Source organism: Nipponia nippon, unplaced genomic scaffold (genome assembly GCF_047370975.1).
Source record: "Nipponia nippon isolate SJK-2023a ecotype South Korea unplaced genomic scaffold, ASM4737097v1 scaffold_4, whole genome shotgun sequence".
In the NCBI taxonomy this organism is placed as follows: domain Eukaryota; kingdom Metazoa; phylum Chordata; class Aves; order Pelecaniformes; family Threskiornithidae; genus Nipponia; species Nipponia nippon.
The window spans coordinates 48,025,296-48,313,653 of NW_028262358.1; the positions used below are offsets into that span (position 1 = coordinate 48,025,296).

The 288,358-nt window shown below is 41.6% G+C and overlaps 3 protein-coding genes across 39 annotated transcripts; 1 reads left to right on the forward strand and 2 right to left on the reverse strand.

Moving 5' to 3' along the window:
• Window positions 1–4,395: 4,395 nt before the first annotated feature.
• Window positions 4,396–49,093, forward strand: FRMD1 (FERM domain containing 1). 5 transcript variants are annotated; one of them, XM_087776812.1, is made up of 15 exons: window positions 4,490–4,506; window positions 12,947–13,082; window positions 15,155–15,319; window positions 20,923–21,013; window positions 30,473–30,552; window positions 32,663–32,739; window positions 34,403–34,589; window positions 37,141–37,296; window positions 39,611–39,676; window positions 39,885–39,953; window positions 40,149–40,323; window positions 42,080–42,415; window positions 42,553–42,681; window positions 43,418–43,497; window positions 45,733–49,093. In XM_087776812.1, the coding sequence occupies exons 3-15, from the start codon at window positions 15,224–15,226 to the stop codon at window positions 46,018–46,020; spliced, it is 1,830 nt and encodes a 609-aa protein (XP_087632938.1). In that variant the 5' UTR covers window positions 4,490–4,506; window positions 12,947–13,082; window positions 15,155–15,223; the 3' UTR covers window positions 46,021–49,093. The 5 variants fall into 5 exon arrangements, with proteins under 5 accessions (XP_087632933.1, XP_087632934.1, XP_087632938.1 ...); XM_087776810.1 differs by lacking the exon at window positions 4,490–4,506 and adding an exon at window positions 9,996–10,083; XM_087776807.1 differs by lacking the exon at window positions 12,947–13,082 and having other exon boundaries at window positions 4,396–4,506.
• Window positions 49,094–63,499: 14,406 nt separating this feature from the next.
• On the reverse strand, window positions 63,500–105,903 carry KIF25 (kinesin family member 25). Of its 5 annotated transcripts, none has more exons than XM_087775405.1 (15): window positions 105,759–105,903; window positions 105,058–105,123; window positions 100,933–101,049; window positions 98,886–99,024; window positions 93,808–93,911; window positions 92,511–92,599; window positions 90,963–91,005; window positions 85,397–85,464; window positions 80,918–80,992; window positions 76,372–76,521; window positions 75,110–75,286; window positions 70,155–70,306; window positions 67,410–67,607; window positions 64,634–64,717; window positions 63,500–63,909 (listed from the first exon to the last, which is right to left on the reverse strand). In XM_087775405.1, exons 1-15 carry the CDS (start codon window positions 105,831–105,833, stop codon window positions 63,752–63,754), a joined length of 1,695 nt encoding a protein of 564 aa, XP_087631531.1. In that variant the 5' UTR covers window positions 105,834–105,903; the 3' UTR covers window positions 63,500–63,751. The 5 variants fall into 5 exon arrangements, 3 of the variants coding, with proteins under 3 accessions (XP_087631531.1, XP_087631530.1, XP_087631532.1); XM_087775404.1 differs by having other exon boundaries at window positions 64,634–64,789; XR_015708348.1 differs by lacking the exon at window positions 64,634–64,717 and adding an exon at window positions 66,441–66,621 and having other exon boundaries at window positions 63,772–63,909.
• Window positions 105,904–110,569: 4,666 nt separating this feature from the next.
• AFDN (afadin, adherens junction formation factor) lies at window positions 110,570–243,273 on the reverse strand. Of its 29 annotated transcripts, none has more exons than XM_087774569.1 (35): window positions 242,740–243,273; window positions 206,674–206,869; window positions 204,930–205,042; window positions 203,273–203,436; window positions 201,765–201,925; window positions 200,590–200,747; window positions 195,374–195,485; window positions 194,798–194,965; window positions 193,181–193,225; window positions 186,562–186,656; window positions 185,559–185,821; window positions 183,918–183,987; window positions 181,659–181,777; window positions 174,898–174,959; window positions 173,803–174,008; window positions 170,039–170,059; window positions 169,151–169,296; window positions 166,732–166,826; window positions 163,713–163,978; window positions 163,059–163,202; window positions 159,978–160,176; window positions 158,273–158,376; window positions 155,661–155,747; window positions 134,365–134,430; window positions 134,133–134,206; window positions 133,489–133,607; window positions 132,243–132,437; window positions 131,893–131,984; window positions 131,265–131,453; window positions 127,593–128,615; window positions 125,703–125,738; window positions 120,885–121,019; window positions 118,137–118,653; window positions 113,929–114,013; window positions 110,570–112,745 (listed from the first exon to the last, which is right to left on the reverse strand). In XM_087774569.1, exons 1-35 carry the CDS (start codon window positions 242,845–242,847, stop codon window positions 112,601–112,603), a joined length of 5,778 nt encoding a protein of 1,925 aa, XP_087630695.1. In that variant the 5' UTR covers window positions 242,848–243,273; the 3' UTR covers window positions 110,570–112,600. The 29 variants fall into 29 exon arrangements, 28 of the variants coding, with proteins under 28 accessions (XP_087630695.1, XP_087630697.1, XP_087630696.1 ...); XM_087774571.1 differs by having other exon boundaries at window positions 132,243–132,416; window positions 204,930–205,045; XM_087774570.1 differs by having other exon boundaries at window positions 120,885–121,013; window positions 204,930–205,045.
• Between the last annotated feature and the right edge of the window lie 45,085 nt (window positions 243,274–288,358).

Consider the following 288,358-nt stretch of genomic DNA (forward strand, 5'->3'; position numbering starts at 1 on the left):
GGTGTTAGCGAAAGACTGCATTTCTCTGTTTTGCTTTAGAAGTAAAATGAAGCTTAATGACTACTTTAGTCAATACAGTCCCACAGAGACTGGGCCAAGGGTAAGAGTTACAGCCTTTGTGCTCCAGGGCCAAATTGGATTTATGAACCCGCTCTCCCTACCCAGAATCCCCCCACGGTTTCCAAAGGCTGTTGCTGGAGCCATGTTAGGCAGCTGCTCCCTTACTACCTGAAGGTGTCTCTGTTTCAATGGCAAATGAAAAAACTTACCGAGGAAGCACATCAGGATCCTCTGGGATAAAAGATACAATACACAGTGCGTCTAAGGCAGCAGACACAATCGGGTATGATGCAGTGTCTCCTATGGCCTCGCAGTCACATGGCACGTCCCTCGCACAGCAGCCATACCTCCATTGCCCACAAGCACTTTTTGGCTCCAGAGCTGTACCTTGGCCTCACCTGCAGCATAATGTGGTCGATGATCATCACAATGAGCAATTGAATGTTATTTAATGTAAACCGGTGCCTCAAACCTCACCAATTATATCTATACCTTGTAGACAGCTTTTGGCATAATAATGACTAATTATTACTAATAATGTAACCAATACTGTTATTAGCATATAAGCCACCCTGCAACTTTATAAGTATTTTTTATTGTTCGCAAGCTATTGTAGATAAATCTGATATTTTACAGGTGAAAAAAAAAAATCCCTGTCCCAGAGCTCAAAATTAAACCTGATTTTGCAACTTGCTAATCATGAAAGCCCTAGTATGATGAATGGTCCCACTGAAGCTATCGATGATTTTCTAGGAATAAGGCAAGAGCCAGCAAAATCAAGCTCTAACATGCAGTGAAAACATCACAAAATAAGATTTTGCTTCAGCATGTATGCTAACAGAAAGCAGATTATTATCATTTCATGTGTAATACCTATAATGAGTGTATACACAATGACAAATATACACAAATAATTATTACTCTTGCAAGAGCTGCATTATGGTTGGAAGATCTCTGTAACATGCGCAGCTGGTTAAATCTGACCAATTTAAATGGAGAACGCAGAGTTCTGCAAATAACCTTCCATGCAAGACAGCCAAGTAATTTTTTTAAGGCTCCCTGACTGTCAGCGCACAGCAGCCACAGCTAGTTCAAACTTTCTTTAGGATTAATTTCATGCCCTCCTTTCTGTTAATATCCCCGAGATCAATCCTTTCTCTAATGAATAGCTGACCTATTCTTCTTTGATTTGCCATTGATTTCCTCTGCTTACCTCCCAATGCTTTGCCTGTTGATTAAATGCTAGACACAGGAATGCCTCAAATTTCTGACTCCTGAGTCATCCTCTCATGACTTGAACAGCTTGAAGCCAGCTTCAACTCCCTGAGATCATTAGTGAAAACTCCTTTTGTTTCTAGACTCTACAAACAACCCATTTCTCTCCAAGCTTAGGTGCTGCTTGTGAAGTAGGTAATCAATAGTAGCAACAAAATTATCTCCTATATGCATTGCTAAAGTTATTGAAAGAAAAGGAAAAGGATACTTTTCCAAGATTGTGAAGGCAAACCCCAGCTTTCCCTTTTGCAGTGGGAAATCTTTTTGTCTACATGCAATGCAGACAAGACCATGAGCAAAGACATCTGCTTATGCAAACTTTTACTTTTGCATGAGCTCCCTCTGACTTCGGCACGACTCTGCATGAGACATAGGCTTACAAAAGGGGCTCTATTTTCTGAATTTTCTGAATCAAGACACTGGTTTATAAGAACCCTTCCACAAATCCCCCTCTCCAGCTTCCACTTTACAGAGAAAGCTGGATGAAATTGCTTATCTGCACTGCAAGGAGAGCTGGAGTCGACGCTTTGAAAATGTGCAGCGGTATTTCCTTGGAACACAGATATCTTCATTCTCCAACACTTTGATGTCTCCTTCAAAAACAAACAGCCTAACGCTATCTCAATTTTCCTCCAGTTCTGATGTTTCACAGAATGCAGCTTGTTTTCTCTAGGGTGACATGCAAGGTCTGCCAATCCTAAAAGACCAGCTATGCAGGATAATTACTATACTTCTAATTAAGGTAACCATACCTGACATACCATACTATTCCATTCTGACCGTGGCTAGACTGGGAGCCTTGGCCGCACACAACCCATGCCTCCCTCACCCTCCTACTCAGGTTCTGTGGGAAGGAACACAGCCCTAAGGTGAAAACCCTAAGGTCTCTGGTGGGAAAGACAAGGACAGCAGGTTAACATGGCGTGCCATGAAGCACACCCCTGTCTCAACAGCCTAGACATGGTCCTTTGCTCCTGTGACAGCTAAAGGACCCTATCACAGAAAGCCAAGCTATGAGTTTGTAAGCAACTATAATATTTTTTTTCAGATGAGCAAAACCCAGAAGCATGCAGCAACTGTTCAGAGCTGTTTGCTAACATTTCAAGTTCTCCACTAGCTGTCAGGGTATGACAGAAAGTCCTACTGTGATCAGAGCACTGCGCTGGCTCTGCTGCAGGCTTCATGCGTGGTATGGAGGAGGTTAAATAAGAAGTTCGACAATAGAGCCTACACTTGGGCACCAGATTCCCTGCCCTTGCATTCAATCCTGCAATCCATGCTGGAAAGTAAGCGAGGAGACATAGGTCACGATATTACAAGATGCTGACTCCAACACTGGCTGGACCACTCCATGAGACAATCTCATTCACCAACATGACAGACCACTCTTCCAGCCAAAAAAGCTGGAGCTTTCTGTCCCTTTAGTGAGTTTGATCATCTTAGCAGTCTGAAGTGCTCCAGAGCTGGCACAAGGAGGGTGCTACAGCCATGAGCAAAGGGAGCGAAGGAGACAGAAGACTGAAGATGGGAAGGAGTAAAAAGGAGAGGACAGTGAGACATCTTTCTATGGGCAGAGAGGATCTGTCATGCCAGCTCAGCTGCCCATGAAATGACACGTTAGGCACCTCAGAACAGCACTAGAAACAGCTGGCATGCTGAGAGGGTAACTGTATAAATCAGTCTAGGCTTAACAAAAGGACAAGCCATGAAGGACTTAACCTTGGTCATTGGGGGTCACCTCTGTAACCTACACATTTGCTCAGATAATGAGTAAGACACCAATATCTTCTCTCAGAAGACCATTGTGGGAAGAGAAAGGGTTGGCGATGAGATGTTCCCACACTCACGGAGCAGCTTCACTATTACAACTCAGCTATGAAGAGACACACGTAAGTTGTCAACCACGCTGGCAAGGCTGAGATTTTATCCAGTCTCATGTCCAACCCAAAACACAGGAGAAAAACCTGGGAGCAAGGAGAGGTGACCTGATGCCCTGCTCCCCTCACCCCATCAGCTGGTCATGCCACACCAGCAAGTCAGGTCTCTCTCTCCTGGGCAAATTTCAACTCTTTTCCTGCAGAGTAGTGCAACACTGCATGAAAGCCTTCCCACCAGCTCCGCTTACAGCTTGTTGCCGTCCCAGTTCCCATGCAGGCTGCACCCTCAGAAACAACTGGATATGTGGGGAAATGAAGCAGTGAACTACTTGTGAGGGAGCCAGAGCACCGCTACAGAACTTGAGGTGATGTCAGCTTTCTTTCAGAAATTTACTACATTAAAAAGCAAATTATTATATAGAAGAGGGAGGCATGCAACACAGCACCTCCTTCCCACGTACGCTGCCTCCTGCACACGCAGGCTCCCAGACCCCGCAGGGCGCTCAGTGTTTCCAAACCTGACCCCGACTCTTCGACTGCGTCTTTTTATACTTTTTACCATCTCCCGCCCCGCCAGCGCCGCCCAGCCAACCTGGCCGCGGCAGAGCGACCCAGACCGAATTCTTGCGCCTTGCTGTGATCACTCGTAATTAAAATTTCACCTACGTAGACTTTATTGCTGTCAGTGCAGAGCACAGAGTACCCCGCCAGGAACAAAACCGTCCCCAACCGGGGACAAAACCCCCGCCACCCCCGCAGGCAGCCCCTCGCCACCCGCCCACACGCGGGCTCCCCCCGCGGCGGTCCGTTGGGGCCCCCCACACACACACCGCCCGTCCCGCCGCCCCCTCTTTCCCCTCAGCGGCCGTTACCGGCCGGGACGACCCGCAACAACCGACCGACCCGCTGCCCTCAGGCCCGCCCGCCGGCCGCGGCACGGATTGACGGCCACGCTCGCCAACCCGAAGCCGCGCCGCGGGAGCGCCCCGCCCACTCCCCGCCCGGCTCCGCCAATCCGCTGAGGCGGCGGCGCGGTGGGTGTGGAGGGGCGGGGGAACCCCGCGCGGGGCCGCCGCCGGTGCCGGCGTGCGGTCCCGGGGAAGGGCGGGGCGGGCCCGGGGGCGGGGGGCGTGTCCCGCCCCGCCCGGCCCCGCCCCCACCGCCGCTCCTCCTCCGGGGCAGCGGCGAGTGCCCGCCACCCGCCCCGCTGGGGACGCTGCCTCGCTCGGCTCGGCGGGCGCTGGATGCCGCCCCGGAGAGGACGGCGGAGCCCCGCGACCGGGGCTGCCCCGCGGTAAGTGCCCGGGCGCCGCCGCGCTGCCAGCGGGGCTCGGGCCCCGCCGCCGGGGCAGCGGGGCGGGGAGCTCCCGGGGCTCCCGCGTCCCTCCGGGGCTCCTCTGGCAGCGGGCGCGGCCCCGGGGAGCTGCCGGGGGACAAAGGACGGGTGCGGGGTCCCGAGCGGGGAGCGGCACCTGCCCCCGCCGGCCCCGGCCGGCTGCGGGGAGCGGTCCCCTCGGGAGCCCGCGGGGACGGTGCGGCTGCAGGCGGCGCTTTGGGCGGAGAGAGCCGCGAAGCCCCCGGCTGCGCCCGGCCAGGGTGGGCGGACGGAGCCCCGCGCAGCGCGGGCGCGAAGGCGCTGGGAAAGGTGCGCGCTGGGCGCGGGGCTGCGGGCGGGCGCCTGCTCGCGGGGCGGGCGTGCGGTGGTGCGGCCGCGGCTGCAGAGGCGGATCCGCGACTCCGGCGGGGAAGGGAGGTCTGGGTTTCGGCTGGAGCGAGTGCCGTGGCGATTTCTAGTTTTCTTACGTTGTCGGGGAATTCCGCCGTCAAAGCAGCGCAGGGCTGAGGCCGTGGGTGTCTCTGCGAGCTCGGAGCTGTGGCTCCCGCGGGCAGCGAGGGTGGGCAGGCGCCGGCTGGGAACGGGAGGGAACGGGGCTCTTGAAGAGTTTTGGAGCCGCGGCAGCTCCTTCGTGCCTCGCTGTCGCCCTGTGCCACCGGTGGCTCCCGCCGGTGCTAAAGATGAGGTGATGCTGGGGCGCGTTCCCGGCTCGGCAGTACCACCGCCGGCCTGAGGAGAGAGACCTCCGTCGGGCCCCGGGGCAGCCGGCCGCGTCCCAGCGGGCTCCTTGGGGGCAGCGGATGGCACAAGTCTGGGACGCTTCCCGACAGGCGCTTGTTTGGCCGCCACCTGTCCCGCAGGTGCTGAGGGAGGGTGACATGGCCGCGGCCGGGCGGTGCAGGAGGGCGTCGGGCCAGCGCTGGCCAGGGGCTGCAGGCCCCGCAGGCCGTGGCACCTCAGCAGGGTGGGCCGGGCGGGGCAGGTAGCCGAGCGCCCGGACCTCCTCCGGGGCCGCCGCCACCGCCTCGGGGGGGGCCGGGGCTGGAGGCGACCGGTGGGGCTGGCCTGGGTGGCCTGAGCGCCCGGGGAAGGAGGTGCCTGTCCCGGCAGGTGTGTGTGCGCGGGAGAAGCCGTGGGTGTCTAAAAGGCAAAAGTCTCCATTGTTTCTCCACCTCTTGGATCCTTTCTTGGTAACGATTTACAGGGAAGGCTCTGGGTTTCCTCTGCTGAGAAATCGTCCTCCTCTGCATCGAGAGGCGCTTCTCCTGCTGCGCGGCAGTGACAGGCTCTCGGCTCAACTCCCCGGTGGCGTTTAAAATGCCGCCGCACCAGGGAACTCTAGCGTGCTGTCTGAGCCATGTCCCTTCTTCAGGGAGCTGCCGTGATGCCCAGGCCCTGACAATAAATACTTGGAAAGCACAGGGCGCTTTCCCAGAGAAAATAATGAGAATGTATTTGTAGCACTGATGATCTCTGGGGTAAAGTTTAAAAAAAGAAAAAGAAAACAACTTTTTGGACATCGGTTGCCCATTCATTTGTTTAGCTTTTATCTTTTTTTTTTTTTCTAGTTTTCTTTCTTTTTTTTTAATTTTATTCCTGGAAAACTTGGAATGACAACAGGATGTCTTGGCCTCACTCTGTTGTTTATTCCTCCCGTTTAATTGTTGTGCACTCTTAATCAGTGTTCCGTTTTCAGCATTGGCGATGTTGAGAGTCTGTGTAGTAGCCAGTGTTTTGGCTTCAGATGAGGAATGCCGAATCCAAAGGAAAATGGAATCCAAAAAGGAAAAAAAATGTTTTCTTGCAGAGATCACCTTGGGGGGGGGGGGGGGAAGAGGGGCAAAACAAAAAAAGGGTAAGACAAGTATAAGCAAAAATAAGTCTACAGAATGCTATTGAAGAACATGAGTTGTAGTGATTCTTTTCAGTGGTTTACCAAAAAATACTGCCTGTGTTCTTTGGACAGGTTTTTTTCCATAGGGATTTTTGTTGTTAACTAGATTTTTATATGAACACGATAAACTGGGCTAAACACCAGTGACAAATAAACTTGTGTCACCTTTTTGTTCCTGAAACAAAAAAAACCTAAAACAAACAAAAAAATTTGTATTTACATGTGTTTTTCCGATTTAAGTCATTTTTGACAGAGGAAGTTTTTTGATAGCAGGTAAGGGCCATGTCAATTTGGGTTTGTTTTTTGGTTTTTTGTTTATTTGTTTTTTTAAAAAAACCAAAGCTGATAGTGCTTTAAAGCTACAACACTTTTCTGTTCCCAACACTGCAGGTAAAAAGTGTATGAATCCAGTGGTTAACTCTGTATCAGTTAACTTCTGTAGTAAAGTCGTTACCCTACTGTTCGTCCAATGCAAGCCAATGTAAATTACTTGCATGCTTACTGTGCTCCACGGTTACTTCTTTTCTTGCAGAAAGTCCTGTGCTATTGCACTGCTCCTTGCTTGTCGTCGTGGTGGTTTAGCAGTGGCACCTTAATTCATAGTGTGTGGTTAGTAACTGAGCATGGACAAACGGTGGTCTCAGCCCAAAAGAAGTCCTCTGGCAAGGAGGAGCTGCTCCTTGGAGAATCGCAGGAAGAAGTTATTTGCTTCTTGTTAAACCATTTCTTATGCTGCTTTTTCTTTTTTTGCTCTGTTTCCTCTTCTTGCAAAATTCGGCATCACCTCAAAAATACAGCATTCTCTGTAAAGCTGTTTTTTTGTTCTCTTTCTTTTTTGGGCCTTGTCTTCCCGTTTCCCCATTGCTTTGCTGAAGTTGATGTCTGGCAGTACTGTGCAGTCTCTGAAGCTGCATCTAATCATAAAGACCTTGCTGTTTGTGTTAATTTTGTCAAGGTATTGGCAGATTGGCATTTTCACACTTGTAATAGAGGCAAGCTGTGTTCCAGGCAGAGTTTTATCTATTCTTTCTGGAAGTCCGTCCACTTTACATAAATCAATATTCCTCTCTGCTCTGAATATGTTCAAGACTAGCTGTACGTTTTAGGGGGAAAAAGTTAGAAGCAAACTGATGCAGAAGCTGCCTAGTTGGTCTGAATGTTTAGACAATGATTCAAATGCCATGAGATCAGCAGTGGACTTTCTCCTTCCTCTGGTGAAGTAAGCCAATTTTTTTTTTACCTGGGTATTACCGGTATCAAAGCTATTCCTGATCAGAAGAGTTCTTTACACGATATGTTGGTAAAAGCGTGTCTGCTCTTATTTGTCCTGCGACTCCAGGTATTGCCTGTGAAGTTATAATGATGCTTTGCTTTTTTTTTTTTTTTCTAAATCAAGATTTCATAGTCTGCTTACTTCTCGAACTGTTACAAGATCTTGGTGAGAACAGAAAATGAAGGGTTTATTCACACTTTTTTTTTGACAGCTCTGCAAAATATTTCAGAAGGCTTGGTGATCTGTTCCAGTTCAGTCCAGCCCAGCTCAAATATAAAAATACCATCACCGTGGAATAACTTCTGCAAAGACAGTCTTGTAGAAGAGTGTCTCTCAGCTGTTGCGCTTAAGGCAAGAGTATAATAGATCCACTTGGGAGAAACCCTGTTTATAGCCTTGGTGGACTTAAAAAAAGGAATATGTTTCACGTTGGAGAATTAACTGATAGGCTTTTAGGTTGTGAGACCTCGCACATTTGCAATTTGCACGATACAAAAAGATGCTTCTCTCCTGAGTTGCTAGTAGAGAGACCAGATCTTGCTGCTGCTCTCCCTGCCCTTCCTAACGCTCCTGACAGTTACAGTGGCCGGGAAGCAAGCCTCACTCTCCTTTATTTTAAAGCCCTTGCTGCAGCTCCCCGTCTGTACTTTACCTCTCCTGTTTCCCATAGATACAAAAGATGAACAGTCTTTAGTAAAGATTGCGCTGCTTGGCAGAAGGGCGCGGGGCGAGCACTGGAGCACCAAACCAAAGCATCTTCCGTTGCCGTCCTTCGCATTGAGGTACCAGACTGTGGCTTTTCTTTACTGCCCTCCTGCCTATGCATATGTACACCCATGAATAAGCTTTCTGTAAGGGTCCATCTCGAAAGAGATGTGTCCATGTGTTTGAGTGGAGGCAAGCTTGCTGTTACTGAATGGCTATTCAAGCAAGTCACTTCCCTTAACCTTTGCAAGATCTCATGCAATGCTGTCTTGTCATCCAGCTGAGAAAACAGAGCTTTGCACTTCTGAGCAGGCTTCCTTTGCAGCTGCTTTATGCAAGGTGTAATGGACACTGAGGCTGGCTCACGCCTTGTCCCATATTTTGCTGGTTCTTTCTTATGCTTCTGCATTTACCTACCCCAATCGATACCTTCAGTTGCTACTTATTCATAAACTTTAATTAATGTGCTTGATTTATGAAGTATGAGGAAGCCCTATAAGTGATTGGTAATCAATAAACAAGTCCATTAACAGATTATGCAGAAGTAAACAAATTAATTGTAATGAGAAACTTCATGTTGGTAGTCAGACGTGATAGGGTACATGCTACTACTTTTACCAATCAATGAAAAGGCAAGATCAGTTGATCCATTGCTTTTCCCATGTTGGCAACAGAATGTTTATGCCCCCCCCCCCCGAAAAAAACCATGCTGGAAAGGAGGTGCATGCTCTAGCTGCAGACTTTACTGTGTGGGTATTGTTTCAAGCATGTACATTGCTAGGTTTTGCATATGCTTCTGATAAAATAATGTATTTTAAAAGGCTGCATGTTTTTGTGTACAAGAATTCAAAGGCATTTTCCATCACTTGGAAGTGATGGAAAAGCGTAGTCCCTGTGAGATCGTAATTTGTCCCTTTTTGCCTGGAGCCTTTAGTACTCGTCATCTGTTTCTCTCAAAAGGCTCCTGAATTCAGTTTTGGTTTCAGGGAAAGATTAAGCCCAGATGATTCATGCTGGGCTGTCCTCACAGGGAGCAAACCACTGGGGAGCTTTTTTCATCCCATGGGAGAGCCGGATGGAAGCATGGCAGCCACCCTGCGTGGTCCTGCCACTGTGCTTCCATGCACTGTAGGAGCACCTCCTTTGGTGCTCTGTCCTCAGCTAAGCCTTTTCCCTCTCCTTGAGGACTAGGTAGCAGCAGTAAGGTCTGATGTGTGCCCAAAAATGCGAATCACTTTTACTTGGCTACCAGAGAACACTGCCATCCCTGGGAGGAGAGTTGTCCCCTGTCTCTGAGCTTAAGGACTAGAGCAGCCTACAGACAGAGTAGCATAGCAGCATGGTTCCAGGTTAGGAATGGGTGTCCCTGGGAATTTTGGGAGATCCCTTTTTCCTGAGCACACTGGCCACATTGTGGGGGGTGCAGAGCAGAAGAGTTACAAACTCAAGAGTGCATTTTGTGTTCTAGCACTCACTCATGCTGCTTGATGTGAGGCAGGAAAACTTCACAGCACAAAGGTGGAGTGTGAGCATTCATGCCTAACTAAGAGCTGTGTCTAATCCTGCAATGAAGACGAACGAGAAAGCATTTTCCTCTCTGTTGTTAAAGCTTGGTGTCACCAGGGAGTGCTGCTTGTACAAGAAGAAAGGAAAAAGGATGTTGGTTGGTATCCAAGACCAATGCTTAGTGATTTCCCCATCTGTCCCAAAAGGTACAGGATGACGGCTAAGTTTGCTAGGGCTTCACAGCCCTGTAGTTTTTGGAGGCATCTTGCATTGTACCCTTTGAAAATCCTAAAGGAAAGGTGGGAGCCAGGCCCACATCCCATCACTGCGGGAGGACTGTACTCAGATCTAACAGATGTTGCTAGCAGATGCCAAAGGCCTGCTGCAGTTGCACCTCCCACATCTGTGGACTGAAAGCCAGTTGTCTTTGCTGCAAGTGTTGCATCTGTCCCATAGCCAAGCTGCATCAGTTCTGGGATCCAAGTCCTTCAGAGTACCCAAGTGACTGAGAAGGTGTCTTGGTATTCCTCATTCAATGGCTTTGAATAGGGGCTTCCTACTAAATAGTGCTCAGTGTTTGAAGGCAGGTGTGTATTATACCCCAAAAGCAGTGTGTGGACACCAAATTCAGTACCTTACCTCCTTGTGGCATCCTTGCCCTTGGATATGTTGTGCTAGTCTTGGAGTGATGCAGGGGCAGATACATTTGAAAAGTCAATGGGCTTCTGGGAATTCGCTGCAGGACACGACCTGCTGTTGTGGCTTGTCCTGGCTGTTGGTTGCAGGTGGCGCTTTTCACATCATCTGCAGCCATGACATAAAGCTATTTAGCTTCAGTCTTGTTTTCTGCCCTGACAAGCAACATTTTTTTTCCCTCCCTCCTGATTGATGTATCTTTCCAGAGAAATTTGCATCATCTCAGAGGACAGTCAAAGGAGGTGGGTGGGGTCTTAAAGTTGCTGGGAAAGGCTAATATATGCCATCATTCCATCTTTTACTTGCTCAGGCTCTTTATAACTCTGTTTTGCAGATAGTACTGGTGCCCTACAGTATGCCTCTGAGGGGACAAAATACCTGGAAGGTGAGGGGGGTTCTCAGTTTTAGGGCCACGTTTCATCATGAGTATGAGGCAGCCCAAATGTGGGTTGCTGCCAAAGGCAGATCTGTTTCCAGGCAGTTGTCTGTCTGTCTGTCTTGCTGCAGGACTGCCTTGATTAAAGCTGCTTAAGCTGATTGTGAAACTGCAGCCTAAGAGTCTAGTTGTCTTAGAAGCCTAAGACATCTCTGGATAATGTCTGGAAAATGTTAAGAAGAGTCTTAACGTTTTTGGACAGTTTTTGATGGGACTCTGTAGGGCCACTCTGGTAAGGTTTCATCAGGAAGATGCTCAATGCTCATTTTCTGTCAGCTCTAGCAAAACCAGCTTTCCTAAGATGTTTCACTGTAATAAACCTTACAAAGGATGTTTCCAGGTGTTTTTCAGAGAAGCACAGAATTACCTGTGCTTTTTTCTCAATAGAGGAGCACTTTGTTTTGCTGCTTTGAGTTGGTAGGTGATTGCTTGTTCATCTATTTGCTTTATCCTCTTGATATGTGGTTGTGGCAGTACCTAGATGCTGAAATCAGGATTAGGACCCAATTCACTGTGGTCCCACAAACTGATGTGTAAGATACAGCGGCATTTATAAGGCTATGCAAACGTACATGCTGTTTGGATGAGACCTGCTTCCAGATGGGCTGGTCGTGGCATGGCCCCAAATTCAGAGGTGGCGGGTCATCCTCATGCCGCTGTGTACACGGGCCGTGTGAGGTGGTTTAGCTAGCCATCCTGACGTTAACCAAAGCGAACAGTCCTCCTCTTCCTCCGCCCTCGGAGGGCTCTGCTGCTCTTACCCTCTTGCTGGGGCAAACCTCAGCAATTCCTGCTTTGACCCAGCAAGCACTGAGGTTCCGCTCTGGTGCTGGGAGGCAGCTTATGGGGCCATGGAGAGAGGAGGCAAAGATTAGGGTTTTTCTTAATGAGTTTTTATGGCCGTGTTTGAGCTGTTTAATTGGAGAAGCCTTGAAATTAATGACAGGCATGTTTTCCAAAGCTTCGCTGCACGTGTGTTTAGGTAAAATAAACAGTGCTAAATAAGCTGTGCCATCACTTTGGGCACTAATAAGCTTCCTGACTGATACCAGAAGAGTACAAATAAATAGCGCCTTTGACTGTTTCATTGATAGACTGTGGGGCCTTTGACCAAGCAATTACCTCTCAAAATGCACTTCTCCGGGACCTGAAACATGAAGTGATGTTATTTAAAAAAACAAAACAAAACAAACCCACAACCAACCAACCAAAAAAAACCAAAAAAAAACAACGAACAACCTGTAGGGTGTCCCAGAGGCCGATGATTGACTTCAGCTTTTATTAATTCATCTGCAGTGCATTTGCTGGAGCTTTTAGGGTTTAATTGAGGTTAAGAGGTTGGAATCTGTGGTAAACAAAAGAATGGCATATGGGCAGTCTGAAATTGTGTATGTTTAAGTAAGAGCATTCCTTCTGGCCACTTGTTTTCATTGGGCAGTTACTCTTGGCTCACAACTTTTCTTTTAAAAAAAAATAATTGTAAACATGCAATGCTAGCAAGTTAATGATTCATTAAGTTTTATCACATCCTAACATACCTCTGAAGAAGAGAAGGCTGAGCTGGGCTTCTGTTTGACCTCCCCCTTCAGATTAAGGACGTTGCTTCTTTAACCTCTTACCTGCTGTGGTGGGGTCCACAAGGTCGTTTGTTTTAAAACGTAAGAAGAAAAACACCTTCTCCCTGTCCTTTCTCACTTCCTTGCTCCCGGGGTGCGCAGTTGTTCTCTTAAAAATCAAAATGGACAAAACAGGTGTGAGACCAGAGGAAAAGCTTACCAGAAGCTTTGCTTTATGGAGGCTATGGGGAAGCGGGATTCAGTTTCTTCAGGTATCCACGAAAAACTGTGTGCACGTGTTTTTCACGGTTGCTTCTTTGTCTTATTTTCAGTTCTGTTAGGAGCTGCGTGAATGTCTTCACTGAACGTGATCTCCCCTTGCGCGTGGGAATGTGTACCAGCCAGGGCAGCGGTTTGACAATTAAGACAAACCTCCTTATGTTGGAAAGCCTGAGCTCATACTCCAAGGTCTTTATGCTGTTGATGATAAAGTTTATGGTGCATATGACATCAGCTGGCAATAATGATGGTGACCTGTTGCCCTCGAGTCATTCTGTAGACATCTGTAATTTATATAAAGCTGTTAGTAGTGTGTAGCCTGGAGCCTAAGAGGGCTCACCAGTATAATTATATTGATAGAAGAGGATAAATCAGAGTTTTTCTCTTAATATTTCATTCAATAGAAGCTCTCACCTGTCCCAGGAAGTCAAATGTCTTTCCTGTGTGCTTATAATTTAGAGCAATCTTCTTTTTAAAACTTATAGTTCTTGTTTAATTAAATTCTGATTTTGAAAAAAGTAATAATAATAGCCTTTAATAACCCTCTCTTTTCATTAATACAATAAATGCAATATTTTGTACTTCTGTCTCATAAGAGATGCTCTGCATAAAGAACTTTTATCAAAAATGTGTTATTAAGAAGCATTGTATATGCTGGCTCAGGGAAGGAGGTGCATGGAACAGCTTTTGTACTTGCAAAAGGTCACTTGTAGATCTTTTTTTCTTGTATTTGATTTAAAAAAAAAATAACAATAATGCTTGAGCACGGAATTGAAGGGAGAGGGGTAAATCCAAGTTCTTTTTTCTGTACTGTACTTTGTTTTCCCGTGGCAGTTTGCTTTTTCCATCTCCCACACAAGAGTTTTTTTTGCCATGTTTTTCCCCTGAAACAGGACAAACATGGTATTAAATACCAAATGCTTTTAAAATTTACATGTAATGCACACGTGCATGTGTACATATATGTATGTATGTCGTGTGTTAACATAACGTGACCTTCCTCCTTGCTGCTTATGATCCCTTATCCTTGAATCCATTTTGGAGGGTGAAGGAAAAGCCCTTGCATCCCTTCACAGCCTCTCCCCCACAGGCAACCTGTGCCACGGGTGGTGGGAGAGGGCAGCGCCGCCAGAGCTGGTGCGTTTGGCCGCCCTTGCTGGGGTACGTGCCCGTCCCCAAGGGCACAGAGAGCTTTGCAGGCGGGCATCAGCCAGCAGCACCGCTGTTGCTGTGCCAGCGATGGGTGTCTGGGTGTTGCTGGCCAAAGGGAATCGTGCCAGGGTGACTTTGGGGCAGCCAGGTTCTGCTGGCCCGCATCAGATCTTGTGCGGGGATGGAGCAGACCCCATAACCGGTTGGTATCCTGCCGGTTCAGGTCTCTGCCGGCATTCATCCCTAACCTACCCTCGAGGGGACTCTTCCCTTCCTTCCGGATTCGTCAGGTGCCATGAGATGCTTCCTTGCCCTGGAGAGTGTCAGAGCAGAGGGCTGTAAATAAAACATCACAAATTGCTGAGCAAACTTGTCTAACCTAGCTATAATGTCCAGATGATGTTGGCTACTGTGCTTTTGGGCATAAATTGAATTTGTGTCTCTTATTTCTGTTATTATTGTAACTTCAGCTCTAAGATGCTTGTGTAGCTTGGGCTCAGCCTTCGGGAGGAGGCTGGCAGTTCTCGTCTCACAAAAAATACAAAACAGCAGCTCAGCCTTGCGAGTTTATGTGGTTCCACCTCCTCCTTTGAGTTAAGGCATAGAGGATTTGGGTTCAGCAGTTTCCCAGGGACTAGGAGCGGGGAGAGGGGGAAGACAGCTCAGAAGTCCACTGCACTGACACGTGCCTGCTGATGGCTCATTGAAACCTCCGCTTTGGGCGGGAGCGAGGTACCCAGTTGAAGGACAGGGCACTCTCCCCTCCCTCGTGGGCATTTTCATGAAGCGGTCCATGGTGTCACCTGCCTTACCACTTATGTGTGTCTCGAAATCTGAAGTCTGGTTTGTTATTCTAAGGAGATCCGATTGCTTTATGGCACTCTCCTGGGACTCACGGGCTATTTAAAGGTTGACTTTGCCCGATTTGTGCTGCGATGCAGGTGGAAACATTGACTATGGTGCCCTAAAATGGATGAGTGTTGGTTTTTTTTTTTTTTTTTTTTTTTTTTTTTTTAAGAGCAAGGAGGAAAACATCCCGTCAAACACGTGCTGTGGGCTGCTCCCAGCGCTGCAGGAGCGTGGCACTGATGCTCTCACCTTCTCGGCAGGTGTGTGGGGTGAAGGGAGCCTGACACGCACCCGGAGAGGAGACCCTGGCCCCCACGGAGCTGCCCACCATGAGCCGGGCGCTGCTGGCCGGCAGGATGCAGCCGGAGAGCCGCAGCGTCTGCGTCTTCCTGCCCACCCGGGAGCAGCTCAGCCTGGCCATTGGGGTGAGTGGCCGGGAGGTCGGGGTTCAGTTTTGTTAGCTCCCATTGTTCTCCTGAAAGCCTGGTGCCGGTCTCCTGACCGAAAGGCTATTAGCCAGCTTAGGGTAATCAGTGCTACATTTCCTAATTGGGCAGCTTCAAGTCATTTGCAGAGTTCCTTAAAAGTCTCGGTTGTGTTTCTGGACTGGGGGTCCCCTCTGCTCTTTTTCTGGTTTTATTCCTTTTTTTTATTCTTTCTCAGTGTTTTTGCCACTAATAATAATCTAGGCATTTTTTATAAAATTGAATCTGAAATGCCTTGACGAGTTAGCAAGCATGTCCAACCCATGACCATTTTTCTGGCGTTCTAGCTATTTCTGGTTGGTAGTCTGCAGATCTCTTCAAAGACTCTAAGGCAGAGTAAACAACCATTCAGGGTTTTTCTCCCTCCTTTGAGTACTTGTACACAAAAAAAACTAGAGGTAAGTTGCTTTGTTTCTTTGATCACCGCTTCAAATGCCTAAGTGTGTGTGCACAAGTGACAGCAGAGCCAGGTCAGCTGGCAGCCCAGTATGGCACGGTGACCACCACGGCGCGGTGCCTCTTTGTGCAACGCCGGCTGCTCCTTGAACTGGTGAGAAACTGAGCTGACACAGGCACTTCATGTTCAGACGACAAGCTAGCCTCAAAGATAAGTGCTCTCTTGTGAGCGTGTGCGTACACTGATGTGTGGGCTGGGGAGGTTTTGCTTTGTTTTGGGTGGGTTTTTTTTCCCCCTTCTGGGATGGGGGGGAGAGAAGATAGTTGAGGTGAACTGTTATTTTAAGCACTTGATTGAAACTATGGCTTTTGAAGCTATGCATGCTAATCTTCAAAATCCATGTAGGAATTTTCCTAGCTGCTGTGCTTAAGTGTGGCATCATTAACTGAAACAGCCACAAGGGCTGGATGGAACAAGGCTTTAACAGCGAAATCTGGGGCGCTCTGGGGCTTCTAGGTTACCGGTTCGAACCCAGCCCATCTACCACCCTAGAAAGCTTTTGCAATCTGCTGGCTTTTGTGCAAGCCACAAAATGATTATTTAATTAAGTTCTTGGTGGCAGGTGTGCAGGCTTGGGTAATGGTCTGTTGCAGCTGACCCTAAATCTCACCTTCTCATAGCTTTTATCAGGGAGGCTGAAGATCCGAGATAGCAGAGCCCGCCCTGCCGCGGGGAAGGTGTGGACTGGTGTGCAGGAGGGCAGTGTACTGGCAGGGCTGATGCTGTCAGCGCTCCTTGCTGCGCCCATGTCTGAGCGGGGCACATGGCTATTCCTCCACCGCTGGGTCATGCTTCACCGTATTAAGTTTAGGCAGCGCTTAGACCATACGGTAAATCCTGGATACCTGCAGTTTATCATAAAATCATAGAATCATTTACATTGGAAAAGACCCTTAAGATCATTGAGTCCAACCATAAACCTAACACTGCCAAGTCCACCACTAAACCGTGTCCCTAAGTGCCCACATCTATGCGTCTTAAATACCTCCAGGGTATTTAATAAGCATAAGAAACGATCTTTTGCATTGAGTGCTGGCAGGGACAGAGGGAAGATGCCGTGTCCCCGTCCTGTTCCTGCCTGCTGCCCCTCCAAAATGTCAGGGCACCTTGAGCATCGCCCCCTTGTCCTGTGGAGGGGTCCCTGCCACAGCACCCCTTGGTAGCCCTTTTAAAGACATTTTCCCTCCTCTTGTCTGCTGCTCCTTGCTTTGGCAGCTGGGAGGTTGGGAAAATATGTACATGGAGATGCCTGTGTGTGAAAGGGAATAGCTGCCTGGGCCAAAACATGAGACCTCAATGCACAGTTGTGTCCTCATTGCATGAAGAGTGAAACATGACCTGTTACAGCTGGGCAAGTCACCAAAACCAGCTTTTCATTTGGCTTCTGTCTTTACCACAACACCCCTTCAAAACAACAACAAAAATTAAGATTTCGCAGCTGGAGAGATCTTGTTTTTTAAAGGAACATCAAGGCAATTTTCTAGTGATGTTGGTAGAACCCAAATTTAATTAGCACAACCACAGATGATACTTGTGCATTTATTAGAATAATAATGCCACTACTTAAGATTTCCAAAGCCTTTTAACCTCTTCAGTGTGGAATGCAAATACTAAACAAGCTTGCAGCTCAGTGAGGTAGGTAGGAATGGTTATTCTTCCAGCAGAATAAATTATAGATCCTTCCTGTGATAAGCACAGTGTTTATGCAGGTAATTCCTTTCTCCCTCCCTCCCATATAAATTCCACCCTTCCAGATAAGAGTTTACCTATATGTGTTTTATGTGGTAACATGTAGATTGAAAGCCGCTCTTTAAAATTGGTTTGTCTTACGCCCTTCACAGATAGTGCTGTTGAAAAGAGAAGAGCAGGAGCCATGTTAAAGTCTCTTCCCCCATAATCTGCTCTCTCTTAATTTTGGTGTTCACCTTTCTGGGTGTATAGATGAATTTGAGGGGGTGGTGATGAGGAAAACTGTCTTCCCAGAACCAACTGTGAACATGAGGAGAAGCGGAGCAGTGAGGAGAACTAGTGGGTGCTGCAGCTCACCAGCTGCCCTGAGGACGGCAAGGCAAAGCGGGAGGTTTCTGCTGGGGAGAACGGACATCAGAGCACAGAACGAAGCAGTCTGCCTTGCTCCAGGCAGCCCCGGTGGGGAGATGGAGTATGAGCACCAGGAAGCTTAAGCAGGCTGTGAGTGAGAATGGTGCAACTAAAAATTGTATCGATTGCACCAAAGATGTTGGAGTGGTATCCAGTTTGTTCAGTTTTGTTTATCTGCCGGCACTGTGGCTTATCTCCCGGATAGTTTTGAGCCTGTTGATCAACATCAGTTAGTTTTTATGACTAGGTTTCTGAAAATTTTCAGGGGGGGTAGCAGCTGAATAAAGGAGAGAGACCTATGCTAGCGAAGGTCCAGCTGCCAACGAGGGGAGCAGGGCAGGCAGCCACCCCACCTGTGTTTGGTTAGTTCAGAAGCAGCCATAGCAGATGTTGCTCCTTGCCTAACTGCTGGAGAAAGGGTGGGAGCATGAGCAGAAATTTTCGGAGGGGAGGAAGTCTGGTGAGGTCCTGTGTGTTGGTGAACGGCAAGCGTAGGTCTGAAGTCTTTCCCTTGTTCTGTGAGTAGGAGAGCTGATGTTTTAAAGCATATGGACCAAGAAAAATAGAGATAGGTAACCAATACGCATGAATATTTGCACGCAGAATGACGCTGGAGTAGCAGTGACCTTCTGTAAACTTGAGGGCCACTTCAGTATGGACTACATTTCATGTGTAAAGAAGCCCTGAATCTGACATGGGGCAAAGCTGAGTATCAGGAAGGAATGATTCATGGCGTGTCTGGGATGGAGCTTGACACAGGAACCATATGCAAAGCGAGGAAAGGCCAAAGAGGAGCGCACAGGTGAAAAATGCAAAGGGAAATGTTGGTTGCTTTTTGCAGAGGGGAAGGCAGAAGGAGGGAACAGTGATTGCAAGTGTAATCGGTATTGCATAGCCTTGCAGGCTGGGAGTAAAACTTGGTACAGAAGGGAAGTGCCAAAAGGAGAATGGACAAGGTGGTAGCTCACATACTACCTGCTGTGCAAGAAATCTGATTAAATCACTGCTTTAGAGCTGAGTGTCACAAAACATTGAAGTGCTCAGTTCTCTAGAAGTAAGTATCTTAAAGCAGGTTTTTCTTCCCTTAGGTGTGAAAGCATGCCACTTACAAAATTCATCTAATCGTATCGCTTTTACGTAGAGTCCTGTGCTGCCAGTGGCTCTTGTATGCACGTAACCATTCTGGCTAGGGGTAGGTCACCTCTTCCTTAGCGAGTCCTTCCCACGTAGAAGAACATGCTCAGAGCTTGCTCCCTTGAGAAAGATGGCAGATCCGTGCCCAACTTTCCCTTCCAACTGCATGTTGTTGGCGGCTGAGCAAATACTGCATTTAGGTGTGAGACTGTAAGGGTGCAGTCTCACATGGAAACCCATAATAAGACCCAGGTGTGGTTTTGGGTCTTATCAGAACTGTGCACTACCTGCTCCCCTCCCAAAGCACATATATGCACACGCGTGTGTGTATTGCTGTAGCGCAGGTTTCAAAGCTCCCGATAAATTGGTAGTGAGTGGCTGGCTAGCGATGCCTTGTCAAGTAGAAGAAAATGAGTACTTAAATGACCTCCAGTTTCCTACTGTCCATGTCTGGTGACACGGTACATCCTGGGGCAGGGAGGGGAGCGCAGCCAGTTTCTGGGGAGTGTGGCACGTCTGCACTAAAAGGGTTTGAAGAATTATGGTGACGACTAGTTTGATGGTGGTATTAGTTTGTAGGAGAGTTCAGTAGTTGACTTCTGCCCCGTCATCTTTGCTGCTGTGAAGGTGGCACTGCACTGTTCCCCCTCGGGAAGGCTGCTCCTGCTAATCTGCATCGTCCAGCAGCGGCATACCAAATTTGGAGGTTCTGGCCCATTTCACAGTTGCAGCTGGTAGCACCCAGGGCTGAGCTGAGCTTGTCTGTGTTGGTGGTGTTCTGCTCTCCCCACCCGCTCTTGCTCAAAACTCCTTCCCCTGTGCCTCTGAGGGCTGAGGGGTTTTGTTTGTGCCTCTGGTTGTCTCTGTGTCAGTGCTCCTGGGGTGGGGGAAAAGAGGCTATAGGTGGGAGGACATTTAGTGGGGGAATTTTCCGATCATAGTACATAACAGGTCTGCACATGCAGGTAGCCAGAATCATGCTCTTGCTGGAGGAGCCTATGCTCCGAGCAGCCCTGCTAGAACAGTACATTCAGTAGCTGTGCCACAGCATCACGGCGCTCTCTTACGCTGTGCCATGCTGGCAAATACTGCCCAGCCGCTGGTCCCCATACGCGTGGGAGCATATGCTGGCAGCTCTGCTCTCGCAGTGCTTCCTCAGTGCATGCACAGTGTTACGGGGGGCAAGGGTACTGGAAGATCTCCGTGTGGCATGGAAATGGGCAAGCGCTTATAGGCCATTGGTGACAGCTTCAGAAGATGAAGATGTTAATTGCTGTGTGACCAGGAGTCAGCAGGGGACAGAACAAGCTCTTCTGTGTGGGGTACAGAGCAACCTCATCTCTAACCCACGATCTATTTCTGCTCAAACCATGCAGTCTTGTGTTTGTTTGTGTACTTTTGTTTTTAGTTCTCCTGAATGAAAGTTTTATTTATTGTTTTTTCTCTTAACTGCTCAAAAAAAAAATCGGGGAGAGAGCAGTATGTTCATTTCTATGATTACAAACAAGCTTTCTGTAAGAGCACCTCTAAATAGCCGGGTAGGTACTGCACAAAACTAGGGCTCCGGCAGTGCTCCAAGTTCTTGTACAAAGATGTCAATAGACAGGAAACTTTTTAAATTCATGTCTTACTGAGCTGAGCCACTTTGCACTGTGAAGGAGGGAGAATAACATGTTGATTATTATTCTGTGATAATAGCAATAATAATACTGAAAATAAAGCTTGTTCTGGGGGGGTGGGAGGGTGGGGTTTGCTGTGATACCCAAAAATATATTGGCTAATGTAAAGAAGGAGAATTGCTCCATCCAGGTCTGTGAGCCGTCCTTAACGTTGGATTGGTTGTTTCTTTCAGGTCAAAGCCACTGGACAGGAGCTCTTTCAGCAAGTTTGTGATTTAGTGAAGGTTAAAGAGCCTCACTTCTTTGGCCTCAGCATTGTTAAAAGTAAGCAAACTCAATGCACAGAGCAAATGACTTGGCAAACATCCACAGACCCGCTTGTGTATTTACAGTGTGTGAATATATACACAGCAGCCGTGCCTGCGGGCAATTTGATTGTAATAGGGTCACAAAGTATGTAGATTATGCACAGGCTTCTTGGAGCTCTTTTGATCTTTGGTATGTGGGCAGACAAATTGGGAGAAGGGGGGGCTTTTGTTCTCCTCCTTTGTTCTTACGTTCCACCTCTTTGTGGGGTTTTCTTTTTCTCCTGTAGCTGAGTAGCTAGCCAACATATTTGTCACTGAATTCAAGACTGTCAGTAGTTGAACAGGAGGTGAATTTTAAAAGGACTTTGGGGCTGAAAGTGTTACTTATCTTCTGAAGTCACATGCAAAGAATGTGGCACCAGGGGGAGGAAACTCAAATGGTTTGACGGGACTGAATGCATGTGGGGGGGATATTGGGTTTTGAAATATCGCAGGGGAAGTGTAAAACTTATTAGTCCGTGGGTTGAAGTCTAGCCTGCTTGGTCCTACGGCTTAGTATTGACCAGGCAACAGTGTAAGATGATGCCTTAAAGGAGTAAACTGATAGGAGATATTACATTTCTAGGAAGGTGTGTGCATTGGCATGCCCTTACCCCTCCCAAACTCTTAGTAATTAGAAGCGGATTTGTTGTCCTCTTTATCTTGCCTCCCTACATCTCCAAAAGTGTGGGAAGGACTTTTCTTCCCCCCCAAATTTTTCTCTAGTGTGTTGTTATTTACTACTGCAACTCTAGATATTGTTTCATTGAAATGAGAATAGTCTTTTATGAGTCCTTCTAAATAAGGTTTCTTTTGTCTTATGAGTATGTGGGATAAAATAGTTTCTTGTAAGTTTACTTGTCTCGTTTCCTTTCTGCTCTCACTCTTTAAGAACTTTTGCTCTTTCTGAGCACAGCACTCAAACTAAGACCAGCGTAAGCTGTTTATCTCTGTAAGGTTTGTAGAGTCTCCAAGAGATTCCATCAATGTAACTAAACTGGTAGCTAACAAATATATCTGTGTATTTAAACCAGCACAGATTTTTTTTCATATGAGGAAGACCTGAATACTCTTAACTTTTTTCACAAATCGACTGTGTTCCTGTGAGTACCCACCACCACCACCTTTTTATAACACCAGTTTTTGCCTATTCCACTTGCAGGACCTCTTGGGTGAAATTGGAGCTCCTGTCCTCACCTCCAAGACAGGGCAATTTCATTCCCGTTTTCTTTGAGTTATGTGCTCTTCTCCTGTTCTCCTTGTGTTTCTTTCACTTTTTTTCCCCTTCATATCTATCTTATTACATGTTTTCTGTACCCTGCTTTTTTCTTCCCTTCTACCTTTTGTGTGGAGCAGTTTCCTTCACCCTGTCAAGCACAGGAGTTCTGGCCACAAAACACCCTGTTGTAGCAGATGCCTTTCAGCCTGTTGGAAACGCAGTATAACTACCCCAACCCAAAGAGCGCAATACAGCTGTGCTGACTAGTCCTTAATGTATACTGCCCATAGCTTTAAACATAAACAATCTTCTTCTCGCTTCACAGAAGTGTTCTTCCCTTTTGGAGAAGCTAATTCTTTGCCAAGCTCCTAGGAAAATGTCAAAGAAAAAGAGTTGCAGGAGCCCAGTAGCCTGAATTAACCTCTCTTTTTGCTTTGTTTTGTTTTCCTGACTATTCCTCACTCCTGCTTGCTGTGGCTCAGTTTGTAAAGCTGCTTAATTGAAGGCTCCTCGTGCTCACCCTGGCTCCTCCTGACAGCCATCTCCCTCCGCCACCCAGGCAGGTGTCAGGATTTTGGATGAGGAGGAGATTTATTTTTGTTTGTGCCTCTGTTTAAGAAACTGTTGGGGCCAGAAAACAGAAAAGTGTCAGCAGTGAGTTTCTCAGCTTGAATAGCCACAGCCACTGGGAAGGCTGCAGCACGCTCTCGAGAGAGGGAGCAAACCTGGTCTGTTTGTTATTGTTTCCTCTGGTCCCTACCTTTAGTCTGTGAAAGTCCAGTAAGCTGCTGACTGGAGTCTTGTGCAGTGGGTTTTAGAGTTTTCTTTATTTTATTTTGTTTTTAAAATAGCTCCAGGTTGATTATGGTAGAGCTGTAGCAAAGGAAGTCTTTTGGTTTTCTGTTCCTCAACTTGATTTCCCACCCCCCTGTTTTGGCCAACGGACTGGTGATCGTCTCCCTTGCTGCCAGTGGTAAGTGAGGTCTCGCTTCTGTTGCAAATGTAGCACTCTCCATCTCTGGCATTTGGAAGTAGCCTTTAAGGCATTGCCCGCTTTTCAGGGATTTTTGGTTTCATGGCAAGCTATCATCTCAAGAAAGGGAAGCAGACCAGTCAGGTTGTGGGGAGGCCTGGGTAAGTTTTGCATTGCCCAGGGTTGTCTTGTGGGTACTTAAGTCAACTGCCTTGGCTGGGCAGCAAGTTGGTGTACGTCCTGCAGAGGCTGCAAAGGGAAGGCGTGGGGCTGGTCTGTGAGGCAAGGGCAGGTTAGATGTCCAAAAACTGGAGAGGAAGCGTCTGCGTTTCAGACCCAAGTATTCTTCTTCTGCATCATGCTTTCACCTCTCTGTGCTGCAGCTCTGAGATGTCATTTTTTAAGAAACAGCTGCCCTGTATTAATAAGGGTATATTTCCTGTTTTTTTAATGTGTATTTATTTTTGGCAGTCTGATGCTGCAACATGCAAAACAAGGTATTCTAATCCACCTGCATCCATTACCTTGCTGCTAATTTGTCAACAAAATCCTGACTGTCAGCAGTGGCAAGAGAATGAAAATTAAAGGATTTCTGCAGAATTGTAACCAATCACACTGGGTGGATTATCTGGATTTGGAGCCCATTTGACCTGCAGACATTGTACAGATAGACTAATGCTCAGTTGGTCTCATAGTAAGTATGTGTGTGAGGGGGAGAGGTTGGGGTCCTTAATCATAAACAGAAGTTTAATCCCTAAGTGTGGCAGAAATGAAAACAGCACCACAAAGCCCTGTGCAAACTGCAAACCATGAATGCTGCGAGATCTAAGCTGTAGGTCTTGGAATGTGTCTTCCAGCATTCGTTGCCTAAATTCATTGCCTTCACTTCTGACTGTTACAGATGCTGACGGCAAGCTTCAGGATTTAAGGTAACAGTAATGGTGGCAGAACAGCATTTTTCACCCCTTCTGCTCTTGAGCTTTTTTTTTGTTCTCAAGATGAAAACCACTACAACCAACCGTGTTTGGGGGAAAAATGCTTGCGTCTATAAGAAGGTGATCGCTTTGAAAATTTAGTTCAGGAGTGTATATTAATGGGAGGCCACACCGGCACAAAGCTTGGAACATGTTGCTCTTCTAGTTTTGTCACAAATCATCAAGCAGGCTATACCTTGCATGCTGCTACTGCTGAAGTGTGGTTTTTTTTCCTTGTAGCTTGCTCCGTGAAAGACCCTGAACCCTGCCAGGTTCAACCTAGCTCCATAGGCTTCAGCAGCTGGGTCTTATATTGCAGCTCCTCCTGCAGGGTCAGCCTTATCTACTGCCCTGCGGGAGGTTTCCCTCGTTATCAGAAAGTGTATGCAGTGACACAAGTCAGTCTTCTTTGTCTGCTGACAATCAGTTTTGTTTTAGAACAGCCAGGCCTCCTTTGTTGTTATAAGCCAGATCCCTTCAATCCTGAATCTTGGGCTTCTCCTTTCCAGGAGCAAACCTTGCTTGACCCAAGCAGATGGAAGCCTTCGATTGGGAAGGAGCAAGCCTGCAGCTCCTACACCCAGTCACTGTCTCTCTGTGTCCTCTTACTAGTTTGTCAAGCTGGCTTTCTAACAAAACCAAATCCCTTTGCTTCAGCTCCCCTGTCTCAAGGATCATCGTTCAGCTGTTACAGCTATGGCTGTTCACCTTGCCAGACCCATGCCTGCCAGCACATGCTTAGCAAGGAGCTTGGTGGTTAACTCTGCCAAGACCACTCTGTCTGCAGTTAACTCTTCTGCATCTGTGTATCCTTCAGTACTGAAGTTCATGGACAGAATACGCTACCATGTTATCTTTGTATTATGTGGGTATCTGTTATAACAACGGGTCTCTTAAGAAGACAGATGACAACAGAAACTCTCCAAAATACCCTCTGATGATTACTCCCCAGTCCTTCCCCACTATCCCTGCTTCTGCCTCTCCTCCCTTAAATCTGCTTGGATAGTTGCATCTCCCTTATGAATTTCTTCTGTATTCTAACCTAAGATACAGCTCCATTGTAATAACTTCGATACCTCAAATGAGTTAAATGCAATGTAAGAAAAACGTGCAGAAATGTGCCACCTAGAGGGAACTGCAGGGGTTCAGGTGTTCAAGAAGTGTATAATACTCCTTGGAAGTACTTGCATGGTCTCTTCCTAAGAAGGCATTTTTTTGCCTGTACCTGCTGTCTGTTGTTTCTCCTTCGGCATCAGTACAACATCCAGCCAAGTGCTCTCCTCCCTGAGAATTGCAAGGGGTTTGTTTGCTCCTGGATGAGCAATGCTGGAAATGGTTCTGCAGCTCTTCTTGTGCAGAAGAATCCCCTGTGACACTGCCAAAAGTCTGCAGATCTTTGCCTGGGCATGCCTTGTTGCTAACTGTTAGGTGCCGACATAAAATTCCTGCAGTACCGATCCATCGTCAGGAATGACTGAGCCTTTATCTCAGTCTTCAGACCTCAACAGTTCCTAACAGCCACACGACCTTGGGCTCCCTTTTATTCTTCCCTCCATATACTTTCTCTCCATCCCAGGTAAAGCAACCTCAGCCAGGACCTCCCTTAGTAAAATACCAGTACCCCTTAGTAAAATAATCAACCAGCTACTGAAAAGTGGATGAGGTTTCTTTCTATTGGCTTGAAAGGTAACACCAGGAGCACAGAGAAGTTATGTAGAGGTGGTGGGAGCAGATGCCATGTGGATAGTGATGTTCCCAGGCCACCAGCACTTGGAAGCTCGGGGAGCTCCACATGCAAAAGGAGTGTGTAGCTGGCTCTTCTTCAATAAACAAACAAAAAAATTCATACTGGTATCCAGGGAAGCTAAACAGGTTATGTGAGGTCTACAGCATGGGTTATGAGGTATTTTTGAGCGCTGTGTGTTTTAGGCCGTAGCTCTCCCCTAACCCCAGTATCCCTCTGTTCTGCTCCCGATCTCTTTCCTGTTGCCTCTCAAGGGAAATAGTGGTATTGCCACAAGACTTCTTGCAGCATCTGGGAGAAGTTGAGCGCTATAGCCAAGGATATTTTTTTTCCTTTTTCTTTAAGGCAGAAAATGCTTGCTATGTGGAAGTTTGGCTTTGCACTAATTCATATTTTATTTGAATCCTAATCTTGTGGACTATCTAAATAGTTACAGTATTAAAATATACTTGACTCAGCCAAAGGAGTTAATAGGATGTTCCTGGCTGCCGTGGTGTCTGAGCTCTGCCTCTTGGTAGGATAAGACTTACCTCTGTGGAATTTCTTGGTGCTTCTAGCCCAAAATGGGCACAGAAGGAGAACAGGTTATTGGCATTCACCATTACTTACCTTTTCTGCAGTGAACATAAGCTTTCATAAAAAATGAAATGGGGAGGCACTGGTTAATGGAAAACAATGGCTTTTAGAGTCACAATGACTCAGAACTGATTTGACCGTGTATTACAGACATAAATTTCTGTTCTCGTTTTCCCTGCAGTGTAAATAATGCCTATTGTAAATCTGCATCACTCACTGGAACTGTGTCACTTTTTTCTGACTGGATACCTGGTCTATTATTTTTTTTGCAACAATGCGCATCCTATATTTGCTTAAATATGTAAATGTGCTAAGCTAATTTTGCAGAGTAGGAGCTCTTGAATGTTTGCATTTCTGGTGACTGCTTAATCTGAAGTGAGATTTTTACAGCATAAACTTCATTTCGTTTGAGGGCTCTTAAAAGCTGAAATTGGGAGAAATGTGTAAATTGCGTTACTGCAAACTAGCCGGCTGTCCAGATGGGTTTCCTGGGACTGCAGTGCAGTGTACTGGTGCGTTGTGCCAGGTATGGTACCTGTACACGCATACATGAGGGAACCTTTTAAGAGAAGCTGGTATGATGTATTTTTTTAAGCTCACTGACAGCACTGAGCCAAGATTCATGAATGCAGTGTCAATAGCTGCGGGTGAACGGGTGCGTGTTTGCATGTGTGTGTGCTTCTAAGCCAGCTTCTTGGTACCTTTCAGTTGTACTTCAGCTGAGGCCAGTGAAGCAATGACAGTTTGTACCTGCTGAGTATCCAGCCCTGTTTGGATCCACAGATAGGACACGTACTTCCCTGGAAAGGCAGCCATCTGTGTATTTCTATACTGTCCTTTACAGCACTGCTCTGAGGTTCTGCAGTTTGGTGCCCTCATGTCTGCTAGAGATGCTTGTTTTCAAACCAGAGACAGTTTTAGCATCTGGCAAAAGATCTCTAAATTTCACCACTAATCCAGTTTAAGGAAAAAAACCTATAACCCACATAGGGCTGGGGAGGGAGATACCTCTTTGTTTTTGTAGATGGAGGCTTACACTGCAGGTTGACATTCCAGCAATATTAACTTCATTAAGGCAGGAATGCAGCACTGCATTCTTGCACGGGAGGGAGGATGGGAGGATGCTGGGCTGAGGCTGGGGAGGAGTGGGACTCCCAGGGAGAGCTGATACATCCAGGTGTCCTCCTCCTTCAGCCTAGCTTATTCTTGGGGTTTAGGTGCACCTCTCAGTAGGCATGATAATGACCTGGAGTCCTCAGGCTTCACACCTGGGCCCTCCTACAGTCATCTCTCTAACCTAATTAATATGACAGAGATACATAGGGGCTGTGGGGTGTGGGTAACAAATGGCTTTACTACAGTGGATCTGCTCTGTCATCCTTTTCCCCTTTCTGTCCCAGTATCCATGTATGATGGGATGGCTGGGAGTATATAAGCATTGGAACAGGCTGCCCAGGGAAGTGGTTGAGTCTCCATCCCTGGAGGTATTTAAAGAACAGATAGATACGGTGCTTGAAGACATGGTATAGATGAACTTGGCAGTGATAGGTTGACGGTTGGACTCGATCTTAAGGGTCTTTTCCAACCTTGATGATTCTATGATTCTATATCACTGCACTTACTGTTGCCATCTTTCCTTCATGGCTGAGGAATAATTCACATATTTCCCTAAACGCCTCTGGGCACGGGATCATTCCTGAGCGAGAAGGGAAAACTGACCCCACAGCTTTTTACAGCCGTGCAGGTTCCCTACCCTCTTTACAAGATGGCAGCTAAACACGGTGGTGCTGGCAGAACCGACACAGGCTTTACCCAGCACTGCTGTGCCATCAGGAGCAGCCCCAGTCCCGCTGTGGGAGCCTGCAGTGGAGCGAGCGCCGTGCCCTGGGACTGCTGAAGCCCAGGGAGGGACTGGGTGCCGTGCTTGTGTTACCCCGCTCCTGTCGCTTGCTGTGCTATTGCTTCCTAAATGAGTTTTTACTTACTTTTTAAGAAAAGCTTTACAGAGAAGCCTATCAGCTTGGCAGCTGACAAAGGACAGAGACAAGTGCAAGAGATGGACCAAACCCATCTCTCTCACTGACAAGGACTCCTATCAACCTTTTCAAGGCAGCATTATCTGATCTTAATGGACTTAGAGAAGCAAAGGTTGGAGCCAGCACAGCCCCCCAGCTGCCCTATCTTACAGGCATAAAGTGAAGAGGCAGGTAGAAGATGCAGTCTCTGTGATGCTAAAACCTCTTCCTCTCCTTGTCAAAATAGCAAAACAACTTCTATATCACCTTGTGTGCTACAGCACTTAAACTCCCACCACTAAAATTTTCAGGAATTTTGTACAGCAAGTTCAACAGTGCTGTTAAATGCTGTGTTGTGTATGTATGTGTCATGTCAAGCAACGTGGTAAGCAGAAGTGTAATTATATTAAAATTACAGCTGCAATCAGTACAATGCAGGAAAGACCACAGAGGTGGAACAGGACTTTTTGGGAATTATCCTCTTTGTGTCCAGTGTTACTGGTATTTTACATAAGGCTTCCTGTTAGTGTGGTGTGTGGACCAACTCTGGCTAACACCAGATGTGGTTTCTCTCACTTGAGGTGGGAGCTGAAGGAGGTGGCAATAGGGGGTTGTTTTGCTTGCTTGTTTTTTAAAAGCTTGCAAAGGACGTATTTGCTGTATCTGCCCCTGTAAGGAACTGGAATGCTCTGGGAGGATGGCTGCGAGGTAGCTCAGAGCCCCCTCGAATGCCTGCTGTAACACTGGCCTCTGCCAGTCCTTCATCTGCTGTTCAGACACGAGTGCAGGTTCTCATTTGGTTGTAAATCTGTTTTTCACCTCTGTTCCCCTTCCTTTTTTTGTTTGACATCAGAAAGCAACAGCCAAAGCTTGGAAGTCCAGACTGGTCTTCAGGGGCGGAAGGTTTTTTTGAAGCGTTCGTTTTTGTTTTTTTTTTTTTTTTTTCCCCCTGCTCCTTTCGTGTCTAAGGAACAAGCTGTTTAACTTGGCACCTATGTCACCTGTCAAAACACTTTCCTGGGCAAGACCAAAGAGTAGAGGGACTGGTCAGGTGAATGTGCTCAGCTGGCATTGCTGCTGAAGCCTGAAACACACATCAAGCCTTCTTTTTTTTTTTTTTTTTTTTTTTTAAGAGACTTGACAAGACTCAGGGAAAAATCTTTCACTGGCTGAGTTGTTTGGATTTGATAATTGGTAAGCAGTGTTACAAAACATTGGCTTTGAAAGCAGCACAAAGCTCTTTCAAGATGATGTGCTGTTCAGGCTGTCTCTTGTTCATCCTCACCTGGGTGGAGAGCAAGTCCTGGTCCTTCGAGGCAGGCCAGGTTTCCCTTGCTTTCGTTCATCTTTTTGCTGTATGAAAGAGGTTGGGTGTGAGCAGGAGACGCCAGACCTTCTGAGGAGGGCGTTTGGGTTTGGTCCTCCTCCTGCTCACCACTTCAGAGGATCCCATTCATATGTAGAGGATGAAACCTGTCAAATACCTGACTCTGTCCACTTGCTTATGCCACGCTGGACCATGGTGCTACATGATGGCAGAGTAGAAGTTTGGGTAGGGCTTGCTTGTTTAATGATAATGAAAACCTGAATCCGCTAAACTGACAGTACAATTAGCTTAGTAAGATGATGCTTCCCTTCTGTAAGTGGCTTCTTGCTTATAAAGCAAGAATTCTGCATTTCTGGCTGAGGTGGTTGGGAAACTTTAGCTCAGCATCTCTTGAATCAAGACATAGCTGACCTTCCTTCCATACTGTCTGGAGTAGCACAGGTATTTAAGAGACTCAGTGACCTCTCTTTTCCCTGCCCTGTCTATTCCCTGGTCAGCTTTGTTTTAAAGCGTATCGCTTGGAAACAACATGTATATTCATCTAAGTATTGAATGAATAAGAATTTCTAATTCTTTAACATTAAATGCTTTTTCCTCTTGTCTTTCAGATAATGAATATGTTTTTATAGACCTGGAGCAGAAGCTTAGCAAATACTTCTCAAAGGAATGGAAGAAAGAGACCACCAAAGTAAGACAGATGTTTAATTTCGGAGGCTACTGCTTTGGTATTGGACTACACAGTGAAATGAAAGCTCTTAAACTAAGGTCCATAAAGCGTTTCTTGAAGATGGTCTGTAGAATGCTGTTCAGTAGCAAGATGCAGTGACTTGTGCACAGCTGTACAATTAATTAAAAGAGATAAACCAGCACCTTACACAACTTTACCTGAGCAATAGTAGCCACATGGTTGCTGCTTAGCTGCTACAGGAGTGGAGGTCAGCTGGTCAGCCTTCATTTTGAACTTAGCTGAGCCCGTGAAGAGTCTGAAGACCTCATTGTTGTCCTTAAGCTGAACAGCCTAAAATGACCTTTTGTGACTTGAACCTGATATGAGGGAGAGGGCTGGATCTGTGACTCTTCCAGAGTACATGCAAAAGGAGAGTGGAGCGAAAGGAAGGATATTTCGTTTGAGAAGAGTCTTAGTTCTTTAAGGCTAGCCAGCCCTGTCAAGGGAGGGAAAAGCTACATGAAATAAAGACAAGCCTATAATTGCTTAGTGCCGGTCATTCAGACATGATAAGGCCTGTTTGTGTGTGTCATTATTAGAAGAGCCGCAGTCTAGAACAAAGTGTAGTATGCAATTACATTCAGATGTCTTAATTAGCTCATTATGACTTTTTCCACCTTCCTCGAGGATTTTCTTTTGCAGAGTAGGCACGATTGCCATTTCTGCTGCTTAGAGAAGTTTGCAGATGACTAGTGAGGTTCGGGGATCTCTTATCCCATACTACTTCTCCCAAACAAGTGAGGGTTGCTTCTAAGACAGCTGCCAGTTGTGTGGAGGGCTGTCTGTCCAGCCAGCGAGGGTTTCCTGAGGCAGGTGTTTCTGGTCACCTCGGGATGCGGTACGCTTTGTGGTTGCTTTGTGGCTGGATTCTTGCAACACTTTTTAAGTCAGGATAAGTGTTGAACCTCTGGTGTGAGGTGAATCATAAAAGGCTGAATGAGTTGCCATTGGCAGTACTGAAGTCTGAGAGGAGTTAAGCTATTGGACTGGGTTAGCAGACAGGGATTTAATTCCTATGAAGAGATTTGAGGTGGAAAGCCCAGTCCAGCTGATTAAATAGGGTGACTATGGACAAGTTCCAGAAATACAATGTAAATATTTGCGTGACGATCAAGAAGTTACTGTCTGCATCAGATGTGCACGGCATGCCACGTACCTTGTCCCAGTGAGATGGGTCTGACCAGTGAAGCCTTGGAACTGCCTGTATGAGCAAAGTTACCTGTATGAATGTTGAAGAAGCAAGTGGCAAAGTAGGAAAGATGAGAGAATGAGCTAGTAAGATAAGGTGTTCCTTCCCCCCCACCTCTTGTTCTTTTTTTTTTTCGTCTTTTTTCTCCTTTTTAAACAAGCCTGTAAGTCTGAAAGGTAGACTGTAGTTAAAACAACAACAGAACTCTTGCTGGCTTTCTTCTAAGAGACATCTTCAGTGTGAAGCAAACATCAGTGTCCTCTTTTGGTCTGTGGCTGCAGAAGGGTGTGAATAACTAAACATTAGCCCTGCCAAAAAAAAGGTGAGGAGTTAATGTCAGGCTGGTGTGGCTCAGCCTCGGGCAGTCAGTGCTGAACGCAGCAGCGCGTGTGTCCCTGCTGAGTGATGTGGTGCAGCGCAGAGACGGCTGGTTACTCCTAGGTGCACCCTGGAAACGCCGCAGCCGTGCCAGCCTGGCACGCTGCCCTGACGCCCAGCCTGGTGCTTTGAGGGAGGCTGTGTTAAACTTGCTGCGTTCAGCGTTAAGGCGTCTGCCAGGTGCTGAGCTAGGTAACCCTGGGCCAGGCTGGGCATCCCCAGGCTACACTGGGACTCTTTTATACCTGATCATCACCCCCACCTCCAAAATTTTCTGCCTTCCCTAGGGTGTTTTGCCATTCAGCCTCTCTAAATGTTTTATGATGCCTCATTGTTGTGAGCCTCTAAGATAGTCAGATCCTCCCCAAAACTTGCCGAGAGCTAAGAGTAGAAAATGAAGAGCAGTATGGGGATTGAGCTTGGGAGACGAGAACATTACCAGACAGGGTTACAGGAATTTTGAATGCTGAACATTATTTAACTTGTCTTCTCTCTCTGCTCTAGGGAACAGAGAAATTCAGCCCTCCTTTTGTTGCATTCTTTAGAGTACAATACTACGTAGAAAATGGAAGAGTAATAAGGTAAGTTCCCTTCTGTGGTAGTTACTGTGTCTTGAATTATTCACTGTGTTCTTAAAAGGCAAGAAAAATAATGTTTCTTTGTTAAGCTCATCTCTGTGAGCTCACAGAAACAAGCTTAAAAAATCCACTTGTTTTTTGCTTTGTTTTTTTTTAAAAGACCTTCAGAGACTTCCTCACCCAGCTATGAATGTTTTCCCCCTGAATCATACTCCTTATCCCTAGGAAAATTGTGACTGCTTTTCCGTCTGTGTTTAGAGAGGAGGTTGAATGACGACATTATCAAAATATGTTTAACCCTCTTTTGCTTGCATCTTTCGGTTGTATGAAAAGCATCAGGTGAATATACCAAAAATAGCTATATACTCCAGAGCACATGCTAATAATTTTGGATATGGTTTTTGTTTCTGAGCAGTGCTCTCTGCAGTCTATTCCTGGAAATGGACTTTTGTAAATGGACAAAAGAAACTACTTCATAAGTTGGAGAGTCTTGCATTTGTAGTCCATTCAGATGGAACACAGGCTGCACTCAAAACACCACCACCCTCACCCACAGTACAGAACAAAGGATGAGGTAGTTGAAAATGAACAACTGACAGAGTTAATTTCCATCAGCACTTCTGGCGTGGCTGTGACCCCAGGGCAAGCCAAGAGCTGGGATCATTTGGGTGGATTAAAATCTTTGACGAAGTTTTGGCATTTGTTCTCGTCTTGAACAAAGCTTGGTGGTTTTTTGTTTTTCTCTCTCCATAGCCTTTCATTTTGGATACAGGGGAGTCTCTCTTCTGGAGTCTGGCTGTTAAGTGTTTTGTGTTTAGTTTTGCTTTTAGGTACGAAGGGAGATTGCATATCATTCCACCACGCCAATGTACATATCCTTTAGTGTCACAAGCAACTTTCTCTTGCACTAGTAATTGGAGAGGTTTGTGGAGTCATGCAGAGGTGGTTACATGGCCCCTTCAAACTACACACACACTCACACACACTCACACTTCTATGAGCAGACTGTAGTGTCCAGCACCTCATCTGTACATACATGTCAGCAGCCTGCTTCCCATGAGCTCTTACAGCGAGGAGTGTGTGGGTTATCAATGCTACACGATGGTTACGCGTTATCAGGCTATCTCTGTTTAGCAGCTTGAGGAAGAAGACAAAAACACGCCCAAGGCTCCTGTGTCTTTTGATCTACCTTGCAGGGAATTAGCTGTTGAAAAGTACCTTGAGCCTAAGGCAAGGTGAAATGAAAAAGCAGTGCCAGATTTAGAGGGGAAAGGAGGACAGGTGTGCAAGAAACAGAACTGGGATTCAAGGGAGTTGACTCTCCTGAGTGCTACAGGCTTTCCAGAGAAACAGAAGTGCCTGAATGTAGTCAGTCTCCAAAACAGGTGTGACATGATTTTCTTTCATCTGCCTTCTGCCCTAACTTCTTAGATCTCATGCTCTTCAAGACAGAAGCTACCATTTCCTATGTTTATACAACACTTACTGGGAGAAGACCTTGATCTTGGCTTGGTGCTCCCTCCGCACACACAACTGTTATCAGGGTGGCATTGGCACACATCAGGGATGTCAAAGTTTAATCCCTCAGAATGAAGATGTGTTTGAGGGGCCTTATCTGAGCCTGAACTTTCTTTTCTTCAACTAAATTTGCCTTTGTGTCTTGCAGTGATAAGGTGGCACGGCAGCTCTACTACTGCCATCTCAAAGAGCAAGTACTTATGTCTCGGTGCAACCACAAAGAAGAAATCTACTTCTTGCTGGCTGCATACAGCTTACAGGCAGACTTGGGCAACTACAGGGAGAAGGTCCATGCTGGCAAATATTTCGAACCTCAGGCTTATTTCCCGCAATGGGTAAGTTTCGGGCAATCTTTCTGTCAACAGATTGCCCACCCAGCAGGAGCTATGTCAAGGTGGTGCCTAACTGCAGCCATGCAACTTCCCCTACTCCCACTGCAATGATCAGGCAGAGTGGTAGAGCATCACCCTGAATTTCCCTCAGGAGGTATCTCCTCTCTTTCCACTGGATGTAGGTGCCCGTTCCTCCTGGGCTCACTCATCAGTGAGGTGGGTGGTATGTACCCTTCCTTGGTGAGGGAATGTGTTGGTGTCAAATTAATAACTAACTCCAACAGTGCAGCTGTCTTTGTTTAATTCTTCTATGGCTTAAAGGGTTGTGTGTTTGCAGTAGTACATCAGCAAGATCTGCACAACCTAAGCTCTACAGAAAACCTAGGGCTGCGAAGCCAAGTCCATTGCCCTTTGTTCCTATCTCTGCCATGCTTACCTCTGGGATGGATAGACACAAACCCAAAGGGGTAGTACTGCTGTGCAGTGCCTCTGGTGCTTGCTTTGTCATTAATCTCTGGCTCAACTGCAGTAAGAGAAAAGGGAAGGGCCTGGAAATGGGTTTGCATGTTTGTTTATAAGCATGTGCACATGGGCTTCTGCCCTTCAAAACTAACAAACAGCTTATAAAGCCAAGAGTTGGCTTAGTTGTAAAATGAAGGCAAATTAACTAAAACTCTGTCAGAGCTGGTTACCTGCAGAGAGTTCTCTTCTTGTGGTAAAATGTCAAGAAAACTGTTGATAAAGACTTTAGTGTCCACAAAAATAGAAAGGGAAGCTAGATTTGCCAGAGACACATCACTGTAATGTCTGATGATGTCTGCTGGGGCAGGATGTTCCCTGGGACCTGCACAAACTCTCCTCTGCAACCTGAGTTAGGTCTGGGGCCCCCTTCTCTGCTGTGACAGCGGATTTTAGCCCAGCTCGTGCCTTGGAATAGCTGTCAAAAAGCCCAGATGCCTCTGGTAGCTGGCTGCTTGTCCTTAGGTGAGTCATGTCTCCCCTGAAAGGTGGCACTGTCCCCTGCTTTGGGGAGAAGGTTCAGAGCAGTGACAGGGGTTGTGTCGGGGAGGCAAGGCTGGTAGAGTCTCTTTTATGCACAAGTCACAGCCTGCCTGCCTGGCTGTGCAGAAATGCACCTTTCTCCCAGACAACAGGCCTTCATCCCATGCTGTTCCTTGCTACAGGGTGCCTGGCAGGAGGTAGCTAACAAAGGGCTGGAAAAGGTGGGTCTCATGCATGCCGTTTCTGGGGCAGTTAAAAGTCTTATCACAGACTATTGCTCATCTGGCAAACATTGCAAAGGCCAAGGCAAAGCCTGGCTCACCTGCGCTGAGCCACAACCCCAAGCAAGTATGTGGGTGATTTATTACATCATTATAAAGAGCAAAATCTGGCAGGCATGGGGACGCTTCTCTCCCTGCCCCCGGGCTCCCGTGGGGAGATACTGAGCAATCTCCTCCTCCAACACGATCTCTTCCTCCAACACGTGCTTGAGATCATTTGGCTGAGGGCTGCCCCAAGCCTCGTGCTAGTGAGGAGAGGCGGTGCTGCCCCGGGGTGATCAACCCAGCTTTGAACTGTGGAGCTGGTGCATCTCTTTCTGCTGATGTTGCACAGCTGATGGCATCGATGTTGTCTTCCACCGAGCCCAGCCTTCCTCGTGGGAGGGCAACTAATCCGGCAAGGAGGGCAGAGGTGTTACCGAACAGAGTAAACAAGGGGCTTAATATAAAATGGAAGTGGGAACTGGGTGGTGATGGGGTCTGGTTGTTTTGAGCCAGGGCAGGTTGTTCCTGGCAGGATAATTCTCAGGTACCTAGTGGCATCTAGTTTTAAATGCCCCTGATAGTGGGGGATTTTGTGAATTCAGTCGACACTCCTCTTATCTGTCACTGCTGCTCGCAGCCTGGATGGGGCCAGTGTGGCACAGGAGGGGGCCGGGCTGCCCTGTAGCCTTGTATGGAGAGGGCACATGGGCAAGCATGGGAACTGGGTACTCGCAGGGCAAGATCAAAAGGCCCACTGTAGGTTTTTCTACTGCTTAGCAAAGCCACGTGCCTGCCAACCACTCCTGACAGATAAAAAATACCTTGAGATAGTGTTATCCACCCCTTTGAGGATGGAAATGCTAAATAAGCCTAACGTGTAGTTCCTGGTCTTTAAAGGACCACCTAGCATTTCTGCAGTGTTTGGAGATGTCGCTGTTGATTGTGTTAGCATGCAGGGCAGTATTTGTTATCTGCCCGTAAGCATTTATGGATGCCAAGAGTTAGGAAAACTAATTCCAGTACTTAAAAATGAAAAGAGCTGACACGACCTCTGTAGTCTTGGTCTGTTATGATTTTGCCATATAGGATCTGTTTGGAGACATCGGTATCATCTGGGCTGCTTTAAATGCTTGTCCTCCAGGGAGGTAGAGGTGAACGTGGACTAACATCTTGAGGGACCGTATGAACCTCCTCCACCTCCAGTTTCTGCTTTGCTGTTGATCACAGCTGCCTCCTGTGAGGATTGCTGAAGAGCTGCTGACCTGTTTGTTTTCCTTGTGGTTTAGATAATTGCGAAGAGGGGGAGCGACTACATCTTGAAACATGCCCCAGAGATGCACCGAGAACAGCAAGGGCTGAGTGCTAAGGAAGCGGTGCTGAAATTCATTAAGGAGTCCTGCTTGCTGGAAGATGTGCCCGTCCACTTCTACAGGCTGCAGAAGGTTAAACAAAGAACTTCTTATTTTTAACTTCCCTCCTGTCATTAATTGGGTGCACCATTGCATTTTTCATTTTCTGTTTATTTGAGGGATGGTTGCCTCTGATTCAGAGAGGCCAAACAGGTCTAAAATGTTCAGCCAATGAGGCCTGTCCCCACAAACAGATCTGTTGCCAATATACAGGTATAGCTGGAATCTAGTTTTGTTCCTTGGCCAAGAAACTGGCCACAGGAATGGCAAAACTTAATTTTTGTCCCTGCCTGTCAGTAGACTCGCACCAGGGAAATCACTGAGAAGCCTTTTTTTTTTTTTTTGTTGCAGTCTGCTGAAATGGTGACAAGAGGTCAGCCAGCTTTCACACAAATCCCATGTAATAACTGAAGGTGACACTGAGTCATCCCAACTTTCTTATCCCACTCCCCCTCCGACCATGTCAAAGTGATGGTTGTTTTTTCAGCTGTATGTCAGTTTTTTGGATTCCTGGATTGTTGCTTGTCCCTGAGTCTTAGACTCCTTACCCAAGCCTGCTTAAACAGAATGTGCTTCATTTTCATATGCTAAGAGAGATTAGGTCTAGAAATAGGACTAAAGAGACGTTTTCTGTTTGACTTAGGTGAGTCAATTCGACTTGCTCGTGCAATTAGGAATGGCTTGGACCTTTTTTCACAAATGGAGATAATCCACTTTGTCAGACTCATAATTAAACTTCTTGGTTGTTTGTGCTCAGTGGGAATTATGTCTGTGAGGCATCAGTGTCCTTTGAGCAAATCTAGCAGCTCTCGTTACTGGAGGAACACGCATTTTCTGGAGGAAATAAGTTCCAGTTTGGTCTGTAGTCCAGGCTTTGTTTCAGTTCCTCGCAAACCATAGATGTTCCCCCTACACTCTCGTGTCCTCTCTGTTTTGATTCTAATGCTATTAATGATGCAGTCATAAGAAGGCTGGTTACACTTGAATGTCATAAGAAATCCAGCTGGCAGGACACGATACAGTTTTTATCCAAAAGTACTGGGGCTGTGAAATTGGTTGCTCTTAATATCTAAATTCCTGTCTGACTTGAACTTATATTTTACGCATTGCTAACTCCTTCATGTGTTGTTTGATCCACAATATGCTCTTCTTCCTGCCATGTGACAGAGGTATCTCATCTCGTGATGAGAAATCCTCCTCCTAGGTGACACCTGGAACACAGAGCTCCCAATCGAGCGCACAGGGGTGCCAGGTGAAGGTGTCGGTGCGCTGGCTGCCCTGAGATTTCAGAAGCAGTTACTTTTGTCTTACACCCTCCTCATGGCTGCTACTGAGGTTGGGAACTCCAAAAGAAAACACAGCACTGAGCCCCGTATCTCTCCTCCAGACCAATACCGATTTACAAAGCTCTTTGCCCTTAGGAAGCAGAAAGCATTTCTTAGTGATTTTAAACTGGAGACATGGATGGTACCAGGGGCAAAGGGTGAGGTAATGTGATGGCATAAGGCTTGTGTCTTGACAAGCCAAATAGGAAGAGAAAGTTTTGATGTAAAGTTTAAGCTCTGTGAGCCCATAAATTTGTACCCCCAAATTTTCTTCCTCCTGCTCCTCCTGGCAAGAAGAGTATGTATTCCCCTCCCTAACTCTGCCATGCCAGGAAAGACTGAAAGAACTAATTCATGATATTTTTTGGTCTTCAAGCAAAGGAATCTCATTAGAGACCGAGTATGTCATACCAAGATACAGCATGAGGAAAAACAAGGCAGTATTTCAACCCAGCCGCAAACATTTAAAACCACCTGCTCCCAACACTGAGATCAAAAGGTTAGAAGGAAAGTCCCTATGACTCTGGGCACTGATTGGCTCCCTCCTGGCCAAGGGACACCTAAGGTCCAGCAAGTCCCTGGATGGGAACAGCAGTGCTGTGGCAGGGAGAAGGGGACAGGCGTCCCTTCTGTTTCAGGTGCTCTGTTACCCACAGAGCGAGAGTGGTACATGTTGATGGGGACAGCAGAGACAGCGTGTGGCAGTATGAGAGGTTACAAGGTACCTCTGAGAGCAGTAATTGTCCGTGCCCTCAAATCACTAAAGCTATAGGATTCCCTGTCCAGGGCAGCTAGGGTGTTTGTTGGTGAAATGCTTCAGACACCCAGCATGAGGGAATTTTAGGTGTAGATATTTCACGGGTCAACAAGGCAAGGTACACTTTATGAACACAATAAAAACCAAATGAGCCGATGGCATCTGCCTGATGAGCAGTCCTGCTACCTCTCCTGCAGTAGGTACCAGAACAAGAGCGTGGTCTTTGTAGATTAACCTTTGACTCCAGGCTCTTCTGTTCTTTTAGGATAAGAAGGAGGATCGCCCAACAGTTATCCTGGGCCTGACCCTGAGAGGAATGCACATCTATCAGGTAACAGACTGCTGTGAAAGCCTTCTGGAGTAGCATTAACTCTGCCCAGCTCCCCTGTCCTCCCCCCACCGCAGCTCCTCTGCCTCCCCCTGCGAGCACCAGGCTCCACATATCTCAAATTCTTGGTTGTTTGCAAATTCTTTGCACATCGCTGACTCCACCCTGTACCTGCCAGTCCCTGTGTCACTCTGAGTTTGATGTGTTGCAGGAGGTGAATCACGTTCGCCAGCTCCTCTATGACTTTCCCTGGTCACACATCGGGAAGCTGGCGTTTCTGGTGAGTATGACGGAACAGAGGCCATCTGGCAGCGGGCTGTCAACCTGGGACCTGGCAAAGCTGTAGGCCTGCCCGCACTGCCATGTCAAGTCAAGTCCTGTCACCTGTACGCACAAGACCGCAGCTATCTCTGGTAGCTGTGTGGCTGAGAACATGCTCTTCTTCATTTCACTGGCATCTCTCCTCTTTATGCAGGGGAAAAAATTTGAGATCCAGCCAGATGGTTTACCCTCTGCACGGAAACTGGTTTACTACACGGGTTGCCCCTTCAGGTCGCGGCACTTGCTGCAGCTCCTCAGCAACAGCCACCGGCTCTTTCTGAATATCCAGCCAGTGTTGAAGCAAATCCGAAAACTGGAGGAGGCTGAAGGTACGTGACGAGAGAGCAGGTGACTTTGGTAAGGGGAAGAGTACAGCATGTTAGGCTCTGCTGTTGCTTCATGGTGGCTGCTCTCTATCTAATTAATGGTGTTTCTGCCTTATCAGGAAGCTGGTGAGAGAAATAGAGGTGTTAGATATGTTTCAAGTCCATTACTGAGAAGTGTTTGTGGCTCCCGCATTGCTAGACGGTGATCAGAAAGTGTGTGTATGAGAGCAGTAGAGGGGGAATCTCTCCCTTTAAGTAACAGGAGATCCTCACTCTCTGTGCTCCCAATTTGTGCACATTTGACACATGCTTCTGAGTGGAAGTAATTCTGAATAAAAACCTTTCCATTTCGATAAGATCTTCTTGTGTTAAAGCAGCAGTACAAATTGTGAGCCTGTGTCTTAATTTTTTTAGTGCTCTTTACTAAACACTGCAGACAATTTAGTCTGTAGTGTCTGACAATTAAGAGCTGGGAGTTGCAGGTGCCAGAAACAGCCTGAGAGCAGATCGGGACTCCCAGAATTAGTCTTTTCTGATGGGGTCCCCTCTCCGCAGGGACGGTGATTTGAACTCTGACAGTCCCTGGTATTCTTCCAGGCAAACTTCAGTCATTTCATCACCTCTCAGCTTGCCCCTTTCAATTTCCAGCTCTGCAAGCAGTCTCCTACAACTTCTCAGCCTACCTCTCCCCAGTGTTTTTAATGTGTTGCATCGGTCTTGTTTCAGAGGATTGTGTCCCCTTCCCTCTAGCCTTCTCCCGAATGCTTTTTTTTTTTTTTTTTTTTTTCCCCCCTACTTCTTTCCTGACTGCTGTTCCCTGCATTCTCCATTCACGCTTTCTCTGTCTTCTCTGGGGTTTGTAAGCCTTGTGTCGTTACCTTCAGGGTCAGTAGAAGTCAGCTAGCAGTAGCTGGTCCTCTTGTCTGAGGATATAGGCTGACTCCTTCCAGTGAGAAGTCAGGAAGAAACTTGTTTCTGGTTATCGCCCGTCTCAGCTAACTCTAAGGAGCTTACATCCATCTCTGAAGTGATCGCTGGTTGTGTGGAATCGGTGTACAGGGCAAGGCAGCCTTTGGTTTCATCTAGCTTGGTTATTTCTGTCTTTCCCTTCGGTGCGGTTATAGAAGTGGCCTTGAGATGTCTGGGCGCAACCACTGGCACGTGCCGGTCACCTGTAGAAAGGCTCACTGACCAACTGCGTGTGGGCAAAAGGCCCTAGGTCGTTTTGTGTCTACTGGTATCTTGTGGATTTCTTGACCACCCTCAGCACACCTCTCTGTAGGTAACAGATACAAGCCATGGGAGAAATAATGAATAAATTATTAATAAATGCCAGTTATGGGGATCCTGTTCTTAGCTGTCTCCATATGTTGGTGACTGTTTCAAGAAAGAATCAATGCACTCTGTTTTTAAAGACTAAGCACTTAGGTTAGCGAAGTAATTCCCCCTTTTTTTGACCTTTCCTTCATTCTGGCAGCTACTAGTTTCTGTATCATAACTGCTTCTGCCTGCCTGTTCTAATTCAGGAGATGCTGGGTTTACTGAAAGTATGACTGACATTCTTTTACAGCCAGCTGGGCATCCCAGTATCTGTTGAGCAAACAAAATACAAAACTGTCCCTGTATTTGTTCAGTAGCTGCAGCAGTTGTTTCTTAATTGTCGGGTTGTGCCAGTCCCAGAACTTACTGATTATTTTTGCTGCCCTTCCTTCAGTCTTGCTTAAAGTTCCCACTGGTTTCTCTCGTCTTTCTTCCTCAGAGAAGAAGCGCTACCGGGAGTCCTATATCAGTGACACGCTAGACATGGACCTGGACCCGTGCGACAAGAACTCGCGCGGCAGCGGGAGCAGTGGGGGCAGCCGGAGGGATAACCGTCTCTCACGCCAGTCCACGGGGAGTCACGGCAGCTCTCACACATCGGGCATCGAGGCTGACTCCAGGCACCGCGTGTCGGTGGAAATGTCAGTGGATGAGCCCTTCAGCATTGACCGGGTGCATAGGAAAGAGAAATCCTGCAGCTCAACCATCAGCTACGGTAGCTCTGGCATTGACAGTGGCAGCAAAGGGCGGGCTGAAGATGACTCTCAGGATGATGGTAAAGAATTTGGAGATGCGGAGCAACCTCTAAGCCTGCTCTTGCCTTCTCCTGCAGGAGAATGGGGAGTAAGAGAACGTGAAGCAGTTTGGAACAGAAGTGTAATGCTAAACTTCCTGCTGCTCTCTTTCTCCTAGAGCTTGAGCTGGCAGTAGATGAGCCAGAGGAGGTGCCTGTAGATGCGCCTTTAGAGGGAGACCAGTTAGAGGAGGCCACTGTGGGAGAATCTGTTGAATCTCTTCCTCTAGATGCTGCTAGCTGCCAAGGTGAGATGGCTTTCTGCTACTGCTCAGTGTTTTTCTTTAGGCTCTAGCAACAGGAAGATATGTTTGGCAAGCCAGGCATAATCTGAGGGATCTGAGCAAGCTGTGTCTTCTTCCAAACAACTGCCAGTGCTACTTACTGCCTTACCGCAACAGGATTTGAAGTCAGCTCATCTAGAGGTTAAAGGCCAGCACCCTATATTGTACAGTTGTGCTTTCCTCTGTGCTCCTCAAGGTCTTCTTTCTCCAAATTTGCCAAGTTTATACTCAGTTAATGACAAAAAGATAACTGAGGTAAACCTTCTGTAGTGAAGGAATTTGGTTTAAAATCTTGTATACCACAGAACAGCCAAGGGGTTCAACCACAGATTAATGGGCTAGTCACAGGAATTAACAGGTAAAATTTTGTGGCTTCTGATACAGGGAATGCTAGACAACGGCACCACGCAGGAGCTGCCTGGCCTTAAGATGTACAGCCTTTATAGAAAAGCAAGATGGGTGAATATGGGACAAGTTGATGAGAAGCTGTTATCTTGAGAGTTTTTAAACATTGATCCTTAGGGGCAAAACGGAGTACTTGTGAACAAACCTCCCAGAGCATTGAGGGTGCTTACTGATGTATACTTACATTTATAAGATAGCACTGCTTGAATGTGGCCTGTGAGAACAACTTCCCTTTTCCCCAGCCCACAAAACCTCAAACCTGCAACGCTTTTCACTTCCTCCTTCTCCTTTGCAGCTATAAATCAGGAATCGCTGTCTGTGGTGCAAGTCACGCTAATAAAAATGAGAGGTCAAAGTGTGGAATCCCTTCACCAGGTAAGGTGGGGCACTAAGCAGGAGGGTCTGCGTGTGGGCACTGAACCAAGGTCTAGTGTAATGGAGACAGCTGTAAATCAGGTGAAAGTGATGGGTCTGCGTTTGACTGATTTTAAATGGTGTAACCAAAACCAGCTGTTGGCCAGCTACTGCTATCAGGAATAGGATGAGAGCAGTGTTTGGGCCCAGAATAGTATAGAGAGGTTTGGAGAAATCTGCATGGAAATCTTGCAAGCTAGCTATCATCTGCCTTAGTTTCCCAGACGGGAAATGGAAAATAAACCACTTGCAAATTTTGAGTGCAATATAGAGCCAAGACCATCCATGCAGTTTGGATGTGGGTTGCAAACTTGATCATCTTCCTGCTCCTGAAGCCCGAAGGAGCTCACATCAGAGCAAAACCAGATGCTCAAGCTCTAAGTACTATCACTTGTGTGATTATACTATGTATGTGCTGAAGTCTTTGTTGTCAATGTTTTTTTTTTTTTTATCAAATCCTTGAGAAAAGGCAACTATATATGGTAAAATATGTCATGTCATAAGTTGTGCTTGGAAAAAGCTTATTAAAATGTCTTGTTAAGGCCAAACAATATTTCTTTTCAAAGTACAGCTGTACCCACTGGGATAGAAATGTTGTGTGTGTTCTTCAAAAAAAAAAAAAAAGCCAAAAACAACAACAACAAAAAAAACCCTAAAAAACCAAGCCCCCACCATTTCTTCTCTCTTTGAATCCAAATAAACCTTAATTCTGCTAAAAGAATTTAAAAAAATCTATTCATCATTTTCCCCTTTACTCCCTGAACTTTTCTGAACAAGAACTGTAATCACTTCTTAGGACTTTTTTTTCCTCTTTTCATGCTTCTTCGTGGACCCAGTCAAAAGTGGTAAGAAATTTTCATTTATCAGCAAAATAGTCCATAAAGTGCTGCAGGAGATTTAAATAAAATCTTGGTTATTTTTTCCAAAGCTGCAGGCTGTGCAGTACAAATAATAACGAACTTATTCCTATATTTCAGTGGAGTGACTTAAGAGTGCAAGGCGAGGAGGGGGCATCTTGCTTAAAGTAATGCTTTTACGTTAATGCTTTTACCAACAAACGCTTATGCTATTAATTGATCAGGAGGCATCTGTTTTATAAGAATGTTTCTGTTCAACACAGGACTGTTTAAGCAATTGCAAAGACCTGGCTGCCACTTCTATGCATCAAATATTTGGTGCATCTTGAAAAAACAAAACCAAACCAAAACAAAAAAACCCAAAACACCTAAAAAACCACAACACAAACAAAAAAGACCCAAAACCAACCAACCAACCAAACAAAAAAAATCAACAAATCTTCCTTCCAAGGCCATGTAACTAAATGCTGCAGAACTGGGTTTCCTTAGTGTTGACCAGACCATACAGCGTGTGCCTGTTTCTGGGAGCGCAGCTGAGCCAGCACAGGGTGTCCTCAGGGTGGTTGTTTTAATTCCCATCCTGTGGAGGTGAGAAAAGTGATACTGGGAGGGAGTTTTCTGTGTTGCCAACAGAATTGTCTTGGTTTAAAAGTGATATTCCTGAAGTCAGCTTTAATATTAGAATTTAAAATCTGATCATGAAGAGACAGAGTAAGAAAAAAGACAGGTGGGAAAGCCTGGGATGGTCAGTAATTCCTCCACAGAGGCCAAGTCTCTACAGCTTGTGTAGCAAGAAGCTGCCTCTGGGAATTACTGCTGGTTTATTGCTTCTGTCTTCTTCATTGCTGAACAATGTTATGTAGATGAAACTGTATGTTGCACTTCGTGAATTTTGGACACGGTAACCTATTAGTTTGTGTGGTTGCCTTCTGAACCTTCCTTTCAGCTCATTTTCACTAACTCAGTGTGTTCAAGCAGTTGGGGTAATCTTTCGTTACGTGCACTTTGTCTGTTAGAGGATGACCGCACAGATCTGCCAAGAAGTGTCAGGTCATTCAGGTGTCAATACCTGTCAAGTGTTTCGTCCATTGTATTGGACACTGAGGACACAGTGCAGAGGGATCAGGATCTGGCTCAACACGCCAGGGCATCTTAATGCACTTGCAATTGCTTAATGGTTCACAGCTTCTTCATTAAGCCAATGTCCTTCAGAAGGCTGGTGGGGCTGTTTTGAAGGAGTGGAAGAACAATTTTGGAAAACTTGTAGCATGCGTAGCCAGCATCCTTAGGCTGTGTCTGAGCTCATCATTTTTATTCATGTGTCTTACTGAACTGGCAGGTCAGATCGCCCAAAAGCAGGAGCTGCACGGACCAGCACAGCCAGAGTTTGGATGACATCCGCCTTTACAAGCACCGGCACCCACCACTAAGTGCCACACTGTCTTCGGACACATCCCACAGCTACACGTTTGGCTGCAGCCTGGAGGATAAGCTGTCTATCTATGGCTGCGTTTATTCCACAGTGGACTGCAAAACCAAGTCTGCCCTTTATGGGAAGCGATCCATGAACTGCCTCTCCTTGGATCTTCTGGGAGAGGACCAGCTCCCGGAGGAGTTCGTGGTGTAATGAGATTGGAGCTCTTCCATGCCAGGAAACAGCTCATCATGGAAATATATACCTCATTAACACATGTGATGTCACTCTGGTTCTTGCAGGAGATTGTGAGCGGCTTTGTTATTCAGCTCCATAATCAGTAAGTGGCATCACTTCTGCAGACCTGACTACAGGGCAAATCAACTGGAGTGTAGCACTTAACGCTGGCATTTGAAGTGTCTGTCTGAGCAGAAAATGGAGGTGGCCTGCACCATTAGCAGTGACGCAACCAACATAAAAACCAAAAACAGTGGACCAAAACTGGTGCAGAGCTAGTAAAGCAAACACTCTGTCTAAATGGATTTATCAGAAAGAAATGTAAAGTCTATGTCAGTTTATTTTCCTGCCTTTCTCTTGTGGTCCACTGATGTGAATGCTAGCGTACAAATAGTTTGGTTGTCTTTGAGTTTGTGCTGCTGCAACACTGCCAACAGCTGTCAGGCCAGGATATGGTCTGAGCACGTTTGGGGGTGTGTGTATGGAAGTGTCTAGCCTGTTCCTGTTGTAATGAACACAGGTTGCCTATTTGCTTTACTGGGAGAAAGACCTGCTCTGCCAGGAGTTTATTTCTCTTTTTTTTGTTGTTGTTGTTTTGTTTTGTTGCAAGCATCCAGCCAAATACAATGTGTGTTGCTCTTTTTTTTTTTTTTTTTTTTTTTTAATGCAACAAATAGAACTGTCTCTCAGCTGTCTTACTTCTGCCATGATGCAGATTGGTAAATAAATGCTTATATCCTTGGGGAGATGGGGGAGGGGATAAAATAAATTACTCTCCTGCTTCTGAGAGTGCAGAAGACAAGTTAAAAGCGTTAATTGACTGGCTCTTGAAGACAGGAGTGTGACTGGAGAATTTGTCCAGGCATGATCACCCCTTACTTTGAATCATACTTTTATGTTGTTCTTTTCTTTGTTTTTAATAAATCTGTTCCTTAGACATTTTTCCTCTGCTTAGGAGGCAAGTATGGACTGGAAAAAGTCGCTTTGGAAGGACAGAGTGACTGTGTCCAACTTAGTCATGGATGGGTCATGCAAATGTGAATGTGTGATGGTGGAAGCGCAGGGTGTTTGTGTGCCAAACCAAGGGTACTTCCTTGGTGATTTTGAGTGGTGGAGCTGGCTGTGCTGGCTCTCACGAGGAAAATAACAATAGTTGTGCTGTTTGATTCAAGCATTTTGTGTGGAAAACATCCTGCTACCTTGTTACATCCAAATAAATGTATGTTTGTCTGATTTCCTTCCCTGTCTTCCCCTGGTACCTCCTCCCCTCGTCGATTCCTAGCATTTGGGAAGCTTGTACTTACAGGCATGTGTAACCTGTGCCCAGCTTTTGACAACCTTGCAGGTGGAAGCTAATCATTTTTTGGCAAACTCTAGAAGCAGACTGATGCTACTCTGCCGGTTGAGGAAGTGTGTGTTGTGCAGTGTTGATCACTCAAAAGCTGAAGATAGCCCAATTCAGGAAAGGAAGGAAGCCAGGCCATGAGGAGGAGGGTTCGAGCTGCTGCTTTGACGGTAGGCTTGCAGGCTTAGCAGTTGTCTGGTAAATTGCATTCTTGTAAACTGTTAAAATAGCAACTCCATGAAGCCTGTCATCTCACTATTTCTATGCAAGTGAGTGTGGTGTAGACACAGCATCCAGCTGCATCTGCATGTACTGAAGTGGCACCAGTGGCTGTACATCCTCTGAGATGAATCCAGCACCAAACCCTAGCTCTGCATTTGAGGAAGGAATGATGGGCACAAGCTCACTGTAGCCACGACTTAATTGATTGTGCCCTCTTTGATCACACTGTTCTTTCTTTTTGTAATGAACAATTAGGAGCTGTGTGTTCACTGTAGCCTCTTTTCCCTTCTTCCAAGCAAAGTCAAAATGCCTTTACAGAGTACTTGAGGTATGTTTACTGCATCCAAAATAAACTCTCCTAAATGGGTAAAGGACATCTGGCTGCTCCTGAACAGTTCAGTCAAGCCTCCCGCTGTCGGTCGCTCCCTGTTACCTGGGGCCTGTTTGGCCGTAAGCTGCGGGAGAGGGGCATGGCCAGGATCCAGGAGGCCAGTGGCCTTGCTGCCGGGAGCAGCCTTGTTCTTGCAGCCGCTGTGGAGCTGGAGGGACGGCTCTTACTGCGGTGGTGCCCGTCTGTCTGTGGAAAAGGTGGTGGGGTGTGGAGTGACAGCCCTGCTAAACTGTTGCTCTCCCACGCGTGCAGGTGGACAGTTACTCGTGGTTCTGGCAATGGTTGTTAACAGGAAAAAAGCTCAAAATTCAGAGGGTATAGTTGTTGGGAAAAGTGACACAAAACACACGTGTGCGCCATGTGCTCACATCCGTGCACGCGCGTCTCAAAGACGATCACATTCATACCTGCTCCAGCCTAACCACCTTAGTGTTTATTGCCACTAAGCGGCTTGCTATTTTCTTTTTGCATTCAGTGGAATTGGTGAAATGCTGTAATCCTGCTGTTGCTGGCTTAAAAAATACACCAGTGCCTGAAAAACAGTGTAACTGGCTCTTGTGTGAGCATCCTTTGCCTTGTACATACATGGGGGTTTCTGGTATTTTTTCCTGGCGGGTGGGGAGGGCAAACTCCCCAGGTCTGGCAGTCTTCTCTCGGTGGTCTGCGCAGCTCCCTCCCGTACTCGAAGTTACGTAGGCATATGAAGGGGAGACTGGACACTTTTGTGTGTAGACTGAGAATGAATTAATATCTTACAAGCACTGTGAATATCTATTATGCAAGTTTTTGTATTCATATGAAAAAACTGTTTCTGTTAGTAGTAGACTTATTTTTTGTTTGTCTTCAGATTTAGAAGGTCTTTTGTTACTTTTGGTTTTGATTAGTTTGGTAGAGGGTACCGTGTAAGCATTTATCAGCTGATGTTAGAAACTAGCTGCCGATATTTGTACATATTTGTAAAATACTCATGGTATAATCGCTCTATTTTAATGGTAAAAGTTTCTCCTTTCCATGAAAGGAATTTCTTGTTTAAAATAAAATATAAATAACTATATGTACACCTGCAATAAAGTACGGCTAGAAAAAGGTAATTGTGTATTTTTTTTTTTTTCCTCCAAGAGGTGCATGTCAGTGACATCTTCCATTTGAGATAGGTTGTAGAAATGAATTTGCTGCCAGACTGTAACCCGTGTGAGCTTGGCTTGTGATGGCACTGCAGCCTTTTCTTCCCTGCCACTCTCAGGAGCACGTTGCCAAAGGGGCCTCTGTCAGGCCCTGAGGACCCAGTCGAGCAGGTTGGAGTCAGCGGGAACGCTAATGGGACCTGAATCTCACTGAAGAGACAAGTTAAGCTGCTCGCGGTGGTTAGTCAAGAAAACCGAGCGTGCGAACTCCCAAGGGCGTAGAGAAATCCTGTCAGCATCCTGCCGGGGGCTGCATCCGAGGACGGGCACGCCGGCCCACCTGATGCAAAGTGCTCTGCCGTACATCACCTAACCTGCTGGCCTGGTGTCTGGCACGGATAAAGGAAAGTTCTGCTTTTCTTGGGACATAAGTCTATGAAGGAGTGCCATAGTGTAACTATTCACATCTCTTCTCGGTGCACCTTGCTGACTAGGGTTCCCCTGTAATTTTTCTTTCCCCCCGTTTTCTCTGGATATGTTGTGGACCACTAAAGCTAGCGTTCAAAAAAAAGAAAAAAATTTTTTATGGTGTACTTTGATACTGTAGTGTTGCCCCTATTCTTATGACTTCCCATCTTGTACTTCACATTTCTCTCCACTACCTGCTGTGATTCCCATATATAAATTTTCAAGGATTTTAGAGACTCATCCAGCTTTGGTTTGGGGATGCTGGAAGGAGGTGGTTTGGTTACAGATGGAGCTTTCTATGGAGGTAAATTAAATAATAGGCAAATATTAAGTCATCTGTCTGAAAGACTTTGTCACTTCTCTTTGCTTGGCAAGTAATAGCACCTTGCCTGCTAGGGTGCCCTGCTGCTGACCAGAATATAGAGGGTGAGCCTGTCTCTGAAGACTGGGCTTCTCGCGGTACCCGCGCATCCTGTGTGGGTTCGTGAAGGTGGTGCAGCGTGGGATGGGGGAGATGCTGTCGCTGCACCCGACCTGCGCTGAGGCGTGCCGACTGCGGGAGCCGCACGGAGGTAAGGCCTGAAGGTGTGCGCTAAAGCTGACGGGGAAGGGGCGCTTTAAAACACCTCGGGCATTTGGGGTGAAGCGAGAGCAGTTCCGCGGTGGAGTTCTTGGCAGCGAGGTCTGAGACGCTGGAGGCAGACACGGTGTTTTAAGAGCCTGAACACTTTTGAGCAAGAACGGGTTGTAAAGTCTCACACCGGTGGGCGAGCTCCCTGCTGTGGCTCCTTGCCCACCAGCAACGGTGCTTCCCCTGTGTGGGCACGGTGTCTCCTGGCCAGGCTCTCCCGGCTTCTCCTGGCAGCTCTGCTTGTCCCCGCCCCTGCCCGCACCCTTACCTGGGAGACCCCGCCATGGAGCCTGCCCCTGCTCTGGGTGCCTGCCCAGGCTGCGGTGCCCCCGGCCAGGCCCGTCCCTTCCCGCCTCTCCGGGAGGCCCCCAGCGGGGCGGGGAGGAGGAAGGGAACGAACGCGTCCCCTCGGGGCTGCTCCCGGGCCCCTGGCGGCGGCGGGGTGACCCGGGGCACAGAAAGGTGCCCGCGGCGCTGCTGCCGGAGAAGCCTGGGCGCGGCTGGGAATGGCCGAGGGGGAGCCTGGCCGCGGGCTGCCCACCCCGCCCGCGGGTGCTCCCGGCCGCCACCGTCTCTCTCCCCTATATTAACAACGGGGCCCCGAGCCTTTGGGCCACGCGTGGGGCCGCTCGCCCCGTTCCCGCAGGGGGCCGAGGGGCCCGTGTGCGGCGGGAGGCGGAGGGAAGCGCCGGGGGAGATGCCTCGCTCCCCGCGCGGGGCCGCGGCCTGGCCCGGGCCGTGTGGCGGCAGGGCCGGGCCGGGCCGCGAGGCGGCGCCCGAGGAGCGCGGCAGCCGCTGCCCCACGGCCGGGGCTCCTCCCGCCGGCGCTACGGCGGGGGCCGGGGCCGGGGCCGGGGTGCTGGCAGCCGCCCCCTCCCGCCGCCGGTGCCGGCTGGGCCGAGCGGCCTCAGGCAGAGCTGCCGCGGGGCGGGGGGGGAGCCATGTGGCGCAGAGCGGACGGCTCGGGCAGCTTCTGTCAGCGCATGGTTGGAGGCCGACCTGGCCGCTGCCCCGGGGCACGGCCGCACGGCCGGCTGTAAAGCGGCAGGAGGCGGGAAGGCCCAGGCAGGCCAAACCGCCGGGACCTCGGTAGCTGAGCGAGCAGGGCCCGAGGCCGGCAGTGGCCATCAGGCGCTCACTGAACCCCGTGCAAAAAGGATTGAGTGGTGCCAGGTCGCCGGGGCAGCATCTCTCGGGCCCGAGGGCGGCGCGTCCAGATCCCGCACCGAGGGCCGTGTGCCCGTGCTACGCTGGGTACAAAGCTGCTCCTTCTTAGCTTCTGGGAGTCCTTGGCATGGGATGCTCTAGGTGTGAAATGTTGATATGAGGTCAAAAGAACCCGACAACAAGTCACGTTATGGAAGACAAACCCATTCAGTGCAGTCTGCCCCTGGGGCAGAAAGTCCCAGAGGCAGGGACGGCGGGAATCTGAGCGGCCGTAGTTGAGGCAGGGTGGCTGTGTGTCTGCTCCGTGCCTGTAGTTTCCTTCAGTACCATGCACGGGGCATCACCGCTGGAGACCGGACGGGTGTTGACAGGCCTTGGGTACCACTCAGTGAAGCAGTTTTTCTCTCATCACCAAGCTGCCTCCTCTCGGGACGAGAACCCTGCCCACAGAGCCTCTGCAGGCATCGGAGCAGCGCCCCTGAGCGCCTCCCCAGCCGCACCCAGGAAATCACGCAGACTGAATTTTTAATTCCATACTGAATTTTTAATGACATTTGCACACTGTTGCAATCACTTGCCTGTTGCCGCGTCTCACAGACCAGCTCCACCTCCCTGACGCCCTTGGGTAGCATCTCAACAACACTTTATAAAGTAAACCCACCGCAAAGTAGTTCCCACCCCTCCTTTGCTGGCATGTATTGTGTCCCTGCAGCTCTTTTTTTGGGGACATGCTCCAGCCCGTGGCCATGCTGCATTTTCACTCTGCTGGTCAGCCAGGTACCAGCTGCGTCTGTCATCCTGGGCCCTGAACTTGGCTCTGGAAGGAAGAGATTGTGTTTAAGAGAGTAGGATGCAGATAGCACCCCTTGCGTTGGAAGTCTGTTGTTCTACTGCAGAGATGTAATGAGCAAAAATCATAGTTATCCTTTCTGGTAGGCTGCAGGGGTGGCTGAATATGGGCTATTGAAGAGCATAGCTGTGGTATTTTAAAATTCTGCTTTATTTTTCTTGCTGGCAATATCAGCCTCACATTTTTATTTTAAATCTCATAAATACATTTATACCAATCTTTATTTTTCTTTCTCCAGTCACTGCTGTTCCCAATATGCAATGAGATAATTGGATATGGCATGTGCTAGAAGCCTTAAGTCTCAACCCACCACATGGAAAATACTGCTGAATACTTTAGCGACAGCAAAGTACTCAGCCTCTTTACTATGGCCAGCTGACAAATAGCCCAAGTTGTTTGACGATCATGGCAACACTGACCAATTCCCACACCCTCTCAGAAAATGAAGCTTTGAAATGCGGCTCGCTCTCTAACCAAGGGGGTTCAGACTGGGAGGGCTGCACTGAGGCAGCTCCTCCCCGCTCTTCTGCTGGCTGCAGGCATTGGGGTTACCCTCCCCTCCACGCCGTCTCAGACCCAAGTGCATTCAGAAGAGCTCTGGCTATTGGGATGGAGATCCCTGAGCAAAAACAAGCGCTGTAGGAAGCCAGGTACTTTTCTCTCCTTGATGCCTAACTTCAGAGGATGAGAGTGAGGAGGCTTTTTGCCCTCTTCTGAGGCATCCGCACTTAGCCACCGCTGGAAATAAAGTCTGTGGTGCAGCTTGTTGTTGTTCCTGGCAGTGGTATTGAAATCTTTCTTGTCTGGCTTGTGGGCTGCATTCCTATATTTAGGGTTAAATGGCTCTCTGTGTGTCTGGAGGAAGCCTGGGAAGCTGGCCTGGCTTTTGTCTGTAGCGTCTGCTGAAGTGGATGCTGAGGTCTCTGCGTTTGCAGGACCAGCAACACCAGCAATGCCCCTGTCCTCTTCCCAGCACACATAGCTGCTGCTGGGATCAGGGAGGGGTTTCTGCCCATATGATCTTTCTGTGGCTAATGCAGACTTTCTGCCCATGGTCCTTCTAGTCAGGCATGAACAGAGGGCTCCCATAATCCCTCCGTTAAAGTGCTAATGGGTTACGAGATGCATTTTTGGGAGCTTCCGTCCTTGGTATGGCCAAGAAAGACATGCCAGTTACCGGAGTGGGCACATAAAGGCAGGTGAGGCACCTGGGGCCAGGTGGACAATATTAGCATTGCCAGCTTTGACCACATTTCTCGCAGGTGTTGCAGTACACTGCTATTTCTGTTTAAAGCCCCCGCTCCCTGAGTCACGCTTTTGCATAAGGCTCACAGCTTGTAATAAGAAAAATGAGGAATCCTTCCCAGCATACCTGGCTGAGGGGAAGATTTGGCAATAGGACCACTCGAAGGGCCCATACCAGTAAGGAGAGCCCCAAGTACAGGTGTGTTTTTGAACCTCTAGATCCAAACTCACACTTAGGAAATACCTTGAGGCCGGGGGTGCGGACAGAGGGCCTTCCTCTGGAGTGGCTGTGCCCCCAGCCAGTCCCAGCCCAGCCTGGCTGCCAGTGCTGGCATTCAGCTAGCCACGTCCTGCAGCAGGGGATGAGCAGCAGGGTTTGCTGTGGGAGCAGCTGGGTACAATTTTCCTTGACATTTGCACTGCAAATAATAGAGAGGTTACAAACCATTGCTTTCCAATCTGCTTCAGCACAAACCACTTTGAGATGCAAAGCAGAATTACTGCTGAAAAATATAGGGCTAGCATGCTAAGGGAGAGCCCTACAGCTGTGATGCTGATTTTATCCTGTTTTCAGGATAAATGGAGCAGGGTAGGAGCTCTTGAAGGCTGTCTTTCCCAAGGACTTTGGCTGAGCTTTCAGACAACCCAGCACCTTTAAGGTTAACAAGCTTTGGAGACTCACCAAAGCTGCTGCCCCAGACTGCTGCTACCACTGCTCTGGCCCCGCTTCATGGATGCCATCCTGCAGGCTCAGAGCTGCCTCTCTCTAACTCCAGGCAGGTGCCCGCGAAGCTCCAACTATGATTTCTCCCCATGTAGAGGATGCATGGATAAAACACAGAGCCCCACAAGGCACGGTGACAGCAGGGACAGCTGTTTCAGTGGTGACATCCTAGGCGTGGAGGAGCATGAGGTGGCTTCTAATGTCCCCAAGCTGCTCTCCTCTGGCCACGAGCAGGGGCCAGAAAGTTTTCCCAGCGGCTCAGGTGTTGACCTTGCTGCAGCTGGTAGCAGGTCCAGGTGGAGGGTGCTACAGAGGAGGGCAATCAAAGCACAGGAAATCAGCTCCCTTCTCAGGAGAAGAGCCAGGGAAAGGAGTGGGTCTCTGCAAACTTTCTGGGAGAAGAGTCACCAGCAGGCTCTAGTGTTGTTGCCCTGTGGATGAGCTGCCCAGGAGAGAAGTAAGGAGAGCCCTGCTGGGGTGGTGGGGTAGGGCTTGCTTGCCCCTCGTTCTTGCCCAAATGTTGTTTGCTGTAGGAGTTGTAAGCGCTGGTGGTGCAGGACCCTCTCGGCTGTTGTGGAGCAGCTCTCACGTGTGGGTGCTGGGCTGTGGTCACTGGCTGTGTGTAATTTAATTGTGTGCTGGAACCAGCTGTGTACCCCCAGATAACAGGTCTCTGCAGACCTGCATGAGCACCTCGTCCTGCCTGGGAAGCCGGCATTTCAGGGATCACCATGAGCTATGTTGGTATCCCGAGTGCTTGGTTGGGGTCTCCAAAAAGGCATCCTGGCTGAAGGCAGTTTGGTGCTGCCTTGTGCAGCGCCAGGCCTGCTGGTGCATGGGCAGAGGTGTCCCCAGCGGCACCTCGCTTTCCTCGGGCTTGGCGTGGTCTGCTCTGCAGAGGGACCACCGCACCGCCCCATGGCAGGGCATGGCTCGCTTCAGGAGAGATGCAGCAAGAGCAAACCTGTGACAGAGTGTGGGTGCTCATCTCCACCAAGAGGAGGTGGATGCCTCCTGGAAGTATGAGCAGGGAGAAGATGGCTGCTCTTTTGGCCTGAGTTTGGCCAGAGGTAAAGCCTGTAGCTGCTTCTAAGCTCACGCAAGCTCCACAACCGGACGGGATGCAGTCCTGGTGACATGAGAGGCAGGAGGCAGTAGTTGTGTGCCCACCTTCCCCAGGCGTTGCATTTCCCTGCTATATAACTTGACCAGAGAAGGTTTTCTACCAGGATTTCAGGACCTGCTCTATCCTTACCAGCAGGAGCCCTCCCAGGACCTGCACAGTGACTGTGCAGGTAGCTCATCTCTCTTCCTCTGCCCCGTGTCCCCATGCAACTGCCCATTTTTACATTTTCATTATTCATCAGTTCTTGTGCATTTTCTCTGTATACCATAGAGCAGAGCTCGTGACTTGCAGCTGGGATTGCAAAGGTTGTGATGTTTTGATGTGCCACGATTTATGGAACCGAGGTGGAAGGGGTTAACACAAACCTGCTCATGCTGAAAAACTGTAGGCCTCTTGCTTGCATCCCATGTCCTGAAAGTGGCTGTTGCGAATTGTCTGCAGTCATGCAGTGTCTACATCAGTGTGTCCGTCATAAGTCTTCTCTCCTTGTTCACATGGAGATGATGCTGGTGAACGTGCAGGTACAGCTTCTTGTGTTCAGGCGTCACGGCCTCGTCCTGCCTCTTGCTGTTGCAAATGCTATGCTAAATTTAGCAGGTAAACGAGATTCTGGTAAGGAAGCAGAAGTCAGGCTCAGATCTGACTACGGACCTCTTTTTCCTCCCTTTGCATTGTCTGTTGCATGTTCCCCACATCACAGCTGCTGGCCTGGTAGCTGGCATGGGCAGTTTCAGAGTCTTTATGAGCCAAGGTAAGAGGAGAGGTAAAGAGCACAACAGGTACGTCACTGTAGGGTCTTGGCTGATCTAAGGGGCTTGCTACTAAGAGGTGTTTCTCTGCTCACATGGCATTAGGTAGTGAACAGTAGCAAAAGATACTGCTGTAACTTCCAGCTGGTATATGTCCACAGTGCATCTACAACAGCTTTCCACAAAAAGGCATTATAAAGCCTTTCTTCTGGATGGAGACTGGGAGGGCAGCAGATGGGACACGTGTCTCTCCGTAAGACAGCATCAGCGGGGGATGTCCAGAGACACGATGCCCTTTATGGCCCCTGGAGGCAGCCTGGGCAGTGGCTTTTGCACTGCCTGGTACCTTCCCAGCACCCAGTTTGTAGTCCCTCTGGATTGCGCCCTGTGCCATCTCCGTGAGGTGTCCCTGTTTGGATGCTGCAATGTTGCATAGCCTCTTGTGAACTTTGTCCCGTCTCTGTTGGGACGTGCGTCCCACAAGCCGGACACCAGGAGATAACTTGTCAGATCTGGCTGCCTAAGCTCAGTTGCATTGCGAAGCACTAAGAGCATCGGCATGTTAAGCACTGGCTGGCCGTTCTCTGTGGGTTCAGCCTGGGCAGCAGACCCAGCCGGAGCAGCAGGGGCTGCTCCTCCAGCTCCTTACTAATTGGTGTGTGGATGAGTGCATGCATCCATCCACGTGGAGCTACCTGCCCCAGGGAGGACTTGGGAAATGGGTCGGAAGAAAAGGAGTGCGGACGCCTGGATCTCAAGCAGAGATGAAACTCATCAGAGCAGGTGTAATGCACATTGTGTCGGGAACGTCGGCGCTGCCTGGCCAAAGTGCGCGGGGCTGGAAGCATTGGAGGCCTGTGGCTAAAGCGTAGAGAAGGACGGCTTGCTAATACATCAGCGGCCCTGCAAAATGCTTGCATTTCTGAAGCTGGTTGTGAGTTTAACCTGGAGCTTGTGTTATTTCAAATGCCACCTCAGAGCATGTAGTGGGCAGAGTCTGTGTGCCTGCGTGCGTGCTCAGAAAGAGATGGAGGAGGCTCAGGCTGCTAAAAACCCACACATCTGAAGTGAGGGAGGGAGTATCATCTTCCGACTCTTGGATCTTCAAAGCTCCTGGTGTGGCTTCCAAAGCTTTTTATAGTAGTGGGGTGGGGGTTTTTTGTTGTTTTGGTTTTATTTTTGTTTAGAAGAGGGAAGGAACTGATTAGTAAAGTCCAGAGGAAAATGAGAGGGAAAACCACTCCTGTTGCTTGCCTTTAAGTGAACTGCTGGGCAGTGACTCATCCCAGCGAGGGTAGTAATTTCATGTAACAGAAAAAAGGGCAAGAAAGGACACGTGTTGGAGGAGATACTTGCAAGCATGAAGCTGGAGGAGCTGGAAGAAGAGTGGGGCAGTAACTCAGCTTAACTGTGGATCCCCAGGGACATGAGCAGAGGTGCAACTGTAAGACTGCAAGTCTGTGGATAAGACGTGCAAATCTCATGTTCCTGGAGTTTGATAACTGTGGATTTTTTTTCCCCATATTGTTTCTATCAAAGCTGATGCTGAATACTTGGAGCACTGCAATTGTCATCTTTTGTTGCTGAATTTAGGCCCTGGTGTTTGAACTGCTAGTATTGACATCTGAATGTGTCTGGTCACTTGACCATTTAAGCATTTCAGCGGGTTTTCTGAGGCTGGTCTCCAAGTCATGAGAGACATGTCATGTACTGAACAGACAAGAGGTGAATTTGGAGTATTGCATCATGTCACTGAAATATTGAGGTTGGGTCTCCTCTTCCAAATGCTTTGTCTGATCAGTCTCAAACTCTTGGGTATGGGGAAGAGGGATCATCTCTTTTTTTTTTTTTTTTTATCTGAGATCTTAGGTGAAAACACAGACGGAGGGGAGCGTTTTCATGAAGTAAGGGGGTGGACAAAATCATCTGTTGAAAATGTTCTCGCAGCCCAAGAGCTCAGAGAGGGATGTGCAGCAGAGCACAAAGATGCGTTGCCTGGTGGCTTCAGTCCTCTCTGTGCAGCGGTTCCTGCCGTGTGCCAGCGCCGTCGGGGAGGCCGTGGGTTACACCTGAACCGAACAGCACTCGCATTGCCTTCACAGCCATGGGCCTCGGTCCCTGGCACCCGCCTATTGCCAGGCACAAGCTGAAACCTTTCAAGCGCTGCAGTGGCCCATCGGTTCGCTGCGTCAGCTCTCCCTGCCCCTGGGGCACGCTGTGAAATGCGTACTTCTAAATGTCACCAAAAAATACTTCGGCGCAGCTTTGGGATGGTTATTGTTTGGATGCGTTGCCAACCTTAGTCAAGACCATGGGCACCTTTCCGCTTATTAAAGGTGAATTCAAATAAACGAAACCAAATGCAGCTGTCCGCTCCCTCAGCCTCCCAGGAGACACTTGCATGACTTCAAGAAGGCTCAAATTTTATTTTTTTAGAAATTTTTAGATTTTTTTTTTTTGTTTCCCTTTATATAAATGAAATTAAAAGGGAAAATGCATTGCTAGATGCATGGTTTGATAAAACCTGGTTTGATAAAAATGGATGCAAGAAAAGACAAGAATTGTGGGCAATGTTTCCCCTCACTCATGCCCTTCAATTAGGTCACCCTGTGCCCTCCTTTGTATGGTATGTGGCTCGCATTTTTGTTGGGCTGGGGCTATGGTTAATGTCATTGCTCAAATGCCAAGTTGGTTTTGTGAAAGGCCGCGGTACCTTTGGTGTCCCTGCGCTCTGGGCCGGCCTGCTCCTCCGCGAGCAGACGCTGCTGCCCCTTCCTCTGCTTGGAAGGGGCTTGCAACCCCATCAGCTTGCAACTGCTTCTCCACAGCAGGAGCTGAAAGCCTTTTCCAATAACCGCTTCGTTCTGCCTGTGCCTCGCATTCTGCAGAGGTTTGGAAAAGTGCTTCATAAAATGGAATCGGCAATTTAATAACAAATTAAACATTTTTGTGAACCTTCCAATGCTAATTATGGTTTTCCTAGCCAAAACCAAGAGCAGCCTCTTTTTGTGGTGTGGCTGCTTCCAAGGTATGAAGCCACATGTGGAAATTAAATATGTAATTTTCAAACGTCAGCATAGGTCAAGGTTTTGTTTAAGAATGGGCCAAAGGCACTGGCTGGTTTAATTACTGCTTTTTTTAACCCCATGATGAGATGCAGCACTGTGAAGTAATTGTGGATCACATCGCTTCCTTGGGCTCTGCTGATAAGAGTACTCCTGGGTGGTGAGGAAGATGAACAGCTGGTCTGCGGAGGGTGCAGACTGCTACGAACCGCAGCATGAATTTCCAGTGCGCCGGCCATGTGCTCGGCGTGGGGCAGCTCTCGGGGCATGGTAAGCTGCCTTGCACAGAGGTGTTCCCTGTGGGTGCTGAAAAAAACATCCTCATGGGGAACTGATGGGGAGCAGCTCCTGTGCCATATGCTATGCTCTGCTCTGCTCCGTCGCACGCTGCCTTCCCCTGTACGGAAAGCCGGGTGCTGCAAGCGCCCTGGGGACAGATTTGCAAAGGCTGAAAGAAGGTGTGTTGGACCAGCACTTCAGAGCTTAACGTTAGAGCTGGGTAGGTATGGTAGGGATCAAGGTTGAAAAAGTGAAAAACCTCCACAGCAATTGTATGTATGTCCTTCAAAACCTGCGCAATCAGTTTCCCTGGCCGTGGCAAACTGAGAGTTGGGGCTTTAAACCCTTTGCCTGGATTCCCTCTCCAGACTAGGGAGACAGAGGCGCTTGCTGAAAGTGGATCTAGCCTGTTAATCCCTTTCCCTTGGCTGCAAGAGGAACCAACAACCGGAGTTGATAACTTCCATCTGTAATGATAGATCCGCAGGGAAATGTGGGCACCAATCTGTACTTTTGGCCCAAATTTGGGACTTATACCTTGAAGGCTATTGTCTGATTCTAGGTATGCCTAGGCTTCTCCTGCTAACTTTGTGTAGGTCTGTGTGTATGCATATCTGTGTATTTTACCGTAGACGAGTACTTGCTGCTATTAGGACTTGGGGATCGGTCTGGCAGGGTCCCATTTTCCCCACCCCATCTCCAGATCTGCTGGATGTCCTACAAGCCAGATCATTCACTTGTGCGGGGAGAGACGTGAGCTCAAGTCCTTTGTCTGTGAACTGGATCCAAATTTTCTGCTTTCTGGGAGGGTGCTTGGCCCGTGGGTTGGGGGATGTGTGAGCAGGGTGCCAGGGGTGAGGGGTGCTCGCAGTGTGGCAGCAGCTTCCACTTTTATGTGAGGTGCTCGGGGTACGTTGGCATGCATGCTGGACCCTGGGCCTCCCAGGCAGCCGCTGCGCTGGTCAGGCTTCACCCCATTGACTCCCTGGCCAACTTGACACAAAGCCAGGAGGCTGAGTACCCAAGCATTCACAAGACCAGATTATCTTGTATTTGCTGTGTTTTCGATAATGGGTAGGCTTTTTGAGGAGGTGGTGGAGGCTCTTAGCTACTGTTGCTAAAATGGTTTGCTCAGCTCATCTGCAGGGCAAGGAAGAAGGCAGAATAAATTCGAGAGGGGCGTCTGAAGTCCAGCCCAACAGGTAGCTGGGGTCTGTGGTGCCTTGCCTCACCGTGTGGAGGCCTGCCTCTTTCCTACGGCGAGCTGGGGGATGGCGGAAGGTGCGACGTAGCTGAGGACGGGCTGAACTCTCACAGGAGAAAGTGGTGGCCCGGGGGAGGAGAATGAGAGCCCAGCAGTGAAAGGTTAACATGTGGCTGCCACCAGGGCGTGCTGATAGAGGATAGCAGAGAGGACCCCCTGTACTGAGTAGCGCTCCCTCCGAAAGTGACCCGGTCACCCGGCTGAGCCGGCAGGGGTAGAGCAGGGCTGGCAGTGCTCTCGCTTCAGTGCACCAAGAGAGCGGCTGAGCTCTGGATTAGGTACTCGTGGGCTTCACTGAAAGGATTTTCTCCTGATTTATATAGTTTTTACTCTCGTTTCCTTGTGCCCCTGCCCTCCCACAGAGCAAAGCTGTATTAGCAAATAGACTACATGGGCTCTCTTGAAAACAACCACCTTTTTCCTGGTGCTTTTATGACCTCCTGTCTCCATTTATTAAAACACTTTCAAATCTAATTTTATTTCTTGCAGTGTTGGTATGTATGTTTCGGCTTTCCAGTGTCAAGACGATGAGGACGGGTTTATCAGGATAGGTTTCAGTCAACAAAGGAAAGCTTGAAGTAAGCTCGGTGAATGTCCACCCCACCTGCTTTTCTAATATAGCGGTTATTTCAAAGCATAAAAGATCTGAAAACTAAAGAAAAAAAAATTACAGCAGAGAAGTACAGGGCCTTGCACATGCTGTCTTCCTTGCTCCTCGGGACTACTTACATGTCTGAAGATCCCAGCCTCTCCTTTAGCAGGTCCAAGTGAATCTTCGGGCAGAAGACAATTCAGCTTAGATGCTGGAGTAAAGCCATTTCACCCTTACAACTTTTACCCTTCTTTCCTTCAGTGCATCACATCTGATGCTGGGATTGAGCAATCGCGTCTCTATAACCCAGGAAATTCCAGAACTGAAAGTTCTTAGAGCAAAATGTTAAGGTTGCTGCCCTGCGTATCCTGTACGCTTCATTGTGTGGGTCAAACAGCGAGTGATACGCTACGCTGACAAGGAAAACAGGAATAGGGAATGCTGCATATGCACAATTTGGCAGAGTTAATGTTAATGTAGAAACCTAAACTTTTAGTATTTGCTGATATTTAAGGCGTTTATTTCTCAGCTTTAACAATAGGTATTGCTGCTCTTCCACTGCCACACAGATTGTAAATAAATGCCAAATTTTGAAGAGCAGCTCCAGAAAAGAAAGCGCAGTTCGTGACAAGTTACATTTCTGTGTAACACTTAGGAAATGCCAAATCCTTAAAAATATTTGAGGAACTTGCTTACCTAAAGATGCTGGTGGGATCAGCTAGCCCTCCCTTGTCACTTAACCTCTTTTAGAGCTGTGATCCGCGCTGCTTTAGTAGCCTAGCTGTCGTGAGACTAAGGGGAGCTTGAAGTCATCTGCTCCGGCGTTTCATTTAGCAGGCTAACGTTCCTTGCTCTGACACTTTCTCACCTGAGATTGCTTTAGTGACCATTCAGCTTCGTAAAGTCCTGTGTCCACATTCGTCTCCTACCCATCTGTTACTGCTGAAATCAGGTGAAGTTAAGGTATTTTTACCCTCGTGACAGTATTTCGGAAAACAAGTATTATTACAGCTTTCCCGTTGGATGCTAACGTTCTGAGCACCAGAGCGCTGCATGCAACACAGCAGCTGTTATATATTCAAGGGTGAAATTCCAGTAATAGTATGCTATATAATCTCTGGATAAATATTTATGCTTGTGAAGGTTAAGTGACTTGGAGTACTATAAACTCCAGCCTTTTGGGCAGGCCACTGCAATTTAAGCCTTCTTGCAGTGACCTACCGATGACCTCTCTCCCAGTCTAAAGGCAGAGGGATTGCTGGAGGTAAAAATTCAGAGTGGATCCTGAGGCCTCTGCTGAGCAATAACGCAGCACATAAAACACATCGGACATTATTTGAACCCAGCTACTCATCTCAGAACCAATTCTCATCTCTAACATTGCTTAAATTTCCTTGAAACTTTTCCCAGTGTAACTTCGTTCACAAACCCTGCACGATGTTGTCTCAATGTTGGTGTAAGAGGGTGAAAGCCTCTTGAAGATGACAAGCATCATATCACAAGTTGGCTTTTTGGTGTTTTATTCATGCGATGGATGGATGTTACCCCTTTCGAATATGCAGGCACATCTTCAAGGTTGTGATGTGGTTAACTTGCTTCAGAAATGCAAGTGAAAATACAGGCCAGACTACTACTAAAACAGTTGTACAAGTTAGGTCCCATTAGCCATTAGGATCTGTAGTTCAGGGCCTTTCAGCACTCATGGAGCAAAAAAAAAAAAAAAACCAAACAGGCAAAGCTGTAGTCCTAGTGAACTCAGCAGAGTTGGGATTGCTCCAACCTTTTAACCCGAGTGTGTTTTCAAAAAGTTGTATAATCCTCACTTGCTTCCTAAGCTGCGTTCCAGAGGGATAACAGTTATAGCCTTATTTCTTTTTCTCCATCTCACTAGTGCCATTATTTCCTACAGAAAAGCAGAGAACAGAACTCCATTCAGCACAGCTGATGGGTTCCTTTGCAGTCCTACCTGTTGATAGTGCGTTAGGAATGACCCCATCAGTGCTAGACAGAAGAGCAAGCCACGATGACTTGTCTCATTTTAATCCAAGCTGAGGGGAAGTATTTCGCTTGCTGCTTTGAAGCACCAGAATGATATGTAGACTCCTGTCTTCTACTGAGAAAAGAGAAGCACCCTTGGCCTTTCAGAAGCAAGCCATCCTAAATCAGGGCTCTGCTGACTTAGTCCGAAGGAAACACAACACCAAAACCATGTCTTGAAGTAGCTTTCCTAAAAAAAGCCTGATTTATTTCTACGCCATTCCACCACAGTTGGTAGCTGTTGTCAATACTTGCTGTTATCTTTGGAGCAAGAACATTATCAGCAGGTTTATGGCTTACTAATGCCACGTTGAGCATTGTTTATTTTATCTGGCAGTTGATATCTAAAAGAATGGGTTTAAGACAACAATATACATTTCAGTCTGAGGAACTCATTAATAATATTTAATCCACAGGAGTCTTAGGTTTTATTTTGCTTTACTCTGCACTGGAAAATTTTTTTTCTTGACTTGTCCTCTCTGAACTTGCCGAGCACGAGTTCCAAATCCCAGAGACTGCATTGATTCTGTTAAGTACTTCTGGTCAGGAGAGATGCACAGCATCACCAACAGTTTAGCATCACCTCCTAAAAGCAGGAAAAAGACAAAACATGCTTATTTACCTCATTATTTTCAGTGAGTTATATACACTGGTAATGTATTGATCTACACGACAACGAGCGTAGGCTACCATTGCTTTTATGAAGCAGAAGACTGTATGTGAAGAGGGCTGTTGAAAACAGACAGCTCCTTCAAGGGAAGTCTATATCTAACAATATGATACAAATCTGACATTACTGCAGGAATTACACTTTCTTTAAAACTATTTCTGCATAGATGAAGAGCTAGAGAAGAGAAGGAGACCCAAATACAAAAAGGAGTTGTAGCACAGTACCATGCATATATTCTGTCTCCCTCCTTTGTCTTTGCTACAGGGCACCACGTTAAGGAGTGGACAAAGTTGTGACTACACCCTGTAGTAATAAAGATTGAAGCTTAACTTTTAAACTGTACGTGACATGAAACACCAGTGAAATGCAATTATTGCCCTTTACACGATCCTATTAGAAATGTTGTGATTATTCCAAGCGTATTCCTCAACTGAACCTTGGAAACAGCAAGGTTTAGCTAAATTCAGGAGTTCAGAACTCTCACTGTGTACTCGCACTGCTCCAAAGCCAGAGTCTTTGAATAGAGGCTCACATACAAGGGAGGAATACAAGATCATCCTCTAGTTTTACACAACAAAGGAGGGGAAAGATTGGAAAAAGAAATCTATACCGTTAAACAAAAGTCTGAATAATCCCTCACCTACGGAGTCCTGAAGCAGATGCGTAAGTTTGCTATTTCGATATGGTACATGAGATCGCTGTTCTGCTATTGCTCCAAGAACATCTGCTAGGGCAGACAAGCTGCGGTTAATAAATGATGTCTCTCTCAGTGCTGCACCTGTCACTCCAGACATACCTAGTACAGTGTAGAAAAGGGCAATGGTAAGACTAAGCAAAGCTGCGTCAATTGTAATTGTGAAAAATTCTGTTGCTGTATCATCTGCTTTTGACGCAGCATTTTCGAACACAAATTCTGAACCGTGACTTCCATGCGAAAAGCAAGATGTAGTGATTTTTTACTCCAGACTGCCAATACATTGTCCCGTACTTCTGCTCTTTGAAGGAAGGTTAAAGAAGGTTCAGTGCCTGCAGGTGGTCTGAAGTATCTCATGTTAAAGTTGATCTCTTCAGCTGTACAATGCATCTTGGCTCCGTATGTATTATGGAGCTGAGAAAGCAGGAACACCATAAGACCAGACAAGACAATGCTGCTTTTGAAAACATCAGTCCACGGTGTCCCCAGAGAGAAGCCTGTTGTGTTCCACCATTTTTTATAATAGTTAACTGCCCTGTCTGTATCCCTTAGGAAGAAGAGAAGAGACACTGATGGCATAAGCCGCAGAAACAAAACTCTACAGCAGCCACAAGTGTGAGGGATTTATGTTCACCAAAGTCTGTAAGGGGCTGTTCTTTGTGGTATGATTTGCTGTAAGGAAATCGATGCCCTTCTACCATCCACCCAGCATGGCGGTATGTAGCTATGCTGCCCTTGAGCAACACTGGAAAGGTTTGGTCTACAAATCAAGTTGCACCAAGTTCAAGAGGTGCTGCAAGCTCAACTTTGTGATCGGTCTGGATGGGTGTGCAGTTAAGAGCAATTAATTCCTCCAGTCCTCACCTCTGCCATTTGGGAAAGAGAAACTTGCTGTTACCATTTAACATCACATTCTTCAAATTCAACCTTTCTTCAGGATAGTGGATGAGCTACAGTTGCATCTGCAATCAGTTCTCATTACCCAGAGCACACGATCCATGCTAGGCAGAGCTAGTGGCAGTGGGACGGTCAGACGGGGCTAACAGTTTCCTCCGCTGCCTTCTGTCCCACCTCTAGAGAGACAAAGAGGCTGTACAGAGAGGCTAGGGATCTTGTTTTCCCTTTAGGCCAGCATTTTCCCAACTGGGAGAACAAGAGAGGTGTCCAAGAGGCAAGTGTGAAAAGGCACAGTAACAGAAAAAACAAAACAAAACAAAACAAAAAAAAACCCCAGAAGTCTGGACAATGAGGGCTGGAGAAATGTGACTGTGGGAGAGGATGGGGCTGGAATGGTAGAGTCTCTTTGCAGAGAGGCACAAAACAAAACAGTCTGGAAGACCCTGCCACAGGGTGTCAATAATCTGAGATAGGATGCATCTCAGACTACTGGGGTCTGTGTCTACAGCCATCCCCAGGCTTCTTTTACAGTCAGTGAAGGTAGACTCCTGAGGCAACGGGTATCACCCTAAAGCAGAAAACTGCAAACAGGTGAGGGGGTACACGTTTAAACTCATGAGTATCTACATTTGGTCAGATGAACTTCCACAAAGCATTTAGCCGAGTTTTCAAACTGAAACCTAGTTTGCTAGAAAGGGACCACTTACTTAGTAAACGCTGTAAATGATGCAGGATGGCTGTGGAGCTAACGAGGCAAGGTGCTGATTACATTTAAAGTGTGTGAGATGCCTGCTACTGCTGCTCGTTTAGATTTGTTCACATTTTAAAACAATTACGAGTTAACAGCTGCCCTCACTTTTATCAGAGTAAATCCAACATCTTCAAATCTCCACCAGTGCAGCTGATGGCAGAGGTCAGTCTGCTGTATGTGCTGGGCCACCTCTAACACCGATGTGAGCGAGCACAGTTCTGCTGGGCTTCACTGGAGCCTCTGGCCCTCTGAGCCCCAAACCAAGTACATCTTTGTCCTGGTAGAACTGAGGGAACAAACACACACGCTGTTGCTCAATTACGTGTTTACCAAACAGTTTCCAGCAATTAGAGCAAATGAAAAAAAAAAAAAAAGTATTATATTAGGTTTCTCTGTAGAACAAAAGTTTAACAGTGAGCAACAGCAAGAATTTTTGGCAGTAAAGTAAAAGACTCTTTCATAATACTGGTTCAGTTTTCAAAACATTATTTCTGGAATGGTACATTTGGCTGCATGGCTTTTCTTGGTAAGAAAGCTTGTCCTTTAGGAAATAATCAGGTTTTTGAAATTATTGTGTGCATACAGGAGGGGGGGAGGAGGAAAATGCTTTGAAGAAACAATGAAAACAGTATTATCTTTTCAACACTAACTTCCTCCAAGATTTTTTCCACAATAAGGCAGAAAAACCCACACATGGTGATATCAATTATTACAGATATTTGTAATATTTAAATAATTTATGCACTTCAAACATTTCTGTACAAAGACATGCTAATTTTCAAAGTAGAAAAACAGGCCTAATAAAACCAGTCTGAACAAATAATATACCTATGATATGGGTAACCGCCCTGGGCTTACTTTAGGCTTATGCAGTCAGAATTTCAGTTAAACTGTACCCGTGTAAAACTGGAACAGTCAGGCCCACAAATTTTGTTTATGTCAGGATCTGTGGGTTTAAACCACCCCCTGTGTGAAAGCAGGGTAGCAGATATCCCTACATAAAAAGGTAGAGGCAACTATTGTAACCTAGATCTGGGAGGGGATCCATGCCCATCAGCAGACACGTTCACTTACCAACACACTCGCTACCAGCCAGATCCACCAGCTGCAATCTAGTTTTGACTTGCTTCAGTTTCTCAGCGGCTTCAAGTTGTGCTGGTGAAGAGGCTCTGGAAGAAGAGGTGGATTTATTGTCTCTCATTTTTTGTGGAAAGGTGCAGGAAACCTCTTTATTTAGTCTCTGACTGGTTTGTTCATCTTCCCATGAAGTACCTGGTTAATGGAAAAAACAAACAAGGGGAGCTTCTCACTGACACTGGAAATTGAGATGGGGAAAAATGGGGCATCAAAAGGGGAAGTACAATATCTGCTGGTTTAGGCTATTCTAACAGAAGCAATATGCAGGCCAGAATCAATGGCACGGGCAGGCCAAATGACTTTTTCTATCTTATTTATGGTTTTGTTCATCAAACTGATCATACCAGTTGGTAACAAGACTTGGGTGTAGGTTCTGTTGTATCTAATAACCCCATTGTTCGCATTTCTACGTGGAAAACAAAAGTTACAGGAGTCCAGTAAGGACTTTAAAGGGCATTTTTTCATGTTTTAGATTGACTGCAACCAAAGTGAGATTTTGAATGTGTGGGAGCAGTAAGCTCTGAAGTCTGTTTCTATGTATTTGAAACATCACCTGCTGGTGCTCTGGCAAAAAAAAAAAAGTTCATCCTGCCTCTTCTGTTTTGTCCTTTGCTGCTGTTCGCTCTAGACTTCCTTCAGCCCTCATATGCCACTGCTGCATCTCCTCATGATGAGCTATTAGCTTCAATAGCATTACTCCCACTTGTTCAGGTTGGTTACCTACTATGCTGGGCAGTTCTGTGGCTGCACTAGACTGCTTCGTGTCCTTCCTCTTCCTCAGCAGCATCATCTGGCTTTCGCTCTCTGCTGGGAAGGAAGAGGAAGACAGATTCTCTGGGAAAGCTGCTTTGATGTTAGCTTAGCAGGAGTATATGCAAAAGGGCTTTCCCAAAGCAGTTTTGCTTTTTCTCGTCAGTGTTTTGGTTTTCATCCATCTCTCTCTCTCTCCCTCTCTCTCACTCTCTGAAAGACATAAAAGAATAAAAGGCACACACTCTGCTACAGGTAATAGAGACAACAGACTCTCTTGGCAACTTAAAAGAGTCTTGTTGCAATAGTACAAAGTTCCCAGCTGCAAAATGTGAGTAAGGAACAGATGGTATTGGGTTGCAGAGCTCTGTACCTCTCCAGCTAGGCTGTTGCTAAAACCCAAGCTAGCTGTTCACAGTGTAGACAGAGCAGCTGTGTTGGTTTACACAGAATAAGTGGCTTCAGGCCATACAGTATAAAAATAAGTGTTCTTGCTCCTCTTCAGTTTGAGACAAGGAAATTAAGAAACTGCTCTCCTCAAACAACAGATATTACTGAAACAAAATGCTAAAAGACCTTAATCAAATCTGAAAAAGTGCTGGCTTGTCAACCCTGGCTTTAGGTGCAGAACTCATCACAGACTTTACAACTTTTTATTGAGTGACTTAGATCTCCAGTGTTGAGCTATTTGGCAATTGCACCTAGCTTTTAAATCAGGAATTTCTCCTTTTAAACAAGACAGAATGCGCTGTCACACTGCTAGAGCGAGGTCCCGTTTGCAGTGCTGCTCTGCCCCCCGTATTGCACATCTGCATCCATGCGCTATGAGCTGAAAGCCTGAGTCTGCATCCAACATAAATTAGACATTTCTACAGAGCTTTGCTGCCAGACAACATGGCGTAGTAGGGTGACTGCAATTCGAAATGGCAAGGGGAAGCCTGGACTAGGCAAGATGGCTGGTGCAAACACTGTTTTTTGAAAAGTAACATCTCTGATTGACAAGAATCTGGAACTGGCTAGAGCTCACGTCTGGAATGCTGGAGCTGCAACCTGTGAAGTAACTGTGTCTTTTGGCAAGGCCCACAGGTAAGCGAGGGCACTGTTTGTTCTGTTTTGCTAATATCGTCGGTTTAATTTCTGATCGCAATCTAAGGGAAAAATGTTAAATATTTTCCACTTTCTAAAACCATTTTGTTGTTGCAGAGCATGAAGGAGATGGACCACAGCACTGGAAGCAGAGACTCTAATTACAACATGAGCAAAAGAAAATGAAGTTAACCCCCAAAAGCTGAAGTTATTCCTAAAGCAATAAACTGGTAGGTCTTGGTGTGGTAATGAAATATAGGTTTTGCCATAGTAAATAAGACAACTATGTTGTCCATTCCTACAGTGGCCTATTATTAACAGTTCAAGAGACTCTGAATTTAATGGACATTTTTGCAAGGCAGCGGGTAAAAAAAATAATTCTTTCTCACCCAAAAGTGTATGATGATCCCTAAAACGCATGGTTAGCTTTACCACAAACTTAGCATGAATAATTATATATGTCATACGAAGTGATTTAATGACTGTATTTGAGTATCTATCTTATCACTATCTTTATCTGTCTTATCTTATACCTTATCTTATGAATTATTGATAAAATTTATTTCATTAGTTGTTTCATGCTATAAAACTTCAAGGACTCTGTACGTCAACACATGTGAAGAAGAGCAAAAAGCTTTTTTGAAAGTGAAAGTTTCAGTAGCATTCAGACATCAAACTGGCCTGTTATTTAAGAAGGTACGCAGAAGTTAAACAATGGAAAAGAACAGAGGGAATGTATTCAACATTGGAAAAAGGAGGAAAAAACAATATGAAAATCTCTCAGTCCACAGACTGTTTTTCAAAAAACAACTGGCTCTAGATGTATTTTAGTAACATCCTACTTACCAAAGTTATCTCCAGAGACAATTGTGGTTATGGTCAATGTAACCACCAGATGAGAACGAGAGGAATGAGCATGCACCAGTGTTGGGTGCGTGACTCTCAGCTGTAGGCCTTTGTTGACTAGGTGCAAAAATTCAGATGCATTTTCAACAGTCCTAGGAAGTAAAGAAACAAGCAGAATATTTAACTGACTCACAGTAAAAATCACACGAGAAAGCTGACAACTTAGACGTGAATCTGAGCATTTCTACTTCCCTGCTCTTCTAACTTCTTATAGTAATCTCAGTTTTGAGCTGCACAAACAACTGTATATAGCCTTTTTCAGGTGGGATATAGTCATATAGGTGGGATAAGATGAAAATTCAAGACAAAAGCTGTGATGTAGTACTGAAAGTGCTGAAGAAGTGGCCTGCCAGCCTTGCAGGTCTATAGGTACTGTAGCTCAGATCTAGAAGTGACTGAAATTTCTACGCCTCCACACTGTGGAAGAAAAGACACAGATTTAGACATTCCTGGAATCTCTGGTCTTACAAAAGTGGAGTTGTCCAGTTTATGTTAAGGTTGCTCCTGTTCTTTGGGAGGTAAAGAATTAGGGCAAAAAAAAGAAATTTCTCTGGGCCTTTGGAAATCATATTTCACATTTGGAATTAAATCCAGAATCCTTGGAAAAAAGTTCAATTCCACTGTTCAATGAGCAGAGACTCCGGCACAGCATCAGAATAGACAGGCAAAAGTTTCGATAGACCATTTTATCATGTACTACCTGTTTTCTTTTCCAGTTAAAGGAAATATTGCAAATATGACCAACTGAAGGGAAAAAACCTAACACAAAGTGAAATAAACTGATTAGGTAAAGAAAAAAAACACTATGATTTCCCTCAGGTTTGCAATGTTTAAAACGAATGAGGTAAGATTGCCTATCCTTTCCTTTCACTGCATTGCCTTCTTCAATAATCACTCAAGTTACATCAGCTAAACATTAGTTTCTAGATGGGGGTATAAACTATTATGACTGCGTATCGCAGCCTGGTTACCAAATGCCCTGTAACACCAGAACCATGAATAACTCTGCCAACAGGCTACAGGCTTGGTTCCACAGCGCTGCAGTCAGCAAAAGCAAGCACGTGATAAAAGCCAAGGCCTGACTTAGATTTGGCCGATTTCAGTGAAAGTCACACTGGGCACAAACTTATTTTATGCTAAGAAGAACCATACTTGAAGAGTCTAGAGACCAAAGAGCTATACCCTCCTAAAACAATTGCCCCTGAAAATAAAGCAAGGGCATCTGAAGAACAGAAAAACACTTAGCCACACCATGCTTACAGACACTTAAGAGAAGCAGCCACCTAAAAGCAGTTCCCTGTGTAACCAGAGCTGCAGGAGCTAAATGATCGCTATAGACTTCACCCGTCAATCCTGAGCCGCACAGGCTGGCCTCCCCTGTAGTATCGCTGCCTCTGTGCATCCACTGGTAACATCTCCCTGCTTGTTTGTTTGACCTGGCACCAGCAGGGAAGCAGTGGCTCTAGTTCCTACTGTCAGAGAAGGCAGAGCCTCACGCTGGGGTGATCTGACTATTGCCTCAAGTCCAGGGAGGCAGATCTTGCCTTCCCGAGGAGTTTTGAACTGCATCTGCCAATAGCTAGTCAGCCGGGACTGGGCGGCCCGAGGGGCGAGCAGCCTTCGCTAGGACGCAGCAGCAAGCCATCAGCTTCTGCAGGCTGCTGCTGTGCAGCGGCAAGGGGTCAGTGCTACAAGCTGCTGTCCTCTGAAGAGCATTTGCAGAAGATAAGCCTCAGGGTATGCTGTCGGTGCTGGCCACCTACTGGGAAACTGCAGTTGACTTTGGAGGTAAAAAGCATCCCCAGCCCAGCGCTGCAAGCTTGGCACAGTAGCTTCTCAGCAGGACTGACAGTAATAATTTTTGAGTATAATCTCTGCGACTTTATCATGCTGTATGTACCACACGTTCCAGGACCAGATTCTACAAAGAGAAGCCCTGTTGTGGTTAGGTTAAAAATTTGATGCTGAGTGTTCTCCAAAGTCAACCAAGCCATAGAAGAAGAAAGAGACTGAGGTTTTTGTGGTTCAATAAGATGTACATGTTAGCAGGAAAGAGACTACTGTACTTTAATGGATATATGGAGAAGCCAATGAGACCCAGCAGGCCAATATATTCTAGATGAAATATTATCACAAATGAGGATGTGTTTTTATTCAAAGCAGCAACTGTTTACTTTAGATTTTGGGCAGCTGGGTGGCCTCATTCAACGGTTCCCTTACTTTGTTTGGGTTTGCTTTTTCTTATTAACCTTTCTGTTTAATTATTAATATAACCTGTTTATGAATTGGACTTTTTTCACTGCTTGCACTATGATTGAGATACAAGTCCATATTCTTATTTATATTTGCATTAGGATTGAGTATTTATCAATTGATTGAGATAAGTGGTTTTTAAGAGGTGATTAGTTCAAGGTGCCAGGTTCCTTTACCATAAATTAAAATTTACAGAAATAAACAGAGCAGCCATTTTATTAACTAGAAGGACAAATGAAACCTTATTGCTGCTTCTAGTTCTTGTCTCTATGGCACAAGTCCAGCTACATCTCATCTCTCCCTTCCCCAAAGCCTAGGAAAAGAGATGGGTCACCCACTAACCATGCAAAGCTCCCTTGGGAAGGGGAGTAGGCATTTTTTAGGAATGAATCCAGGCCAGCATCTTGGCTACTGAAATACCATAATTAAAAATTACTTGGAGGGTCTGATGAAGAAGGAAAAATCCAGCTCCCATCATACCCACATTATATGCACCCATCTTAATTTTCTAAGTCATACAGTTCCTTTCTTCTCTAGTCAAAGGAAAAAGATTACCTCCTTCAAGAAAGATTCAGCACACACGGGATAGGCTCTGCTCCCAACCTCTTCTGAAGGACTTTTTCATTCCCTTGACAGCAGAGCCTTAACCAGATGCTAAAAGTTGGAGTAGAGTCACAGTTGGGGAAATCCAAGAACAGAGACAGAGATAAACCCTCCAGTCAGCATAATGCAGACAGAGAGGGCAAAAGGGTTCAAGCTCCAGTCATTTTTAATTCATTCCATGCTCTTATGGAGCATGCAGAGAGCAATCAAGGATGCAGAATTTCTCTGGAAATCATGTTTAACCTCAAGACTGAAGAGCAGGCATGCCCCAGCTACAAATGTTAATCCTTCCTAGAATATTGCAGTGATGATTATTTCATAGAATGAAAGGAGAGGAGTTATGTAGCCCCCATGGTGAAGAAAGCCACTTTACAATTTCTCTGGGGTCCCACTTTTCTATGAGCAGTTCAATGGCTAGAAAATACCAGTCAATAAATGTGTATAACTAGGTAGAATAAAAGTATGTTTGCGCAACCCTCCAGTACATTCTTGTATTCTTATCGAGGCTTTCTGGCAATAGCATAAACCCACATAAACAAACAACTACTAGTCTGCTAATGTGTCTAAGTCCCACAAGACAAAAATACTGCCTTCAATTATTTCCACGGAGGGTGCATTTTATTTTAATTGGCGGGGGGGGGGGGGGGGGGGGAGGAGGGATGCTTTTCATATCTGACTTCTCATTCCTCCTGGAAAAGTAGAGATTAGACCATGACAGGCATTATTATAGAGAAGTGAAGAAAAACATCATGTTTCCCCCAGAAACATAAAACACTATAATACTGTGCTAAACATTTCAATAGGGCAAGATGTTTCTTTTCACAAACATCATTTGCCCAAGGAGCAGAACATTTTTTTCTATGTTTCTAGACCTCTCTGTAGTGCACAAACAGAAATGTTCCCTTCCATTCCCAGAAATGCTGGGTGCTCACAGGGAGATGTCCAGTAGCTTAATTCCACTGGGTAGCATCACCTCTCTGGTGCCAGTAGTACTGCTTATCAGAATTTTTTTGCTAATGTTGATTTAATACTAGCATAAACAACACAGCCATTACTAAAATGAAGCATCTGAAACAGACTCATTCTTATTAATGGATGAATTGTTATGGCCATGTGATTTTTACCATCTAGTTAGCTGTTTTATATATAACGAGAAAGTATTATACATTTGCTTTGTATACTACACATACATAACACCAAGAATCATTCACATGTGTACTAGAGCAAGCCTTTGTAATGCTTAGTAAGTACAAGAAGGCATTAAAATAAGTATAGCTGTAGCCTTAAATACCTTAGCTCTCCCTACACCGTCAAGATGTGTAAATAAGAATCAAACTTACCATACACTGATGCTGGGAAGGCATTCATCTTAAAACTGAATGTGTAGAAGCTTAGCTACTTCTTAGCTTTTAGTTTGAAGAACCTGGATTTTCAAGAACTATGCGTTCAAATGCCAGTATATCAATTCCCACTTTAATGCCTCCAGTTATGAAAACAGAATACTAAGCAGCATAAGATGGGTATTGATATTAAAAGATCACTTAAAATCTTATTCTTTCTGGAGTACTTTTTTTTAACTCCAGTGTGCGTAGGGAAAGCTACCACTACAGCTGCTTAAAAATCTACAAGAAGTACATACATTTCTATTCTAATCTGTAAATTTTATAATTTGGTAAGACTGAAGGGGAAGTGCTTTGTGACTGGGTTACCCCTTCTTTTACTACAGCTGACAAGATGCTCTAGATCCAGCAACAACGAAATACACAGCTATCTTCAGGTATTCTGAGTAGAAGGTGCTTAACACAGGATCATAACCCAAACTAATTTTACTGTTATTTCTGAAAGTATTTTGACATTTGCAGCCAAATGCAGTCTAATAGACTGGGCTAATGGAAACAGTAAGAACTGTTCTTTTGCATATGGTAAGGACTCGCTGTTTAAAAGCGATAACTGTTGCCTATAACGCAATTTTGTGACAGCTATACATTGCATTGACACCAGATCGTGGTCGGATGATAAGGATCAAATCGTGTACTTACTCATGTGTAAGCAATGGAACATCGCTCTTTCCTTCTCTGGTTGTGACAACATCGCGTTTGACGCCAGATACTTTGCCACAACTGTCTTTGGCCAGAAGATCAAAAATTTCATTATTATACACTTCTACAACAGAAACCTCAACCCAGTAACTTCCTGGTGGCTTTTCTGAAATAAGCCTGGAGAATAAAAATAGAATAAAAAAAAAAAAGAAAAAAAAAGCCAAAAAATGTTGAAATCAAACCCCAAGTGAAAAATCTGTAAATACAGATCTATTCTTTAATTGTAATCTAATTACAATCTGATAAAAGTGCTTATTAAGTATCCACAGCCTTGGCTTTGCCTCATCCACATGCTAATGTTAAGCTGAAGAATCAGAATATACAGTTAAATTATATGTGGAGCAGTAAATAAAACTTCATCTTCCAAACAGCTGTGTCAGCTTAAATTGTTTTTCTCCACTAGCCTCCCTGCCTCCTCAAGATTTTTTTATACCATTTCCTCTGGTGGATGTTATTGCATTCAGAGCTCAAGGTACGATAAACTCTGGCAGAGTGCAAGCAATGAATAGGCAGAGATGGTAAACTGCCCAGCTAGATCTGTAAGAGGTTATCTGTCCACAGCCTCAGAAAATTCATAAATTAAGGGCTTGTCTATTCAGAAGAGTATTTACAGTTAGACACAGTTGTTCTGGTACAAAATTGGATCTTTGATTTATCTTATACCATTCTCTAAAAGAAATAGGCTTAGCTGGAAAAACCTCTAATTGCTCTTCTGTTATAACAGAAGTTTATCAGTTCAAATCGTGCATTAGGTTCAACTAAAAAAATCTAAGAATTCTCAAAGCAAGAACAGATCGTGGTTAAAAATTCTACTATCATTCTTGTTGGGGACTGGGTTCTAATCTGGATCCTCTTCAACTATTCCAATTGTCAATTTTCACAAAACTTGTAAGGACTTAGTTATCTTTTGGACTCCCACAACTATGGTTGAAACATATTAAAAAGTTAATTAGGACTCTGAAAGACAGATAGACAGATAACACACAGCAAGACTGCATGATCTTATTTTCTTAGAAAATCAGACTAAGTAGGAGAGAGACTAGAAATCTGTATCTAAACTCAAATAGTGAATGGCAGTTAGAGAGGCTATAAATATTAACCATTGTGAAGCTGAAATCTGGTAAACTTTACAAACATTATTTCATCCTTTCTATAAAGTTTAAGGTGACTGCCACTGACACGAGCCTTTACTTAGTTGTTACCTGAACACTTCGTGGGCAGCTCGAGGAACAATTCCAAGTTCTGATTCCTCTTCTATGGAGAATGCAAAGTTCTCCACTAATTGTGGGCCCAACATTGTGTATGTCTTCCCACTTCCAGTTTGCCCATAAGCCATGATACACACATTGTACCTGAAAATTAAAAGGGCCTTCATTTATTTTACCATTACCAAATGTGTTTGTTAGGTGGCAAGTCCAACCCCAAACAATTTGGGAACATAAATGAAACAAAAAATAAATACACTGCCCCTACAGATTTCTTTCTGGAGATCTCAAAATCTGACAGAAATCAAAGTATTGCTCATAACATTGCCTAAACAGATTTCATGTTTTAAGCAGAGCTGAAGGGATGCTTTTAAGCAGAGTTTAAGGGATGCTTAGCTTGGAATGACTGATGAGGTTAGACCTCGTATCTGCCCAGCTTCCAGTTCATGCACTACTGAGCTGCTTGTTAATCACCTCCTGAACCACTGCAGTTTACAGCACAGCATTTTAAAGTAAACTATCATTGGGTTTGATTTGTCTTACAGTGCTATGCTGCAAACCACAGCACTATTATCTTAACAGCTGGGAAGAGTAAACTCTTCAGCTATCGTAGTCTTTTTCAGGCAGGCTCATCAGTCATAGCCCTCTGACTTTTCCACAGTCACTGGAAAAGATAAGACAGACTTATTATTAAGAGGCACGGATTTTAAACCAAATGCATTAGTTCAGTATAAGCATACACACAAAGACCACTCTGGAATAAAGGCGGTAGGAACTGCTCTGGTATGGACTTGTAGAAGGTGAAAATGTACAATGTCGCTGCAGAGGTACGGGCACCTATGAAACACAATTCATCATCTTCTGAAGTAGACATGTAAAGTACGTCTAATGAACAGAACTCTGAAAACGCCTGTTTCTCTGCACTGAAAATAATTCTAAAAAAGTCCACAGCTGTGAGCTCTGTTGGCGATGTCTGTGCCGCAGGGATCTGAATTCAGATGTATGAATCCTATCCAGAAAGTGTGTTTCTAACACAGTCAGATCAAAGTCAACGTCTTAAGCAAAACAAGTGGGCGGATACAAATGCATCCAGCCACAGCACTACTTTGTGCTGAGGGCCAACACCGTACTGTGCAGCTGCAGGTTGGTCCCTGCTGGGCTGCGGCTGCCCTGCAGCACCTGCCAGCACCTTGGTGTTGACCACAGAACTGTGCCAGCAAAAACCCTTGGAAGACATGCAGTTATGCCGACAGGAGTGCTCCTTCCCTGGATTATTGCGTTTGTTCAGAGACACAACGTTAGCAGAATCTCCATACACGGCGAAGTGCTTTGCGCTACGCTGAAATTTCTGCTCTGCTAGAGAGTTGCAAGAATGGCTTGTTCCTGTTCTGCCAGGGAGTAAAATTTCACTGCCTAAGCTATACCTCCTCCATAGGCAGACCTGAACAGCTGCTTTTGGTTATCCGATGCTTTTCCTCATATCAAAAATGTTGTTTCAAGCACAGGCCAGCAAATTTCAATGAACACCCCTCATCTAATTGTTTTAAATTTACAGTTTCAAGTCATGAAATACTTATATGGCCATTGCAGAGAAATATATTTGCAGCAATTTTTTGCATATTAAACACGCCTAGAGGCAATTAGTTTTGGAGGATTATTTAGAAAGCTTTCTCTTGTTAAAAAGAAATGTGGGCTGATAAGCAACAAAGCAAATACCTGGGCACCCCTTCTGGGGATGCAAAGTTGAAGTTGCAGTCAGTGAACCTGTAGTAAGTTCCCTCCACGTTTCAGGATGCAGAGTGTGAAATAGCAGTCTAGTCATAGATTTGACAAAGTAAAGGAGATGAGATAACTGTAACTGAAAATAAAGAGCACTACAGCAAAATGAAATGTGCGAGAAATTAGGGCTGTAAATCTGAAACAAGGGATTTCTCTAAGTATTCACTGCTGACATAACTCTACTTGCATTTATGTCAGTGGAAAAGCTCCCACTAATTTTGGTAGTTTTCAGCTAGCAATTTCCACCCCTCATGCACACTGCCTCGCCAGCCTGTAGCTTATTGAGACTTCTAGTCCCACTCCAAAATCAGAGAGATCTTTGGAACCAAAAAGGGAGCCAGAAGTTTGCAGGTAGTAGCTTTCCTTAGGAAAAACAGAATGGAAGTTTTTTTAGAAGTCTCTCAAACTTTCGTATAGTCCAGCTATTCAAATTTTCCCTAATTGCTACTTGTTAGAAAGTAAGCATCATGGACAAAATAGTTCTGACAAGATACAGAGAATATGATTAGAAGCTAAGCAGACAAGTGCTTGTAGCATTGAAGGTAACGATGCAAATCAGGTATCAACCAGTGATAACTTCTCTGCCAAAGGTAACACAGTATTTCAGTAAGCCCAAGTGAGCTCAAACTATCCAAAGCAGTATTATATCTAAGTAGGACAGGCACAGGAGAGAATGAACTGTTGGGTGATTCAACAAGAAGACAAGCAGCAGACTATATTTACCTACTTTACTTCGCTGCTGTTCTGGTTCCAACATAAGGGTTTCCAATAGAGCAATCTGAAAATTTCGAACTATGATTCACCTGTGTGCCCTGACATTTCTCCTTCTCCACTCTGCTTCATTAGTTATATTCTTGTTTCAAAAAGTTCTTATTGTCAAGCTAGAATACCAGTAGTTTTGTAGTATTTCTCTCCTGAAAAGAGGGTGGGTGTTCAGTATAGCAAAGTTACCACTAGTAGAGAACACTGTTAAAGGAAATCAAAGGAGGAGGAATGTATTCTTCTTCAAAATAAATAAACAAGTTTGATTCTTCAACGATGTAAAGAAAAGAAATGTTATCCTACTCCCTTGCTGGCCCTGTATGGCTAACTCTAAACTTTGAAGCCTGCTGTACTTTGTCTGTTTTGCATATGGGACAATCTTTTCTTCCTGTATGTTTATACTGAACAACGAAACAATTCATTAAGAAAGAAAAATAAAGAAAAAATAAAGGAGTGGAACGCTCCTTTCTACTTAAGCTAAAAGTTGTTACAGACCACTTTGGAGCCCAGACTAAAACAATCAGGAGCAGCAAAAAGGTTCAAGGTTCAGACTAAGTATGTCTGTTTCCCATTTACAATGGGAAGGCTGCTGAGAAACATGGCTCGTACGCGCAGCCTCGCCTTCCCTGAAAATCTGTTTCTGTTTAAATGGCACTTCTGGAAGAACAAGACAACTCTTTTGTTTTCAATAACAGAACATTTCCTAACTGAATATAAAAATCCTAGCTTTTAGGACAGGATTCTCTTGACGTGGAAATTGGAAAGTAAAGCAGATTCAAGGTACAGATCAGAGATGTCTGAAGATACATAGACAACGTGTTGAGCCAAAGCAAACTTATGGTCATTGCAAAAGGAAAAGCAGAGAGAGAAAACAGTGGTTATAAGGACTTCTTCAAACTCCTCCAACCTAGTGGTCCCTAGGTTGCTCAGCTATGGAAACTGTGGTTACTCATCCTTGGTACACTAGAATAATGCCGTATGGGCCACATAGGACTTCCCTTAGCCCAGGCAGCCCCCGTGGGCCCCTCTGTGGCATGATGTGTAAAGGGATGGCTGGGATTTCCCAGTATCCATAATATCCTGATATGCTGCTTCTAGGTTGCTTTTAAGAAAAGGAGACTTGGAAACTTCAGTGTGCAGACTGCCAGCAACAAGGATTGCCAGTGTTCAACTATGCCACTGCGGATGGAAAGAGACCGGCTTTCCCTCTACAGGGAGGGAAATGTCCAGGACAGCTCTACAGTCACCATCTCTAATTGAGTGGAGTTGGAGCGGGGGTGAGAAAGGAGCAGAAAGGAAGTTTTGTATGAATCTCAGTTCAAGCCTCAAGGATTACAACAATATGCACTCCAAGGCTTCTTCGCAAGAGTAGCTTAGGTTGGCTGTAGTATAAATGAAGAATCACACTTCATGAACTTCAGTGGCTAGAAGTAATTACACATATTTGTTAGTGGTTGTTACTGATCAGTTTTGCATTCAAACCAGAACTCTGCTTTAACCCCAGTGCCTGAAGGAGGGTTAGAACTACGACCGAGGATGCTCAGTTCTGGTTCAACAAGGAATGGATCGTATCACCTCCTACGGCCTGTGCTGCACACAAAAACAGAACAGATGATCAGAGAGTGGCCCTGGCAGGCCTTTCATGTACGAATACACTGTTGGAAAAGATGTATCATACTGTGTCTACAACTGAAAACCAGTTACAAAACATACCCTACCAAAACACAAAAAAAGATAGTATCTTGCATTAGAACCAATGCTTAAGTTTGCCAGAAAGAGAGCAGAGGAAAAAAAACTAATTATTTTTTCCCAAATTTGTCTGCTCTGCTAAATTTTGTAAATAGTGTTTTCACTGTTTATATGGGGAAAAAAACGTTCATTTGGTGTTGAGTAGGAAGAAAATAGGAAAATGCAACTGAAAAGCCACAAAACTTGACAGGAAATTGATGGATTTCAGTAGCTTATTGCCCTTTAGCTTTCTTACTCCCACCTTTTAACTTACCCATCCAGGAGAGATGTTAGCAAAGGGGCCACATCTGCAAATACCGTGTCTTGAGACTCCGAAGCACTGTAAACTCTGAGGAGCAAAATGCAATGATTAACTGAAGAAAAAAGTATAGATATGCTGTCACAATACAAGAATACAAACTAGGGAAAATGTAGGCTAGTGACATAAAATTTGTGACCTACCAACATTTCTGTGTCAGGGGACTGAAAATCAGAATTCCAAGGTTCTCGCCCACTTTTTGGGAGTGGCTGTGTCTGTCCTGGAGGGAACGACCCGCAGGTGTACACTCTGAGCTCATCCTAATCCTTCTGCCTGCCTCTCTGGCAGAGCCTTTTTTCAGGCCGTACTGGATCCCTGTTACTTTCTCCCACCTGCCAGACTGTGAAATGTCCCTGCTGCCTGTGTCTCCTTTGTGTCACACTAAGGAAGGGAGCGGTCAGGTTGTGCTTCCCTTTAGATGTGGATAAGGTTTGGGAAAAAAAAGAGGTACAGAGGCTGCAAACTTGTCTCAGAAGAGTCAGCGGCAGAGCAGAAATCAGAAGGCCCCTGAGGGTCGTGTTTAAGGATGCACTGTCTTTGTGGGCAGCATCAGCCTAAGGTATTTCCATCCCCACCCCTGCTGAACTATCTACTCTGAAATAAACACTTCTCACTCAAGGGAAGACTTTCTTTTACATTATGATGCGCATTTCAGACTTATTTTTAAACAGAATGAAAGACAATTAAATTGAATGAGGTTATTCCACCTCTTAGAAAAGAGCAATGACAGTACAATCCTCAGGCCAAAACAATGATGTTTAAAACAACTGCATACATTTTTTCAAAGTCAAGGGGAAAAAAAAAAGCTAACACAGGGCCCTTCAAAGACATTTTTCCTCCAACCCTTTCAACTATCAAGTTTGTACAACATAAAAAATCAAGGCCTGAAAATAGGAAACCATCAAAGGGAGGAAATTCTGATCGTAAAACGTGGACATCCTAACTCAGTCATTTCTTCTCTAGCACACCAAAAACATATCCTCCCCAAGATTACGGCCTGAAGCAAGTACTGTTTATACAAGATGAACAGAATCTAAAACATGAATGTCATTAGCCACACTTAAGTATTTGAGTTATGAATGTTTATCTTTGGAAAAAGCTTCCTTTTCTGATATCTTTCTGTCATGATTCCTTTTTTTTTGTTTATCTCTGTTTTCCAATGAGTGATGTGTGTTCTTTCTAGCTTATAGCAAAAGGACTAATTAGAAACAGGAATTTTGGTAGCAGCAAACATTGCCAAGCATAGTTACGTCCCTGTGTATATACTGTACTAGAACACTTCACTTAGCAGTATTCCACAGTTTGTATATGGTACTACAAGTTTAACTGAATTAAGACATAGTGTGCTCTTTAGCATTTACTCAAGCCTCTTTGTATATTTGACCAGGATCTGGCCACTACAGTCTATAGCCTGCACAAATGTAGATTTTGTATTCATGTTCTCCATTAATAAGACTGTACAGAGGGATCATTGATAAACAGATACAGAATTCGAGCCAACACACTTAGTTCAGCATTTTGTTCCTGACAATAGCCAGAGGAAGAAGCAAGGAACACTATAGTGGCGGGAGACACAATAATTCATCTCGGTGTCTCATCCTAATCCTTAAAAGCTGTAAACTGGCCTCAAAACTGAAATGAGTTGAATCTCTGTTTCTAAAAAAATATTATTAGAATTAGTATTCAGTTTCTTTCTGCATCTTGCTGAATTCTTGGCCTGGAGTAATATCCTGTGGCAATGTGTTCCACAGTCTAATTGTAAGCTGCATGAAAATGTACTCTCTTTAATCAGGAAAGGAGCACTTGTCTGGCTTGATGGACAAATACTGCTTGTTTTGCCATTCCACTGATGTGCTGTCATACTACACTGAGAAACCAACAAATATGCAGAGATGTGGCACAGTTTGTACTGGGAGGACATGGACACTGAAGAGCAATACTCCACCCTTGCTTTGCATGCATACAAGCATATGCTTCAGTAAACTTTGCACATCAAGTCTGCAAGGTCAATATAAGAGAGCAAAAGCACTTCCAAATGCTTTTCTCTGCTTCATTTATCATCTGCAATAGACAAAATATTCATTAGCACCACATCCTCCATCTTAACCAACTAGGACTCTAACTCAGTATGTGTTGAAATGATATTTTTTTCTTAACACATCAAGTCTTCTCAGAGCTACTACATTAAAAAAAAACAAAACCAAAAAAACCCAAAAAACCTTAAAAAGGTATTTTAGAGATGAGAACATTCATACTGTCTTCACTTGCTGTTGATGGGTTTTGCTGTCTAATAAAGCAAACAGATTGCTACCAACCACAACCAGGGCTAGAATCAACCAGTCTCAGTAGTCTGTTTGCACTGCAAAGTAATATAGCCAGAGCTAACTCGGTCAGGTTCAGGTTCTGGTAGCTCTTCAGAGGAAAGGCATGGGGCTGCACGTTACAGTAACTACTCCAAATATTTACTCAACTTCCTAAAGGGGTTTTACTGCCACTACTTAGCTGCTGTGGTTCAAATGCTACCAGTACCCAAATGAAGTAATTTACAGTTGGCTTGAACTAGTTTATGCTACACTGTAATCCCAGCACTGGCTGAAGCATGGACACCCACTTAATTAGCTATCTGAGACCATGAAAGATGCAGCAAATCCAGAGAATCTCTTTCTATAAGCCTCTGTATTTTTACCAGAATGATGACAGATTTGCCCCTCTGTAGTGATTAATGTTAATTTCACCTTGAAAATTCTGAGCTTCTTTTTTATTTTGCTAACTGATTCGCCAATAAAATTATAAAAGCATAACATGCTGAAAGCTGGAATTTTCTTCCTGAGCTGAAATCAAATATTTTGACATTTATTAGTTCCATAAAACTTTGCTAAAAAAATAAACATTTTTCAGTTCATAAGAACCATATGCTCTTCTGTTTATAAAAAAGAGCTGTGCTGGGACACTGAAAAAACATTCCCCAAGAACTGCATTCTTTGGGGGATTTACATTTTTTTAACCCTTTTCCTGATTATCAGGATCTACACCACATGTCCAGAGTCACAGCACCTCTGGAGTCCTGTGTCAATACCAGTAACGTGTGTTGCTCTACAGAGCTGAATTCATTTAAATGCATAAATGCATTTACTTCAACTGGTACGGCTGTGTCAGGTATAGCTGGAGGGTGAGAGGAATTACTTTGAGTAGCTTAGCAGACATGCAAGGGGCCCATGTACCTTGAGAGATCGCATATGCCTTGTATCAAGGGAGTCCTATAACCTATGGGGTGAGTAAAGCTTCCCCAAGATTTGCATCATCTCAGGAATTTTCAGTTGTTTGGTGGCCTACACAACAGCAGTGCCCAGTCTCCATGAGTAGAAAGAGGCAGCATCTGAGCAGGATGCCTCAAGGAAAGGGTGAATGACTGGCAATGTGCAGCAAACCTACAGCAGCTCGGGCTGAACAGGCTCAGACCTTAAGTTTAAACCAGGGCAGATAATTCACGTTGGATACATTTGACTTTAAATCAAGTTTTGCCTTCAAGCAAGGAAGCATGAAATTGTCCTCGTGTTCTGTTTCCAGAGGGTTTTGAAGCATGGTTCAGGGTAAAGAGCCTACTGTATGAGTCTTTGCAATGCAAAGTTTGCATTAGAAAAAAAGGCATGGGGCAAAATTTTGTATTCCTTCATTTACAGAGATCTCATTTGTATTAATTTAACTCTTCGTTCCTGTTTTCAGAGGTTCAGGTCAGCTCCATTCTGAAAGAACATAAGGTACCTTTCAGCCTGACTCTCTGCAGTTTTCTGTCTTGCAGACTGACTCGCTGGTGTCTCATAAGGCACAGACACCAATTAAAACCCTTATCACAGCTGGTGCATTCAAAATCTCTCTCATCTATGTGGATTCTTGAGCATCTAATAAGAAAAGTGGTCACACTACAGCCTTTCCCTCGGGGAGCGCTGATTTACACACCACTACTCTACCCTGCTGTCTATGTTCAGGCCATTTTAATTCTTAAGTTAGAAGTAGGATGGCAGAACATCGAGTCTTACAAGTCCTCAGTCCAGTTTCTGGCTCAGTCATGCTGTATGTCTAATGCTGAAGTCACGCAATCCACCTCAAGTCCCGTCCTTACCTTTAAAATGTGGATAACACTTTGCTATCTCGCAACATGTTGCAAGGATCATGAGAGCTACTCAGACTGTGAAGAGGGTGAAAAAAGTCTCTACACAGGTTTCGAACTGAGGCATATCAGTAGTGTTCACTGAGAGGGAAGACTAAGTGTGTCATCTATATCCTGAAGTGCATTATTCTGTCCTGGGAAGAACGCGAATATGACATAAATAAAAAAAAACCATGAACATTACCTTCTAACCAATGTCTACTACAAAATTAGCGATCACTATACAAATCTTCCAGCAATGCAGATTGCTACACAGGACTACCCACCTCTCAAACTGAAAAGTCTTGTTTACTGATGCATGACCAGGACGGCTACATTTTACAAGGACAGTTTCCTAAGAGAAAAACAAAATACTTACAATTAATATCATAGGCACACACAGATAAAAAAAGAAATATTTATCATTTCTAACATTCCAGGTGACAGCGGTAGTTAAGGATCATGAAGTCCAAGGCCCTTCTACAGCAGTCACCAGCACATGAGGCTTTAGAGCCTGTATACTGCAGTGAACTAGCAAGACCACAAAAAAGGATCTCAAAACACATTCAGATTATTAAAGAACAACCAACACAAAATATGTGCACTTAAGTTCACAAGAAAGATCCAAACCCTCACCTGAACTTCTTATGTGCCTAGAAAGCCACAGGCAAGTAAATCCAACCTCCCTAACTGCCACCACAGGTAGAAAAAATGGCAGAAAGAGGCATTTTTTATTAAAGGGCCAGTTTTCACAGTGCCTTTTCAGATTGATTTCATATATATTTGTGCCTAGAACTGAGCAGAAGATGCACATTTCATAGAATAACATGCTAGTCTACAACTGTGAGAAAGAACTGCACTAGCACAATTGGTAGAATTACACAAGTTTTTAGTGGAATCCACTTTGCAGATGGATTATATAGTAGTTTTGTAAGCCTGACAGATATGTAAGCAGCTCTTTAAACTATTACCACTGTAATCACAGCAGTCTGGTGTGCCTTACATAGCAACTTCTGTGTCCTTCTGCTCCTCATGGTATATGTTGCTTAATTGCAGAGAAAAGTAAAGAAAAAAAAAGTGGGGGTTTACAACAATTCAGATGGAAGCTCACTAGCACACAAAATACTTCATCTAATTCAAGGAGGTCTTCTAGCTTACTAACCTGCCGTTACATTACTACATTTGATGGGAGTGCTGAAATTCCTATTGTGCTTCAGACAAGTAGCTTGGAGTGCTGAACTAATGGCCTTCAAATGAGTATTGCCACAGAATGAAGTCGTAAAGAGCTGAGCAAAAACGATTGCATAACCGTATATCCAGCATGCAAATGGCTAATAAAAATCACATTTTTTTGTTTTGAGTTTACAAGTATTTCTTCCTTGTTGGAGAAGGCCAATGTATCGTTATCAACCTAATGATGACAACACTCGCTCTGCAGAATGAGCTATGTTACCTATCCCAGTAGTGGCAAATCTAGCAGCAGTACAGATGTGAGTACAACACTGTGCTACAAAATGGCCTGACAAAGAAAATCTAATAGGATCAGTACCCAAAAGGCTCTGGAGGAAGGGAAAAGAAAAAAGAAAAAGAAAAGAAAAAAAAAAAAAGGAAAAGGATACAGAGTTATGGAACAAATTTCTGATTAAGATATCAAATTTACTTCCAGACCGGCTTTCCCTAAGGTAAGAAATGGGACAGAAAAGATTCTATTTGCATAACATAGAAACAGAAGAATTGTTAACAGGCAGAAGTTTCATATGAGCATTGGTAATGACCTTCCTTTCTCAGGAGATCAGTATGGCCTAACATATCTACCACAGCTGCTGGCCTACAGAATTTCACCAGGTTTCCCTGTCAATAGTGCTTGTGAAATCCATACAGCTGTCTCACATGAGCACTGAAGAACCCTTTTTTCACCCCAGAGTCACAAAATATTCCCAGTCTGAGTTCTTTCAGGGCAATATGAATCATGGAAACGACAAAAGGATACTTCATAAATATTCACAATCTGTCCTGGCACCCAAGCCTGACTCCCCAAGCCTGGGGAGCGGTTCAGTAAGTGAAATTCAGTAAGGCAGAGAAATAATTTTAAATGAGTTATACGGAATCGTGGATATAGACATGATCACAGAATCCAGCTGTGATAATTATCATTTCTTATCACTTGTTACTGCATATCTCCTGAAGGCTATGCCCCCTTTCCCAAGACTACTGCTCCATAGCAGAGCCAATGTAAAGGAGGCTGCAACTGCTCCTCATGTTTCACTCTCAACTGCAGTGCAACCAGCTGATATAGCACTGAGGCCAACACAGACAGCTTAAAGAATTCCCCGCACTGGGCAAGCAACAGGGGAAGAAACCTCTAGCTGGGGATGGTGATAAGCAACTGGGGAGCAATAATGTCTCTAACTGCTATAGCTACATCCATCTGATCTATTACAAAATTATTTCCCAAGAAAAGGAGGGTCTTGGCTCTGTTAGTTCATGTTTTCCCAGTCCTATCTTGAAGAAAGAGCAGAATCTTGCACCTTCCCTGATATTGAGAGCAGCCTCTTTGCTATTCCCTTTTTCTCAACTACTCACAAGTGAAAACCTTCTCAAAATGATTTGAAAGGAATTAACCACATAGAGGCAGCAAGTCTCTTTTCTCTGTGACAAAGGAAGTTGGATTCAAACATCACTTCAGGTATTAGGCTAGGACAGGTGCCTCAGGTGCCTATGTAGTCATGGAGAGAGACAAATATTTAAAGTTTAATTCAGATCTTAGGTGAACGACTTTCCTTCTGGAGGTGGCTACTTCAGCACCCACAAGGGAGTCTGGAGTGATTAGGCACCTCATTTAAGCATCTACATTTGCTGTTGCGATTCCAGAGGAAAACATAGCTACTCATTCTAACATGACTCCTATATTCACTAGCACACACAGCACACTGCCAGAGATGGATGAAATTACAGAAAAGCAGCAAGTGGGATCCTAGACCAGAATCACAGAATGGTTGAGGCGGGAAGGGACTTACAAAGATTGTCGAGGCCACCCCCTGCTCAGAGGAGGGTCAGCTACAGCAGGTTGCCTAGGACCGTGTTCAGTCAGGTTTTGAGTATCTCCAAAGATGGAGACTCCACACCCTCTCTGGGCAATCTGTTCCCATGTTTGGCTACCCTCACAGCTTCTCATGTTTAAGCTGAATTTCCTGTATTTCAGTTTGCACCCATTCCTTCTTGTCCTGTCACCACCGAGAAGATTCTGAGCATTCAGTACCTCATCTACTTGTTTTCCCAGGTAGTGACAATACCAGCATGGCTCAATGTCCTAATCCATGTGGAGTAGTTCAGCTTGATGTGTAGTGTGTAATCACTGTCCACCATTATTGCACAACCAGCTTCAGGAGAAAGGCTCAGACAGTTGTTACTATTATGCTGAGGAGCTGAACATACACGGGAAAGCAAAAAGAAAACTTCAAAAATCTTAAAGTACCTCAAAAACTGAAATGAAATACTCTTCTGTACATCCAGTAAAATCTTAAGCCTTTTTTAGACTTAGAAGAAGAATAATGATTGTCTAGACAAGATGAGCAAGATTATAGAAAAGATGACATGTGTCTTTTGAAGAATGATATGAATCTCTAAATAAACAAAAACACTCAAAAGACTAAATGGAATTCATGCAGTCTCAGTCTCACAAAAAGATACACAACCATTCTGTCCAAGTGTCAGTTCTGCCTCTCTACAGACAAGTTTGAAGAAAGTCTTAACACAGCTCCTGGCAGAAGAGAAGCGAAGTTTCTATAAATACTGCAATTTCTGTTGTGGTCTTTCACTACAAGGCAGATGTTTTCCCTATTCTAGTGATAACAGGACAAAGTTGTAGCATAGATGAGACAGATCAGCATATTACTAGAGCCCCAGTCCAATTCAGGGAAAAAGTCAAGCTGAAGCTTGTCCAGAAGATCCAACCGTAGTTTCCAACGTGTATGCTGGATTGTGTTGTGACTGTGGTTCTCAAACACAGCTCTGCTTTCTAACGCACATTAGCTCTAAAATGATCATGGCAGAAAACTGCCTGGTTATGTTACACACACAAAGTATTTTCAGAGAAAAATCTGGAAAGACAGCCATGATCTAAAAAGCAAAACTAATAAACTCAGCACCTCTATCACAGACAGTCTTCCTTCACCTTGAACTAAAATTTCCTTTACGTCATAAATACTTGTCTGGAAAATGGTTAACTTGGTTCCAGAAATAGGAGCTTTGACTGTGTTGCAACTAAAATCTCAATAACAAATCAAGCCTCATAATTTTATCTGAAAATTGCACATTTACCCTAGCCACAGCATAACACCTTCAAGTGTTAAAAGCAAAATAAGCAGGCAATAAACATTGTTTTCCTTTACTTTTTTTAGATTAGTCTAAATTGACTGCTTTTTGCAAAAAGTCAGTTGTACTTTTATCCTCCCTCATGAACTTGGATACTTCAAACAATTTTTTTTTTCTTAAAAAAAATCATATTAAGAAACTAACACAAAGACTTGGGGTGTTTGATCAAAGCTAGAAAGCATTTTAACCAAATAAATGTCAAGGCAAACCAATAAAACATTTGAAGTCAATGTTGTGTTTTCCAAAAACAGGAAGTTAGTATCCTGCAAATTTCATGTTACAATCAAGTCCATGCATACATTTATTTTCCTGGAATATTTCATAAGGACTTTTAAACATGAGAACAGGTTAGCATATTGAAGCTTGCCAGGTCACTGTTTCATACAAAATAAAACTCATAAATTGGCATAAGCAAGCAGACACTGCTTTGCCTCTAAACATACAGATACTGTACTATATCAGATATCTCTATGAAATAATCCAAACCATAAATATTACCTAATTTCACATTCATGCAATAAAATTTAACAGGTCAGAAATGGTCGTGACATTTTATAGTACAATAAATGGGTCATGGCATCCAGAACACTACGCCTACCATTACAGATCCCTGGTTTTTATCTCCTGACATATTTATTCTTTCTTAGCTGACTCTTTATAAGCTCCATTAGTTTCCTAATTGCATAAATATATATCTCTCTATCTAAGTATCCACTTTATGCAACTGAGATCTGCCTAATGAAGCTATAATTTGGGAGATTTAAATGCATAACATACTGTAGGTCACTTCAGCAATATTTTAAGCACTGTACTACAGAAGAGAATTTGGCTAATCACCATGTAAGTAACCGTGAGCAGCCAACTAAGAACTATGGTGGCTAAGAAAATTAAAACCCAATTTAATACTTTGACCTTAGCTCACACTGCTGTGCCTTTTTAAATTTTATATCTTGGTAATGGCCTCAATTAATGCTGGAATGTCATCTGGATTTGCAACCTCAATGCTCATTCTCCTTCCTCTGATGGATCTAAGCCAGGACACTTTAACATGCTTGACTGCAGTACCACGTAGGCTGTTGTGGTTCATGAGATATCATATTTCTCTCCTAATGCATTAGTTGTGTTGCAATAATAAAATGAAAAAAGCCTGACATAATTTTGGAAATAGTTACAGTAAATACAAGTGGCTCAAAGGGACTGACTGCAGGAAGTCTGCAGCGGTTTGACTACTGCAAACACACAACCTCCGGTGCACGGATGACTGCACCAGCAGAAGCTCCGAGCTATTACTACTACAAAGAGTCAGGATGAAAACAGCACAAATCACCTGCTATTGCACCCATGGGTGATCAAAGCTGGGCACTGATTGACAAGAAAGTACCTCATTTTTTTTTTAAAATCCATGGTTCACATGTCCCTCTTGTTTCTCCTTCCTACTATCTGTGAAGGTGCTTTTGAATTTCACCATCAAATACTCACCTCATCAGCTGCGTATGCCACTTTTTCTGAAAAGTTTCTTTGCCTGTAAGAAAAAACAAAGCCAACAGAGAAAAAAAGGTATCTTTCAAACTATAAATGTTCCATTTAGCTCAGGAAAGTCAACGCTCAAAACGTCTGTGAACTACACATTATCTGAAGAGTACCTTTCAGAATTGCCGTTATTATTGTACCCCATGTACATACTAACACCACAGTTAATTGTGAATAAAAAACAAATTAAAGTGCAATCAAGCAAAATAATCTGCTTAAAAGAAGAAATTTACAACAAACCCAATTAAGACTAATTCACATGCAAACCATTCTATTATTTTGAGATTGTAACGTGAGCTCATAACAAGAGGCTTTCACTTCAGAACATTAATGTGAAAAACACCCTCTTTTTAGGTATTTTTCCCTGATCTTGCATCCATTACTAATCCAAAAATTGACTAGGATTGCTGAGGTGTATAAATTCATTCATGTGTGTAAGTGTTTTGAGAATTAGTTTTACAACTAAGTGTTATTTAAATTACTTTTTGATATATTAAGAAAAGATAGTCTTAATGATTGTTTGTTTGGCCCAGTCCATCCTGTTTTACACTGAAATTCAGCACCTGACTGCACTATTCCATACAGCAACAAAAACAGTGAGTGGGTTCCTTCCCAGGTATATCAAGCACAAGTTAATGCAAGTTTCCCCATCAGGCTCCTTGAAAGTTTTTGTCTGCTATTTTTGATGTTGTTTTAATTAAAACAATTCTATATTTTTTTAAAGATTTGCCAAAAGTTAATAAACTTCAAAACACTGAAAGTAGTCTTTTAGAATTACCAACCAGCAAAAGTAAAATAAAGCCCCAAATCAGTTATTTACTGATAGGGCAAATGATAATGTTACTGGTTTCTAGCCACCCACCTAGTTTTCCCCTTTCTTCTTTGTTTGTGTATGTTTCAATCCCTACCTTCTTTCATCTTAGTCATCTATGGAGAATTCAGCTTGTTATAGCACATACTTGCATCTAATCCCTCTTTTCCTTTTGGATCTTGGAATGTTTTGACACTTCAGTTACAGTAAGTGTATTCTAAATTAGAGATGCAGAGCCAAATTATACTGAAATAGAATTACCAGTGTTTGTGCTGACAGCAAATCTGTTCTATAGCATTACAGAACAACTGTAATGCTGAGTGTGTTTCTCTACCCACGACTTCCAACGGTTATTATATTACTGTATCCCAAAATTTGTGTAGGATAGCAAATATACTCTTCACTGATTGCAGCTGTGTTACTTCTGCCAAGCCAGGGATAATCCTGGCTTGGCAGAACACCTATGGCTTTCTATTCAGGTGGACATACTTTTAGACAAGGGGATGAGATTGGCTAAGGCCAGTTTAGCAGGAGCAGCAATTAGTTTTGATGATACCATCATCGTCTCCCCACACACATAAAAACAGAAAAATCAAGAACACAGTTGTTCTCACATGCATATAACTTGTTTTCTCTGCATATTAATTATGAGTCAGCTAAGATCTAACACAGCCAAAATAAATTACCTATCTTGTGATAACGAATGTCGAGCAGCAGTATCAAAAGGTAGTAATGGTCGGATCCTGCAGTGGACTCTGATATTTCCTCTCAGTTCCTAGGGTTAGAATATTAAGATGTATTTAACACAAACTACTGGAGAGAACAAATACACTGGAATTTGTGAAGCAGACATGAACGTTTAAGAAAGCAGGCGTTTACAACGTCACAGCCTTAGACTCTGGGGAGGGAAAAATAGTATCAATATGAGTTGCCTTGAGAAGTTAGGAGAAAGTACTTGAGGAAGTATGAGCTCCAGTCTATATGGGAAAAAAAAAGGCTTTCAAGCCGAACCATTTTCCCCTCTTCAGTCTCCTTCCTCTTTACTTGAGCTTCTTCAGACACCTGTATTAACTCAACAGACAAGGTTACACACTCCATTTCTTTTCCACCAGCCTTGAGGAAGATGTGTAATCTAAAACATTTTGTACCTTTTCCTCTCCACCATGTGTTCATACATGACTAAAAAGCCAGTAAGTGATTTTCCTCTGTGGGCTGTTTCAGACTTCAGTTTATCTAACCTGGTGTTTTTCCTTCCTTTTTATTGGTGATCAGTTCTTCTCATTTTGTATTAGTGAAAACAGCTTGCCTGTGATGGCTAGTGACCACTGGCATTAACTCCCCGCTGCCTTGGGGAGTATCTTTTCGGTAAACTATAACATGAAGCAGAGTTTGGAAGGTAAGTACTTTTTAACAAAGAGCTTTACTTTCCTGGGTAGAAAAACTTGAAACAATTTTGTTTGAAGGTGGCTTGTGTTTCTAAAAATCAAGTCCTGAATCAGGCAACCCAAAACTAGTCAACTGGGGGGAGTGGGCAGGAAGAGTAAAGTTAAAGTACAAAACCGAAAAAATTAATCCTGAACCATGACTAATGGATGAGCAGGATACAGCTAGATATATTTGGAAAAATAAAAGAAGACCACTTTGCAATTTCAAGTTAATCATTTGAAGAATTCTAAAACAATTTCAGAAGCTGCAAATTTAGAGAAGAGGATGAAGAAACTCAAGTTTTGTTCACCATTCAAAACGGACGATACTCCTTAGTGCAATATGCTCCAGGAGTGCATTTGAAAGATGCTTGTTTAAAAAGAATGGGCTGGGGTTTACTGTAAGACAAATCCGCCTCAGCAAAGAAATGCATCGTATATAGACAGCTGGGGGAAGTGACATATCCATGAAAAGTACATTCATTAGTTTTATTGGTGAGGAACTTATGGGCATAAGTACAACAAAATAAGAAAATGTTCTGTCATTAAAGATACTTACTACTAAGCTGTTATGTAGAGCTCTCCTCTTTTGCTTTTCTTTCTCATATCTCTCTGTCACCTCTTGTAGAGACTGTTCAAGATCAAAAGCTTTTATCTGAAACACTGGAAGAAGAAAGCTGTTTCAAAGAACTAAATTCTGTGACTTTACAAAATGAATTTTCTAGTAGCACCTCATGAAATATAAGCATAAACCTTTTTAACTTCTACCAACCTTAAATTAGGAGGGTTAGCTCCTGATCTACTAGACACCTCTGAAAAATCTCATCATACTTCTTGCTATGAAATGACTAGGCAAAGTTACAGATAATTACCACAGGTATACATGTGAAATCTGGAAAAACAATCAAAAAGGCAAGATATTTAAAGGCAGTTCAAACGTGTCAGTTTAGTTAGTGTTATCTGTCAGTGAAGCCTGAAACCTAAACTTGAACCAACCTCCTTCTGGATGGGGCTGTCACTTGCAAGGCTCATGCCAGATTTGCAGATTATTAGATTAATGCCAGCTAACTTTACAAGAAGTTAAACTATCGTTTATCCTCAGCCTCATTTACAGTGCTCCTAATCCTGTAAAACAGCTATAAGGTTCCCCTTTAAGATAAGTGCACTGGCTTCATGGGCAGGATTTCATAAAAAAGATTGATCTTTTGAACCCCAGGGAGTCTTTCACAAAACTGAGGAGAGCAATATGGGTCATTATAAAAGCCTTTTAACTTCACAACGCCTTCTAACTTCACAAATGGTTTCATTTCCACCCAATTACATTAACACTGAGCAGGCCTAAAACAAACATACAGCCCAGAGGGCACATAACGTGACTGTAAACTTGTGTACAAAGCAACCTTTCAGGAACCCCAGTGGGATATCAATCTCCCCAGAAATTAGTGAGCGGTCTGAAGATGTAGAGTAGCAAGCAGTCAAAGCCATGGTCTGAGAGCTGAGTAGCAGGATGGCCACCAGCCTCAGTATGAGCTACCTTACAAAGAAAGGAACAGACTTAAAATCTCAGCATGTCACACACATGATTTGTGCTCACTGGTATAGACTAAAAATCAGATGACTTCAAGGGACATTAGTCTACACTAGAGATTCCTCAGATCTTATTTTTGTAATATCCACACTGTTCACCTCCAGCTCATAATGTTCCTCCACAAGTGCATGCATGCATGGAAAACATGACATTAACAGTTGGGGAATCAAAGTCTAGGAGTTTCACTAAGGAAAATCCTTTTCTTGCATCCTATATGTGGAGTAACACGAGTATGTCTTGGTTTGGAGAATCATGTGCAAATATGTTACAATAAATTGTCAAAAGTGACATTCATTGACTGCTAATCATACAGTATTTTTCAAAATACGAGGCTGGAATCCATTGATTGTTTAAGTAATCTCCATAATAAGTATCTTAATTTATAAATTTGTATACACACAAACTTGAATTCTCTTGAATAAGCAGTAAAGTTAAGCAATAGGTGCTAAGCGTACTCTTCCATTCTTCCAGTCTTGAAAGAAAAAAAAAAAAATCACTACTTTGTTTCAATATTTAAGCGGTCTCTTCATGAGGACTTTGAGAAGCCTACTGGACAGTTTAAGTTAACTTAGACCCTAATTACCCAATTTTTTTTTTCTAACTAGACTAGAAGCTGACTGTGAAAACAGAAATCAGCCTTGGGGCTTCCTAATTTGACACCAGGGCTTTTGAGCAGACAGGCGAAGGACCGCGATCTGTAGAAAATGAGTCAAGTTGTTGCATTTAGCAGAAGATATTTTGATATTTGTAAAAGTGAACCATCAGTTTTAATGTCCATCTTCTGTAAAGCTTTATGTGCAGCACAGAAAAACTTCTTGAATAGAAGCTCCACAAAGCAAGTTTCCTAAGGCATAAATTATTTCTGAACTTTTAATTTTTCTGAAAGTGGAGCTGTATAGTTATACACACTTATTGATCATTTTACTAGTTTTCTGCTTGGCATCAGCTGCAAGCTATTCAGAAGTTACATTTTCATCCATAACCCAGGGGCAGCCACTGGGCGCATCTGTTTTAAAATACTAATAAGCCACTCTTCATTATTCAAGAGAAATAGTCACCACATGCCCGCAGCCCTTACAGACATCCCTTTCCCTCATGCTTTGCCCATCTCATTGACCTATACAGAAACTTTCTGGGAGCTGGGAATGCTGGTTATTCTGTTTAAACATCACCAAGCACATTTAGGATCTTCATCGATAATCAGACTAACAGTCGTAGAAGAGTGATGGCTTGTGAACATGTTCAGGATTGTAACGTTTCTTTAATTGACAGTCCTGGTTAAGGACCTTTTCATTCCCTCCCATTCAGTGCTGCACCAGACCTTCTGCTGTGCTCACACAACTGCTTCCACGGTCACGTGGAGGCCTAAAAGCAATCCTTCTTGCTGAGTAATTTCTGTCCTGGATCAGCTCCTTGATCTGTTTTTTGCGTGTGGTCACACAAACAGCATAACGGAAAGGTCCATGACGGTGACATGAACAACAGGAGCAGCACAACATAGCACAGCCACAGCCTAGCACGGATATGGATGTGTAGCTGTCCCCATAGTTCCCTGAGGTTTTTAATGCTTCTTTCCATACCAGATTCCAGTTTAAAAACAAGGTCAATCTTAGATTCCAGTTTAAAAACGAGGTCAATCTGACCATGCCTTCTAGGATAAGCAGCTATGATGTAACAGACTTAATTCCAAAACTTTTTAAATTCAGCTGTGTTTGATATCCTGGGCTATAACATGATTCTTTGGGCTGCCGCAATACTTCTGTTGCTGGATCCAAGGTCCCTTCTCCTCCTCCCGTACTCTACACTCAGAAGGAAAGGCTTTCCAAAGGCAGCTGAGCTGGTGAGACTGCTGTCGAGTTGAGGGTAAAAGATGATGGTAGTTCACATTCCACAGGTACAAGTCATCAGCACAGTGCAGAGCTCAGCTTTCTCCAAGCAGATAGGTGCCAGCATATGGGCAAAGTGGGAAATAAGCTCCTTACCTAATTTTTCCTCTTCTCCACCCTAGAGAGAAAGCGTCCTGGAACCACAAAGGATACCTAAGTCACTGGGCTGCAGCAGCTTTCACAAAATATGTTAGCAACATGCAGCAACTGCTCTGTCACATATTCACTTGGACAGATTTTGCTCCTTAGTACCTGCCACTTTGCCAAGCAGTGAGAATCTAAAAAGTCATCTTAAATTTTTAGAAATTCCTGCCCTTCCAGAAATCTGCTGAATTACTGCATCTGCCTCAGTAGTATCATTTGCAGTCAGGTGGCCAGTATTTTTTCCTAAATGAGACCAGCTTTGTTTATCAGGGAAGCAGGCCTATAACAAAAGAATAATGATCACTTCTCTCTTTTATGAATTACTGCTATTTAAATTTCAGTGGGAAAGATGGCAATAGCCTGGCTTTCAGACTGTGAATAAATATTTCTAAGCAAGGGACTACTCGGTTTTTACAGGAAAGTTTTATAGTTTGCTGCATGTCAACTACAGCCTTGAAATTAACCTACTTGAACGTTTCTTCTATAGTTCTCTCAGTCATTTTCAATCTCTATTTTAGGATTAAACTGATAACATATATTGTCTCCAGAATACATACTTCGGGCTTTCTGTTTACAAAAGATTATATGTAATTTAAGGATGGCAATTCTGACTGTCATATTTAACCTTAACAATAGAATCTCCATCTAAAACATTTGACAGAGAAATGAAAAATGGCCAAATTAAAGTCATCCACCTAAGTACCAACACACTATTTTGTTATAGGCAAGGAAGCTTCTCCTGGTTATGATTTCATAGAACAATGCACCACAAAGTCCAAATTGAGAACAGTCAACAGGAATTTGCAAGGCCTCATAAGGTGTATTTACTATTTATTTACACCACAACTGCTTAAGTGCCAAATTCAACCTCCTATCTGTTCATTTAGCCCCCTGCTTCAATAACAGAAACATTCACCTTTATCTAGGGTTAATTTTCCACTTTGTTTTTTCTGCTTTAAAAACAAGTTGATTAAGCATTTTCTCTACATGGATAATACAGTAATCAAATCAATTTTAATCATAACTTAGTACATAACATACAGGGACAAGTTCCGCAAACACCCATCACTGAGAATGCTGTTTGTTGCTATTGGCATGAACAGTCCCATCAGAATCAAATCAGTCCCAAAATTAAATATTTCAACCAAAAAATAAAGCAGGAGAAAAAGGTACCTTTTAAATGGCAACATATGGATATCACAGCATCACCCACGGCCTCTGATTAGAAATTTGTGTATTTGTTTTTCATCAGGCTGCTAAGCTTCAAACAATTTAAGCTCCGCATGTGCCATGTGCTTCTCAGGCCTGGTAGAAGCTCCACCAGAATCAAGGATATTGAAAGCACGTGCAGAGACCCATGCCAAGAGCTCCAGGTGTAGGACCAATGCACTTAGTCCTCAGTGATGGGGGCAGAGAGTGCCGCTGCACTGCAGGGTCTGCTTTATATGTACAGGTGAACAAGGAAGGACCTGAATTCTGAAACAGTAGTCCGTATGGTGTTATTATCTACAGTCTAGCGAGTGGAACTTGTTTTGATTTTGAAGTAAAATTTTATCTGTAAATACACAGAAATATTAAAAATCCAGTCTGTCCTAATTTCAGACAGTATTTTCAGAAATCTCTGAAATCATCTGAGTCCTTTTCTGGTACAGTCAAAAGCAGACAGATTTCAGCTAAAGCAACACATTCTTTATTCAGCTATTCTAAAATAGTCAAGATAACAAGCCTGAGAACTTCAGATTAAAAATGTTACAGCTGAGCCAACTCAGCAGCAGTCTAGCAGCAGCCGCAACCAACACAAAAGCTAAATCCAAATTATCAGTCATAACCTCTGCAGAGTTATTTGTACTCTTTCTAATGCTTCAGAACTCCTTGATGATCTAATGTCAAACAAAAAACAAGTGCTACAATTTCAGTGACACGTTTCCCAAAAATCAAACTCAACCTTTTAATGTTAGAAACATTTAACAATGACATTTTTGATGTTACACGTTTGAATGTAAGTGCAATGAGCCTTACTTTGCATTGCTTCATTTTGCAGCTGTATCCCTTGGACTGCTGTCAAAACTTGGTAAAGATAAGTCTTGCTTTGACGCTGAAAGTCTTTCGAAAGCTCAAGAGCAAATGAATGGAGGCTCTTCAGGTCTTGCTTAAGTCTCTTCTCAGCAGGAAGAAAAAATATGTTATAAACGCACAAAAACAGCAGCTAAGGAAGCATCAATATAACAACACCACAAATAATTACGGTGAGATATCACAGTCAGGAAGAACCCTCTACTTGATGAAAGGAAGTCGTCAGGAGTGTATCTTTCAGCATGTTTGGAGAAGGACCCTGCAAGGTATTTAGCAATGTCATTTCCTAAAGACTTCAGCAAGACTTTATGGATCCTTACCATCTTATGGTACTTACTTCGACCGTAACACAGCTTCAGGTATAACAAAGTCTCTTTCTTATTTCATCAAACAAAAATAAATGTATGTGAGTGTGATGTGTTCTGTCCACTTATAAGACATATCCAGAACTAGCAATGAAAAACTGTGATCCATATATCCCTTACTGCATTCATTTTCCACACTTTGATCAGGAGGTATTTGCTAAGCTTCACTCTAAGCCATTTCTTAAATAAGCCAGTTCTATACCTTCCTATGAGAATAGATGTATTTTGAAAAGATCAGAAACCTTTATTGTTCAGAAAAGTATTTGTATTATGGATGTAACTCAGCATAACATAAATGATGAGACTTTTAAATGTTTATAAGAGCAGCTTATATACACTTAAAAGTCAAATAAAGTAAAACCAAATTGACCTGATTTTAGGATTAGTAGACTTCTTGACACCTAAGCCTTGGAATGAACATGTAAAGCCATCTGTACAATGAACGTAACCATACCTTATCTCACAGAAGCAGTGTGGTGCTTCATTAGTCAGCCTGGTACAAAGTGTCACATATTCTGTGACATTTTATTTTTCCAACTCTGACCTTGAATTAATCGACTAATGATAAAACAATAATCTGAATTAAAGGGAGAAAATCACTGTATTTCTCACTCTCAAAAGCCACAGAATATAACTGGGAAGAAGTATTTTTTTTTTATTATGGGTATAGGATTACCATTAATCTAGACTTTTATTTGGAGAGCTTTGCTCTCTCCTAACGTTCACTGATCTCTGATTGTAAACCGTCTCAATCCACTGGTATTGCATCACAAGCATTTCTGCCATTCTAGCTAACCTAAAATGTAAAACATCACTGCAAAATTTACTGAGCAGAATCACCGTAATTAGAATAGAACAGAATAGTTCAGTTGGAAGGGACCTACAATGATCATCTAGTCCAACTATGCTGCCATTGAGCTACACCTTTCTGCCTGTTAAGAATCAGATTTCTTTCCTGAGATACTTTTCAGTCATTTTATGCAGGCATTCAGTGCTGCCCTGAGAAAAGCTGACATTTGTTAGAGTCCCTAAAAGGAACTCACTATTCTATGGAGTAACTTAAGGAGTAAGTACTTCAACAAAGGAAAATGTTATGGTACTGGGAGAACAGTTCCAGTCTCTCTGATGCAAAATTAAGACAAGCTGAGTGAGCATAGAGCAAACTACTCCCTCTTGTGAGGTCTGCCAGAGCAGAGCTCTTTGTGAAATCAATGGAGCTCTCCAATGCTTTTTTAAAGGCTCTGCCTATCTGGATAAAGTATATCACAACTACTGCTTTTTAGGGGTTCTCTATACGATAGTCAAATCAGGGATTGCAAGGTTTTGATTACAAAAATATCTAGCTCAGGTATTGCTAGCAGCCTATACATAAGATCCTGCTGCTCAGGAGCAGCCACTTTTACCTGCTTCTCGGGTGACTCTGCCGCCTATTGCAGCAAAACCACAATATATTTTAAGCTAACTCAGGCACTGCTACACTTCACTGCAAGCACTGCCATGAATACAATAAAGCCATAGATCAGGTTCATACCTGACCATTCCATGATTTTCCGGGTTTTACTATATTTGATAAGCATGTAAATGTTGAGGGCATATATTATGCCTGCATTATTACTAAATGTCTTTACCTTTATTGCTCCATGCAGCTGGGTTACAACAGAACTCCTCTGCAATTTCTGCTGCTGGCCATGAGCAGAGTAGAGCTGCAATACTTCGGCAGTGCTTCTTCCAGCCAACCCTTGATACTGTTTTAAAAAAAAAAAAAAAAATCACCTAAAAATCACTTTAAAGCACTCATGTTTTCTGTTGCATTCTGTCCCCTTTGACCCTGTAACCATTTGTAACTCAACTATCTGATTACATGTGATGTTGTATACACATGATTTCTTTGCTTTTACCTTCTTTTGTATCACATGAAAGATCACGTCGAGGTAACTGGCTAACAATGTTCTACTTCCTTACCGTGGTAAACCTCAGCGTCAGAATACCAAAATGCTTTTGCAGTACCTGAAACCCCTTACTTATGCTTGAGGTGGATCTAAACAGTTAAAACTGTGCCTTCGCTTGGGGAAAGGGGCTGGTTACATAGCTGGTTTAAGTGTCTTCGGGTAACTACATTTAATGCAGAAAGCTCTCTGAAAGGACATGAAGCAGAATGAGGACACACACATACCTGTGTTAACTGCTAAAGTCTTGAAGGAACTGGTAATACACAGCCCCCAGCTTGGTGTTCATTGCTCCAGCTTGCTGCCAACACTGACTCAGTTACATTCAGGAGAGTTGCAATGGTGCACAACTGTACCCATAAAGCACTAAGCTGGGTCTTCAGAGCTCAAAGCAACCAAAGCAATTTTTAAAGGATGTGGAGAAGAATGCTTTCTAATAATCTAAAATTACCTATCAAGCAAAAGCAATTTTTATGGCCAAATTTTTTTTTTTGAGATGCTGAAATCAAAAGGAAAATAGAAATAGTGCAACTTTAAATATTTACAAGCAAGAACACAAAAAAAGAAATCTCTGTAGGGTACTTTTGAAATTCTGCAATATGATAGAAACTGTATTATATTAAACATTGCATTTTCGTCATTTAGTGGCAGTCCTGGTGCTTAAAGTGAGCTGCAACTTCTGTACCTACTTTCCCCTGCAACCTGTTGACATCTATCATTCCTTAACCAGTACTAATAGCCTCTTTCCTTATCTTTGGAATGCACTTGTCTCTAGCACAGACTTAGTCCCTACTTTATTCAGGCCACAAATTCTGACTGCAGTTCCCTATTATTTAAACTAACAGAGCACAGAAGAGTACAATGACATGAAAGAGCTAAATCTACTCACGTAATGGGTTTGATTTAATTCCAATCATTTGATAATGATAGATAAAAAGTAAACATTTAATTGGAGTTTAACTACAGATGACATCTGCAAGAACAATGCAATGTCCTGGAGCTGTATAGCATAAAGAAAGATTATATTTTCCAAGAAAAGTACCTCACTTATCTAAACCAAACTTTTCATGTGGCTTTTTCACTGTCACAAAGCATGCATCTTCTATTTACAACTGCAACCTCAAGTCCTGCACAGCTATACAATACCCTAGCACTAATATAAAAAGTTCTTATGTGAAAAAGAAATAGCAGGAAGAGATTATTTTAAAAGAACTCTAATTTTGTTGTTACAGGCTTTAACCTCCCAGAAATTGAGACCAATTCTATACAGTGTTCATGTGTTCTTTTGCTCTGAGGATCTTCAAGACTCATGTTACTCAGATGCAATATTTACAAACATGCTTGACACAAATGCATACGAGTAGCTCGCCAGAATTACTCTCTCTAATCACATCTGAAAAGTTAAGCATGTATATAAGCAATTGGAGTACTCAAGCCTTATTGTTAAATAAGCTTAAGCTAGTTAAAATCTACTTTTAACATCTAATGAGTTTTCCACCATCTGCACAGGTTCCCCCTGACTCCCCCATTTGTCTCCACACGGACAATAAAAGCAGGATAGTCAATTCTACTTGCATTGCAGTCAACCTCTCATCACTTGCACTATCGAGTTTATCTTCATTGCAAAGGCTGCCTTGGTTTTGAGGCTTTCTCCATTAAAATAGTTTTAGCATTCATCAGAATTTTTTGTACGCCAGAACTTGCAAATTTGTGCTCATGCATGAGAAGCAAAAAAATGACTACAGAAGTTTTTATAGTCAGCTTTATGACAAACAGAAGTGAAACTGAACTACTTAATAGTGTTCTCCAAAGTGAAATCTCAGTTCTGCAATTGGATCCATTCTGGCAGTCTTGGCTCTATGTATGGAAGACGGCAGGATCAGGACCTCAAGGACTGCGAAGAAAAGCAAGGGGCATGCAGGTAGGCAAACACATTTCCTTGCAAAAGCAAGTCTGCAGAGAAAGAATCTGACTTCTTATGTTCAATAACCACCCTTACAATATGCTGCTAGGATAATAATACACCGGGCTGCAGAAAACAGTGGCAGTGCTGATAATCCTGATTGTTTTACGGATATAAGCAAGGGAAGGTCTATAGCAAGAGAGAACATTTTTATTAGACTGATGCAACCTATAGACAAACATTTACACTGCAAATCCTAATTTATGCCTATCCTCATAAGCTTGTCTCCAAAGCTCCCTCACTCACTTCAGCCAAAATGAATCCAATTAGCTTTTACAAGTTAAGAATGAGACCTCTGTTAACCCTGGTCACTGTGACTGAACGTGTTACAGCTCAATCATTCAGACAGCTCCACCAGCGGATCTGAGGGGTCAGTGACTGATAGCTGAGGGCAGCAGCTTTTTTCACCAGCACGGATGGTGAAATATTGGGAGGTATGGTGCAACATTGCACAACCTTAACTTCATCTAATTAAAATTAGTATTCTTTTTAAGAGAGACTCTTAAATGAAGGTAAAACTATTGCATGTCAGTTTAGCTCACGTTTTCAGATTGCTGGGGCCAATTAACCACGGAGAAGCAAAAGTCTTCTAAATGTATGTAAATAACTGCCTGAATAGAAACATCAGTGCAAGGTTAATTGCAAAGCATTTCCACGAATCATTTGACACTGTCTCTGACTCATGGTGGTAACACTTCCACGCTCCTCATGTGTCTGTAGGTGCTCGTATCTTCCAGCACATTTTGCAATAAACTGAAACAGTGCTGTATTTGGAAAACAAGGCTTCATTATCTAATACTCAGATAACTACTTCCTACATCTGATGCACCTTATTGACTAAAATAATTTCTTTCTGGTGTTTGTGGGAGTAAAAAAAAAAAAAAAAACAAAAAACCCGAACAGCTGAAATACTTAGGATTTTTGGTAAATATTATAAAGCAGAACAAAAATAATAGAAACATTTTCTCAGAATCAATTACAGTATTCTTCTGTATACCTAGCAAAACTCTTTTCAGATGTACCACCTGCTTCCAGTCAGGCTTTGAAAAATGTTAAACCCACTTTTATCTGCAGGTGTTAACAAACCCACAGGGAGGCCAAATGGCGTTCCCGGGGTCACCCAACCAGTTAATGTTTCAGCACAGATTAGAAACTCTTGGCCTACAGTCTCCATCACGGCTAATACTCACAGCTGGCTCTGGTCTAGCGGTGTAGATCAATATTCAAAATTCTGTAAATCTCTGAAATCCTACCTTTGAAGACCCCAAACATTATCACAGGCTGCTCCTTGTTTCAATAACGGTCTAGGAACAAAAGATCCTTCCGTAGAAGGATCTAAGGGAATGAGGGCATCCAGTTGTTCCTGTGTGCTCTGTGACTGACTTCTGCCTTTTCTAGACAAGCGTAATGCTAGTGCTATGAAGGCATGCAATAATGAAATGTCTTTCCTGCACTCTACGAATAGTCCTTTTTAAAGGATCGTCCTAATTACGTCTAAAAAGTATTCCTTCAAAATCTGCCCTTGTCTTTTAGGCAAACATTTTCCCTGCAAGCAGAAAGCAATATTCCATATTTAATGCTTGCAGAGTCATTCCCTCAGTTAACTTTTGTAGATTTAAAACAATGGCAATTATTTAAGTGTATGTCAACTTCTAGTTACTTAATCAGTCTATCACTATTGCAGATTAAAGAAAAAAATAAAAAGAAACGCTGAGCCTTAATCCCTTCATAGATTTCCCCAATAGGTAAAAGAGCGCAAAACTGGAAAACAGGAAGGCAGATTTCAGTGTCTTTTTTTTTCTGTTTTCATAAGCATTCTTTTTGGAAAAACACACACTAGTTACCTCTGCAAGTTTTAGATGAAGAGCAGCATTTTCAGTTTCCAGGACAACTATTCTTTCTTCTTTGGTCTAAGAAAAAAACCCACCCAAAACCACAAAAGTGAAAATTAAATATGAGTCTGACGAACGTTATTTCATTATAATAGTCTTATTACATCCCTCTGTTTCTCTGTCTTCCAGAACCAAAGGACTACCTACCCCCAATCTCCTCAGCACAATAGTTGTCTACAAGCACATAAACATTAGGATAAGCTCTTAATATTCCATGATTACCTATATTTTCTGTCACTTTGCCTGCTTACGTGGAAACGCATACGTACAAAACTTTAACTGCTTTTGCTTTATAAAACCACCTCCTGGCGTTTTCCAGGCCGTTAGAGAAGCGCTGTTGTATTTATTTGTAAAGAACCACACACGCCTCCATCCCCAAGGCTGCCCCGTTAGAGACCCCCGAGGGTGCCGCGGCAGGGGCACCCCTCCGCCCCGGCGCCGCCGGCCCCCGTCCCGCCCAGCAGCGGGGCCGCACCGCGGCCCTCAGACCCCGCTTCTAACCCAGCCCCAGGCGGAGCCGCCTCTCCCGGGCCGGGCCAGGCGGGCCCGGGGCGGCGGGGCCCGGGGCGGGCCCGCTCTCTTCCCACCGCCCCAGCGCCCGCCCCTCGCCTCCCCTTCCCTCCCCTCCCGCCGCCGCGGCGCGGGGGGCTCACTCGCAACCGCCGCTCCAGCTGCCGGAGGCGCTGCGCCCAGACGGAGCCCAGGTCGAGGCGGCTCCGCGGCCGCATCGCCCGCCCCGCTCCCGCTCCCGCGCCCGGGCCTCGCTCGGCCCCGCGCCCCGGCGCTGGCGGCGGCCAAGGCGAAACGCGGCCGGGGCGTCTGCCCGGCTGCCATGGTGACGGGGCCCGCCTCCTCCCCCTCTCTCCATTGGCTGGGCGAGCGCCGCCGCCGGCCGGTAGCGGGGCCGCGGCAGCGCCTGGCCGGCGGCAACGGGCTCGCCCGTGAGTGGCGGGGAAGCCCACCAATCCTCTCGCAGGAAGCGGGGAAGGGGCGAGGCCAGGCGAGCGGCTCCGCTCCGGCCTGTCGGGGGAGCGCCCGCGGCGGCGCCCGGGCTCTGCCCGCCCCGTCCCAGACCGCATTTAACGGAGGGGTTAACGAGCGGTCTGTAAACAGGGACTGGAGGCGGGCAGCGGTGTCCCTCCCTCTACAGCGTCGCCTGGGATGGGGGACGGCCGAGGCCGAGGGTTAGGGTGAAGAGCGCAGGGAGAGAAGCGGAGCCCGGGGCTCCCGGGGCGGGCGTGAGGCTGCTGAGAGCGCCCAGCTCCCAGCACCAGGCCCCGCGCTCAGGCTCAGCCGCCCCAGCGGAGGGCGAGGCGGAGGAGGAGAGAGCCTGGAGCTCCCGCAGCGGCTGCGGGATTTCCCCCTGAGCAGCTGGTCCGCGGCTGAGGGGGCCACGAGGACGACGCCGGGAGAGGAAGGTGTTACACAGAGCCTGCGGGGGCTGCGCAGCCTGGAGGGGCCGAGGGGGATCTGATCGGCATGCGTAAATCCCTGGCGGGGGAGTACAAAGATGACAGAACCAGACTCTCCTCCGTGGTGCCCAGTGACAGGACAAGAGGCAATCGGCACAAATCGAGACACATGGAACTCCCTCTAAACCTAAAAAAAAAATAATTTTATTTTTGTCAAACACTGGCACAGGCTGCCCAGGGTGGCTGTGGCGTCTCCGTCCTTGGAGATACTCAAAACCCAACTGGACACAGCCCTGGGCAACCGGCTGTAGCTGACCTTGCTTTGGCCCTGGACCGGACGATATGCAGAGGTCCCTTCCAACCGCAACTGTTCAGCAACTCTGTGAACAAAGCCAGTGCCTAGGGCTAGTCCTAGGCGAAGGACGAGGCCTGCGGGTCCAGCTGGTGTGGGAGTCCTAAGAGGCTGCCCAAGACAGGAGCTCTTCATTCAGGCTGTGGCTGGGGGTCTCGTACTAAGGTTTCTGAGGCCAATACGTGACTACGTTAGCAATACTACTTCATGCTCTACTGTATTGCACTGAAAGATTAACATTATCTTGAAAGCAGTCTGAATACTATTTGGCTACTAAATGTGAAAGTATGCCAGATACAAACATGTCAGCTTCTTGGAAGCAGAAATAACACTATTTTTGCACTAGAGGTTTTTTTTTTTTATTTGAGAAACTGAAGCCAGCATCATAATTACAGAGGAATCCAGTTCTGCAAAACACCAGTCTCAAGTTACTGTCTACTGAACGTGGCGAATGTGCTGTCATACAGGCAGTAGAAAATCCAAAGGCATACCATAGTGAATCTCTCCATGCCTGGCACAAGAGGGACAGCAACCCTTTACAGAGGAACCCAGATGCAGCCCACCTCTCACAGACCAAACCAAACATTTCTATCAACTGTCTTCCATGATATTGCAATTTCCTCCCATAAACTCCAGCCTCAGTTTTAAAAAAAACAAACAACTGACTGGAAGCCTCTCAGCAGTTTGTCCTTGCAACTAGTTCTGCATTGGTGGAAAAATGAAAACTGACAAATGGATTTAGGCTAAAAAAAAAAAAAAGTTCCAACGTACTGCAAAACTGAGAATATCAAGAGATGTTGGCACTAAGTAAGGCAGACAGGGTTTTATCAACATCAGCTATTTTAAGGAGAATATTTTAGTAGCCTGGGGGTATGTGACTCAGTTCTTGACACTGAGCTGTAATTTTTGTATGTAATGCTTATCCTGCAGCAGCAATCAAGTCAGAACAATGTTCTTTTCCAACATAACTTCATCTCTGAAGGACCATCTCTGAAGTGCAGTGGTTGGTCTCTTCCCTACTGTGGGTTTTACCCACTATGAGTGAGATTAAGAATCTGGTTTCTGTAGGCCGTAACAGAGAAGACTTAATTTACTGTCAATCTGACTTTGAACTAGTAACCTAAAACTGAGCGTCCCTGGGCTACACTTATTTAGTCATTTCTCTATGCACACCTGAAAGTTGGGTAGTACTGAAAGCTCAGTCCCATCTGTATCAAAAAAAAAACAAAACCCACCAAACCACCACCTCCCCCCCCAAACCACAATATGATCTGTGACTCACCGTAACAGCAGCAATTCTCTTTTGGGAACTTCCCTCTGTTTCCAAAGCTCAGAAGTTGCTTGATGAGCAGGGAGCGAAACAGCCTGTCAGTGCGATCTAGGCAAGAACCAAATATAAAATCCAGCTGTCTTCTGGAAATGCTGCAAGGCCGTATTGCAGCACGCCTTTCTACACCAATTCTCTGCTTTGAAGAATCTTGGGGTTTTTTTCCCCAGACTTCTACCAACTTGATCCTGCCTTCCCCCTGCAAATGCAGAGCCCTGCCTCGTTACAGATCCTTCTGGGGAACCAGAGGGTCAGAAATCTAATGAAATTGCCTAAAGCCACATTTTACTCTATTAATTTTAGCATCAGTGAAATACCGTGGTGGATTATAAATCTTAGGATACTGTGAAGTAAGCGTTGTCTGGAATACCTCTGATGCATTTCACATTAACCCCAGTAGTGGAACCAATGAGACTAAGGAGGTCCCAGCTTCAGCACTCTGATACCAGTCGTCCTTTACAGCATTCCCAACTGCAGTTACTAGAAACGAGACGGGTAGGAAAGCAGTTGGGAAGAACACCAGGAGAGCAGGTTGCTGTCCCTCTTGTGCCGAATGTGGGGAGATTCACTGCAGTATGCCTTCGGGTTTTCTGCTGCTTCTATGGCAGCACATTCGCCAAGCTCAGTAACTCAAGACTGCTGTACTGCACGCAGCCTATCACTTAAATCTCCTAAAACATTATTCAGTGAAGCTGTAAATATTTCAGTCCACATTTTTAGCAAGACATTTGCTTTGGTAACTGTAGGTCAGTTCTGAGCATCCATCTGTTACTAAGAATAAATGGAGGTTCTCCGAGCAGGTGTGTTGCACTTTGATCTCCTTCAGGTGTTTACCTGCCATTATGTAGCTGGGAAAGAAGTCAGCCGACTCCCAGTTTTTAATCTACGAGGTTTTGCCTTCTGCGCCACGCAGCCCCTGACCGACCACGTGAGACAGCAGTATCATTTGACAAAACGGGAGGAAGAGCCGCTGGTGTGCTCACTTCGCAAACCTGACCTGAATTCACCGTGCAAGGCGTCGCTCAGCACTCGCTTTCCCACTGAAAATGCGTTACCACTGTTGCGTATCACACAGTTCCTCCCCCGCAACCCCTGGACTACTTTAGTCTGGAAATTAATGTTTCTATGACACAGTTCACAGTTGTGACAACAACTATACTCTCATCAAATAAATCACTTTCTGCTTGTACTGGTTCTTTGCGCTTGCCTAGGCTGAGGGACTACCACACAGAAGGACAATGGATTGTTTCCCTTTTCTTCTAGACTACGCATTCTATATTCAAAATTAGAAGTTCTTTTTCTTAGTCTGTTCTCACAGTCAAAAGCTACAGACTCAAAACATGGATAGAAGATTCCCCTCAGCCATGCCCTGAGGTCCTGGTGGTCATGTCCTTGCAACATACTACACAGCACTCCTTTTCTGTCGTTCCTTTAGCTTCTTCCCTGCCTTTGTACGTGCACCTCTCAGACTAAAACCCAGAACGTCCTCATTAGTGATTTTGAAGATTCCAGAGCATAGACCCCACAACTCGAGCGATTAAGGTGCTCACCTGGAAGAGAGGCAGGTTGCTCTCAGTCCCGACTCCAGCGGGCGTTCAGCTACAGCAGAAGGCACCTAGGGCGCTGCGCTGGGGGCTGGCTCCCCCCCACCCTCCCCACGCAGAACTTAAGCGGCTGCCTCCCTTCCAGAGGGAACTCATCTAACCCCATCAACCCAACAATAACAGAGGAGCACCGCCATCCCGAAGTCCTTTAACTCAACCTTCACTCAAAACTACACACTGGATTTGAGTCCACCCCCTCAAACTTCCAGGTCAGACAAACTGATTTTTCTCAGAGATATGACAAAAAGTTATCCTGTCTTTGTGTTCAGAACAGAGAGATCAAATGACTTTTTAACCATGGCAATCACAGCAAGCAGGAGACTCTGGTTGTAACACTATTTACTTTTCTAAAAGAAGCTGCATTCCAGGTTCCTCTTTGCTGTTAGAAGTACAACTTGGCACTTGAGGAGGATACAAATACAGTATGACTAGCCTGCGTAATTGACCCCACCAATATTTACTACTTCCAAAGTTGTTGGTTAAGCTGTCAAAATCACTTCTTTCAAGTCACTGCTACAGATATTGAACAACATTAGGCCAAGAAATTCTCTCTGATCAGTAAGAATCAGCCTCCTTTGTTGATTCTCCATGTAAAATTAATTTGAGGTTTTCGTCTATTCACTATGAGATACACAGACTTTGCTTGTAAATATATTTTAAAAGGACAGGTAAGGCAAAACTTACTAACAAGAGCCCCTCTGGTTTATGGTAATGCTGTTATGAATGCAGAACCAAATAACAAACAGTACAAAAAACATTTAATGCAAAGTTAAATACAATACAAACTTTATTAAAAATAGGTTGCAAGTGAAATACAGTAGAAATGGGAAACTACAGCAGTTTTGATGTTTTTCATAATAATGCACAGACAAATATGAAAAGCACTTTTACACATATTCACACTTGACCCGAATGCCCAATAGCGGCCAAATCCACTCGACTGAAGGTTATAAGTATTTTTTTGCTAAGCCTTTTTCAGATTCTAGCAGCAACAGTAATTCAGCCACAGCCTAAGTTTTTTTCCTTAAGAAAAATTTGTCACTGTAAGGCTGCTAGTGTTCTCAAGATAAATTGGGAGAGGCTTGCTTTTCCTGATTAACAGACATAGCAAGCATGCAGATCCTTCATTAACACTTTGAACCAGTTTAATCTTCTACTTCATATTTAACAGGTGAAACGGTAAAAGCACACTTTCAAATAAGAAACCTGAAATACGTAAAAAATATTTACACTCCGATTTTCATTAACTTGCATTTATTTATCATACAACTCTTATTAAAAGTGATTTCTTTCCTAAGGCAGTGAAAGTCTACCCCTTTGTATTTGGAAGTGTGCACAATTCCCTAAATATATATTTATAAGAGAACAATATGATACAGGGAAAAAAAAAATCATCTAAAGCCAGTAAAGGGCTTTGTCAAATAGAAAATTTGTTTGGAATCACAATATATATTGTCTTAACATCACACAATGAGAAAAACTCTGATGAGGTCCTTATTCCCAACATCATCAGCCACATACGCGTAGCTGATGAAATACCGGGAGGAAAAAGATTAACAATTTAAAATTAAATAAGGCTATTACAGTGTGAAAAAATAGCTTGAACTGCCAAAAAGGTTTTCAGTACAACAGGATGTCTGTGAAGCCAGCTTGCTCGCTCGCACTGCCTCCTCAGCGTGAGCAGCGATGGTTCTTTGCCAGCGCACCAAGGCTGTTAACGACCTCACTAACATTCCCGCTCCCCGCCAGCAGTATGGTATTTGAGGCCTCACACTGATATGCCAGTTCACTTCTCCAAAGGAAAAAAAAAAAAAAAAAAAAAAAAAAGATATTGCTGAACTGATAATAGCAGACTTATCAATACTGTTCCTTGCCTAATTGCCTAACAACTTCTAACCCACCTTTCTCAGAAAACATACGTATCTGTTCTGCTCACCTTGGAACTGGACTCATTACTCCTTGCCTTTAGCGCATTACTAACATTTTGGTCCGAACTGATGAAGGGCCACCAGTGTAGCCTACTGTCTATTGCTTATGTAATTTTTAGTAAAACAATTATCCAAAGGTTTTATCTTCACATTTTTGCAAGTCTGAAGCACATGTAGTGGGGATGCATCAACATACAGACTTTTCTGTAACTACAGATAAATTCTTACGCAACCATTTTAGACCCAACAAATACATAGGACTAGAAATGTTTTTATTCCAAGGTTCTACCTACAGAATGTGTGTTATTCCAGTACTAAGTAATGGCAAGATCTGTATTGATATGCTGATCATCGTATGAACACCATACACTATGTCAAACTTGCGTATAAAGTCCTATTTAAGGTGGCCCAGATATTGGCTTCTTATCAAGCAACCTAAAATACTAGTTTCTAGTGCACAGTTTAGTTTAGGCAGTTCAAGCTATTCTCACTCTCTCTGCTCAGCAGCTAAAACAAAAGTGTGTCTGTAAAACACCAGGAAACAGAACTTATCTTTGACAAGTGCTACTTGGTCTGGTGCACAAGAACTTAACCCCCAAAACAGAAAGAAAAAAAAAAAAATTACCTTCACGTGATTCATATCTTTAAAATTTTACAGTGCTTTCATTGTATAAACCACAAGCTCCTGGCAAAGTAATCAGTTTTCTTGCTACTGCAACATCTCTAAATCTTAATTAACAGTCTTAGATATAGAGGAATCAAAGTCGCTCCTTTCAGAAAACATTCATTTTCTGTTCATTAGTAGTGTGCCCCCCCCGTCTCAATCCCTCAATTTAGAGATCTTCTATTACATCTGATAAGGTGCTTTAATCTTACTTTGTGTTCAACTCATTTTCCAGTTCCATTAATTTCCTAGAAGCTTTTACTTTATTGGATACATCCTGACCCTGTGAAAAAAGTCGTTGGCGTTCCCTGAACGTCAAGTTTTCTGGTGCTCCAGGTAAATCTGTATCTTGACTGGAAAGGGAAAAAAAAAAGTCTTTGTTATAATTCTTATCTACAATATCCTTAAATATAGTAATTCTTAGCGCCATGCACTGACTGGTAGCTTTTTAGACTACAGCAGAAGAGTCTCCGTTTAGTGTCCTGCAAGGTTTTGCTCCCCACACATACCTTCAATTCTGACACTGTGCTATAACTTAGACAAATTAATGGCTCATGAGCCATCTCTGGCACATTAACATGAATGAAACTGCTTGCCAGTTTTCAAAGTGAAGTGCAGGTGTAAACTAAGGCTCTGTCTGTATTAGCACAGCATTGCTGTTATGGCTAAACCAGCAGGCCTTTCTGTGGTGGCACGGGTCTAGGAAAAAGCACTGGAATACAAAGCTTTTATGTCCCAGTAAACAAAGCTACTAGTACTGAGGTATGCTGTGGTGGCTGCAACACCTCTGTATTTCATTCTATGCTGGCAAAGCTTCCAAGTGCCATCATTGCCTAAGCTCTTGCACTTATCTCTTATCCTTGTAGCAAACCAATTTTTGTGTTACATGTTTCTGACCACCGCAGTGAAGATCTCAAATCATTCTTGGTTGTAGCTGTAACAACACTTTACATATGTGATTAACTCTCATATAGTAAAGCTTTAATATAAATTTCAGTTTCTTGATCAGAAGAGGTTTCACTTTTAGCTCCAAGAGGTCTCTGCTCTGCACATTCCACTGAAACATTACATTTTAAAATGCAGGAACTGGCCTAACAGCTTCTACAGAATCCTAGCCAAGCCCAGTCACATCTTCAGTACGTACACAGTAAGGCTTGCCACTCACATATAAGATACAGCCCATATTATTTATGCTTATTACAAATGTGGTAAGAATCCCACTTGAGAGGTACTGTTCAGATTTATAAATACACCTAAAACAGTTGAAGTTGTTCATTTACAACACTTTATTGAGTTTACTCAGTTGTGGCACTGAAATTTGCTGCTGTGAAGTAGTACTTCAGATCACCTTAAGACTTGTGGAGAACTTCCTTGGATTTTATAGTAACCCAAGATACTCCAGAGCCAACTGCAGAACTGTTGAATAGCCCACAGAGATAATAATAAATAACCCACTCCAACAACAACAACAACAGAAAACATTGCAGAAGTTAGCCAAGTCAGGTGTATAAAAGTTAATGTACTCCTGCATGTCACCTTTTAGATCTTTTGTCTCTTGGATCCCGATACACTTCATGGGCCCCAACAGCTGCTCCTGTAGATCCAGTGTATGAATTTATTCCTTATGCAAAAGAAAAAGTAAGTTGAAGGACTGCGGTTACAATACAAAAGTTTTATATTGTATTTCTTCAAAAAGGTGCAGTGCTTCTTTCAAGAAATAATCTCAAACTAGACTCAGAAATAAATTTAGAGGGTCACCTGACCTGCAGAATATTTAAACCCAGTACTACTAAATTCCACCCCTCCTCAAAACAGCTGTAATTTTTTTATTCCTTATTTTGAGTCAGAACACATTTTGTTTAGATGACCCAGCGCGTATCAAATCATGGTCTTTATCTTATTATGGCTTACTGTAAGACAGACATTAGAAGCTGTTCAAGGAGATTGATGGAAAGAGCAACACACTTCATTATCCTGTAACAAGCTTCACAGGAACCAAGTTAGCTGCAGCTGCTCTCTTTATGAGGCTAAAAGTAAACTAAGATTAGTATATACCATCTTTGCAATTCAGCAGTCAGAATTTTTGTCTCTGTTTAGTCTGATTAAGCAAACTGTATCACTCAGAAAATGCCCTCTCCCCCTCTCAAATTTAAATTTCAAGCAAGTATCTCGCAGCACTGCACCTTTAGTTTAAGTTGATTTAACACACAGGTTTTACACATTATATTAATTCTTTCTAAAGGCCACAAGACAAAACCTTTTCTTTTCAATCAAAAAGTTTAATAATTTAATCTATATTTAAGACCATATTCTCTTAATAGCTGTCAGGAAAAGAGTGAAAATAAGCGTCAGCACAGGACTCAGATTTGTCTTCCGACAGTTCTGGTCTCAATGTTGTACGTGTTATGTCTTGTGAACCTTCTTCGGTACAGAAGGAAATGTTTGCTTCTTCCACTGGTATATGTAACTTCTCATAAATATTCAATAAAAGAGACATATGAGGCTGGAACACACAAGCAAATAAAGCTGTTGTAGTGTTGTAGGCTAAATTTTTTCCACCAAAAAATTTGTAGCAGACCAAATCATACTAGGTATGCCAGGCACATGAAGATTTTTTTTTCCTTTCAGATGTGAGTCTTACATGCATACAAGTACTACCTTCTCTGCTTTGAAAGTCTGGATCCACAAGCCGTGGTTCACACTTCCACCTGCTTTAGGCTAGTAATTTTGATCTGGGTGTTAGCTTTTTTCTTGGTTAGTTGACAGACCCAGCGGTCTTAAGAGACCCAGTGGAAGAAGGTACGAGAGCAAAATTTGCAGAAGCGTGGTTTACTAGAGTTAACATTCAGAACAGAAAAGAGCTGTAAAGGACAGTAATGTAACAGAGTCAGCGAGATGGGAGATGGTAAACTGCACAGTGAATTCTGCATTTTGTGCAAACGGCTTTGTACGTTACGCAGGCAGTCTTCATAGAAGCTTGAGCAATCAGGTGAAGTTAACCTGTTCTCATGGCTATTTTAAAAATTATGAAATAAGAGTATTCAGAATTAGTTGTATGGTTTATGAATTAGGTTATTAAAGGCGAAGCATCATACCACAATATTCCTTAATGGTTACCAAAACCCTAACCAAATCTTTGTAGGTTGTCCTTCTGATTGTTTTCCAGGAAGAACAAACGTGCACACACGAAAAGTACCACTGAACATTTCACTTTCCTGAGATTCATTTCTCCATTAAAATTAACAGAAAGCAGGATTGGGAAATGCAATTACATACGAAATGGCATTCTGGGTTGTGGATAATGGGAGGCAGGAAGAGCAGTGGTGACAACCAGTGACTGATGGTTCTAGAGTTAGGTATAATTCGTCACATGTACAGCCTTCAAAGTGCCAAATAAGGAAGGGAAGCAAGGGCCTTTGGAAGCCTATGTGCTGTGATGGAAGGCACATTTTACACTCTATTATGGTCAGTTTCAAATAGGAATTGCTAGAAAAAGCAAGTCCTTTGAAAGAACAAAAATTCAGTACAGACAGAGAGTACTAAAGTGTCATGTCAGAAGCCTGCTGTTTCAGAATAGTCCTAAGAGCAAGCTGACAACATAGATAGTCATAGTGCTTAAAAAGAATCTTTTCCACGTATTTCCTGCCTTTCTTTAATCTTATTTTAACTCATTAATTCTGTGTGATATAAGGTGCTCAAAAGCTAGAGTCCTTCTGATACAAAACCGTGATTTGGCATCACTGGTTGTGGGTTTATCAGCGGCCTGACACGCATGGTAGGTAGGCGTAATGGAATTATTTGCATTGTAAGGGTAGCGCATAGCAGGTAGTGTACAGCGTGTCTACTTATACTCCAGTCTAGTGACACCACAATGAAAAGTTAAAACCTTCCCTCACCTTCCTTTAAGATTTGGAACCTCTGACAGAGCCAGAGAGGAGTGACAGACGGGCTTGCAGGATCCATAGGGACTACTACATCACGAGACCTCATAGGCAACGCCAGGGTAAATAAACAGGATTTTTTTTTTTTTTTTCCTTTAAACAAGTATCGGTGTGGATACTTTTTACGCAACCTGGGTAGTGTACCGACCCCAAACAGTGAAACTGCTAAGCATCAACTGTCTCAGTTGGACAGTAATTATAACTGAGCTAAACTACTGTCCCCTCAGCAATATTAAAACCACGCACTGCTGTGCAGAGCTTCTCTTCGGCACTGGAAGCAGCCCAACTGCAGCAGAAGCTAATGTGCCCTGCAAAGGAAAGGATGCCTTGCTAGGAAACGATGACTTGAGCCTTAATTGAAAAGGATGCAGACAGGAAGCTCAGAGGATCACGTACCCGTATGGCTTCACACACATCCTAAATCAGATTGATACACTACTGCAGCTGGAGTAGAAGTGCTTCGGATAGACGGAACCTATTCTGAGGCTTGTATGCTCCTATGACCAGGGCACACTGCACCTCTGATTAAAGAAAGTCATTTTCGTAATTTGTTAGGTGGCCAAAAAGGTGATCAGGGATATACCATATTGTAGGCTTCCGCATTTGTCGTTGAGACTTGAATCCAGTAAAGAAGTTACCCATTGGGCTAGAAGCCAGCATAAGCACTTTTTCCCTTGCTATCTCAGGTGACTTGCTGCCCTTTGCATTTTAGAAGGATGATTTGATCGGCTGGAGTTGGTTGTCAGGCATTTGTTGACTTCCAGCACAAGTGAAAAGAATGAACTAGGGGAATGTCCTGGCCACCATTCCCTTCAGAAGAGTACAGAAGAAGAAAACAAATGTAGGGGAAGCACTGGCAGATGCTGCTGTTTAAAGACAAAATCTTTTATTAATAAACTGCAAATTTATTAGAGATCTGCAGAGACAGCTGTTTAAAAAAAAATTTAGCATGGAACTTTGGACTGAATTAGCTTTGAATTCGTGAGTATAGCTAAACTAGTACTCTGCAGATAAAATATGGTGCTGGAGTTACTAGCAGCTAGAACTCTACTTGAAATTAAACTTCATTATGGTTGCCCACTTGCAGTTATAAAAGAAACAAGATGAGGAGACAAAGAAAAACATGGTTGCAGAAGGGGAGGGAAGGATTAAGGCAAAAAGCACTAAGATGAAATTTAAGATTTTTGTCTCTCTTTGCAAGAAAATGGCACTGTACAAATCAAAAGTACAGGAATGGTGCCTAATGCATGAAACTAACTGCATGCCCTATATGTCTCTTGGCGCTTGTATATTTAAGAACTGCATCTACCAAGGTCATTTTTAAAGCCATTTGCACACACTATTAAAAGAGAGAACCCTGGTACCAATAATGAAAGCAGAAGACAAGCTCTGTCCATGAACCCATTAGAAAAGGTTTCCTGTGTTCAAGAAAGGTGCGCTTCCAGATGCCCTGAGTAACCAGTGGTCAGTCATACGAAACAAATCACTGAAAGATACAGGATGAAAGCCAAAACCAACAGTACTTTGAATCGGTTGAGTAACAGTTAAAATTTCTGATTCGTTGTGTGAAAGATGGAATTTTTGCTTTTGAAGAGTCTGGGTAAGGAACAAGGAAATTTGAGAGATCAAAACCATTAAAAATTGGAGGATTCATATTCATATCAGGATTTAAGTTAGATCACCATAGTGAAAAGTGATTAAGTGGGAAAAAAATAAATCACAAAGTAAGCGATTCAATCTACAGCACCAGAGTTGAAAACATGAGGATAGTTCTGTAGAGGCGATTGATTTCACGGTGTCTACCTTTAGAGCTGCTGGCATGGATGAAACTCGGTTTGTTTGGAGGGGGCTGGGGCTGGCTTTTTTTGGCAGTAGTACTGTTGGCATTGACTGGAGATGGCTGGAATGAGTTGGAAAGAAAGAGGCCATCTGAAACTGGGCGAGGCTGGCGGGAGGGCTGCTGTGGCTTAAGGGTGGCAAGAGGAAGGTCACCATAAGATTTTCTTGTGCCGGAGTACTTATCCTGACCTGCTAGATTGGAATCCTCCTCCTCCTCATCATCATCATTGTATGCAACAAACTTGGCAGTATAAATCGTGTCAGGGGAGAGGACCTGTGTTTTGAGGTAAGAGGTGTTTCGCTGAGGTGGGGGAGGAGGAGCGTTAGATGAAGGGGTTGGGGATGGGAGTTCATATTCCCGTGGAAGCGGAGGTCTGTACAGACCAGGCTCGTCAGGTTCCAGTAATCGTCGTTCGGCTTCATCGTGCTGCCTGCGCCTTTCAGCCTCTAAGCGACTGTAATACTCCTCTTCCTGTCGCCTCTGCAAGTCCAGAGGAAACACAAACACGGTGGTCAGAAAGACGGACATTTCAATCTGAGAGAGATTTAAGTTTTCCATCGCTGAGCTACAAACATCTGGTTTTGTCTCCTTTTCTGGCAATAAGCAGGGCGTCTATATGGACTCATACAAAGACTATTTAACACTATAAAACAACGGCAGTCGTCCTGTAACACAGCGTTGCTGTTATTTCCAGATCTACCACTGCCTCTGGTAACTAAGGCAGCTGCCTGCGTGAACTAAGGGCGATTCCAGCATTTATTACTCAAAATGTAACTACAGTTATTAAGGGGCAGATTTACTGAAGCTGTAAAGAATCTGTGGGAGGGGGAAATAACTAAAATTAACTACCATCTTAAAAAAGAAACTTTGTAATTTTGCTGCATGCTTATACAACGTAAATTCATCAGCAGAGCCTCGGAATAGATGACTCCTAACAAAGCTTCTAGTATAAATACCAGGAAAACTACTTCCATGTAGAAATCAAATTACAAAGAACTTTTGTAAAACAGACATCAAATAACTGTTTTTTAAAAAAAAAAATTCTAAAAAACTAATTAAAAAACCTATGCTAATGATATTTATATGAGGCTATTGACCATTTAAAAGGCCATGAAATATCTTCTTTGTATTTTTCCAGTTTAAAAGATTTTTACTGTTTTAAACTAAATAGCATTTAATTCTGTTCAGCTCGTCTAAGCCACACTGTAAATTAATACAAGGGTCTATTCAGTAGTTTGTTTGATAACAAATTAAAACATATATTTGGAAACCATGTGTTACAAAAACCCCCTTTGTCTAAGTATAGTATAACTTCTGCTGGGAATACATAACATTTTGAACAACCATCCTTTCTCTTTTTAACCCATGTGTTTAAAACCAATCCACCTTATTTGCTTATCTGCTCAACACCGTGAGTCAGTTATCCTAAAAATATAATAAATAATTCTGATCTTGTTCATCTAGGGCAAAGACATGAAACTCATCTCCTTGTACTACTCTCTAAAACCACTGTAGTGGTCAGATGGTTCCGAGTTCTGAGTTGGTAGATGTACGAGCGTCTCAGTCAAGATTTGTCAGTGAAAACCCTTCCAAGTGTGTGATCCAAATGTCATTTTGCTGCATCATTGCCAGAAATTAAGAAAGCCTGCGTTTTTTGTTTGTTTGTTTGTTTGTTTTTTAAAAAAACAACTTCCTACAGTATATTTTTAAATACTTTCCTCAGTCCAAATACACCTTCCTCACTTCTCACCTATCACCACCCCCAGCTTAGTTTTCTTCTACTCATCAACTCATACTGCTTATGGAAAACAGTCTAACAAAGCTTGAAAACAATCTAACAAAACAAATTAACAAAGTTAATATATTTAAATTTTTTTTTTAAATATATTTGCTCAATCTTCCAAGATGAAATTTCTCACAACATTAAAAGCTACTCCTCTTTCTTCATTCCGGAGTGTTACTAACAGGCAAGCCTTCAATCTGAACTGTTCTTTCTCTAGGAAGAAGAGGGTCTTAACAAACATGCTAAGAGTCAAATGAGGTGCTTTGTCTTCCAGTTTTGAACAATAAAGCTTCTCCAATTCATGTGTGATGTTCTGAAGGAACCTATGAGCCTGAATTTTAGAATCTGTTTCATTACATAGTGACTTATCTGCTGAAATTATTCTTCCTTTCTAGAAACAGATTCCTTTCCTTCCCGTAGTTCAAGCATGAAAGACTATATGGAGTACTCATGTCCAGTTCACTGTATTTCACATTTCTTTCTCTCTCTCTCTGTAGCTGTATAACACAATTATTGCAAAAATATTTAAGTGCTGTCTCTGAGACGCAGCAAAGCCCAACACCACTAACTCAGCCGTTACAATAAAGAAGGTAGGCAAGCCGTGTTGGGGGCTGAGGGAAACCAGGACGCAATTGATTTCTGCCGTAACTTTCACAAAAGGCTCTGAAGGCAAGCCCTTGCCACTGCTAAAACCTTTCAGCCGGTAAGCCTACAGTACTATTTCTGCAATACCAGTCAACTCTGGGCACCACAAATGGGATATTTAATTACTTTTTGTTTTATATTGGATAAACTGAAGCTTTGGGCCACGACCGTTATCAGTAGGGCTAGCGTATTTAACCCCTGCTGACCCAACACTGAGCTGTTACTGGCCAGGCTAAAGAGGAGGCGCCTGTAAGAACCCCTGCAGCACTCAGAAGACCACAACCTTTTCTTCAGCCTCTCTTCTGGTCCGCTCCTCCTCTTGCTGTCGGCGCTCTTCCTCCTGCCTGGCCCTGTCTTCTGCTTCTCGTTTGCGCATTTCTTCCAACTGTTGCTGCCGTCGGCGTTCTTCATCCTGTAACTAACAGAGACGCATCTTCAATTTTTTGTCACTCGTGGATAAGACGGGTCAAAAAAAATGTAACCCCAGTATTTGCATCTAAAAATAACTAATTCAGTAATCAATATAATTTTCAACCGTTAAGAGTACGCTTTGTTACATTGGTTTCCCTAAAATCCCTAAAAAAAGAAAAAAAAAAAAAAAAAAAAAAAAAGAAAAAGAAGAGACGCACAGAACTACATACACAAAAGCACAAAACGCACCGGGAGACATTTTTAGCAGTCATATATGAACCCCTAGCAGAAGACTGAGGTGACTCACGTTCCAGACAGCCTCAGCAACCAGTCTCATAGGTACAGTAAAGGGAAATTAAATGCTTGGAACCAACAGACCACAGCTCCAGCAGCCAACTGGGTTTTCATTTTGGATTAGTATTTAAGCACTGGAAAATCATGACTCATTAGTCAAAGGGTCAATCCATTTAAAGTAACAGGCTCATTCAGCAAGCCTGCAAATAGTCCCGGGAGATAAATAAAATCTCCCACTGCATCTGCAACAGATGTGTTTTGGAAAAAAGCGGAGAGTAAGGCAAAGAAATCTTTGACTATTGAGATTAAACAGCTGACAAGAACAACTGATGCCCAACAGACAATACTATTTTATATATGCTTACGATAAACACTGCACAGATGAGAAAACCGAGCAACAATCCAAACTTTGCATTATTCTCTAAAGCTAGCAGTATCTAAGCCCTCGACAGACAGGAATATTCACTGGCACAATAATATTCACAAGTAGAAATTAACTGGACTACATGCTGTGTTATTACTGCAGCATGTTTTAAAGTGATTTTTGCTCCCCCCACCCCCCAAGATCTTTTGTACTGATTGGTGTATCTTGCCATAAGCTGCATGTAACATGGATACTTCTCTGCACCTGGATTTGTTTTTACAATCCCGTTTCACTTACAGAGAAAGGCCCTTAAGACACAAAGCAGTAATGATATAGTAAGAGAAATTTAGTTTTAATAGACTTTGTGAAGACAATCTTCATGTAGGTATCTCTCCCCCCCAATTAATTAACAGGAAATGTGTTTTAAAGCAGATTACGTTTTCTAATCAATTTTCCAATCAATTCTAAAAACAGACTTTTTTGGGGGGGACACACACTATTTTTCTGGTCATTATTTCCCCACACTGTTCATGTAGTATTTGTGTTATGGGTATCTTATGACCTTGTACAACAGGTAATTTTGAAAACATTTGTCGTCTTCAATATAGACTACTTGAAGTGAAAACACCTCTAATCTGAAGTGTTAAAAACCACCATTTTTTGAGCATGAAAGATGAAGAAAAAACTTAATTCATTTCATTTAGGCAGGAGTTTGGCAAATGTATACTAGCGGATGCTACCTCCCAGTAAATTCCCCTTATTTAGGGCTAAAACTTCTGTAATTCCTAACTGAAAACAACATAAAGACAGAGATCAAGCTCAGTATATATGGTAGAGCAGGGAATAAAGTAGTTAACTAACTCCCTGCTTGGATTAAAGACCCCTTCTTGTCTTGGTTATTAAAAAGACATTATTTTAGCAAAGGAGATAATATTGCTGTCAAAAGGAAAGACAGCTAGTAATTCAAGAGTTTATAGAAGAGAAGTAATTTCCTCTTTTTTTTTTGGTTGTTTTTTTTTTTTTTTTTAAAAAAAAGGGGGCAAAAACTGCACAGTGAAAAAATACAGGAGAACTCCTTGACTCCATCCCAATTGCATTTAGAGAAAAACTCTGCACATGGCAGTTACTGATCCCAGGTTATGGCATGGATGCCTTTTTGCTTAGTAGCAAATATTCCTATTCAAATGCACTTAAACAAGAAAATATTTCGAACTAAATTAAAGGAGAAGTTTTATTTTCTTGTGAGCTTAATGAAAGCAAGAAGGGAAAACTGGGCAGGGTGCCCACCTGGGAACTGTCGTCAACATCTGAACCACAATAATTGCAAAGACAACTGTATCCAGGTCAGAGGCTATTCTAAACAGAATACCTAGTAAAAGGGCCAAAAATGATACGTAAGGCACAAACGGGAATAGAGCAGCTATTACAGAGCGACATTTCGTTTCTTTATGGTTAGTAACTCATTTCTACTTTGGAGCATTCCCAGACCAAGGCAGGGAGCGGCGGGATGGCGAGGCATGCCGGAGCACTTGAAGGCATTTGTGTTTGAGAGCGCGTGTAACAGTACCCAGCTCAAAATGAATTCCCTAGTTTTCAAGACGTTAAGGAAAGCTAGCTTCACATCCCATTTCTAGTAAGAGGGCTATTAGTTTCCCAGGTTGAATATTTGGATTCAGTACTTCTCTATCCCAATTAGTTTTTCTCTAGTTTAAGTCATGTTTCCATGTGATTTACTGTACTTCCAGGGTTTCTCCAAAGCAGCACGTCTTTATATTGTAACAGGTAGAAACAACCGATCCCTACAGCCAGAGTGATGGAGAAGAGCATTCTTCCAAGCTTAGCGAAGCAGCTAAGCACAAAGCACTCATTCTTTGCCCCTGCTTTGTCCCAGCCCTACTGAAAGTGCCAGCAGTTGGCTCAGCCGCACCACTCTGTCCTCCTATCTCCAACGCATGCTTGCAGCACTGTTCCTACCTAGAAGAGGGCAAGAAAGGCCACCTTTCTTCTGCGCTATTGCTCCTCCTAACGGATCAGCCCATCGGCTCCTTATCAGAAACGTTAAGATATTCATGGGACTGGCAGGCACCCAGGAAGTCTCAGATTCCAGACAAAATTAACTTCTCCAAGCACTGCTTAGAATGCTTTAAAAGAAGTTCTAAAGAACTTTAAATTTATACATATTTATTTATGACAACTAAAGCTGGGTCAGATCTGTTAGTGGCCCAGGGAATTTAAAAAGACAAACACTAGCCAAGCTGACAATTCATGCATTAACTTCACCTTTCACCAGCCTTTTAATTAGCAGAACAGCTCTCACCAATGCTCATGTTAGATATACAGAAAAACACATGGAGCATTCTAAAGTGTATTTTTTTTTCCCCTCTAGAAACTACAAAATAAATTTCTTTAGCACATGAAGTGGTATAGGATAGATGCAACTATGCCCAGAAAGTCATGTGAACAGTATGAAAATGATGAAATTAGGAAAAAGAAGTATTTGCTGGGTATAGCGTTCAACATCATCTATTTCAGAATGAGCCTGCTTTCTTTTTTAAAGCTAAATCTATGCGCATCATAAATCCTGGACTGATTCAGGCCATGGATCCATCTAGCGCAGTATTCTGTCTCTGACCATGGCAAGAAGAGCTGTGTATGAGCCTGGCCATTTCCTCTAGTATCTCCCCAGCGTTCAGCATGGTACTAGAGACGTCAGCTGGTACAGCCTTGTGTAATCCTTTGAGTAGCTGTTTACAGGCGTGATGTCTATGCATTTGTCTAATCCATTTTTAAAGCTGCTGATGCTGTCTGCCTTCACAACCTCCTGTTGCAGAAAGATCCAGAAGTTTATAGCCTGAGTGGCAAAGTACGTTATCCATCCAGTCGCAGCTCTGGGGACCAAGGCTTAAGCAAAAAATATAGGAGTAGTAATATGAAAAAATATTGATAGATACCAAGTCTGAAAATCCGTAACTCCTGGCTTGTCCATTGATTCAGAAAGCTGACACACTTCACCTGCTTCCCTGCTGTCAACTGCTTAACACTAATGTACCACACAGATACAAAACCGAACACCTTCGACAGACTTACTAAGTTATCTGAAGTATGCGTTTTAATAGATTCTTTAAAAAATAAAGCAGTGCCGAATATCCAAATTCATATTTTTAACAGTGATGTTTACAGTTTTCTCCAGCAGCGCAAATTAATTATACTAACAGGACTTGCAAGTATTACCCTTCTTTCAAGTTAGTATACTAATGATACAGAAATACACTTTGAAGGGGATACATTTCTCCTCTAGAAGACTACGGAACTCTTTTTTTTCCACGTACCCATTTCCAACGAAAGCAGTAAAATACAGAATTAGTTGAAGTCATAGCAATTACTGCTGCAATTTGGAAGCCTGTCGTGTTTTAGATGCAAGAGAATGGCATTACTCAATTGAAACTGAATTTGTATGGTAACATAATAATTGCATGTTTATGTAACCTACTTGGAAGTATTAGTTCAGAAGTAATTTCTGAGTTTACAATCCATTTTTACTTTAATGAGAAAATTTTAACACCTGTAAACAATAGGGTTTCAGCATGTGCTGAAACAGTATGCTGTACTATTAGGCTCTCAGGACAATTTTGCTTCAGGAATGGTGTTGCTAGAGCTCTTCTAAAACCTGCAGGGGTGGGGAAGAGAAGGGAGGAAATCTTACCTCACAGCTTGGTCATTCAAAGTGCCTAGTAACATTTTATAAACACGATTGCACAAAACATCAAATACACAGTTTTATATCAGACCACTGCTACAACAAACACATCAAGCAGAACACAACATCTGAAAGGAAGGAAACACAGGGAAAGGAGTCACCACATCTGGAAACATTCAAACGCATGCTTACAGTTAACTTACTGCTTATTGTATCACAATGATTTCTGAACACCCAAAGATGCCAAATCATCATCCAAAGCACATGGGGTGGTTATTAATAACATCAGGAATTGAAATGGGAAAGAGATATTGAAGAGAAAGAAACAAACATACCAAATCTAGAACAGAGATTGCTGGCACAGCAGTCTGCTGCAGGTAGTAAGAAAGGGGAAAAAAAGAAAGATGCACAGTGAAAATAAAGATAGGTTAGACTTGTGCTATTTCAAAAGCATTTTCTTTTATTTGTTAAGTCAGCTGCTTTAGAACGAAGAACTGAATTGACACAATCCTGAAATACAGAAATGAAAACAATCAAATAATCCGAAGGTTTTATCGGTATCGGTTTGACTCATTCAAAACCTCAGGATTTCTCCAGAGATGCTACTTATTGCATCTCTAGTAGTATAGACAGTGAAATGTAACCACAAATGCAAACATTACTTCAGTTCAAGACAACTGTTATTCTTTAGTTTCAAAATGTTCCAAAATGCTGGAAGAACTTTATGCACAAATAGTATTTTAAATCCAGCACTTGCAGAGAAGACTGATACAATGTTATGCAGTACAACTGGTTTTCTATTAGTGACACATGGCTTTTTTAGCCTTGCTACAGTAAATTTTTAAAGACACTGTTTGTTAAAATGGCAGTTTTACATGGATTTTTTATGCCCATAGGTAACTGCCTATGTGCTACAAATTACATGTTAGTGATGCTGGGCTTTAACGCAACCCGTTTGCCAAAGATATATTTAGCTTTTCCTTTCTTCAGTTTCCAAGTTTGAGGTATCTATTGTTTTACACAGTAATACAGTTAGCCACAAGAAAAAAGGAAAGCAGTGCAGACGGCAGTAAACATGAGAAGAGTAAGTTTAGGAAATCAAGCTGCCAAAACAATCCTGAACTCAAATACTACTCAAGCCGATAGCTATTTCTGAATGTCAAAATAAGTATGTGCAAATATTTCTCAAGAATTAAAACTTGCTTATCACAGAATTAAGTCAGTTTTTCAAGATAAACAGAAGACATTCAGCATAGTTAGAGCTAGTTTTTAAGCCTGTCAAAGCATAGCTATTGGCATGTCACTTTGGTATCCATGCTATTATTCAGAGAAGAAAAACAAATTTTCTTATAGAAATTGTTTCCCAGTAACAATAAATTTAACAGATTCTGAGAGACAACAGCCACCAACAGAGTGACGAAAATTTCATCATACTATTCAGTTGTATTATCTTATTAGATATATTATGAGCTTTCACAGTACTGAAGCTAAGGTAAGCAAACTGTGTCCGATACTGATTAAACTGCACAGCATGCACAATTCAGGTACGTATGAGCTGGAGCCCCAGACAAGCTGTATCCAAAACCACATGGCTCAGCCTGATGCTTCCCCCCAGCACTGCTGGGGTCACCACGGAGGTGGTGGTAAAGGCAGAGGTAGCAGCTGCCTTACGCCCCAGCCTCTGCTTAGGGAAGTCCAGCAAAGTGGAACCTCAGTTCAGTTCACTGTTCCCTGGAAACAGCATGCAATCTGTGTTCAGGTCCAAGGCTATAAATAAGAACACTTAGAGGTAAATATATTTGGGGGGGTAGGGGGTGGGAATCACACTATTTTTTGTTGCTGATTCTCCTAGAGACTTTCATCATTTCAAAGGTTTTTGCTTACCTTCCTGTAAGCAAATCCCTGCCATATTTAACCTTCTAATCCTACTCCAGCTACATGGCAATATCCCTCTATCCAAAGGGAATTTCTTTCCCCACAACCAGAAAAGTAACTTCGACCACCAACTTGGCTTCTCTAATAGGTAGCCATGATACTTTCATAATACATGACTGACTGAACTGGTGAAGCCACTGTAAGTTAGCAATTTTAAAATTCAGGGTATTTTAAGAAACCTTTATCCTCCTTTACCCTATAAGAACACCAAAATAGTCGGACAAAGTCAGAGAACCCACCAAGATACACATTTACAATAATTTTGTCTAAAAAGGATTATCCCCTTTTACCCTTGCTCTTCTTTCTGCCTCCAGTCGCTGCATGATGAGCATAGTATCCACATCATCATCCTCCTCTTCATCATCATCTTCATCCTTTTGCTTTGATTCTTGAAGTCGCTTTTGGAACTGCCACTCAAGCATGAGTTTGCGCAGGCGGTCGTTTTCTTCTGCTGTACGATCAGGCTTGTTCTGGAGCTCCTGAATCTCTTTACTCAGCATGTCCACAATGTGCATCTGTTGCTGCTTCTCCAGTTTCTCCTTAGCATCCCGTTTCCAGGGATCTGGAGAGAGGCTGTCACTAGAGGACAGTTCTTCCTTGCTGATAGTAATGTACTGCAGATCTCTCCGCTCAATAGTCCGAGGCTGCTGTTGGGGCTGCAACTCTCGAATGACTGTTTCTTGAGACCTCTGCAAAGTTGAAGGTTTTTCTGCTTTCACTTGTTGAAGGGAAACGGGGGGAACCACAGGCTGAGGAGGAATTAGTGGCTGAGAACGCATTTGGCCCAGTTTTCTCTCCTGCTCACGACGTTTCCTTTCTCGTTCTTCTTCCAAACGTGCCTTTTCCTTTTCATACCACCTCTGATGCTCTTCTCTTTTTTTACGCTCCGCAGCGGCTACCTGGGAAGATGCTTGTGCTCCTACCTGATTTGGAGGAGGAGGGGGAGGCAGAGGCAAATCCATTGGTATTTCATCAAATTCAGCTGCATAATGCACTGGAGGAGGTGGCGGTGGAGGGGGAAGATCTGTTCTGATGGGCTGGGAAATGGCCACTGGAGTTGGCTGGCTAGTAGCTGGAGTTTTCCAACGGCCAGGTCCACTTTTAGTTAAACAAGAACCAGGCGAGACCGGTTTGGATGAATGGTTCAGGTGTTCTTGGCTAGATGTGCTAGAATCCACAGATGAATTCATCCACTGATCGCTGTCTGACTTCCGATCGATGTACTCTACATCCTTCCGTATAACAACTTCCAAACGATTCCTCTCTGGCTGGAAACCTTTATCTCGGAGTTCTTCCTGGGAACGAGCCACACGCTGGAAAAAATTAAACAAGGCATGTATTTCATAGTCTGTCTACATTAAAACATATTTGAAAATGGCTCACAAACCACATTCTTATTACTGAAGGTAATTACTTTTAGTGAATTTCAGCATTTCCATGCGCAGTAAATTTCCCAAAACCAACAATAAAATATTCTTCTCAGTCCTTTTAACTCATTCAAGCCACGGAAGACTCCGCAACCTCTGAAATGCCTGGAAACCTGGACTGGCAGGAAGGATGAACGCAAAATGGAGCTTAAGCTGAAAACCTCCCCAGCTCACACAATTTCTCAGGACTACCCCTGACACCCCCTCCCCCACAACTGAGCCCAAGAGTCTTGGCAGCTTGGAACAGCAGCTCCGGCATACCAGCTCTGCCATTCAGCCTTCAGCTGGCTTGATGGAACATTTTTCCTATTGGGAAGGCAAACAGAAAGGCTGCTGAGGGAGAGACAAGGGAGCCGCTGCCCACCCTCCTCCATTAGCAGGCGAGATGACCCGCAGGAAGCTCTCAATACTGCAGTGCCATTCACGGGCATGGGATCTGGGCAGTCAGGTCTAATTCTACCTGCTTTTGGGGCCTGGGTGCATTGGTCTGCGCTTTTGTCGCTTTTTTGGTGCAAACACCAAGCCTTTTTTTATACAAGCTCAGGGTCTCACTGCACTGTACAACCTCCTGAAAAGGAATACTGGACCATAAATTAGGCTTATCAAATCTGTTAATAATTTTGTTGAAGCAAATATTCATACTTTGAATGTTAGGCACTACTAAGCACTGAACACATTATGTACCAATTATCAACAACTGAGAGAAGACTAACAAAGCAAACTCCTTTTCCTTTTCCTCCATCAATGACCTTAACCATGACCTCTAAAGAATGCCTTCTTTGAGATGAACAAGTGTATTTTTTATGCTCTATTAGTCCAGCAGAGCTGAACACACAGCTATTTGTGTTAGATTTGCTGTAAAGATGCACCTAGACAAACAGTTTGCTAATGCCTTCAGAACAGAAAATAGACATTTTGCATCAGTCAGTAGCTTACAGCAGCTTTTTTTTTTTACAAGCCCAGTTCTCACTGTAAAGATTAAAAGGATTTTTTTTTTTTTTAAAGAAAGTCTATTTTCCTCTAATTTTCAACTTAAAGCACTATTGTATGGTGGGGGAAAATTGTGTACACTTTCAATGCTTGTAAGGCCCTAAAGCTTCTAGCCATTTGCTTTATGAAAATGTTTTTCTGCACTGCATTCAGCCTTGAGACCATAGTTCAAATTTGGTATCTGTCAACAACTTTAACAGAGGGGGTTCATCTCACCAGTTTTAACCACCTCATCTAAGCTACTCACTTAAGCTTGTCTGAAGCAGGGGAGAGATGCATGTCCAGGCAGCAATTCATCCCATTAAGACGAATGGGTAGGAACCATTCTCTGGAGGTAGTAGCCTCCCCCTGTCCCATCACTGACAGAGACAGCCTAGACATTAACTACGCAGCTAAGATGAGGTGAGATGAAATCACGAAACATGAAGGAGTTAAGCACGGAAATTCAGCAAAATATTTCCATAGCTATTTGCCACAGTCATTTAACTTGCAGCATTCGCCTTCAAACTTACCACCCTACTTTGGGTATAACATCTGTTTTCTTAACAGCTGAAATAATTAGGATTTGATATCTATAATATTGGGGGAAAAAAAGCACGACGCTTTTATTCAATTGACTTTTTACTGAATTAAGTTGCCGATACATGTGTGAGTAAACAATAATCAATCCTTACTTTGCTTCTGTGACACAATCTGAAGATAATTTACATGACACTGCTTTTCCAAAAGTAAAACATACTTGGTGTAAGGCTTTTATCACAAATTAGGAAATAGCCAAAGAAAGTTTTCTCTCTATATTTTTAAGTCTCTGGTGGATTAGAGAAAAAGATGATCCAGTAACCGGATTGAGTAGATCTACATTTAATTTCCTGAGTGGATCTGAATAAATCCCTCAACTACAAAGAGCAGAACAACATTATTTTTTGAATTTATAAAGGTACAGTGGGGCTAAAATAATTTCAGGTCAAGAAGCATCTGCACTTTGATAATAGATGATAATAGATGCAACTCGAATTTATTTATGCTTTTTTTTTTTTTTAACCGAGAGCAGGGAATGTGTTTCAGTGAAGACCTTGGATAGGTCTGGAAGTACTGTTTTATTTCATTTTTAATACTTCACTTTATCACTTAAACAATGCACCCCACAGGCAAAGAGATTTTTCCACGTAAACCTTCTTGGAAGAGTGAAAGATTTAGTTTGCTTTTCAGAAAACCACAGAACATTTTACAAGACAAACCCTGCTACCATCTACACCCCACTACCTCTAATGGGGGATTAAAACATCCCAGATAACAGGTCTGCAGAACATGATAACATAAATTCTAAGGAGGATGGGAGGAGAAAGGGGAGGGGGGGAAGAGAGAGTAGGGTTTCTGAACTCAAGCCAATCTTGGCAAAAGTACAGGTGTTCTCCCCCCTGTGGTACAATTTGTCCTCAACAGCTCAGAGATTGTACAGTTGACTGTTCTGCAAAAATGTCTCCAGCAGCCTGGGAGTGGAAAGCAAGCTGTTTTTTTCTTATATTGAAAGAAATTACTTCTCACCTGCATTGTAGTATTGATCGAATGATTACTCTCGGCCTGGACCTGTGGTTTTTCTTCATAATTTGGCCACTGACTCTGAGCTGGACCCATTCGATCCTGGGACTTTGAAGCTGGGAATGTGAAATATTCTCTAGTATAGGTCTGTGTTGGGATGGGATAAGCTTCAGGTCGTGGGGGCAGAGTCTGTTCCTGGAAAAGGTACAAAGAACATAAGGTAGAGTTTTCTAATCACACAGATCTGTACAGAACATTATTCTAAACCTGCATTTTCCAAATATTTTCTTTTGGCTCATAAAAGCATTATTTGTCTGGAACAGGAGATAAAGAGGTTGTCTAGTATCAAATGCAATTGTGGTTATGACTCATGTTTTTATGGTCTGAAAACAAGTATGCAATATTGTACAAACCTAAGAAATCACAAGGACAACTTAATGAACAAAATTTAATAAAAACCACTCAAAGCTGTCTCAATCTTTCATTAGCTCTAATAAGCAAAACCCCCACCCACTCACTAGCACCAGCATGATGTTCAAATAGTTAAGTAAGACACTGGTTTGACTCAAGCACACTGAGGCTATTGATAGCTAAGTCAAGTTTAATAGACAGCATTTTGCTTGCCACTTCTGACCTCTGTACAAAGATTTCCAGTAGAGACTGAGGTTATTTTGGTGGTAGTTCCAGATGCATATGCATTCTTTCCCCCGGGGCTTGGAGGCTGATCTGTTGGAAAGTTAAAGGAAGCATTTACATGACTCTTAATAATAATTTACATAACTTAATAAAATAATAGTATTCACAAAATAACTACGATTTTTCCTTTGAAAAAGCTCTAACAAGAGGCTTACTCCAAATGTTACTACTACACTGGCATTTTAAACTTAATCCGTTTTTAAAAACAATCATCCCCTTTTTGAATCAACAGCCTCTAAAACCAGCAGAGGAGGCATCTACCCGTAAAGGAAGGATAACCTTACTTACTTGCTACATTGGGACTGGAGCGATGATCAGCTCTGTTCTTCATTAATCTGTCATCCCCTGGCAGCTTCTTTGGTTCACTGTACTCCGTCCACGGCAGCTGAGGGCTCTCAGGTGACCCATTTTGAGTGGAGTTGTTATACAGCTCAAAACCTTCACTCTTCGGTCGGGGTTTACCTGAGCCACGGCGGTCAGAAACTGTAACAGTTGGATATGTATTTTCCCCCTTTCACTTATATTAACTACTGTCTAGCATATTCTTTTTCAAACCAGCGTTACCTTGCATTTATAATTAAAAATGAGTTCCCAGTAAAGCAAATGCTAGATTTTAAAATCTCTACTTCTTCAGATACACAATCCCACCCTTGTATCAACTATACAGGATTCCTTTGATTTGTATGCCTCAAAAGAGCTTCTGAGAAGGTACCACAATATTTGGAAAAACCAAATGTGCTTTACTGAAAAGTCTCTTGCTGACTTCTTAGAGGCATATGGCATCTGGGATGGTGTTGTAAACTGCGATAATAAGGATTTAGTCTTTTAACCCATTCTTTTCTATACTGCAGTACTACTCTATATAGGAAAGGTCTTCCTTTACGGAATTGTTTTCCTTTGCAACATTTTTTTTCCTTTACAACATTATTTTACATAAGACTTAAATACGTCTTTTGTTAGTTCACTGAAGTAGGATAATAAAATATCACACTGGAGAAACATCCAAGAACTTCTTATGATCAGACACAGAAACTTAAGAAGTATGTTTCAATACTTCCAGTTTAAAAAAAAAAAAAAAATTCAATGGCAAGACATGCTCCAGGGGCTTTATTTCTCTCTTAGTAATTACATTGCACTCCCTGGTTACAAGGAAGTCATATTCCGAGAGGAGGAGAGAAGCTTTATGAAAGGGATAAAAAAAAGCCATTGAAGTTTAAGGCTCTTTGTATTCATTATATTCCATTTGTTAAAATAAAAATTACTTCAAACCAGAACTGTGTTTAAATGCGTAACTTAATTTTTTAAAAGGTACATATACAAAGCATTTATTAATGATTAGACTAGCATAATTTCAAACTATTAAAAACCAGATGAACTTCCGATATGAAAGGAAATGCTTCTCTTCTGTACAATTATGTTTCTTTTATGACTTAATATTTTGGTAATATCTGGCAAGCTACTGTGAATTATTACATTTTCTGTATTCTAAGACTTACAAAGCTGTTATCAACATAAATAATATTAGCATTTTTACCTCTTTGCATCATTGGGGATGGCTGATTAAGCAGGGTTGCCAGACCATGGTAAATTGCTCCTTGTTTTGCTACTTCTAGTGTTACTACAGAACCTGTCCTAGTCATAAGTTCTGCTGCCCTGCAATAAAAGCCAAAGCAAATAAAACAAAATAAAATTAGGCACTGTATCACTTAGTTCTCCATATTATCAGTTTGTATGTCATGATTTCTCACGTTTATTCTAGTAATCTTTTGTTTGACAAAACACTCCTTTTCTGATTAATACTTAAAATCACTTTGAAAAAAGTTGGAAGATGATGACTAGAAGATGCGCTTATTAAACAGACAACACCTACAGGCAAGTACTATTACCAGGTTCTGCAGTTAGAGGTCAGAAGCCAAAATATTCAAAATTAGAGATATATAAAGTTTGCTCAAAACTAAAGCCCAAACATGTAATACAATCTCTTCTATATAAACAACCCGCATCATATACAGGAAATACTACACGAACAGTTGAACTTGTTACTATGGTTATTCACAGAAAGTTATAAAAAGCCAAGACAAAGCCTAACATGTAAAAAAATGAGCTTCAGCCCTTTTCAGTAAATTATTACTCTAGCATTTTCTTCATGTAAAGACATCTAAGGAAAGCATTCTGTACCTTTCCTGGGACAGGCCCACCAAACTTCGACCATCCACACTGAGCAACTGATCGCCTGCAGCCAGACGACCATCCTAAATACACATTCAAGAGAGAAGAAAATTCATACACCAATGCTAACGTGGTCTACATTAAAACAATTATTCACAAATACTAGTAAACAAAAGATTTAAAAGCATTTCCAAAGGATCTTTCTACCTTTGAACTTCTGATGTTTAAGAATATTACTAACCACATCTGCAGCACCTCCTTTCACAACAGACTTGACATATATTCCAAGTTTGTCTTGACCAGCACCCTACAGAGAAAGAGGCATTCATTTATTACATTTATATTTGATCTCTTAAGCATTCCACAAGTGTTAATCATAATTTTACATGGCCAGGTATACCTCTAAGTTCTCATTACTTTTATATACTCCCAGACTGGAAAAAAACAATTATACAGGAAAGAGTTACATTCATTTAAAGTCAAAAGAAAATTTTAATATTAGGCCTACTGAACCTGCAAGCATTGTTAGAAGCAAAGAATATTTGGTCTTAATGCAAGCTTGAATAAGAAAGAAAATACATTAACTAAAACTTATACTTTAGAAGCTTGTTCTAATCCCCTTCTAATAAGAAATACTTATTTGCACTTTTACATGCATGTTATTATTTTTAATACATCTATGTATTATGTTCCAAAAGATTGCACTGTTTCCCTTGGTAATACCCAAATGAAACAAGGTAAATTGCAGGTTACAAGAAAAAGGAACAGAAAATGCTTTTTACATTCGTTAGGACTGTAAAGGAGCTAGTGTAAAGGAACAAACAGTGCCTCTAGTTTTACAATAAACAAGTAAATTAGACGTTATAATCAGTAAATCTTTTAGAACTGACAGAGCCAATATTTAAGTCTACTGAAAAATCATGCAATTTTGTTCATAAAACATCTGCCTCAAAGTATTCTGCTAAACTTTAAAAGGACTGTTAACAGTGAACTTACTGCGTGACAACCAACAGATTCAAGACAAGAGAACATAAGCATCTATTCAAGCCATGCTGTTGTGTCATCTACATGCTCCAGCTCACAAGACACCACACAGATCGGTCTAAATGTTAGTATCACAAACCTTTAAATTCTCACTTACAGTGTAAGACAATTACTTGTGATTTCATTATCTACTATAGCAAACCATGCCATTTTACTCTGCAAGTCACTTGGAAGAAGAGTGCTAAGTTTTCAACAGAGCACAGTTTTCAATGGAAGGTCATTTTCTAAAGTAAGCTCCCAAGTTGCTTTGATATTGAATATGCAACTTCCTCCTCCTTTTTTTTCCCCCAGCTTTTCCAACTCTTCCCCCCCCCCCCTTCTTTTGGCAGCAAAACCGTTGATTGCTCCCACCATTCTAATAAAGTAAAATAAAAATCAAGGTGAAGATTATTCAAAAGCTAGTGCTATAGATGGTTTTCTAAGCAGGTGAAGAACCTAATTTTTATTCATTAAATCTTGAGTTAATCCCCAATGTTTACTCAAAAGCCACAGAAAAGGAATTACTTCAAGTCCCATGATTCCAGATTAACATTCTACATGTCCAAATTTTTCATAATAATTGCTTAAGCCGTACTTTAAAGAAAAAAAAGGAAAAAATCTCCAATAAGTAACTGAAGTAAAGACACTTTCTTTGCCTGGAAAGAATGTAAGGGCAATTTAAAAAAAAAAAAAAGGTATAAAGTTATGAGAAATACAAGTCAGAAGACAGCTAGATAAATATAATGAAAAATGAAACCATGCTTCATAAATCTCCTTTTTTCCCTTGAGCAACCAAGAAGCACATGGGGAAGGATGATCTGGCTGACAGAACACCTAGACTTCCAGGACACATGGGGCAAGATCTCTTACAAGGAGTTCTTCAAGACATGAAGGTGACATGGCATAAGAAGGAACTTGTATATTAATAACTGGTTCAACAACAGATAGGAAGTTACTCGTTTTCACAAGGAACAGAAGTTATCATAGAATCATGGAATCGTTAAGGTTGGAAAAGACCCTCAAGATCATCGAGTCCAACTGTTAACCTAGCACTGCCAAGTCCACCACTAAACCATGTCCTCAAGCACCACGTCTACCCGTCTTTTCAATACCTCCAGGGATGGAGACTGAACCACTTCCCTGGGCAGCCTGTTCCAATGCCTGACTACCCTCTCGGTGAAGAAGTTTTTCCTAATATCCAATCTAAACTTCCCCTGGTGCAGCTTGAGGCCGTTTCCTCTCGTCCTATCGCTTGTTACTTGGGAGAAGAGACCGACCCCCACCTCGCTACAACCTCCTTTCAGGTAGTTGTAGAGAGCAATAAGGTCTCCCCTCAGCCTCCTCTTCTCCAGGCTAAACAACCCCAGCTCCCCCAGCCGCTCCTCACAAGACTTGTGCTCTAGACCCTTCACCAGCTTTGCTGCCCTTCTTTGGACACACTCCAGCACCTCAATGTCCTTCTTGTAGTGAGGGGCCCAAAACTGAACACAGTACTTGAGGTGCAGCCTCACCAGTGCCAAGTACAGGGACACTATCACCTCCCTGGTCCTGCTGGTCACACTATTCCTGATACAAGCCAGGATGCTATTGGCCCTCTTGGCCACCTGGACACACTGCTGGCTCATGTTCAGGCGGCTGTTGGCCAACACCCCCAGGTCCTTTTCTGCCAGACAACTCTCCAGCCACTCCTCCCCCAGCCTGTAGTGTTGCATGGGGTTGTTGTGACCGAAGTGCAGGACTCGGCACTTAGCCTTGTTGAACCTCATACAGTTGGCCCCAGCCCAACGATCCACCCTGCCCAGGTCCCTCTGCAGGGCCTTCCTACCCTCCAGCAGATCGACACTTCCACCCAACTTGGTGTCATCTGCAGACTTACTGAGGGTGCACTCGATCCCCTCATCCAGATCATCAATGAAGATGTTGAACAGGACCAGCCTCAACACTGAGCCCTGGGGAACACCACTCGTGACCGGCCGCCAACTGGATTTGGCTCCATTTACCACCACTCTCTGGGCTCGGCCGTCCAGCCAGTTTTTAACCCAGCGCAGAGTGCACCCATCCAAGCCGTGAGCAGCCAGCTTCTCCAGGAGAATGCTGTGGGAGACAGTGTCAAAGGCCTTACTAAAGTCCAAGTAGACAACATCCACAGCCTTCCCCTCATCCACTAAGTGGGTCACCTTGTCTTCTCATCAGAGAAGCCCTAAACGAATGTGCTGTTCATCATGCGGATAAGTGTTCCAGAAAAAGGGCAAACGATAATGTAACTAAATTTGCCATACAGAAAATTTATCAGGTTAAGTTAAAACCAAGGGTTGGAGAAGGATCACATGATGCTGAACACTGGCGCAATAAGGGGCGGGGGGGGATATGTATTTCATTGGTCCAAATGTGAAGCAATGCTCCAACCTTGTAAGGCACCAGTCCCCATCAGGGCGCTGTCAGCAGAACCAGTTACCAAGTCCCCTTGTTGGGAACTGAAAATTAAGATGATTGGGTTTATATACTCTGAAGCCAGTTGGGATTGATGCTGCTTTTATTCAGTCCTAACTTCAAAGGATGCTAGCAAGAATCTCGTTCCCCTTGGGTCCAGTAAATCAAAGATCTGCCTAATACAGTCAAAGACAAGGTGAAAAACAGCAAGCCTTTGGAAGAGCACTGCCACTTTAAACAGTGCACATACTAATCAAGCAATTTTGGGATTGTGACTTTGGTATTCATAAATTACATTAGACATACTATATCCATACATATCACCTTTCTTATGCTTGATTATGATTGTTAGTGCACATTAAATGAAGTTGAAGCTTTCTGTTTAAGCCCATGATATATGCACTGGTTTGCAGATAGTGATGAGATAAACATTTCAATTGCACAAATATCCATAGAATAGTTTCTAAGCTGGCTTTAACTCCCTGAGAAAGACCTTTTTAGTCACTGTTTTCAGAGCTGTCTTCACATATCAGCTCAAATATCTGGAAGCCAACAGAACTAACAGAAAAGAACAAAACAAAACAGAAACCACCATGGTCACCAAACATCTAAAAGGTTCACAAACTGTTTGTAATTCTGATTATTCTGAGGCTCAGAGAATAACAAGGATGATCAGAAACATGGAACAGTTTCCTTGAGAGAACCAACTGAATAGACATGGACTCCTCAGCTTAGCAACAATCAAGGAAGTGAAGGTCTATGGGATCATGAGTGGCACAGATGGGGTTATTTATCATCTCTCTAATCAGCCAACAGACAAAGCTTTCTTGCTCATGCTGTCAGCTAGCATATGTTAAAAAGTAAAAAACAAACCAAAACAAAACCCCAAACAGAACAAAACAAACAAACAAAAAACAACAAAAAAAGAGAACATTTTCCATAGGATTGCATAATTAAATTGGGAAACTGCCAGAAACAAGACTGCTGTAGATGCCAAAGTGTAAACATGCACAAAAGAGATCACAGATTGATGGTATGGCCGTTCATGGGCTTTCAGAAAAAATTATACAGATGTATTATACTCTGAAGGAAATTCTGAAATTAAAGAAAGCTAGAAACTAAGAGGAACCATCTTACACTTCTTTTGTTATGTTCTTTGGCTAAATACCCCACAGCTGGAGGATACCAGATCAGATAGATTTTTGCTCTAACTGTTCTTATACTCTAAGCCTTACAGTAATTTTTCATTACCATTTGAAGGAGTTGACATTTTACTCTGATCCTTCTTTTTTAATGCTTTTATGAAGCCTATACAGTTTGTCAATCCCCTTCCTGTTCTTTTAAGAGAAGTTACAAGCAGATGTGTTAGCTCCAAGTCATCTCACTTAATACAAAACTAATGAATTTTGAAAGCATGAAAGATGATTTAAAAATAAATCTCCATTCAGATTACATCAAAAATCTTTATCAGCTACCACATCTGCTCACATATTATTAGGACAAATGAGTTCCTTCTCTGCCTACTTCACATGCTATTTAACGTATTTCCCACAACATGCCTGTGCTCTCACTTATGCTTGGGAAGACCTCTCAGTAAGCATCCTCAAAGTTAATCATCTTCCTTCAACTGTTACGCTAGGCTTCAGAGTAATTTGAATCCAAATTCTTAATTTCTATTGAAACAGACTTAATTTTGCTTCAGTTCCACCTTCCAGGAGACTGCATTAGAAGGAAATGTAGAGTTATTAAGGACACAAGAAGCATGTTACTATGTGGTTAGACATGCATACTAAACTCCCAAATAAGCGAAATTCTCGTACACACCACATCGATTTTTCTCCTGTCATTTACTGACATTACAATAAAACAGGTTTCTTTGTAAACTGCTTATTAACCTGCTTTTTTTTTTTTTCCAAAGGAATGTGAAGGTCAACATGAGTAAATCTATTCCCCCACAAACAAAACAGAGCAATGACGTGTGTGTATCAATAACAGTAATATGGTAAACGTTCTTTTCAGTTCACTTTATTTTTTCCAATCCTGAATAACAAAAGCATGTGTATCTGTAAATCTGTTAGTCTGCACAGAACACAACTGTAGAGAAGATAGATGATTGTGGAGAGCAAGAATGTAGTAAGCATAAAAAGATCGTTTATTCCCCCAAGATTAATTAACCTAGAGCACATTTTCTCCAATATATGTATAGTCAATTACAAAACCCCCAAAACCTTTACAAGTATTTTTCAAAAACTCATGCAGAAAATCCTAAAAGAAAAAAAGAAGCCTCATCTATAGCCGTAAACTCTCTAGTGCTACCAATCTACCTGTTTTTCTTTCATACTTGAAGCAATATTTTCCCACAATCCTAGCAGAAAGTGAAACAGTAGTACCCTTTTAAGGAAAAATTTGGGAAATCCTTTCCGTTAAGTAATAATCTAAGGAAAATTTTCAAGGTGTATAACTGAAAAACACTACAACCCTACTGGTACTTCTTTAATGCTTCTGAATTAGCAGCTACACTTTTTAGTCACAGCTTTCAACTGGAAGAACCACTTCTACAAAACGAGTGCAATCATTACATCAAAAGCCATGAACACAGGCTTCAATTCACCTGGGTGACAATATTCCTGAACTGAACTGCATGAGCATAACACTCTGCTCTGAAGACCTCCTTTGTTCAGCTCTGAATGTTACCTAATGTTACAATGCATAGCCAAAGCAGAGAACCACAGGGGAACAAGTTTTAAGGAAGATATTAGCTGATCAGAATTAGAAGAACAGTGCATTGAGGACTGAAGAAAGGGAATTACAGGGTATTTAAAAATTCTGATACCTCGAGTACATTAGATCTGACCTTGAAAATGAGAAAAAATAATCAGTACAAAAGAACAACGCAGATCATAAAAACTGCATAAAGCACAAAGAACTAAATTTGAAGGCCAGCAGTGAAGCACTGTTTACACATTTGAGTATTTTTTTTAAAAAAAGTTATACTAAATTAATTATAATGACACTAGCAGTGAACTCATACAGAGCATCAGAAAAAAATCCACCTGCCTGCTGCCATGCTCTCTTGCGCTTGGACCTGCGCAGGCACCAGCGCATCGTGGCAGGTCCCACGACAGACCTGGCTGAAGGCTAAGCTGAGTCCCAGTCCCCCTCCTCCCAAATGAAAGCTTTGTTTTCAACCAAATCAGTTTCCTCAAAGTGTTTACAGCACAGCATGACTGTTCATACCCGCACAGGAAAGGGGGGTGCTAGGAAGGGCCTGGATCAATAAGGGAGGGTGACATTATTCTTGTTAAGCTGTTGTTCCAACTTTCATCAGGTTACAGCAACTGCGTACCTGCGCTAACAAATGTAATCGTCGGGGGCTGTGAATATATAGGACAAATATCAGATAGGCTTTTCACATCAGACCCCGAACTGGGCATTTTACTGCTAGAAACCCAAAAGCCCTCTTTAAGAAGGAGAGTAAGAGCCAGGAATTGTTCATCTTTTAAACATAAGAACAATTTGCCCATGTTTAGATCACAGCTGTGAACTTCCAGTACAGAAGTCTTCTTTTTAATGAGCAATACAAAAAAAAATACCAATGGAGTTTGACCTAATAGAGAATATTTCAGTTTAAGCACTGCCCAAGTAATTCCCAAACAGGTTAAAACAGCATGACATAAAATAATCAGTGTTTCTCTGCTGCAGCCTCAGACTCCACTACTTGGTGAACAGTGTGATTTTTAACCTAATATTTAAAGCGTTTCAAATTCCTAAATTCTCTTATAGGTCACCTATTGACTTGTCAAGCAGTTCTAAGCAGCATCTGCAGAGCAACAGTATTCTAGTGGAAGTTTTTGCAAAACCAAAAAGACACATAGATACAGATCCCCACACAGAGAAACGAACTACACACAGGGGTGAAAAAAAAAAAAGTTATGAACATTTGAAATACATCTTGATTTTAAACTTTTTATAGCCTGCATGGCAAGCACACCCAAAAGACACTTCCCAGCTTTGCCAAGGCCCACCCATTCCCCTCCTAAACATAAAAAATTCAAATCATCCTAACTTTAGCAAGGGATGGAGATGAATGGTGTATCTTGAGTTGAAGTAAACACATCCTGTTAAAAAAAACAGAACAGCTTTACTGATGTAATTACACAACGGGATAAAAACGTCCCCATTTTTTTGCAGGAAGCCTAATTAGCTGTCTGAGTAAAAACATCAAAAAATTCCTGAGAATAATCTTCTCCGTGCTTGAGCTTATTCATCTTTAAGTTGGATGTACACAGCCCATGCATGTCAGAAACTGAGGAAAACTATTAGGTCCAGTACTCAGAATGAAGAGACGCATTTGCATGAGATGCAATACCTGTATGAATTTTTTTTTATCATCTGACACTTATCTTAAGAAGTAATTTAATATTTTAAAAACAGCAAAAGTTGAAAGATGTTAACATACAGCTATTGCAAGTTTAGTCAGAGTATGAGAATAATTAATCCTGAATTTGCTGTGACTTAGAGGTTGCTGCAGGAATTCTATGACAATGAGGAACACTCTCTTGCATTTAGATGGAATTTTAATAGATCTTCTAATCCTACATGAGCGGTAAAGGCAAACACAGGATACTTCTGCATACAGAAGTCTGCTTACAGTGGTAACTCAGGTCTTTATTCTAAATCTAAATGAAGAAAAGAATGTATGGGAAAACATTTGTTTAAGTGACCAGACTGCCTTGTAAAAAGTAAATGAACAATGCGTCCTCCTCCAAGAAACAGAGCAAGAATAAAAGGAGCTACAAGTCAAGAGGATAAGCAAGACACTGAGGTAAGAAATGCTATCAATAAACCCAGCAATTAAAACTCCATCAGAAGTTCTGTTTCCTTTAGATCTGGTTTTATTGTATCTGTGTGGCCCACATACACCGTATAGGTAAGCTTTCAGAAAAGACGACTCGCTTTATTTTTGTCATAGTAGCCTAGTTTTAAATAGTTCTTATCACAGAACAAAAACCTGTTCAGAAAAATTTTACAAGATGAAGTCTAAAATTACAACCTAAGGATATAAATAAAAGCAAGAAAATAAAAGACAGAGAAGCTTGTTAAGTTTATTACACATTTAGATGAGGATGATTGTTGGGAGTTTCACGTCAGTACTGTTCAGAGGTCATGGGTTGCATAGTCCATGCAAATCCAACTCTTCTTTTGAAATTCAATGAAAACTTCAAATTATTGAAGTGGTACTCATTAGGCCCTAGTTTACTGTAAGCATTGTTCAGCAATGTTCAGCTACGTTCCAATCTGTAATAACAACAGACACATTTTACTGGTGATTTGTAGCTGAATTGACAAGGGACCTTCTCAAATGTCTTGGTAGGTCCTGCATATGAATTCACACTGAATCTTCTGCATACAAAGTTTACCCATGAAATGAATATTGCAATTCAGCTCCCAAACACTGTAAAATAGATAAATATTGTAATTCAACCCCAAACCACTATAAGTTGATCAGGAAAAGGTTGATGTGACCACACTAGTACCTAAAGATTGAATATTTTATAAAAAACTTACAAAACTTCCTAAATCAATTCTTTTCAAAGCAAAACCCCCTGACCTGTTAGAAGAAGAAATTAAAATTGCAGACTATATTCCCAAACCACAAACTAACATGTATAAATACTAAAACAGCAGAGGATTTCATGACCAGGAAAGTAGTAGCTTATACGTACGTGTAAGAGAGAAAAGATATCAGTAGTTATCATTTGTTTTAGAGGATGTTTTATCATTCCTCCATCACACGGAATCAAAAAAACCCAAACCCTCAATACATTTACAATATCAACAGAACTTAATCTCAAAATATGACCAAAGACTGCAGAGCAAAGCACAGTTAACCAGCTGGAACTTCAGCAAGAGCTTTCAGCTCTTTCAAAAAACTCTGTTAGATTAATGAATTCAGACAGACCGGAGCAAACAAAAAAAGGGTGAACATTAAAATCTCACCTGAGACACAACAACTTCTTAAATTTATTACACGTATAATATAAATGACATTGCTAGATATAGACATATATGGTTTTATAAATATACATTCCCTATTAAGTCAGGAAAAGTACTTGTTAAGTACTTATATTTGGGAAATTAAGTAGTAACAAAAACTCTGTAAACTTTCATTATGTCTTCTAAATAAGCAATAGGACAACTAGAAAAACATAAGCTAGTATCCCAGGACACATCACCAGATATAAAGGAATTTACTGAATAAATGAACAAATTAATTGACTGAATGACTTTCCTGAAGGGCCTGAAAGATCAGAAAAGTTCTGAAAATTCATGCAACTATGGCAATCCTCAAAGTTAAAGAGCAATTTTGGCGCCTCTGGTCAGCGTAACTTCAATCTCTAGAATGTTGATACAATATAATTTAAGAGTCACAGCACTGACACAGGGCAGGGAAGGGAAAAGAAAAAGAAAAAAGAAAAGATGAGTTGAACACTAGATTCCCTCATTAAAAAAGTACCTGAAAGGTGAAGAAAGTTACAAACCCCCCAAATATTAGCTTTATTTATGCTATTTCCACTCTTCAAGTCACACAGACTGCAACCTCAAAAAAAAAATAATTCTGGAAATTCACTAGAAGCAGGAAGATGGAAGGAAAACAAAGTTGGTGAAACACAGCAAAGTCAGTCATGCATTTGATGTGTCGAAAGATACAAAAATATGCTCAGCTAACTAAGACTTATGGCAAAGGTATGCAAAGATTTCATACCTGTTGTCCAGGTGGGCATTTGCCCCTTTTAAGCCTGGTACAGTTCTCTGCTTGACTACAAAAACTCTGTCATGTTAAAGAAGCCAAAGGACCGAGTTGGATAATGCAATCTAACCTCAGCTTTTGAGACAGCCTAACAAGAAACAAGACATTTTCCATCACATCTGCTTATCATCTGGGCCATCTATCAAGCAACGTATCAGTGTATAGTAGTCCATACTTGTTTTCACAGTTAGCGTTATTTTGCAAGCTCCTCCTTGCTCTAACAGGACTGCACCCAAAATACTGTGTTTGCTTCAAAACTTACTATGAGAACTATGGAAATAGAAGAGCCAGCATTAAAAAAAAAATTACAGCCACTTCTACAGAGTAATCAGACCAATAAGGAAAAGAACGAGATAAACTACACTGATCTGAAAAAAGAAACAACTACCCCTACATAAGAAGAGTGCAAAATTGAGGATGTATAAGACTATAGTAGTAATGAATTAATAAAAATTACAGAATTAAAGAAAATATGTAAGGAGAACAGATTTTATTGCTAGCGTTGCTATGTCACAAAGATGCGTTTTGTAAGACTACCTTGTCAGTAACACACACAGGGAAATTCGGCTTACATACATTACATCAGCCATAAAATCGGAGCACGCCATAGAGTGCATAAAGTAGCAGTTTGAAGAACAGGAACATCAGATAGAGTTTTCCTAATGGCAAAATCACAGCTAGCCCACGAGCTGGTGAGTCAGTCACCACAGAAGCAGTAAAAGCAGGCAGAAGAAATCCCGCCTGCTCCTCCTTCCCGTCTGGGATTTGCCAAGACAAGCAGCCGTAACGGCACGGTGGAAACAACAGGCAGCTCCTTCTAGTGAGCGTCAACACACAGCCGGGCTCCCAGGCGAGCCACCCATGCCGTGCCACACCATGAGGGGACCTGCCGCCAGCGGCGTGATGGGCTGGAGGCACTGAGACACCGTGCAGCCCCACCAGCACCCCAGGGCAAAGGTATCAGGGTGGGAACGAAGGTCCGTCTGTTGATGAGGCGATAGCCCCTTAGCAGTTAATCTACTCCCATCCTCAAACATCATGCCCCACAACTAGCTTAGGCGGATCACAAACTAGCTGTACTTTCTGTGAGGTTAGTAATATTCTTGCAGTTTTAGTAGATCTGTAGGATGACCTAGTTATTCCAATACCTATCATTAGAATTAAAAATATGAAAACTATTACAAAACCACTTTTCCAGTTGTTAGGAATGACAGTAAAATTGCAGTATTAAGTAATTAAGGAAAAACTATGCATCTGCAAAACACACCTGCAGGTACGGCACCTAACCAAACCGGTAATGCTCCAGACAATTAACAGTGAAGTCTTGTCGTCACTTGTTCTAAACCATCATTTGCCCATACCTGTTTAGCTTCACATACTTTATTTATCACTCCAATAAAACTGGAGCAATGAACAGCTTCCAATGAAGACTGGCAGAATCACATTTGACTAAAGAAAAAAAAATACACTTCAATAACAAGTTGTTTTTGTTTAAAATGTTACATGTATTAACTACTTGTATTTACACAAAATGAAAGAAAGTCTTCCTAATGACCTTTCAATACTGACTTGAAGATTTCTGTCTTAAATATACGAATATTTAAATAGTTTCAAGCTTCACAGAAATAGTAGCGTGAAAAAGTAGTCCTGAAGTGAAGGTATCCTTCACTCTCCAATTGCAGTTTGACTGAATCCACAGAAAAGTGTCATACAGTTACCAACTTTTTCAAAGTAATATTCCAATTTAAGTGGCTTCAGATACCAAAACTAATATGTCAAAACACTCCAATGGTTCATATAAACCACTGTAATTTTTAAAAAATAAATAATTTTCAAGACATGCAAACATTAAAAAAGATTTCATTTTAATAATGTAGATGTCACGTATATGTGTATGTATATACATACACAAATATACCTTGCTGAAATATTAGGACCTGGTATCTCTCATAAGATTTCAAGGATGACACTCTTTCCCCAAGTCAGTCTTTTTTATTAAGTTTCTGCTGTATTTTATAAAAATGAAACAGTTTAAAACCAGAATGAATCCCTGCAACTAAAATGCCTTTAAACAAAACAGGACAGAAACGTAGCTATCAAGCCTGATACCAGCCATGAGGCCTGAAAACTTTTATCTGCCTACACCCAGAGTAGATTTTACTCATTTTTATCAAGGCTAATTCTCTGATTCCAGACTCTGAAGTTTACACAGAAGATCTCTTAAGTTTTTATAAACACTCTTAAAGGCAAGTTTATGCAGCAGAATCAAGTCTCAGCCTGAGCTCCCTGGCAAGAATTAGTCTAGAAGCATTTAAATAACCCAAGCTTTTAAGTATTTTCAAGAATACCAGTTTACTAAACTATGCAGCCAGTTTACTAAACTATGCAGCCAGTTTACAAATGTACTCTCTAGGAGGAAAAAGCAAAGGTTTCTGATCACCCAAACACTCACATTCCCTCTAAAGCTGCGTGCATTTTGTAGGTTGTATCTGGATGAGTACATATTTATCTACTTTATGTACTGAACATAATACATCTACAACTCATTGAATTACTTGCTGTCAGCCCAGAGGAAAGAGAAAGACCAGCTTTGTAGCTACTGGTCCCGCCTCTGAGTGAGGGTAACCGTTTCTGGACTTGAAGATCAGAAAAAAACCACTTTGTCAGAGGAAGCGAAGGCCTCGGCCACCTCAAGACCAATGTAGAGACTTTGGAAATCTTTCATCATTAGACAAACTACTTCAGAGTAAACCAGCCTACCTGTAGGTAAAACCGGTCTGTTAGTTGTGGCTACAGCTGCTATGAGTCACATCATACCCTGACTTAAAAAGAATTTTAAAACTGACCCATGCTCCACATATGTAAACTTCTGCTTTCCCCTCTCAAATTCTCCTCCACGGTGGTGGTGGGGGAAACCAAACATTTTTGGAGTTGGACAAAACTACATCACAAGTGGGCAAAACATTTCCAACTGAACAAAACAGGCAGTGGAGATTCAAACTTAGGGGACTATCGACATTATTCACAGGCAAAGAAACATCTATGAACAATTCCGTTGTAGCTTTAAGTTGCACTGGGTGGGAAAACAGATTAAAAATAAGTGTCTTAGTAGTCAGAGGAAAAAAAGCTAGTTTGCAAGCAGTACAATACCACGGGACTCTGAAGTATCCGACCACCTAGAAACTTCACATACAGTGTATCCAGAAGCTCCATTTACAAATAGCCTCAAAGGGAGTAAAGAGAAAGGACTGAAGAGTTTTGTTGTTCTCTTTAATGGAATAAAGGTTACCTGTTACTGTTTTATAAAAGCACGTTTGCAAATCAAGATTGACTTGCACACAAAGCAAGCAAGTGAATATACCCTCTGTCTTCCTAACGCGTGCTTCTGCCAGGAGACAGAAGACCAAAACAACCCAGGATGCTCTGTAACGGACTTCCTGAAATGGCATTAATAAAATATGCCACAGTGTAGTCTTGTGCAGATGTAGTCTTTTAAAAAAACAAAACAAAACAACAACAACAACAACAAAAACACCAAAAAAACCCCAAAACAACAAAAAATCCCCACAAATTATGGTATTCGGAAACCTTAATAAGGCAATTAGATAAACATGGAAAGCAGGCATGCTGACATAAAGAGCTGTAGTGTCTTCTCTGCTAGACAGAAGCGTATCAATTTGTAACACGTCATTTCTCTCACACTTTGGAAATTGAGTGCTTTCTAAAAGATACCTTCTTTGATGAAAACCAAAGCAACTAAATGAACTAGCTAAAGCAATTGGCCTAAGGTCTCATTCTGAGACTGGAATCAAGTACGCAACAGTTCCTCCCTAACCGTACTTTACTCTTGCTCTCATGAAACAGGAAAAGTGGTAAGTAAAAGGAAAATGCTTCATATACAACATTCATAAGAGACTAAGCAAGTTTCATTCATCAGTCTTAACCTTTCTGAAAAGCGCGCCTCTTTTCTTATTATAAATGCTGCAACTTAAGTTTCCAATGAGATTCTAAAAATGCATAAAAGCACTCAATATTTAACAAGAGAAATTAAATACATGAGCCTGATTCCATTACCTCTTTTGTTTCAAAAGAAAAATCTTTCGTTGAACTCAAGGAAAATATATTGCTTGAGCTCTATTGCCCCAAACAAAGGGTTAACTTTTTAATGTACATTTGCTATAAATACTGTATGAGCAGTGACACACTAAGGGCTATTCAGTTATCTACCAATCCACAAGTCGCACTGCAGATTCTGTGACGCTCTTCCCTGCTAAGGCAACTCTGAACTAATGCCTCTTCTTAATTAGGTCCGTGGACAGGTCTTTACAGGCAAGACATTCTGGGCAATCTGGTTTGGAAAAAAAACCCACCCTGTATCTTTGCACTTTTTCGAAGAAAAAGCTCTTGGCTCTATAGCTAAGGACAAGTTACAACTGAAAAAAAACCCACAGCACAATCTTCCACGTAACGCTGCTCTGCAGTTTCAGATGGATACAACTTCATCCAGTATCAGTGCGTACGCTATCACGTACTGTTAAGCACCTAAATTTCTACTCCAATTAAGAGCATTATTCATACAGAAGAAAGCCTACACAGAATTTGTTAACTTCTGAAAGTCTTTTTCAGTAATAGGAGTAAAAAATTTAAAATTAATATGCTGTATTAACATGTATCTAAATGGAATTTTGGAAGTTATTTGAATGCCAGAATTGAATGAAGTCTGCTAGGGGAATTCTAGCTAAAGCCTAGGTGCACTGTAACTTTTGCAGGCTTGCTAGCAAGTGCCTGCATACAGGAGGTATTAGTGCAAGGAGGAACTGGAGGAACAGGAGTTTAAAACCCACTTTGTTCCAGAAGGCATTAAATACAAATGTCTGGGTGACCCATTTGCAGTATCAATCTAAATATAAGCAAATTAAAAAAAAGATAAAAACACTCTACTTGAGCAGAGCTGCGGCCTCACAGCTAGTGAGAAGAAAAATCACACTGTGCTGACATAAGCTTTAGTTTTTACACAGCATATGAAAGTATTAGAAAAATTGTATAGAACATCTACAAGGTACCAAAATTTAACCAAAAACTCCGCTGGAAGTCACAAATCAACAAGAAACAGGCAAACTGCTAACACACAGCTACTTATTTTTTCACGATGAAGACTAAACTGGCAACTTACATACTTGCTTATTCCTGCGAGACTGAGAAATCTGTGCTGGAAATGACAATTAAATACTGCATTTTTACCTAAATTCCTCCTAAGAAGCCTGTTAAGGCAACATCAGCAGTTCAGATCACTGATGTGATTTAGTATCAAACACACACAACCCCCCCCCCCCCCCCCCCAAAAAACCCAAAACGCCAAAAACCAAAAAAAAACCCAAAACCACCACAAAACAACTTCTAAATCTTCTTATTCAAGCATTTCAATTTATTCATTCCGGAAGGAAAGGGCAAAAATTTTTCTTAAATACTTAGAAAGCACAGACACAAGAAGACTTCAGATACTGAGGTATCAGAAAGCTTAAGAAATCTTAAGACCTGGAACACAAGTAAAGAGCTAACAAACAGTTAAAAAAAAAATCCCATCAACTGTCTATATTTGCAAACGCAGAGTACAGAGAATCAAATTATAGTATTATTAACTATAACCCTAATTTTCAATTTTGGGGAAAAAAAAAAAAAGATTTTTAAATTAATGTTTAAGCCTGTTCCTTCTACATAGATCACCTACAAGATATTTGTAGAACAAACGTTCAGAAAAATTTCACATCAAAGTTGATATTCCTGGTAGTCTCAAATCCTCCTTAAATTTAACACCTTAAATTAACTGTTAAATATAAAATGACAAGCAACGCTTTAGAAAATAAAGCGACTTAGAATGATTTAATTAAACCTTAAGAACAATCAAGGTTGCCAAATAATACAAATTATTTATGGTTAAGATGCCATACACTTGTTTTTAGAAAAGTAAGCCCCTTCCCCCGAATATTTATTGATGAGCTGTCACACTCAGTGTCTGAAACACTTCTATTAAAAAAGAAACACCTTATCACTATCTCATCCTATTTTAGCAAGCGCTATGAAGATATTTAATCTGACCATCTATTAAAAAACCCTAGAAAATACTCTCTGATTTATACGCCAGTAGGGGCATATACATATGTATTTTATGGCGCTTGTATAGATTTTAAGGTAACTTTTTGTGTTATACTAACAAAAGATGACTGAGCAAGAAGCAGAAGTGTGCAATGCTTTAAAGGACTAAATCGTAGCATACTAATGAATACAACCAGCATGCGAAGATGAATCAACAAAACCTGCTCTATCGTTCTTGCAGAACACAAGAATCCTTTCTTTTGTGCAGTAGCAATCTGAACAGTATTAAATGCTCTACTCTGTGAATATGTTGAACATAAGACACCCTAACTGCAACGTATTTGCATGTTCTCGTCTTATCAGAAGGGTCTACAGAGTATTAAAAAATCCTATATGTACTGTTTGGGGTGTCAATTTTAATTATTCTACTAAGAGTTTGTAAGGGGAAAACAGACTTTTAGAGAAACCTGGATTAAAGCCAACTAATATGACAAGTAAACAGATCACAGGTCATGCTATTCATGCTCTGCCACAGTAAAATAGCAGTTATCACACCTGAAACTTTTAATATTAATAGTCACTTCCACAAATTTGAGAAGTGAATATGAAGAACAAGCTAAAAAATTAGTCTTTTCTTTCTAGATTTTAGAAAGTTAGCTACTAACATCTGACTATATTTAACCGCATGCTGTATTACATTGTTGCTACACGAACAAATAACTACTGGCAGGTTTAAACAAGCAGAAGAGCAGGGAAAAGTACAGGGATAGTATTTAAAACTTCAGAGAAAAACAGTCCCAACAGAAACCTGAACAGACTTACCATGGATTCTGTTCTTCCAACAACAGAAAACCACATTTTGATCTCCGGGACTACAGATCCTTGAAAGAAAAAAAAACAGTTCTCCACTTCTCTTTCAGCCCTCAAGAGCAACTACCGCTCTAGTCTGCAGGATTTTCCAAGATACCCATCAAGATAACTCGGAGCTGGATGCTATGACACAGTGTAGCGTTTATCAACACCAGCTATAACCAATACAATATTCAGGCTCTTACGTAATCAGTTATGCTGTTCCGACTGCCATTTACTTTAGAGGCTTTATTAAACTTTGAGAACTGCTAGGAAAAACAAGAAGGGAGCCCTTTTGTACAAAAGACAAAAAAACCTCCAAATTAAACAGGAAGCAATGTGCTGGCCCACAGATGGCTAAGAAGTCACATGCGAAAGCCCCCAAAAAGCGATATATTTTTAAAGTAAACTGCATGCACACGCGGCTTCCAAATCATCTGGATTTCATAAAAACTTAACCACAATGTGGTTGGGAGTCAGGCAGCTTTTAACATCAAAACATCTTTCAGGGTTAGAGCAACCAGATTCTGCACACAACCTCAAAAAGCAATACTGTTCCCGATGCCCGACCACTCCTACCAACGACGTTTCCATACACCTATTACAAAAGCTACTGCTAGTAAAGCTACAGGAGTATTACTGTAAGAAAACATGCAACACCTACGAAAGGGTAGAACAACAAGTTACCTTTTTGGATCACATCTGGAGCTATGCAATTTAACTTTAAATAAAAATAAAAATCTGCGTAAAGTATTCAGTTTAAGAAATGCTGTTAGGTATTTTCCCAATTTAAAAAACCAAAACAAACCCCAAACAAACACAACACTGTTTACAGTGCTCTGGCAGCTAACAGCTGTTTCACAACTAGACTTGTTTGCTCTGGTATGTTTGCATATAGCGTACAGGCTCGCTACACGGTTGCTCAAAGGGGCTGGCCTGCCTCAGAAAACACCCTTCCAGCAAAGTGAGGTGGACTAGGTGATACGCAGCATTTCTGCTCTCTCCAGCACTCCTGGCAGGCCTGTAAAACTTCTATTTCACAACTACTCATATTTTATTTCATTAGAAGTAATGCACTTCAACATTTTACCTGTCGTTAGGTGGAAAGAGGATCAAATACAGGGTTCCTCAGGGACCTAACACTTTCGTATACTCCTCGACTCACCTCCTTCGGTTTTGTTTTTACATTAATGCCAATGTGTTTGCCATCACCTAGTATCACAAACTGAAACCACCTATCAAGAATAAGCAGGTGCACAGCATTTCAATGCAAGTTGCATCATTTCTCTGCTTGTATAACCTTAGCTTCAACTCCAATCATCCTTTTCAATTGCAGCAGAGATGGCGTGACAATCATTTGGTAATTAAGAACATTTGGTGTGGAAGGGGTATGTAAGTATGGTATCTAATTTCCCCATTAAAACTCTTAATTGGCACAGACTTCATTTATCTACAAAACCCTGCAAACTAATAAAAACGCCAAGAATTATCAAAGGATAAATTCGTTAGATGTTTCCTTAGAGATGAGCAGAGATAACTAGGAAAGTATCAATTTTTTGCAATGGGTAGAAGGAAGAAAAGCAGTCAGTAGGAATTATTTTTTATTTATGATCTCTGAGAATCTGCCCATTTCATCCATCTCCAGAATATCACCAACCTACATTTTAATCAACTTCATCCAAAGCCAGTGACAAGTGTGAGGAGCCCATTAAGACTTAACAAGAAAGGCAGGTCAGCACGGATGTGCAAAGGCATTCTCACAGCATGTTACTGAGAGCAACTCGTTTGTCACATCACAGGAAAAACACAACTGTTTTCCTAACCAAAGCTGAATACTTTCAGGGTTGTCTTTCACTGGTTGGAGCAGGGCCACCTGTTGACCAGCCGCTGCATGTTCTTTTATTACAGCACTTTTGAAGCACGCTAGAAACCAATGTTCAATAAATGTAACTGGGTCAGCAATCAAATTGGGATCCTGTGCACGGCAGCAGTAACTGTCTATTTCTGAAACAGAATATGAGCTTTCGTTTCTTCAACTACAAGGTACTTTCATATGAGCATTTGATAGCCAACCTTTTACTATTAAAAAAGTTAGATTTCGGTTTTTCTATTCTCACACTTGCATCTCCCTCTCATTTCAGATATTCTATCCAGTTTATGTTTAGAAAATTTTAACAAGTAGTCTACTGGACGACTTCTTCCATTTTCCTCAGCCGAAGGAAAAAAAATGAGAATTTTAATTTTTACGCTGGTAAAAGATACATGACTTGAGACATGTTGGAAAAATTATTAGTAAAAGTCAACAGGATAGGAATAGAAAGAAAAAAATCCACCCACTATTGCCAGCTTCTCAGTCACACTCACTCAATTCTCTAATCTGTTCTGTTCTGGCCAGATTGAGAAAATTAATGCCTGTGTATTCTTCCTTACTCTGTTGGTTTTATGAAGCTTATTACAGGAAAAACGTGCTATTAATTACTTACAATAAGCAACTTTGAACCCCTTGAAAATAATCCTATTTAACTATTACAGCAACTTGTTTCAACACTTAATATGAGATGATTTTTTTCTATCCAATGAACGTCCTGCTGACTTCAAATTAAGCAATAGTTTCTGTTCTACGTACACTGAAACCGAAATAAAAATCTGCCTCTTGCTTATTTCAGATCGAGATTTAAGGCACAACCGTTTTAAAATCAGAATTCCAATACTGCGACAGGCACACAGCAGCAAGATGAAATGCAATCACGGCCTGAACCAGTGAGTGTTTCTGCAACTGTGCTGAGATGAAGACTGCTGCTTCCATCACTGATCATGTTAAAGAAATCATGAAATTGGTTAAATAACTTGTAAAAAACTTTCAAATCAAGCTTACACACTGACCAGTAGCACTGTTACAGACTGCTAATGGAAGTTAAGAGCGTCAGCTGTTAAAACAATGTATAGAAGCCAGCCAGCTCCAGTGAAAAGGGAAACTTTTTTCCCCCTGCTATATCCTGCTTCTCTCTGCATGAGAAATCAGATTTCATAGTTTAAAGCGAAAAATAATTTCCACTGCACATTTTGAAACATTCAACAGAAATGCAGATGGCAGTCAGAAGTCTGATACATATTTAATCTGGCTTATCTCAAGATCTAGTATTTGCTTCTCAAATTATTAACCCACTCCACCAACATAAGAGCAGAATATTGAGTTACATTTTTCAGATCCTGAGTAGTTTCCTCAATAACTGCTGATTGTTAGCAACATACACCTGACACCTGGTATTCCTCTACAGATGTCAGAAATAAATCTTAAAAGCTAATACCATGCAAGATTACTGTTTCAAGAACAGACTATGAAATGAGCACAGTTTTAGAAAAAAAAAATAGTGCTGTTTAGAAGCAATTAACTATGTGAGATGATAACTTAAAAGCAGTAAAACAATCATATTTTCAGCCCATGCACTAAGTACCAAGGAGGACTGCAGCATTCTTAAGTTCCATGTACTACACAGTGAAGAGACATTAGGAAAGACTTGTTCTATCTGCTGTACACCACATCATTACAACAAGGACTTTTGGATATCACCATTGCATAGTTTATAACAAGCTTAAAACTCAAATATTATGTCTGCTATGTGACCCAGTTAATAAAGCAAAACCAACCAACTAGTGGAGTCCTCCATCTGGTGGCTGGAGTTGTATGTGCATTCTGTACATTACTATCTAGTGCTACTAAGAGCAGCATACACCCACAATTTCGGCAAGTCAGGGCAACAGGTACACCCTCCTTCACCAAGCTACTTAATACACTGTAGCTCTCTACTATAAAGCAGAAAAACTGAAGTCATACATGTTTCTGTACACTGTGCAAAAGATAAGGCGTTTGTCTTCATAGCAGAAAGTATAGAAATGTTAATGTATATATTTGAACTGTTTTATTTATTCATCAAATTAAAAAAAAAAAAACCACCACACATTTTATTCTTTCTATTTACTGCTTTTCTTTCCTAGATACTTCTGCTACTTTTCAGCAGAAGCGCTAAATAAGCCTGTTTATTAATTCCATTTAATAACACTGCCAATTTTTGGCTCTGAAAATGAATAACCCTGTAGTAGAGATTTAAACTTAAATGTCATAATAACTACATCCATATTATGTTTCCCCTTGTACTGCCCACATCTGTGTATTTTACAGAAACATTCCCCAGCCAGAATAAAAGTATGATCAACATGATGTGCACAACAAACTTAAAGGAAATACATTTTTCCATTAACATTTTCCACAGTAGCCTGATAAAAAAAAGCAGCTTTTTTTCAATAACACTTACACAAACTGACTTCCATACCTTGGCAGCAACAATGCTCAGGCCCATTCCATTTTGTTTTTTTAGTGTTACAGTAATAATTTCAGGTTCCTTCCTCAAAGGCTGAGCCTATCAAACAGAGAAGTGGAAAGAAGAAAAAAAAGAGAACAGTTCATATTCACTGCCAGGCTAGGAAGATTACTGTGCAAAATAGTTCATCTACAATCAAAACTAAGTTGTTAGTGCAGCAGCAGATCTCACACCCTAAATAATATGTCTGTACTCCATTTTAAAGGTAGACTAACATTTGATTAATATGAATTCACATTATCAAGTACTACACCTGCGTTATGAACACTGATGAAGCTTTGAAGTCTACCCGTTGTTTCTCCTTCTCTAATTCAGTAAAGAGATTATTAATGATTCACAATTTGAAATGTAACAGCTCTATAAAACTGTAGTAACTTTTAATGAAAACTGAAGTTTAGACTCGGTAGGCCCCTGTTAGAGAGGTGAGGGTGATGTACACAGAGCTCAGTTTGTAGTGCTGCATCTAGAAGATAATTCTGCAAAGATAGTAAGAGGCCAATTAATTTCAAAGCCTTAAAAGACAGTTCCAAAAATTTTCACTTCTGAAAACTCCGTAAGTCAAATACAGGCCAAGCCCCTAAACATGTTCAGTAATTTTTTTTTTAATCTCTGCAAAATGGCCAGTTCCCTCCACTCAAAAAGTTGCCATCACAGTCTTCATTAGCTGAAGCATGTAAGTTAAAGCACCCAGGCTCGTATTCATATTAAAACCTGCTAACTGCAAGTTCCATAAGACCTATGACAAAGTAAAAATATAAGCAAAAGGAAATTAATTCAAAAAAAATATTAATACTTTTTGATTAAGTTCAAGTATTAGAAAAGGCAGTAGCTTTTAAGCTAGGAGTATTCTAGCACTCCTGTGCCAAGGATGGCAAAAGAACAGAATCTGTTCCTACTTTATTCAGGATTTTTTCCATTAATTTAAATAGAAACATTAAGTAATTCAACAAAAAACATACACACTGGAAAAGGTAAGCCACTAGGAACATACCTTTGCCATTAGTCTATACTGAATTTCTCTCTTGGTCTAAGAATAAAAGAAATTCTTCAGTGAAAATTTGAGGACTGCCTAGGCCAGACTACCAACAAAAGCAGAATTGTGAGAACAGTTTTGGCGGGGGGGGGTGGGCAGAGAGAGACAACACAGCTATAAAATGGAACTTTTACGTAGTATTTAGATTATGTAGACATGTTCCACCAAGAGGTGATTTGTGAACCAGCATTTAAAGCACTGCTCAGACATCAAGACTAAAGACTTTTAGAACTCTCATTCAATTAACATACATGCACCAGAAAGAAGAATAATTAGATCCAAGTTATTTGGAACAGCCTTATGTGGTATTCATTTTCCATGGATGAATGAAATAATAACATCCACTCATTCTGCATTTCTTTATCAAGCCTTTCTAAGACGACTGGTCAGAACTCTATTTTAGCTTTTTCTTAGTATGAGGAACAGGAAGAGCCTAGTATAAGTTCAGATGATTTTTGTTTCCACTAGCTCTAAAGAACGCATTTCTTTAGAGCAACAAAGGGAGGAGGAAGACCATGATGTCTCAAGAATGTCTCTGCTATATATTCCTCAGTCAAGCTCTCATTTACCAAGATACCAAGCCTGCAGAGCCTGGCTTATCAGTTCAAGACTGGGCTCTGCTGTATCAATCATACAGATTCAGGAGATGCTCTCTTCTGTAAACACGTTCTTCAGGCCACTGCAGCAACAATGTATAATGTCATCTAACAGATGTTGGGTTCTGAACAGAGTAAATAAAGCTTTCAAGTCCCTCTGAATAGTGAGGGGCAAGTATTTTTCACAGAAGGCCTTAGGAACATAATTCTAGTTTTATGTTGGCCTTCCTGATTTCATTGAAATACCAATTATAAATATGAAGCTATTTCTGTTTAGTTGCTCTAAAAATTATTTCACATAAAGCCACCATCTTTCCAAAACCAAGTTGTTCTGCAACTTTGATATTCTTGGTTATCACGTATTCAAAAAAACCACAAACCAACCAGAAAAAAAAAAACCTTGGCACAAAAAAACCCAACACAAAACAAACAAAAAAACTACAACAGAAAAAAGCCACCTCACACTGAAGTGAAACCCTTCTTTAGTAAGTATAATGAAAACAGAAGACTTTTTCCTGAAAACTAGCAGAAAAGAAAAAAAGTACGAGATTACAACTTAATACTAAACATTTGGTTCATAACTGCCAGCTTATAAATAAAAGCAGCCTGCAGCTCCATTAACATTACAAGTTATTTACAGATGCATGTCCATATATATTTTTGCTGTGTTTAAAAGGAATTTTTTCACTGTTTACCCCTAGGGTGGGGGAACACAACAAAGTTTGCTTATGTGAGAATTTTATCATGCCACAGCCTAGGAAAACACTGACTTACAAAAAACCTGTAAATAGTTCCTTAAATTCACTAAATCACTGATGAACTAAATGTTTAATGATAAAGCCTGTTCTCCTAGTAAACATTAAAACGCATCACATAAAACACAATGGCTTGCCAAGACACCAGTTTTGACAATTATTCACTGAATCAATACTTACTAGCTCAGCATTCTCATGTGACAGGTGACTTTCATAGTCTGCACCCTCAAAGTATATCGTCCATGTGCCTGGTGACCGTGGATGAGGTGTTAGTCTACAAAAACCTAAAAGAGAAAGTAACATCAACATAGTCATGGTATTTTCTCAACAGATAAATTAAAATCAAATAGCCTGCCCCAAGGAAATACCAAATAGCAGTATTTATCTTTTTATATTCATTACTGTGTTGAATCTTACATCTTAGATGCCATTATGTGCTTCAGTGAAATTTTATGGTATCTACAAAAATCCTACAGTTCTATAGCTGCTGCTTCTGAGAAACACATGTATTCAAAAACACTACAAGCTCATAGAAAACTCTTGGGCTGCAAAATATTGCTTGTACCAACCAGACTCAAAAGAGACATGAAACACCAAATCATCTTTTAGAACAGAAGCCACCAGAACTCTGAATTCAAAGACAGCACCACAGGAATCTTCTGCTTTGCAGAGTCTCTAGCCTCCTAAATCAGGGACAGTGAGAACCCACATCGCAGCCAAATTACAAATTACAAATCACTCCATCCAAATAGATGATATTCTCCTCCTCACAAAGACCATCTTTCAGCAATTCAGTTTACACTGATTTACTGCAAACCAGTCCCTCAGCACAATTTAAGGGGTACCTAAAAAGTAAAATTTTGAATGTATGCATTAAAAGGCCTTACTTGTAATAACTACACAGACATTTGTATGGCAAATTAATTATACTTACTAATTAAAGATTTATTCTACTAGTCATCTTTAGTCTCAAGACTACATGCTCTGTAACTCACTGTACTTTCAAAACAGTCAGTTTCCTACTATTTTTTTTTAAATGCAAGAATATGGCTTTTCTATAAACTAAGTTGGAACCAACAATTGCAAAACTTCACTGTAGGATAGAGTAAATCTGCTTTGTTGATAGCATCTTTTGCTGTCCTACCTACCGTGATATTCCTGTGGAAATTTTTAAACAACTGCTTTTTAAGCAGAAAATTATTAAGAAATATGTAACAAAAAAGCTTCTAATAAAATTGAGTAGCACAAAATAAGGATCATAACTTGTTCATTCACTGTAAATGCTCTGACAGACCCCCTGCTTTACTTTCTCAAGTTTAGGTCACTTTTGTCCAACCGCAAGAGCTCTCTACTCATAATCTGAAATTTTGTTGGACTTCAAATGCCCAAACCATATATTTTTACATTGATGAATATTAAAAGAACTATTTTAAGCTCATGGTTTTTTAATGTTACATGGAAGCAGGTGATGAGTAAAAAAAAGTGACTTAACTATCTAATTCACATTAGCTTTAAAAGTAAGTTGACTGTGAAATTTTTAAAGTATTACAAAATTTACATTTATGTAAATTTTTGCTGCTCCAGCATCAAAATCCAAAAAAGGTCTGGAGCAAAGGCAAAACAAAGTTTCAGTAGACACTAGTAACTCAGCACTGCTTATTTAGAACCTTGAAAGTGAATGAAAGGGACAAGGAGAAAGGGTAAGGATTAAAATATCCTGCATGCTTTTTATGGGTTGCAAAAGTAAACACTTGAAAAACACAGTATAAAAAGATGGAAACATAAAGAAAAAGAAAGTGGTTTACATTTAACTAAATTTTTTTTTGCATTCTGTGTTCCGTACACCAAAAAAAGAAGATCACTGTAAAACAACAGATGAACTAACCTCTCTGACAGAGTGGATCTAAAAATTCTTGTAAGCCACTTGGAACATTCCTGACAACATCGCAGGAATAGCCATCTTCTGGTAAAAGAAAAGGTAGCTGTAAGTCAGGATCCTCTTCCAGTTGGACTTCTCGGCCATCACTGCGAGCAAGTTCATCAGCCGTATTTTCTGCAACAGTTACTACGTTCTCTATCAATTCCTGGACAGAAGGCAGAAAGACGTTGTTACTATAAAGGGATAATTTTCATTAAGGAAGAAAACCTAGCATTAAGAAAGTACTAAGACTGCAAGAAAAAGGAATTTGGAAAATAAATTATCAGATATAAAACTTATTCGGCTCCACTATGTATGCTGCGTTGCTTTATTTGATTAAATCCCATATGTAGTTAGAGAATGTAACAGAAGCATTTATTTTTACTTCAATATTTTCAAAACTTGTGGTACATGTTTTTACTTGATATGAGAGCTGTATTTAAAAAGATACAGCAGAGAACATGCAAGTTGCAGAGGTGGAATCACAGGCAGCTTTAAAATTTTGTCACTCTGTTGAGTGTGTATATATATACACACAGAGGACCAATGGCATATGCAGTTCCCTTGTTTGGAACTTTTATAAAACTAATTTAATTCTACATTTCCTGGGAGCTCAGTATAACGTGACGGATCCCTTAAGGTACGTATCTATTTTTAAAATAACACTGGAGAAGCACATAACACAAGAGCAGGATCACTCAAGGTGCACCAAGGAACTTTAAAGTTTTACATTTGGTGCACAACTGTTCCGCTTAATATCACAAAAAGCTTTATGAAACCAGTGTACTTTTCGCAATGTAGCTATTGTGGTTGCATGTAGCACACAGTAGTCTTCCTTCTACATTTTAAAGAAACGTGTAAGATTTCAGTAGGATACCTGTTACTACGTTGTATGAAGTGAGGAAAATTAATTCAGAAGTTAACAAAAATCAAATTCCTAACAACTTTGCGAAAAGTAAAGGTCCGAGCAGCACTCTGTGTTTCTACATTCTTCTATTTATCCCAAATTACTCAAAAGAGTGCACAACGAAAAGGTTCTTTTCTCCCTCTCCTCAAGCAGTTCCTCCATTTTTCTGTTACCTTATATGCCTTAGGCTAGCCTAAGTTTTAGCATGATAGTATTCTGTTGTTAAGTGAAATAAAAAAAAAGTTACAGGCAACTTTTTAAAACGATGTAAGTAGTAATTCTCTGAGCACTCAGTCTCTTCCAAGTTGCATGCTTTGCCTTAGGAACCAAGAAATCATGACAGGTTTGACTCATCACTATGTTTGAATGAGCAGGCAACATCAATACTTGAAAGTATCTTTACCTCTAGTTAACCAGCATTCTTTCTGGAAGAGAACTCACCCCAGAGATGTGTGATTTTGCTGGCATCAAGACAGAATTACTATAATTCATCTATCTGATGCTGCTACAAATATTACATATAGATTCCTTTACTACAAGGATTTGATTTACCAAAGATTCAGATGTGATTTCCAGTCTCTTTCTACAGCTTCCACTTGGCTCCCAAGACCAGCTTAAGAGTGTGGTCTTAATCTCACCCCAGTTAAACTAATGTGCAACTCAGAATCTGTAAGTCTGATGATACAACAATTTTTTTACTGAAGCACAATGCAGAACACAGCTGAGACAAAACCACGCAAGTGTTCTCATCTGAATGTTCAGTTTCAGCAAATTTCCAGGGAGAAGTTAGATAAATCCAGGCTGTCTGCAGAAGTGCTCTTTGAGAAGGGCCTTTTTACCATAAAAGGTGCTAATTTTTAAAAGAATTACATCAAACTGAAGTATGTAGAAGTAAATACATTTATATTCCTTTGAACAAATTCCAAGCCTTGAAATTTTCCAGATTGGGCAGCAGTAAGTCAGAGTTTGAGTGTACAAGTCTTTTTCATAGCAAGGAGCAAAGAAGTCACAAATACAACTTCTCCATGACAGGACAAACTAGCCATATTGTAATTCTCCCTCTGACACAAAGACGACCTGTCAAATCTAGCACTGTATTTCTTTGGAGGTCCCTAAAGAACAATAATAATAAACTGTGGAATTCTACCCCTATGTAAACAGGAAATATAAGCCATGTTCTTCAGCGAAAGACTTTTTGGTTTGGTAGCCAATATATAAAAATATATCCAAGCTAAAAGTCCCCCTTAACACCTCTAGAACCATTGTATTAGTACCTTTGATTTAATAAACAGATGTATCCAAAGTTATTAAAAAATACTTTGTAGACAATGCATTCAGTTATATAAATATTAGATTAGCTTCAGCTTTTATGATTTTTTAGATCAGTCAACTATCCTGTAATCAGGATTTAGCTTAAGAGTTTTTATCTACATATGATGACGATTCTGCAAGGAACACAGAACCTCTTTTGACTTCTGCCAAAAAGATGTTTCCCATGGATAAAACTTAGAATAGTCAGTTATGTCTTAAATATCAAGATAAAAAACAATTCTGAAAACAACATATACGTATCTATCTCTACATACATGTTCCATGTATCAATCTGTCCATCAAAGGACAATCTGTCCGCTGCTTATATGAAGAGATTCAAGATTCATGGATTTTTATATTCCACACATAAAAAAAGCTTAGCGTTCCTGCTTCTTTCATTTGATTTCTATAGTCAAATTTCAATCTTTGTTCCTTGTGGTTATACGTAGAACTAGCTTTTGGGAGTGCTCTGTGCACCTCTCCTCTACTGCCTTACTGGATTCTATCCACAAACAGTGTAAGGTGCAGCGACACCTCTCTGAGTACGCTCAACATGCAGTGTTGCCTTACATTCCGACTCGGTGTAAGAGAGATTTTGGTAATATCCTGCTTGAGATGCAGTGAAGTACACCCACCAAAGCTGGTGGCCACAAGCAGGCTGATACCCCCGACACTTCTTACTGCACGGAGAGCAGATTGCCCACTCCAACGACTCTTGTAACAATTCCAAACCGATCAACAATAAGAGCTATTTTCAGCCAGTGTTTTTATTTTAAGTCTATATTCCTCAGGTATGTTAAACAGCATAGTAAGTGATAGAAGAGACTTACTGTTGGGATGAGTGGTTCATCTGGAGCACAGTGATAATTCTGCAACAAAGCTTGCAGCTGCAGAGAATTCAGCTTAAAGCAAGTACTGTTAATATTTGGAACATCTGTATTTGAATATTTGTCCATGGTAAGCAATGTGGTTGCCTTAGAGACAAAAAAAAAAAAGTCATAGGAGACAAATCCAAACCAGAATGAAACCTTAAGCCTTGTTTCTGAGTTTTCTTTAGATGTGAGATAGGAAAAGACAAAGCAAGAAGCCAGACCTGTTACAGAAGCAACACAAATATCCCAAAACAACTACTAAATACATCTCCTGTACCTACAAGATGAATTAATGATAAACCTATCATGAGGCATATCAATTTTTCAGCTACTCTTCTTCTCTCTGTTCAGCATAGTTATAGCTCAGTCTTATACACAGAAATTGAACAGCATGTTGGCTAAAATCACTAATTATTAATTTCACTTGTAACTTAAATATTAATGATGTTGAAAACATATTTTGTGTCTTTGCATGCTACTTCAGTGTTCCAGGACTGATTCACACAAACTACACTTGTTCACATGATAATCTCTAGGAACATAGAATATATAAATATTCTCTCTGAATATACAATTATGTGAGAAGCATTGATCAAAAATACACACACTCACCTGCACTATTCTGCTCAGGTGGCAATCAGCAGCCAATTCTAAACCCTGTTTTTCTGCCCAGGCTTCAATATGGCCCAACTGTTGACGAACAATAGCTCCCCAATAATGCGAACATAACCCTGAATCTGGGGCTGTAACTAATCTGTTAAAAAGCCACATGTTGATAAAATGAAACAACTGGGAAAAGAGCTGTATAGTCAGGGCAGCATTCACTCTACACCGTCGCAAGAGAGACATAGCTCCAGTCAATGTATGCAGAACATCATCTACAGAGATAAAACAAAAAGTAAATTATATTCACATACCGCAATGTACAACTGGTTTAGGCCATAAGTAATAATACAGAGACACCTAACCCAGGTTGGTGAATACTAGGTGGAACCCACAGGTAAGTAAGTTATGCAGACTTTCAGAAATAAATTTACCGCTTCGTGGTTTTCAAGATGGAGCAACATTAAACTGATAGCTGAAATATGTTTTTTAACTCCTGAAATGAAAATTAATTGTTTTGGGGAAATATTTAGTATACAATTATACCATTGGTTATATCTGACACTTAAATCATGTCCTCACTCGAGTAAACTAATTTTTCTGTTATTTTTAATAGCGAGTTTAAAACTTCATATTCTACTGTTTCAAATGCATATTGCAATTATTCCATAGCTTCTTGCAGTTAAATATCAAACCGTATTCAAAAATTTCAGCAAAACTATTTGCATTGCACGATGTACTTGAACTGCACAACGTATCTTGTGTTTACACATTAGTTTTTTAAAAATACTACTCAAATTTCCTTTTGCCATTAGTTCACTGCAATATTATATAAGAAGCAATAGGGTGTCCCTGTTAGCTTCACCAACAGCACACATCCTTATCTGCTTCTTGGTGGAATATATTAATGCAAGTAGAACATCTATTCTCCAAGCCTTCTTTCAAGGCAATACTTTTATCTGAAATCTCTATTGAAGAGACCACCAAATTAATTTCTTTAGCATTGAAACACAGGATTGTGACTGAAAAAAAATATCTGTATGTTATAAGACAGAAATCTATAAAGGAGCTCAAAAATAACTGAAATAACGAACATCATCTGTCTTTATTCCAATGTCAGTTTGCTACTTTTTCAGGGTTTGTGTCCCAGAAAGCTCTCTCTCTTACAATACAGGGCACTAAAAACAAAACAGTACATCTTTATATACTTCTTTCAATGTTCAATATGGGAAAAAGGCAATTGCATCAAGCTTAATACCCAAAAGACTAGGAAGTATATATGAATTTTGCATAAATACTCTTTGTAATTGAACAGAATGACTGTACTTAATAGCTCTGCAAATCACCTTTACTTCAATTTTTCGGAATGTTACCATCTTCTTAACTCTTCCTAACCTTTTATCCCCGGTTAATCCCTTCAAACTTGAATATTTTTTATGTTTTCCATTTTCTTCTGTAGTCCTCAGGCTACATAATGCAAGAGGCTCTCTCACTTTCCCCGTGAAAAGGACAATGAGGGGCCCTATCTCAGGGGCCTGTGCATATATATGTTCAGCATGGAAAACAAGAGGCATTAGAAGTCTGAGCACAGTCAGCACATTAGAAGTCTAAGCCCAGGAAGGCTGACATTGCTGCGAAGCACTACCATATTTAAAATATCGTGGGAGGGATTCTTGCCAGGAATCTACAAGGCAAGTCAGCTTAACTTTAGTATCTGGGAGGTACTTTGTTAGATTCTCCCATAGCATCCTTATAGTGAAATTGTCGAGATAAGGACTGGATAAGCAGATGATAATGTAGGTAGAGAACTGGCTGGACCACTGGACTTGGTGGATTTGTGCATACAAAGTCCAGCTGGCAGTCAGCTATTAGTGGCTTCCCTCATAGATTGAGGCTGGGACTGATACTGTTTAATGACTTTATTAATGACCTGAGTGATTGGGTGGAGTGCATTCTCAGCAAATTCATAGATCATACCAAGCTGGAGAGAAATGCTGATACACTGAAGGGCAGCAGTATTTTTCAGAAGGGCCTCAGTAGGCTGGAGAAATGGCCTGACAGGGACTTCATAAAGTTCAAAGGCAACAGCCAAGTCCTGCATCTGGGAAGGAATAAGTCTGTGCAACAGTATAAGCTGGGTGACATCTGGACAGAAAGCAGCGCTGCTGAAAATTACGTAGAGATCCTGGTAAACATCAAGCTGAATGTGATTAAGCAGCGTGTCCTTGCTTGAAAGGCAGCCAGTTGCATACTAAGCTGTTAAGTTAGCAGCAGTGAAGCTAGCAGAAGGGAGGGAAGCAACCCCTCCTATGCATTCAGCATTTGTGAGACTGCATCTGCAGAACCGCATCCGGTTTTAGACTCCCCAGCACAAGGAAGACACCAATTTAATGGAGCAAATTCAGCTGAGAGCCACCAAGATGATTAGGCGGCTGGAGAAAAGGACATAAAAGAGGGACAGAGAAGTGGATTTAGTTCATCCTGGGAAAAGAGAAGGCTAAGGGCACAGCTTATTGCTGTCTTCATCTACCTAATGGAAGGGTTCAGAACAAGATCCCTCTCAAAGGTGCACAGTGATAGCATAGAACAACAGACAAACCAACACAAAAATTGCAACATGGGAAATTCCAATTAGATATAGGAAAAGTATTTTCACCATGAGGGTGGTCAAACGTTGGAACAGGTTACTCAGAGACATTGTGGCATCTCCATCCCTCAGTGGAGATTCAAAACAACTGGGCAATACTCTGAACAACCTGATCCAGTTGCACCTGCCTTAAGCAAGACAGTGGGTTAGAAGACATCCAGAGGTCCCCCTCCAAACTAAATTATTCCATGATTTTTAAACCCAATATAGATCACTTGAATGTCACTACTGTCCTTTCTTATCATCCACACAAAACTGATCCAAACAATTCTCAGGGGTTAGGGCAACTTGTAAATGTCATATCACTGTTGAGAAAAATTCTATTTATTACTAATTAATTGTATGATTTAGAAGATACAAGAAAAGATCAAGTAGTCTAACCTATTTTAGGCCTCTGAGGATTATTTTCTTCTGGATCATCAAGGAACGCTGGCATGTAGTTATTAAGCTCTGATTGCAGACAATGAACCAGGTACCTGGAAGGGAGGGGGGGGGGAAAGAAATTTTAAAATCCTGTATGTGTTCATTGTGAATGCTTCTAAAGAAAAGGGCCATCAAATTACAAGATTCCTGAAATCAGTGTTATGTGTGTGACTATAGGGAACTAAATAACACTTTTTAAAAGGCCAGAGAGACCAGTTCTCCTATACCTTTCCTAGAAATGTTGGAAAAAGAATTAGGTTGTCAGGGAACAAACATAGCCACTTAAACGCAGTATCACTACCATGCTTGTAAGCAAAGATCATGCTGTCAGGTCAAACTTTGGTTCTGCAAGATTGCAAAAACTATTTTTTCCGAACAGAAATACACTTTTCTCTGTTTTAAGATCTACCAAGAGTAGTTTCAAAAAAAAAAAAAAAAAAAAAAAAATTCCTATTCTGAGCCAATGCACAAGATCCTGAAATAGCCCAAATAGCCCTAGTGTTCTGTGTAAACAATTTTTTGATTCTTGTATTTCTCTTACCTTTAACTACAGTGAAAAAAGCCTGGTTTAGTATTCTTTCTCTTCTAATAATTAAACATTCTCTTTAACACTATTTTTGATAATTCATTTATACATTTTCTGTTGAGAACTGAAACTAAGAAGGAATCAAACTGTAATCACATATATAAAGGAAAACATTTCATGGCTTTCTACAACTCCCCTTTCTGTTTCACTGGTAACATTCGTAATGAAATACCCTCAATTGATAGAAAACAAAAGCCATGGCAACTTCAACCAATTCTGGTGTATGCCCGTTGTTACCATCAAATAACATTTTCACAGCAGATTTCTTTCTTTTCATGCTTCTGTTGTGCTTTTTTATTTGCCTTCTAAATATGTATTCCACAGTTCTGTTCTCCAAAAGTTTAATACATCCATTTGAAATCTTCCATGTAACAGTGTACTTAGGGGAGAATTCCACACACAGCTAAAATTCAGAAATACCCTTTCACATCCAGCCTGCTTGTCACGTACAGGGAAAAAAGTACAGTGCCATTCCTTCCTAGCCACAGGAATATTCTGTCTTCAATGACTATCTAGTAAATTGAAGTAGCAAAGAGTTGATTTAAGACACCAACCCAAAACACTGACCTGTGGCAAAAAGGCATAGCTTCATTAACAGTAATTTTGAGGTACTACAAAAATTGAAAAACTTTGTCAAAATAGCTAATTGCTATACCCTATTTTCTCATAATTCACCAAGACAGAAAAAAAAAAAAAGTCTGTGGGAGTACATACAAAGTGGTTTGGTGCTTCTCTGATACCTTTCAGAAGTTCAGAAAGCAATGATAAGGTTTCACATACCACATTCACATACTACATACTGCCTTTTAGAGCAATATGGCCTCCCCCTTAAAGCTAAACAGTTAAACCATGGTTAGGTCTCCCAGTTCTTTCATGGTATAGAAAGAAGAAAGATTATATTCTGTGCTATTACAGAAGTATGAAAAGGCTATATTTAAAATAGATATCCTACAAGTGGGGGAAGGCTGGGTATAAATCACCCAAGGTACACTGGGACTTCTCTAAACACATTAGTTTCAGAGACGTAAATTTGTTGAGAAAAATTTGTTCAATATTGGCTTGGGGAAAAAAATAATCTAGATATGTACAAAAATTAAGCCTTTCTTGTTGATTAGCGCTGTGCTCACTCAATGTTGTTATCTTTGTTCAAGGATCTTTTTCTCAGAGGACTTCCCATTGGATACTTCATTCAATTTTTCTTTTAAACAGTATTGTAATTGCCTAGCTGACTAGCATAGGTTTATTCTAACCCAAGCCAAAACCTGTCTTTATGTTTTTAAGAAAAAACTGTGCAAAAAAAAAAAAAAAAAACCACTGCGCAAATTGCTATTTATGCGAATTATGAAAGGAGTAGATTATGAATATAATTAGAAGCCCTTAAAAAGCGCAAGGTCCGTTACTTTAGAGACCATATTTGAGCCTCTGTATTTATATACTAACAGCAAAAATAACCTTTCCTCACATCTCCATAAAAACCTTAAATTAAAAGAAAGCAATCAACATGAACTAAATTTAAATAAAACATTTCCCTAAAATTTTCATTGGCAGCCTCAACTATCACAAGAACAGCTAACAGATGAAACTCCTTGCATAGCCCAGTGATCCATATTCATAAAACAAAATATCTGTCTAAAGAAGTATGTCTAGCCTCTCTTGTAAGTCCTCTCAGATATTCAAAAATACACGAAAGACGTTATTGCTATACCTAAAATTTGGCAAAAATATGAAGTTATTCTAAAAACGATGGAAACATAGAACATGTTAAGTGAAACAGAAGTTTGATAGCCGTACTTGAATGCCATTTGAACCAAGTGTGCCAAAACATCTTGTGCATCCACAGTAATTCGGCTAAGATCTCGGTCTTGCTTTATGAAATTCAGTAATTCAGATGCATTTGCCATCCAAAAGGCAAGTGCCCCAGCAATATTCTTCTGTTTCTGTAAGTAGAAAGAAGCAAGAAATAATACAGGGAAATACTTTTCTGATAAAGCACAGCAGCTTAAAAAGGCTCCAAAAGATAGACCAGTACATTTTCCCATTTCACCAAACATATCTCAGATACCAGATATTTGCAAAATGTTTATATGTAATATTGCAATTGCTGTAACTGGTTAAGTTGAATTTTAACATGTTCACTGAACATATGGAATTCTGTTAAATTGCCAATAGCCATATCAATAAAGCCACGGCATAAGCATCTAGTTATATAGTGCTAAGAGCTTAGCGGAATGCAGTATCTGGTAATCTGTGCACTTTTAAGCGCATATTCACTACTGCCCACTGCCACCCTGATACTGTGCTCACTGGCTTTGATACCAGGTGATTCAGTATCAAGTACTGATCTATCTCACCATCTCCCGACCACAAATGCCAGGCCAGGCAACCTCAGATGAAATCCAAAGAATAGGAACCACAAACAACAAAAAAAGAAAATAAAGGGAAGAAAAAGAACTTTGGTCATTTCATATCCACATTGAAGTGCGTTAAGCAGAAATTATGGAATGCCGTAAAAGTTGCAAAGTCAAAAAAGGATTTTAGTACTGCATGTTCCAGTTGCTGAATGAGTGTTATGAACCGTTCAAGTCCAGCTGTTTGAGTACTGTATTTTGATATGGAAGCAGCATGAGAAACTGAGCTAAGCCAACATAGCTAGGATCAGTTCCCAGCAATATATCCTACCTGATCAACCTGGTCTACCTCCTGGAGAAAAACGGACGAAGGAAATCAAACAGAATAGAAGAAAGAAACTTGTGAACAATCATGATAGCTTTAGAAATCAAACACTAAATATGAAGGTACAACACTTATGTTCACAGTTATACACAGATGCATTAATCAGTAGCTATGATGCAACTGAGCCCCTCTTAAAAAATGAATTATTTTAATAGGACTAGTAGCACAACAGCTAAGAACTGAAGTGCCCATGTGTCACGATTAATTCAAGGAATGCCCTGTACTAGTTGACATCCCAGACTAGTTGGTTATTCCATGCTCAGTGCACAGCAGAAACTCCGCAGAACTTTTTGCAGGCAACGGGGTAACTAGCCATCCAAGTAACAGATCCAGGGAGCTATTTGCCCACACTGCTGCAATGAAGACAATGTACAAACAAACACAAAGGGGGACAGAAAATCCCCACCAGAAAAAAAAAACAAACAAACAAAAAAACCAAACAAAACCAACCAAAAAACATAGAACACCTAGGACAGATCCGATACATGGCTTTTCAATTAAAGAACAAAAAGACTTTTAAACAACAAAAGAGAGTCAAATGAAATACCACACTAAGCTGCTTAAATGCTGGTACATAAAAGCTACACCAAGTTAAGCAAAAAAAAAAAAAAAAAAAAAAAAAAAAAAAACCCACCAGATATGTTTGTCTGATTATTTAAAACTGAGCTCTTACTTAATTCTTTTTGGCTTTCTATTCAGACCACTCTCCCCACCTGCAACACAGTGAGCTTAGATGCAAAAATTTGAGGTGTTATTTGCTGTTACTATTATAATTTTACTTAGAGCTCAAAAAAACTGCTTTTTTTGTTTCTTCCCCCTCCCCAACCAAGACACTCTGAACTGACTGAAGATGCGTTGGCACAGGATGAAAGGAGATGCTCCTTCTACAAACAAATGTTAAAATTTGCAGAGGCTCAGAAATGCCACAGAATGATTTGGGGGGGGGGGGGGAATCAGGATACAAAAAAAATTGGCTTTTTTATATGAATTAAGTTTCTATTCCTAGATTTTTATTGAAAGCACTGAGCCTCCTCATAGATCTCTCCAATTTTATCCCTATCTCATATGAAGTCTTCTATATTATTTGCATACACTAATGCAAAGCCTACAGAAAGTCACAGACTTAATTTGTTAGCAAGTACTTCTTGAGTAACTTCAGAAAGCTATCAAGTCTTCTTAGGATCTAGGCAGGCAAAATTAGGATCTGAACAATTTATTTTACTCCCACAGTACAGCACAAGAGTTTGTGCACCTTCTCTCTACTTTTGTTTTGGGTGCCTCTCTCCTCTTGCCTCTCATCTGTCTTCTCTGTCTTTCACACCCTCAGATCCCTTTCAGTTCAGGCATGCTTCACAGTCGAGACATACAAAAAAGCTGTTGTGATACAGTGACTTACTACAGGGTAGTTTAACTGTGACAGCCATCAATATAACCACTCATTCTACAGCTTAGATGAAGTAATTTGACTTTGCTTAGCTCGTACTGTTTATACTCCACTAAGACAGGTCCAAGGTAATGACATTTTCCTGGTCAAGCTTTAGAATCAATGCATTTTTTTATCTCCAGCCCATTAACCTTCAAATTCACTGAAGTTCTACTCTTTTATCACATTTCTGATTTTCCCCTTTTCCTCCAGCTTCTTCAGCATGACATTTGGAAGAACCTCCCCCCAATTTTCTTCAACCTCCAGCTCTCTTCAGTTTATTTCTTGCAACTTGCTAACATCCTTCATAAACCACAAATGCAGCTACCACTTCCTTGTTGATGTCTTCCTTAAATGTTAGGTTGGAGATTAGATTGCAACTATAAAGTTGCAAGGCTGTAGAAATGACCTTTCACAAAGGACAATCCAGAGAAACACTTGGTTTTAACAGTTTTGTAATACTATTATTAAGATTATATAAAATACACTTGATTGCAACAACAACAAGGCTGGACTTGATTTGGGAAGCCCTTCTCAGTGCTGTAAATGAATGTTTTCACAGGATAATCTACCTTCTAGTTCTGATTTGTTTTCAAATCAAACTGATGTTTGAGCCCACCTCTCTAGTATCTTCTAGCAGCTACATGGTTACCCATTTTAGTTCAACACAAAGAATGCAGAACTTCATCTTTGCTTTCCCACTGTACCCATCCCTGTCACCCCAAGTCTTTTGGGGGGTCATTGTTACTAGTTTACATTAGTTATACAATTACTTTCTTTGATTCAGTCCTGTAACTTCCAGATTATATTTGAAGCCTACCCTTTCCTTGTTTACTTTCCATTCTCCCAACTACATTGCTTATGTTCAGGCTCTTTGCATTTCATATTCTCCACTACTGCCACAGTCTCCCCTCCAACTTTAACAAATGCACTCTTCCACAACCAAATCTTTTTTCTTTTATAGCAGAACCTGAATATTTAACTTTTGTTACCATTTCAATTTTATCAAATATTCATTTACCATGGCATCAAGACTCAAAGCAATATACCAGTTCTTCACTCCAGATTCAAACCACCTTTCAACCTCTCATCAGCTTCAGAACGGACAGGAAAGGCTAGGCTTTGTTTTCTTACTGTAAAGCGACTTCAACGCTGACATTTTCTCCCATTCTTTCTTGTGAAAGGTGGGAGCCTGTTGTAACTGTTTACAGAGCTGTCTAATCATAACATTCTCCCTTATGAGAACTCCACTAAATCTTTCCAAAACCCAAACAAAAGCTGAACACTTTTAGTTTGCTGTGATTTTCATGCCACTCTCTTGTTGTTTACTTTCCTCTTCTCCCTTATCAACCTGTTGTATAACACTTGCACCATAAATTCTCCAAAGCAGGACTGACGTGTTTGTTATGCTTGTACAGTGCTTAGTGCAGGGCAGCAGGGTCCTTGCTCTATGCCAACTACTATGGCAGTACTTTTTGCAACAAATGTATACGTTTTAATAAATATAGAAACATGTTTCAGTTCTTCCTCTGAGAAAAAACTGCAAAGAACTTACAATAACTAATTATTTAGTGAGGATACCTGAACTAGCACTCCTTTTTCAGAAATGACCATTACATTTTATCAACAGTTACACAATGCAAGGTATTGTCTAATTTCACAGACAACCCAATGAATCTTATCCTGCATTCCTACACAAAACAGAACTCCCCCGTGCTTCTGTAGAAGTCTTGCACGTGTAATAGCAATAACATCAGACTACATTTAAGATGCTGGAACATTTGAGATATTTCTCTTTATAAAGCAATTTTGTCAGCTTATTTCAAAAAGTCCAGTTTTATTACCATTTTTGTGGTTACAGAAGTTGTAAAAGTAACAGGATGAACATTTTAAAAAGTCATGTTTCTTTTTAGTATATTCACTTCAAGCACCAATCAGTGCAAACAGCAGCTATCTATACGATATTCTTTAATAAGCACATCCAACTCGTTTTACAAGAGCTCAAAGCCAGAAATGCTTGCAAAGATCTTACCTTCTAGAGAACAGAAGAGTAACTTCTGGTCAGAGAACGTATCTTCAGAGCAACAGCCCCTCCCTAACCTCCCACACTGCTCAGGAGAGAGTTTCTTACCACTCACATTATTCATTGACACAAAAGCAAACCTTCAAATGGGCCATCAGTACAGGTATTAGTCTGACCCTTAACAATGGTTAACACCAAGAAGGTTACTAGATGATCTACAAGATGTATTTAATTCCCTTGACATGTTTTTGCAGAGAAACTCACCTGTATAACTCCTTCCATCATGTTCACCATCTTGTTGACTATTGCAATGACTTTGTGAGTACGCTCAGTAGGAGTGATGTCAGGTCTGTACTGGCTTGACAATACATACCGACATGTCATATACAAAACATACGTAGGTGACAGCTTAAAATGAACTGTCGAGCTATTTGTGTAATTTATAATGGCAGATAAGAAGGCATCTTCAGCTGTAGAGAATGAGGAAAAAAAACATGTCATAAAGCCAAAGAAAGAAAGAAAATTATATAAAACAGTTTCATAACTTGGGGCAGAGGATTTCTTTTTTTTCGGGTGGGGAGCAATTTACAGGAATCTGAACTCTAAATTGTTTATTATGCACTACAGTTACTTAGGCACAATAACAACACACTTCTTTCTATATAAAGCTAGAAAATCTGATCATCAGGAAACATTTCTGTACTATTTCCTATCTCTTTGCTGAAAATTTGCATCTTCAAGGGAACAGGAAAATGCATGTTTTCTCTTGTCCATTCTGTTCCTACAAAGCTCCCGTATTATAGAGAATTTTATACTAATAAAAATCTGTCTTTGCTTGCTCACAAATCCATTTAGTTTCAAATATTTGAAGTCTGGACAATCTCTGGTATGATACTTTTCTACCAGACCTGAGACCTTAAAAACCTGGGGACCAAGATAACAAAAAAATTAAATTCTAAATGAAAATTTAAACCTCATCAGATTTTACATAAAATGGATTTTGACCAAGATGCAATCTATTATCCAAGACATGGAGAACTATATAGAAGAGAATTAATTCAATGTACTGTTGAGGACGTGGGATTAACAATTTTTTCACAGTTAAATTTGAATACCTAAAGATAAAAAGTTGAAATGCAATTATAATTAGATATGCATGAACCTGCCTCAATACCTGAAGTGTCTGTTCACCCTCCCCAACAAAATAAATTATATTACTGGATTAGCTATGATCTGTTTAGTCATTATTCTTTTCAATGTTTACTTAAGTTATCCTTAAGTTTTCAAACTGACTGAAATATTACACTATAGAAAAAAACATGTCAATGGGTTAGTGTTATAACTTCACAATTTACTCACAGCTTTCCCTGAATTCAATACTGGCAGGAAGTATCAGTTCTGGTCCATGGGTATCCTGAGATCTAAAGAAAGAAGACAAATTGAAACAAACAATCCACACAGGTGATAGTAATTTCACTGTAAAATGACAGATTTCTCCAAATACACTGGTTCCAAATGCTGACACAACATCCTTCCCCCCAAGTGATCCTTTTTTTACCTTTCCTCTAGAATCATTCAAACTGTACTTGCCCACAACACAACAGATCAAAATACAGACTTGAACTCTGGAGTCTGTGATATTAATGAACGTCCTCTTCTGCACTGTATGGCAGACTGACAGGATCAGTTTGCCATCTGCCATTGACAGGATTCAAGTAACTAATTATTCATGGACACATGAAAGAAAGTGAATGAAGCTTCACCTGAAACATGAGCTCGGTTACAACAAATGTACTTTGCTATCTTTAATTCCCTCAAACCAAGGAGAACTTGCTCAACTTATTTGTCCTTTCTTCTGGTAGGGAGGAAAAGGAGGTAAAAATCGAGCCCCTGCCCTCACCTGGCTGTTGCTATGCTATGTTGAGAAACAGCAGTCATTCCGTAAGCCCCAGAACTATGCCCTCACTTAAACTGACTGCAGCGCTCTTTATCAGTACCCTATCAGAGAATTCACAGAGGAGAAAAACGTTCAGAAAATTGATTTTTCTGGTGTCTACAGAAGGTTAAGCACATATTTCATTCCTCCCTTAAGCAAAAACATTAATTGAACTGTTCTCTGTAGTTAGGCACCTATTTTTAGGAAATATGTAAAAGCTTAACATCTTCTGCATGCAATAGCCATTTTTAACCACATGTAACACAATAGGTAGCTTTCTACTTTCCCCAGCAACTCTGCTAAAGAAAGGAATGTAATATGATTATATAAGCCTTGCTCTCCTGAGAAATTTTAGTTATGCCACAGAACACAGACAGGACACTGAAGGCCTTTATTCAGCTATCTCCTGCGGTAAAAATCCACTAGATAACTTTGAAGGCTGATGTCAAAAGATTTAAAACTAAATTTTAGCATATTCAATCAAAAAAACCTAAGGGTACCTTTGGGTTTTGGTGAGTTTTTATTTGTTTTTTAAACTTGCAAAAACTTACACCAACAGAGAACTCAGTTATACCATCTAGATAATGCTTTTTTATAAAAAGAGCTCAGCAAAATGAAGTTCTGGGGAGCTGAAAGTTAAGGAACAGCAGGCACAGCAGGGCAATATGTACACAAATTTATGCCAGTTACGTTTCAAACATGACAGCATGCTCGCTTTATGAAGAGCACTCAGTTGGTGTGGAAACTGTAGCATTTCCTCTGGTTTTATTGCTATAAGTTTAAGATGAACTAATTTTTCACTACCTCCACACTGTCAAAAGTGCATTATCTTCACTGAGAACTTAATTACTCCTGTAGAATAATAACTAATACTCATACAGCATTATCAAAATAGAATTATAGTGACAACTCCAGAGAAATTTTTAATCTGTCATTATAGGAATGGTAATAAGACAAAGAAATGTTTCAACAAACTGGCTGGTAAAACAGTGACAGATTTCAGCTGATGATTTATTTCCTTTTCTTTAGAACAATAAAGACAGTGATCCCTTTCAGCACAAAGGAAGGAAGAGGATTCTCAGTCTTCCCTCCAATGGGAGAGAAAGCAGCACGAGAGATGAGAACTGATACGGATTAGCGCAAGATTGCTTACAGAATTTTGGAAATCGGCTTTAAAAGAGAAATGAACATGAAGTAGGAAGAGGAAAAACTTCTTCAAAAAAATGTTAATTTAGGTTTACCTGTAAATTAGTTCTCTAGAAACAGATGCAGAAAGTCAATTATTTTAGCTACCTTAATATAAGTTTCCTTCAGCTAATGTACCATTTTCTGCCTTCCCTAAGCACACACAGAAGAAATACTTTCTAATTAAGCTTTGAAAATTGGAAATTTAAGTTAAAATAACTCTCTGTGCTTCTGATATGAGAACAGCTAGCCAGCCTGCTTTGTTACTGGATACATTTTAAGTATATATTGTCTTTGTGCTATTGCTTTTATAGAAAAATCCTCTCTGTGGTGATGAAATGCTCTGAGCTAAACCAGTCTGAAAGTCTAGCAAGGCCATAAAATATTGATTAGGGGTTGCCTCCTCTCTAACTACAGAGTCAGGTAATATTACACTTCAAAAATTGTGTTAAAAACAATAATACACTCTCCAGATATTTCTGTATTCTCCTAGATTACTTGTCTGTGACAAACTGCATTAAAAAAAAAACAACAAAACTCCTCTGGTTCTTGCATAGTTGTTTTAGCCAGCATACTAGCTACGTACAAATTTCATAAGGCATGTTAAAATCAGGAATCAGCTAACTGTCTGCACTCCATTAAACACCACTTATATATATCAGTAGTCTCATTTCCAACCAAACACATTTTTAAGAACTCCTGAAGGGTATCCAAGACAAAAAATTATCTTTTTTTCTTTTTTATTATATGCTTGCTCATGCTAATTCAAGTCAGTTATTTAACGAGGATGTATGACCATAATCCTTAACTAAATAGTCATCATCTTTTATTTCACAGAAACACATTTCAATCAGAACAACCATACCCAATAAGTAAACTGGAGTTATGCTCTCAGATTTCAATTATTTTTTTTTCTACAGACGAAAAAATAAGGCAGCAAAGTTCTGATCTTTGGTCTTCAACCCATTCAGTGAGTGACTGGAAGAAAGTCTTATTTGCCTTTTAATTCACCTTTGAGCAGCAGTGATGAATACACACAATAACAACAGACAAAGGCACTAAGTACATAGGTGGACTAGTTGTACGGTAAGAAGAACCTGGAACTGCTCAGTGAAGATTCTTTAGTTTTCCAAACTAACATACAGTTACTTCACTCCATGATTACCGTCCTTACAGTTCACAAAATGAGACCAGAGTATCCCAGAGGCAGTCTAACTAAAGATTCACAAAATATATCCACAAAGGGGAAGAATTCAGTTTACTTGAGCAACTCATTGCCTGGCAGTTCCTAGTCTGACAGCCTGGCTTTGCCATTTTGTTAATCTCGACACAGTGAATATATCTGAGGAAGAGCACATGATAGAAATGCTGTATTTAGATAAATAACTCTCAGTGTAATTACACAACACATACTATACACATATAAGATATACACAGAAATAAAATAGCGATGTCAACACTGGTGATAAAAAAAAAGATCTCTGCAGTTGTAGCTATCACAAATCTAAGTGTATTTTGGATGCCTCTCTAACACATTTTCTACACACAGGTACCAAGGTGAAAAAACCCCTGTGTATAGTAACAGTAAGACTAGTATGCATATTGTCTTCAGAAGGAAATTTTTAAAGTTTAAAAAAACAAAGCCAAGGCACAGCTCACAGATGGCTCTGTATTTTTGAAATATACAACTATAGCACCAGATAATCCTCTTTATAACCAGTGTTCTTGCTTAAAGGCAGAAATACAGAAATTTAATAATCTTCATATGTGTACAAATGCACAGCTAGAACTCAAGAAACATTAACAGTAGAAGCCTCAAGAACTTCTGATAGGCTATAAAAAGTTTACAAAGAAGTTCCGTCGATCCTTTACGAGAGAGGAAAATTACAGTTAAAACACTAGTAAGTCAACAAGGAGTTAAATCTTCATCAACCTTAATAAAAACAGTTCTGAAAAAGACACTGAAGATGCCCAGGCCCTCTAACAAGAGAGTGTAGTGTAAAACCGAGTTGTATTCTACTGTAACTTCACTGAAAGTATTTAAAAGATGTCCCTGCTACAAAACACTAGAACATCAGGAATTCACTTCAAGTGGAAGCACAATTTTCTGCCCTTTTTTTTCTTTTTTCTACCACTCACATCTCTGAACTCTGTCTTCTGTCTAGTGAATAATAAATCCACCTAAAGGTACTAGAAGCTTTACAACTTGAATCACTGCACTTTTTAACCCTGCAGCACATTTACCTTACCTTTCATCCATTTATCATAGCAGTTCATCTAAATTTAAAAACTGATTTATGTAGACAGCAATACAATCTTGTATTTTCCTTAAGATTTGAAAAAAATTCTTTTCACAGAATCACAGAATTGCTAAGGTGTGAAGGGACCTCTGGAGATCATCTGGTCCGACCTCCCTGCTCAAAACATGGTCAACTAGAGCAAGTTCTCATGACCTTGTCCAGTCAGGTTTTGAGTATCTTCAAGGATGGAGACTCCACACCCTCTCTGGGCAATCTGATTCCAGTGTTCAGTTACTCTCACAGTAAAGAAGCTCCTCCCATTAGGTATTTACACACATGGATAAGATCTGCCCTGAGCCTTCTCTTATCAAGGCTATGTAGTTCTAACTCTAGGTACCCAGTCATTCTTTCCATAAATACGTTCTTTTTATCAGAACTGACCAAGACATTGGACTCCGGAGAAAAAACAACCACACAAAAGCCTAAGTTGAAAGGGACCTCTAGAGATCACGTGCTCCAACCTTCTGTTGAAAGCAGGGCTTTATCCAGGGTTATCCAGAGCCTTGTCAAGCAGAATCTTTTTTCCAGTGAGGCAGATTCTACCAGTTCTCTGGGCAACATATCCCAATGTTCACTTGGTCTCACAGTGAAAATTCCTCCGCCCCACTCCCTACAGCCAATTTTCCCCCAAAACAACTTCTGCTCATTGCCTCTTCACCTGTCAACCAGCATCCTTGTTCTCCCTAACTACCCTTTTAGGTATCGGAAGACTATGATTAGATCCACCGTGAGCCACCTTCTCTCTAGACTGAAAAAAAACAATCCCTTCTTCATACATAGAGTTCTTTAATCCTCTAATCATCTTGGTGGAGATGTCTCTTCACAGGACTGTTGCCAGTTTTTCAATCTCTCTCTTGAACTGGGGGCACCAACACTGGACACAGTATTCCAGCTGTGGCCTAACAAGAGCCGAGTGAAGTGGGATAATGATATTCCTTGATCTGCTGGCTGTGTTCTTGCTGATGCAGCCCAGGACATAGTTTGCCTTCACTGCTGCAAGGATATACTGCTGACTCAAGTTTAGCTTGCTATAAACCAGAACCCTGGGTTCTTTTCAGCAGAACTACAATCCAAACAGTCAGATTTCAACCTACGTCACTCTTGGCATTTTCTGTCTCATGCCCAGGACTTCACATTTACTTTCGTTAAACTTCATGCAATTCTTGTTGCATAGGTGTCTCTGAACAGTAGGTCGTGTTTGTGGCTTATTTGCTGTCCTCCAAGTTTGGTATTACCCACAAACTTGGTGACGATGCATTCAATCCTGTCACCCAGATTGTTTATGCAGTTACTGAGTCGTATCAGATCCAATATTGACCTTGAGAAACTCAACTCACTACCACCTGCCAAGTTCAACTTTGAGCCATTAACCACCATCCTTTCAGCCTGGCAGTTTAGCCAGTTTTCTACTTGTCTTGTGGTCCACTGATCCAGACCACATCTTATCAAGAAGGATGTTCTGGGAGATTGTGACAATGCCTTGCTAGAATCAGGCAGATGATATGATGTCCAGAGCTCTCCCCTCATTAACTATGCAAGTTGTTTCATCATGGAAGCCAGTCAGGTTGGTCAAGCATGATGTATCCTTAGTAAATCCATGCCGTTTTTTCTTAACCACTTTCTTGTCCTTTGTGTGCCTTGAAATAGCTTCTATAAGGACTTGTTCTACAATTTTCCCAGGGCCTGAATTAATGCTGACTGGTCTGTATTTTCTGGGCCTTCCACTTTGTCTTTTCTGTAGATGGGTGTAGTATTTGCCCTTTTCCAGCCATCCAGTACCTCTGATCTCCAGGACCTTTCAAAGATGAGATAGTGGCTTTGCAATGATGTCGGCCAACTCCCAGCATCTTTGGATGCATCCATTCAGGTCTTCTCTATTTATGATGAAAAGTAGAGACAATTTTTGAAGCAATGCTAACATTAAAAGACACTGTTTAACAAGGAGTTGAGTCCTTTTGGATGGGCACAAACTGAATTTGAACAAGGTATTATGAATACATGGAGACTGAATAGCAAGAAAATGGCATGCAATTTGAAGTTGGTGTTTTTCCACTATGGCTTTGGAAACAAACTGAATATGCAGGGTATGAAAAGTATCATTCTGTACCTGAAAAAAGCACCTATGAGCAAAATGGGATAGCATTTATCTACCTAATAACAGCCACTGTATCATAAAAGCAAAAATCAAGGAGGAGGTGTTATATGTATTTATAAATTATATAACCTTACAAGACAAGCATTCAGAGGTAGTTACAATTCTTGCTCACAAGACTTGCCAACAACACTACTGTAGAAATAGGAATGACCCGGTTATTTCCCTCTCCAGAGTAAATCACATCATCTTGCCACTGACAAATGAAAATGTCAAGTAATTGTACTTTTGTTATTAAAGGCATTTCATACTACGTGCCTAACCACAAACCAACAATGGTGACATGACTATCAGCTTGGCTTTACAAAAAGGGAACTACAAATACCAGAATATTGAAACAAAGGAGTAAATTTTTTTTTAATATTCTGAAGGTTTTTGCTTTGGTTGTTCATCTTGGGTTTTATTGGGAGTGAGATCTCAAAGGAAATATAATTTTCCATAGGGAAAAATCAGCTAGTTTAAAATATTTTAACACATTGCTTGGTCTATGAGAAAAACGTGTCCAGTGTTTTCCACTATGAGAAGTAATGGATTACACATTTCCTACCTGCTTTCCTGTCTGCGGTAATCTTGCTGCTGTTCTATTCTAATCATCGGCTTCACCATTCCTCGTTCGGCTGTGCTGGATGCTGATGATGTCCTGTCACCATCAAGCCTGCTGGTGCTCTAATTCAAAACAGCAGGACAGGTGTTTAGCGTGCAAACATTGGATTAGCTGGAATTGTGCCTGGCACTATTAAAATGAAGTGTCAATTTGAGGCTTGAAAAGAGACGGGAAAACAGAAGAGAAGAGTACAGCACAGAATCCAGCAGCTCAGCAGGTGTTTTCACCACAATGAAGCATCCAAGAGCACACTTGCAATTCAAAAGATGACAATGGCCAGCTAGGAGCAGCTATTTGTTCATGCATTGCAAGAACATATAATGAAAATTTCAAATGTCTTTATTTAAAAGTTGCATAGTTATCAATACACAGTAAGAATGAATTGTTAATGAAAACTTTAGTTAAGCGACAAAGTTAAACATATTACCAGATTTAAAACTGTCTATGCTCCCCTACCCTGCTTCTGCAATAGCTCCAAGTGCTTACATTATTGATCCATGCCATCATTTATCACGTTCTTAAGGGAAGTCTGATCTGCTAGACAGTACATAATTTACCAAGACAAGAAGTGGCAATCCAAACTATGCAATTTTCTATGTACAATTTCATTTGTTTTCTTTCAGTGTCACAAGCTCCTTAATAGGAGCTTTAATTTATGATTTCCAATTACATCAAATCCTATCAGGAAGGGGAAAAACATGCTGCTTTAAGCAGCAAAATATGTAGCAATTATTTTTCAGTATAAGCAGTTGAAAACGAAACATCAGTAAAATATGAAGTGTTTCCACGTTTCCTAAGAAATTTCTACAACTAAATAATTTGCTTTGACACAAGAAAACCTACCAAAAAGTGCATCTCAAAACAAAAGTTTGAACAAAATAGTTTTTTCAGTACTGACATGCCAATCCATGAATCACTGTCATCACCAGGTCTCAGAGAACTTTCATTAGTTATTGTTACCCCTTTTCCAAATAGAAAAGCAAACTCATAAGAGCGACTGTTAGAAAACAAGTGATTCACCAGTGATTTAACAAGATGTCATGCACATTTTCAAACAGTAAAACTCAAAAAAAAAAAAAATTAAATTTTCCCAAGCTTCCCTAGGTCCACTAAAAGTATTTTTCTAATGAGTCTGAAAAGAATATGAGGTATGCTATATAATAGTGTCAGAAACTCCAATTCTGAGCAATTTTGAGGCATTTTAATAGTTTACAAAGTGTTTTTTTTTTCCTTCCAAAATGTCACTAAAAAAATTATTCCTGTCAGAGGTAAAGAATGCATCCAAGAGAAAAGAAAGCATTGTCACAAACAAAGCTATAAAGAAAGGAAAAAAACTGAATCAGAAGTCTGTGGCAAGAAAAAAAAAAATTAAGAGTAACAAATATATTCATAAGCTATCAGAGTATTATTAATACCTATGCTGCCACACCAGTATCACTAAATTTCTTTACAAGTATTTCAATTTGATAATAGTAGTAATAAAACATAAAAGGAAATGCATTTCTGGGAGGAATACTACATTTCATACCGCTGAAATAATTCGTTCTCTCGTTTCATCTGCATTTCTCTCGAAAATGCAACTCTGGCACAGAATTTATTAACAGAAAGACAGTGCAGAAAGAAAGCAAGAAAAGATTATCACCTCATAAAATGTTTATAACTATGACTGCAGAGACAGTTTGTTTAGTCAATGTGTGTACATGAGCTCTATTGAAGTCAAAAGTCACATCCATTAAATTTTAAAAGCCTAGTTAAATTAAAATTGAACACTTTTCACATTTTATGTAAAACATTTATTTACCCTATCACAGATGACAACAGTCATATGCTACATACATAAGATAATGATGTATCATTTCATCTCTACCTCCATGTAATCTGCCTTCAGTAGGTCAGTTTGGTGAGAAACTATTCCATCCAGGCTGGAGGAATTCACCTTTCTAAAGAAAGTTACTAGCCTTGGCACGGAATGCATGCCAAATGCTAATACAAGCTTAAACAGAGCAATTTTGTGGAATTAAAAAACAAAAAACACAAAAAAAACCCCCACGCACATGACACCCAAGCCCACCCACAACAGGAAATGGCTGGGGAGAATGATGAGCTGGCCGCACTTTACCAAATACTACTGATGTTACAATTTTGATCTAACTTACACATGATCTTTTATTATTTATTGCTAATTTAGACATAATATAATACCTTGCTTGCTGGTAATGCTGTTCCACTGTGAACATCTCCCTCCAGATCAAATGTGGTTTCCTGAACAGCTCTAAAAGCAAGATAACATTTCAAGTACTTTTTAGAAATTATATTGTTAAACATTTAACAAACAAGGAATAGAGCAGCTAAAATTAGTACATTAAAATTCAAGAGGTATACCATGAGTCCAGTTAATATTCACTTTTTAAAACAATGTATCAAGTCTTTATATAAAAACACTACAAATATTTATACAGATAATTTCCTTTGGAAAAACCGACTCTTAGTTACATTTTTTCCCAGTCAAGTGAGAAAATATAAATACACATAAACATAAATAATATAAAGACACATAAAAATATGTTCAAGGTGTTGTATTCACTGTAGTAGACTTGCTACAATTTTTTGCTCAGCTCTTCAGCACTAAATGTATAACAATCTTGATAACGTAAATCATTCATAAATCATAGTAATGCATTTTATTATCTACTTATTCTGAAGATTTAAAAAAATATTTGCTTGTTCAAGCAGCAATAGCCCTTTGCCAGAGATTTTGCTCTCCAGGTAGAGCTCTGCAGTAGTACAGTGCTTTGCAGCTGACTATGTAAACCTGCAAGAGCCTTTGTTTATTGATCTTCAGGCTAGATGTAGAATGAGCTCAAGATTTAAGCAGAAATATTACATGACAGCTAAATGGCCTGAGGTCTTCCTGCAGACAGGTCCTACAACAAGCATACAGTGTTCTTCCACATTAAAATAAAGTGGAGAAAAAATAATAATGGTTAAAGTATACATCTATTACTAACTCAGCAGATTAGTCAGAAGAGCCTTTTTTCCTAGGTATCTTTCTCTCATTCATCTCCACGCTGATTTGTTTCTTTTCTAAATTACGGTCTACTACAATAGTAGCCTCATTTGGACCCGGAGAGGATGGAAGATAGGATGTTATTTTTTTCCATGCTATACAGTCTGATTTTAAGATTGTTTCTCCTGAATATTTCTATAGCCACTGAACAGAATACCTGAGCCTCTACAAGTCACTAAATTTATAATCAGTGTTTTTAGCATGAACCTATCAAAATATGAATATACAGAGAAACAACAGGATGGACTTCTGGACTGTTAGTCCTTGCAACACAGAAACTAGAAGATAAGTAATCACACTGTAAAAAGTGGTTGTTATACTGACACACTGAGTTCCCTATCTTGACAGTCTCATTTTGTGACTACCCTACCTAAGTTCCAAATCCTTCCAGTGGAATTTTAAAAGTTACTATCTGAGAAAAAACAAAAACCAGGCTCTCTGAAAACATTCAACGAATTCTTTACTTTTCCTGGAGGTTGGATGAACTTTGAAATACATTAAAATAAGGCATTCCACTGTTTTTAACGGAGAAGTGAGCATCCGGAAAACTTGTCTGAATACTTCATAATGAAAAAGACACTTGCTAATCCTAAAAAAAGTCACAAGGTGGAGCTCAAGTATTAAAATAGTTATTATACATTTAACACTTAAAAGCAGCTACTCGGAACTCATTTAAAGTCATACTCTAATCTCTGGCCATTTATAATGCTCTCATTCTCTATTTTTTCCCAAACCTCCCCCCTTCACCTCGTGGGAATAAAATAAATTTTACTCACCCTGTTTTGTGTCTTGGACCTTTGACCATAAGACTTGCATCAATAGGTCTTTTAGGAATAATATGGTCCTGAGTGGGATCCACAAACTTAAATACATGAGATGACCCAAACTGAACCTTCATTCCGCTTTGCAGCATAGTGGTTTCTGAAATACGCTGACCTTCCACATAGGTTTCGGCATCAATGCTTCTCGGGGTTACAGTAACAACTCCATCCATATTAGTGAGGTCACAATGATGAGGCTGAATTCCTGGACCAAATAACTGGAAATAGAATTAATTAACATGGAATAAACTAAACTATACAGCAGCAGAAATAAAACAAAAAGATTGAGCTGCAGCTTACCCTATTTACAGACCCGTAACGTAACTTTGCTTGCTTATGATTTTAACACAGATGAGTGGTACTAAAATCAGTTGAGTTTCACTTCAATTTTCTTTGCAACAGAGATTAAACACACATTTAACTAAAACGTGCAGCAGAAATCCCTTAATGAAAAGTTTTTCACTTTTTTGGTCATATGCTGTTCAGAACTGTTTTCTTCCACTTGCTGTTTTGATGTGAAATCTCACAATGCAAATATTTACAAGTCAACTAACTGCACTGACATGGACCCAGGGTGCTAGAAGAGACTCCTTGGCATGTACTTCATAGAACTATGCTTGTTTTATACATTTAAGAAATCCTACCTCACTCAAAGGGGTTGAGACTAGGACTTGAAAGCCATTAAACAGTTATGATAACACTGGTATGTACCATTTGATCCAGCGATGAAAAAGAATACCCCATTTTAAATAATGAAACCCTTCCTTTCATCTTAAAGCAAGAGAGAGGAAATGAAATAAATCAGAGAATTATGACCATTAACATGAAATTGCAGCAATATTTTACCCTTCGAGGTTTGAAGGGTATTCACAGAGTGTTTTACTAGTTTCCACAATTACACATAACTGATCAGAGACTGGATCAGTTCCGTCATCCGAGTCTGCTTTTTCTCCCATACCTGAATGGAATTGTCATCAAATTTTTCGGTTCCAACTTCAGTGACACTTAATTGTAGACGATAGAGCTTTGGCTTATCTCTGGAGTCAGAACCATCTGTACAGCAAGTGACAAATATTAATTTGCAAGTTATTAAAGTTCAAATACTCATACAATACTACAACATTATTCATTGTTGCAATTTAGTTCAGAGGAGCAATGTTCACCAAAAAACCAACTGAGTGACATTCTTTCAAGATTTGTTGGGAACATAGCTGTTCATCGTAGTGTAAAAACATTGAAAGTGGACAGAGCCCACTCAACAGAGTGGCTGTTTTCTACAAGTGCAAAGAACAAAGTAATCAAGAACTACTATTCTGAACATACTTTCCTTAGTAGTTTAAGCAATACAATTTTTGTTAATCTCTAAGATTTTATATGGGTATACCAATATCGGTTTAAAAGATTTCAAAAATAAGATATCTGCAGATCTCTATATTAACAGTATTTCTTGATCTTAATAAAAGTACAGATTATCAGCAATAATTACCACCACCACTGTCAGGTGGCTCACATGCCAAACTGTTTCCTATTCATCAGATACTGAAATAGGGCAATACTAAAAGCAAATCTTACAAAATGTTTATCTATTACAGGTTTAGTCTTGATATACGGGACTGTAGCACTTCTGGCCTTATCTTTATAGTCTCATTGACCTATATTTTCATCTCACAGAAAATTAGGTCAATGATGAAGTTCGCCTTCCTCCTCCTCCCCCCAGAAGAACATATTGTCCAAACAGAATAAAATTTCAGAAGATACACTGGAAGCAGCACAGGATTTAGCTGCTGCCTTCACAGGCTAACACAGATGGGTTTTGGCATGCATATAAATCGTCCCCGCTTCCCAGAAAATACTACAGCTTTAAATACTACCGGATACTAAACTAATACTGTCACTTCTGACTTCTCTCCAATTTCTCCTCCAAAGGGAAGATGCAAAAAAATGGAGGCTGCAAGACAAAGAATGTCTTACCTGCGGACATGAACAATGATTTCAAGTCATCCCCAAAAAGCATTAGAGAATATTATTAAAGCCATGGCACATACAGTGATACTGTCTTCAGTAGGATACTAGTCATCTTCAAATTTTAAATGAAAAGACAATATAAACAGAACCTCCATAATCTAATTGTAAACTCCTAGCATTACTACCAGGATCTGTTTCTTAAAATCAGAATGCAAGCCATTTAACCATAAAATTTCACTTAGTCTATGAAGTCCTCTATCAATCCTTCAATGAACAGTGTTTAAAGGAATTACAAGCCAACAGCACAGAAAACTTAACAGTTAAGACCCATACACTAACTAAAAGCAGAAGATACAAAGAAAGGAAGACAAAGTGAATGGAGGCAGGGAAGAAGCTGGGTATCAATGAAGAATGACACCAACAGTTTTACATGATTTTGACATGGGGAAAAATATAATGGGTGCTCCTAGTAGTAAGCTTCTCCTGGGGGTGTTGTGATGTTATTGGGACACAAAGACATCAGGCAGAGACAATCCATAGACTAGTACTATAAATACCAAAGTTAAGTGCTGACACTATAGAAATATCCAGTTATTGAACATATTTAGAATCACTATTGTAATAGTAGTGTCATCCATCACAAGAGTATTAAACATTTGAGCACTCAGTCCTCTAAACATTTTTCAGGCACAGGGATAAGCCTTTTATTAAATTCCAATATTTGAATCTAGAGAGACATACATCTAATATCACTGTACAGTAAAAAAGCTAATATAGTATCTTCAGCAATTTAAACTGTGTGCAGTTTTTAATACTTAACAATGCTGATCAAATTATGCGGCTGCATCTTCAATGTCACCAAATGCAGATTTGTAATACACTATTGACTAAATTTGGCTGCTTACCCCAATTCTCTGAATTGTTATTATGTCTCCCCACAACTTACACATCAAAACCTAGAGCAGCTCCTTCAATTATTTATTTATGAATCCAAAAGTCAAACATCTCCTCCTACCCACATCCCAGTTTGTTAAAACAAGATTCAGTCTGGAGGCAAGGACCCTTATTCAACATGCAAAAATACTGGATTTTCAGAAGTCAGTGGCATAAAAGTCAGGGCTAGTTATTTAGGGCTTTTTTTCTTAATTTCTTGTGGCACTTTCTTCTAAGCCCTTTATATACAGATCAGAGAATAGGCTCTACAGTCTAGTGATTTCACCCCTATACTAAATATACTTCCCCCCACCCTGTATGTTTTCATTTTTGACATCTTAAAAAGAGAAAAAAACCCTACTTTAAAATATTCCTTCATGTTTCTGAAATATTCTGTAAAATACATGATAAAATATTATGTTTTTCAGGTGTTTATTTAAGATAACTTCTGGATCTCATCCTGAGTTCAGCACTTGTGAATAATCAATTAATACCAAAGTTCCTGCTAATAAAAATTTACCTCACACCACCATATATCCTCAAGATAGATGTATGTCATGTAAAATGTGCTTTCACATAAGAAATATATTTTAGTATCACAATGTTTCTGCTAAGGCAAATTAAGACTGTTTTGTTCTTCTGAAGTGCCCAATGTAACAAGGAAAAAAAAAAAAAAAAAAAAAAAAACAACTTACTTTAAAACCACAGCACTAGATACAAGCACTTTTTTTTCTTCCCAGGAAACTGAGAAAAATTCAAGGAGTCACCGAAAGTTATTTGGAGCACACATGTAATCATCAATCAGTAAAAGCCAATTTCTATAGCAAAAGGTATCTTAATCTTGAAGAGAATTACTACAACTTCTAAAAAAGGATGAAAGGCCTTTTTGTTCTAGGGGAGGGATGCAGGAGGGAAGGAAGGCTGCATTATACTACAGGGTAAAGTCTTGTATTTCCTGTTTTTCAACAGCTGGAAACTCGCCTAAACGTTGTTTGGACTGCATTCCTCGTAACTCACTGCAGCGGGATACAGATTCTGCCATACCTACGGTGAAGTCCCTGCTCCCCAAACTGTGACAGTCCAAGAAGGCTGTTCTGAGCCTCTAAGGACCAAACTTGAAAGACTTCTGATGGTTCAGAAAGGTGATACATATGATTAAGTCATACGACTTAAGGTCCAGAACGGGGGGGGGGGGGGGGGGGGGGGAGGCACAGGGAATAATATATCTGGGTTTTTTATCTGACACAACAATAATTTTCTTTTAATTCAGAAATTTGAAAGGTCAAAGTTCTCAGAAAGGTGGGCATTAATAAACAATACAGAAGAAGCAGCAAGAGGCATAAGGAAAATGTACGACTTCTATACAAACTCATTCATTTTATATGTATGCATAAGTAAACACATGGCATGGAAGAAAGATGGCCTGTATTCTTTTATAGCACCCATGACTGAATAACATTAGCTGAGCTAAATAGGTGCAGAAAACATCGAGTTTTTGGGGGTTTTTTAAGCTTAGAAAATTGAATTGGAACATGCCTCCAAGCCACAAGCTGAAGAAGCAAGAACTATGATTCACGAGACCAAGTTAGCCACCACTACATACATTAAACTTAATTACCTACCTGACAAAGCTTTTCCCAGTGAGATCATATGAGGGTTCAAATAAACTTGGTACGGTTTGCATTTGAAATACGTTTCACAAGTTATTTTCCCCCATGACAGAAGTACACATGCAAAGATACATATACATCTGTGTATACTGCCTGTCGCAGATCGCAAACTTGTATTTCAAGAGGTAACCCTCAATCAGAAAGCAGACCTTATCACCAAAGACCAGGCAGGAAACTGATTTAGAAAAAAGAGTTTTTCAAAAACACTAAGCATGTAAACATACAGTAAAAATCGTCACAAAACACACAGTGTAAAAGGATGCACAGTATATTACTATTCACCTATAATCACCAGTGAAATGGTTTATGTAAAACCTGTGAGAACTGTGGTTTTGTATCTTCCATGCTAAGGATGCAATAGAAATACATTTCATGACTGGGTTTATGCAGTTACGAGTCAACATTCACACTTCAAATAGCAGTGTTATTTAAAAAAAACCCAAACATGTAGTGAACAGAAGTGAACAGTCACTGTAAGCACATCAACTCAGTGATTCATAATACAAATGTACGTTTTTGATCAACAGAAAAAGACAAGACAGGCCTCCCTTCATGGATATATATTTTAAATGCATTACTTCACCACTAAAAGGTGAACTCTACACCACTTTGGAGATGATAATTTCAATTGATTTCACTAATCCAGTGCTTGAAACAATGCTGGGAAATAGTATCTACTTAAAACCAGACTAAACCAAATGATGAAGATCAGATCATAGAAAAGTAAGCCCAAAGTTGAACAAAAACATCCACACAAGGGACTACACCTATTGACTTAAAAATCATTTAAATCCACATTTGAAAAGCAGCAGATTTCCTGCACAAGTTCCTGAGAGCTAAGCATTTAGATAGTAAGAAGTTTAAGAGATTGGTTGGGCATATTTGAAATATCATGTCAAATTCAGGAGATAATTCTGCTACTAAATTTCAGACAAGATGTGCACTTCCAGCAGAAAGAGCCAATAGTAAACATTTTTGGTAAAGGAAGATTCAGCGAGGAATGTGACAAACAACAATGCTTCTTCAAACTAACATGTGAAAGTGTTACCACATACCGCAGTTCTTTTCTCAGAAAGAAGGTTGGCCAAGGAAACCACTCTGGCCAAGGCTTTCAAGCTTCTCGAACCTCCTGTACTTAATTCTTCTTTCCAAGTTGTTATACCCGCATGTTCTCAGCATCTCCCGTTGCTGTCAAGTCTACAGCTGGGGGTTGCTTTTTTGTGATGAGGCAGGGAGAAAAGCCGTAAGGTTTTGCCTTTTTTTTTTTTTTTTTTTAAAAATGCTTTTTAATTTTCATTTCAGGCTTGCAGGATAAATCTCAGAGGCTCACATCCTAAAAAAAAGGCTTTTTGTCTTTTTTCTCAGCCTTCAAATATCATGACTGAACAACCGAAGCTAATAACATCCCTGAACTCAGCAGCAGCCATATTCACAGATAACATAGACAATATCAGTTATTCAAAGTGCTGCCATATCTCACTTCAGTCTGTCCAGTCTATTTCTATTACTATCAGATTAATCTCAGTTTATTGGTTCATTTACACAACTTGGAAGACAGAAACAATTGCTGGCTGCCACATTTACAGCCACAAACTACTGAAGTGCACACTCTACCATACTGTGCAGAATCTGATCTTCAGTCTATAAAACGGTCATACAACCAGCAACGTCAGCAGCTGTGGAGAAGTGGAAAAATGGGACACACTTCTAGTAGCAAACTTACTGAATTTGTGTAATTGCACAGGGCATGAAACTGAAGTCTGTCAGGTTCTTCTGCAAGAATATAAACAGCCAATGTTTTCACAGAGGACAGGAATTATTTCTATAATAAACACAAATATCCTGAAATGCATTGTTCCAAAGAGACAGACTGGACTCTAGAGTACTAAGACCTCTTTTTCACGCTCTGAGATAAAAGATTTAAGAAATTGTACGGTTTTTTCCCAGTGAGATGCAACCAAATTTCAAGCCTTCTACTCAAAAGTCAGGTGTTCCTGCAGAGCTCGTCTATGCTTATTAGTTCAGCACACTCTCTGCAACTTTTCTGCTCTCTGGAATGATGATGCTAATGAAATGGAAGTCTGAATTCATCAAAGGTTGAGCACTGGAGGCATAAGTTTGAGCAGAGTTCTTTAAACCCCAGTATTGTAACTCCACAGCCATGAAAGGGTGAGCAACACCGACAGACATACAGTACTTTTTTTATAGCAGTCTAGAAAATAAAATGAGGAAACAGATGCTAAAAAACTAAGAAAAGGAAAAGGTATTTTGGTAGACATTTCACAATGAAGAAGAAAGTGGCTTTGTATTCATGTCTATTTGGCCAAACCAGGACAAATCTGCACATTACTTCAAGGAGAATCAAAGATCCATAATGATTTGTAGGTTATGTTATCAATTTCAAATGCCACAGATAAAACTAAACAAGGATCTACTGTCTAATGGGGCTAAATCTCTTTGACAGACACTGTTAATGATAGACAACACCACCAACCAGGCAGTAGAAATACCAAAGGATGCTATGGAACACCACAGAGCAGAAAGTGAGGTCACTTTACCAGTGGTCCAAACACTATTTCACACAAAAAAATCATCACATATTTCATCCACTGCATCAATGCGGTCAAACATTGAAAAGCACAATTAAGTTCCATGCCATTTACCCAATTTACTTTTTAACTATGAATCCTGGAAGCAGATGGATCAAAGAACGTTTTTCTTTCTACCACAACACTGCTTGTAAACCACCCTATGAAATTTAGTTGTTAACCTTAGCTGGAAGGTTGAACTCTTTGGATGTTAGCACATTCATGATCTACTTGACGTTTGTTCACAGATAGAGTAATTAAATGGCAGCTAACAAGACAGGAGACTACTTCACAGAAGCAGTCCCTTGGAAAAAAGTAAGATAAGCAAGATATGTTTCTTTTTGACAAATGAAAGGCTAAGATTTACAGCCAGCGATGTTTTTAGTGACTAATGAGAGAACAGTATTAAATATAGCGTTACCTTCATAAGCGTGATAGTTGTAGTAGGCAAAGTGATTCCTTCTCCCTGGGGTTAGAAACACATGCAGAGGACCCAGGTGAAGGCAGCACCAGCAGGACAGATACCATGCAGAACATGCGGAAGAGGGCAGGAAAAGAAAAGACAGGAAAGGGTGAAACTGTAGCCAGACAACACTTACTCAATTTATAAGGATGAAGTGCATTAAACTCTTTCAACTTTAGAAACTGCATAGAATATAAAGACACCAGTACTACAAAGCTACTGAATGGAACAATCCTTATTGTTTAGAAAAGCGATGACAAGCTGTTAGAAGAAAAACATGAACAATAGGTCAGTCCCACAGGCAACGTGCAAAGACTTAGTACACAGCGTTGCCACCTCTGGCATTTCAGATTGTTTTTCCTCTCTCCATTAATGGACGTCTTGCTCCTCTGCCCAAGCACAACATTTTAATACTAAAGCAACTAGGCTCCATGAAGAGTAAGAGTTTAGAGCACAAGAAAAGAAATCGAAAGTACTATTAAAAGAACTCAAAATATTAATATGCAAATCAAACCTCAGCATATAGAACACTATTTAAAATACACCTAATATATTCTGTGTACTGTTAATTTCATCTGGCCTTTTTTTTAAAAACAAAAACAAAAAAACACCAAAAAACCACACTATTGGAATTTAACCTTCTGTTTGCAGTTCTGGTCAAAGTTTTCACTACCAATTTCCAACCTTGCCTCCCGAAGGGTAAACAACCAGACTTCAAGTTGTAAATCACTTGTTTTGATACCTGAGTGTACCCACGTTACACTTAATAGGAAAAAGAGCTGCAAATAACTAAATCACCAAAAACAAAAGTCCATATCCAAATCTTTAAACATGAAAACAACAGAAATTAAGAGTAGAAGTTGTATGTGTTCTATCAGTTGTTGCGCTATAAACAATCAAGCTCCCCTGGCTGTTCCTAGATCATAAAATTAATTGTAAACTACAATGCAGCCCAGAGGGTTGTAATAATGCCAAAATAAAATCCAGCCTTGCTAGTGATTTGATTCCATATAAGCTGGAAACTGTTTAGCAAATAAGTTTGATTTAAAAATTCGTGTTCTTGTCCTTCTAAAAATGTGTATTTCATGGATGGCACTGTCAAATGTATCTTACTGGGTATGCTACAGTATACTTCTGAATGTAAAACAAACCAGATTTAAGTAGTGCCCTTCTGGTTCCCCCCCATGAATCACAAGACAATATGTTAAACTATTTTATTTATTGGTAAGTTTTAAAGCCCAAAATCCAAAGGAAGTTGAAGATTGAATGACGTTTTTGTAACACTTAAAACTTCATACACGAAACCATGCTAATAAAGACAAATAATTTCACTAATTTCTCCCCTTTTTTTTTTACTCCAAACATTTGCTACTAAAATTTTGGTATTAAAGAAATATGCAGCTCTACCTCTAGATAGCTCCAATTCAGAATCTGACATCAGAAGAACAACTGATGTGGTATTCACTAACACTGCCAACAGACTTTCTTGTGCTTCCAATGAAAGCCTTATTTTTGGAAAATCTAAATGACTATGTAATAATGTAACTCAGACTATTAGATAACCAGAATTCTTACCTGGGCTTAATTCTACTAGGTATGGTAGTTTCTCAGGAGGAAGGCAAGAGCCATAGCCAGACCCGTCAACTCTTTCCTTCCCCTTTAATGGCTTTCCATCAGTTATTTTCTTGGATTTCTTTGGGACATAATCAGGAGGCCGCCTTTTCAGCTGAAAGACTAGTATTCCTAAAACACAATATTACACGTCCTTTGAGTCTCACTATCACTGAACAAGCACACATACGACATCTATTAATTTCTAAGTGTTCCACAGGATTACTTTCAGCTTACTAAGTTCCTGAGATTTCTTTATGTAGTTATTTTTAAGTTAAAACTATTTGAAAGATTAATTGCATACTTTTCTACAGTGGTTAATTTAGAAACTTTAGGATAAAATGTAAAACCCTTCTACTGTTTAAAGATGTATTACTATAAACAGTGCTGAATGAAACAGTAAATAACTCTAAATAGTGTTAAAAGTGCCTGAAAACAAAACACTTCAAAATATATGTTCCGATTTCTTACTTTACAGGTGGACCACACCATGGCTTACAACACCCAAAGCACAAAAATCTCAAAGTTTTTTAGACATACCTTTATCACTAGGCCACTCCCTGAATATCTGCAGTGGACACTCATCATCATCAAGAATAGTTTCTTTAGCACCTTTATCATCAGAGTGCTGAGCACCAGGAGGCAGCATGACCTAGAAAAGAACCATTATCAGTTTTCAGAGCTGTTAGTGGACAATTAGAACAGAGGATTCAGGGGTATATCTTCTGATTTTTTTTTTGTTTGTTTATAACAAGGGATAAAGCAAAGGAATTCAGTAACTTGAAATGCATTTTGCTTTCCAAGACTTTTTCTAACTCTCTCTCTTGCCTCTTGTTACAGTTAAATCACACTTCCCAGAATACTAGATATATTCCATCTTCGGAAATGGCAAGACAAGCTGGCAAAGAGAATGTTGTGATACCTCCTGCATCCTTGTCTTACCCAATCTTTACCTGGTCTACACAGAAACTAAGGGCATGACAGGAGCATTTCAGACAATTGCTTCATGATGTCTAGCTTTAAGGAAGAACCAAAACTAAGTATACTTTGGGAACAGAACCACAGACTGTTCATACCTTTTACAGCTATATTCTTACAAGATAGAGGAAGGGGGAAACCTTGATTTATGAGTTTTGACTCTAAAGGAGACACAGCCTGTGATTTCATGCACATTTGCATTACTACTTCCCGCAGCGATCAAGCATAAGAAACAATGACAGGCATTATTACAGTGTGTGAGTACCTTCTAAGTTAAAGATACATCTTTCAAAACGGAATAAAAAAATAAAATAAAATAAAATACATTTTACTCCCTCATCCTAACAATGTTATTTAAATTCATAGACAGCTCTATTTTAAACAAACTACTCAAAATTATTCCCATCTCTGAACTATGACCCAGGTAACGCCTTCTGAAGTAATGCAGCTATTGGCTGCTGCACCCTACTATGGGGCAGCCCTCAAGAGGCTTTCTGCTCTCATTTGTCGCCTCCTCCCCACGCCCATTTCAGCGTTAACTAAGTTCTCACAGATCCACCTCAAACGTCCTTTCATCTTCTTCCAAGCAGGAAACAAGTACATTTAAGATCAAAAGTATGTAATTGAGTCATTGGCCTTTCCCTAAAACATCTTCTATGCAAAACCTGGCTAAACATAGACTAATTAAATTATCTTTAATTAGATTTTCAAATAGACAAGATATTATAAAACCAGGAAAACATTAAAATGTATAAACCAAAGGGAAACTGAAACACATCTACTCTCAAATCCTATCTTGCCAAACCACTCTTTTTCTATTTCACATCTCAGATTTTAAAATCAATTATACCTACGGGATAATTTTGATTAGCTAATTAAAGTAAAACAGTGTTTCAAGCCTTAATCAACAAGCAACAATTTTTAAATTCCAAAGCCCTGATATTCTGCTTTGGAACTTGGATGACTATCTGTACTTGGTGTTGGGCTTAACAGCAGCAATGGTAAACCAGACAAGCTGGAGAAGAGGGGTCACAAAAGCACTAATCCCTGCCTCCTCCCAGCCAGTTACCATTCCTCCCAACTCTCATGAAGCGTGAGCCGGTGACTCAGACATACCTCACTTAAAAAAAGTGTGTGACCTAGCCTGCGAAAGTCACAAAACACCACATCTGAGCTTATGCAGGCCAGGAGGCTTCTAATCATGATGAAGCCATTTTATAAAACATCTCTGTGTTTTAGGCAAATGCTGCCTCAGTGTCACCCACAAAGCTGAAATTCCTACATTTTAGAATTACAGAAAAACATGGGAACAAGTTTATATTATGATTAGGTTTTGGCTCGTGGGTAGAGATTTGCTTTCATTTTGAAAAACAGAAGATGTAGTTAAATATCCTTTCATGAATCTGAATCCATACAGACTGCTGAAATCAGGCACAGACATTTCCCTGATTTCTGCAACAGGGTAGGAAATGGAGATGGGTAAAACCAGCGTAAGATCACAAGTCTTGGAAGCAGGCTGTCAGCTGACCACCTACGAACTGAAACAAATTCACAACAGATAATTAGGAAGAATATACTCTGCTTCCTCATGATTGCATTCAAAAACAATGGAACTTGCTAAAAAATATTTAATGCCTCGTGTCTGTTATTGTCTATTTCTTAAAAAACACCCAAACAAACCAACAAAAAAAAAAAACCAAAACAAACCCACTCACCAAAAACTAATCACCATGAACTGCATGTTTTTGCTTGACATTAGAAAAAGTTATTTATGCCTTATCCTCAAGTAAAAAATAAGAGCATGCTAAAACAAAAGTCTAATCAAGATTCTACTTTTAAGAGTTAACTGGTTTGCTGCATGCCTCAAGTCTTACGCCCTAAGTGAATATGCAGAGGTAGCTTGGAAGACTGTCTAATTAATTTGACATCTTGAGATATGTGCAGTGAATCCCGTATTATTCAGGGAAACTCAAGCCAAGCAAACTGAAACAAACAAAATGTATATTGGAACAAACATGTATTTACTTGATTACAGAGAAAAGCACTTCAGAAGTGGGCATAAAGGTACAGCCCTATACACCACGAACCAGGGTACGAAAGCAAGCAACTAACAGGAAACTCCCATTTACAATAAAAGTTGTCAATTGTAAGTGTTAAGAAAAATTCTTACAATACTAATCTTTCAACTGAAACTTCACAAGTGAGTGAACTTTATTACAGGTACTTATGCAGCCTTATAAAGGTCTTGTCATATAACTTAAAATCCATCTTAATAGTTAAGTAAATGTCTTCTTTGAAGACACTTCACCCGCCATCTGAAGAGAACATTTAAAAATCCCAACCAATAAGAAACTGAAGTTATACGTTCCACGGTACACTGTTTTAAACCCAACAAAAAGTAAAGAATAGGAACATGTGCAAGATAGATTTGTCTTCCACAGAACACTGTAAAGTGTCAGAAGAACAGGGGCAAAAGCCCACCACGGGTAAAGAACAGCTGTGAGACTTCAGTGTAAAGGAGTACCAATGGCCATGGCAGCTGTGTAGCACCGTACTTCTGAGTTTCCAAAAAAGAAAACAGTCATGAAAGACACATCAAGCTAAAGCTAGGATATTTTCCTGTTTTCAACAAGGAAAAGCAACTTCTTAAAATATTTGGCCAAAAGGAGATGTTAAAGTTAGGTTAAAAATACTCAACTTTATTAAAAAAGGAAGGATTATCCTATTGAAAACCCAAGCACTGTATCAGCAGAGGCACTGAGAAAGGCCAAGTAGATTTCAGCCAACTACAATGAATTATGGTGAGCAAAAGAATAAGGTATTCTACACTTAAATATATAAAAAAAGATCTGCTATTAGCCAATGAAGACCACTTGCATATTTCAAATGTAAACATAAGCATACAACTTATGTCAGTATAGAAACTTACTATTTCAAGATGTGTTGCTCAGAAAAGACAAAATATTTTCCAGGAGTGCTTTCCAGAAAACTAATTTAAATCAATTTGTTTCACAGCGAAGACTTTGTTAATCTCTCCCAAGATCAAAGCAACATTCCTCAGATTATTTTCTACATTAAACATCCCCACACAAGAGAGAACAAGGGGAGGTGAGAGAGAACACCACCACCACCACAACAGTGACTTGCAATAGTTTTCCTGGTAAGTGTGCAATCCATTCAATAAATTCCCTAAGATATAAATATTTCATAACACATCATAATACCCTCCAACTCTGAGCTAAGCAGACTGATGCAAAACTGTCTTCCAAATTCAGTCACCATGTCTCTGCTGTAGCCTACAATTCTCTCAAACCAGCAGCCTACTTAATAAGATCAATGACTGAGAATCATGAATTTCATTTATAGAACCCACAATACGAAGATAATTGTCATAATTAAAACCACACATAGAAAATACTTCGCAGCCAAAACAGAGAGTCAATTTTTAATATGCTGTGTCATTAAAAAAAAACCCTATTACTTACAAAATTATTCCCCTCTATAATAAAAACCTACATAAAATTTTACCGAAGTTAAGTAAAATTAACTTTCAGAGTTGGGACCCCAATTAAAGATTAATGAGGACAAGGATACAATGTCCAGAACTTCATTAAAAATACTTCTAGAACTAAGACAAAACTGCTGAAACAATAAAAACTAAGATTAGTTCACGGTTAGGAATCTACAAAAGCAGTACGACCATATAGTTTCCTTATTACTAACTAGAACAACATTGGAGCTACATGTCAATTCCCAGCTAATTATACAACTAGAGGCTGTAAGCACAGCAAAAGTAGACACTAAGGTTACTCAAAAGATATCATAAAAAACAAATCGGAAAGCAACTTTAAAACCAAGATACATCCACATCCTTTAGAACAGCTAGATAGCATGGGCAATAGCAATTAACAGAAGCTTCCTTACTGTTTTCCAGTAGCACTTTAAGCACTGGAGAACAGGCAGGGGAGGAGAGCACAATATGATAAGACACAGATATTTTTCCCTTTTTTTCATCATTTTAAGAAGCAATAAATCCAAGTTTATTAGACAAATAGCAGCCAGAAATGTAATCAAAGATTGGACTCAAAACAAGGATCAAATGTTTTCAAGTCTCACTATTCTCCTTCAGAAGATGATACGGACTGAAGTTCATAACCTTTAATCAGTACGGCCCATGGGACTTTTTGATAAAAGAGCAATTCTATACAATTCATTTAGAACTCCTAGAATAATCAAATTCTGAAAAGAAGTGTAGGTTTCACTGAATTTTTAATCTTTTCTGACATGTAATGAGGGTAAGCTACCACTGAAACGCATAAGGCAACAGCGTATAACATATACCTTTTATAATGGAGTCTGGACTCAGTACTTTTGCCTCTAAGCAGACACTCTTAGTTCAGGGGAATAGTTTTGTGCACAAACAGCACAAATTCAGGTATCCACAGGATTAACTATTAGTTTATGCATCTGCGAACCATAAGCACACTTAGTGGTATAAAACCACAGTACCAAATACAGAAATATATTACTTTCATTATTAATGTTTATCTATGTAGCAAGTAATAACTTAGTAAGATTGCAAGATATACATTTTAAAAACAAAAAAATCTGACAAATCACTTCAGAATTCCTGAGGCTGTTAGATTTAAAAAAAAAAAAAAAAAAAAAAAAGTTACTCGCAGAACTACCAGAGTCTTTCCATTTAGTTTTAAAGCTACTGCAAGGAACAAAATCAAACATGAAGCATGGGAAGATTATGACTTAGTAACTTTACTTACACGAGCAATACAGTAATCCTTGGGGTTTTCCTTCTCTAGACCGTATTTTTCCAGTGCTTCAATAACTGCAAAGTCTGCAGTATCCGTAGTGGACAGAAGGATTGTCTTGTACGGTATATTTGGTTTCAAACTGTCTGCATAAATTCTCAGTGTCCCACCTTGGAAACAAAATGTAATTAACAATGCTACCGGAGAATACAAAGACAGACATGCAGCCATTTATTATATTTCTAACAGAATATAAGGACAAACCCCCTCAGAAATAATTTAGTCAATCCACTAATATATGAAAAGTTACATAACATCCCTGAAATAAATTTGTCTCTGCCATTGGTAAAAACCTCCAGTGATGCTTTCCTAATTTCTCTAGGCAAGTTTTTCCCCCAGTGCTTCACCATTCTTAATATTACCTGAAGTTAAAATGAACCAGTGACAATGACTGGATGAAGCACTGACCTTTCCCATCTTGACAGCAAGTTTGTGCTGACCTTCAAGAATCTCCCCGCTCTTTAAAAAGCCCATTTCAGATTTCCCTCAGGTGGTGTTTTCTACACCCCTAACTCCTTCTTCACTACTCTTCCACGGACAGAATACATCATTTGAGGTTTTATCAGTACTAACGTTGCTTCATTTGTTCATTTAATGCTGATGTTCACAGAACCACTGTTGTATCCCCACCCCTAAGAATGTGAAATACTTGATCACTGATATTCACAAGATCTACCAGAACCCTTTGTGCAGACCTGAACAATTACTCCTTGCCATCCTGTATTTGTGCTACGGACTGCATTTTTACACTCAGGTCATTCAGTTTGTTCTTCGTAAAATGAATGGCATTTATTTCAGAAGACTTCCTCAGCTTGTCAGTCTAATAAGCCTTATTTTGTCCTTCCTTCTTTCCCAGTTTAGCAGTGTTAGCAAGATCAATGAGCATATTCTCTCTCATCAATTTGCCTGTCACTGAAAGCTTTGACTCGTACTCATCACACACTCCTGTGGACTCTATCTTCTACAAATCCTTCATTCGGTTACACCATAGATAAGTTAGCCATAAAGTACAAAAAATGTTGGAGAAAGCAGAAATTAAAGCAAATTTACAGGAGTTGCTACCATTAAAAATACTCTCTCAGTAAACAGCTTACTGTTTACAACTTAACCAGAAGAAATTTAAGTACCTGAGTCTGGTCTGCCATCAGAACTGCGAAATTCCTGCATTCTCTTCTCTAGTTTTTGCTGTCGCCGCCGTTTCATAACCACCTCAGGATTGGATATTGTGCGAGTGAAGCTGGTCTCGGGCATATCTTTGTAAACCTCAGCTGCAAGGCGAGAATTCTCACTGCCAAGTTAGTTTAAATACAAAGAAAAAATTGTCATTAATAGCTTAAAATATATATACACACTCATCACTTCACGAAGGATAAGAGGCAAGTAAAATCCATACACACAGGAGATCAATTAAGTTACTGTAAGATGGTTTCTACAGGAACTTCACTTTTGCTAGGATTAACACTGTTCATGTACCCATGCTCACCTGAAATAGACAACCAGTTTAAGTATTGATGGTGGTTAGTTTTCAAAGGAAGAAAAAAAAAAAAAAAAAAAAAAAAAAGGCCCTCTACCTCTTAGGGGGAAAAGAAAAAGGCATTAAAAAAACTTTACATTATACGCCTAATTTCATTCTGATTTACAATATAATTTCATTCTGATTTACAATATTGCAAATCAGGTGGAAGCAGAGTTAGCATGTGCTTGCAGCTCATGCTTTTTTTTTTGATAATGCACTTAAATACAATTCTATTTTAATTTAAAAAAATTAAGACCAAGCTAAGTAACAGCACAGAATACTGGAAAGATCATGCTGACATCTAAAGAACATTATATATCAACCTATATATCAATATATCATATGTATTATATGTCAACCAGTCAACTAATTTCTTTAATCTCTGAGATTGTGTTATCAATTAATAAGTTTCCATCATTCATTTTCTTTCTGGGTATGTTAAAAATCCACCATTTGTGATTTTTTTTCTGGTGCATTATATATGAAAGCTACAGAATCTGGTATAGAGACAATGTTTAATTTAATGAAGACCTTTCTCAGCTTTCTAGTTCTACATACAGTTATTCATGCCCGACTCCTGTGCTCCGGTTTTCTGCACAAGGACCAATGTACGTCCTGCTCTGTCTCAATGAATAAGGCACAGCAGATTTAGGAGCAGGAGTTGAAGAACCTACAAGACTGGCTACCAAAATACATCTCGGAGAAAAACAAACTGATAGTCAGGTGGTAAGTCAAATGTGAACACCTACAAATACTAATTTTTCTGGCAAAAGACAAAACAATCAAACACAGGGAGAGGAATAAAGCCACTCTAGAGTAAATGCTCAAAAATAAACATAGTGGGGAAAGTCCATGCCACCGAGCATGTGTCAATTTCTGTACAAGGTCAAAGAGGTGGGAAAAAAGCTTATTTCATGGTTTAAAAACAAACCTTGAGGCAAAACATACATACAAACCACAGAAATTGCCATCACATATTTTGGTTTATGATGATATTGCACCCGTGTCAACTACTTACTTTTGAAAGAAACAACAGCTTATTTGGTAGAGAGGGGGAATCCTTTAAAGTAAGATGTAGGTTATATGATCAAAAAAATGACCAAAGTTTAACACACTTACATATCATCCCCATGAAGAAGTCTATCATCTTTATCTGATCCTTGTCGCAATGCCTCTTTTTCACGCCTCTTTTTTTCTTTTTTTTCTTTTTTTGAGAGAGTTCTTTTGAAATTCTGAATTACTCCTTCTTTTTCTTGTTTTTCAGGGCCATTACTCTGAGCCTTCTGAAATAAATGAGTTTAAAACAACCTCCGTCATTTTTAGTCCAATGAAAAGTTAGTATTGGTTTTAACTTTCCAGATAAATCTGATTCAGACATAGTATCCATTACACAGAGATAGGACTAATACTCTCCAGAATAACATAGAAGGCAAAAACAGTTTCATATTCCAAAGCAGGTATGAACTGATTAAGCACCTTGTACTCAAGAAAGTGAAGAAACAGCAGAATTTTACTTGAATAATGCCTACTAGCTACTTGGCCTCAAAGATTAACTGAAGGCTGCAAAACAAATTTCTGCCTCCCCGTAAAAATACTTCACAAAACAACGCTGCATTTAATCTGTTTTCAAGACAACTTTGTTGGAGCATCAGATAAGAATAAACTGCAGAAGGAAAAGCATTATAGAGGACATTTCTCCTATGGTGTATTTTCCTGAGCTGTCCTTCCAGTGTTCTCTTCTCCAATTCCTGCTCCTTGCATACACAAGATACCTGTAATCCTAGGCTCATTTGCCTTCTATAGAGAAAATAATAGAAGATGAGGGAAAGAAGATGCAGGGTTTTTTGCTTCTATCAGGAAGTGAAGAACACAGAGAAGGAAGATTGAAGATTACTTAATACAATCAATAGGAATAGGAAGTCTGCTAGATGTAGCGTACGACATCATTAATTTTCTCTCCCCACCTCTAACATGGATGTATCCTGTAGTCAAAAGCGTAGTGTAAGAATACTTCATGTACCTATACCCAAAGCATCTTTAAAATTAACAAGCTCTAATTCCAAGAGCAAAAGAAATTTAGTGCTCAATGCAAGATGAAAAACTTTTCTGAGAATAACCCACACTGAACAGCATGTTTTCCATAGCTATAAACATCCACGTTAGATATAATAATTATATGACTTCAGGAGCCAAAGTCTGATCTAATTTAAAGTTTAAATGACCAATATTAAAAAAAAAAAAAAAAAAGCTTTTGTATGGCTGATGTTTGCACGTCCCTCATTTTGCATTTGGAAGGAAAAAAAACAAAAAACAAAAAAACCCTCCCCAAAAGGAAACAGTCTCCCATCAGTTTTGTTAAGAAACAGAATGCTACCTCAGGAGGTAACAATTTTTATTTAACTGCCTCTGGCATCCCCTTTTAAAGACTCTGCAAGAGGTAGGTTACTTCCTAGGTGTTTGGCATCATATATTATTTGAGGAGATTTTTAATTCATCATATTAGAACACAGCAAGCTCTAAGTTCTCTGGGTATTACATGCTCCAGTACTAGACAGCTTCATGGATCAAAGCAACACAAGCCATCTGAAAGATCACAAGAATGTTGTGTTGCAAAGATGCATTTTAAGTATTTAAAAAGACTTGCTCCAGATATCAAAGGTGATCAGCAGCAGTTGTTTTCAGGAATTAGAAAAGTAGAAATTATGTTCTGCTATATAAACAAGTCCCACACATTTCAAAACTGCTGTTAGCACAAGCATAGTCCTTAAAGGCTCACCTTTGGAGGAAGTGTATCATTTTCATTCTTGAGAACAAATCTTCCCTCTCGATCATCTTTATTCCAGTTTAATTGTACAACAAGAGGCTTCTCATCTACATCTAATCTTCTTTCTTCTTCAAAAAAATGAAAAGCAGTAACAGTTACTTGGCACCTCAAGAGCAAAGATACTTAGAAACAAGTTATCATCTTAAAAAAATCAAAAGATTTGCTGAACAGTACACATCAGTTGATGTTTCCCTGTTAAGTATAGGGACAGAAAGCCTGGGGACGTAGGAATATATGTCCCCTTTCCAGCAACCAGCCTAAGTGTATTCCCTCTATCTACATAACCTAAAGGTCCACATAAAGTCATCTTGCATACCTCCTTTGTCAGAACTGAAGTCTGAGAACACAAGATTATCACTCAGGAGAAGTTACATCTACAGTTATAATGTTTCAAACTTTGTAACTTCATGAGACTTCCAAATACTCATTTTCCTTATTTTAAATTTAACCAGTCTGATTGTGGCCCAAGAACTACTATTCTGGAAAGACTGCACAAAAAATAAACTACATTATGAAATTTAAAAAAAAAATCCATTATGCATATATACTAGACAAAATTTCATTTAGTGTATTTAGTGTACTATATTTATTTTAAGCATATGAAAAAAATCTGAGAGCGGTTAAAAAAATTAAACCAGTTATGCCACTTGATCTCCCTTCTAGAAGCAGGAGACAATACATATGCACTGCAAGACAATGATGTCTTTGCAGTTACATTTTATTTCACGAGAAACACTCCGATTGAATGAGGTGCCTCAAACATCAGGAGCTTGCTCTGCAAAGGAAACCATTTCGTTTTGACTACAGGTACAGTGCTAACAGATTTTCAAAGAAACCTAAAGCAGAAAAAACCCCACATACTATTCATTGCTTAAATTAGTGATGATACATGCACTTTTCCCTAATCCCATATAATTCACATCAAGTCATCATTTATAGACCATGAAAAGTGACACATATCCCAATAAATTTCCATTCTCTTTCTCAAGTTAAATTATTTTCAGTCTTTCAAAAGCAGAATTTAAGGTAGTTAAACCACTTGTGTAAACTTCTGAAGTACAAAAAAGAAAAAGCACGACAAAAAGCTAGTTTCTCCTAGTCCTGTCTCCACCACACACACTACCACCTTCCAACCTGAAGCTTTCTGCTGGGGTAGGGAGACACAAACGCTAGCAGCATCAAAAGGCTATTTAGATATCTAAGTTCTTCACAGGTAACATGAAAGCATCTATTTAAGAAACACAGTGGCTTCCAACAAGACTATGTTGAACTTACCCCAATTTAGCAGTAAAGGAACATTGTAAGGCTTCCTATCAAAGGCCCACAACATCAAAGAACTGAGGATGTACTCTTAAGTGCTCCAATTTAACACTCTTATTCTCCCATTATAAAATCTGTTTTTACCTACCAGTCCTAAAAATAGCAACTCTCTCACAAATGTCAACAAATTAACAGGATGTCAAGTACAGAAGTTAATAGATCATAATCAAAACTTACATAAACTGCAGGCCTGATGTGCGTACTTACATTTTGAAATACCTCTCCACCATGTAACAAGTAGCAGCAAGGTACTTAGGAACAAAAAACCCAAGTTTTACGTGCTGCAGAAGCTGGGGGCAAACCTAAAAATATTTTGGCTGAGGGTGGATAGGAAGGTGGTGTGGATGCAAGAAAGACTTCGTGAATAAATACTAACCTCCGCTGACATGCACCTCATAAAGTGAGTATTTAGGGGACGATAACATTCGCATGTCTGGTCGAAACTTCTCTGCAAGAGTTTCTATCACATCTTGAGTTGTGGCAGTACTAGAGACACGGATACATTTTGTTGCAAAATTTCCAGCTGCTTTGTCTTGAAAGTAGAATCTCATTACTCCATGAAACTCCAGATCCTGTAAAGAAACAAAAATACAATCTGAGTGCTGGCTAACAGTTAGAAGGTTCAGAGTTTTTATTTATTAGTTACAAACATATGATGAAAATATAAGACATTCAAATATCGCACTGGTTTTCAAAATTTTTAAGACAGTAGAATTTACTAACTAGGACACCATAAACTTGAAAAAACAAGGATATCCTGTAAAAAGAAATTAAGTACTCTATATTACTGGAAATATTTAAAACTTGAATCTTTAAGTATTCAAATTTACAGCCATTGTCAGGTTTACCTAAGGAGAATTACTAAGAACTATTTTTTTTATAAAACCAGAAACGCATTTTGAGACTGATCTCAATATATTTTGTTACCCAGAGCAGGCCCCTGTATCCTACGTCTGTAAGAGTGCAGGCTAAATATGCTCAAGGAACAGCAACATGTCTCAAAGAGAACAGCTTTCTGTCACAGCAGTCCTAAGCATCATCTTTTCTTTCCTCTTCTCCCCCGCTTCATGCACTCCTCTCTCTTATGTTAACATCTGTTTGTCCCAGCAACAGCCTGTGCAGGAAGCTAAATAATTTGCTTTGTTTGTTTTATTTTATATTTTCAGAAAGGTTGGTCTTTGGTACAGCTCCCTAAACACTCGGAGGGAAGAAAAGCTCTGGTGCCAACACAAGGCAAAAGGGAGGGAAGAAAGGGACTGCATTTGTTAACCAGGTGGCTACACCACAGCTGCAACATCAGTCTGCTCAAACTATAGTTACCCCTAAAAGGTTCTTGGCAGGGCAACCTTTCCAAGATTTTCAACAATGAACACAGATGCAAAGCAAAGGTTGTCTGCTATCGCCTCATCTTCTGAAAGTTTCTTTTATAAAGTGATCATCTCATGGCCCTAGGGCTTGTGGTAGGTCTGCTACCACTAATGTGCTAAAAGACAGTTATTAAAGACTTCTCAAAATTTATTCCTCAAATTCTTTTGTTCTATCTTATGCTTTTATATTGTACTTGCCAGATTTTATATCCTTACAATTTTCCTCATTTGGATACTACTTCAGCTTTCTAATAACTATCTTTGCCTAATGCTCAGCCATGCCAGCTTCCTTTCACACTTCCCTTGATAGCTGGCATGTTTTTGGTCTGTACCTCCAGCATGGCATCTTTAATTCTCAGCAGGTGGTAAGTACTTTGCTACTAGTTGCCTCTTTTAGCTTTAACAAGCTTCCTTAGTGTAGCTATGCTGTATTTCCAATAGAGTTGGAAAATTCTGCAGTTCCTGCAAGAAAAATGAATCTCAGCACGTTATGATCTCTAGTGCAGAGAGCCTTCTCACAGGTAACATTGTGAGCCACATCCCACACACTCTTTTGGACCAATTTAAATGGTTGCCTCTTCTGTAAATACTCCTTAACCATGATGCTTCACAAAACAGCCGTGACTATTTTTATAACCAACTTAAGGTTTTGACCCACTTGTTTGGTGGTTGCAAAAGACGACGACACATGAGCTTTCTGCAGGAATGTCATGAAGCATAATCATATCCCATTTATAACATTTATTTCCCTTTATACAAGGTTTATTTGCCTTTACACAAGGCAAGAATTAAGAGAGATAATGAGCACACTGTAAATCTCTTTTTTCAGGAGTTAATTATTGTGTGAGATCCTACAGACAGATAAGGTTCCAGTTGATTTTTTTTTTTTTCCTTTTTAAGAAGAGGAGATTATTTTACTGAGAAAACCACTGGCCATGCTTTTAATCCTATAGATTTTATTAATTTTCTACAACACCACAGCAGTACTGGCAGAGATTCAAGAGAAAAGGAGCACAACACAGATCCATACAGAGAAGATCTAGAAAACAGTTCAAGAAGCTCCCTGAACTACTAGGGGATTATTATTATTATTATTATTATTATTAAGTTTTATTGCTAAAACTTGTTTCTACTTCCAGACACTAACAAAGCAGAGAGGTGACAAAAATGCGTTGTGAATACTCAAGATATGACGTTAGTATAAAGTGAGTTTTCCTTTTAGAAAAGAAAGTAATGTGTTCCTCTGAAGAACTGTCACTTGAGTTTTGTTTCATTGCTTTGACAATCTGAATGTGAAAACAACTGAACGCATCAGCCACTGGCTGTCCACTTCCCCCCATCGTCTTCTGTGGCGGCTTCTCATGCTGCTTCCCCACAGTCCATGGCCCCTCACCTCAATTTTTCAAAGTTTTCCATAAAAAAAAAAAGACTGCACAACTGCATCACAACACTCTACTGCTTCCCAGTGTAAAGCTCTAGTTAGTTTAGTATTTCTTTTGCAACAAGTTCCAAACTGTTCCTTTGGGCATTGCCAGAGTATTACAGATTTTTAAAAGCGTTTGGTGATACGGAAGTCATTGGTTTCACGTTGCAAAAAATTAGGAAAGTAGGAGACAACAAAAAGGGAAAAAAATAAAAACAAAAAACAACACCCGCCCATCCCCCATCTTCATCATTTTTATACATCATAAGTGTGTGTGCGCGTGTATCTCCAGTTCAAGACATATTTAACTTTCTGGCCGTATGCTTAGCAGATCAATTACAAAACATACACAGAGACTGATGCCACCACCCACCTCAAGACAACAAGATAGGTATCACGTAAATTTCCACTCTCCACTCTAACTCTGCATTAAAGCATTTATTTTTGAGAGGTACACTTCATTCTCAAACTTGCTCACTTCTGAATTTCTTTGTCAAGTCTGCCAGGTAGGTTCACTTCTGTTGATAACACAGACTTGTGTCAAGAGAAGAGGCTAAAGAATAAAAATCACTTGCCCCAAATCAAAAAGATATGCAAATATCTGTTACTGCCTAACATACACTTCCAAGTGGAGAAATCTCCCCCAAACATTTACAAGTCTCTCAAAACCATCTTTCTCTAGAGATAAGAACTGCCATTTATAAATTACTAAAAATGTTTTCTGGATTTCAAAAGCGACTAATTACATAAGTGTATGAAAGCTCTTTTAAGTTCCTCTCGGGAATTTATATGCTTCATAAGCAATTTTAGCTTTCTCATCTAATCACATTTTAGATATTTTATGTATCTGCGGTGCCAGTCCATCGCTCCTTAGGAAGGAATGTGAGGATACAGAACAGTCTTCGGCTATACAAGTATGGTCAATTTTTACAAAATTTTACTTCTGATCATCTAGACTGCAAAATATATTATTTAAAGCACCTAGCAAAAGTCAGCTCTTTTTAAGCCTTTCAAATCACAAAGAACATTTTCTTTAAATACAAAGCCTAATTATGCTTTTTTTATCACCGTCAGAAGAACTTACAGTAGTTTCCAAAAGTATATCCTACTCAAAAGAAGGTTCCGACTTACATAATAAAAAATTGCCAGTTAACCATTGTTCGTTGGTTTTACAAACGAAAGTAAGTTGTGTCACCTCTTCATTAGGCATAAAAAAGAAATTATAAACATGCTTCAACTACTTAGTTATGACTTTTTGGATTAAGTCAATGACAGGCAGTAACTGCTTGAAAACCAACAGGTTAAATATTCCAAAAGTGTGTCTTCAGAAAAAGAAAATAAAAACGCAGTAAAGCATCAGAACGGCACACTTGAAACAACAACTTTCACAATAGCAAAAGACTTCAAAACTCTACAAAATCTTGTGAAAAGCTTTGATGAAACATTCTTAGAAAACATCTGCGTTCTCAGTGCTATCGCCCTCCTCTGACATCCTCCTCAATGACCTCAGACCATCATCAACTGAAAAATAGCACTACAAAAGCAGGAAGCAAACAGACTTTAGTACATAACAGAGTCTCGCAGATCACTTAAGTCACATTTAAAACTGAAAACGTGACCTACAAGTTTTCAAATCAGTCGAAGTTTTCCATAAAGCTTCAGCAAAGTGATTCCTGTTTCTCAAAATGGTTTTTTTGATCTTTAACTCTAGCTCCCAGTTACCTACTGTCAAGTAGGTATTTCTGCTTTAAAGCAGTAATCAGTAATAATCGAGATAATCACTCATTTGAAGTTATGTTATACAGAAGTGCAAATAAGTAAGAGAGGCAGAGAAGAGTGTCTCAAGCTTCGGTCTCCGATTATGGAGGCTGGTTACATTCACACACGAAGAGTGTTAACAGTTATGGAAGACCGAGGTATTTAATACCTCGGTTATTTGAAAATCCCCACAGAAAAACAGCCCTTTTTTCTTCCAACCACCCCATTCTTTTTACACAAGGAGAACATAGTCAAGAAGAAATATGAAAAACAAGTAGAAAGAGATAAAAACAATGTGCTGTAAGTGAGGTATGGAAAAAGTCTGCAATGTGACACTGTGGGATTTGTAGCAGGGAAACCTGGACTTCCTGAAGAATCAGAGAGGCTTCTGCAAACAAAAGCAGTAATATCCAGGAGCAGTAATCCATAGCCATGCTCACGCAGGAGAAAGGAAACCCCTCCTTTAAAGTGTCAGAGGAGGTAACTAGGGAGTATTATCCCAGTACGTAGGAGGCAGCAATGAATGAGAAGATCAGGATCACTATTCCCACAAGCCAAGCAAAGAATACTCGTAGGCTTTTAAAATACTATCCCACCAATATCAATCACAAAGCAATACATATTTCAATATTGAAGCATATTACACACTACCCATTTTGGAAACTATTCAATCTCTTGAGCAGTAGAGAATATACAAATTTCCCTTCAGAAATCCTCATCTGTAACCCCTCCAAGAGCCTATCTTTGATCCCTTTTAGCTGCATTGATAACACTGTTTGCCTTGCAAGCAGCATTCTGCATGACTGCATCGAGAAAATACCAAAAACCAGCATTAAGAACATCACATCTTTCTTCCTGCCCCATTCAAATTCTACAGGCAAAAACCTACAGAAGACTAACTCCTAACTAAGCTGCAATTATTATTCAGGTACACGTACTTGTTGCTCAGGAGTTTTGCTAATAGAATATAAATCACAATAAAACCAATCCACAGTGCAACAATTAGAATTAAAGCAAATACAAGTTACTTTCAAACGAATTCAGGTCACAATATTGATGTAACAGGTCAGCATAACAACAGTATTATCACTGCAGGATATTCTGAAACATTCACATAACACCTTTGCAGACTGACAATGGGTCAGCTACAGAGTAAAATGGAATTGCTTCTTTTGCCTCTCCAAAAGCCAGAAGTATGCAATAAATCCCTGTAATTCTAATGAATATTAAAAAAAGAATTCCTACAAGATTTTAAAACCCAAGTATATTAAATCACTAAGGGAGTAAGCACTGAAATTACATGAGGGTCAGGTTTCTAGCATACATTCCCAGCAATGAATTCTCAACTTGAAACTGAAGTATAGACAATATTTTTGTACACAGACTCTAGAGCCAACTATTAAAAAGGAACTCCGAATAGTCTTAAAAAAAAAACAAAAAAAACACCAAAAACCCTGTTAACTGTTATAAACTGGTTTCCATGCAGTGGAGAAAAGCAATATTCTTGCTAAACTACAGTTTTTCAGATACCTTCAAAAAGCATGGCTTCAAGACTAATGATAGAATACCCTAAACAGTTCCAAGAGAAGAGAGGAAGAACAATACAGATGAACAAACAGCTCCTATAAAAATCATCTTTATCAGCTTTATTTCCTCTTCCAAACCTTTGACACCTGCATCAACAAAGACTTTCCACTACAGAATGACTCATTCTGCCACAACAATTCATGCACACTGTAATGTTCAGAAAAGCAGGACCAACAGCAGAGCTTTCTGTCAGAGAGAATTATCAATAACCCACAACACAAAGAGCATAACTAAACAAAATCCCCTCTTTATTTTCCTGAAGAAAACGATGTCTTAGGAACCAGCCCCACTACAATATGAAACAAAGCCTCAAGATGAAAAAACAAGAGGTACTACAGACATTTTTGTAATATAAATGTAATGCAGTAAAGTCAATGCAAAACCTACTGCAGTATATAACATGCTACACAAAATCTTAATTTAAAGGCCAAAATTCATGTCTATAAATGTAACTAACACATACCCTAAAAAAGGATTTACTTTCACAAACGCAGCTTGAATGCCCATGTGAACCTTGAATTATCACTGATGTAAATATTCTACTGTATACCCTATATGCATTCTCCCTACTTCCCGTTACCTATCTGCCCAGATAGCAAGTCCAATTAATAGAATAACTCCTGGAATGAAACAAATCTTACTATAATTTTTAATTTTTTCCTGGTGAGTTATACCTCACAGTTCAAAAAATTAAACTTCAGAACAGACCCATCTACATGAGGCAGATGAACCAGAATATTTCCTACCTACTTCAAAACAAAAAGTTGATTTCAAATTTGTATTTTGCCAAAGCCACCAGACTTGGTATGCAGCCATCAACCATGCTTCATGCTGAAAACACTTAAGTTTTCATAACCTTCTACAGAAGACATTGTTGTACAAGCAACATGAAATGTCTTCAAGCAAGATTTATGATTCCAGAAGCAGCTTCCATTAAAAATAAACAAAAATCTGCCAAGGGTGTTCCCCAAAAGCATTATGGGCTTAACCTTCTAACTCTCATTTTCAAACCTACAGGAAATCATTGGGAAAATCTTAACAGCACTTGAAACACACAGGAACTGTCTGCCACCTGCAGGATATTTTTTGTTAAGCTGCAGTGGACAGCATTATTTAACCTTTCACAATTAACCAGAGAAAATGTAGATTGTTCTTACAAAATAAAGTCTACAACAGTTAACTGAAAAACAAAAATATTTTCAACAATGAGCACTACCAATAGTTCTGTAACGATTTAATCATTCATTAAACTAGACTGCTTAAATTCAAAATGCAACAAATTAAGCTACAGGAGATTAAATCATACATTCTGATTAAATCACCCTCCCCCCCCCCCCCCCCCCCCAAACCATATTGATGCTGATGCAGCAGCCATTCAGTGACTCTCCCAGTACCACAACACTGAGGATCTGGTCGTCACTGCCAACAGATACTTTGAAAACATGCCCCCCATGTTTGAAGGAGGTGACATGACAGGGAAAAAAAGAAAAAAAAGGAAAAGTAATTGACACACATTTGGTCCACCAAAATACCCTGAAAGTCTCTAACAACGAAACAGAGATACAGGCAGAGTACAATCATATTTGAAACCAGGTAAAAAGCCAGTCAAAACCAAAACAAAGCCTACTTCGAGTTAGTCATGACATATTTAAAGGCAAGAGTAAAACTAATAAATAGCAATGGCCCTCAAGAATACATTGCTTACCTTTCTACTATTTACCTACAACCTGTCACTGTTGCAGAACTGAGAACTGAATGCTTATAAACAACTTGAGAAAACAGGGAAGAAAAATCAGAAGTACACACGATCCACTATAGCTTCTTTCAGATATGTCTTTAAAAGAGATTTATTTAAACTGAATTCTTCGTATTATTTATTGTGTTAAAGACTGTTTCTTTAAAACAGTCTGATTTGGAGGAAGGGTAACACATAATTACATCTACCTCAAACCAAAACACAACAGAAAAATTGTAAGGGGGAGAACGAAAGTTCAGGCACTGGAAGTCCAATTTTTCATTGGCATTGCTACTTGCCAACAACATGCAGAGCCACAACCCCTGTATTTAAGCATTTTCAGGCATCAATTGGATCACATAAAAGACTGCCCTTACTTTAACATTAAAAGTGTAGGCACAGTCACTTTACAGCAACAGAAACTCTAAGCTGCCGCAGAAAGCCCTTCCTCATACCGAGACACTTATTCCCACCTCCTCCCTCATGCCAGGCACCAGCATCCTGCAGCTGTACAGCGACATGAATCAGACTAACTCACTCAGAAGGTATCTTCCCCTGCCCCCCCCCCAACGTGGAGGAAGCTGTCAGAGCTAGCAGTTGGATGAAACTGTCCTTTTGCTGGCACCTTGTATTCACTTGAAGGAACCATGAAACAGCAACTCTGCCAAACTAGACACTTTATTCCCACTTTTGCACTAGCATCACCACATACCCGACCCTGCACAGAGACTTCACAGCTTTATAAGCCAGCAGGTACTTCTGGTTTTTTGCTTCAGGCTATGCTGGCTTGGCATGCCTGACAAGCACCAGACCAAAGAAGGGAGCAGAAACGTAGCAGCCAGCGGCTCACCTATCCAACCTAATCAGACTGCTCTCACTTTCACACCTGCTCAGCAGCATGGTATCATCATCATCACCGTGTCTGGTTGACTTGATAGCACCCAGGCAACACTTAATTGTATTTCTGTTTTCTCACGCGGTGTTTATACATTTCTGAAGGAACAGTTAAGAGTGTAACAGCACAGCAATAAACTGTTTCTACGTACAGTGACAATCCCACTTTCAAAGTGGAATTTTAAAGCTAGAGGCAAGCAGGTTTTCAAAGGTACATTTTGAATGTTACATGTAAAAAATGAAGATCCGAATGGATACTTTTCCAGGGAAAAGTAGTTCTACCTCATCTATACAGTGGCATCATCACCAGAAAAAGTTCTCTTGAGGATGCTGACACTGATAGGGTGGAACTGTGTCCTAGCAGAGACTGACAGTCCTGATGAGCTAAGTGGAAATTGTGGCCTGCTACAGGAACGGCAAATCTCTCAAACATTTCAGACTCATTCCACAAACACATGACATTTAGAAAAAGAAACAACTTTTTTAAAGTGACAAACTAAAGTTTAGACTACTGTAGTCTTCAGGGCATTTCCATAACAGGCATACTGCAAGAGTTGTTGGATACTGGAATCCCACAATAATTTCTCTACAATTTAAAAAGATCAAATCGTTTCCTGTATAATAAAACTTTGGTAGAGGCACTTACTAGGAATAATCTTAAATCAGTGAAAAAAAATGACAGTACAAGTAGTTTTCAAATTAATCAGTGAAACTACTAAAAACTGAAAAGGTAATTTTCACTCAAGAAGCAACAGATATCTCTAACAGAAATGCTAATCTACTTATGACAGAAAGCTGCAATATTGAAACAAGCATTTCCACCAGCAATCAAACTCATGAAGCCTAGTTTCTTGTGGCTGTCCTTCCCAAAGCTGATCACAGTTTTATTACAGGTGGCACAAATCAAATTATTCCTAACATTTCCCTCCTTATCTGGATTCTCTAGTGTCTGGAACTACACACACTACATAGTGGAAACTAAATCTGATGTCTTATCTCTCTCTGACCACTTACTGCGCCAACTTCACATTGCTGACGTGGGCTGAAGGTTCAATCTAACAACCAATAGATCAATTAAAAAACAAATTTGACAAGCTGGTACCCACCCACAGGCTAACACCAACCAATACACAGAGCAGCTCAGAAACCACCCTCACTTCAACCACCTGACATTCAGCTGACAAAGTATTCATTTTTATTTGCTCTCAGTATAACCTATACACTGGAAATATAGGAAATGAACTCACATTGCATCACAAAAAATGTGACAGAATTAATTTCTTGTAACCAGCACTGCATTTTTACTATTTTAGTATCAGGCTTTAGTATGATGCAACACAGTATCAAAAGAAATCATAAAAATAGGGTAATTTTTACATAATGAAATGAGGGATCATATCATATTTATTGTTCTGCTGACACAGCCAGGAAAAACCGACCCAACTTCTACTCTGCAATGATAAACTTGATTGTGTTACATTAGTTTCTCACTCCCGTGGGATGAGCTGGAATCTGCACCATACAGGGTTAAGACATCCAGCTACACTGACTGAACTAGAAAAACCCGGGTGCTATCTGATATTCTGCATGCAAGTGCTCTGGCAACCAGGCTAATTAGTCAGGAGTTTCAAGTAGGAATGCTAACAAGCCTAGTAGGAAACAAGCACCTGATTCTCCTGGAGCAGACAAACTGCAGCACAGAATCTACTTGGGAAAAAAACTGAAGACTTTAAAAAAAACAAAACAAAACTAAAACCAAACAACAAAAAAGAAAACTCAAAAACCCACACAACACCAAAATGCACTTAGACCCTTACCTTAACAAAATCTATTCTTGACTGGACCCAAATGTTCTGCTCTATCCTCTGAGATGGGGCGGACCCACTTTAAAAACATTTTAAAAGGAGCAAAGTATTTACTCCTTTTCTGGGAGACCTTAGTGTAGCTATGGATATGAAGAATTATACAGCCAAACAAAATGTAAGAGGATGCTATCCAGCGAAATGCCGTAGGCAGGCCTATGATTATTGTGCACCTGAATTTGGAAAGAAAGGGGTCCCAAACGTAAGAAAGACCTCTCAATCTGTGTTCTCTTGTTTACAGCACTGTTAAGAGCTCACTGCCAAACTGCCATTGCTCAAGGTTGTATAGCAGGTCAAGATCTTGCCAAAAAGCAATGTGATAGCACAAGAATTGCACCAGACCGTTGCCAGCTTCATTAACCTTATTACACGTTTTACTACCTCAAGAGACACTAATGTGCAACATTTAAATTCGTTCCAGTTGTACAATTATTGTCGCACTGTCTTGGAATTCGGTCTACAATCACTAAATTCATACATTCCAGATCATATTGATTCAAATCCAACGCTTGACTGGACTTTGAAAAGTTATTCTCCAAGTAAATTAGGTTAGTCAAGCAAGTTTGAAGGAATAATACCATTGCAAAACGTAGCCTAAAACACAATTTTGTTGTAACAAGTACTATGGAAACAGGAGGAAGGACCTCTTTTAGAGCTATTATTATTTTACCTCTCTACCTGAAATACTGGCCTTCCCCTTTCCTTTTTAAGAACAAAAGGACCATACTTCAGGCTATATAATCATCAACATCTACAGTATTAGTTCTGCAAAAAAACCTAAACCCAAAATGTGCACTGTTGAATGAAATTTAGCGACATCAGCTGTGTCATAGCCAAAGATGCACAACCACAGTGCTTATATGCAGCTTCATCTTGAGCGCGCACACACACAAAGCTAAGACATCCTTCTAGTTACTTCTACCATTCAGCCAGAAAATGGATATTCATTCACTACAGATACAATCAAAACAGGTAGCCAAATTTACACGTGAAAACACCACACAGTTTTAGACACTATTAGAAGCATTAACTGTAACCTTTTTGAACATTTAAAAGAAATACTGGGTCCACATTGCAACTTCCAAATAGGAGACAGAGTCCCAGAAAGTGTTTTTTTTTGTTGTTGTTGTTGTGTTGTTTTGTTTGTTTGTTTTTTTAAATTCTGTCACTCAAAAACCCCTCCAGGAATGATCACTTTGAAGGACTTGTTTATTTTTTTATTTAAAGGAATCAGGTCATTTCTTAAAACCTGAGAAGCAGCTTATTAATGCCATTAGTTATCTTAATGTTGGTTGACAGGACTACCAAGGGCACAGATAGCTTGGAAAAAAAATCTTTACAGTAGTTGTAATACTTCGGTAAAATTTATCTGTTGATAGCCTTCTCTCCGCAAATCCTACTTAATCCTGTTGTATAATCTTTGGCAACAATTTCACCAAGCGCTGTGCTTGGTGAATGACATTCAGCTTCAGTTAGTTGCATTTAAAAACAACTGCTGACAAGTTAAAAAAGGGCTTTCTCTGCATTAACACCATCTACAGTATCTTCAGACTGATAGAGATTTTGCACTCACTGCTTTGTGAAGCTTCCTTTTGACTATTCTCATACTACAAACAAATTCCTCCGTTCTAACACAAAAGCTAGTTCAAAGTAGTCCTGAACATATAAACACATTTCTTACTAAGGTACTTGCACAACCAAAATATGGCCTTGGTTCTGCTTTTATTCCCTCACTACTCTATTTACTTTTAGATTTGAAACAGAAGATACAGTGTAGCTATCAGCATAACAATACACTTTAATGCTTTGTACTTGAGCTGGCACCCTTCTTCTTGTGAAGAAGTGTTTTACCTTTCAATCACCTACCAGTTTCCTTTTCTCCCGGGGGTTCCACACGGCTGCCATCTACAACACTGTCTGCTTTGCCAGACTGGAAGCAAGTTCATTGGCTGAAAGGTCTCGCTCTGCAAACAGGTTCCTTTAACAAGAAAATCTCTACACTTGAGTGTTTTCTTCTTTTAAGTATCCTCTACGTTATTATTATTAGAGCAGAACATGCAACGTACTATTCACACAGACCTAGAAATAAATTCCTCGAAAGGCCCTAATTGCCGATTACTGGAAGGTTACGTCAGGAGAAAAATTACTCCACATGTCCTGTTTGTACATGGCAGTGAGGGAGGGTATGACATTAAACTAATCCAATGGCAACTAGCAGTTACATTTGAGGGGGCTTTCCCTCTCCATACCTACCAACCCCCCCACAGCTACATGTCATTTCAAATTTCTTCAACACAAGCATTTCGGTGAACTCTAATGAGCTGCTTCAGAAAAAAAGTCCAAAGAGAATTAATCCTAGTCCCCCAGCTTTCTTAAGAACTTCACCATGGAGTCACGTAAAACCCAGTGCCAGCATAAAGGAGGGATTAAAAAAACCACTCAATTGAAGAAGGGGTGAGGGGAGCACTCTTCTGCTGCTAGAAAGCCATTTTACTAGCTTAAGCTGTAAATATAAAATCTCAGCCTCATACTTTTCCCTTGTGTAGCTATTGGCACTCAAAATAAAACCAAGAACAATAATTTACAGAAGCAAGGCACGCCCCTGAGGATCCAGAACCCCAGCCAACCGGGAGTATGCTAGAGGCTAGCTTTAACAGCATCTAGCGGTGATACCTTGGTTATCAATGGGAATTCCGATATTTCATCATCCTCATCTAAACATTTATTTCCTTGTCTAAGGCTCAACAAACAGAACACTATGAAAGTAATAGAGTATTTGAAACTTAGTCTAACAGGCCTAAGAAAGGCTACTAAAATAAAATCAGGCTGTATTTCAATTAATAAATAATTCAACTGGAGGAGAATAGAAGTCATATTTTTGTTTATAATAGTAGAGGACACAGCATCTAATGTTTAAGAGTAGCATTGCATAAAAATAAATGTAGCTTTCTATTATTCCAACTGAAAATAACTAAATAATAACTAAAGTTACCAAATACCAAGGTGATGTTATTTTCTACTGGAAATAACTTTTTCCCCAAAATGTCAGGAGCCACTGAGTAGAGAGTACATTAGAGCTACAATCACCGGCTGCTAACACTAGCCTCTGAAATATTTTTCTTTTCCTGGGCATAAAAAGACAATATTGACAAGGGTTCAGTAGAAGCAGGAATGACACAAATGGTGGAGGAATTGCTCAGTGGTGCCAAGAGACCTTCTGCAAAACACTACATCAGATGTTGTCCACACACAAACACTGACACAGCTTTACAGTCCTGAGAGTCTTCAATGTCCTGCAGAGATCACAGTAGCATCATTTCAACAAAACACACCAGAAGAGGAAAAAGTAAGAAAAATTATTAAGATAAAATGAGATTTGAGGAAGCGGTCATAATTAAGAAAGTCAGTCCAGAGATAGCGTGGGTTAAACATATTTAAAAAAGCTCAATTAAACCTGCTAAAAGTAACATTTAATTGTGCCACCAAACCGTCATTAAAACAAAGAGGCCCTCAAAAGCACCTCATAACTATGGGAGTAAAAAGCTACTCTTTTTCTATAATTGCAGTATTTCAGCCATGGCCGCTGTATTTTCTCCTTCCCTCCTACTGCTTCAGAGTCTCTTATTCCACGCTGAGGACAACAATGCAAATGCAGCGACTGTGAGTAATCGCCAATGCTATTCCCGATAGAGGAAACAGCAGTTGACCACTTGATTACATAGGAAGCTCCTCATTTCCTTTGCAGTTCTCTTCATAATAGCATAGATAATCTAGAAAAAGGTATCATGTGGTACAAGCATAAAGACCAATTTTAGAGACTTCTTGTCAAAAGGAATTTGGTCAGAAACGACCATTAATTTTTCTAACAACGGAGCTGAGAGATATGCCCAAATTAAATTAAAAAAACCCAAAGTTTTCAGTTACTATTTTATAATTGTTGATCTTACCCTCTCAACCCTTTTGGGGTTGAATCTCTGATTAGAATAAGCGTTCTGTGCAAGACTATTCGTTTTATGAAAAATTTCTATTTCCAAACAGTAGCAAGGCTGCTCTTTTCCCACTAATAAACATTGATGTTCCATTACTTCTTTAAAATGATACAAAGCATCTTGAATTATCATTTTGTTGCAATACCAGGTAAGCTAAGAACCTGGCTGCACTTTTAGTTGTGATGAGGGGTTGAGAGATAAGTATGGGATTGATTCAACTGATTAAGTGCTCAAAATTTTAAGTAGACAGTCACTTGCTCACTCCTCATTTAAGCATCAAAACAAATCTACTCCAACAGATCAGCAACTAAACCAATACTGCCCCATCATTTCATAGCGGCTTGCTCCTTATTTCACAAAGGGTTGTCACCTGCTGCTTACAGAAGAGGGAGGAAGTTTCAGAGGGCAGGCCCGTCAGAGCACCAGTTACAAGACTGGGTGTGTGGAGTTGGGAGGAGATAGGCACAACATACAGGCGACTGGAAAGCTGAACGCTTAATCATCACATAAGCATCCTTCACATTACTGCTTTCTTCCTCACCCTTCCTATCCACCCCTCGTCTGGAATAATGCACTTAAAAATAAACAATACAGTTCTGTATTTGTACATTGCTTAGACCAGGCGGCAGCTTTATTCCTAGAACTGAGAGCAGATGGTTACAGATCTTGCAGAATACAACTCAATAGCTCCTTCAAGAGTCTGTTCATTCAACGTTAAAGCTTCATATTGTCATAACATAGGCAGTCTCTCTCCACCGCACACTGCTGCGGCTGTCTTCAGCTGAACAGCTTCCATTTATGAAAAGAGACTTCTGGAAGGATATTTTTCTTGAGGAACTCCAGATTGTGATCTCCGAACTTCTGGGACAAACCAATCCTGACCTACTGACACCCCAGAGTGCGCAATAAACCTTTTTAATCATATTTTTTAGGTGGAAACCCAAGAACAAGCATCTGGACCTGGGGGTTATCAGCTGAAGTGGTAACTTCGCTAATTAAGAACGGGTAGCAAGTTTGCATCAAAATAGATTCCAACATAACATGCAGGAAAGGTGATTTAAAGCTTTGTTTAAATTTAATATCAACATATAAAATTTAATCTTGAGTTTTTGGGGTTTTGCTTGCTTGGCTTATTCCAGTTTTAAATTCCTGCTATGTTAATACTGGCTTTGGAACATTTACAGAATTAACAGATTAATACTACCCAAGTTTCAAAATAGTAATTTAAATTTTAATGGTAAAAGTGCTCCATTGAAGCGACAAATAGTAATATTAAACATCTGTGGCCAGATGAGATTATAGCCGACTTTCAAACTAGTACTTCAGCATTTCTTCCACCAAAAATGTTACACTATCAGCACAGCTATATTTCCACACGATTGACATAATCTCCATATCTAACCAACTATACCAGATGTTTTGAAGTTCCAATACCATGAAAAAAGACCTTTCTGTGGTTAAAATTAACGTTTTATAGATAAAACGTTTTGTTTCTAAATATCTCAAATGCAAGATACATTCAGCAGCTAATACTTGACCCAAGCAATGTGTGCTGGTTTTTAAGACTTTTTTTTTTTTTAGGCATCACAGAGATGCACATCACAATGGCAGAATTCAAAACACAAAGAACGTGAGGTCCAGTATGAAGAATGTAACTAGTCACCACACTGTACTGCACAAAATACAGTATTATAAAGCTAATAACAATCAGGAGTGAAAGCAAATATTATTCACAATTAACACATACCAACAAAAATAATCCAGCATAACTCATCCACTGCAAGTATCTATTCCAGTAACTGATACAGGTGTGTGATCCAGAGAAGGAGGAAACACAGGAGCAGAAAACAGGAACAAAACAGTGTGGAATTTAAACAACATGCAATCACTTCTTGTCCTGCGGTATTAGGACCTCATCCAATCTCCCCCCACAATCTATCATATAAGCAAAGTATGTTCCTTCAATGTATGCCTAAGTCAAAGGATACATAAAGTGATCCTGAAACACTAAGGTACTTTCAGTCATAAAAGTTGTGTAGGACAGGGGTAGAAGAATGCTGTGCTCAACTTCAAAAAGGATCTAAGCATTTCAATATTCAAAGCACCCAAGCACATGCCTAAATGTCAGAGGAATTTCTACAAGGTGGGGGTTTGGGTTTGGGTTTTGCTTTGGGTTTTTTTTGCTTTGGTTTTTGTTTGGGTTTTTTAATTCTGTATTAACAGGAGAAATATAGGCTTCAGATCAAGTAAAATGATTATCCTCCTCTATCCATCAGTCCAGTTTTGGGCCACCAATACAGGAAGGACAGAGATAAACTGAAGTTTGGCAGAGGGCCACAAGACAGTCAGGAGGCTGGAGAACTGTCTTAGGAGGGGAGACGGAAGGAACTGGATTTGTTCCTCCTGGAAAAGAGATGGCTTTGGGGAGATCTACAAAGCAGCCCACAATATCTACAAGGAGGCCGTCAAGAAGATGCAGGAAGCATCTTGACAGTAGTGCATGGTGGGAGGACGAGAGACAATGGACATGAGTTGAAACAATAGAGGCCTTTAAACTGGATACAAGAAAAAGCTTCTTCACCATTAGGAGAGTCAAGCAGTGGAGGAGGGTACCCAGAGAGGTGGTGTAGTACATGGTCCTTAGGGATTTTCAAGACCTTACCGGGTAAAGCCCTGAGAGGCCTCAGGGCTGACCTTGCTTTGAGCGAGAGGTTGGACTAGAAACCTCCAAGACCTCTTCCAAAACAAAGTATCCTATGATCTTATTTAAACATCTATGGGGGACAGGATAATTGATTTTCCAAGACTGTTCTGCTACAGAAAACACTAATTATTACACCAGCCAGGCAGGCAGATACCCTTAGTTTACACAAGTTAACCTCCAAGCACAGAGTAATAGAGGACGAGACCAACAGGAGAGCACCGATACTGAGATGTCCCAACATGTATGTCACAAGAAGGGCCGTGACAAAAGGAGGGATGAATAAAGCTAAATAAAGTAGTTTAAGTAGCAGCACAACATTTGCAAATTTCTTTTCAGGTGTGAGTCCAGCTGGTAGAGATTATAGACAGTAAAACCTACATAAGTGGTTTTGCTACACATATCACGAGTTATTTCTCCAACTAATGCAATGCAATCCATCCCGGATGGAAATAAACTGGACTGGGCACACACACCACTGATCCATCTAGGATCACAGGATAATTCAGGGAGGAAGGAACCTCAGGAGGTTCCAATCCAACCTCCTGCTGAAAGAAAGGTCATCTCTGAGGTCAGATCAGGCTGTTTGCAGCTTTAGCCAGTCTGGTCTTAAAAACCTTCGTGGACAGAAACTGCACAACCTCCCTGTGCAACCTGTTCCACTACTTGACTATTCACTGGCATGTGAAAAGTTTTATTTTGCAGAACACATTTGTAGTTAGTGTAATAGGCTTGCTTGCTCTATTCACCAGTGCAAAATACTAAGACTAGCCTAACTCATTTTTCCTTTAAGAATACAAAGTGATATTTTATAACATAAATAGATCATCAGGAATTTTCAGGATGATTCTTTTAACATGTAAGTCTTGTTCATCCTTCAAGAAAGATTATACAACCAAAAAGCAACAAAAGACCAGAGAAAGCAAGACAAACACAGAAATTTAAGGCAAGCACTCGGAAGAATAGGCTTTAAAAAAAAAAAAAAATATCAAATATTCCCCGCCCTTCCTACATCCTCAAAGTGGTGAGATTTCCTTAGGTTGTATATGTTACTTTTGAACACAGTTCTGTTCTGAAGTTCCAGACAAGCATCTGAGTGCAACAAGGAAAGTGATTCACCACCATCAATACCAATTTGTTGCTATCCTCTAGTTGCTACAAGGCATGTGGGGCACAGGAGGGTGAAAATATTATTATTAATAGTAATCACATGCTAACCACAGCAGTACAACTTGATTTTGAGGAGAACACCACAAAGCAACAGAACACCAGAAGTAAACAAACTCAGAAAGTGGGAATGAAAGGAAAGCGGGGTAGACCAAGACAAAAGAGAGATCAGGAGAAGAATGAAGAAACACTGGTCTCATTACATTAACAGTCTAGTTTCAAGCTGCTTAGTTGTTCACTTCATACAAGTATACATAGGGGGCACAAGGAGGGAATGAGGCCCAAACAGTAACTGAACTTCAGACACTAAGAGAAGCCTCTTCGCTTCAGTGTTCTCGTGAACAAAAAAAACCCAAGATGAAATAAAAAGCCCCAAATCCACAAAACAGTTACAGGATCAGCCTTCCTCCTGCACACTTGAAAAAAATAAACTAGGAAAGAAGACAACAATCTTATTCTAAGAAGAAAAATACACTTGTGGTTCAATTTATCAATCTCAAATACTAGGTGCTCAATTCAACTTTAAATCTCTCCTTAATTTCAATTTGCAGATGAGAGATCTTATTTTGTGAACGTAATTTAGCTGGCACCACCAGTATGTAGCTAATAAGTTGTATGTAACAATAGAAAAACATCATGGTCTTATTTTATATATGCCACTGTAGAATTATAGCTGTATGACAATGGAGATATTGTTTATATGACACAGGTCTAGGATCTGCATTGTGTGAATTTGTCACAGCGCTGGTTCTAGAAACCAACTACACTAAAAATGAAGATTTTCCTAATCATTGTCAGTAATTTCATGATCAAAAATTCTCAAGTAAATATTCACCCCTGCTGAGAGTACTAGATTAACAGTAATTCATTGTAAAACCTACATGGCCCATATCTGCCAGTAATGAGTTGTTTGTACACTGTAATCTGGATACCCAGAGCAGTCGAGAGGACTGCTCCTCCACAGAGAGCACAGTAAATCACATCACTGACACTACTTTTAACGTGTGGATCACCTTATCATCTTTTAGGAGCAACCTGATATTTAGTACTGGTTGGCAGGCAATCACTAAATATCTGGAAGATATGTATGTCCACAAAATCACATGGACGAGTCTCTCCAATTCAGCACTATAAAAACATGGTCCTCATTGTCAGAAGTTTGGGAATTCTCAATACAGAAGGCATATAGGCAACTATCAAAGCAACCTGTATCAGTTTCTTTTCAAATTATTTAATAATTAAATAAGCTTTTTCTTAATGCTAAGTGGGCTACCTGGGCACTGAAGAACTAGGAAAACTAGCTCTCAGTTTTCTGATGCCAAGCAGAGAACAGTTGGCTTTGTCCATCTTTTTGATTCATACCTTTCAAATGCATATCCAAGAGAGCATGTGTTTTAGCCCCCAGAAGTTACAGTCCAGCAAATTTTTTTTTCAAAATTAAAGTGATATACAGCAGGACTTAGGAATAATGAAATTGACTAATTAGTTTGACTAATTGTAGAAGACAGGAATCACATTTTTAGTCTTCTGTCCTGAAATCAAACTGTCATACAGTAAAAAACATATTTGGACCTTGACAAATTGAGATACATGACCAAACTATACAGAATTCTTAACCAACTATAAATAGTGTTCCCTCTCAAGCTGTTAATTTCCAATGATGTCACCTCCACAAGGTCTTCAGCCTAAAAAATTAAGCTATATAATGTCTCAAATTGCTAAAGGTAAACAAATAAACAAACATAGAACATCTTTTCCCCAAAGCCAAATTTTTCAGAGGTTCTGCTGAACAACAAAAAGGAGCAAGTCTAATTTTCTCTATAAAGATACAGGTCTCCATTTTGCAAGCTCTTCTGTTTGGACAGACCCATACTAATAAAGTGAGATGGACTAATTTGCAACATCAGAGTCAGAAATGGTAATGCCAGCATCCATTCATTTTTAAGCTGTGATCAAGAACTACTGAGCTTAGACGTGCAACTCCTCCCTGTGCCACAGGCTACCCACTCGTCATCACCAGTAAGGTTTACACAACTAAACAATGAAAATTTTCGTGCTTGTTTCAAGAAGAAAGTGATCTCAGGGAGCAGATTTTGACAATAATCGAGCCCAGAACAGATATATTTTTATTAAAACAAGAAAAAAAAAATTTTTTTTACTAAAATTTGTTCACTACTTAAAAAATTCCAACCCTCTGAATACACTTCAGCTTTAGGAAAAAAATACTTGAAATGCTTTTCAGTTTGAAAATATAATCTAAGCCTTTCAATATATTTAAGTAAATTTTATTTTGCAATTCACAGCATTTAAGTTTTCTATAACCTGTCTCAGATATACAGAAAAGATATACTTTTTTTAAAAAAAAAGTAGAGTAATAAAGCGAAAAGCACCTCCCCAGTCAGGAAAGTAACTTTGCACTGGGGAATCCACCCATGAACGTGCTCATTTCACCCTTCAAATGGCACATTTGATTACGAAAGGAGCTATGGTTTAAAAAGCGCTACCAGCTCTATTTTAAGGATTTCTTCTAGAAGACAGCAAATTACTGTTTTTATCATATAGCACTGGTTAACGAAACTGGTCTCTGCAGCTGTGTTAATCAGGAGTCGCCAAAAGAAAGTGTTTGCCAGTGTACTGTGCATGAATTCTTATTCTCAGCAAGTCCTGCACTTCTACCCAGTAGGCAGTTTTGCAGCCAGTGACATGGCTTGTATGCTTAGTTAGCTCCACCTAAAAAATTCCCACCTTTCATTTATCATCACTACGCTGCAAAAAACTATCAGAAAATGAATCAGTTGCTTACTTTCCAGCATTTTCTTGCTCTAAAATACAATTCTATCAAAACCTTAATTTTATTCTTATCAAGGGGCTGTCATTTCAGTGGCATATGGACCAAGGACAAGTTACAATACAAACATTAATGCAGATGATTAACCGTGAACAGGAGTATTTCGAGTTTAAACAGGCTCAGATTACAAAAGCGTTTAGTAACTTGGTTTGCCTTACTCAGATATTAAAACATAGTTAATGAAGGCGTAAGTGATACTACCATGAAAGATTTCAAGTACATTCTGACTCACCGTGAAACAATTTAAGCTTTAACTGGTGATATTACCCAGAGAATCTTTGCAGCAAATCAGATGAAAAGTTACACCAAAAGACAGGTCTATCCTCTCATTAGTGAGGGAGTATGTCACAGGAATATGAAAAGATGACCTGAAAAAAAAAAACCTGTCAAGAAGCAAAGATTGTAGTATACAGAAGTGGAATTTTAAGTAGGATTTAAAAATATGAGGAGTCTCTAGCTTCTTTTCTTCTTATTTAATTAACAACCAATAATCTCTCCCAGTGTGATGTGTGTGCTGGCTACTGTTTTGTTTCTCTACTACTGAGGACAGCAAACTTTTCCAGGCTCATTTGTACAAAAATATTTTATTTGTACTGAAATAAAAACAAACAAAACAAAAAATCCAATCCAAACAAACAAAAAACCATGCACATTTCATATATTCTTAGTTAATACCATACTATCTGTGCTGTGTATTTTTTGTTATTATCCAGAATAAGAAGCAAGCCCAGAATAAGAAGCAAGCTTTCTTTAGGATTAGGTACTTCAGGTAACTCATTCAAGATGATTTCTTTTTTTTTTTTTAAATTATTATTGCAAAGCATTTGGGGATTTTTAGTTTCTTCTGTCTTCAGTATTCACTTTAATAATGTTAATAAAACATATATACTTGTCTTAATTAACAGTTTATAAGCTTCTTAGCAGTTTGAATACCAGAAAGTTACACACATGGAAAAGAAATTATTCATCAAGTTCAAAACTTAAGTTACCTATTTATTGAAATGAGGCAGTTTCATGTAGACTTGATATTTAAGTATTTTTGAAACAAAAAAAATAAAACCAAAGATTAAAATGATTCAAGTTTTCTATGAAGATACATAACCTACTTCTCACTGTATGCAGGTACCAAATAGAGAAAAGGGGCATTCTTTGCTATACCATACAAGACAGCTTAAGATTTAAACCGGGGGTGGTGTGGTGGTTGTGGTGGATGACATCCTAAGTGTGATTAACTCCCATCCCCCCCCGCCCTATATTTTATAGGGTGAAATCTCAAATTGGCATGACCCAGCAAATAGCAAACTGCATACATGCGTAAAAATCTCGATTGTCTTTCTGGCTCTGTAGTAACCAAATTTACAATACAGTTTTCAATACATTACTTCATGTATCTGCATCGCTGTTTCCCCATCCCATTGTCCTGCAGACGTTATAACAGAGTGAGAATGCTAGATGTCTTTTAAACAAAGACAAGACGGTTTAAGAAAAGGCTACAGCTACACACAAGTAGAAGTTAAGTATGATCTAAATAATCTCATCTTGTTTAATATCATCTTGCAGAAGCACTCTAAATTTAAAAAAAAAAGTAAAAAAAAAAAATCAAGTAATATAATTGGTCTCCAAACATTTTTGATTGACCATTGCCTACTTTCAAGAATCAGACTCAAAATTGCTCATTACATAAAAAACATATATATGTTCTACCTACAAAACTGTTCTAGATCAATCATCAATGTAAGGAAAAAGTCAGGCTACGATGTTATTTTGTACTGGCATATATAAACAGGAAAGCTCAGTAATACAAAAAAAAATTCTACTGGTGTATAGCAAGTAAGCAGCTTTTCCCAGCAAATGCAGTAACCTTTAGCAAAACCTAAACTTGTCCAAATTTGTTTTCCTTTGACGTAGATTTCACACACGTAAATATGGAAAGAAATTTTTGAAAATAAACTAAGCACCAATTAAAATGTTGTCAACATTTAACGACATTTAAGTCAGACGGACATTGGGGGTGGAGGATATGGCAGAGGAAGGGCTGGCCAAAGCTCTTGAAAGCCACAGTAAATACCAACATACAAATTTAACTGCTACTATTCAGTACTTATGGATGCTGTAAAAGTGGTAAGGATCAGCTCAAATCAACTACTAAACATCAGCAGCAGCAAAGCCCATCGCTGCCTTTTGCTATCATCAACACCATAGAGCTGGAAGAGAATCAAAGATGGACAGTTCCATGCTGCAGAAGACAACCCCCATGATGGCAATCAGATGGCAGTGACAGGAGGAAGAGGGTCAACACTACCACCTTTCTTTCTGTGCCTCAGAAGTGCTGAGAGGTGGGTGAAGAAGCAGCTGCAGAACAGAGTATGTATGTATATGCAAAACTGTTCATCCTCTTTTACAGCTGCTGAGGTGGAAAAGGCTTCAGATTACTTAAGCATCTACACACCATGCCAAAGAACAGTGCTCTTCAATATTTTACTTCAGAAATTAAGGGTATAAAGGTATCAGAAATATCCTGGTATCTCAATCTGCTTGCATACTTCTACTACTACTGATAATGTCATGGTATTACCTTGGAAGGAAGGGAGTTGGAGCTAGGAAAAAGACGTGTATCAAGGATCAGATCAATTCCTTGGCTGTTCTGCACCATAAAGAAATACCCTGTTTATCCTCAGGATTTGGCTAAATTTAGCTACTCTACCTGCTGTGAGTACCATCCAAATTACCTTTAAGGTAATTAGGAAGCAATTTTTCCCCTTGGTACAAGATTCCCTTCTCAGCAGCTGAGGAATTCAGAGCAAGGTTAATCCAGAAAACTGTCCCTACCTGGCAGGTACCCAGAATAGATAACACTCAAACTGAAAGCATATTAGAAGAAGGAATCCTCTCCAAAATAAGGAAGACCTATCTATGGTTATACTAGTGCAGCAAGCAAGAAATAAAGACCTTTTCTCCCCACTCCCTTAGAAGAAAACCCCACTGTCACAGCCAGCATCAGCACAGGGACTAGCTGGTTATAAAGAGGCCTGATTGCAACCGGTCAGCCACTCCAAACCCAGAAGTCCACATGGCACGTGCTAGAGGACTGGCTGATCAGTAACCTCATGGGAAGCTACTGACAAAGCTGCATAATCATTAAGTCATGCTCCCAGGGTCTTTCTGAAGCCTGTAGAGCAGGATACACACATCTGAAGACTGTTGGGATTGGCATTTTTCACGCTAAGTAGAAGACTGGGGTGTCCGGTTTAGGGTTGTGGATTTGAGATTTTTGGGGCAGAGCATGAGTGGCAGAAATGTGGAAGAGAAGGGTTCTACATAGGCAGGTTTATTGAGAGAGCTCGATCAGTGCATTTATAATGAAATACATGGATATTTATGAGCATCCATGCACACAAGGATGCTTAAAGACCTGGAGACGAATGCAGACCACTGAAGATAAGACAGACACTTAAGGTAAGTGCTGAGTTTCAATAGGTTTTTACAAACTTCAAACTACCACTATCAGTGTTGTACAATACTCTGCATGAGACACGACTGTCTCACATTGGTACAATGCTGCCCAAGTTCTGTGCTGCCACCTGATAGTTATCACTCAAAATGAATGAAGATTACTTTGAGAAGGCAAAGTTTTCAAATTTGGCTAATCTCTCAGAAATTTGATGCACTGTTTTTCTGAGTTCACACTTAATGCAGGTGAGAAAGCGCAAAAATAAAAGTATTCTGGAATTTGTAATAGACTGCAATTTACTTCCAACAACAAGAATTAGTAACTCCTTCAGAACTACTAATACTCAAGATACTGAGTCAGTATCAGATTGTTAAAGAGAGTTTCTTGATTACTACTTTGGAAAATTCTACTAAGATTTTGAACACCGTAAAATTCGAACACTGTAAGGTCATCACAGATCCTACTTTACAGGCCAGCTTCAGTCAAAAGCTATACACAGACAGATAGAAATCAGAAGGTAATAGAAAACAAGATTTTTCACTGCAAATCCTGACAAAGGCTCTAGGATAGAGACTGTATTTCTCCTCTTCCACATTTTTTTTTCATATTAAATGACTATAACACCTGAGACAGACTTCAAACCCAGCTCATGTCTTGAGCACTTCCTGGGACTGTAATAATTTCATCACTTTGGGAGGGTTAGGTCTTTAGATGCTTGTAGGTGGCTTCAGTGAATGTGCCAAAAGTCAGTGCATAAAATTACTTCATTTTTTTCCCAGTCTACATATCAATCTTTATCTGCCTGAAAACAGTTTGTCATAGGCATAGCAGCTGAATTTATTGAAACAGTCCTTGTTGCGCTATGGCAACAACTAAAACACTCTTGTAATACTAGATACGATTTCAGTATTTCTGGAGACTTTATCGAAAGTATTCCAATACATGTCTTACACAAAACAAAGAAGGGCTTTGTTAGAGCACTGCACCAATTTTTGAAGAAGGAAACAGTTGTTTGGTTTTTGTTTGTTTTTTTTTTTTAAAGGCTTCAACAAAGCAAAAGAATTTGATCACAAAATGCAATAATCTTAAGTAATTCCACTTTTGGGTTTCCTCACTATACAGCAAACACTAGACATAAACCAATTAGCAGGTTGAGCAATGTTTTCATTAGTAAATATTGTCTTTCCATCACCATTTTCAATTCTTTTTCCTTTTCCCGATATGAAAACAATCTACCCCAGTCTTTCAATAGCCAGAATAAATACAGAAAGTGTTAAAGAACTCTTTTAAAACTTCCGTTCTATTTACATTGAAAATAAGTAGTATTCATGTTCAGTAAGGCTATCACTTTAAATGGAAACAACTTATGTGTTTTCTAATAAAATGCCTAGCATTCTACAAGTATGCAATGCCTGGATATGATCCGAACGCAGTAAATATTATCAAACTACATATGAAAGGTGAATACAAGATGGATTCCTGCAGATTTCTTAACATAAAAGAAATGATAATATAAAGATCATTTTATCAATGCAAAGCTTTCTAAAACACAACCTGGTACAATTTGGTCTGTTTCCACATAAACATCCTCCTGTCCAGGAGGACACTGCACCACAGACAGCACTGTCCTACTGGTTTTTTAAATGGAGAACATGGAATAATTGTTTTTACTAAAATTGAGAACAACAACAAAATAGTCAAAGGGCCCTTTTTAATTTCACGCTGATGCATTGCTCAAAGTAGAGCACCTCCTGGGAGGGCAGAGAGAAGGAGACCTTTTGTTGTTGTAGTCATTGGGGGAGGGTTTCTTTGTTTGAACTCTTTTGCCCAACCATAGGCTATGCAACAGCTACTAATCTTCATTAAGAAAGGGGATTCTGATCTTCCACTGGGTTTGGGGAGCAATACAACTTGTACTTAAAAGCATGACACTGCAATTAAGTCGTTATCTGCCTGTAAGAAAATACTCATGTGTGGACTGACGACTCATGTGACAAAGTTCTGCTAAACAGCTCATGGGGTTCTTGAAAAAATCTAGGCACTGAAACTTTAGTTCACAGACACTGCTATGGGCAACATACTTTGTTGGCCAAATAAATATTGTTGCCAGAGAACTCATTCTTTCACTTTTTCCCACTATGAAGGTGCTTTCACTACAAAGTAGACCAGAAATTCAGCCATGCCCTGGGACACAATTCATCAAGGGCAAGCCTTAAAACGGTTCATCAAGAAACTGTAAATCTAGTATTAGGTGGTAAGTTATCATAAGAGCTTTCATATTCCTTAGTTCTAGCTACAGCAGAGTACAACATATCAAAGTAGCAATAAAAACAATGAACAAATAAAACAAACAAACAAAAAAACCACCCTGGAGCCATTAACACACATCACCACTTTTGTTTCAGTCTGCCACTGCTCTACAGCAACTAGTGATGTATTACATGAAACCTAGTCTAGAATATTTATCTAAGAGTTGACCTGACATTAGGAGTCATATATTCAGATACTCAATTTCCAATTACATTGCAAATCAGCAGGTCTTCTAATGTCCTTGAAAAGAATCACTAGAGTTAACTCTTGACTTTTTTTTTTTTTCCCAAGTATAGTGTATCTTATACTCTTGGAATACATGAATAAAATTAGAAATCCATTTATAATTATTCTTAAGATATACCAAGCACCATTTTAAAAAGCTTAAAACTTGCAAAGTTGACTATGTGTAATTTCTGCTCAACTGGAACAGATTCCATGGACAAACTTAAAGAAGAGGAGTATACACAATTTCATCAGTACAGTCATAAACTCTATTAACAGACTCTCCTATTTATTGGACGAAATTCAAAGACAGATTAGAAATACGTGTATTGGGGTATTATTTAGATTTCCTAGTGTCCCATTTGCGTTTACAACTAACACCATGTATTGATCTTCTAGATGACAACTCTAGCCCTAGGACTTTTTTCCAGTTCTTTCAGGATTCAAACTCTACAGACATTTCCAGAAGTAATCAGTAATCTACACCAAAATTGACCAAGACAAACCAGGTCAATAAAGAGCCCTGTCCTGCTCAGTGTGGAGAGAAATGAAGAAAGCAGTATCTAGACAGATGGCTTCTTCATAAGTAGACAAAAATGAAGGTGGTATCAGAGGAATGGCTCCCTGGTAAGAATATCTGGGATAGAACATGATCTGAAGAGGAGCTGAGCAAAGGGCCTTACAGGGGAGCACACAAGGAAAGAAAGCAGCTCTAGCAAATGCAATGAAATATAACATATGATAATACTAATCAGTCGATAACCTTGAGGCTAAAGCCTGTAACAGGAGTAGATGGCCATAATCCTGAAGTATTACACGAAACGGTTTTACCAAGTTATACATACCCAACAGAGAAAAAGTAAAAGTCACCTAGAATAAGAAGGTATCAGCAAAACAGGCGAATACTGAAAAAAAAGAAGCAATCAACATTGGACTTCATGTCAAAGCAGATTTTTTGGTCTTACTAGAGAACCAAACTAGACAGCAGTGAAAAGCAGAATTGCAATTTGATGTTTGAGGGGAACCAATCACATGGAAAACTTATCCTCCCACTGCAAAAAGTTACGTTATGACCATATACATTTGTTCATTATGCAGAAGATCACAAGGCACAATACAGTCCAGGAAGATAGCTTGAACGTTACTGCTAGACCTGAACTACTACTACAGAATTTTCTCTCTTGTCTCCTGTTTCCATCGTGGATTATCAAACTCCTAGACAGGGACAGTTACAGAAAAGCTGTAAGCAGTTTTTACCTGCAATTAAAGACCGGAGGGGGGCACTCTGCAGACTGTTTACCTACAATTATGAGCTAAGTCATGCATGCATCCAGAAGAACTATCTAATACCTAGTTTGGCTTATCCTGATAACATTCATTGAAAGAAAAAAAAAAAGAGTTAGCTAAAGAATATTTTTAAGCCCCTTAGTTATAAAAATAAACCAAGACCATGAAAAAGCTGGCTCTGATACACACCTTGACTACAGAAAACACTGAGCAACAACTTGGGAAAGAAGAGATATGAACATTTCCTTTACAGAGGCCACTGAACTGAATGACAATGCTAAAAATTAATGTTCTTACTGTAAATTTTAGCTTCAATTTCCACATTCTTGATTGCTTAGCAAACAACAAAAATGAAAGGAGCATCTCGATGCAAATCAGTAAAGTTTACATTTCCTTCCTTGAAAACAAGAGAGGAACATGGAAGGAGGTAAGGAAATGAACAAGCGGAGAGAAAAGAGAGCAAAGGAAACCCAACAAATCAGAAAAAGCAATGGTCCTTGAGCATTTTCACTTTTAATGATCTTGATTCCATCCAGAAAGAGAAATGTATTGTGCTATATTTTTTACACAAACCTCAAAAAATTTCCAGGGGGATGTGCATTCAACATTATTTCCCGTTTCCTGATGCACAAAACTAGACAGCAGACAGTTGTTTATATAGCAATTCTTAACTCCACTATGAGCTAAGACATGCAACATGTTGCCCACTTACCTTCATCTCAGCTACTTAACAAACATAATTAACATGAAAACATTGCTTAACAGTTACTGAAATCATTCATATGTTGGGATTTTTATATCCAGTTAAAAAAAAAACTATCCTACTAAAATATTATTGTATTTAACTGCTAGCAGCTGATTTTTCAAGGTAAAATTATGTTGCGAGGAGAAAAGATCTCCAAAATCAATGTTACAACCTTAACAGCAGAAATTAACTGGCTCTAGCCTTTCCACAAGCTCAAAGCAAAATCCCATACATTGCTATTCACTGAAATGAGCATCACTCAATAGATATTTTATACATATTTTTCCTAGCCAAAAATCAAGAATTACCTAAGTAGTGCTTTACTCAAATACACTTGAGAAGAGGCTTCCATTAGCATGAAGTTCATTTTGAAAGACAGAGCAAATACTCCATTACTTCTCTGGAATATCTGCTAAATTTGACTTCACTTAAGTTTACGATAACATTCAGTTTATTACTTTACATGGTGATTTTCAGTTCCACCTTCATCAGAACCACTGGTCAAAACCAGAAGTTATTCTTTATGCAGCGCTCTGAATTTTGCATAGCCAGAATCTATTTCCCTTCATTTGTAACAGAGCAACTTTTCAAACAAATTTTGACACAAAGATAAATTTAGAGTGATTTCTTATGATCTACATACTTATCACAAACCCCAGTTCATTTCAACTTTTAACATCTTCCAGCTAAGTTTTAGTTTTTCTTACCCCATTTAGATGACAAAAGCATTTATGGACAAAAGCAAAATTTTATGAATTATAAAGCAAGGTTTTCCTCAAAAATCATAGAAGTGTGTTCCATTCATTTTGTTTTAACTTTTTTGAAAGAGAAATACTTTTGCCAGAAAAAAAAAACCACACTTGTGCAAACAAAGTAAATTCCTTACATGTCCAGAGGACTAGGGTTTTTTTCAACTGAAAAATAATGCTTGCCAATGGCATTTTAGGCAGGGAACAGATTCACACATCAGGAGGGAATTCTTAAAGCTAGTATGTCTGAACTGTATGGACCTAATTAGCCACTAACTCAAGAAATAACTTACATAAGGAATATTAAAAGCACAGCATAAAGCTTCTTCCTAGAAATACTTTCATGACATTGTCTGTAGATTGTGGTCAAGATCTTAATTCAAACATCTTATTGCTCTCTAGATAGTAGCGATTGTATTTCATTTGTAAAGACAGACTATTCACTATACTCAGTTAAAGGAAAACTGGTCTCCAAATAGTCCTTTTGATGCAAATGAGCAGACCTGTGTCCCTGACTTCTTTTCTCCAGCCATTTCAATGCAGAACTAGAACTCAACGGACTCAGTAAGCTGCAATTACAAATTGCTAACCTCTAACTAACTCTTCAGTGTTTTTACGTCCTCTTGAACTGTGTCTGTTTAGTGATAATAATTATTGAAAAATACTCCACTCGCTAAAAAGCACAGGCACCAGTCCTTAAGATTCCAAGACACCTTTCCAGACTGTCTAAATATTAGCTTAAACATTTGTTGCAAAGAGAATTTGTTTTCCATACTATAGGTTTGGCAAACTTAAAAAGACAGTATTTGCAGATATATTATCAGCTTCTTGAGATCTATACAGTTTGCAGAGTTGCACTAGTTAAAACTACTGAAAGCTGTGGAATCCAACATGTGGAGAAGGCACAAGCATTTCCACCATCTAGATGATGTTTCCCTACCTCCAGACTTGCACTTCCACTACTTGTATCACCCGTAATGCAACAGGCATAGTCACTGAGAATCCCAATCTTAAAACACGAGTCCTTTTAGAAGTCTCGGAGCCAGATTTTTAAAAGCCTACAAGTGAGTAACCATGCAGATAGGAATCTGCAGGGGGTTTAAAACCTAAAAGATGCCTAACTCCTATTGCTTTAACTAGATTTAAATAAAGAGCTTGCACAACTACTTTGAAAAGACTACAAGACTTGCATCATATCTTAGTCTTCCCTATGACACTTAATGAACCAGAATTAGATCTGAACCCAAAGAATAAAGACAAAAATTACATCGACCCTAAAATATCCTGTCATCCAGTGTACTGTGCAACATTCTCCATAGATTGCTTAATTGTATTTAAAGCCAATGAAAAGACTTTAAAACATACTGACTAGACCAAACATATACAACACAAGAACATGGGGGAAATCAATATTAAAAAAAGGCAACAAAACAAAACACACACCAAACAAACAAAAAAACCTCTAATTCCAAAGAGTTATTCCTAATACCTTGTTACTAAGACTACACAAGGTATTTCAGACAAAAAAAAAAAAAAAAAAATCATCAAATAGTCATAAAGACCTTCCAAATTTCTCGGGGGTTTTTTTGTTGGTTTTTCTTTTTTAAACTACAGCCATTTAAAAGTTGAATGCTCCATTAGGAGTTATTCTTAATGCAAAGCATGTTATTTCTCTAAGCTTTTTGATTAGACCTTTCCACTTTTGTTAATACGTAGGTGTATTAGATCAGTTTAGAACAGTTTTCTCCATCAGAAAACAAAACTACAACAGATCAGTGTTTCTGAGAACAATCCCCAAGCCCTTGGGCAAATATAAAAAAAATCCCACCTGTTCTAAAAAGTGTCTATCTCCAAAAATAAAATGCAATTCACATTCCTAACCCACAAACCACAATCAGAAAAAACACAGCACTTCTATTCCTCTCATACACAGTTATCAAAGCATACCTTAAAGATTAAACTTTATTTTGCCATCAAGATGAACAATAATTGTAACACCTAGTTCACGTATGGCATCTTAAACCAACAAGTCTTAAATGCTTTCAGGATTTATATTTATTTTATCCAATAGTGATAAACACACTAGTCTACAGTGCCTTTGCATTCCTTGCTCTTCCCCAAAACATCCATATGCAGTTATTTTATATAATCAATCACTTAATTCTAGTAAGCAGTTTCATGGGGCGGGGGGGGTGGTGGTGTAAAAGTGTATAAGTGCAAATCATTTCTATCTACAAGCTTCTGAACAACTCTATGCACTTGTTACCAAATTATTAATTCAAACTTATTCCTTTTTGAAAAGTTTGGGTACTATAATCACCCAAGACTTAAATCAAGATCAAAACATCAATTTATCTCATACTGCAAAAAGTCTTTTTACTGCATTTCTATTCTTGGCCCCAAAAAAGGGGGGGCGAGGGGGGGAGCAAAAAAGCAAGGCAAATATTAAAAGCATCCAAAAACTTGGTAATACTTGGAACAAAGGCAAGGGGAAAGTGGAACCAGATTTAAAGAAAAGGCTTAACATACTATTTCATTTTGAGTCTGGCTGTTGACTTACCTACAAACAAAAACATGATTTACCCCACATTTCCCCAAAACCTGCTGTATCTTTTTTAGACTTGCAAAACTGAGTAGCTGTCTCATCATTTAAAGTAGAGACAGGACAGCTTAATCAAGTTTAAATTAGTACCAGTATTACAGATATATTGAGCAAAGGTCTTTACCTAGCATCACTCCTGACAATTTTAGAGTTTACATGGTATTGGCTGCTAGAACTTTAAAAACAGAGTTTTGGTTTTGTTCATTTATAAGCTTCTCAAGCCACAGAGCTTCTCTCAGCTACTTTCTGAATACAAAAAATAAATCTTCAGAATGAAAATAATGCAAATTATTAACAGATTTCTCAGAACAGCAGCAAGTGTTAGAATTGGTAAATACCTAACGAAGTTAAAATTACCACCTTGCTCTCGAGCATGAGTCCACAAGTGACTTCAGTGAAAGCATAAGCGAAGGTATGAAACCCTCACTCCCAAGAAGTCTTCAGTCCTCCTCACATGGGATACAGACAGAGGAATGCTCAACTTTGAGCATGGAACAGAAAGTTCCCTTCACCTCTGTTTTGCTGGGGAAAAGTAGCACTGAATGACTTAGTTAACTGTTCATATCACATAGGAAGTTAGGAAAAAGTAACAGAACTCTACAATATGCCCTACCCAAGGCTCTTGCTTTTCAATATCTTACAGGCAATATACTTTAAGAAATAATTTGTGCCTGACTCTCAGAAGAGGCAAGTAGTCAAGTAGATCTCTAATCCCTTAGGACTAGGCGACACAATAAAATTTTAACAGGAATTCAAACTGACTCATTTCATGAAGCACTTCTCCAAAAAAACCCCACACATTTAAACTACTTTCAAAATACATTCACAACCGAGTCACATTTTACACTCTCCAATTAAAGTGATGAGGACCCAATGGAATTAGAGCAATTGTGTCTGACCAAAGAATTAGACCTTTCAAACGCACCAAGGTATATCAGTAGGTCACATGCGAGTACCTTTCACTGTCATAGCCTATGCTATACTGTCAGAACTCTAGTCAATTTACATTAGATTTCACTCTTCCTTTTCTTTTCTGAATAAGTAAATCTCCCTGAAACCCTACTATTAAGGAAGTGATTAGCTCCTCTGGAAAATCCTACTCTCGCGATACCGTAAACTTAAAAGACAAGTCACTTAAACCAGATCGTTTACACTGAAGCAATGCCTGAAGAATCACTGTGAGGCATCAAGTCTCGATATTCTGAACAAGATATATACAACCAGAAGCTCCTGGGTGACAGTTCGCAGTATGGGCACGTGCTAGCTGCAAAGTTAACCCAGCAGGCCAACGATCATGTCTGAAGTTTAAAATGATCCGGTTCGGCCCAGCTCAGGCACACCCAACCAAAAGTCACATCCAGGTTACTGCATCTTCACAGATGCCACGCTTGCTGCAGCCCCTACAATAAGCAAGACGTGCATTATGGTCAAGCTGAGCCTGGAAAAGCAGGGAAAACAACAGAGGATTGTCAGCTCTCAAGCAGTCTAGTGAAAGAGCTTTCATTTAAGCTGATAAATAGTACACATGTGAATCACACCATCATCTGGGTTGAAATTATTGCCAAATTTGGGTCAGCTCAGGATAACAGTGAAAAAAAATGTGAACATTTGTATTTGTAATTATCTGGAAGGAAAATACACTTTATCTACAAAACAGTTACCCACTGCTAGTTTATAGTACACGCACCTGCAGTCTTATGAAACACTTTTAGAACTAGCAGTCTAAAAAGCTCAGACGTTCAGAGATACGCATGCACTTAATTTTTACTATCAGTAGTTCAACTGAAATAAATGTCATCGTTGACAGCAGTAAGCATGCTCCTATACAGGTTCAGAGGCTCAAACTGCAGAATTGTGGAGCTAACGCAAGTAAAATTTTTTTTTTTTTTCCATAGTAACTATAACAAAGCTGGTAGCTTTGGTGCAAAGTCTAGTTAATTATGATAAACATGTAAGGCTGACCTAAAAAATGGTAAGATTTCTTAAACTACTTAGTAACAAAACTACAGCAGCACAATCTGTCATCAACACAAAGAAAACAGGTTGGAGTTAGAATGTATTGGGAATGGACAAATGCATTCATCAGATAAGAAATAAGCCACAGACAGTTAGCAGTCAACCTGCAATTCCAGAAAGACTGTGCTATGTTCTCAAACACAATCACGAAGGCTCTTTCACGCTACCATCAGCCTGCTTTTTCGAACAAGCGCCCGTCAGCCAACAATGATATTGTTAAAACCTAAGCAATACAAGCAAGGAGCTCTAATTATGATAAATATTGCAAGATGTAGGAAATAATCACTGAAACCCCTCATCTTGGCGTTCAAGAAACAGTTTGCATCGAGCAGAACTGGAAATACCCAAAGCAATTCTTTTCAAGCTATCACAGACTGAATAGCCCTAGAATTCCTTTCAAGGCTTTTTCGTGGCTACCCTAGCAGTCAGCACCTGGATGCAGAAAGAGGAGCGAGCTCCAAGACCAAGCCAACGTGATTTCTCAGAGGTTTCTGTTAATAAACAACCAGGAGCGGGGCCAGGCCAAGAGCAAGTGTGAATTTCCTCCTTTTCCCCGGGAACACGCACATGATCAGCCTCCACCCTCCGAGCAGGCAGCCCGCTGTCACACACAAACAGGGCTGGAACCTGCCCCCCCCCCCCCCCCCCCCGCCGCTTTCAAACGAGACGCACAGCACGAACCAGCCAAAGGGAACATGACAAGGGGTAGCGATAGGGTGTGATTTGACTATTACTGTTTTAAAAAAAAGTAAACCCCAGCCTCTCTCAGCCATCAGAAACACCCATTTCATTAGGAAGAAATTACCCGCTGTGTTTTTCCGGTACAACATGTGAACTCAGGACTAGGAACCTGCGCCTGGTATTTACTTTACAGGGCAGGCTGGGAGGCTGGCAGCCTGCAGGCGCGGGGAGCCGAGGCGCTCCGGCCGTCACGCCCCGGGAAGGCTGCCCCGCAGACTGCACCAGCGACCCGGCGAGCCGCCGAAGTGGAGCAGGTTGCTCTCTAAGAGGCGCCTTCTGCACAAAGCGGAGTATGTAAAGAAGCAAACAAGCAGCAACAAAAAAAGCCCACCGGCAGGCTTCTCAGCCCTCCTCTTCCACCCGCCGCCTTTCGGCTCTGTTTAAGCCACAGACAGATAAAAAAAGCCCACAGCGGTAACCCCTTTCGGGGTCGGGGGGGGGGGGGGGGGGGTAGCTGCTGTATTACCGCCCTTGCCCGCCTCCTTTCGCCACCTCCAGCCCCCAGAGGGTTTCCTGCCTGGGAGCCGTATGTCCCGCGGGGCCGGGCCGGGCCGGCATGTGCCCGGGGTAGGGGAGGAGAGGAGAGGAGAGGCGAGGAGAGGAGGGGAGGGCCGGGCCCCGGCGCTGCGCTCCCGTTCTCCCCCCGGCCGCTGCAACCTGCCTTTGCCCGAGCCGCTCCGGGCACGGCAAGGGGCCCGGCGCTCGCTCCCCGGCCCTCCCCGCCCAGGCGCGGAGCCTCCTCCCCGGCCGGAGCGGGCCGCGCGTTAGCGGGGAGCGGGGGGAGGCCTGTGTCCGAGCCCCCGGCCTCCCGGGCTGGGGGGGCGCGGCGCGGGGGGCCGGGCTGACCACGGGCCGCGGAGCGGAGGCGGGCGCGGCCTGGCCCGGGCGCGGTGTCTCACCTCCCGGGCGGCCCGGAGCGGGTGGCGGGGCGGGCCGGGCCGCGGCGGGCCGGCCGGGCCGGGGGGGCCGCGGCGGGGTCGCTCACCTCGGTGGGGTCGCTGATCTCGAACAGGTCCAGCCGGTTCGCGTTCCAGTGGTTGATGATGTCGGCGAGTTTGCGCCGCTCCTCCTCCCGGCTGCCGCCGCCCGACATCCTCGCCGAGCCCGCCGCCGGGGAGCCGAGCCGGGGCCGGGCCCTCTCCGCCGAGCCCCGGCGAGGGGCGGAGGCGCGCAGGGAGCGGGGTTCCCTCAGTCCCGGCTGGGGGGCGGCTCTCTCCTCGGCCGCTGCCGGCACGGGCGCCGCGGAAACGCCCCGGGATCGCGGCGGCGATAGCGATCGGCCCCGGAGGACAGCGGGGAAGGAGAGAAAGAGAAAGGGGGAAGGGCGGGGAGGGGGCGGGGAGGAGGAGGAAGGATGCCCCGAGTCGGCGGCGGCGGCGCCCGGCGTCTCTCCCGGCTCGGCAGCGTCTGTCCCCGCTCGCCTGCCCTGAGCCGAGCGAAGCCGCCGCTGCCGCCTTTCTCCGCCCCGGTATCGCCCTCCCCTCGCTCGCTCGCTCCCTCACACACCGTCCCGTGCGCGCCCCCGCCCGGTCGCCCGCCCGCCCGCCTTCTGCCGCGCGCTCCCGCCGCCCGTCACCTCCCGGCGGTGGCCGCGCGCCTCAGGAGGGCGCCCCCTCCCCTCCCCTCTCCTCCCGCTGCCCCCGGCGCGGGGCCGGGGCGGGGCGGGGCGCGGCCAGGTGCGGCGGGGGCCGCCGCGGGGGGGGGGGGGGGGGCGGCGGCCGGGGACACGCGGCGGCCGTTGGCGCGGCGGGGGGGGCGGGGGGGCGGCAGGAGGGCCCTCGCCGGCAGCGGGAGCCCCGGCTGCCGCGCCGGGCCGGCGGTCGGGCGGTCGCAGCAACAAAGGGCCTGGGCCGCCGCGGCCGCGAGAACAAAGACCCCGCGGGCGGAGGCTGGCGCGGCCCCGCCGTGGCCTCTCCGCGCCTGGGCGGGCGGGCGGGAATGTCCCCGCTTCCCAGCCCTCCCTCCCCGCCGAAACCCGCCCTGCCCGCGGGCAGAGGTCAGGGCGCACGGCCGGGGGGGGGACGAGCAGGTCAAGGCCGCTGCGCGGCGGAGTTCCCCGGCCCTCACCTCGCCCTTCCGCGCCTCGGCGTTTGCCTGCAGAGCCAGGAGAGCAGCGCTGCGCTGCTTCCCCGGGCGCTGCTCTGTTCAACGATGTTTACGGCGTGTTTTCGGAGCGCTGCGTGGAAGGAATTGTCTGAAAAGACTGTATTGACAGAAATTTCCGCAGCTTGAGATGAACCTGAGGTGGAGTTAAAGCACCAGATACGTTTTAATCGTTTTTAGATCTGTAATTTATGTGTGGTTTCTCACAAAACGTGTCTGTTATGGGCATCGCCCATTGTCCAGGCTCTGGAATCCAGTACAGCTCTGGAGGTTTGGCTTTGTTTTTTACTCGCTGAAATAAGTAATGCGTCCTGATAATTCAACGATCGTTGTTTGTTTTGCGTTCGGCACCCTCTGAAACTGGGTCCTCGAACAGTCATAATTTGAACTCGGTTATCCGAGTGTGTGGGTTTTTTTGGTTTCTTCACGTGGTTAAAAAAGGGGAAATACTGTTTCTTTTTAGTGTACCTGGCAAAGTATTCCAAGTTCCTCTTTGCTGAGGGAGTTCAGATGAGTGGGTTTTGGTGATGAAGTTTTGATTGGCTGGGTTATTTGAAGAAGGAGATTCCTCAGAGGCCTTGTCTACATTAAGCAATTAAATTATTGTTTTTATCCAGCAGTATAGCTCCTGTATGAGTACTAGCAGTTCTGGTTTTACAGGCGAAGGTCAGTTATACTTTTGCCCTACATCTGTAACTGTGCCATATTAGAGCTTTACAGCTCCAACGACGGAGGAGATCCCATTTCTTGGGTCCCAGACTCTGGGAGGGGTTGAAAGGCTGCCTGAAAGCCCTTGCAGAACTTGGAGGTGGGGATGCAACCTCAAGTTCCTGTAATATCATAACCCTAAGACTATACTTTATTCCTTTTAGAAGTAAAGTGTAGAGAGAAGAGAAAGAAAAACCTGAACATAACTCCTCTTACGTAAAAGGGAAAAAAAATTATGCTGGATTTTTTTTCCATATCCAGAAAAGAGTGTGCTGCCAGATAACTTTGGATGTTCTGGCAGTGCCTGCAAAGATCAGGAAACCATGTGAAATCTGTGATGCGATAGTCCACAACCCAGGCAGATAGCTGCGTGCTCTGTCACAGGTGGCGTTTGCGGAGCGGCGTGCTGATTTGGATGCTTGGCTCTGTCTGGATATTGGTGAAATGGGATTGTTCAGGACACAAGATGAGAAAGAGTGGCTGTATTACTTCAAGATTAGGAAGGAGACTTTTAGGTACAGGGTGTGCATAGATCGCCATTTTGCTTTTATGAGCTACGTAGATAAAATTGTTTTTCCTGGGGAAAAGAGGCAGTTGCTCTGGGAAAACTGGCTACCCAAAGTGATTGATTTAGCATTGCTGGCATGCCTGGGTTTTCAAATGGCGAGGAGCACCAGGAATAAAATCATCACTCTGCTGGACCCACGTGGTGTATATAATCAGCTGTGAATTTATTTATTTCTATTTTAACTGCAGCTAGTCAGCATTTCTAAACCGTAGCTAGACTCCAGTCTGGATACAAACAGATCCCTCAAACTGAGCAGAATTGGAGCAGGCTAATAATGTTTGGATGTAATTTCTCAGAAATCCCGAGTCACTACAATCTGTTTCTGTAGTGGCAAGCGCAATGGATATGCTGCTGATGGTCAGATACCAGCAGCGCCACTCTGCTGGTTAGCTCTGCACTGAGCTGGACAGGGCTGAAGCAGTACTAAAAGAAACCAGGCCCACTTGTACCTGCAGAGCAAGCCATTGCCATCAATAGTCAAACGGCAGCAGCTTTAGTACAGCATCAGGGTTTAAGGAAAATCATAATGTAGACAAGAATTCAGCTGCCTGAGTGAACCAGCAGGACACTATGCGTATGGAGATTGTACTGTGGGAGATAAAGCATAAGCCCTGACCTCCATGGAAAAGCTAGTGTGCAGAGAGCTAAAGCATGAAATTATAGTGTACCAGCTCGTTTACAGTGGAAAATGTGTGCTGATTCACTTTCAATCCCTATTTTTTTCATAGGGCTATTGCAATGGGAAGTAAAACAGCTGCTGTAAAGCCTAGCAAGTGACATGATTCCTGTGAAGCGTTGTAAAAAAAAATTCAGAGATACTTATGAATGGAAAGCACTATACACATAAAATAATACATTATAAACAGGATTGTGTCTTTGAGCTATTATCAAGGCATCTTCCATTTAAGTTATTGCATAAAGTTACTTGAAACCATTAAAAGAAAATTTCCTCTGTATTCTTTCTGAGTCTTTTATTATTTACACAGTGAGAGGACAGATTGCTAGTTGAGGAGTTTCCAGTTCAGCCCAGCATTGCTGTAGGTAGTCCCACTGAAGCTGGTGGCAGAGTTAGATTTAACTCTATAAATGATCGCATACTTGGTAAGAAATAATAGTGTGAGAGAAGCAAAAGAACAGGGAACAAAAACTGCTTTACTTGCAAGTGATAATGAAAAATGTTTTTTACTTCTTTCCTTACTGAATAATGTTCTTTTCTTTTTAAAGGTGCTTAAGATAACTAAGCTACCGTAAGCCATTATTGTGATTGTTTGTTCAGCACTTGAAGTATAATATGCATTTTACAGAACAAATAAGATTAATGCCCTTCTCTGTAGAGCTTGCAAGCTAAATTTTGTCACAGGTGAGAGCAACAACTAGAAGAGCAATCCAAAAAGAAGCAACACAGATATACAAGGAGGCCTTTGCAATCCTCTCCATTCCCCAAGACATCCAGAAGCGCGGTGCCCGTGTGGTTACCTGCCGCAAGGGGGTCGTGTCTGTGCAGCTTCTCTCATGAATCATATTGGCGTATGTCTGTCCCTGGGGGATCTGACGGTTATAAGCAACAACAACATACAGGATCTCTTTATTTCTGCTCCTCGGCCAGTGCAGTTCGTGCAAACGGTTCTCCTGCATAGGGAAGGTTTGCGTGAAGGTAGGGTCATGCTCTGCTGGTCTCCTGGCCGCTCGCCAGCTGGCCATATGGTTGCCAGAATGCAGCATTAATTTTCTGAGGCAGCATACATCTGATGTATAGTGCCATGCTGTATAAATCAGCTCGCTATTGGAAGTTATAAATTCATAGATAAGACTGAAATTATTAAAGTAACCCGTCTCATGGCTTCCCAAGTGTGCATGCGTTTCTAGAGCAGAAGTATCGGGGCTGTAATTTTGCATAACGCAATGCAAAAGCTTATGTTAGAGCAACATCAGCGTTGCAAACCTGGGTCATCAAACTGCTGTCCTTACATAGACGACGCACCCACTGAGGTAAATAAATTAGCCGGAATAAGGATTGCAGCTTTGGACACTACAAACACACATGAGTCAGGGAGGGAAAAGAAGTTTTTCATTGCACCATTATCTCACCCGCATGAATTGCACACACTGTGTACATCAAAGTATCAATTTCGTAGCCTAATTGGTAAACAAACATAGTACATATAGGCTACGTGGGCAAATTCACGCTGCATGAAAAATCTTTACTGTATGTTTAGATCCCATTTTCCTACTGTATGAATGTAGGAGCTTATATTTAATAACCTTGGCCTCTTTAAAAAATAAGTAAGGGGAGGGGAGTAGAGGGGAAAACAGGGCAAGTGTGGCAAGTTATGTAATTGGTTTTTGGAAATCTTTAGGTTTTCAGTTCAATTATCCTCGCTCTATTTTTAAGGAGAGGGAAGCACAGAACTGTATAAATGGCAGCTATCTTAATAAATGTATCTGACTTCTGGTTTATATATGGATGAATTGTAAAAGCTGTCAAGAAAATCCCCTTAAGGAAGAGGCTTAATTTTTGTATAGAAGATCTTCCAAAGTAATTTATTGGTAAATGCTTCTTGAGTTAAGCTCCCTCCAGCTATTTTTGTATTAATAAACTAAACAGTGTAAGGGTCTTTCTCTAGCCCTACAGCCAACTGACCTAGCCTGGCCACCTCCGTGGGTTTAAATTGGTTTAGCTCTAAAACAGGGTGGCTGCATGCAGATTGCCTGCTGGAGTGGTCCCTGGCACATGCTGACTCCTAGTCTGCGCCCAGGAGTTGTTTGGTGAGCAACCCGGTTCATAGCCGGACCATGCTAACAATTTAACGTAGGGATGGTCGGGCACAGAGGAGTGGGTCTGGATGCTGAAATGGTCCGGTGGGCCGTTCAGCAGTGGAGAAAGAGCCTGGACGTTCTTCTTGCGCAGCTGGCCTCAAGGCAGCGTCCTCTGCCCGGACGGGGTGCTCAGGCATACCTGTGGTTGCAGGTTCAGAGCACGCACAGCCACCGTCCTGTCTTTGCTGAAGTGTGCTCTTTGAGCCACGTTCAGTGAGGTGGATGAGAGTTTGACTGTCTTGCGGCATGCGAGCATTCGTGTTGACTTCAGCAAGATGTATGTTTGTCTTCAGGTGAGCAGCTCCTGGAAAGCAGAAGCACATGGGAGGAGGGTCATGTCCCAGTCAGAGGTCTGCAGTCGATGTCAGCCTCATACTGGAATCCTCCTGGATTCATCCTCAGATGAATACTGAATGCTTTTCTGGAAAACAGGTTTTATCCAAGGAGTGCTGTTCTCAATGTAGAGGTATTGAGGAGAAATTTAATGGCTGGTATACACATTAGATTATCAGCTGATCCCTCCTGGCCTTATCCTATATAATTTAAAATGCAATCAGTTAAAACAAAGTTCAGAGCTGCTGCAGGTACCACAAAAGCTTTCTGATAGTTTTTATTTTTAATCACAGATCTCTACAGTATTTTCTCCCAAACTGCTGTGTTGTGAAAGAAGATGCGAAATTGGCTGACCATAAGAAGGGAAAGGAAGAAACGGAGTCTATGTAAAATTATCAAGGGAACAGTGTAAATAAACTGACATCCCCTTTCTCCAGAAATGTAGCTAATCTCTCTGTGGTATACAGCATTATTTGTAAAAATGGTAAAGATGCTTAGGTAGAAGTTATGCATTTCTTTTAAGTTGAGGGTAGCTCTCTAATCAGTGGTCCAAACGAGGCTGTTAGTCACAACAATGTGTAATCAGTTCAGGGCTCTTTGAGCAAGATGTGGTGGGTGTTTGGTCTTGTAATTAACCTGCTGCCATTGGCCACGCATTCTCTCCACCCTGTAATTACTTGACTAAAAAAATAATGCCATTCAAAGCATACATTGTATAGAAAATTAAAAGAGCATTCATTTTAATCTGTTTTCACACACGATGATTATAACTCATACATACATTTCATGTATGAGCAGAAGTCGTTTGGCCACATCTGAGCAGTTTTTGTTAGAAAAGTTTGATTTGGAAGCAAACTGGGTCAGCATGCCATTGGCTTTTTGTTTTTATTTCAGAATAATATTTTCTTTTTCAGAACCAATCTGAAAGCACCAAAAGGATTTTTCCTTTAAAATACCTTGCCACTGAGCTACGACTGTAATGGATATTCAATTATTTGCTCCAACAATCGCTGTTCTTTTAAATCATATAACATGCGAAAGTCCTGTATGTGGAAAGCTTTAGCCTCAAACACAAATATCTCAGGAAGCTTATAAGTGAAAACATTGGAGTAAACCTGTGAAATGAAAGTGCCTGTTCAGCAAAAAAAGGCCAATCCTTCCCTCGACAAGTTTTCCTTAGTAATGCTTCTGCGTTCTTGAGGTCTTTGTACAGAACAAGTATGGAACAGAAGTGGGGCTTGTATGTAGGAATGAAAAGCAACAGAAAGCGTCAGGAAAGTCCTCTGCAGAAACCTGCAGTGGGGTTTATGTTATCATCTAACCTGAATTGTCTAAAAGTTAGACGGAGAGGGGGAGTGGAGACTCCCTGTATAGGTAGTGGAGAGAAGCAGCCATTTCCAGGAGGCCATTGACACCTATCTTGTGACAGGATTAAACCCTAACTTTTAAATGGCTACAGAGAAGTGAGATGGATCCCTCCTTGAGAGGGATGCTGCCATCCCTCAGCTTCTTCAAAGCTTCAGTGTTTTGATTGTGGCACAGGCTTCCCTTCCAAGCCCCGCATTGCTTTAGCCAATGATGCCATTTTTGTGTCAGGCATGACACAGCTCTATTGGTCATCTCATTTATACAAAGACGAGGAGTCCTTCCACTTGTGTTAAACCAAATGCATCCAGCTCAATGAAGGACCTGTTTTTCACCTTATGGATGTCACAGCTCAGTCCTGCCCAACTGGGTAAAGAAGGGAATAGCTGGGGGGGGGGGGCATATCAGGCAGTGTATTTACATTGCAGAACGTGAAATAGAGGTACTTGGGCTACATTTAAAAGCGTGTCCTTTTCAGCTGGCTGAACTTGTCCATGTGAATTCTCTCCTGCCTCACCTCCTAGACAGCTAGTTGGGATGCCTGTGCTCAACACCGCATCTGCCAGCGTAGGAATACTCAATAATTACACTTCGAAATAACTGAGCCCTGACGCTTCTCTGTGAGACCAACCTTTCATACCAGCTTGTGCATTTTTTCCTCAAACACCCTCACCTTTCATCCTGTGCCGCTCCTTGATTGTGGGAAGAGACCCAGCCAAAAACACAAAGGTACTTCTTTCAGATCCTTCTAAATTCACTACAGTCATGAAGCTTGTGAATTGCTGGCCTATGGATAAGGCACTTGGTGTGCTGTGACCTTTGCTTGTTATGCTAACCACAAGCCTCATGTTTTTACCACGTTTTCCGCATCTTTCCCCTTTCTGTCTGTTCGTTATATTCCTTTACTCCTTACTGTGTTTCAATATGTGCTGGGATTTGCATATTGCTTTGAGGCAGGCACCATCTTCTTGTGCACGTGTGCAGCAGTTAGCACAGCTCAAAACAGTAGGGGCAAGATGCATCACCACGTGATAAATATTAAAGCTTGCAGGAAAGCAAGTGTGACTACCAGACCCTGGTACAATAATCGTCAGCATTTTGTATCCTTGGCTCCTTCTCCCATGAGTGCAATTTTGTACAACAACAGGGAATGGAAAAAACAGACCATCTCCTGGCAGTACAGGCATGCTGACACAATGGCAGCTAGAGCTTGTTGTTAATATGCCTGTCATGCACAACACACAGCTTCGTACGTAATTTAAGAAATGTGTAAGAGTGTCCTTACTTAATGTTACCCAGCAAGGCACTGTGGGATCTATTTACGCAAATCCTAAAGACAGCGTACTCTACCTCGTAAGCACCTTCAGAGTCAACACCTCCCAGACAAGCTTTCTCGTATGCAGTTTTTCTAAGTGCGGAATTTGTCCTTACATTGTTTTCATGTTGTAAAAGTGCATTTAGATGTTACCAAACAAACAAAAAAACCCCAAACCATTAACAGTTTGGGAGTAGATCTGACATAAACAAAGTACGGTTTCCAAGGCATATATCCCAAGGAAGGTTCTCCAGATCCAGCACTGCAGGCCAATCAAATGAGAAACCAAGACTTAAAAGATTGTTGTAGAGAAAGATTATGGAGGAGTACAGCTGTCTGGGTGAAGAATCTCCTGAATCACATTATTTCTACATTTCAAAACTAGAAGATCACTGCTTTCATTCTTTCGGACTAAAGTTAGAAACACATGCACAGAAATAGGCACCTAGATTAATGACCTGTTTTTCAAAATGCTGTAAATTCCCAGCCATCAAAGGCACCTCTGAATCTTCACTTGCAAATTTAGACCACGAAGCATGAAAAATATGTCATTTGCCTCCCAATAACACCTATCCGAATATGGGAATTCAACAGAAAGGCTCCGCAAAAAAACTTCACCCAACGTGGTTATGGCAGATGGATGTAAACTGCTTAATGCAACAAATCACCAGGGTCTGGAGGCACTGCTCTGAAGCTGGGATGTGCTGCCAGGCTGCCAGGGGCTCTGCCTGCTCAGCCCTGGCCCCGGCGCACGGCGGAGATCAGCCAGTCCAGGCCTGTCTACGTTGCACTCGCTGCAATGTATTTATGTGGGGCCGCACTGGCCGCTTTGGGTATCGCTCGCAAGGGCGCCGTGGCAGCAGGTAGCTCAGCAAGCCTCACCAAGCACACTGCTGAGTCAAGGGGTCAGCCTGGTGGGCCTCTCTGCTGTCAGGGTTATACGGCTAGCAGCATTTTAAAGCTAGGGCAGGGTCGTCAGCCCAAGACACAGGCGCTTCAGCTTGAGTAGGGTGTTTTGAAATCCCCAGCCTATGCTGGATTTCCTTGCAGTTATTGACCCTAATCTGACCACCAGAATTACCATCATGTGAGAAGGCAGCATGGTGAGATTACAGCTCCTTCTCACTGTAACTCTTGATTGACAGTGGGCTAAGAAAACATTGTCCGCTAAGGAGACATAATATAAAATGCCCTGCTGCAGGCACGAGCTGTGACACGAGTGCCCCAATGCAGAGGCAGCAATGGAAAGACTCATCTATATTCCAGTAGATTATGAGGCAGAATGAGCAGCAGATCTGTTCTGGCTTGTTTAATACAGACTTCAGAATTTCATTCAGCTGGTTTTTGGATTAATTCAGTGACTTACATTTGGTGAAGTCCTATCTTTCATAAAGACTTGAACTGAAGATGGCAAGAGAGAGAGGATAAAGAACCTCATGGGGTTTGTCCCAGCCGTTAATCATCCTCGCTGCTAACAGGTGTGTTGTATTCAATCTGTCCAAATCCAACTTCCAGGCACTAGCTCTTGTCACACTTCTCTGTATTGTTCGATAGCCCTTTGGTACTTCATATTTTCTCCCTTTTAAGACACTCATATCTTACCTGCTGATGTATAAAGATAGCACTTTATCTTCTTCTTTTTAACTAGCTGAACAGATAGCCCTCTCTCTCACTGTAACACACTTTTTCTAGCTTGGAAGTAAGCACTAAGGCTGTTCATTGCGCTTGCAAGCATATCTTGACTTTTCTGAAAGGGGATACTAGCATCCAGCAAACCAACAATTCGTATTTCTGGCTGTAGGAGTTGGAGCGCTCACCGAGTCCTTTGGGGCCTTCTGGCATGACGGTTAGCTCTGCATAAATCAGGCCGTACTTCTTGTATCAAGTTCTTCCTGAATCTTTGGGCTGTATTGTATTCAGTTGAGAGTACAGAGCATTACCAGATTAATAAAAAAAAAATACATATTAAGACAACATTCCTTCATGTGCACAGTAGCGTTATTTCTAGCCATACACCTTTCTAACAAACGTAAAATATTTTAAGGGGGAACTATTTAAATTCCATCTGCAGCAATGCAACTAATTTCATTCCTTAAAACCAGGCTTTTTGATGTCTGGAAGTGCAAAGGAGCTTCTAAACACAAATCTCTCTAAATGGAAATAAATATATATAGTCACTGCTTCTTTTTTTTCCCATGTCATTCTTTTAGGCCAAGAAGTGCTGTGTTAAGTTACATCAGGGATGGTCTAAAGCTCAGCCCTAATGATCCGATGGGTTGCTTAGAGACAAAATGCTAAGACATCTTTAAGGAAAGCAGTGGTGGTTGTTTTCAGTGAATCACAGATTGCTTGCAATGGCTCTGAAGACTGTGTATATATATGACAACTCTTCTTTTGTTAAGGATTATAGACTGTTCTGTTACTTGTTAAACACAGTAGGAGCGTTACTGCAGGTCAGAGAGGACTGTCATTGGTAAAAATTCCTGTGATCCATAGTTTTGCTCAACAGCCAGTTTGGGGATTTCTGTCTCAGAACAAGCTACAGCACATACATACACTTCAAGAAGGAGAAAAAATATTCAGGGATATGAAATGTGCTTTCAGAAATATTTACAAGACCTTCCAAAGTCCTAGTTACTTGCATTTGTCCCTGGAAGGCAGATATACCACTGTTACAGCCCTCAGCCTTTCAGCAAGGGTAAGAAATTGAAACAGATTTAAAGAAAATAGTAATTTAATACTGTCATATACAAATAAAGTCTTGAGCTCAAAGGGCTCCATTAGACTGAGCAGAGAAAAAAAAAAGTCTTCAGAAATTATTATTCCTTTTAAATACAATTATTTCCTTTAAGGAACATCTTAAAGAGACTGCAACTACCCAGCCTTGCTGCGATATCCGTAGAGCAGCCTGCTGGATTAACTATACAGGAGATTTAAAAGGGTTATTCCAGGTTTCACACCAGTGCTGGAAAAATAAAATTACAGCAGACCCAAACTGAATTAAGTAGTTAAGAACCCAGCCTAACACATTAAAATGACCTTCTCGCTACCGATTTAATGTTTTTCAAGCAAAGCCATGATCCTTAGCCACTGATGTAAATGGATTTGCTCTTGACTGTAGCAAAATCAAAATTGAGGCTCATTTATGGTTCAAGACTTTTTGCAAAGGGATTTGGCACACTTAATGCACAGTGGTAAAACAAAAGCAACGTTGAGCATGTGATAGATAGACAGAGAAGGGACAAGAGTAGAATAAAATAAAAGGTCCATTTTAGAAGAAAGTCTCCCTTCCCACTCTACCTTTTCCATTTTTCCTGTTCTGTTTTCCTCCTTCCTTTCTTCTTCCTTTCCTTTTCTTTCCTTTCCTTTCTTTTCCTTGCCTTTCTTTGCCTTGCCTTGCCCATTCTAGAAGGCAGAAGCAAATATATTTGCTGAGTTCCTCTTTACAAAGAATATAACTCAGCTCATGCTAATTTATGCATATGCCTGTTTATCTTTCCTGACTACAGATATTTAGGTGAAGTCAGGCCTTAATTAGGATCTTCAGGGATTTCTCCAGGTGATAACAAGATGCTCACAGAGGCTGCCTTTACCACGGGAAAGCCACGCTCGCTGTGGCTTCTCTGCCATTAAAAAGAGAGGCTCTTGCGGAGGGCATCTCAGGGCAGGATCCTCACCTCGCTGTTCTGAATCAACCCCTGGAAATGCTTCTCTTCCTTAATTTTGGAGAAATAATAGGAAATCTTTTCCATACCACATGCCTCATGTCTCATCATGTGCCAGACCCTGCGCCCCGTGCATGGAAACTCCCACGCCAGCTCTAGAGTGAGGGGCTTCGGTCACCGTTTCTGCTGCTCGCGCGGTGCCCGTCTCTGGGCTCCACGGGGCTGCAGGGCAGGAGAGGGCAGAGGAGCCCGGCGCAGGGCAGGGGGGGCAGGTGACATGCCTCAGGCACGCTCCCCCAGACTAATGCCAGCCACAGCAAATACTCCTTCACTGGCCTTTCCTGAGGAGAGAGTGCTGGGTAAAAGCCAAGGTTAAGTCCATCACTTTTATCATACTATGTTTTCTTTTAGGATAAGCGTGGCACACACATATGTGAGCAGTGAGAAAAGGGAGAAGACACAGCCTTGTGTACCAGAGACTTGTGTCGTGCTGTGACGGATCCTCCATGACTTGGTGTTTTCATGGCTGTGCTCCAGTCTACCCTTGCTTTGGCACCCACCTTGTTCTATGCTTAAGTACCTAATGACACCGTTTTCCTGAAAAAATGCCAGCGCTGCTCCTTAGCCAGGGCAGAAGGAAATTTGCCTACCGCAGAGGGAGATCCTGTCTGACAAAATTTGAATATCCGAGTCAGGCAGACAAGTTCCCTTGTGGGAATGCTCCTCTCCTCTGACATGCCCAACCGGTGAGTTTGCCTAAGTTTTTGAAACTGCCATACCTCAAAGAGCAGGGTATAAACCTGCTGCATGAGAAGGTTTGGTATCCACTGACTACTGAGTCTTTCCGGAGCTGGGGAAGGAGTCACATCATGATCTCAGTCTGACTTTCTCTTTGACAGAGCTTTTCAAAATCATGAGCAAGCCTAATACCTGCTTATGAAAATTAGAGTATGAAAATTAATGTGCATCACCTCTTTTCATCTAGCTATCAAAACTGGGAGTGAACTTAGAAACTCCCATTTTACAGAGGAGGAAGCAGGTGCCGAGTGAATCGATGAAGCAGAAAGAGGAGGCAGGCTCCTGACTCCCCCTTCTCCTCCCTACCCGCTCACCCATTACGCCTTGCGTAGGTACCTGTCATGCTGCTCTTGGCTGTCATTTGTGAGAGGTGTTAGTAAACGCAGCTATTCTTAGCTGTCCCTGGGCAGAGCCCACGGACACCACCCCAGGCTGAATACCTGTCAAGTACCCCAGATACTTCCAGGGACCTCGGCAAGTGCTGGTCCAAATGGCTCCCATGCCTTAGGGACTGTGGAGAGGAGGTGCAAGTGCATTTTCCATACTCAGCAGCAGCCTCAGCATGCCGCCTGCCTGTCTGTCATCAGGTTCTCCCAAAAAGGACTGTGCATGAGGACTTCGCCACTCACAATCTGTTCCTGAGGCATACTACTCACAGGTGAAGAGTTTTGTTATAGAGGGAGGTCAACAAGAGTGTGTTTTTGAATCTTAGCAGCAGAGGCTCCGCTTGCGCCCTTTTCAGATCAGCTGTTCGAAAGCAGGACTCCGCCACTCTGTTGTCACTTACTCAGTAAAAGTTGTGTTACAATCAAAGAAAAAAAGCTCTGATTTAGGCACCAAGCAGAGATGAGATCCTAGAAATTCAGGCTATGCCTGTGGGATAAGTGCTGAAAGATGTCTGGAAGAGGAGCTAGTAGCAAAGTCCACAATGCCAGCGTGTCAGCAAGAATAGATTGCAGGGCTCACAGAGAGTTTTAAGGGTTACTCAGATTATATACCCATGTATGTTAACAATGCTGGCAATTTGCCTTCTACATAGTGGCAGTGGGTATCACCTTAAATCCACTTTATAGCTCCCTACAAAAAGAATGCATTTTCTTAAAGAGCTTTAAAGAGAAACAACACACACTCGATACAAATTGACCTGTCCTTTAGTCAGGAAGAAATCAGCCCGTTATCTTATTACTAAGAAGTTCAATAAAAATAATTGCTTTACCAATACATAATAGTACCCTGACTCTAGCTATCGAATAAGCAAAACTTTAGTCATATGGATGCGAACTGGAAGAAGTCATTAGCAGCAGAGGGGCAATTTTAACAGTTCTGTGTTTGATTCCAATGGAGAATTTCATATGTCAGTCACATCTAAACAAAAAAATGTTGGCAGTCCCATGGAAAGTAGTATATATACACATAGACTCATATTGGCTTGCTTTCACCCAAGCTTGTTTTGATACAAGGAGATAAATACATTAGTTGTTTTATGAGTTTTTTTTTCATTCAGATTTTTCGCTGGCACAAGTCAGCGCACCTTCAGTGTTTCAGGTCTGAATTACATTCACAGTAAAGTCAAGGCAACGCACTTCAGTGGAGCTACACTGATTTACACTTGCTGAAAATCTGGTGGTTTTTTTAAAGCCTCTTTTGTAGTGTTATAAATACAGTGCAAAGTCAGTGTGAAATCACAAATGCTAAGAATTTTAGTATTTGGCTGTAATGCATATGTATGTGGCTATGTAACTAAAAATGTATGAATACACATTTTACTCCCCAGTGTTTGTCATGGGGTTAATGTAAGGGAATACAGCTGAGTGACCCAAAGTCCACTCATCCGTTATGAGTGCCACTCCTGATGCCACTGCATCTGTAGGTAAAGGTGGCTCCTTACACTATACTCATGTTCCCTCTGTATTGTTACAGGAATTGTAGCTCAGCCAGGTGTGGAAGCTCACATAGATATGACCACCAGCTCCAGCAGCTGTCCATCAGCCTCCGTTATGACCATGGCAACAGCCCTTGGCAGAGCCTCCTGGGGTACCGGACCCCTGGAGTATCAAATACCCCATCCCCAAGCTTTCTGATATGCAGGAGAATGGGCAAGGTGACTGGAGCCACAAAAGATGAGAGGAAAAAGAAACATAAATGAAAAGAACAAAGAATTAAAAGTGTGGTACAGAAGGACAAGCATTAGCGCAGGCAACAGATGCAAGGAAAAGCATGTAATGAAAACAAACCAGAGAGGTATGGAGAGAGACAGAGGTGATGGTAAAACTGTGCCAGGGCAGAGACCAAAGAAATAAGAATGGTTTCTGAGAAATCGTAGGGGAAGGTTTCCACTCGAATCCAGGTATCACAGCTTTGAAACCATCTCTGAGTTGTAGCTCTCAACGGTGCCTCTCTGATAATCTACCTCTGCAGCCCACAGAGTTGGTCCTTCTCAGTTTTGGCAGTTTGTGAATGCGTTTTTCTGTTTGCTCTTCTCTTCTTATTGTGGATAAAGGACAAAATGTGCCCTGTAGAGAGTCAGTCACAGGAACAGTTTCCCTATAAGAGTACCCGTGGCACAGCAGTGCTGCCAGCTGCACGGATTAGCTCTGTTTTTCAGGACATAAAAAGAATTAGTTGGCATTTATGCTTCTATTCCCTTCCAGGAGTCGTCACAGGTGTAATGTTTTATGTCTCGTTACCTTCACCAACACAATGTTTATTTTCTTCTGTTTGCTCTGACTTCGGACAAAACGTGCCTTGCTATGGCATGCAAAGGCAGTATCTCTAGGACAGAATGATGTAAATGTCTACGTGAATTCATGTAAATAATGATACCTTCTACTGACGATGGTATTGGGAGATGGTAACATTCTCATGAATGCAGTTCCCAGTGGAAATAACACAATGGAAGAAACTTCAACAGCATTTGCTATGTATTTCAGCCATTCTCTGCTATCAACACAGGGAGCTGTGAAGCCCAGATTTCCTGCATGGGAAGAGCAGTTTAAGGAATGCAAATTTCATCTATACCATTTAGTGCTTTACATGAATTTCACTCCTGAATGGCTTTAAAATAGCTTTTCCCTTGCAAGATGAAATTTCCAGTTGACAAACAGCTTGACATGGAGCCCATTTGTGTGCGAGGAAAATATTGCATATCAGCTGTTTCTGAGAAAAAATCTCCATAGTGAAACTTATCTTTTAGAATAACCATGCAAAATATCACTGATGGGCAAATGCTTGGTGATTAGTGTTTATCATGGTTCCTTTTTAAGTAGTGACTTCTATTTTTATGCTGAACTTTCTCTAAATTGGTGACACAATGTTATCTCAAGACCTTTCAGCCAGATAAGGCCATGCCAGTTTCCTCAAAAATGGTCTTCTGTCTATGGATTTTGTATATATTTGTGGTAGGGAGGCACTGTGGGAAGCAAAACACTGACTGTATTTAAATTACTTTTTAAAGTAGAATTCTTAAAAGTTGATGTTAGTTAGGGACTTGACCTGAAAGTTTTTGGTAACTTGCATAACATCGAGGTAGGCTTTGTACCGGATTTGTCCAAAGATTTTGGACGGATGCTCTGGAAGGCAAAAAGAACAGCCCTAAAAAAGATAAGGAAAATTAATATTCTAAAAGCTCTGTGACCATCCACCTTGAGCAGAGAAAAGTCACAGCACTAAAAAGTACCCCCTACCAACATGTGACTAGTCATCTTGAACGGAGCAAAAGTCTGTTCAAGAGATGTGATGTCCAGCAGATCACCATCTGGCTTATTGGCTGCAGTCCTAGGTTTTACTTTGTACAAATCCAGAAGCCTGAAAGAGCTGATATGTTTTCAGACTCCATCTATCTTCAGAAATTTATTATTCTTTTTTTTCCTCTGTTCTTCTGTGCTGTGAAATGCCATGGTCTTTTTATGTTCCTTAATCTTATGTGTGAAAGCAGGCATACCAAATGCATGCATATGAGCACATGTAGAGTCAATCTAGAGAAGGCTTTAGTGTTCAAATATTATTCTATAAAATTGTTTTTTAGAGTGTATTGTATGTTTAAAAGTCTGAAAAGAATCAATTATCTACAATCCTTCGTAAATAAAGTTTTCAAACTTCTTATCAAATTGATAAACATCTCTGAGGGTGGAGGCAGGGAAAGGTAACAACTAGATTTTTGAGGTTGCCAATATGATTTTCAAAGGCACCAGAGCAGGCTGTCTAAGTACTCAACTATTCAGCAACATAATTCTAAGAAGAAAGCTTTAGTAATCATCCCTTAGACAATCAGATTGTCAGCCGGTAGTTTTATTTCAGCACAAAGAAGGTTAACATTTAGAGTCACAACTTGACAGGTTTTGGTAAAATTCTTCAGCTGTACTTTCTAAACAGAGGACATCCTTCATTGTAGATTATTTTTAAAATGCATAAAGACTGATTAATTTTGAAGTAATTTGACTAAATACCTGTATAATATTGAGGCTCATCTGACTTTGATATGACAGTTGTAATTAATTCCAAATTAATTATATTAGTCAGATTATAACAATATTTAATTTTCTAATTTGTTTAAGTGTTTGAATTAATGAATAGAGTAAATACTGAGTTTCATTTCTTGCAACACTCAGGACCTATGAGGCTGCCAGCCGGTCAGCCTGAACACCTGACCAGCTTTCCTGATCCCCATCCAGTTTCCTAGGACTTTCCCACCTACTGAGTTGTGCTGGTTGAACTTAGTTGTCATTTTAAAGCTGATTAAGAACAGCAAAAAGCTCTGATTTAAAATATTTAAATTTAAAATGTTCTGCGTTAAGCTGAAGTCTGCCCAAAGCGCTCAGGAACAGACTGAAACTGAACCTAAGCTGTGGACAGACAAGACATGCCAAACCCACCGGTGGTTGAAGGTAGCACCCAAGCTGCCCGTTCGTGTGTCCATTGACATGGCAGTGAAATCACTGGGGACCAGCATGGATGGATGTGGTTGGCTTAGCCGCTTACCTTGGCGTGACTCACAAAGTTTCTTCCTCACTGCTTCTGCTGTCCTGTTTGCCATACAAATGCCTGAGCTGCTCGTGCAACAGTCCCTCCGCTGCTGCCACCCACAATGAGGAAACCAAAATCGGCGAGGGTTTGCTTTCCACTGCTCAACTGGAAATTACAGAAGCTCAGACCTGATTCATGAGTAGCACAGGGTCAGGTACGGTGGGCACGGGGAAGACCTCTAGAGCATCATTGTTTCAGGCGTCATTCCCCAGGGCGGTCCACCCATAAACCAGAGTCTGAGGCCTATTGTCCTGACTCTGCTGTGGGAATGGTGACGACTGGCAGAGAGGTGGCAGAAAACAGAGGGCAAGAAACTCACTCTCCCAGCGAACTGTGAGGTGAACATGAACCAAAGACCTCAATGAATCTTAACCTGAAGAAAGTCTGCAGGTAAGTCTGCAGCTGCTGGATTAAATGAGAAAGACCCTCTATGGAGGGGGAGCCTGGCTGCAGACCGCCTGTCCCCTAAAGTGAATTAGCTTGGACAGCTTCCCCTTGCTTGTTCAGGCAGAGCCGTGTGGGAGCACAAGCACACGTGTGTTTGGTGGCCTCAGCTCCTGCAGTGTGATGTAGTACAGGACTGGACATGAAGAGCTAGATCCAACAGAGTTCAGGTGGCTAAAACCAGGGTGTTGCATGTTTCCTTGGATGTAAACCAAAGTTTAGGGGCTTGGCTGCCTAGACAGAGCATGGAAAAGAGTCAGTGACTCAGAATAGGACGCAAACAGACGCACGCTGAACGAGGTGGTGCCCAACATCAGTGTGCTGCTGCCACGTGTCCCCATAGAGAAACACTGGATGCAGCTGCCTTTGCACATTCTTTCAAAAACATCACTGTGCTTGCTCCTGGTATCTAGACATTGATGGAGAGTGTGCATCTCCTATGTGTGTAATAAATTAGCGGTTAAGGAAGCTATGAAAAGACGGAAGTCTTCACATAGCCAAGGGCTTGCAAGCACAAAAGCAATGCACTGCATTCTGCTTAAAGGAAAATTGCTCAGTACTTTTGCATTGGCATGCTATTATGTCAAAAACTTGTAATTTAGGGTGTGAGTATACAAGTATTCATGTGATTTTATATCTTTGTTGCTAATTTCTGGGATGAAGACTAAGGGAGTGCTTCTGGCCCGCTTCATGAATTCTGAATACCATCTGTATTCCAAGATACCTAAACATGGGCTGTTCATTAGATGCACTAAGAAAGTGTTAGTATTCTACAGAAATTGTTGCATGCATTTCACTGAAGTGACAGGCAGAGCACACTCCTGTTTTTTGGTCCCCATATGTCAGCTGCTTTGAGCAGCAGCGAGGGACTAGAAGGTTCCCAGAGGTTCCTTCCAGCCTTGACTGTTCTGTGATTCTGTGACTCGGTGATTTTATGCACAAAACACTGGCTGAGAGAAATGCTGTTTTCCAGCTATGTTTCATTTTAGCCTTAATCTGTTTGAACAACTGGATTTGCTTCTGAATTGACAGCAAAATGAAGATGCTGATATAAAAAGAAACACAGACAGGACACTTTCACAAATTCTGAAGAGGGTGGAAATGAGCGAAATCACAGTTGCATCACTTTCACCAAAAGGAGAAGTGAAGACCACAGGGGAAACCATCAAAACCAACTGTGTCACATCTTCCTGTATGTAATTGTTAGCTCTCCTATAGTGAGTAGCAGGCACACCATTTATTTAATCTGATTACCTGTTGGAAGACAGCTGTCAAATACAAACATCCACAAACCATCTCTTGTTTATGGTGGACGTGTATTCTCTCCTGTTCAAAGTCTAAATTCTGCCAGTTTGGTTAAAAAAATAAAAGTAATGATCTTTTTCAGTTAAAGGAAGATAAAAATGAAGATAAAGGAAGGGTTGTTTTAAAGCACCTTTGTATCACACCTGAACTCGGCCATATGTCTTTGATCTCTGGAGAATTTTGCATCTCGCCCCTAATGTTAAATAATAGGAATGATGAATCGTGTTTTGATCAAGTCTAATTTGTCAGAACTGAGAGTCTGAAACTGAAATCTGTGTCATGGTATCTTCTGAGCTCCATTTCAAAGACGCGTTTTCAGTTCCCTTATCACCCTTTGCCTGCTGCTCACAGAGGGATAATGGCCAAATTCAACAGCGACACACCGGTGCCCACTGGGTCCGCTCGGCAGTGCCAGCGAGCTGCAGCGGTCCCCGGCCAGCAGCCACCCGCATCGGCCCCTCCACTCAAACCAGTGGGACCTGCCCAGCCTGAGCAGCCCTCCGGGCACCACGCCATCCCTTCCTGTGCCGGGAGCCCCTGTGCACCGGGGAGACGTGGGGATTACTGCAGGGAGGATTTGCGCTTCCCCGGCTGCTCACAGATCGCCTTGGCACCTGCCCTGGCGGCTCTCACAGTTTTCCCTTTTGCACGCCCTTCATTTCAACAGCCCCCCCCGTGCCATTTCTTCATTAGACGTAATTTGTCCAGCAAATGAACTGAAAGTAGCGCTGTCCATTTGTGTTTTTTCTGGCATGTGCTAGGCGGGGACGAACATCTTTGATTTTTTCGTCTAAAAATATGACTGAAGCATTGTCTTGCAGCTGCGCGGTAGCATGTGCAGTACCATGTGCAGCCAGAGGAAAGCTCTCGGCTGTCTTGGTCACCGACGGATATTTGCTTGAGGCCTGTGAATTTTTTGCCTCGCCTGGAACTGACATCTTTAAGCTTCTGCAAGAGAAGTGACTCTCGATCTGGTCTACTTACATCATGGGTCAAAAGGAGGAGTAAAATGTGCATCGGCTTGAGCTAGGGGCACTCCACATACCGTCTGCACCATCGCCACACTGCACAGGTCAGGGACCAAAGACCTGACCTCACTGACTTCAGATAAGGGCACATGACCAGGGAAGGTGGCTAGATCTGCGCACCTCTGGTCAGAACACGGTCTTCTGGAAAGGTGCCATCACAGTCACAGGGATGGTATGGATGAAGAAGTGCTCCGCTGAAAGATGAATGCACCCAGGAGGAGGAACAGCTTAGATGATAGAAATCTGCCAGTCCTTTTAATGTGGCATTCTTATAGCACTTCTTATCGACATGTCTCAGAGTGCTTCCCTGCCTTTGATTCCAGATCCTTGTCTGCTCTTTTTTTTCACACCTTCCTATCAACCCTCCAGTAAAGGATGATCTGCACTATGATGATTTCAAAACACAGACTATTTTTAAAGGTTCAGATTGGAGAGCAATAGAGCTCTTTCTAAGACATATGAGAGTACAAAGCTTGGAGTTATTAAAATGAGCCTGTTTTTAATGATTTTGGTCGAGCATTCTGAGTGTCCCTGGTAGCCTTCCTGTGAGGTTTGTAATGTGACTGGGCCTGGGCAGGAGCCAAAGGGGAGCACTGAAGCCAGTTGTCTGCGCCCTTTCCTCCTGCCTGTGAAATAATGTCCACGCAGCACGTCGCTGTGGTGCTGGCCACAGGCTGGGAAGGGGACGCACTCTGGCTACAGAGCACTCCTGGGAGGGGAAAGGCAGGCAAGGAGGCGCACAAACCTCCCCGGTGCTGATCCATGAAATGCATAAAGTTCTGGGTCGTGTTTGAACGCGCTGTCCTCAGCGTCCCTCCCAGGCTTTGGCTCTCGATAGCCATACCCTGCTGTGTGGAGGTTCCTCTTTCCACATGCTGATGAGCAGTGCTGAAGGCAGATGTGCCTGTTTTCACGCTGCACTCTGGCTGGACTCATGTCAGGTGTGGCAGGACATACTGAAGACTTACCACTCTCAGCAGGTGTAATAGGTGTCCACCAGCATGCTGCTGCCCAGAGTCCCACCCGCTGAGGTTACACATGTTCATCATCGCCACGTAGAAGACTGTTCACACACACCAGCAAGAGGGTTACTACCCAACAGACAAGACGTCTGCTCATTTGCAGTTTTCCCTACCAGAAACTTTCACTGGGGCTCGTGTCCCTATGCTGGTAGCCACAGTGCAGACCTTCAAAGGGTTGTTGAAAACACTCCCACTCCAAAGCACAGACACTGGCTGTCTTATTCCTTATACTGTAGGAAAGCCTGCTTTTAACTCTTGCCTTTTCTCACTTTCGTCTCCTTCATCTGGAGCACTATGACTTGGACATCTCCTGAGCAGCCCCCAAGGAAGGGCTCAGGACTGCACATCTCTCGGGTGCAGGCTCAGGTCCTTGCGGTCCCCTGGGCTGTGCTCGGTGCCAGCCTGTCTGTTCCTCTTCTTGGGAGCTGCTGAGGGCAGGAGGGGCAGGCGTGAGGAGAGGCCCTCCCAGAACAGAGGACAGAGAAGGCAGACACCGGTGGCAGCAAGATAGGAGGTTGTGGCAGGCACAAGTTTCACCAAGACCATAGTGAAAAACAGGTTCATGATGTAGGAGAGCAAGGAGGTAACAGGGGGAAAAGGAGAGACACTGGCAGATGGAGGGGGCAAAGGGGAGGCAAAAAGGACAGGAGAGAGAAAGAGAGAAGCTGATGAGAAGGAAGACAGCAATAAATAGTAATGTGAAATAAGTAAATGGCAATTAATAGCAATCTGCTCAGGGTATTGGGCAAAGGATGATGAACGTGCAATCAATTAAAGGCAGTGAATGAGCTATCTATTAGAGTCAGCCAGCCAGCACACAATCAATCAATAGCAATGCAGAATTGGAAGATGGGGAATAATACTGATAGCAGACAGATAACACATGCATTGCCCTCCTGGTGGGATGCTCCTAGAAGAACCATAGACCTGCATGTGTCTGGAAGTTGCAGACGCAGGAGAGGAAGCATGCTGATGGAGTACTTCTGCACATCAAAGGGGTGTAAAAACGGATCCTGGCTGTCAGGATCCTCATAGAGATTCTCTATCAGATTTCAGATGCGCTTTGAATTCGTACCATGCCTTGAGGAGGAAGACGGAGAGCTGCCCATACGGTTTTCTCCCTCTGGAAGATATTGGCAGGTAAGAGACTGGAGTGCTTTGTGGCAAAGAGGTAGCTCTGATAAATGGCTGGATTGTGGCTGGAATTTAGAGACTCTCCTTCACCCTCCCAACACATCTATAGAGAATTGCAACTACCTTTTTTACTACTCTTGCCCACAAAAAGATGTTCAGATCTTCCATATAAAATCAATCAAACTGACATCAGCCAAGAAAGCGTAGCCTAGATTTTCCTGTAACTGCATTACCCCCCCACCTCTTCCCTAGAAGTGCATTCTCCAGGACTCTTTCTGAGTTTGGATCTAGGAGTCCCTCATAGCACACAGGGAGGACATAATTAGTCTGAGATGAAATATCTGCTGATCAAGATAAAATACAGGTCATGATTAATACAAGAAAAATTACAAAATCATCTGCAGAAAATTTTTTTAGTCACAAATTTTACCCAGATGGCCTGACCTGAGTGCCTGATACACATCTTTGAAATGAGCGATGGCATTCTATCCCATTTTAGCTTTAATCTGTAACTCCGCTGGATTCCTGCCATGCTCCCAAAAGTGTGCTAGGTGGCATATGCGTGTCTGTTGCGCTATCTTCCAAAATGTGTCAAAAAGACACACATTTTATAGAACATGCCAATAGCAACCCTGCATCCTATGCCACCTTGTCCTCCCAGCCAGTGCTTTCGTGCCGCAGGGTTTGCCTGCTGCCTTCATGAGCGTGCCGGTCCACAGGCAGGCACCTGAGCACAGCGCACCCACCTCCTCCCACCCCTCTGTGCACCGAGCCTTGCCAGATGTACCATGCCCCATAACGAATGAAGAAGGGATGGGATATGTTATTCAAGAAGAGGAAGAAAACTCAATCCGATGAGCAATTTGCCATATGAGCCATAACACATGGCATGTCGTGGGGAAGAGCAAACCTCTGCAGAAGGGAGCAGCAGCAGTCTTCTCACAGCGTGCTTTCCATGCAACGACCTATTCCAGCTCATCCAGATGACGGGGTGAGTGAAGGCTAGCTTGAGCTTTTCTTCTGTGCCATTCACATTGCATGGCTCCTTTGCACCTTGTGCATGCTCACAGGAGTGCTGGTCTGTGGATTGTTGCCTTCTGAAGTGCTGAGAAATGCTGCCTGAGTGCTGAGCTCTCTGTGGCAAAGAAGCTGCGCTGTCAGGCTTTAAGATGCTGTAATGCTCTTTATTGTGACGTGCCCTTGAAGCTGCACAAAACAGCTGCTGCTGAACAGCTTCTCAAGACCCTGGCTCACAGGAGTCACGGCGTTTCTGCCTCACCACCTGCTCTGGCTGACTCTGGGTCAGCAGCGTGCTTTGGCATTTTACTCTGAGCAACTCGATCAAAACAGAAAGCCTGAAACGATGCTGCACGAGTCGGCAGCGTAGCTGCTGCTAACCACAAGTGCCAGCTGGGGCAATAGAAGGCATACCTCACAGGAAAAGCGCAGCCACCTTTTTATTTGCTGCTACACCACAGGGTTAAGTGCACCTGAAGGGACATTGGTCCCATGTCACATGGCAGACCTGGAAGCTCCCAGTACTGGTACCCTTCAGCACCCTAAGAGAATAACCCTAGAAGCTGTGACAGCAAGGGAGAAAATGTGGGCTCCACCTCTGAGTGCTCCCAGGCTGCCGAAAGCCAGGTGCTCCCAAGCACTGAATGGCACAGGAGAGCTATATGGTACTCTCTAGTCATTTGGATTTCATGCAGTTTGTGAGTATTTACAACCCAAAGGAGCAAATTCATTTTTTTTCCTGCTCCATACAGATGATAACAAACATTTTTCTTGCTTTTGGTAAAAAAGTTATTTCTCCTTGAATCCACAGTTTGTTCTGCTGGTGACTAGCCCTTTGAATGTGTGCCCAAGGAAAAAGAAGTGGGGTTTTGTGTCCTGTTCAACTGTGGAGCTGTATGATGGTATATTGCTCGTGAGTTATGTCTAAGGTGCAAGAAAATACATATGTGTCAGTAAAGCGGACTGCGATCCTGGTTACAGCTGCTTGGTGGATGAGACACTGCAGGAGCACAGAAGAAAAGGAGAAGGCCCCAGGAATTAGGGGCTCCTTTACAGTGGCAAAGAGAGAAAACAGAAAGGGGCAATCAGTGGCCCAGCACAGTGAGTTGAAAGGCCAGAGCACAGCCCTGAGTGGAGAACATGGCCCTGCAGAGAGTTATCATTTTTGGATCATACTCTCTTCCAGAGTCCCTCAGAACAGGGGGAGAAAGAAGAAAAAAGAAATATTCTGTTTTCCCTATTAGAGCCTTGATACATCTCCGCAGACAGCATCATCCTCCTTCTTGGCAGTCAGATCTTTTTTCTCTCCCAGTAAAAGAGCCTCTGGAGAGCAACTAAGATGAACAACTTCACTAGAGCAGCTTAGGACAGCACGTGCCGCCCTACATGGCCAGATTGAAATCTGAACTTCTGCCCTCTTCCATGCGCATGAGTTCATATTTTGGCAAGTCCTCAGAGTTTCTAAACAATTATATGTTTAGTTTACTGGTATGAAAGGGGAAGCCACTCCAGACAAGTAAATAAGATACAGAGATAAGTTTCTTGAGAAATTATGGTCTCAATGAATACACAAATATACAAAGGATGTATAAATAAATGACATTTTTAAATAGTATACTTAGTGTACCGTTATTCATACTAGCTTTTTTCTCCAGTTGATGTTTAAAAGAGAACCATTCCATAAGGATATTTTCCTTAAGTATATTCAAGATGGCCAGCCCAATGGCTTTAAGTAGTTAGAACACACAATAAAATGGTGCTGCTTCACTACAGTAAAAATAAACATTCTCGTATAATGTCCCTCTTGTTAATTTAATGCGTTCAGATGAGTTACTAGTCTCATTCATGTTAAATCAATTATTTGTCCTGTTTCCCTCTTACTAATAGCAGGGAGCAATCTCAGTTCCCAGTGCAGTTCTACTTCTCTCACTGTCCTCAACACCAGAGCCCAGGGCTACTGCGGGGGGCAAACAGGAAAGGAGCAACCAAAAGAAGCTGCAGCCCCTCCATGGTTTTCTGCCGCTCCATTAGGAAGCCCCACTCAGAGACATTCCTGTTATTTTATCCGGTTATCGAAATATAAGCTGGAAAAGAAACATCTGTGTATTATAATGCCCTGTAGTCCTGCTGTGTAGGTCTCACTGGTCTATTTTACATATGGATGGTGCCGTACTCACAGTCGTGCTCACAGTGATCCTCTGCAATAGGAGCCTCAGTTGTGCAGACAGTAATGCTGAGGCACAGAAAGCTTCACGGACCGTTTCAAAGCGGACTGTAATGCCCAAGGGATGAGGCCAGCAATGAGCACCTCTGAGAAGCCTAACGCAGGTGACTTGCTCAAGGGCACACAAGAAATTGGTAGCAGAACTGATCTGAGAGTTAGAGGATCAAACTCACATCCATCTTCCTAACTGGTCGTCTTCCGACAAATAATAGAGCAATACATCATTAATTAGAAGATGATGGGTAGGGATTTTCAGAGGACGCTATTCGTTTCTACAGTGTTTCATGTTTCAAGTTCCAGTTTGAGAGAGGAAGTCTGATTTTCAGAAAAAAATAAGCACTCACTTCCTGACAAACAGGCTCTTTCAATTCTGTTAAACTCCAAATACAAGGCAGCCAAAATCACTAGACAGTTTTGAAAATCTTTGTGCCTTGCAAGATTTCAGCTATCATTTGCCTTAAAAAAAAAAAAAAGTAACAGAATTTCATTCATTTTAAGAAGCTTATGATGTCACATGTGAAATGTCAACAGATCGCAACTTAGACTAATCCCTAAAAGATGACCTACTTGAAGGTGTTTGACAGACTAGGCAGTCTCTCAATACAGCATCAATGAATGACATTTTTATGAAGCCGGATTTTAAATGCATCAGATTTTGTGCTAACCAGCTGATTTATTATTGGATCAAACTTTGATTTCCTAGTCTAACATTTCAACCGGAGAGTGTTAAAAACACAATGTATTCATTCTCCATAAACTGCCTACAGACCTGAAACTTTCACGTTCCTTTAATTCATTTTTATCTGAGCTGTTCTCTTTTATTACCATAGATATGAAGTTAGAATTTTCTTATAATTGCTTTTCTTTCCACGGAGGTCTAACTCCCTCCAGCTCGAGGGCTTGCTTTCCCTACAATCAGGGGAGTGTTAGCCACAGACTCTGGTGGGAGCAGAAGTATAACCTTAACAGGCATAGATCAAAATTACAATGCAACATATATCATCTGGATAATTTTAAGGGAAAAAGAAAATTCCATCCAGTCTAGACCTTTCAAATAAACAGGGAGGGTTTTTTCTCCCAGCAGAGGTATTTTTCCACATGACACCAAACCCAAGAGGTTGGAGATTACTTCAAGATAATAAAGATGTTGGCTGAGCAAAATTCACCCCTGCCCAGAAGGCCAGCCCAAGGTCTTAAATGATCTATAGGCTTTGTGCTGACCCCTGGTGCAGAAGCACTTTTCACCATCTATGCAAATAAAATGGGCAGGCTTGCCTGTGCTGGGGCTAGGAAAGGGCAGGGGCCAAGAGTGGTTGTACTGACAGGCCGTTCATTTTGTGCTCTTCTCTCCTTAATTTCTTTGTTTCATCAGTGCTTTTTGGCTTAAAGATAATGTTTCCTGGACGCGCCTTTAAGTCGTCTGCCAAATACGAGATATTTGGTCGGCAACAGTTGCAGAGAGCCCCCGGAGGTGCAGGGAGAGGGGCTCTGAGCTCAGCGAGTGCAAGCCGAGCTCAGCCAGATGGGATGCGCTTGAAGTCAAACATCCCCGCATCACCCCGACATGCTTCTGTGCCGCAGGGGCGGATAGGGACAAGTTCTCGTTAGCATGTGAAGGAGGTTCATATATAGTGGCAGGTTATTGGGTATGGAAATCTGTGCCTCTGTGTGCCGCCTGGTGTGGAGAGACCTCAGAGAGGCTGGTTCCAGGACCGGATAGAGCCACTGATGGTTTAGTTAAAATGGAAAAGATATTGGTGAAAAATAGTGCTAAGGTAACGGGGCCAGCACTGCAGAATTAGGAGCTTCCAAAAGGCAAAATCATTTTGGGAATGTTTATGTGACAATGCTATATGACTAGCATATTTTATAGGATTAAAAAAATCCCTGAACAATCACAATAAAGAGGATCCAGTAAATAAAACATAATTAATATGTGCAAAGCAGCTATATTGCCAGTGACTACTTAGGAGACCAACTTTGTATTCAGGGGCAGCTCCTGTACCTTAGTGAGAAGCTGAGGATGTACGCAAACCTTGCAATACAGAGTCAGATTTACGCAGGTTTAAATTCTTGTCTGTGTCTGTTGGCTTCAATCAAAACTGAAAAGCAAGCGAGAATGGATGTGTTCTCTTCTTAAAATGCAGGAGGAGTACAGAAAAAAGAGGCCTTCTGGAATGTTACTAGCTGTTCTCCACCTCCACAAAGGGAGAATGCTTTTTATTACACATCACTACTACATTTTTCAATAAAAGTAAAGCCTGGCACTTCTGTGAATGCTATGTATATTTTATTGATCTTATCCACCCACTGTGGATATGATAGAAATAACTTTTTTACCTAAAAGAATATTAAAAGAAGAAAAGAAAAATTGAAACACCGGATAAGCAATTGTCAGGAAAATTGGGACTTACATGCTTATCACAGTAAATTAAATTATACTGGGTCTTTACTATGATATTCAATTATCAAGGCGGTCTCACCTGCACCTATTTGGATTTTGCGCATTTTCTACAGTCGGTGTATTAATATTTTACAGGCAGTTTGCTGCATATAAAGGAATAAAGTAAACGGGGGCCAGTGGGATAACAAATCTTGTAAGCTTGTAATAGAAGAAAGCTCAACAAAGCTTGCAGTGGGCACAAAGTCTGGATGAGAAAACAAAGCAGCCTATTTATTATAGTACTACAATTTTCCAGGCTGAAGGATCAATTTAGATGGGCTAGCTGGTTATTTTCCTTAGGTCTTCACATAATCCTCAGTTTGACTTTCTGTGATATGAACTCTGACTGTTTGAATGAGCCAGGGAAAACCTACTTACTGCCTGCGATGATCTGTGTTCTGGGACACCATCACGCACCGAGCCCTTTTACTGCTGCAGGCACCGTCAAGAGGAGGGCTCGGATTATTTTCCCTCTTTTAAAATTGCGGTGTAATTTGTGGAGGGAGAAATCATTACGACCTTGCATGAACTGGAATTTTACTGACACCTCACTTATTTTGGGAACGACGGGGAAGCCTGTGCTGGCAATTTTGCTTGACTGCAGAACTGTGTTCACCTTTGAGTCTTCTTCAGAAGATATGCCTTTAGATTTGTTTTGTTTTGCCAATATTACCTTATGGCTAACAAATACGTAAAGATTCTGGTGTGGGCAGTGAAATGCTATTTTTTAATCCTTTTTGCTAGCAAAAGTCTCTTATAATAGATGGGAAGCAAATATTATTTTTAATTGCACTCTTTGATATAAATTACTATGCAAACTTGGCTTTGTTATGTTTTATGCTCCCAGTGTAAGAGCTAGGGTTTTATATACTCCCATGTTTACTCCCACACTTATTACTTACCGTAGGGGTTTTTGTATATATATATATATGCACACACACACACATATATATACATAGTGCACATATATGTGCATGTGTATATACACACATGTAAATGCACAGGGCAGTGGCAGTGTGATCTACTCTTCCTCAGAATATTTATTAACTTTGTAAGTTGTTAAATGAAGATAGAAAATACATGCTCTGAGAAAGGATGTGAAATGACTGAGACTTAGGGTTGTATCCAAGTTTGGGCTAGCCAGCTTAGAAAAAAACCCTATTTTTTGGTGAAGAGACTGTTTTCCAAAATCATTCCATGAGCTGGGAACTAGTTAAATTAATCCTTCCTCTCAGCTTTTCCAGTGTCCAAAACCTCGGTCAGGATAGAATGAAAACTGAAAGTCATTACTCTTTGGGGTGGAGCCAAGATGGGAAATGTTACTTACATCTCTACTTGCAGCAAACTGCATGAATTATGGCCGGGAGTGAGCCCCTGAGGACATTCCACATTTTTTAATTCTCTTAGCCTCTGTTCTCTCTGAACAGGCACAGCCTTTGCAGAACCAGAGGGCAGAACCATGCTGCAAAATTTGTCAGTGATGAAGTTTTGTAAGCAGGCCAAAGGGTGCTAAAATATAAACTCTTTTTTGAATATATACATATACATACACACACACACAATATAAATAATATTTATATATATATAAAAATATATATTTTTATATATATATTTATATATATATGAGTGTGTGTGTGTGTGTATATATATATATATATAAAAGTTAATTCAAAGTCAAGCTTTGCATGGAAACATGATAGACATTCCAGGGGATATTATATTGCAGTTGAGCTGGCCGCCAAGGTGTCTTCTGAAATGAGTATTTCTTAGGCAGTTGTGGGAATCTTTTCTAAAAAAAAATCCAGGGATTTCAGAATTAGCTCTTGGACAGATGGATATGGAAGAAAAAAGGAGGAAACAGTTTGCAAAAGAAAGTGACTATAACTTGATTCATTGACCTGCTTGCTGTTTGCTTCCACTAGCTGCTTTATTGCTTGCTGTAAGATAAATGGCCTAAGTGTTATGGAGTAGCAGGAGCCACTCTGTAGTTAAAGTTAGTTTTTAGGCCTATTTTCTATCTTACAACTTCTCCAGAAATAAAATTGTTCCCAGTAAAAATCCCAGCTGGCACATCCCATCCCAAGGAGTGATCTTGAAAGACACCAGGCAGCAAGCCACCTATGGCATTTTAAAGAGAGGGAGTCAGTTTTGAAATGTCCCTTTTCCAGGTTTAAAACCCTAATGTTCTTGGCATATTATGTCTTGATCATGGTTTGATCTACAGGATGCCATTTTTTGTTGACTTGGCTGAGACCTATCTTTTACAATTGTCAGAAAAAATGGAGACGATTACAAAGACCTGGTGGCTAACACCTTTCTGGCTTAAATATACTAAAATAGGCAAGGCAAGAATTATCTAAGTGCTGATTAGAGCATTGATAGTGAAGGCAAAAGGTAGCTGGAGAAGAGCTACCTTGGAGAAAGCTCTGAGGAGAAGTATATTTATATCTCCAACAAAAGCCCATTTGAAATATGTAGAATAAGACTGCCAACTCCCATTTCCCAAAATGGCAAATACCAGCCTTTTACCTCTAGATGCCCTGCTAAATTTTTTCCAATAGCCAGTTAAACAGGCTGGCCTAACTGGATGCTGGCAAGCTGTCCCTATTTTCCCTTTCTGTTTTTTATTTTTGAATTCTTTCTTACCTCTGTCTTATTAGCTTGAAAGTTGACTGGTTTCATCATTTCAATGTCCTTGTTCCCTGAATGGAATAATCACTTAGATTTCTGAACAGTTGTTTTTCTGGAGGATGGCTTGGTTTTGTTATTCAATACCAGCTTGCCAAGTTTGCTTAGGTGGGTTTTTTGGGTTTTTTGGGTTTTTTTAAGGGAACACTTCTAGTCCATCTGTTTAATTAAATACCGCAGAAGTTTCTGACGCATTCATGCCAGGTGTGCCAGCTGATTTTCTGCTACTAAAACCTTCTGCAGCTGGGAAGATGGCAGCCTCGCAGCAGCAGCCTGATTCTATCTTTTGTGCAAGTGTGCGAGGAGTGGAGTGAAATGGAAGGGCGATGATTGACAAAAAGTTCATAGCAAAGTAAATATAACCTAAATTTTTGAGGATAATCAAGCCAGCAAAAAATACCCAGAAAGGTACGGACGAATGTCAATGTGAAAGGCTGATTTATTCTGGACTGAGTTGGAAAACCCCACATGTTGCTGGCTAGCGCAAGTGTTCTTGATTTTTGCCAGGCTTTGAGCTGCACGGGAGACTGAAGTACAAAGTGTCTCGATTTTTCAGAGACAATAAATGAGACCCAGACTCCCTAATAGGGTAAAGGTAATGACAAATGCCTCAAATTGAAATTAATTGGATTTCCTTGCTTCAAGAAGAGAAGAGCAGCCACACTGGATCAGATCAGGGGTCACCGTAGTCCGACGCCTTGCCTTGGACAGCAGTCAGCGGCAGATGCCTAGGGAGAGTGCAGGAACAGGGCTTGCATACAGTGATATTTTCTTGGAATACTTCCCCAGCTTCCAGTGATTTCTGACTCCGTGTTTCCGTGAGAAAGAGGAGGTGCATTTGTATTTAATAGTACTCAGTGGAAAATCCATGGAAGAAAAATCAGTTCTTAAGCCCCCTTTCTCCCACTCAAGGCATGCCATTACCCAAAAAGTTGGACGTGAGCTTTTGTTGCATACTTTTGTTCTCGTGGTGGCTGGAACATTTGCAGTTCTTGGCAAGGGCCATTTACTTATCGGTGATTCAGCCTTCAGTAATCAGCACAATGGCAAAACTACAGTGTGGCAGCTCAGGGATGAACTTGCAAATCCTACCAGCATCTCCCTTCCTTGTCCATTTTCTTCATTTTTATGAGGTGGGAGGAATGATGTGAAGCCGCCTTCTGACATTTAAATACATGATCTGATGAGTTATTTCTGAAAAACACCCAAAATAAAAAGGATGGTGAGAAGGCACTTGGTTCTTCCTACTAATCAGCTGTAGCAACTTTTTATCTCCTAGCCTTTTCCAAGTTTCCGTATTAATATTAAATCCCCTGCTCTTAGCACTTAGATTAGTTATCTGTTTCACGGTTAACATTTCTATTACTGCATTTTGCTTATGTTTTGGACTTTTGGGGGGTGGAGTGTCTGATGTCTCCTTGTAAAACAGAAGTTTACTTACATGCAAAGGATCCAAATGGGTTATTTGAGATTGCCCCATGGTTCCGTGAATCCAGAAATAAAATTTTGGGCACTTGGCACTGTGTCCAAAACATGACAGCCGCATGACATTAATCCATTTATCAATCTAAAGAGAATCTACTGATTCTGACATGCTAATGTTTAATAACATTTTTCCCAGCAGATCTGCAAGGCTTTCGACTGGACCTCCCATAGTCTTTTCTTGCCACCTACACGCCAAGGGCATGGTCTCTGGCTATTGCAGCACTGCCCTGTAAGCAGGTTTGGACCCAGGGACTTCCTCTTCTTTTTGCACACTCATCAGGCATGAACTGTGCTGAGACTTCTCCTTGCCTGCTACCAATGTGCCTCAGTTTCCAGTCCTGTTAGTGCCTGGACTCACTCATGCACAGCATTAGCAGTGTGGCTCCACTGCTCTGTCTATGCCTGCAGAGGCATTATGCACCTTCCACAGGTCCTAGCTGGATGCTAACTGGACCCAAGTACAGGTACTGGTATGGACATGTCCATGCACTTGGCTGTCAGTGGAAACCTATGGAATAGTACAGTCTGTCATACCATCCCACATGATTATTTCAGCACCTTGTTTAGGCCTCTTTGGATTAACTAGCTCAGACGACCCTACAAAAAGCCAACAACAATAATGTGGGCTACTAAGTGTTTTGCTCCTCTTGGGGCAAAGGAGTTGGACTGCATTACAAGTTGGGACATAAGCACAGCCTTTGAATAGAACAATGATGCTTTGGGGGAGCATCTCTTAACCCGTTTGTTTGGAGGCAATTGATCTCTTCTGAAAAGGAAGGGGAGGCAAGAGCATGAAAGACCACCAGCAGTATACTGTCTCCATTTACCTCACTGCTCGCTGTAACAGGAGCTCACTTGCTGGTTTTGCATACTTTGGCCAGGCAAGAGTTGTGGAAACCCAGGTGTTGTGCAGCCTGCCAGGCCAGCAGAACAAACTGGCAATTGCCATCCGTGGTGATCCACAAGGTCCTGGCACAGAATGGAGAAGGACAGAGAGACGCAAAGGGTGGGCATCTGCCTCTTCTCAAGGGTCCCAACCCTGGAGACATACACTCATACTAGCAAGGACTGGCATGCTGTCCATTGGTGCTCATCCCCTGCAGACAGTGTGAACAGAGACTCTTCTGGGTAGCATAAATCAGCTCTGAAGTTATCTTGCTGGATATCCAGTTTCCACACCAAAGCAGAGTGGCAGTGTGTGGTGGATAACTGATTCCTTAATAGGTAGGCTGGCCCTATTCATCAACAGGCAAGGGATCGGGAAATTTAACTTAAACAACAGGATCTATGTGAATCAGCTCTGCCAGGTGTAAGGATGCAGCTAGGCGTTGATTAATCCTGCTGCTTAATATGATTTTGGAAATATCTTGCTGGCCATAGTGCTGAGCTTCCCCTGAACACCTTTTGCAGCACCCCATTGGAAACATATGTAAACTGTCCTTAAAATTGGAAGGCGGGCCCCTTGGGGTGCCACCTCCAAACATCCTCTCAATGCAACGGGGACAACGTTCCTTAGTCACGCAAAGGCAACTGAAAAGAGGGCACATGCAACACTAGGGCTGCCAGGTCATGATCATGGCGCAAGCTGGCACAGAATCCCTAAAGTACACAATTACTAACCTGATAGAAATGCAGTTGAGAGCTTGTTTCTGATCTGGATTAAACTTGTACTGCCAGATGATCTGGTAGATACAGAGCTGGTATTGAATGTTGAATCACAGTCTCGGTGAACAATACCTGGGTCAAACTCTGCATTCCAAACCCGTATATCACTGCTGCTGCTGGATGTACCCCCTTATCCTACTAAATGAACTGGTGTCATGAGATGATGATAGAAAACATTTTTACTATTGATACTGTCTCAGGCAAGAAAGGGGATGCAGGTGAGGAATGTAAGAAGAGTTAGAGTGGCAATTAGAGCTAATATTAGTCTGACTGACCTGCTTTGACATTAAATGCCTTGGGGAGTTCATTCTGCCATTGAAAAGTGTGCTTTTCTGCATAAGTCTGATTAAAAGGGGGCAAGTTTCATGCATATGCCATTAGAAATGTGTAAGGATATCTAAGCAGGTCCAGGCTGATCCTGGTAGCAGCAGAGCCACTGTGCAGGCAGAACGTGACCACTGCCTTCAGGGAGCAGCAAAGAAGGAGGAAAACATATTCTGCATTAGAAGGAGGTGGGCAGCTATTTAAAGTAACAGGAAAACGTAGCTAATGTTAGTTTAGTTTAATTTCTATCTTAGGCGACAGAACAAATAGTTCATGGCAGCTAAGTGTGAGGCAGGACATACTCTGATTATCCAAACCAGTGAAAGGCTGGGAAGAACTAGTGGAGGGCAAAGTCCTCCCCCCTTCCAGTATTTCATAAGACATGCACTCCTCTCTGCCAGATAATAAAAATCGGAGCTCACCCCCAAATTCAGAAAAAACTGTTTTCTATTGTGAAGCCTTTAGAGTGACCCCATCATGTGCTTGTGCATAGCTGCAAGTCAGCACGTGGTCCTGTCAGCTTCTGTGCCTGTGGGGAAGCAATTGGCCTTACTACCACCAAAAGCATTGCTAAAGTAAAGAGCATGGTTCTTCTCAAGCTCTCCTCTTGGTGAGGTGTGGGGCGTAAGTCAGTAGTGTGAGTGAAGAGCTGTGCAGGAATTTAAACAGCTCTCAGACTCTGCTCTCCCCTTTTGCAGCCCAGCAAGCTTTCCTCCAGGCTAGTGGGGTATTTGGCAAGTGGTGGTGTTCATATGTCAGCTTGTTTATCATAACATTTAAATTCAGCTGGTTCAGTGTGGTGCATATGTTTGCTGTTAGGCTCAACTGGTACAAAATGCTCAGTAAAACTGATGTGCTGGGTGTTAGGACATGGGAAGCAACAAACTGGTTCAGACTCAGAGGGTGTTTAGATGTGTGTAGAGAAGCAGGGCAAACCACTAAAAATGAAAATTACTTACAGGACTGAATTCAAAGCACTTTTTCTCTGTTAGTTAATTGCTTCTCCAACTCATGGTGAAAAATGCATTAGGGTTCAAAATATATATTATTGTCAAAAAATAAAGAAACAGAACACCATACTACTGCCATAGCCATGCCCCTGGAGAGGATATAATGCAGATAGAATGGGTCTGGCTTAAACACAGCAAATCTCCCAGGTGGGACACATATTCCTTGTCTACACTAGCAACGTTGATACAGATGTCTTGGCAAGCCCTCCTGCTTCTTACTCTTTAGTATTTTTACAGATGAAAAAGAGGTTGCCAGCAGGGAATGTCGCAGCATGTAGACAACTAATTATAAGTGATAATAATCCAGCAGACCTATACTGGGATTAAAATGTCTCATGGAATCATTTTTGTCCTTGAAAGGTGGATGCTGGCTTTTTTTCCCATTCTAACCTATGGACACATAGCAAAAAAGCTCTCTTGCAAGTCCCAAAATGAAACGAACCATATCAACAAAAGTACTTTACCCTTAGCAAAGTGCCACAGGGCATCAGCTAACAGAGCTGTAGCAGTTTGCTCTGCAGACTTTCCACACTGCTGGAAAAACTCAAAGATGGACCAAGTCCCAGGTGTTTCTGAAGGTTTTCCACAGGTGAAACTATGGCTTTCCAGTCTTTTGGCTAGCTGTGCTATGAGGATGTTTTTGCCAGAGTGTATGGTCTAATCAAAGGCGATGATCTTGGTGGCCTATGTATTGTATCTAAGCCCATAATAATCCCTTTGTCACCTTGCCAGCAATTTGGGAGAGCAGATAGTGGCAGAGTATGCTGCCAAAATGCTCCTTGTGCCCAGGTATTGCACCCAGGTGCAACCACCATGGCAGCGTGGGTACCACACACCAGCACAGGCTTTTCTGCATTGCCTAACACGACCCCCAGCCTGTACGAGACCCATTAGCGGCATGGCAGGGCTGCACCCTCATGATCGCTCCTGGTAAGTCCTGCCCTGGATGGTGCACGGTGGCAGAGCAAGGGGAAACATGGAGTTGCTGGCCCTGAGCAGCTGGCCCTGGGCCAGGGCAAGCGGCTGGGAGATCCTGGCGCTGACTCCCTGTCTGCCGCTGATGTGACCTCCCTGTGTCTCCCTCCTGTTTCCTCTGAGGCAGGATATGGTTTCCAAAAGCCACAGAAGGGTGCTGGGGATTGTAGCTGAAAACTGGCTTTGAAATGGTGACTTCCAGCTCCTGTTACCCGCAGCGCTATGGGGATGACAGCAAGGACGCACTGGAGCTGCAGAGGGGGAGCAGACCCTCCGGACCACACAACATACCCTGAAGCTGCCCACCGACCTTGGCAGGTGGGGTTTCACCTGCAGTCCCAAGCAGCACGCCATGAGGAGGGACCTGCCGCTGCTTCCCCTTGCCAAGGCAAGTCTACTGAGCATCACTGCTCCTAGATCTCTCAGGCCCTTTTTCAGCAAGGTATTAATCTTACAGTTAGTACAAGCAGCTGCCGATTGTTACACTGGGATTATGCATGTGTTTATGTTTCTTGCTGAATGGGAGTCTTAATGCATTATGGAGAAAACATTAAGGAAATTGGCTTGAAGGCTTGGAAAAATCATTACTGTATCTGACCAGACTGAAAATACAAATACAAACTTTTTGTTCAGATAATTAACAGATCCTACTACGTGATAACTTACACCTGAGCTATCAAAACTAACACCGGCCATTTTTCCCATTAATTAAACACTGTAACAGCAGATGGAGTTTAGAATAGATACATTTCTTAGACTTGGGATGAAACAGTATTTTTAGAGGAAGTATCTGGTATACTGGTTTGGAGGTGGTGATGAAACAGTGCTTAATAGTCCTGTTATCTAACCTACTCATCGCACAACAATCCAGCAGCAATTATCTAGTATCTTGTGGGAAGCCGTATGAGCTGCTGAACTCGCCGAGCAAGTCTCTCAGCACCCAGATGGATGACGACAGGCTGGCAGTCACAAGGCGTGCTGGGACGTTGTCTCTCCTGACCCGGCCAGGAGAGCAGCAGCCTCCTGGCTGCCATGAGAGGCAGCCAGGACTGGCTCTTCTCATGGGGGATCCTGCCCATGCTGATGAAAAGCCATTTATCTTTCAGGGACCAAAGACAGACTAAAAAACCCAGTCCCTCACAGCCTCAGAAGTGAGCGTGGCCTTTTATGAGCCTGTTCTGCTTTATCTTCTATATTAGCTTCTGCTCCTCAGTTCCAGTTTTATCCATTCCCCACATAGTCATCCTACATTTACCATTTTCTCACTGTCTTTAGACCCACTGGAGGCATTGTGGGGGGAATGAACAGTGGGGAGTTCATTCTCTCTGGCTGAACCTCGTGTTCAGGCTGAGATGCTACAGGCATGAACAACCAGAAAAATATCCTAAAATCTAGATAGCTGCTTAGCTGCAAGACATAACACTCCCATTTACAAAAGGCAGGGGACACACCTAGAAGAGCTAATTTGGAAATAACAATAATAAAACAACTTGTGCCCTATATACTCTGTGTGAAGGGCAAAGGCAGATTGAATGCTTAGGGGAAAAGTGGTTCCGAAACCCAGCTATTACTGTTGTTTTCCCAAAACAGAGTCAACAGGGGAAGATCAACAAGGCCATGGCAATTCTCTGGCTGCTCAAGGAGGCTGAGAACTGTGACACATTAAGACTTCAGACTAGCAGAAATCTTGATGTTAACCCTGATGTTTGGACTCTGCAGTATTCAGTGTTGTTCAGATCCACATTCTTCAGTCAGCGATGCAAATAGTGGCTGCTTTCAAAGAGGAGATCAACGGATGGCTCAGATTTTGAACACAGCTTCACCAGGGGGGACGCTGGATCCCCCTACAGTAAGAGTTTTTCATTGTCAAGTACCAGAATTTGGCATCTCTTGCCTGTACAAACTTTCTTTCTGTTGTAAATCTAATTGATAGCTTTCCCCACGTTAGCCCATACATTTAAAATGGCAACATGTGCTTCCTTGTAAGCATCTTGATTTTGCTCACCCATCACTCTCTGGGGGAAAATATGTCCTCCTCCTAAAAGCTGAGCATGGAAATTTGCAGCCAGCAGGGCAGGTCTGGGGGATAACTTTACAAGAACTTCGTTCAGCTGCTTTCTGAGTTGCTAGAACAAGGGCCACGCAAAGCACATTTTTCTTTTAGCAGGGGACTTGGGTTTTTTTGTAAGATTAGTCGGTGAGTTATTGGATTTGGAAGCCCCAGTCATGCCAATGATGCTGTACGGCAAAATGCCTGCTGCGGTCCTTATGGAGCCTCAGGGGTCCAGCTGTGCTGGGGCAGTTACCAACCCAGGGCCTAATTGAGTACAGTCATTACTGAGCAGCAGGCACAATCCAGCCCAAGATTTTGCTTGTGAATGCAGCAACTGTCCAAGGACTTTTGGGGGCAAAGCTTCACTGAAAAGCACACTGGTGGTGTCAGAAACAGGTCTCCCTGGAAAGAAGAATGAGTTTGGAAGATGTTATTTAAAATCCTGGAGTTACGAGGGATTACCAAACAAGTTTCTCACTGACGGAATGAGACCCGTAACTAAATTCCTATCTGGGTAGCTTCCTGCCGCCTCACGCTGTTGTGCAAATATGTGATTACATGCCACTACCAAGGCTGTGCAGTTGCGTACGTCTAAAATTGCCAAAGAGCTCAATTAGCTAACCCCATGAGAATACACTTAGCACTGTTTTGGTTTTGCCTTTTCTTTTCAGCTAAAAGGGTGGAGGAAATTAAATAAGCGTTCTGTTTATTAGCAGTTACCATCTCCAGTTCGCAGATCTCGGGAAATGAGGGTGCTCGGCAAAAACTGGCAACACGAGCTGCGGATTTGCCCGGAGTCCCCTGCAGTGCCCCTGCACACGGTGTGGGCTGCAGGATGCATGAGCCGGCGGAGGCTGTGGGATTGCATGGCTGCCTGCGCTTGTCCCCAGCTAAACTAGGGCTGCATCAAACAGGATGTGTAGCGTGTCAGTCGTGCTTGTAATTTAGTTAGGCTATTCACTAATGGTCCCTATATCTGCAGGCAGGGAGTCCTGGATGGAAATGAGGGTACAAAATACATGTGCAGAGTCTGTTAGATATCTCAGACCTCTAGCACTTATCCCACACCAATATATAGTATCTCTGTGGAGTTTGGGACAAACCAAGCCTACAGCATATGTGCTGTACAGCTAATTGCAGTAAATCAGAGGTGTCTGCAACACGTGGGACTTGCTGAGGAAGTGGACGTCGGTTGGGCAGCATGGCCACAGAAGGTCTGCCTTGTGCGTAGTTGGTGTAAGAGTGTATGTGTGTGTATACAATGACTCTGGAGTCAGTGTGAAGCTGTCTGATGAGACAAAATTTATTTGACATCTGCAAAATCTGGAAGAAGTCCAAATTCCTTTTTATTTTCCTCATTTGAACAAAATTTGTATGCTGAAAAAGAGGGCACGCTCACATAAACCCAGACTTATTGTGCCCTAAATTCAAAGTATTTAACTCTCCTGAAAGTGCTTGTATTGGAGGGGTAAGACATTTTAGTACTCGACCCAGCTGTTCCCATGGAAAACAGAGAATTGTATTTGCTGAAGCTAGTAAAAAAAAATTGTGCAGGCTACAGGTGCTTCTCTCACACACCTGTGCTGCTCTCTTCAAATTAAGTTGCTGGTGATGGATGTGTAATTGTGTTTGCAGATGTGTATCTGACGGGACCTTGGAAGTGTTTGCTCAGGAACAAAAGGAGCAGCACCCAGCCCACTCCCCTTTGGCTGGTGTGGCTCTGCAAGGCAAACTTGAGAAAAACAGGGCTTCAGACTTGTCTCAGCCCTGACAGTGATAGAGATAGTTGTATTACCTGCTCCGCATTCAGCGACCTTGCAGGGTTTGCAAGGCTGTGACGGTTTGGGGAGATTTTAAGAGGTGGCTTTTGACTTGTCAAGCAAGCAGGATTGGTGTGGGAATGCGGGGCAGACAGCGAGCATGCAGCCCTGCCGTACCCCAGGGGCAGAGATGGCCACAGCTCCCCTTCCCTCCTGCCCAAGGCCCTAAGATCCTGCTGCTGCCTTCCCACACCCAGCACACCTGCTCGCCCCACTCCTCCTCCTCCTCCTCCTCCTCCTCTTCCTCCTCCTCCTCCTCCTCCTCCTCCTCCTCCTTCTCCTTCTCCTCGTCCTCTGACCAGCCCGACCAGCTGCTCCATGCCCTCCACTCCCCACATTTCTCTTGGCAATTTCTTGCATGCAGGTTGGTGACTGCAGGCAACCCGGGCAGGACTTCTTGGAGGGAGGGAGAGGAGTAGCCCAGGGCTACAGAAAAATAATCTGCTGTGTCTACAAAATTAATCTGTTGTGTCAAGGCCAATATTAAACTATGCCCCTGTTCTTGTCTGTGTTCATCGAGCTAGGCTACGCAACCACACAACACATGGAGTGCCTCCACCGCACCAGGTCCTACCTGTAGGCCCCCTTTCTGCTCCCTCCTTTTCCCTGTGAAATAGATCAGAAATATTCTTAATTTACGAGCTGTGACTACTCAGTAATCCCATCAATATATTTTTCAAGGACACAAATATATAACAGATTCTGGGCATGTCTGCAAAATCCAATTGTTTTCAGTAGAGAAACCATCATTTTTGATTGCTGTGCTCCCTCCAAACTGGATACTCAGTCTCATCTTATTATTTTTTATTCTACTGCTGTGTACTGATTTACAGCAGGGGAAAACCTACTCAGTGAAATATCCCCTGTCACTGATGAATTCTGCATGAGATACATGATTAAATGTTATTTAATTTTTTAATGATGTCCGTAAGTGTATATGAGTGCTCTCCAGGGAATATAAATTTCCATGCAGCAACAGTGAGCAGTAAGCTACTCAGAGACCTGATGTGCTAAACAATTCCGATAGGTCAGATGATCAAATGTGACTGTTCCAGCTTTAACGTTTAGGGTTCCTGAAGAACAGAAACAAGGTTACCATGCCTGCAAAAAGAAATCTTTCCTTATTTGATTTTGTACTACAAGCATCACCTGGCAACTTGATTGTAGCCTTGCCTCTCATCTGAGTACATCCGCGCTGATCCCTCCTTTTGCAAAAACATTATGCCTTTTACCTTGATATTGATCTGCTTGCCAAGGATTAGCATAAAACTGTACAACCCTCTTAAAGCTTTATCATATCTTCATTGCAAAACCCATATAAGCCCTTTTCTATTATGACAGAAGAGTCTCTATCGCATCCTTAATCTGACAGCCTTCTGTAGGAATGAAAGATGTAGATATGATTGTAGTGTTTGAAAGTCCTGTTCTAGGCCGGTCCAGCTGCCTGGAAAAGGAATCCAAAGAAGATATATCTGTGCATCCCACTTGCCTCAATCCCTCTTCCAGAGTTTTGTAATGCAAGACGCCTGCACATGCCGTTTTAAACACCCAGACCCCAAGTGTATCATTAAGTGTATTCTGTATCATTAAGAATATACTGATAAAAATCTCTTCTTAAGATTGATTTTACACCCTTTTACCTAAGGTGTATTGTCAAAAGCATCTCTTCTACGCAGAATGGAATTCATAATCTGTGATGATAAATATTGGTACCACATTGGTATAATCTAATGATCAGTGAAACAACTTTCACATGCTGTTGGAAGACTTTAGGTAGATAAGGATGGTAGAATCTCTTCCATGGCACTCTGCTTTCTCTGCTAAGCCCAGTATTTGTCAAGGATGCCAAGAGAAGCATTTCTTTTCCTTTTCACTGCACTCTTCTGACCTGTCTTATGCACCGGTACTATATTGTTACAGCCAACTGGATCAGAGTAAAAAGTCAAACTATTCTAAATACAGTAAATGAAATGCATGTGCTGTTATAATGACCAAAGTACAGATTGCAGAATTCATCTCTTGCCTTGCCTTCACACACAGCCAGGGGCTCTGCTGCTTCCTTTCCCTGCCATCTTCCCCTCTTACTCTGGTGTCTCCTTCAGTTTGCTTTATCCAACAGCTATTCCTCTGCTCTGGAAAAGTCAGAGGCAGCGGGATGGGATGCTAGTGGTATCATTTAACTCTCAGAGTATAACAACTGGGTTCAGGATGGAATTCTGACAGGCCCCACTGCCCTCCTCCCAGCCTTGACTGGAAAATGACCATCTTGATGTTTGCAAGGCTGGAACTTTATATCTGAAACTTTCTGAAGCACAAGTGATGGTTTAGTTCCATGAGTGTCTAGTGAGGTACTGACTGGGACCCTGGCCCCTGCAGGCCCACTGCAGTGCACAGACATCATGACACACAAACCCACTAATTTATTTGGGTAGACTTTGATGGATTTTCTTCCAGTTAACTGGAGATTGAGTCTTACAGAGGGCAGAAACTACTCAGGTTAAGATCACATAAATAATTACATCCCAAAGTGCATTATACAGATGGCATCACCTTCCTTTTCTTTAATCTGTGAACAGTTTGCTTGTGCTGTTCACCGACATCTTTCCTTCTTTATAGAAAAGACATTAAAAAGGAAACTAAGGGTAGTTTTGTCTCCAGTGGTTACACCGTAGGACCACAAACCAAGCCCAGCTCAGAACAATCACCCTTTTTTCTCACCAGGACATCCTAAGAGTTTGGGACTGACATGCAGAGATGGCCCAGTGTCACAGTGGTACTGGTGCTCATCCAATGACACTTATAATATGAGAGGTGAGAAAGCTGTTTGCAGAGCGAGAAGCTCTGGATAAAAATAGCAAAAGTCCCCTGCACCCCTTGCTTCCAGCAGGTGATAATAATAACTGACATGTCAGCCTTGCTCTGGGCGAGCTCTGCAGAAGCTGGCGGAGAGGCAGATAAAAGATAACCCTCAGACAGACCTAGTGAGCCACAGAGTGTGTGCGGGGAGCTGTGCAAGGAGGGAGGGGAAAGGCAAAGCCCTGGGAGAGGTCAACCATCCAGCAATCTTTCACTGAGACCAGGCCTTTTCAGGCATTGCCTTTACATGTACCACTGTTTTAACAGAGAAGTCTTTCCATGGAGAACTTCTCCCATGGACCTCAGCCTCTTTTCCTGACTCAACGTTATACTGGCAGGTGAGCGTTGGGAGTTCAAAGTCGTAGCCTTTCTGGGTAGTTGGCTCTGGGTACTTTTGTGTGCCTGCTGTTACTACTCTCTTACATCTGCAACCTCTCACTCTTCCTCTGGAGCCCTTGCCCACCGGTCTGCATCAGGCACACCGGCTCTCCAGTGGCTCCTCCCTCCCAATGAGTTTGTGGGATGTACCTTGAATGGGGGCTCCTCTACCTGGGTATTCCCTTCACTGGACTAGAGTCTACTGTTTAAGCCTCCCCATCTTAAACTTACAGAAGCCTTTCGTGGAGGGCCTGCAATGCTCCTTTTTCACCGATGCTTTTGCACTGGCCAGGCCTAACAACTGTAGAAATACCATTAAACAAAATGTCAGGACTGTGCAGCCGAAGCACTGTAGAGAAACAGGAACAGCTTCCCTCACACGTACTGTGATCCCTTTAGTGGCACACCCTGGCCCCCATTTTATCAAAAGGTCAGACTTGGCCAACCGGATTACTTGCCAAAGCGTTTGTAGATCCTAAGCCAAAACCTCTGGCACAAATGATACCAGTATGTGACAACATGATACTCAAGCACTCGGTCAGTTCCTATTCCAACTCAAGATATCTGAGGAATAATAAATGATACAAAATGCTGGCTTCCCAAAACATTTGGCTACTCTGTCCCTTTATTTCTGGATCTAATTGGTATTCCAAACTAATATGTGCGCAGTCTTGCATTTATACATTTTTGTTGCTGATCCAAATCTCCTGCTCTGCATATCTGGAAGTCACTTTGCTCATAGTCCCTTGGCAGGGACGGTGACAGCCATCCCAGGGCTGACTGCCGCACCCTGTCAGTGGGAGCTCTGGGCGCCGGGAGCAGGGAGAGCACAGCGCCATGCGGGTGTGAGAGCTGAATTTTGCCTCAGGGCAAAAAAATGGGGGAAAATACAGGCGAAATCAGAACACGAGCTACATCAAAATGAGACTGGCACATCAGCTCGCGGCGGCTGGGGGAAGGGATGGCGCTGCAGACTGCCGGGCAGCTGCTCAGCACTGCCAGCTTTGCTTGCCAGTGCTCTGGCTTTGGATTTTTATTTTCTTCCGAAATCTCACGAGGGGCAAGATCCTAAAGCGCAGTGAAGAACTGGACTGCAAATCCAGTCTGGCTGTAATGATTTGAGGGCATGATGCTGCAAGTGCTTCCCCATCTGTGTCCCCCTCTGGCAGGCACACCAGCTGTGCCGTGTGGTGCTGTGCAGTGCTGACCTGAGCCGTGACCAACCCGGTGCAGCGAGACCACTGCCTACCTTGCAGCCAGCCCTGGCAGGGAGAGGAAGGGGGACCCAGTCCTAAACCCCGCTCATTTGCTGCTTCACACTGAAATCCTGCAGGAAAAGGAAGGGGAGGGAAGACTGACACGTTCAGTAAATCCCATTACATCGCCATAATCTCAGTTGGGAAATACCTTGCGTGCTCTCCAGAATCCCTGGGCAAAGTGAGGGATTTGTTTCTAAAGGGAAGGCGAGTGATTCGACGCAGCTGAAGCCAGCCTGCTCCTTCTGCTCGGTGGTGGTGGGGAACAGCCTGAGCACATCCCCAGGGACTGAGCGGGATCCACCCAGTCGTGCATTCAGGAGTTGTGCCTGACTGAGAGGCAAAGCAGAATAAACATGTGAACCTTTCTTAAAGCTGCCATTGTAGAAGCTTTCCAGTTAGTTAGGCATGGAAATGCTGGGCATTTGCAGGTATGCGAGATACATGTCCGTTGCCCCACCGAGGTGAGCAGGCTGCTGCCAAGCCAGGGTGCAGGAGACTCCTCGGTGCGGCTGCAGGACTGGGGCCTTTGCACTTCAAATAATTCTTTCACTGTCTTTCTCATGCCATTTTGTCAGCAGGCAGTAAGCTGCATCAAGAGAGGGCCCCAGGGCTGTGACCGGCACTGCTCCAGAGAAGTTGCTGTTTCGCTCTCTGCAGGCTTGGGATCGTCCTGGGGCTCAGCCCTTTGCTCCCGGTGCGTCATGGTGCCAGCTTGTCATGGCCAATGTGGTCTGGGGGGGTGGAAGGAGGGGCTTGGAGTCCCCATGGCTATTGGACATG

Excerpts from the sequence above, each read along its gene's own strand:
- FRMD1 (XM_087776807.1), top strand. The coding sequence starts at position 15,224 with ATGAGCCGGGCGCTGCTGGCCGGCAGGATGCAGCCGGAGAGCCGCAGC. Across the intron at positions 39,677-39,884 it reads GAGGAATGCACATCTATCAG|GAGGTGAATCACGTTCGCCA; the intron begins GTAACAGACTGC and ends GATGTGTTGCAG. Across the intron at positions 43,498-45,732 it reads GTGTGGAATCCCTTCACCAG|GTCAGATCGCCCAAAAGCAG; the intron begins GTAAGGTGGGGC and ends CTGAACTGGCAG.
- KIF25 (XM_087775404.1), bottom strand. The coding sequence starts at position 105,833 with ATGCGGCCGCGGAGCCGCCTCGACCTGGGCTCCGTCTGGGCGCAGCGC. Across the intron at positions 105,124-105,758 it reads AGCTGGAGCGGCGGTTGCGA|ACCAAAGAAGAAAGAATAGT; the intron begins GTGAGCCCCCCG and ends TTTTTTTCTTAG. Across the intron at positions 63,910-64,633 it reads TCTGCTTCAGGACTCCGTAG|GAGGTGATGCTAAACTGTTG; the intron begins GTGAGGGATTAT and ends TCCTGCTTTTAG.
- AFDN (XM_087774568.1), bottom strand. The coding sequence starts at position 242,847 with ATGTCGGGCGGCGGCAGCCGGGAGGAGGAGCGGCGCAAACTCGCCGAC. Across the intron at positions 195,486-200,589 it reads AGGATTACTGTATTGCTCGT|GTCATGCTGCCTCCTGGTGC; the intron begins GTAAGTAAAGTT and ends GTTCTTTTCTAG. Across the intron at positions 128,616-131,264 it reads CGATCAATACTACAATGCAG|CGTGTGGCTCGTTCCCAGGA; the intron begins GTGAGAAGTAAT and ends AATTTTTTCCAG.